This window comes from Candoia aspera, chromosome 4, assembly GCF_035149785.1.
Source record: "Candoia aspera isolate rCanAsp1 chromosome 4, rCanAsp1.hap2, whole genome shotgun sequence".
Taxonomy (NCBI): domain Eukaryota; kingdom Metazoa; phylum Chordata; class Lepidosauria; order Squamata; family Boidae; genus Candoia; species Candoia aspera.
In genome coordinates, this window is record NC_086156.1 from 32287242 (window position 1) to 32559005 (window position 271764).

Here is a 271764-nt window from a genome sequence, read left to right on the forward strand (position 1 = left end):
GTTCTGTCCACCTTAGTTGAATGTACAGCCACTGGTGATAGCAAAGTACAATAAATTGCAGCTTAAGAAAGCTGCTTTTGATGTCAGACAACTATGCTGCTGCTCCAAAATAAAAAATATGTACCCACAACCATAAATCAAGGTGCCCTTCTTAGACTGATGGAGATCTGTTCATGGTCGTACTCCTTTCCTACCTCCAAGTAGGAAAGGCTGAGTTCTTTTATTCCTTAGCAACAACATTTTCAAGCATCATGTAATTCTACCAAATATCAAAAAGCAATTTTCATGTCTCTTACACACAATACCTACACCCTGAAAAGAAAGTGAATGTTTTTGCTATGATTTATGTGCTTCTCATTGTGGCAGGGAGGGGGGTATGTTCCTGGGAGGGATGAATGAAGAACATAAGGAGTGTATGCCAAGAGTATATACCCCCAGCAGGGTCATCCAAGCTGCCCAGCTAAAGCAAGCAGGTACCTATGTTGGGCAGCAGTGATATAGGAAGATGCTGGAGGCAGGCAATCACTTTAGTGACAATGGCAGAGGCATCGATTCATACTGTGCAGGAGAAGGCAATGGTAAACCACTCATGTATTTTTACCAAGAAAACCACAGGCATAAAAAATACAGTATATATTGATTGATATAGTGCTGGAAGATGGGCCCCTCAGGCCAGATGGCACTCAACATGCTACTGAGGAAGGGCTGAGGCTCTTTTGGAGTACTAATGGTGTTTATGACACGGCTAGATTTAAGCCTTTGAAACGTCTAGTTGCTGATGTTGCCTTACAGGAAAAGAAAATCCAAAGCTGCAAAGATAGAGTTACGGTATGGACATGGAACAGAAGAAGCATGAACACAGGAAAGCTCAACAGTGAAAGATGAAATGAAATGACTACAAATTAACATCTTAGGCATCAGTGAATTGAGATCAGGATCAGACTCTTCCAATCAGAAGATTACACAGTTTATTACTCAGGGCATGAAAAACAAAGAAGGAATAGTGTTGCTTTTTATAGTTAGGAAGGGTATAGCAAGAACAGTACTTGGATGCAATCAATCACTGAATGATATCAATTAGACTTTGTGAACAACATCACTTCGATATGACAATCACTCAAGTTTAGGCTCCAACCACCAACACAGAAGAGGAAGTTGATGACTTCTATGATCAAGTTCAATTTGAAATCAACAGAACATGCAAGCAAGATGTGCTGCTTGTGATTGGTGACCGGAATCCCAAGGTTGGTAACATAAAAGAAGAAAATGTAGTTGGACTGTATGGCTTAGGAAACCAAAATAAAGCAGGAGACTGACTTATCAATTTCTGCCACTCCAATTATTTCTTCATAGGTAACACTTCAAACAACCAAAATGACACCTCTACAGTTGCAATCGAAATTATTCAACCCCCATTGCAAATCAGGTTGATTGCCAAAATGTACAGACTTTCAGCTGTTTGCAATGAACAAATCAAACAAAAGCAATTGAAACAGCTCAACACAACAATGCTTCAAGTGGTGTCCCCAAATTCAACTGAAAACGCAACTTATCATGACTTCTCCAGTCTCAAAATTATTCAACCCCTTCATGGCAAGCATCTTCAGTACTTAGTAGAGCACCCTTTTGCTGTTACAACCTGCTGCAAACAAGATGCATAGCCAGACACCAGCTTCTGGCAGCGTTCCTGAGGAAATTTTGCCCATTCCTCATGAGCAATGGCCTCCAGTTCAGCAATATTCTTGGGTTTGTGTGCTCAACTGCCTTCTTCAAATCCCACCAGAGATTTTCTATGGGGTTCAAGTCAAGTGACTGTGATGGTCACTGTAGAATCTTCCAGGACTTCTTTTGCATCTAAGCCTTAGTGGAATTTGAGGTATGCTTGGGATCATTGTCCTGTTGGAAGGTCCAATGACGCCCAAGCTTCAGCTTCCTTACAGAAGGCATGACGTTTTCTCCTAGGATTTCCTGATACTTCAATGCATCCATCTTGCCTTCCACATGCTGCAAGTTTCCAGTGCCAGAGGATGAACAGCAGCCCCAGAGCATCACCGAGCCACCACCATGCTTAACTGTAGGTAGAATGTTCTATTCAGCGTATGCTTCATTCTTCTTCTTCCAGACATACTGCTGATCCATCGGGCCGAAAAGTTCCAGTTTTGTTTCATCACTCCACAGAACAGAATCCCAAAACCTCATTGATAGATAAGTGTGATAAGGCTGCATACACTCCCCTTATTTATTCAACCTACAGTATATGCGGAATATACGTTAAGGGACGCTGGATTAGAAGAAGTTGAGCATGGTTTAAAATTGGAGGAAGAAACATCCATAACCTGTGCTATGCTGATGACATTACCCTGATAGCCAAAAATGCAAAGGCTCTGCAAGCACTAGTACTAAAAGTCAAAGACCATGTTATCTCAGTACCTGGAAGCTGTGAGGGTCTTGTTGGCGAACAACAGGCTTCAGCTGAACACTGGCAAGACTGAGCGGCTCTGGGTTTTGTGGCCCACTGGTTCCGGGACTATGCCATCTTTGGTGCTGGATGGGATGGGATAGTTCTACCTCAGACAGATCCAGTGTGCAATCTGCTTTCTTTTGCCACAGTTGTTCTACTTCGATTTGCTGGTCTTTATATTTTATGATTTTTCTCCAGTTCTTTCTCTTCTATTTGCTGTCTCCGGGTATTGCAATGTCCACTATCCAGACTTTTTTGTCTTTATCAACAATTGTTAAGTCTGGGTGTTGTGTGTGTCCTAACAGTCAGGAACCATGCTGAGACGAGGAATAGGTCTCTAGTGTTTATTACTGCTACATAAGACAGAAAATCCTAACAAACTGAAGAAGCGTGGGAAAAACCCAGACAGATAAACCCCAAAAGTCAAGTCGGGTCTGTTCTGTGTCTCTTTGAATGGCTGCTTAACTCCTCAGTACTATGCATGCGTTTTCCCCCCTGGATAGGGGCCCCCTCCTGCTCGCCATCAGTACTCATGACAGTGGCAGATGCTTGTCTATTTGAATTCTAAAGTCCCAGAGCACTTTAATTTCTTCATTTTCTATTACTTTATCTATTTTGTGGTCCCACCAGTTCTTGCTTGCAGGCAACTGGTATTTCTTGCAGATATTCGAATGTACCATTCTTGCTACATTGTCATGCCGTTGTTTGTAATTAGTCTGTGTGATCTTCTTGTAACAGGTGGTTCAGCTTCTTTGCAAAAACAGCATTTGCTGTCTGCTGCTGTCTTCTCAATTCTGCTTTATATGCATTTGTTCTTAAGGCTTGGTCTTGTGCAGCCAGAAATAACCCTTCTGACTCTTTCTTCAATTTTCCTGCTGTTAGCCATTGCCAGGTCTTGTTATCTGCTTTGCCTGCTAGTTTTTTTATGTACTGGCCATGTAATACTTTGCCATGCCATGGCTCTTTTCTATTCTTAATTTGGTCTTTCTTATAGGCGAGTTTGGTCTCTTTGGCATTCAATAAGCCTCCATGGTGTACTAGCTTCAGTGCATCTTCTTCACTGTCCTTCAGATATTCTTCCAATGCACTTTTTTCTTCTTCAACTGTCTGGTATACTTGCAACATTCCATGCCCACCTATGCTCCTTGTAAATAGAGTCTGTCAACGTTGCTGCGTGGATGAAGGGAATGATTCATTGTCAATATTTTTCTGATCTTCCTGTCCAAGGCTTCTAGTTCAGCTTGAGTCCAGTCCACTATTCCAGCTGTATATCTAATGACTGGAGTTGCTCAGGTGTTAATTGCCTTGATGGCATTTCCACCACTGAGTTTGGACTTTAAGATCTTCATTCTTCTGATGTATTCACTACTAACTTCCTTCTTGACTCCAGTGTGCCTGATGTTGCCCAGGTATTTGTAGTGATCTTCATCCAGACTCTTGATGTTATTTCCATAAGGCATCTTGATTCCTTCAGTTTTCACTATTTTTCCCTATTTTCACTATTTCACTGTTGATGGTAAGGGTGGCACATTTGTCCAGTCCAAACTCCATTGCACTATCTTGGCTGTATATTCAGTGCTGAGCAGCAATTCCATTTCAGATGGTGTTAAGCATTCTTCAAATTCATTTCCTTGCATATGTTGTTAAACTGCTTGGCAATGAGTGGGTGCAAACCAGTCAGATATTTCAACCAAAACCCATGCAGTTCATCTTCACCTGGTGCTGACCAATTCTTGATCTTCCTTGCCCTTTTCTCCACCATTTCTGCTGTTATTACAAGTTCTTTCATTTCAGCTTTTTTTTTTTCTTTGTCCACCTACTTTATCCAAGCTGCATTCTTGTTGTATTTCTTTGGGTTGTCCCATTGCTGCATTCGGAACTGCACTATTTCTTCTTTGTCAGGTGTTGGCTGATTCATTGCAGTCTCTCCATTGATGGATTGGTAGAAATGTTTCTGATTCAACTGAAATTGGAGGTTCTGTTTGTAACATGCAATTCAAGCTTCGTATCTGCTGATTTTCTTGGCTATGGCTGTAACTTGCTGCTTTATTATTTCCAGAGCTTCTTTGATCTTCCTTGTCTCTAGGTGATATTTCTCGATCAGGTATTCTTTGGTCTTCTTGTTCTTTATCTTCTTTTCTTTCATCTGTTCTAGCTTGCTTGTATCTAATCCTAGCATGCTGGGCTTATTTTCCAACCTGATCTTCCATTTTGGTGATGCAGAGTTTGGCTTTTTTTCTTGATTTTGTATCCAAGATCCTCAGTTATAACTGCAGCTGTGCTGTACATCAGTTGGTTTGTTTCTTGCAGTGAGATGGTGCTTATATTTGATATTACAGTATTGGCATCTTTTAATACTTGTGCTAGCTTTTATTGTTATCATTGATCGCAAAGTCAGCCAGATGTTTAGACTGGACTTGGTATTTTTGTCCACCTATCAAGTCCTCCCCAAGGACCTGGGATAGGCAGATGATGTTGTTTAACAATATTAAAGGTATCATTGCAGAATGTAAGCTGTTCCAAGTAAAGATGATGATGATGATGATGATGATGATTATACAATGCTGTGAATAAAGAAAATAATTAGCTGGCTTAAAAGACAGTCCTTGTGTGCTATGGTTTTCTCTGTTCAATCCCAAGAATCCTCACATCTACCCCGTGACATACATGTTAAACATATCATAGTCAGAAAAGCATCATTTGCTGAAATATATCCATTATTTAAGCATTTCTCAAAAAACAAAAGTAAAGATTCATCTTCTTTTGTAATTCTTCACTACTAATCAAAACTCAAGAACTTAACATAAGTACATGATATAACATAAAGGTGCAAAGTGGGATCAATAGCTAATCCTCCAGATACAAGTTAGTATTTTGTTGGATTCCAGTTCCTATTTCTGGTTATAATATTAAGTTTATAATTAAGTTAAAGTGGATTCAGTGGTTACAATTTGAGACTGTAACCACAATAACATCAATGATGTTATAAGTTAATCCTTTGGTCTCTCTTTGTAACCATAACACTGTTTTAATTACTATGAACTTTCAGTATCAAACTAAAAGTACAATGGTATTATGAAAACTTTTGGGGAAAATCCTGACATCTTTCATTTTATCAATCATAACTTCCCATATACGTAGGCGGCCGAAACATGGTAGGAATGACATACTTTTCCTCAAAACACATACAATGAGCTGCTATGGTACACTGGTAATGCTATTGGACTAGGAATGGGGAGACTTGGGTTTATGACCCTGTGTGACCATGGAGCTTTCTGCTAACACAGCCAGTCAACATCTTGTAGCCAATCTCACCTACAAGTTTATATTATTGTAAGAACAGTGAGGGGAGACTCTTATGTGTCTTGTTGTTTTCCCAGAAAAAAAGCAAAATAAGATATTTACAAAAAGATTGAACCTTGCTTATCTAGCACTTATGCAGCATCAAGGGCAGCTATTAGTTAAAACTAGTAAGAGAAAATTACAAAGAAGGATTACAGTATATAATAAACACAGACAATATGGTAGCTAAATGCCTTTCTAAATAACACATCGAGGTGTGTTATTAGTTAGTCAGAGAAGGAATCAAGCTAGTTTCCCAAGGCAGGTTGATCCATCAAAAAAGTCATTTCTCTCCTCCATTAACTATGCCTTGACTAAGCTGAGATATAGAGGGAAACCTCTCCATAACCTATGAGGATGCAATAGGAAAGGACGGAAGTAAAAATATTTTGAAGTTGAGCTCTTTAAGATCATACAGTTCATGTTGTTGGAAATATATGTAATAATACATTGAAAAATCACAAGCAGGAGGGCAGGAAGAACATAGCTCCTTCCTTCTGTAAAGCCTTTGTACTGAGGGCAACAGCAGGGTTCACCAGGCATACCATGGTAGAAGGACATTAAAACTCTACTCATACAAGATATTAAGCCATGTTTTGCTTAGTCAGAGTTTATTGAATAAACTATGAGTGTTTCAATTCACACAATATAAGAAGCCTGAGACTACCATATCTGGCCAGCAAAAATATGAACCGTCACTAAATAGGAGCAAGGTATTTAAGCAGGGGTTCTCAAACTTTGCAGTAGCACAACCTCCTAAAATAAATGAATTTGTGCAACCACATAAATGAAACCAACTAAATAGTAACCAAATAAATAAAAGTGCTGTGATTGGTGAATGAGTTTGATGGCTAGACTCACAAAACTTGCTCCAGGCTTTGATATTTAATTTTCAGGATAGTTGCAGGTTTGCCTTAGAAAAGTGGAAGTGCATCAGGACAGTTCTTCCCCTTTTTATGGGCAAGCTAATCAGCTTCCAAAACATTGTGAAACCCTGTCCCTCCCCCCATGCTTACAACTATCACTTTGAGTTAGTTTACTTTCTCTTTTTAGTGCCATCTCATGTTTTACAGTCCAGGAATGGTGGACTTAACCATGCAAACCATACTATAGTTTAGTTTGTCTTTTGAACCCTGCCAAAAAAATTAGCAACCAGCAAAAATTTGCCAAGGGCAAATTCAGAGCGATATGAGACTAAACTCAAACACATTAAGCCAGCTTATTTAACTATGGTTTACTGAATCTACCACAAAGGGCTGGATTCACACACTGCACTAAGTCATAAACAGTAGCTGGAATCACACTAGACACTAAACCAGACCCAGGCAATCACATTATGGCTAAGAATATTGTGCAAACCCAGTTGTTGACATTCCAAAATGTCATGGAATTAATGTAACATGGTGGCTTGATGTAACATGGAACCTACAAACCACAAAAGGCCAAAGAGAATTTAAACTTCACTGAGAATTTCTCTCCCCTATCACTGTTTTTTGGGAAGTGGAGGGATCAATGAGAAGTAATAGTTTAGGTATAGAACTATTTATTTTCTTTATATATTCTATCACTGACCTCTTACATTAGTGTACAACTGAGATGAGTTTATGCTTGATAGAGAATGGCCAGTGCCCCACAAAAGAGCCCTGTTCTCCAAGTTCAGATGAAACAAAAATTACGAGGTAAGGCAAGTTACTCAACAAGCTAAGTTACAAGGCCCAGGTTCTAATAGCATACGATTTCTTTAAATGATCCACCTTAGCATGTTAGGTCATCATCTTTCCAACTAAAGAACAGCTCTAGAGAAAAAGATGCGGACTAATCAAGAATGCCTTTAAAACTCCCTAGAGTTCTTTTCTTTAGTTATAGAAATTATTTTGACCAGTTCAATCCTGCTGCTACCAAACTGCAATCCTACATGAAATTTACTTTTGATTTTTTTTCTTAGAACAAGAAAACCAAGTAACATTATCACAAGTGTAAATTTTGAATATGTTACTATCCCCAGCTTTTTTTTTTGCCCACCAAAATGTTTTTGCCCATCAATTGATTATATCTGCTTATTTCAGCCATCTTCTATTTCTTTTCCAGCCAAATGATTTAGGGTTATTATTTGATTGACAGCTACCTCTGCAAATTTACATAGCTATGCCATAATCACAACAAGGATATTGCACCAATTGATTTCTCTCTGTGGCAAGCAGGAAGTTTTTGAACTTGAGATTTTAAGACTGGGCACTGGGGAACAAAAAAAAAAAGCAAAATCGTAATCCTATCCACTGTAGTTTGACTCAAGTCACATTCAGCTATTCATTCAGATTTGAGTCACATTCATTTCAGGCATTTTTGTGACTCAAATCTGGCTCCAATTTATCAGATGACGCTAAACACTAACTTTACATCCACCGCCTTCTGTACTCTTGACATTTGTAAGCCCAGGGAGACTATATCCCATGGCAGCCCACCCTGCGAATGAATCAACCACCAGATACGCAAATCAGCACGACCCAAACATTACAGAGACGCTTCTAGCGAATTGTACTAAGTACCGTAAAGCTTCAGCAAAGGATCGTTACCTTGTCGTGGTGCTGGAGCTTGAGCACCTCAATGATGCCATGAGCTAAACTGTGAAGGGCCACCCAAGACGGGAAGGTCATGACAGAGAGGTCAGACTAAATGCGATCCCTGGGGAAGGTAATGGCAACCCACCCCAGTATTCTTGCCGTGAAAACTAAATGGATCAGTACAACCAGAGATATGTCGGTATACCATCGGAAGATGAGACCCCCAGGTCGGAAGATGGTCAAAATGCTACTGGGGAGGAACAGAGGATGAGCTCAACTAGCCCCAGACGTGATGACGCAGCTAGCTCAAAGCCGAAAGGACGGCTAGCGGCCGACGGTGCTGGTGGTGAACGGCGAATCCGATGTTCTAAGGATCAACACACCATTGGAACCTGGAATGTAAGATCTATGAGCCAGGGCAAATTGGATGTGGTTATTGGTGAGATGTCAAGATTAAAGATAGACATCCTGGGCGTCAGTGAACTGAAATGGACTGGAATGGGCCACTTCACATCAAATGACCACCAGATCTACTACTGTGGACAAGAGGACCACAGAAGAAATGGAGTAGCCTTCATAATTAATAGTAAAGTGGCTAAAGCAGTGCTTGGATACAACCCAAAAAACGACAGAATGATCTCAATTCGAATTCAGGGCAAGCCATCTAACATCACAGTGATCCAAATATACGCCCCAACCACAAATGCTGAAGAAGCTGAAGTAGAGCAGTTCTATGAGGATCTGCAGCACCTACTGGACAACACGCCTAAAAGAGATGTTATTTTCATCACAGGAGACTGGAATGCTAAGGTGGGCAGTCAAATGACACCTCGAATTACAGGAAAGTATGGCCTGGGAGAACAAAATGAAGCAGGACATAGGCTGATAGAATTTTGCCAAGACAATTCGCTCTGCATAACAAACACTCTCTTCCAACAACCTAAGAGACGGCTTTATACATGGACTTCACCAGATGGACAACACCGAAATCAGATTGATTACATCCTTTGCAGCCAAAGGTGGCGGACATCTGTACAGTCGATAAAAACAAGGCCTGGAGCTGACTGTAGTTCAGATCACGAACTTCTTCTTGCACAATTTAGGATCAGACTAAAGAGATTACGGAAGACCCACAGATCAGCTAGATATGAGCTCACTAATATTCCTAAGGAATATGCAGTGGAGGTGAAGAATAGATTTAAGGGACTGGACTTAGTAGATAGGGTCCCGGAAGAATTATGGACAGAAGTTTGCAGCATTGTTCAGGAGGCGGCAACAAAATACATCCCAAAGAAAGAGAAAACCAAGAAGGCAAAATGGCTGTCTGCTGAGACACTAGAAGTAGCCCAAGAAAGAAGGAAAGCAAAAGGCAACAGTGATAGGGGGAGATATGCCCAATTAAATGCAAAATTCCAGAGGTTAGCCAGAAGAGATAAGGAATTATTTTTAAACAAGCAATGCGCGGAAGTGGAAGAAGACAATAGACTAGGGAGGACAAGAGACCTCTTCCAGAAAATTAGAAACATTGGAGGTAAATTCCAGGCAAAAATGGGTATGATCAAAAACAAAGATGGCAAGGACCTAACAGAAGCAGAAGAGATCAAGAAAAGGTGGCAAGAATATACAGAAGACCTGTATAGGAAGGATAACAATATCGGGGATAGGTTTGATGGTGTGGTCAGTGAACTAGAGCCAGACATCCTGAAGAGTGAGGTTGAGTGGGCCTTAAGAAGCATTGCTAATAACAAGGCAGCAGGAGACGACGGCATCCCAGCTGAACTGTTCAAAATCTTGCAAGATGATGCTGTCAAGGTAATGCATGCTATATGCCAGCAAATTTGGAAAACACAAGAATGGCCATCAGATTGGAAAAAATCAACTTATATCCCCATACCAAAAAAGGGAAACACTAAAGAATGTTCAAACTATCGAACAGTGGCACTCATTTCACATGCCAGTAAGGTAATGCTCAAGATCCTGCAAGGTAGACTTCAGCAATTCATGGAGCGAGAATTGCCAGATGTACAAGCTGGGTTTAGAAAAGGCAGAGGAACTAGAGACCAAATTGCCAATATCCGCTGGATAATGGAAAAAGCCAGGGAGTTTCAGAAAAACATCTATTTCTGTTTTATTGACTATTCTAAAGCCTTTGACTGTGTGGACCATAACAAATTGTGGCAAGTTCTTAGCGGTATGGGGATACCAAGTCATCTTGTCTGCCTCCTGAAGAATCTGTATAACGACCAAGTAGCAACAGTAAGAACAGACCACGGAACAACGAACTGGTTTAAGATTGGGAAAGGAGTACGGCAGGGCTGTATACTCTCACCCTACCTATTCAACTTGTATGCAGAACACATCATGCGACAAGCTGGGCTTGAGGAATCCAAGGCTGGAGTTAAAATCTCTGGAAGAAACATTAACAATCTCAGATATGCAGATGATACCACTTTGATGGCTGAAAGTGAAGAGGAACTGAGGAGCCTTATGATGAAGGTGAAAGAAGAAAGTGCAAAAGCTGGCTTGCAGCTAAACCTCAAAAAAACCAAGATTATGGCAACCAGCTTGATTGATAACTGGCAAATAGAGGGAGAAAATGTAGAAGCAGTGAAAGACTTTGTATTCCTAGGTGCAAAGATTACTGCAGATGCTGACTGCAGTCAGGAAATCAGAAGACGCTTAATCCTTGGGAGAAGAGCAATGACAAATCTCGATAAAATAGTTAAGAGCAGAGACATCACACTGACAACAAAGGCCCGCATAGTTAAAGCAATGGTGTTCCCTGTAGTAACATATGGCTGTGAGAGCTGGACCATAAGGAAGGCTGAGCGAAGGAAGATCGATGCTTTTGAACTGTGGTGTTGGAGGAAAATTCTGAGAGTGCCTTGGACTGCAAGAAGATCCAACCAGTCCATCCTCCAGGAAATAAAGCCAGACTGCTCACTTGAGGGAATGATATTAAAGGCAAAACTGAAATACTTTGGCCACATAATGAGAAGACAGGACACCCTGGAGAAGATGCTGATGCTAGGGAGAGTGGAAGGCAAAAGGAAGAGGGGCCGACCAAGGGCAAGATGGATGGATGATATTCTAGGGGTGACGGACTCATCCCTGGGGGAGCTGGGGGTGTTGACGACCGACAGGAAGCTCTGGCGTGGGCTGGTCCATGAAGTCACGAAGAGTCGGAAGCGACTAAACGAATAAACAACAACAACCGTAAAGCCAAGCTGGTGACACCTGGTCTGTGTTGCGCACGCGCTAACTATACTAAGAACTACAAATCCCGATATGGACTGTGCACCTTTATAGCCAATCACAAACAAGTGTTCTTTAAAAAAAACCCCTAAACGCAGCCTTGGAGAGGTATTCTGACGGCGGGGGATAGCTGTTTCCCTTTCTTTTTGTATTCCACAAGGGCAGCAGCAACCAAACAGCCTAAATTGGCATAAGGAAGATACAGATCAGCCTCAACATATGACGATCGAGAGTTTTAGTCACAAGGGTGACCAGACTCCAGCGGCGCCTCTCTCCCGCGCTTTAAGGAACAGGCGCAAGAGTTGGTTCGCGCCTTCATTCGGGTTCCTATTTCATTCGTTGTCGGCTTCGCCGAGGCATGTCAATCAGCGACAGAATCGCTTGGGCGGTAGGGGCGGGCTGAGAACCCAAGTCCTTCTGCGTCGCCCCACCCTTAATCCCGCCTCCGCTTTTCTTTTTGCTATGGGGGAGCGCGCCGCCGAACGAGGAGAAGGGAGAGCCAGCCCCGCCGCGGCAGTTCGCCTCACTTCTTCCCCGCCGCGCCTACTTCGGCGCACCCTTCCCCACAGGCTCGCTTTTGCGGCCGCGGGTCCCCGCTGCAGGTTGACCTGCTTTCAAGCCAGGGCCCGGCTCGCGCCGCCCTGGCTCCTCCCCTTCGCCTCCCTCCCCCGCCCCTTCTTCTCCTCCAGGCCAGCTGCCGCTCGCTTCGCTTTCCTCCTCAGTGGGAGTCAGCCTAGGCCTCGCCGGGCCCCGCCTTCCTCCCTCCTCCCCCCTTCGTCCGGCTCTAAGTTGTCAATCAGGCGCCGGGGCTGAGACAGGCGACGGCAGCGGGCGGAGAGACGGGCAGCTACGCCACAGCCCAGCGGCGGCCATTCGTGGAAAAATAGGCCGACCTGCTCCTCCCAGCTCCGGCAGCGACCGGCCTTCTCTCGCCGCTACCCCCAGCACCCCGCCCTCCGTCCCTCCCTCCTCCTCGAGCCGCGCCTCAGCGGGCGTTAATGCGGGATGAGCGGTACGTAGGCCCCCTCCTTCCCTCCCGCCTCCGCTGCCTTCCCGCGCCATCCCACCCAGCCGCCTCATTCCTCCCGAACCCCTTTCTCTTCCCTCCCTCTGCCCCTCCTCCTTTCTCCCTCTTCCATTCCTTTCTTTTCTAGACCTCCCTTCTGTGCACATCCATCCATCCCTCCTTCGTTTCTGTTTCCTCCCATTTTCCCCTCCCCTGCGCCTCCCTTCTCCTGCCCCTAAAGCATCCTGGGCCACTCAGTAGCCGTGGATGCTTTAGGGGCAGGAGGAGGGGGAGGGTTGTGGGTGGTTTTTTCCCCTCTGCCTTGCAGTCTCCGATAGCAGAAACCAATCAAAACTCCCCTTTCTGTGCGTTCACTCGCCAGCCCCTGTAGGCCGGGTTTAAAACCACGTTTCTTAAGTCTCCCTGTTTTTCACTAGAGAGGTGGACAGGGGCTTTCAACTAGCAGGAGCATGGAGGACCAGGGGTCGGTGAGAATGTTCTGATTACTTTCTGTGCCAAAATAGAAGTGAAGGATGATGCTTAATAGAGTTTGTTTCATTTCTTTCTGTCTGTCTGTCTTTCTAAGATCAAAAGAAGGAGGAAGCTATGCCCTCCGAGGGAGAGAAATCTCCTGAGGCTGAGAACAACAATAAGAAAAACAAAACTGGAGCTTCTCAGGTAAAATGTCTAAGAAAATGGAGGAGAACAAGAGAGAGGGAGGGAGATAGATGGCAAACATCCTTCATTACTTACATGTATTTCCAGATGGGATGGGATGGATTTTCATCAAAATTTACTGCAGAGGTCTCTGAAAGGCTTAGTGGAGGAAGAAATGATTACTTGGAGCAGGTAATGTAGGTAATTTGGGATTAAAACTTTCCCATTTAATGCACTCTCCATAGCTTTATGTTTAGTTAACTTTCTTAATAATATCTAGAATGCTGTTACTGCTGCTCCTTTGTAGTTCAGGTCCTAATACACATAATATTTTTGTTAGGATTCTCAGCCTTCCCCTTTGGCTCTGTTGGCAGCAACTTGCAGTAAAATAGGAACTCCTGGTGAGAATCAAGCAACTGGACAACAGATTATTATAGATCCAAGTCAGGGTTTGGTGCAGCTTCAGAGTCAACCACAGCAATTAGAATTAGTAACAACTCAGCTTGCTGGAAATGCTTGGCAACTTGTTGCAGCTCCTCCTGCTTCAAAAGAGAACAACAACCAGCAAACATCTTCTGTTGCTTCAACTGCAGCAAGTCCCTCCAATAGCAACAATGGAAATGTATCCCCCTCAAAAACGAAACCAAGCAATTCTTCTGGAGTAACTCAAGGACAATTTCAAGTCATCCAAGTACAGAATTCAGGTGGTAGTGTTCAGTACCAAGTGATTCCACAAATTCAGACAACAGAAGGTCAACAAATTCAGATAAATCCCGCTAATGCCACAGCTCTGCAAGATATACAGGGTCAGATTCAGCTCATTCCTGCAGGAAATAATCAAGCTATTATTGCAACTACAAATAGGACAGCTTCTGGGAATATTATTGCTCAGAATTTGGCAAATCAAACAGTGCCTGTCCAGATTAGGCCTGGTGTTTCTATTCCATTGCAGCTACCTATTGCTGGTACTCAGGCTCAAGTTGTAACTTCATTGCCTATAAACATTGGGGGAGTGACTCTAGCATTACCTGTAATAAATGTTGCAACTAGTAGTTCTGGACAGGTTGCCCAGTCCACTGATAGTGGACTTTCCAATGGAAACCAGCTATTGTCAACACCTGTCACAACAGCTTCTGTTAGTGTTATGCCTGATTCGCCATCTTCTTCCACTTGCACAACTACAGCCTCCACATCACTAACAGGCAGTGAAACTTTAGTTACTACTGCAGAAACAGGCCAGTATGCAAGCACAGCAAATAGTTCTGAAACTGGTACTGAAGAAGCTCAAACTACCACATCTGAAACAGAGGCACAAAATTCTAGTCAGCTTCAATCTAATGGATTGCAAAATGTGCAGGATCAGTCAAATTCACTACAACAGGTTCAAATAGTAGGTCAACCTATTCTCCAGCAGATACAGATCCAACAGCCTCAGCAGCAGATAATTCAAGCAATTTCTCCACAATCTTTTCAGCTTCAGTCAGGACAAACTATTCAAACCATTCAGCAACAGTCTTTGCAAAATGTTCAGCTGCAAGCATTGAGTCCAACACAAGTACTCATAAGAGCACCAACTTTAACCCCATCAGGACAAATCAGCTGGCAGACAGTACAAGTCCAAAATCTTCAAAGTCTTTCAAATCTCCAAGTTCAAAATGCTGGGCTACCCCAGCAGCTAACTATTACCCCTGTATCTTCGAGTGGTGGTACAATTGCTCAAATAGCACCAGTAGCTGTTGCTGGCACACCAATAACACTTAATGCTGCTCAGATTGCTTCAGTGCCTAATCTTCAAACAGTAAGTGTAGCCAACTTGGGTGCTGCAGGTGTTCAAGTGCAAGGAGTGCCAGTCACCATTACAAGTGTTGCAGGTAAGTCCTATTCATTTGGAAGCATAATAGTGTATAAAGATATACTTGCCTTTATACACAATAGTATATAAAGATACATTTTCCATTAGCAAAATAGTACGGTGCACCAATATTGCATAAGCATTACTGAGGGTTGTTTTTTTTTTTAATTTCATGCTGAATAGAGGAGCCTGTTAAACCCAAGTTTTCAAATGGAATTTTTGGATGGTGCGAAGGGCTGCCATGGAAAGCCTGGAAATTCACAGCATGTCTGCACTGTGAGATGTTTTGGGTTTTGGCTATGTAATAAAACTTGACACTTTCTGTCCTGGGTTGGTCAATTTCCATCTTTAAGCCTTTGACAAAATTTATGATTCATAACTCCTAAGGTTTCTCACGATTTTAGCTATTCATTATAAATAATAACTTAAGTTGCAACTTTAAAATATTAGTTATAGCCTCTGCATTAGATAAGTATCTAATTATATATTTACATTTCAATAAAACATTGCCTGAATTATATGTACATAATATGCTTTGATCTAATAACTTTCTGATTCTGTTCAGGAGCCTGGGATTCATTTTTGCAAACTGACTACTAATTTCCTTCTTCAAGAAAGTTAGACTCTTTTTGAATCTGCAGAATAGGAACATAAAATATTTCGAAAGATGTAGGAACATACATGAAAGACAAATCTTGTCAAAATTAGTATATAGTATAGTTTGCAAAGAGGGACCATAACTTTTTCAGTTATTAAAATACTTAATTTTTACCATCATAATGAATAGTACTGCTAGGAAAAATAATCCTGTTTATGAATGAAAGATGAATTGAACCAGCAGTTCCCTTTTGGAACTGAGATATTAATACTGTATATAGAATAGGAGTCAAGCGCCATTTCTTATTTAAGAAAGATTTATGAAGTATGGTAGAGAAGCATTTTCTTTTGCCTGCATTGTAGATAATAAATATACATTTGTATAAACATGGTCTTCTTCCTCACTTTGGCTAAGGAAAACATTTGACCAAAGGTTGGCATTTGTTTTTAAGAGAATCAGATTAAATTCTCTCTAAAGGAATTCAGATATAATAATTATACTGTTGTTTCTTCCTCCTATATCTGCAGTGATTAAAAAAAACTTTTGTTATTTAATGTAAGCAATAGTTTATTTTTTTTTTAAGAAATCTAAACCAAGATATGGTCATTTATAATTACTGTGACGGAAAAACAGTGGAAGAAGAACCTGCATACCTTAAAGCTCAGGTCATGGTTTACTGTTACATTTTAACAGTTCATATATTCTTTCACTTTCTATATCAGTATGATTATTTTTTTCAGGCTGCATCTTGATCTAGTAAATAATTTTGAGTTTTATTACATTTCAATAGGTTGCATATATAGGGAATTTATATAAAGGGCAGTAGTACTACTCATCTTTTACCCTTGCAGCATCATGTAGCTATTTTCCTTCTGATAGGGAGGAAATTTTGGATTGAAGTGCACAACAAAGATTCAGCGTCTGTATTATATATATCCCCATCCTTGTTTTATAGGAATGTGACTGTAACCATGATTTTGCTCCAGTCTTGCTGCACTCCACAATTATTACTGAAAACCCTTTCAGAACTGCCTTTTCCATCAGTAGATTGGTGAGATGTCTTATCAGTACAACCTATCACCAGACATAGTCATTGTAGCAAACAAAAGATCCAGAAATTCATGTGGCTCCCACCCTTAAGTTCAGGAAATTATTGAAGACCTGGTTGTTCTCCCAGACCTTGGGGAACAGTGATTGCAGGGCCCCTTTTTGTCATTTTCCTATTTTGTTTTGATTTGAATACTTTGCTCTTCTGGTCATTTGTATCTTTTATATACTCTTTTATATATAGTCTTAATTGTAAGCTGCTCAGAATAATTAAATAAATAAATGTCTTTTGAGCACAGTTTGAGTTAATTCTTTTTGGAGCCTTCATCATAACTGCATGATAATAGCAAAAGTAGCAGTGTCCTCTCAGTGTATGAAGTAAGAACAAGTTGTAAAAAAATTGTGTGACTTTTAAAAACTATGTTAATGAATTTCAATAAAATATAACATTTTCTACTGTATAACAATGTGGATAATAAGCTATGTATTCTCTCCTGACATAAAATGTGCTCTCTCTCAAACGTAATTATTATGTTAGGGACTCAAACTTAAATATTATGTCTTTGTATTAATTGGGTGTCTAATAATCTGGACCAAAAATTGAAAAACAATTATATCTAAATGCACATCACTGTATTTTGATGAGCATGATTAGATATGCAAATTAAAGAAATTAGATTAAAGATCAAAGAAATAGTATGGAGATTGAATATAGGTCTGAGACCATGTATGTGAAATGTAGACATACTACTGGGAAAAGATTTCTAGAATAAATAGAACTTTGAAGTTTACACTACTATGGTAAAAAGTTACATAGTTTGCCTTATATATTATAGGCCTTTGGTGTGGTATATTGTTTTTGTCCTGATGTTTAATGACTGTTGTCCTATATTACTTTTTAAAATTTGAATTGCTATAATGCATGGAAGTTGTTCATGTCAAACAACAAAGAGGAATATTTTTTATTTATGTGGTGGTTAATGAGTCCTCTAATGCAGGGTTCTATAAATATGTATAATCTGGAGAATCTAATCTGGTACTTAGATCAATTCCTACTAGATAAACATTGGATAGGTCTGTGTGTTTATAATTTTAGGCCTTGACTTACAGTGAAGTTTTAAAAAGGTTATATCTTTACATGTAGATATAGACAAACTTCACATATAGACTTCACATTTACATGTACATATAGACAAACTTCACAACTTAAAAAACCTTAAGATATGAAATAAAGAGAAATGTTTAGTTATCAAGTGTAACAATAGCAACATTAAGACAATATAGTATATTTTATGAATCTGTTCCCTTAAATATGTGGTGACTAATCTGTTTGATTACTATAAATTTGCTGCTTTTAAATATTTCATGCAAAGGCCCTGTGCTCATTTTCCTACAGTTCCATTAACTGACTAAGCAAGAAGTATATATAGTCTTTGGTAATGATAGTGCCTAAGCATTCTTTCTAAATAGGTATAAACTTCTAACTTTTTTTTAAAAAACTGGTCCATTATGAATAAAATGAATCTTATCATTTCCGAGGCAATTCCAGCAAACACTAGTAACACAAGTTTACTTTTGCCAATTTTTTAAAGAAACGGTCTTTTAAATTGCCACATGACATCTTTCATTACTCATTTAGTAAAAAAAAAGTGCAACATTGAGAAGGTTTACATGAAGTTTTTAAAATTAGTATTAAATCGTATATTTAGCAGCATCTGAAAGACAATCTACCCTTACTGCATACCCAATCATTTACTATTCTCAGCATTTTCCATCTGTAAACAAATTAGTTGATTTCTTAATGTGCTTTGGTGTTTATTGCTTATGTTGGTTTGTACTATGTATTATTTTCTCTGTTCAGATTTCAGTGCAACATTATAGTTCCAATAGAACTAATTGTAACTTGTTGAGCGGTCACTTAAATTTTCAAATTAAGTCAATTGGAGGAAATTCAGAATTCTCTTAACTCCAAATTTTCAACCAGAAATTACTGGAAACTGAAAAGGATTAGTATCCATCTTTTGTTCAATGTAGGCATATAGTTAGAGCATTCTGTTTTCCTTCTTTTATTCTATGTAAATATGTTATTATTACTTACTGTTTCATAAACTGCTATATACTCAAGCCTACCTTATTATAGCTTCTTTGTCTCCTAAAAACCTAATTTTTGTCTGTCTTCCCAATATAACTCTGTTTGACGTACAGAACCTCATGGAAATAAATCACTGTTGGAGACATGGTTTAGGTTTTAACTACACTCTATTAAAAGACTATATAATAGCAATTTATGAATGTCATTATTACACATTGTTTCCAACCTTCCAATCAAATATTGTCCAGTATATTAGACGAACCTTACAGAAGATACTAGGCTGAGAAAGGCTGATCTGTTCAAATTGATACCATTGGCTTTTGAAGCTTGTTCCATTTATTTAAAATTATACTAGGATAAGGTGCTTAGAATTTAAGTTACTACTACTACTATTTGTTTTAACATGTATATACATTTTGAATAGTTACCTAATTCTCATGACCTGTATTATGGCCTTTTTGTTACACGTAGGTTAATATTTCCATCTGATACTGGTAAAATGAATCTGAGAAGTCAAGTGATAATGGAAAAGTGAAAACAACAGTTGACTATATAGCAAGAGGCAAAAAGCAGCCATAAATATATTTCAATTTGAAGCAAAAAGAATAGGGGACTACTTATTTGATGTTTCAGTTTCAGTGACACATTGATAGAAATATCTCTACACTAAGCACATTAAGGTTCTAATATGAGAAGAGACCCCTTTTTGGGGGGAGATGGAAGGTGATAGAAATTTGAAAAATACATGAATAATATGTAATAAAAGCTACTATGTGTAAAAGAGTTCTGAATGTTGATTTTGGAGAGGTGAAGAGAAACAAAAGTAGGGAGAAAATTAGGCTGGGCAAAAGTGGACCAGGAAGATGTTTTAATCTCTTGTAAATGGATTTTTAATTTGGGGAATAAATTAGAAAGAAATGCAATATGGTACAATTAGGCTCAGTTTCCCCTCTGCTTCCCACTCTACTGAAATCATTGCTTTTTTGAAAAAGAAAATTCAGGGGTTTACATGTCAGCATATAATGTGCAGTTGAAGGCCTTTGTATCAATTGGGGTTAAGAAGAGTTATGAAATGGAATTTGGGACTATGTAATCAATTTTGTCACTGAAATTCAAGAAGTGTTTACAGTCTGTTCAAGTATTTATATACTTTACTATAGCTATATATACTTTAATATAGTTGTTTGTTATTTTAATACTGAGCATGAGGTTGAGAATCATTTTCAGCCCATGGACTGAACTAGCTATTGGTCAGGTTGTAGGCAACACAGATGGCAGATATCTCACTGTCCCACATATATCATTCTCAGTCCTACTTCCTTTGCTGTCACATAGAGATGCTTACTTTATTGGTGCAGGAATATAGAACAGCAAACAGCTTTAGGCAGTTGTATTCCATGTCAGCTCCATCTTAATCCACTGGGTTATATTTGGCCTGGAGATCAGAGGAGAAAGTGCTAGAGTGCATTTAGAGATTGAACAATTTTCTGTAGTGAAAGCTGGATATATAATTTCTAACAATCATTTTATAGCTTTCCCAGTTCTGTTTTCCTAGTTAAAACCCATTCATGCATTATGAAAGTATAATTAGAGAAACACTACTTTCGAAATAAACTGGCTGTGTATTCTGTAAATACTCATTGAATCCAAAACTCAAAAGGTCTGGTGGTTTTCACTGATGGTCTTGAGTACTGCTGCTCTCTCTTATGCTATGCCTTGCACTCTAGGATTGAGTTTTATTGAATAAGTGCAGTTGTGTAATCTAAATCAAGCATTGTACCAAATCCTAAATTTGTATTATTAAGGTTAGGCATATATAAATTCTTCCCTGATGTTTTTTGATTTTTTTTCCTCTGAGTCAGTGTTGACTCCTGGCGACTGCCTGGACAAGTCCCTGCAGTTTTCTTGGGAAGATTTCAGGAGTGGTTTACCATTGCCTGCTTCCTAGGGCTGAGAGAAAGTGACTGGCCTAAAGTCACCCAGTTGGCTTTGTGCCTAAAGTGAGACTAGAACTCACGGTCTCCTGATTTCTAGCCTGATGCCTTAACCATTACACCAAACTGGCTCTCCCCTGATATTTTTGAAAAGGGTTTTAACACAAAGCTTTGAACTTTGGAAGAAAATTCCTTATAGTTTCCATCAATTGAAGGCTGAGTCAGGCCTAATATCTTCCTCATATCTATCTGAGTCAGACTGTAAATCTTCAGCTATACCCCAATATGGGAACAATTTTGTGATTCATAGTAAATACATTAGATTTACTCTGCTAAGACAAGCCAGCATTTGTAGTTGAAAGCTGGTTTAAGATGTGGTTTATTCAGATACAATAAGCATAACTCCAAGTTTGAGCATAGCACTAATCTTTTCATATTGGCAAGCATGATTGAAGCATAGCAATATCCATATCCATAGTTTTGCCTTTTCTATATATTCCAATTGACTCCATGTTGGTATAGGATTTAACTCTATGCAGGCAATTAATCTGTGGACTAGCCTTCAACCCCCTAACCATTTGAGTCAACTATCACTGGATCTGCTCATATTATCTAGGAGGAAGCTTATACAGAACCTTTCATAGGCAGAGAGGTATTTTCACTATTGTATAATTTGCTATGGACCACAAGTGGCTATGTTTAGAACAAAACTGTATGTATATCTTCATGAAGGTCTCTATTTTTTCATAAATGCACAACTTCATCTATTTCTTAAATATTATGTTTTTAATGTTACATTTTCGTTATATTAACATGCTTATAAATAGTTTCCAACTAAAAGTTGGTGGTGCAATTAGCTGCTTAATTCCATTGGTAAACAAGGATGTTTTAAGGGCTGCACCATACTGTATCCTTGAGGGGTACATACATTAAACCTCCCTTAAATCCATTGAGGTATATATGCCCCTGTAAAGTTGGAACATCACATACATGGTGGTTTTGTGAGGAAGCTAATCTCTGCAGTCTTGATCTTTCCACTTATTTACAGCAAAAGTAGAAAACCCATGGGAAACAGGCCAACCTCTGATTGTCTCTGTTATCTTATGCTTGTCTTGAATGAAGGTCAGTGAGGTATCTAGAGTGGAACCCCAGAACTACAGTAAGGCTTCAAAGTTCTCTTGCAGCCCTTGAAGGTCTTGGTTGTAGCCCTTAGACACCCAGAAGACTCTCAAACAATAATTGTTGAATATGATAGATGGGTGAAGCTAACTGGAGAGTGTTCATACTTAATCATGGATATTTATTTGGATTAATTATAATTATTTAACAAATCATTTGTTTTTGTCCTGACCCACTCACTCCTTTTTGGATGTGCAACTTTAGCCCTGAATGCACCCTTGATTTATAAAATCAAAAAAATTTCAAAGTTTTAGTTAATAAGCCTGTACAATCTGAATTGAAGCCTTCTGATTTCAGCTTGTTTGCGGTTATATCATTTGCTTCAGCTTCATAAGTTGATCTTCACTAACAAGTCATCTCTACTTCAATCCTATATATACTTAGGCCAAGGATATATTTCTTTGAACATTCTATGAGCTGAAAGGTTCGCAAATACTCAGTGGAGAGCAAAGTAATCTGTGGATGCTTACACTTAAGCCAAAGACTGTTTCATAAATGAAATGGTACATTTTCTCCTGTCTTGTATTCAAGGAAAAATACCTCTCAATTTTAACTTCTTTGTTTTTTAATCAGTTCAATTGTGTCTGATTCTCAGAGACTGCCTGGATAAGTTCCTGCAGTTTTCTTGGCAAGGTTTTTCAGAAACGGTTTGTCATTGCCTCCTTCCTAGGGCTGAGAGAAAGTGACTAGCCCAAGGTCACCCAGCTGGCTTTGTCAATCTTAACTATATCTCTCCAATCCTAAAACAGGAATACACTTAATAACAAAATCAGATGCATATTAGGCCTGTGCCAGACCTTTGAAAGAAGGAGCGTGTACAAAGAATTTCTTTTCAAATCATGAAAGCAGCTGCCTCATTTGCAAGACTGATTTGCAAGATCCATGAGTCTTGTAGGCTGCTTCAAAAATGATGCGGATGTTTTCATGATTTGAAAAGTAGTGCTTTATGCTTACTCATTGTAAACTTTCCGTTTGGATTACTGCAGTGCACTTTACATGGGACTGCTCTTGAAGACCACTCAGAAGCTACAACTGGCCCTGAACACAATGTGGCACACAGTATTGGATATTCCTAGGTTCACCCACATTGCATCTCTTGCAGGATGCAATGGCTCCCATTTTCTTTCTGGGTGAAATGAAGATATTTGGAGTTGGTTGTGGAGAATCCCAAGGGGATGATTGAGGCATTGAGTTTTGCTTGGTTTTACGGTTTTGTTTTATAATTTTATGGTTACTGGGTTTTATTGTTGTGAGCAGCCCAGAATTATGTTTTAAGATGGGCGGCCATACAAATCATATAAACAAATTCCTCTGGCGGCTTTATACCTCTCTAATGCTTATTTTTTCATAATAATTTTTTCATAACAAAACTCTTTCACAGCAACAGATGTTGCCATGCCCTATTTTAAATGTATTACAGCTCTTAGTTTTTAATCCTCTATCTTAGAAGTTTATCTAGCGTCAAAATACTCTTCAGTGTTAACTTTGATGGCACCATCAAACTCAGCGCCAGTTACATCACATGCTGTGTTCTCCCTATATCCATAACTACCAGGTACTCTGTACTTACGTAAAAGGAAAAAGAATAAAGCAAAGAAGATGACTCACTGGCTTTTACCTTAGCTAAGAAAAGGCAGTAAGATCCAAAGCATATTTCTGTTTAGATTCTGTTCCTCACTGACAGTCGGATCTATCGAGTGATCCATTATCTGTACTCCAGTGTTTGGGGCATTATTTTTCTTTTTATTGCCTTTTGTCCTTGGAATAGTTCATGGTTTACCACCCCTGAGCACTGTCTTTCTACTAATGAACTCACCAATTCTTTCCAATCTGATTTTCTTTTTTAGCTATTTAATAGTTATTTTGTGTTACCATGCTTGTGTTTAATGCTGTGTCAAGAATAAAAGAATAAATGGATCTGATCTTCCATCTCTGAGGAAATCCTCATTTTATATTTTATTTTCTGATAGGGAAACAAGGTCCCTCCCCTAAATAATTACTTGTGAATTAGGATGGGGTCATAAGAGTAGGAACATCTGAAAATAAAAAGGGCAATCATTACATCAGACATAACTGCTGGAAAGCCTGGACACCCTGGAAGATTGGTGATGGCTTGGGTGAGGCTTTTTTTTTTTAATATAAGTTTTTATTTTCTTCTCTAATTACTATCCATTCCCATCACTTCACCTCCATCTCTTTCCTTCCTTCCCAGTGAAGCTAATCTTTTCCCCTTACCCCATCTCCATCCTTGGTTTTTCCCTCTTTTTGTTGTTTCTGCTGAAAGAACTTCATACTTGTGTGTTTCTATATGTGAGAGGGAATGCATTTGGTGAATTAATTAGTTTTGTAAATGGATATTTTTATTTTACAGGCAATTATTTTAATCAGTAGTTAATCAGGTAAAATTATTTTTCTTGACTTTTTCCTCTTTTCTTGACTGGACTCTTTCATCTTTTTTGGCTTCTGGCAGGTTTATATACATACCAGTGTGTCATTTGGCACACATTTATTGTTGGGTGTGTGTGAATTTCCATGGTTGGCTTCAACTGTAGTTAATAACATTATATTGATAATTTAGGAAAGCATTGGCCAAAATTTTTTTTCTGTGTCCATAATTTTTCTGTCTACTCCTCTTCCTTTTTAGGGGGAATCTTTCAGATTAAATGATAAAACAGTTGTGCCTATTTAGCTTGGGTTTTCTATGTCACTAATGATATCTTTCAATTATACAAGGGGTGTGTATGTGTATGTGTCTGAGTGTAGTTCCACCTATGGAACTATGTACAGTGGATATAAAAAGTCTACACACCCCTGTTAAAATGCCAGGTTTTTGAGATGTAAAAAAATCAGACCAAGATAAATCACTTCAGAATTTTTTCCACCTTTAATATAACTTACAAGCTGTACAATTCAATTGAAAAAGAAACTGAAATCTTTTAGGGGGGGAAATAAAAATAAAAAAACTAGAATAATGTGGTTGCATAAGTGTGCATACCCTTAAACTAATACTTCGTTGAAGCACCTTTTGATTTTATGACAGCAGTCTTTTGGGGTAGGAGTCTCTCAGCATCGCACATCTTGCATTGGGAATCTCTGCAACTCTTCCTTGCAGAAGCGCTCCAAATTTGTCAGATTGTGAGGGCATCTCCTGGGCACAGCCCTCTCCAGGTCACCCCACAGGTTTTCAATTGGATTCAGGTCCGGGCTCTGGCTGGGCCATTCCAAAACTTTGATCTTCTTCTGGTGAAGCCATTCTTCCATTGATTTGGAGGTATGCTTTGGGTCGTCGTTGTGTTGAAAGGTGAAATTCCTCTTCATCTTCAGCATTTTAGCAGAGGCCTGAAGGTTTTGTGCCAAAATTGACTGATATTTGGACCTGTTCATAATTCCGTCCACCTTGACTAAAGCCCCAGTTCCAGCTGAAGAAGAGCAGCCCCAAAGCATAATGCTGCCACCACCATGCTTCGCTGTGGGCATGGTGTACTTTTGGTGATGCACGGTGTTGTTTTTGCACCAAACATACTTTTTGGAATTATGGCCAAAAAGTTCAACCTTGGTCTCGTCAGACCATAACACATTTTCCCACATGCTTTTTTCAGACTTGATGTAGGTTTTTGCAAAATATAGCCGGGCTTGGTTGGTTTTCTTTGAACTTTTTGGCCATAGTTCCAAAAAGTATGTTTGGCACAAAAACAACACTGCGCATCACCATACCCACAGTGAAGCATGGAGCTGGCAGCATTATGCTTTGGGGCTGCTTTTCTTCAGCTGGAACTGGGGCTTTAGTCAAGGTGGAGGAATTATGAACAGGTCCAAATATCAGTCAATTTTGGGTTTTGCAGAAAGTTCTCATGACTGACCTTGCAAATGTGAGATCCCATTTATTCATAAATTACTAAAATGTATATACTGCATTATTTGCAACATCGTTACCTTTATAAAGGCCTGCTTTTGTAAACAAATACAGTCAGTTTTATGACCCTAATTTATTGTTCCTACATTCACATTTCACAGCTACCTTTTCTCGCAGTGGTTTTACTGTGCAGTGTGGAAATTACCACAGCCAAGACAGCAAAATGCCACCTCCGATGTGGCATTCTGCAAGCGTGTTACTGCACAGTTACTGTATATTTATAATTAGCAGAATATATGTTTGAGTGGTTACTAACTTCATATTTAACGTAAAGAACTTTGGGTTTAATAAATTTGGAAGGAATAGCACCCCTCCCTTTGAAATATGCATATGAGAAGGATTTATATGGCTTGCTTCTATATACCTATAGAACTGATTCTTCTTTGTGGATCAACTCAGTCTGGTAAATTGTCCCCTCAACGTAATGTTAACCATTTCTTGCTACTGAGAGATTAAGGGAATCCGCTTGCAGCCAATGTTTTTCTCTTGCAGCCCTTGTGGTGGTGTTTTTGTTTTTTTGTTTTGTTTTTTGACTGGTGGTCATTCTTCTGGAATCTAGTAAAAACATAGCTTTCCAAGAGACCATTTTGGGGTGAAGAGTGCACCCCATCTCTATTGTTGTCTTAGTTTTCATATTGTTTTACTATTGTAAACCGTAAACGGATTGTGATAGTATATAAATCAAATAGATAAAGGTAAGTGTCTTTCTCCCTCTGTTTTGTAGTAACCAGGATGCAAAACAAAATGTGATGATCTTACTGTGTTGAGCTATAGAAGTTAAGATTTTTCTTGTTTTCCAGGTCAACAACAAGGACAGGATGGAGGTGTGAAAGTGCAGCAAGCGACAATAGCTCCTGTCACTGTTGCAGTTGGAGGAATAGCTAATGCAGCCATGGGCGCTGTTAGTCCTGACCAGATAACCCAAGTGCAGCTGCAACAGGCCCAGCAAGCCTCTGATCAAGAAGTGCAGCCTGGCAAAAGACTAAGAAGAGTTGCTTGTTCGTGCCCAAATTGTAGAGAAGGGGATGGAAGGTAGTTGCCGTAATTACTATTAAGTATCAGGTTTCTCAGGGCCATAGTATTTACTTTGCTTACGTATTTCTGTTACATCTTTAATGACATTATTTTTATTAACATAGTCCTTATTTGAAATTGTCTGACTTTAACTATTAGTGAATTGCATTTGATAGAGGCAGCAATGAACCAGGAAAAAAGAAACAACATATCTGCCATATTGAAGGCTGTGGTAAAGTCTACGGGAAAACATCTCATCTCCGGGCACATCTTCGCTGGCACACGGGAGAAAGGCCATTTATATGCAATTGGATCTTCTGTGGGAAAAGATTTACGAGGAGTGATGAATTGCAGAGACATAGGCGAACCCATACAGGTGAGTGAACGGTTTGTATAAACATTTAAAAAATAAAGTTCATTTATGTTCTAGTGTTCTGACTTTTAAATGTATATAAAATTTAAAATTGTTCCCTTCAGTAGGAACTTACTGATACATCCTTCAGAGTCCTTATTGGGCTGAGTTTTCTAGATTATTGGAAATGAAAGCCCCATCACTGCTGCTACTCATATCCCAGCACAGTGTATCCCAGCTGCCCATATGTCCTCCTCTTTTCTGAGCGCTTTCCCTTTTGTCCCCTCAAAAAATCCAATTTGCCCTTTAAAGGGCATTTGGTTTTAATAGATATTTCTTCCCCCCATGAGCCTATTAAATGAAAGTTTACTTAAAGTTTCAAAACAAGAAAATAACTGAAGCTTCAAAGTTGCTATACTTTAGGAAGGCAAAAGAGAAATACAATAAAAACTGTTAAAGTCATGGTATTGTACTGTTGATTATACATAGATAATTGCCCATGATGTTAATTTGAAAAATATTTCTTGACAGGTGAGAAACGGTTTGAATGCCCAGAGTGTTCTAAAAGATTTATGCGAAGTGATCATCTCTCCAAGCATGTCAAAACACATCAGAACAAAAAAGGTGGAGGAACAGCCCTTGCTATTGTTACCTCGGGTGAATTGGACCCTTCAGTTACTGAGGTTCTTGGATCTCCAAGGATTGTCACAGTAGCAGCCATTTCTCAAGATTCAAATCCAGCAACCCCAAATGTTTCAACAAACATGGAGGAATTCTGAAGTAATGTTACATAGATGCCTAGAACCGCACTTAAGTTTACATACCTTTCAAGATATGGAAGTGGGCTGTTAAAAATGTATTACAGAGCAGGAAATCATGTATTCAGTCTTGATTTCTGTAAGTATTCCAAGTTGGAGAATTAGCACAGGAAGTGTACTTCGTACAATAAGACAACATTTTTGAAACTGAAATTAGAACCAATTCATAGATAAATTATGGATAAAACAGATGAGGAAAATATTGCTCCCACACTGTAGTAATTTTGGTAGCTCTGTATCACATAAAGGATTTTTAATTGGATATTTTCTTCTCCTTTATCAGATGTAAATGTTTGTTGTAACAACAAACAGTAAGAATATGCAACAGAATGGCTGTTGGTTAGAGTTTTTCCTTACAAAAATCTAGTATTTTCATGGGAATTTACTTTGTCCAAAAGGCACATAAATGTGAAGTACTCTAGTGAAGATGAAAACCTTTTGTTTCTTTTCTTTGTGAGACATATGTATTAAATTTGGCCATCTTTATTCATTTGTTAAAAATCAGATGGCAGCATGTGAAATGGATCTGAGGTACATCTCAGATAATTTTGGCCACTACATTGTAGTAGTGTGTATAATGACAATCAGTAAACACAGATTATTCTCTTTCTAGGAGAGGTAAGAGATCTATAGAGCCAGTGTATTCTGTAGCAAATATTAAATCTTAGAAATATATTGACATAAAATTTTAATTAATTTCTAAGTAAAATTTAAATATGATGATATGTGTCACAAATCTTCTATCTTAATTCATCCCATTTCAGAACACAGGATCTATTCTTAAAATGTGATTAATCTCTGTTTTGAAGCCAGTAATTTAAATATTTAAATTTTATTAAACACTTGGAGATAATGGGAGGTAAAATGCTATAAATTGTAGCATTTATGCACCACGGACAACATTTTTCAATAGCAAATATTGTGTTAAAAGTACTGGATTCTTTAGAATTTGACTCACTAGCCAAAGAAAAAGATGAGCAACCAAAAGTATAATTCTGGAGTAATTATCTGTTAGCTTTGTTCCTTATGAAAAAGATTGGCTGGGATCCAAAGAGCTAATTTTGGCTTGCTCAAGAGTTTCTGTCCAGCAAGTAAGGTTTCAACCTTTTCTTTCCTTTGAAAAGCTCTTCTGCCATATTACAGATTCCTTTTTAAAGATGTCTCAGTGTCAAAAGTGATTTACTATGCGGCATTGGAAACTGCAATTTGGGAAACTCATGTTTAAGTCCTTTTGGATGCACAGTGTGTGTTGCAAAAGTTTTTTGGAGTCTAGCAAATTTTTACATTCTACCCCTTCCTACATCACAGTAACTAAATAAACCAGCAAATAGTAAAAAAATAATTATTTTGATTTTTCAGAAACAAAATATATTCTAAACATATATGAGGGTGATACATCTCTAATGTGAGTTTCTTTAATAACAGCTTGCTGAGAGTAAACACAAAATGAAAATTGTTACAGATCCAGCTCTTCTTACTGACTACTATTCAGCCATACCACTTGGTTCCTTGGATAGGGATAAACATTTTGTCCACATCAGTTGTCAGCATCTAGATGAGCGTATTGGTTTATGGACAGGAAAGTCCATCTGTCTTAATTGCATGTGTGAAAAACTGTTTTCCTGTGCAGCTATCCTTTGCTGGATTGTGGCAACTGTTGTAAATTTGAATGCAGAACAAAAATATGGCTAAAAGTACTTTGGATTTTTAAACAATTTTAGACATAAAAATTACATTTTGCAAATCTTCCCTGTTGAAAAGCTTCTCCTGAACACTTTTTACATTTTTACAGCAAAATGTTTGGGTGATATAACTTTAAAGTACAGTGCAGGAAATTAAGACTTTTCCATTAGCATTATACTTTGTGTTGGGAGCTGCTTGAAACTCCAGACAAACAACTTTTATAAACATATACAAGTTCCAGTTTTGTGACATTGCATGCATTTTTAAAGACTAAGATCTACTGATAGTTGTTTGTACTGTGTACACTTTAGGAATGCCCTGTGTAGTGAAATATGAAGCTGAAAATCTTTCATACTATGAGCTCACATATATAGCAAAGAAAACAATTTTACACTGTGGTTATAAATTTCAAATTTCTTAAACCTTTTGTAAAGATTTAACAAACTTTAAATATTAGTTGGAGTTTTGTATATCATTTTGTATATCTTATTTAAAATATTCTCAACGGATACATCTGGCTTTAAAACATCAAAATCAAATTGACAATATATTTAATACAGATGGCCATTAGATAATACTAATTAATTTTTGTTGCAGATCAATTGCAACATCAAATAAATATTTTATCATGCTTTAAAATCAGTGCTGAAAAAAATCTGGTTAAGCAAATGTTTCCTAATAGAATCATGTTAACTTAGATTTTTAAAAAAACTTTATAAAGGGTTGAGTACTCTGCACAGCTGTTAAATATTCTTTTTGCATACTTAAGTATGCAGATATGAAATGAAAATTGTAAACTGCAGCAAATCCCTATTACAAGTGTATCAAAATCTGTTTGGTATCACAGAATCTAATGTAGATTAATTTGTGTTAGCAGGTGCACTTATTACTCCTGGAATTAAAAACATTTTGATAGTCTGTTCTTCATACCATTCTGAGTCCACTTTTCAGTCTTAGAAGGATCGTAAATTTCAGTGTCCTTTATTTGACTCAGTGGGATATAACTGTTGTATGTAATAGGGCACAGATGTGCAGTAGTAGCTTGTTTAATGCCATTTCACTGTTCATTCCCTTGGCCACCATTATAAAATTTTGCTTTATCGTACTTATCGGTGCAAAGTGTATTTATCATGACAGAATTCCAGTGTTGGAATTGTTTTTTTTTTCTTTTTTAATATGCTTTATTGGGATAGGGTTGTGTATGTGTTTTATGATTACATTAGAAATCGGTGTTACGTCATTATTTATCACATTGTTTCATGAGAGAAGTAATAAAAGTACGTAACTTAGGAGAACAAGTTTTTGTTAGGTAAGCATGATGTTTGAGTCCTATTTTTCAATTTTATAATTGTTTTATTGCAGCAAAATTTGTATTTAAGTCTCCATTTCTGAAGCCTTGTGATTTTTTTTAATGCATGTCACAATTGTCATCCCACAAAAATTAATGTGCAGCATAAGGTGTTAAATCTACATAATTATCTTGAAACAGAAATAGTTGGTGGTCAAATTGTAAATGTTTTGCAAAAAAAAAAAAAAACCTTATAAAAGTTTTGTAGTAATATTTCACTTGTAAATCTTTTGTAAGAAAAAGAAAAAAGAAGAAAAATAGAAGAAATACTCATTCTAGGATCTACAAATTAATTCTGCCAGCAAAGTCTTTAAGGCATTAATTTTTACTATGCTGATTTGTATAAATTTTGTGTGTTTTTGTGGATTTGGAACTAAAACTGTGTAGATGTTGTTGCCTGCAATAACACTTTGCAAGTAACTTATTAAATTCTCTTGGATTTACATGTATTTTATTTTAAAACATATTATTTTTAATCTTTGTATTTTACTTATTAAGCTAAATTCATCATTTTAACTCAGCTCATGTAGTCAGCTAGTATACATAATAAAACCATCAACATGGAAATAAGTAAACAGATACATTCCAGCTGGAACGCCAAAGACAGTAAACAGTGTCATTGAACAATGGTAGATTTACCTCTAAACATACACAAAACTATAAGGGATAAAGCAATGTAGCAGCAGCAGAATAGCACCAGTAGAAAACATTTTGGTGTTTTCAGTGTTTGCATTTTTCCTGCAAGAGAACCAGTTTGGTTTAGTGGTTAAGGTACCAGGCTGGCAACCAGGAGATCATGAGTTCTAGTTCTGCCTTACACATGAAGCTGGGTGACCTTAGGCCAGTCACTTTCTCTCAGCCCTAGGAAGAAGGCATGACTAACCACTTCTAAATATCTTGCCAAGAAAACTGCAGGGACTAGTGTATATATTTGTAGGAGAGAGAGAGAGAGAGAGAGAGAGAGAGAGAGAGAGAGAGAGATAGATAGATAGATAGATAGATAGATAGATAGATAGATAGCCTACAAACAATTTGTTAATATACTTTGTAATACAACAAATTAGATAATATAAGCAAAAAGGTATGTAGACAGCCTTCATTATTCACAGAAGGCTGACCCTCTGTTCTAGCCAACCAACCAACCACAGATAATGAGACCTTAAGAAAACGTACTTTATGCATATGAGAAAAGTCCATCCGCCATTTTGCATAAGTTAAAAAAAAGTCAAAATCACAGATACATTAAAACCTTCATCACAGATACCAATATCTGGACTTTATTTATCAACTACAGATACAGAATAGATTCACAGATAATGACAGCCATAATCTTTCTCCTTCATACCTGTTTCTGAATCTCTGGACTACAGTAGTTCTCAGAAGATACAGTACATCTATTCTTTGTCAGTTCATAGACTTTCTTAGCAGGATTTTTGCTTTTAACCTGTTATGACAGGCATTAAAAAGAATATTTACAGGGCTCTTGATGTTCCAAGGGCCACTCTGAGTCTGAATCTGCCTTCTGCATAGGATTAGTAATCCTGTGCTGAAAGGGGCTGCTATATCATGCAATTCTCTCCCAGGGTAGGGCTTCATTGTCTGGGCTGCCTTTGCATCTTTTGTTCTTGCAGCCCTAGTTCCTGGTGTTCTGTATCCCTTGAGTGGACGTGGCAAATGCCCATCATTACAAAGAAGATAACTTCTCAACCTTTAATAAAATGACAGATGTCAGACATGACCCTTGCAAAAGTAGGTGGTCTCTGCTATATGCAGGAAGCCTGTCCCACAAAGTAACAACAGAAATAGGAATACAAATGCTGTAATCCAAATACTGTGGACATTCAAGAAAATTACACTAACATGTTTTAATTTGTTTTGAACCACAGCTCCATTTCTGCTCCATGTTACAAATTGCATTTGAGACTCAGAAACAATTTATCATTGACAATCGGTTCAGTGAAAAAATGCTGAGAAGACTTCTTAGATCCACATAGCTAACTTGCTGGTCAAGAGATTTCCAAATGACAGCAGTGGAAAATCAGGTACTGTTCAAAACAGCTCTTCCAGTTTTGGGAAGCAAAGATTCAATCAAGACAGTTCTTTTTGTCCTAGCACTTTTTAAATATATTACCTATACACTGAAAGCACTGTGTTGTGAATAAAACTATGGTGTAACCAATCTTGCATGAGTGGACTACTGCTCATGGAACAACTTTCTTTGCTTGCTGTCCAACAGCATATGTTCACATCTATTTTGAATACTTTTCCTAAGTCTTTGGAGTAGATACAAAAAACGAGCAGAGGGTAAAAGAAAGGAATGCTTGAGTATTCCATTGGTAAATACCATTTTTCAGTTGACAGTCATCAATGGATACAATTTCTTATTAGTAGAGGACTCTAAAATGGACTGTATAAAAATACACATTGTTTACAATGAAGTATACAAATCTTTCAACAATCTACATACGTCATGCTATCCTCTTTCATGGTAAGAAATGTTAATACAAAATGCAGAAAAAGAATAAAAAATAGGAAGAGAAAGAAAAAGGAAAGGAAAGGAGAAAGAAAAAGAAAAAGAAAAAAAAATTAAGGCTTGAGAGCAAAGGAACTATAGTTAAATCTAGTTTATGCAAACACTATCCACTCTCTCTCCATACCTTTATTTACAAACTATCCTTGCGTTCATCATGTCCATATACTGATTCATACATGGTCTTTTGTTCTTTAAACTGCTCATCCCTGAGGATCTTGTCAGCTCCATCTAAGCGTGACTTCCTTGGACTTCCCATTCTTCTTGACTCAGTCTTCCATCATATACAGTATTTGTTTTGCAGTGTGATCCTTATTCTGTCTATGCAAACTGCCTTAATTTGATATTCAAGCCACATTCATTCATCACCTATTCATTCAAGTGCCTCATTCCCTCTGCAACTTATTTTTTTTGTTTTGCTGACATAATCAGTTCTGACCTTAGTTTAACGAAGTGGATGGAGGCGTGGTCTATTAAGCCATTTTTGCTTTCAATTTCCTTACAACAGACCACATACTACCCATTACTTTCTACTACCATTTTACATTTTAATATGTCTTCATATTTCCCTCTTCAGTAAACATCCAATCAACACAACATCTACTTACACTTGTATTTCATCATTTATGCATAACTTGCACTTGTTCACTCCATTAGGAATGTGCAGCTATTTGTGCAGATACATAGTGTGTCTTTTCTTGGGTTCACGTGGTAGCTGCACTGTCCCATAAAAAATCATGTTTGAATTGAGGTATACAAAAGTACATCTTTAACCTTTCATGTCTTCAACCAGCACACCTCTGACATCCCCACAAGTATTCCTTATACATTTATCCATAAATACATTAAACAAGCAGCAGACATCTTATTCTTTTTTTAAAATATTTTTATTATTAATTGTTCAAGATATTTCAATTTTAGAGATACAATCTTACTAAACGTTTAATTAATAGTAAGAGATTAACTTTTATGTACTTTTATACCTGTGCTGGAAAAGTCAGAAGCCACTGGCCTGATATGCTTTTTTGCTTATTCCTGTACCGTTTTAACCACACATCTTATTCTTAACTCCCTGCTTAATCTTGAGCCACTTGCTAAATACAGTATTCCATTTATTCTCATGCATGCTTTATTTCCCTCACATAAGACGCGTACTATATTCGGCAGCCAACCTTCAACGCCATGATAGTGCAAAGTAATCCATAATTCAAGCCTATGTCATATGTAAATATAAAATAATTTTTTCTCACATTCATACATTTATCAATGACCAGCTGAAGAGCAAAAATATGATCTGCATACCTCCTGTCCAGGGTAAAGCCATACTGCCTTTCCCACATTTTGCTTGTTACCACCGTTTGTATCCTTTCAACCAGAATTCTGCCAAACACCTTCCCAGGAACATTTAATAAATGCATACTGTACTATAGTTTTTGCATTCAACTTTCCTCTCTTTCTTTTTGTATTGGGGAACAACAGCAACATTTCTCTAGTTGTCAGACAAAATGTAGTATTAACAAGCTAAATTATACAGTTACATTACAAGCATACCATATACATATTTTAGCATTTCTCGTTACACTGTCTACTGCAGCTTCACAATTTTTCAACATTATCATAACATTTATGATTTCATCATTCTTTCCTTGGTTACTAATATTTACAGGTTGTCCTTGCTTACTAACCAGTCATTCCGTGGCTGAAGTTACGATGGTGCTGAAAAAGGAGACTTACGACTGGTCCTTGAAGTTCTAGCCATCACAGCATCCACACTTTCACATGATCACAATCTGAGTGCTTGGCAACCGGCTCACACTTAAAATGGTTGCAGCGTCCCAAGATGACATGATCGCCATTTGCGGCCTTCCCTGCCAGCTTCCTACAAACTAAATCAATGGGGAAGCCGGCAGAGAAGTTTACAAGTTGCTCTGGTTAGTCCCTTGCACCCTTCCCCACCCAGCAGTGGCCAGTCCCTCTGTGCTCACACTGCGCACTGCAACTTACCTGCCTGCCGGCCTGCTTGCAAGCCACCTGGGACTCGCTTAACAACCCACAATCCTCGCTTAACAACAGCAATGTGGGGTGCCAGGATTACCGTCACTAAGCAATAGTCACATGACTTCACACTTTACAACCACATCACTTAGCGATGGAATGCCAGTCCCAATTACTGTTGCTAACCAAGGACTACCTGTATAACATTTGTTTCACTTCTACAGCGGTGCTTCAAAGTTTGTGAGCCCTTTTGAATTTACAATATTTCTGCATAAATATGACTTAAAACAAGTCCTCAAACTAGATAAAGAGAATGCAATGTAATGTTTTTTTATTCATTTGTTTAATTGCCTTCTCTTTATCTAGTTTTAGGACTTGTGTGCAGAACACATTTTACATCATACTGTATTTATGCAGAAATACTGAAAATTCAAAAGGGTTCACAAACTTCGAAGCACCACAGCATTGTACAACAGATCGTTATCATTCCCATACAAATCTCTAAAATACTCATTTGAGCATTTCTTCACTTCAGTTTTATCTCAAAATCATTTTATTGCTTTTGTTTTTAATTCCATTCACCCTGTTGGAGCTCTTCATTCAGTCCTTTTCAACCACTTCCGAAACATTTTTTAAAATTTCTGTCAAAATCAGTCAGCATTTTCTCTGCTTCTTTAAATCTTAAATGTCCCTTTCTCTCTTTGATTACCTTCTTTGCAATACGTTTCTCCGTACTGTATACACGTTATGCAATATATTTCTCTCTTTGCTGTACTTTTACAATGCATTTTTGTTGCAAAAACCTAATATTCATTGGACACTTAGGGCCCTTCCATTTGGCCACTTATGCCACCACATTCATTTTTTGCATTGCTTGGGGCACCTAGGAATTATTCTCACCCCCCACTCCTGACACCTACCAGTGCATCAGCCAGGCAATAGGGGTGCACCAAAACCAGGAGGCAATTGATACTCTGTCCTCCCTTTTCTCTTCACCTTACCACATTAGGATTTCATGGCAAGAAAAGGAAAAGAAAAATAAGCTAGCTACTGCTGATAGTGCTTCTCTTTCCAACAGGATAGAATAGGGCCAAGGCACCAGAGCATCTTGGCTTCTGAAGAGAGGGCTATATCAGGTAGAACAGGACAGGCCTTCATGCCAGCGGGAAGCTGCTCTGCTCTGCAGCTCCAGTGGAAGCCCTGTGTAACTGCTCTTATAGTATAGTCTTGGAAGTGGAAGCCAAGCCACTTAATTTATATAATGAATTTGGCTTGAAGTCACATGGCACTTGGGTCAGCTGAGGACAGCCACAGATTTCATGGTATCCACCATGTGCGGAAGGGATTTACAACAATCAATTTCTTCTTTAAGAAATACATTGCTAATTCAGTCTCGACCTACTTGTGAAGTTCTTGGTAGGATCCACTCATTTCTAGATGTAGAGTAGCCTTTCATTTTCATGACCATGGCAATCCCACCTTGAAGGCCGGATGTTTGTATAAGTTGATAGGAATGTGTTGAAAGCCCTCCTCTCCCCACCCCTGCAATCCATTTTTAAATCATTGGTTAATTATTTTCCCACTTCATCCTCCAGAATTCAAGGTCTTTCTACTCTTAGAAAGTAAAGAACCGAGTGTAAACAAGATGCATTATCATTTATCATCTACTTCATGCAAAGAGGAAAGTGTGCAAACAAAACTCCATTGCTCTCTGGCTGCCCATCTTGTACCAAACTCTGGGCAGCTCACAACCAAAAGATAAAACAACATCTATGTACAATAAAAAAATAAATTTAAACCACAAGTATTAAAACCAAAACCAAACCAAACCAAAACAATGGGTACTCCCATGCTCATGCTCTCAGAGGTTGAGATGGTATTGACAGGAGGCAGCAGGTAACAGTGAACAACCCTGAGCGTGAAAGGGAGAGGCCTTTCGGCCGCACTGACCTGTGAGTAAAGCCCATTGAAGTCACAGGGGGCTGGCATCCGAGTCTACCAGCATAGGACTGCATTGTGCGGTTCGCCACTCTCTCCATCAAAAGCTGAATGCTTAGCCGCATCCTCCCCCGGCTTTGTTGCAGCTGGTGGTTCCTTCCTCAAAAGAGCGTGGCCCTAATTGGCTAAAGCTGTGATTTGTTTCCCTCGAGCCGCGGCTGCGGGTGGCCTGAGAGTGACTTTAGCAGGTCCCCAGGGCAACGGGACGCTACTGCCGCCGCGGGAATAAAGGGGAGCTGAGCGGAACCGGCGGCGGCGGCTGCTGCGCTTTTCTCGGGGAAGGAAGACTCGCGGGGGGCTGGCGCAGCAGAGGCAGGTGAGCTCCCCGGGCGCCGAATTCGGGGGGCCGGAGAGAACGAAGGGGCAGGACCGCGTCGTTGAGCCGCCAAAGCGTTGGGAGAGGACCCCGAGGGCAGCGTAAGAGACGAAGAAGTGCTCCGACGCCCAGCCTCGCTGGAAGGGTTTTCAATCGCCTCGCCGCCTTGTAAACTCGGGCTGGCGATGGAGGACGAGGAAGACGAGACGGTGCAGGAGAAAAGTTTCGCGGAGGACGAGCGAGTGCAGTTCGTGGGCCGCCGCCTGGCCCATTTGTTGAGGCTCAAAGAAGACAAATGGAGCAAGTTTCTGGAAGAGGAACAGAACCAAAAGCTCGTGGCGGACTTTTTGGAGAGTGACCGCCCGGCCTTCTTGGCCTTCTACCTTTCTGTGGCCGGAGGATTGGCTGTGGGGACGAAGGTAAAATGCGGGGAATGTGGTTTCATGCGCAGTTACTTAAACTGGTTTGCTCGTGTACTGTTTGGGGGCTCTTTGGGCAGTCAGTCACGTGGAGTCAAAAGCGCCGAGGGAGAGGGGGAGGACTAAAATAAACAAATAAATAAATGCAGACTCAACTTTGATTTTCGTGATGACCCGATATGTTCAGAGCAGATGACTTCAGAAACTTTTTGTATGTCTGGGAAACTTACCGGTCACAGCCTGTATTCGTGTTTTCTGCACCATCTCTCCTGCATTTTGTACAAAGATTTAAACTCTTTGTGGAAAAATCACAACTATGATAGCACAGACGCATACTGATTCTCTTTCTTTCCCTCTTACGATCCGTGCCAATGTACAAATCCACTTGCAGGGACTATCTACTGGATAGTAGGATATAACTTTCTGACAATTGTGATGGCAGTTACTTCTTCCCCATATCAGAAGCAAACATGACTGCTGGCCATTGTGGACTTCGTTCATTTGTGGTCTTTCTTTCACAGTATCAATAGATAATAAACATTAGATTCTTTTGTGGGACTTCACCTAAAAAGATTCTTTATTCCTTACTCCAGAATGTGTTTGATGTATTTAATATTAATCTCTTGAATGGATTACTGTATCTCAGGTCAATCAGATTTTAAAGTTGTAATTTCTAGATGGTAAAAAGAAATCTTGCCCTGATTATAATACCCTCAAGCTTCTAGTCCTGTCAGCTTTCTCAAACATTCCCACAAGATATGCAAAAGCTCACATCTAATTTTCTTTGGAAGGTCCTGTAGGATTGCTTGCTATGGCTTTAATATAACCAATATAATTCAGGGCAATATTTTAAATGATTTGTTTAGGTTTGAATTGACCCTTGATTATATTGCTTATATATAATAAAGTAAGATCAGAGTTGTATGGCAAGCACAAATTCAAAGAAATGTGGATCTTGATGACTCTGATATTTGTTCCATGAATGATAAACCCAAGCAATGTGCAGTAAAAAATACTGATCCATTTTGTGTTTTACATTTAAATTGTTTATTCCAAAACTCAGTCTCAAAAAGTTTTATACTGCTATCTCTTCCATATATTCTGTAAACATTCTTTACACCAGAAATTGTAGTTTATTAGAAAGTTGTTAGTTTCCAAAGGGTAAATTTATTTAAATAATTAAAATGAGAAATAACAAGCCAATTTGGCCTGCAAAGGGATAGACTGTAGTGCTAGTTTCTTATAGTTGTATTTGAGGACAGAAAGTTTATGATCTGACGTTAAGATTAAACTTCATATTGAAACAAAGTCAAGGAGAATCTCTGGCTACACAACAACTCTTTAACTTACTCTTGTTTACTTCAACTTCAGAGTTTAAAATTCCTTGATTATTTATTTATTTTATAAATCTAGCATATTAAATCTCTCTCTTCCATAGTACAGTATATATATGTTTCATTTCATTAATGTTTGACAAAATATTTTTGGCATTGTTGACACCACCAACAATTAGTTTTCTCCTAAAAAGATGGATTCAAAATAGTTCTGATCAATGTAAAACTTTGATTAATTGTATTTGAAAAAATGCCCTGTAATAATTACAGCTTTACTGTAACCCACCCAGAGTCCCTCTTCTGAGGGAGATGGGCGGTGAGGAAATTTGACAAATAAATAAATAAATATAAAATCAAGTCCATTGATGCTGGTGCACTTAAGTAGAAATTGGCACCATATTGTGGAAATGTAAAAAAAGAAAAAAGCTACTAAAGGTAGTCCTTACTTAACTACCACAGTTGGGACTGGCAAATCCAGATACAGTTGTTGAGCAAGACGTCATGTGATCATGACTTGCAACTTATTGTTGGCTGCTTCATTGACTTTGCTTGTTAGAAGCCAGCTGTGAAGTGCACAAATGGCAATCAAATGACTGTGGGACATTGCGACGGTTATAAATGCCCACTGGTTGTGAAGCGCCTGAATTTTGATCACATGACCATGGGGCCACTGCAGCAGTAGTAAGTGTGAGGACCTGTGGTATAGTTATTTTTTCAGTACCACTGTAACTTTGAAGGGTTGCTAAACAGAGCAGTCATTAAACAAGGACTATCTGCAAGCAATATCCATATATTCCCCCCCTGCCCCTGAATGAGTTGGATTGAAATTTTTGAACCCATTTCTTTCATTTGGGGAAGATGGCAGGGTTTTAAGGGGTAAAATAAATAATAACCTCCAAATTAGGCTCATGTTTCCTTGGGTGGGCAGCGAGGAGGTTTAATCTCTGCAAAATTTAAGTCCTTTAACATCCATATCCTTAAAAAACAATTTCAAAAACTTTAGCCCCATCACCCTTTGGTGACATCACAATATCACCAATTACAGTCCTCAGGTAGAATACAACCAACATTTCCATTATTGTTGGCTGCTTCCAGGAAGCAGGCTGACCACCCACACTGTGTATCATTTTTCTTAAGAGGCAAAAATGGCTATGAATAAGATCTTTAAACAACCAGCAGCCCTATATACACTATTATATAGCAGGATGTATAAGCACTGTTACATTTTTGAGCTTTCTGTGCATAATACGTATGGCATACTGTATGATAAAGGACCCTCATGTGGCGCAGAGTGGTAGGCGGCAGTAGTGCAACCGAAACTCTCCCTGCGACCCGAGTTCGATCCCAGCAGAAGCTGGATTCTCGGGTAGCCGGCAAAGGTCGGCTCAGCCTTCCATCCTTCTGAGGTCGGTAAAATGAGTACCCAGCTTGCTGGGGAAGGTGACGACTGGGGAAACCACCCCACTATAGTCTGCCAAGAAAACGTTGCAAAAGCAGCGTCCCCCAAAAGGGTCAGACATGACTCGGTGCTTGCACAGGGGACCTTTCACCTTCACACATGATATAGGGCCTAGATATCTGAGAGACCACTTATTTCCAATCGCTTCTGCCCGTCCAGTGCCTTCCAGCAGAGTGGATGTCCCTTCCATCTTGTGGGACCAAGGAAGCATGCCTTCTCTGCTGAGGCACGTGCATTGCATAATACATTATTCCGTTAGTGTACTAATATCTATTAATTTTTACTCTATTAATCACTACTATTATTTTAATACATTCTATCATGGTTATTCTATATCCAATATCCTGAAAGCTTGAGAAGCTGTAAGAAGTTGCAGAACATCTATAAAACCTATAATATGCTTGATAGCATTTCTGTCCACAAAGTTAACAGAATTATGTATAAATTTAGCTCTTGCCAGATGATATTCATGGGACTTGAAGATGTTTAACTGGCCTGTGTATAGTATGATGATGAAATAAAACTATGTTTATTATTATAATTGTTGTTATTACTATTTAAATGGTTTACAGTTTTACACTGGAGAATGCATAGCAATATTGTAAGATTATGAATTGTCATGGATTGGTCAGTAGCAATTCTTAAATAAAAACTGATGGCTAATTGTAGCAACTACACCTTTTGTTGGGGAGACTGCAGATAACTGGTAAAATCCTGGATTAACCATTAAGCAAAATAAGCAGCTGTTCAGGGCACCAAGAGAAGGGAGGCACCACACAGTTTTCCCCCCAAATTATCACGTCCTTAACTCTTTCACTACTCATACTCAAGAGCATCTCCCAGAGATAAGGATGGTGCCCTCGCTCCTGGGATTTCAGAAAACGTTGAAAACCCAGCTCTGGCCTCAGGACTGATTTTTGTCATTGTTTAATGACCCCTGTTTTATTCTGTGAGTTTTCTTAGCAGAGTATTTTAGTCTGGGCTGCCTGTTGATTTAAAGTCTCTTGCTGGTTTTATATTTTTTTAGTTTTGTATGCTACCCAGACTACATGGGACGCGGTGGCGCTGCGGGTTAAACCGCTGAGCTGTCGATCGGAAGGTCGGCGGTTCGAAACCGCGCGGCGGGGTGAGCTCCCGTTGCTCGTCCCAGCTCCTGCACACCAAGCAGTTCGAAAACATGCAAATGTGAGTAGATTAATTGGTACCGCTTCGGCGGGAAGGTAACGGCGTTCCGTGAGTCATGCTGGCCACATGACCCGGAAGTGTCTATGACAACGCCGGCTCTAAGGCTTAGAAACGGAGATGAGCACCGCCCCCTAGAGTCGGACACGACTGGACTTTACGTCAAGGGAAACCTTTACCTTTACCTTATGCTACCCAGACATCTGTATATATACAGACATCTGTATACGCAGACATGCTACCCGGACATCTATACAGTCAGTAAAACAAGACCTGGAGCTGACTGTAGTTCAGATCATGAACTTCTTAGTGCACAATTTAGTATCAGACTAAAGAGATTAGGGAAGACCCACAGATCAGCTAGATATGGGCTCACTAATATTCCTAAGGAATATGCAGTGGAGGTGAAGAATAGATTTAAGGGACTGGACTTAGTAGATAGGGTCCCGGAAGAACACTGGACAGAAGTTCGCAACATTGTTCAGGAGGCGGCAACAAAATACATCCCAAAGAAAGAGAAAACCAAGAAGGCAAAATGGCTGTCTGCTGAGACACTAGAAGCAGCCCAAGAAAGAAGGAAAGCAAAAGGCAACAGTGATAGGGGGAGATATGCCCAATTAAATGCAAAATTCCAGAGGTTAGCCAGAAGAGATAAGGAATTATTTTTAAACAAGCAATGCGTGGAAGTGGAAGAAGACAATAGAATAGGAAGGACAAGAGACCTCTTCCAGAAAATTAGAAACATTGGAGGTAAATTCCAGGACAAAATGGGTATGATCAAAAACAAAGATGGCAAGGACCTAACAGAAGAAGAAGAGATCAAGAAAAGGTGGCAAGAATATACAGAAGACCTGTATAGGAAGGATAACAATATCGGGGATAGCTTTGACGGTGTGGTCAGTGAGCTAGAGCCAGACATCCTGAAGAGTGAGGTTGAACGGGCCTTAAGAAGCATTGCTAATAACAAGGCAACAGGAGACGACAGCATCCCAGCTGAACTGTTCAAAATCTTGCGAGATGATGCTGTCAAGGTAATGCATGCTATATGCCAGCAAATTTGGAAAACACAAGAATGGCCATCAGATTGGAAAAAGTCAACTTATATCCCCATACCAAAAAAGGGGAACACTAAAGAATGTTCAAACTATCGAACAGTGGCACTCATTTCACATGCCAGTAAGGTAATGCTCAAGATCCTGCAAGGTAGACTTCAGCAAGTCATGGAGCGAGAATTGCCAGATGTACAAGCTGGGTTTAGAAAAGGCAGAGGAACTAGGGACCAAATTGCCAATATCCCCTGGATAATGGAAAAAGCCAGGGAGTTTCAGAAAAACATCTATTTCTGTTTTATTGACTATTCTAAAGCCTTTGACTGTGTGGACCATAACAAATTATGGCAAGTTCTTAGCGGTATGGGGATACCAAGTCATCTTGTCTGCCTCCTGAAGAATCTGTATAACGACCAAGTAGTAACAGTAAGAACAGACCACGGAACAACGGACTGGTTTAAGATTGGGAAAGGAGTACGGCAGGGCTGTATACTCTCACCCTACCTATTAAATGTACGCAGAACACATCATGGGACATGCTGGGCTTGAGGAATCCAAGGCTGGGGTTAAAATCACTGGAAGAAACATTAACAATCTCAGATATGCAGATGATACCACTTTGATGGCTGAAAGCGAAGAGGAACTGAGGAGCCTTATGATGAAGGTGAAAGAAGAAAGTGCAAAAGCTGGCTTGCAGCTAAACCTGAAAAAAACCAAGATTATGGCAACCAGCTTGATTGATAACTGGCAAATAGAGGGAGAAAATGTAGAAGCAGTGAAAGACTTTGTATTTCTAGGTGCAAAGATTACTACAGATGCTGACTGCAGTCAGGAAATCAGAGGACGCTTAATCCTTGGGAGAAGAGCAATGACAAATCTTGATAAAGTAGTTAAGAGCAGAGACATCACACTGACAACAAAGGTCCGCATCGTTAAAGCAATGGTGTTCCCTGTAGTAACATATGGCTGCAAGAGCTGGACCATAAGGAAGGCTGAGTGAAGGAAGATCGATGCTTTTGAACTGTGGTGTTGGAGGAAAATTCTGAGAGTGCCTTGGACTGCAAGAAGATCAAACCAGTCCATCCTCCAGGAAATAAAGCCAGACTGCTCACTTGAGGGAATGATATTCAAGGCAAAACTGAAATACTTTGGCCACATAATGAGAAGACAGGACACCCTGGAGAAGATGCTGATGCTAGGGAGAGTGGAAGGCAAAAGGAAGAGGGGCCGACCAAGGGCAAGGTGGATGGATGATATTCTAGAGGTGACGGACTCGTCCCTGGGAGAGCTGGGGGTGTTGACGACCAACAGGAAGCTCTGGCGTGGGCTGGTCCATGAAGTCACGAAGAGTCGGAAGCGACTAAACGAATAAACAACATGCTACCCAGACTCCACTGGAGTTGAGCAGGCAATAAAGAAATAAATAAAGAATCTCTGTGCCACTTCAACTTCCTTCTAAGTATCTCTTTGGTTAGAAAAGGGAGTGCTTTGTAAACTATTGTATTAAGGGATTCTTGGCAACTATCTTGGGATGCTTGGGTTTCCACATTTCTGTAAAACAAGGATAGACAACACACAGACCACTTTTGTAAGTCCTAGAACATCCCCAGAAAAGTCCCAAAATGGATGGGGCCAAAATCTTTGGACTTTTTTTGAGGGGTTTAAGGGGTGTAAGGCATCCATTTTGCCCCTTAAAACCTAGCATCCCCCCTCCTCAAAGATTCCAACTTGATCTCACTGAATGAGATCTGCAGCACCTGGACATAATAGGAATACAACAACAAATCAGCCATTGTCTGCAAAAAGTTTCCTATCTCCATAGTAACTTATGGAAATAAAAAATTCTGCAGTGTCTCATGTAGCATGTCTCCTTTTCTTTCTAGAGTTAATCCTAAATAGTTGCAGGGGTATGGGCCAGAACTGTAATGTAAAATAACAGCTTCACAGTGGGATAAATTATGTGTTTACTTTTTTTTATTATTATGTCTCTTTCTGATTTAGATACCCAGTGTTATAAAACATAAATTAGTTTGGGTTTTGAAGACTGCAAACCGCATTGGAACAGAAAACTACAAGGAAGACCTCAGATTGTCAGAATTGTCTGGAATCCCCTTGGAGCATGTAATGGTGTTCTTAGAGGAGGTACTTTTTGTTTGCTGGGTTGTTTCACTTACATATAACATTTACAGATCATGTTTTCTGTGGAAGCTCAAGGTAGTACACGTGAAGATCTCCTCTCGTTTTATTCTGTGAATTAGATTGTTGGGAGCTGGTGATTGGCCCAACATTACATAGTGAGTTTCAGTGTTTAGGTAGGACTGGAGTCTAGATTTCCCCACTTTAACACTATTTCAAAGGGCTTCTGTTTTTTTTAACTCTTGGATCTTAAATTCTATATATTCAATTTATTTATTTATTGCTCACATTTATATGGCTGCCCATCTCACACAAGGTGACTCTGGGAGGAGTAAAACAATAAATACTAGATAAATAACTTTTAATAAAAGTTGGTTGTAAGGAACTTAAAAAAGAACATAATCTTTTGTAATATGTTATCCTAATATCTGTTTTAGTAGAAAGGGATTGGTTGCCAACAACTTGTTCTTTTTGGAGAGTACCAGACCTCTATCTTCTGAATTCAATTCAGTTCTCATTTTTTAAAAATAAAGAGTGTGGAAACTCTTGTTTAACAATATTATAAAGATAGAATTTATACTGAAGGGAATTATGGTGGAAATGTTTAAGATATTTTGAATTCGGTATAAAGCTTAGAAACAGCAAGAATACGCTTGTACCTTTTTTTCTGGCAGTGTTACAGAGAATGTTTGAACACCTCAAATGCAGTCTGTTCCTACTGATGAAATAAGTTGCTAATAAGGATTCCTGCTTTAAAACTTATTTGGGGGTATTACTTCCTCACTAGAGAATGATCAATTTTCCTATACTGATACTGTGAAGAGCATTTGTCCTTTTGTCAAATGGAAGAGCTTTCCATTTGAAATGTAAAATTGGTTTGAAAAGAGTGCCTACTAGGGAGCAGGTCTACTAATGGGCAAATTTATTTTTATGCTAGTTTAATTTTTGAAGCCCATTATCAGCCTGCTAGGATGTCAGTAGCTTTTATTGAAGCCCTTGCTTGGTTACTCCTTCATCAGAAATAAAACAGACGATGTCCAAAGTCTTTTTTCCTTTAGCAAAGAATTCACATGGCATTTATTCTTTAATCTGTTTAGTGCTAGGCAAAACATCTTTTTTAAACCAGGCTTTAAACTAATTCCCAAATACGTTTAAAACACTAGCTGTGTTTTTCATAGTTCTAAATTTTAAGATCCTTGAGAGTTTTTATGTCATATAAAGTGCAGTATATGAATGCTGAAAAAAGTAAGATGTTGAATAAATCCATACTTAGCCACGGAAGGTTAGACAGCTTAGGACTAGTTATGGTCTTTCAGCCCAACCTACCTTACAGGGTTGGTGGAAGAAAAATGGGAGAATGCTAGATACATGGCTTTGAACTTCTGAAGGAATAAATAAATGCTTTTGTCCTGCAGGCTCACAGGGTCAATAGGAAATAAAAGCAGCAAATGAAAGAAAAATAGGATGATAGTAGCATGTTGTGAATAGACAATATGCTTTGAGAGCAAATTGGAAAATGCTAAACAGCTATAATAGCGGAGTCCCTGGTGCTCTCTGAGCTTGGTTGTTTGCTTGCAGACGTTTCATTACCTGACTAGGTAACATCATCAGTACTAGTGAGTGTGGGGCTTGCTCCCTGTTTATATACAGCAGCTTGCCCTGCCAGTGTTCCTGGAAGCTTTGCATTCAGACAAATCAGCCATCAATAAATGCATAGAGATAAACCACACTTACGCAGCATTCAAAAGAGACAATAAAAAAGCTAAGAAGGAAACAAAAAGACCAAAACACATCCTCTCCAGCAGCCTATACCCAGATAAGCAGGGATTAACACCAGACAAACAGTCAAGCAGAAATAATACCCTAATCAAAGAATTACCAAGGAGAAAACCCGCCAACACTGGGAGAGCAAGCAAACCCCACACCACTAGCACTAATGATAATACCTAGTTGGGTAATGCAACATTACTATTGAGAAAAAAAAGCACACTGGTGAGAGCTAGGAAATGCCCTCCTCCCGCCAAAAGAACATGCTCTGCATGCTTTCCCTATCTTGTTATTTCATAAGAATTACATTTTTCAAAATATGCTTGAGTTGGCAGTCTGTTGTATACCATACTATCTTTCTATTTTTTTTCCTAATTGAAATAATATATAAAAAATAAAACCACATGGGACATGGAACTAATAATCTGACGAGTAATGTCTGCAGTCTCATTGGCACCTGTGCATAGCAGGATGGGCACCCATCTTATAATGCATGATAATAATTCTCCATTGGTCGTACCTTATTTCTAAGTTGCATATTTATCTAGAGTACAATTTGTTCTGTAGAAGCTGACATAAGTTTGCATTTATCACTATGGAAGATGTATTGCAACAAATAAACTTTTGAAATGTTATAGTTACAAATCATAGTCTTACTGAAACTGTTTATTTGACTGATACATGGCACAGAGATCAAGCATTTCACAGCATCAAAGTGCTTTGAAATATTTAATGTTTCTGATTAATTAGCATTGAAGATCAATCTTGTGTTGGAGACCAAATATTTTTTTTTAAAACTTTGAAAGTCTTGTAGAATGTATAAGAGAGATCTGCTAACCATTTCATAGTCAGCAAAATATAAAAGGTTTACTAGCTAAAAATAAAATTCAGTTTGCACCAGTGTTGGGCTTAATATTTACAGTTCTTAGAACATATTCAGTACTCGAGTAATTTGTCTCATCTTTGGGGGTGGGGGTGTAACAGAAACGATCAAACCACCAAAACCAATAATAAGGAAGTTGTTGAATTAACTGGAAAGGTGTTCATTCAGAATATTGTTTCTTAAACCCATTCAAATTTCATTTTAAAATTTAGATTTCAATATATAGTGAATAATGTTTAATGGCTATTTACTGTATATAACCAATTTGAATCTTGGGCTTCCATGAATGGAAGGGACTTCAATCCAGTGTCATGACATTTACATAGCAAAGGAAACACAATTTATCCCTGTAGTTTGAATCTTGAATGTACAGTCTGAAACTCAATTCAAGGGATTCTTCCATGAATGGAACAAGGACCAGAAAATGTTTTTCTATTTTCTCATGGAAATCCCCTTTGCTACCTCTCATGTTACTCTGGAGATAATCCCCAGAGCATGCATTTACAGAATGAAATGAATTTGCTAATTCATTTCAATGTTAGTAAGAGTTAATTTATGTAAAGTATGGCCCAGGTATTAAAGTTAATCTTTTTCTGATCTAAACCAGTCTTTAAATCATTTTTGAAATCAGATGGAAAATTCATAAGGGGTTATCCTTCTTCAAAATTTTCCCAATCAGCGTTGAAGATTCTTCAAATGTTTCTTAGGGTAACAGTAGAGGTGATGGAAATGCCATGTCCTTCATACATTGAGGCTCATATTTTGTCTGAATCTGTACTTATTAATGAAACCAAATGGAAGCTGAACATAATGTATCTCTGTTCATATGTATTTACAAGTTCTAAAGAACATGGTATAACATGTATGGGGTATATATGGGGTAGTCTGTTTTGTGTTGGCCATAGGAACTCTGATTGTTCTTAGATGGTAGTCCAACGTAGTAGGTAGCCATATAGAATTTGCAAACCTGTATTTGTGTTTCTACCTTGAAGTGCTTTGAAGCCACAAGATTATTATTGTGTGTCTGTACACATTAATAAAAACAGAATACAAATAAACAAATGTAACCCTTTTTGGTGTAGAATTACAAAATACATAATGCAATAAGATATCATGTTTTACTAAATAGCCTTCCTGTGAGTTGTCAGTGCATAGTGTTTCACTGTAGAAGTTAATGCCATTGTTTGGGGGGCATTTATCAAAGAAAATCTAGTTTATGTGGAATAAAACAACAAAAATTAGATAGGACTTCAAAAAGAATGTAAAGTTTGAAGATTTCTTTGTATCACTGACTTCTTGTCCCTTCTGCTACCAGGTTGTAGTTCCTGTTCTTTCCAGTAAGAAAAATAACGGATCTTGGCCACATGTTATTTCCCAGGATATGGAGCGGCATATAGAGATAATGAAAAATAAGACCTATGTTATGAGTGGAATTGTGTCTGGGAGAATTCTTCTTCCTCTTCCAACAATTGCAACAGAGACTGAGTTGCAAGATATGTGCACTGAAAATAAGTAAGGAGTATACATGTATATACATATATATATGGGACAAAAGGATATCAGGCTTCACATTCTGTCAAAATATATATTTTGAGTCAAGTTGCCAGTCAGTGTTATTAGTGTAGTATCAGACAAAAAGATATTTACATATTCCTTGGGGAAGAAGAGATTCTGTCAACCACTACTTCCATGACCTTCCCAATACATAGCAGCCAGGATGGGAAGCAGAATTTCTTATTTTTCCATTAATTCACTGCAAGGATAGAGTTGTTTTGGATAAATTCTGTGGGTATAGAGAGACAAGGTGAATTTGGATTCTGGAGATTTACATCCTTGCCCCATGTGCTTCAGGATGCCTTGTCTTATTCTTCAAGGACAGCTTTCTTGGATTTATCAGGCAGCATCTAGCAGCCTAGGGGGTATTGAGTACATAGACCTCCCTCTCTACTAGTTGGGTGGTACTTTTGCGGGCTTTAATCAGCTTCCTAAATGAAATAATTGGAATATTGATTGACTTTTTAAAGTGTGTGACTTTTAAGCTTAAACCTGTTCCTGTATTTTATTTGTTTAGGCTTTATATTATAATTTTAACTGGGTATAACACTTGTGTTGTTCACTACCTAGAGTCCTAGTTGATTGGAGCAGCTCATAAATCTGGCAAATAAACAAGTCTATACTAATCCTCAAATGAATGCAATTTATTAATAATGCTTCGTTTTAAAGGTTGGATTATTAAAATATTAGAAAACTTTGTGGACTACAAGACCCTTGGTGGCTACTGATCATGACAGCTGTATATTTCAATAGCAGAGATGATTTGCTTCTCCGTGTCAGTTTCTGGAATACATGAGTAGGAATGTGCTGTTGTACTTGTGCCTTGCTTGGCCACTCTGGCAGAATTCTTGGCTGGAACATCCTTTGATCAGACCTGGCACGTCTCTCCTTACATTTCTATAGCAGGGTTTCTCAACCAGGGTTCTGTGGAACCCTAGGGTTCTGCAAGAGGTCACTAGGGGTTCCCTGGGAGATCACAGTTTATTTAAAAAATTATTTCATATTTGGGCAGCTTCACATTCAACAGTTAAGTTTCATTCTTTATTTTTAGTTTAAGAACACTGTTAATGCATATATGCAGGCCTACACATGAAACAAATATAATAATTTTGTAAATTCTGGCCTAGATTTGAGCCTGAATGTGCAGGGGTTCCCCGAGGCCTGAAAAATATTTCAAGGGTTCCTCCAGGGTCAAAAGGATGAGAAAGGCTGTTCTGAAGAAATAAAGAAAATAGGACTGTGATAAGGCTAAGCAAAAAGGAGGCATTTGTTACATGAAAAAATGATTTGATTGTAGAGTTTTTACTGTATATCCACATCACAAATCCAACTGAAAAAAGAGCTACTTTAAGCTTGATTTTCAAAATGCCCTTGTAATGCTAATATCATCTTAGAACATATGCCTTATTTATCACTGCAAAGAAAAATTCTCTCTATTCAGTGTACTTTTGAAAAAGGAACGTTGAGAATTCATTAGTTAAACACAAAACATCAGACATGTAATGTTAAGCAGTACCATCTATTATCGAATAGTAAAAGCACAGCTAGAATATAGTGCAGTTAGTTTCACTGTCACTTTCAACATCTCTAAGAATGGGAACCCATCCTTTGTTCTCCCTGCTTTTCAGGCCGAATTCACAGGTAAGGTCACTACTGCATGAAGTAGAGTCGATGGTTATCAAGTGGTCACACCAGATACGAGACATTTTGAAAAGGAATACGGCTCAAACTCTTTTTGACAATGTTCATCCAGATCCTCAGAGTGAACTTAAGTTTTGGAAAGAAAGAAAAGACGATATCTTGTGTATATATGATCAGGTAGGTAGCTTCGAATTTAATAATAGTTTGTGTGTGTTTTTCAATAATATGTACCGGAGGAGAAAATGAAGATGTTAATTTATGTCCAACAGATGAAGCTTGTGGTGCATTTTAGTCTATAATGGCTGAAAGCATTCTACAGAATAACATTCTCTCTTTTATTGCAGCTTGCTTAGATGTGTACATAGCTTCACAATTTATTTATTTATAATACATATACATATATAGAATACATATACATATACATACTGTATGTATAAATTTATAAACTGCTTCAGTCAGGGTGATTCTAAGCAATGTGCAAAAGCAAGAGCCACAGCTAATAAATAGTAACCATAATAAAATACAGTCATGCACAACAAAAAACACTACACTACAAATAATTACAATTTTTTTAAAAATTACATTCCTGGCACCGGGAGTTCTACAGCACAACATTCCAATGGTCTTCCAGAGCAGCATAGTTTTAATGAGCTTCTGGAAGGCCATCAGAGTAAGATCTACTTATTTATTAAATAGTTTAGGAGAAGAATGAGATTTCCTAATAATTTCAAAAGTGGTTCTACTAACACCAACATTCACAAATATCCTGCTTGTTCTGTACATAGAAAGGCATTCACTGAGGGACAATGTAACTTGCCCATTTCCTAAACATGCTAGATTAATGGATAGCCACTACTGTTTTTTACAGTAGTGATGAGTGCTCTGTTGGGAAACTTGAAAGAACAGGTTAGGGATAGATCATCATGGAGAAGATCTATCTATGTGGTTGCTAGGAGTCAAAAATGACTAGATGGCACAAAATCAGCTACTATTCTCAGTTGTATTCTAGAAATTGGCTAGACATACTATCTAGCAAAACCTTGGCAGAAGTTCCTGAACATGCAGCTCAGCTCAGCTTGTTTCATTTGCTAGAGGCTGTCAGACACACGATATGGCACAGGTAGATAAGAATCTTTATTGCAAACTAGGGTGAAGCCGTATGAAACAGTTGATTGCCCTCTGTCAAAGTGAGGCTGCAAATTCCCTTATACCCCAGGGCTGCTCAGATGGGTTACCACTTCTTTCCTCTGTGTTTAAATGAACTCTTCAGTGCACTTCCTTGCCTTGAAACTGAGCAGCCGTTGATTGTTTTAAATGACCTCTGGCTCTTGGCTGAACTCTCACATAAACTTTGCATTTGTTAGACCATGATAAAGAATTAACCATCATTGGCTGATTTAATAAAGAAAATTATAAATGTGGCACATATTTGTACACAGTGGCTACCAGACCCCTTGTGGATTAGCAGGCTGATATGGGAGCAGGTGATCTTTAAACTTTAAATTATTCTTGGTTGCAAAATGGAACTTAGTGAAGGTTCTTTAAGTCTGGCACATATATACGGAAGATATTCTGAGTCAGCTGATTGCAGTCAACCTATTTGGTTCATACTAAGGCTTGAATAATTTTGATAAAGCTGATTATATTCATAGGGGCCATAACAGGAAAAATTGCATGCTTGATGTTTATAAAAATTAATTGATAAATAGGGCTTGCAGTGAGAAGAATTAGTGCCAAAACAGTCACTCAGCCCTTTTGAAAAAAAGCCTTTCTGGCCATCTATCCTTTCAACTATTTCTATTTGAGAAGAGTTGAAGACTTGAACGTGCTAGAATGATTGGGATTTAATTCTTAAGTTTGTGTCAGGCCATTTCTGAAGCTTGGTTGTTTGACCTATTCAAAGTCTTTTTTAATTCAACCTGGCATGTGGCGTGTGTGTGTATGTGTGTGTTTGTGTGTATAATTAATTAATTAATTAATATTTACTAAGGATCTTTTTCAATTCCAGCTTAAGAGCCCTATTGTTCAAAAACTGATTGGGTTCTTAAAAGTCAAGATGAGCAGTTATTACCCAACTTTTCAGAATAGTTATAAGGATGTAGAAAATGGTAAGGCTTCTTTGAATTAAATTAATATATTTATATAAATGTGGACAGAATGTATTTATCAAATCCATTTTTGCTGTATCACAATAATTTTCCATTAAAATATTGCTTTGGGAGATATTCCCATTAAGTCAATCAGTCTTATATGCCATAATTCACTGTTAAATTTGGATATTTCCTTATATGTATAATTAAATTAACATATTGTGTGTTTGGAAACATTATTTTGAAGTTGTTACTTGCAGACGATCTATTTCTAACATAAAAATGGTTTTAAAATGTCTTGCTCATTTTTACATATTGATTAAATGAAATGTCAATGGAAAATCATTAAAATACATGTTATTTGTATAAGGTACTGTGTTCCAAAAGAACTAAGCAGATGATTCATTTTCACATTGCTCTTACTAGGCAGAACATTATATCATTGTCTTTTTTTTTTTGCAGTTTGAAAAAAAATTGCACACTAGTTTGTAGCTGCAAGTTAACCTTTAATCAGGAAAAATGCATTTAGAATTGTGAAAGTACACTGTGGCTGTTCTCACACAGTGATTGCCAAGCAACCAGACTTCCGTATACCAGAACGCAAAATGCCTTCTAGTTGTTCTGTAGTTGTTCCACAGGATGATTTCTGTGATGCCAGCTTAGCTATTTGCAGGATGCAGATAATTTTATTTCCCTGTCTCCTTGTGTTGCTGGAGCCAGGTGGAACAGAGAGCCTAATGGTCTTTGAGTAGCATCTATGACCAGGTTGATTACTATCCTTGGAAGATTATCATTTTCTTCCTAAATGTGAATATGCGTAAGAATACTATATATGCTAGCCTGCATTAAGGACCTGCAGTACAAAGTAGTTGTAAGTCTTTCTTTTTTTCTACAGCTCTTACTGAAGCCCAAGATATTGAATTATATCTAAAACCTCTGCAAAGACATATTCAGTATTTTCAAGAGACAGAATTCCCAGGGATACGTATTTTGATTCCCCCTTTGTTTCACACCATCTGCCTGATCTGGAGTCATTCCAAATTTTACAACATGCCAGCACAAATCATATCTCTACTGCAGGAATTCTGCAATCTGTTCATTCATCAGGTAGCAACATTTTAAATAATAAAGTAGAGTGTAATAGACATCTGTTTCTGTATGAGCTTGTCTGAGGATTAAAGTCAGGGAGGGAGGTTTACTTAAACTTATCCGTGTTCTCAGAGGCCCATCTGTACAGCACAAAGAAGAAGGCTTTCTCCTACATTATTCCCAATATAGGAAATCTACTTGTTTAAGGGTTGTGTCTAGTCTCCACTTCATAGGCCCGTGCAAGGGTGGGTGAGAGTGAAGAAACGTGCATCGTAGCACAAACCTGTAATTTAGGTACTTGTTCCAATGATGAGAAGCACAAGGATGGCAAGTTTGAAAGACTAGGTTTGGCAAGATGAGGCTGCAATGTACATTTATCACTTTTTTGTAATGAATATCTAAAGACCACTCTTTCTAATTTTAGGAAGAATTCAAAACCTTCCTTTAAAGCCAGGTATATTAAGAGGTATATTAAGAATAGTGCATTGTTGTGTTAGCCGGTTATGTTTTAAAACATTTGATTGCATTATTTTTTCCCTTAGGCTATATTGTATCTTTCACCAGAAGATATTATGAAAAGGGAAACAGAAGAAACTTTGGAACAAGTACAAAGTGCTCTTAATACCTTAAGGAGTTTTAAGGATGCCTTTTTTAATGAAAGAAAACAAATGGCAACTTATTTCACTAGCAGTCAAGAAGTTAGATTTTGGGATTTTCAGCCACAGATGGTATTTTCCAGATATGATATGTTTTTAAATCGCCTGGAGAAAATAGAGGTATTATTTACCATTCTAGCCACTAAAATTACGGTTGAAGTAAATTACTTGAAAAATTATGTGAAATTTTCTTTAATGGTAACTTAGTTATCTTTACATGACAGCAGGGTGGGTATTTATATATGTAGGGAGAGAGAGGGAGAGAGAAGAAAGATTATTTACAATTATAACTCCCAAATTTAAAAATGTATGTGTATAACTAAATCATATGCATATATTTTCTTTTAATGCTAGGGTCAGGGTTGTGGTGTTGTTGTTTTTTTTAAGTCCATTAATCCAGTGGCAGAAATACCAGGGTTCTTTTAATTAATACAAATTATATGCATAGGATGCAGCTTTCTTTAATTAAATGTTACCTTTATGTAGACAAAAAGGAACAGTTGTGACCATATGATCCAGAGATAATGGACATGCACCAACCTATTAGGGGGAAAAAAAGAAGTGGAGAGGAAATAATTGGTTCCTGAGATATTGTCGAATGTAATTTATTAATAGTGAGGCTTAAAGTACTCTAATATCTAACAGATTTATTATGATATCCTTCATATCTACAGAGTATTATTTTGAAAGAGGAATATATGTCCAGCCGTAGGAAGGGAAGGATAATAAAAGGAGATATTAGATGGCTACAAAATGCAGAAGATGCAACCTGGCTCATAAAAGCCTGATGGCTTGCAGGATAGAGAGCTCTTCTTCAGGACTGTCCTCTGTCTAGTTTTATTTCACACGTTATCTACATATTACAGTATAGATCTTACCATGACAAAATGATAGGAAATACAGTATATCACACACACAAACACACACACACACACACATCTTGCACGTTGTATGCTGTTTGCAGGAGAAGTCATGTCAGTGACAGACCTGATCCCATAAAGCCAACAATTTCTTAAGGCCAAAGCAGATAGATAGTTATCTTATCAAGCAATTGTGTTCTGCCAACCCTTGCAAAGCACTCATAGATGCCAGGATGGTCCTAACCTGGGTCTCACAGGTATAGTCTCATGATCCTGGTCAAAAGCCAGTAAAAAAGGTGTGATGATAGTCTCATCCAAGGTCAGGACAAAGGCTCAAAGCACTCTAGACAAGTGTCACAGGCATTGTTTCATGACTGGCAGGTGCTTCGCTACTGAGAAATAATAGTCTATTCCCATCTGGCATTCCTCCATCTCTCTGCCATTTGACTCTGTACGTAGCTTTAGTGATACCCTTGCAGACTTCCAAGTCTCTGTATATTGCCTTGTCAGAATCTAAGATCATAAAAGTGGGGCTGTCTGTCTGTTCTGCTGAGGCCTGAAAACTGGACCCTGGTTTCTCAGGACAGACTCACTTGTTCTTTTCCTCATTCTATGGTTCTGTTCAAAAGAATTATGCCCCCCTTTTTCTGATTTAAGTTTCTGTAATGCCCTCCCAATACATACAAAGAAACTGTGAAAATAAAGTTCAGAGATCAGAAAACAGCAACTCACTATTTGCCTTATAGATGACACTGCATGTCTCAGTGTCTCAATCAGCATGGGTCAAAAATATTGCCTACTTTTGTATCAGGGTACACTTTAATTAGATTTAGTTCATTATGGCAGGAGTATTGCTAATTATTATCTTTATTTTTTCAGAATATTTTTGTTACTATGCTTGAGTTTGAAAAGTTGGAGAGACTGGAATTTGGTGGAATCAAAGGAAAACGTTTGAATGCTCAAATATGCAAACTGAATGAAGAATTTATTGAGTCTTGTAACACTTTTAAAGAGAGAACATATGACCCCTTAGACTACAACAATATGGTAATCTTTCATTTAGCATATTGTATGTGCCATTTTTATATTTAAGAAAGACAAGTGTGAGGTATAATGTAAAAATGAAGTTGATTTTATTTAAAGACTGATCCAAAGATGAGTAAAGTGAGAAAAGTTTGAACTTGGAAATTCCTACCATGCAAAGCTTGAATTTTTTAACTATCAGCATTTATGCTGCCTATCAAGAGCAACCTTTTCCTATTTGATGCCCTTTAGAACTGTAGTCCAGTATTTTCTCAGATTGGGGAAGATTACTGTCAGAGGATCATCCCAGAGGCAATAGTTAATAGCTTCTGGAACATCTCCACTACCATGGGTTGTATACGTGGGAGGGAGGAGGAATGATTTGTTGCCTAGAAATGGAGAGATCACAAGCAGACACAGAGGAAATTGTTGTGGCGACTCGCTTATCTAAAGTAACACCATCTCGAAGAGCAGAGCTTGGGAACGGAGCTGTAAAACTGAAAGACGTTGCAAGCATTCAATTTCAAAAGGGAGGCGGGAAAACCCAATGGACTTAATGTGGGGGGCAAGGGAATCTGACTCACTTGTGACTTTGCAGGACAATGGACTGTATCTCAATAAAATATTTTTCCTATATCCTAAGAGGCTTGTGGTGAAGCTTATTAATATTGAGGTATCTGAACCTATGATCCTCACAGAAAGCCACAAGTAAGCTGTGGCAACTTCACCCAACAATCTGCTGATCAAAGAGGGAAGCGGTGCCAGGGTGGCAGCAGCTCTGGAGGACCCATCAAGCCTCCAGGAAGGTGCACCCGCCCAACCCATGGAGACTGAAGTGATGGTACTTGAAGCCAAGGTCAATGCAGACGATGCATCAGATGACTGTGGAGAAGTAAGGCTGGGGTCAACCAGCGAACTCGTCTGATAGCTGGGGAAGATGTTGCAGGCGTCCTAGAGGAGTATGGGGAGTGATGGGGCTTTCGATTGGAAGAGCCCCATCCGTTGTGGTGGCACTTGACTGACCCATGAGCCCAGGAGACCATGCACCGAGAAATCTCCATATTGGAGTAGGCACCACCTAGTGCTCCCAACAGACACAGACATCGCCGGTTGGCAGGAATGGGAGAAGGCGCTGAACTGGTCATCAGCCAATGGGTGAACATCCAGCCGAGGGACGCGAGACCATTCACTAGAGAGCAAGTGGAGCATATGAGTCAGTAGATAGCCTCCCTAAACAAATGCGTATCCAGCATGGAAGCTGTACTGCAACGGATATTGAAAGGGATGGATCAGCTGCTAGAGCAACCTGACCTGCAGCTGGGGCCGAGACGAGTGTTCCCTAGAACTGAGAGAGGCCCAGAGAGGAGTTACTCTGGGACAGAAGAAGCAGCAGGCCCTCAGTGACCTGGGGAGGCATGCTGGCAATACCCAGAAGTTCCAGTCCTGTTGGAGTGGGGGGATTTTGGAGCCATGTGGAACCAGGGGGCAGCCACAAACTACTTATTAAGTTCAATGGGGAGCCCAAACAGCTGGCCTATTTCTTAACCAATGTGGAAGCTTTTATGAAAGGGTTCGAAGAGATGTTCCCCACAGAGCAAACCAAGGCATTTACTTTCTGATTTAATATTGTTTTTTCCTTACATTCTTTATTGATTATATCATGCAATTCCTTAAAAAAAATCTTAAATATATTTGCTATGAATTTGCCTTCTACAGGAATTTGAAGAAGACTATGCTGATTTTAAACACAAAATTTTGGAATTTGAAAGGCGTCTTGGATCAATTTTTTGTGTGGGATTTCTTGATTGTTCAGGTTTGGAGTCAGCATTTAAGGTCAGTTACATAAAGCACAATAAATGAATGTCATAGTTCTGGCTGTCAAAATTATATATTATATTATATTATATTATATTATATTATATTATATTATATATTTATTATATTATATTATATTATATTATATTATATTATATCTATATTTACACACCAGTAAGAGTGCAGATAATGTGTTCTGAAACAAGTTTATGACAGTGGAAATTAGCTGGCACTATTGCATGTAATCTCAGAGTAATTATTTAGTAAGACACCAACATTTAAACAAAACAACTATCAGGATTAGTCCAAGAAAGTATTATCTCAGGTAGAAGACAAAGTGCTTCTTCCTCAGTTTTGCATGTAGACTAAATTGAATCTTCAAAAGTGAAGACAAGACATAACCTTCTGTACTGGGAGGTAGAAACTAATTTAAGGACCGATGACTCTCCCCTATGTCCTCCAGTATTTCCTGCCTAAAGTCATCACCTTACTGTTTCATTATGGAGATGGATGTGAAAATTATCCTATATATGTATTTATGTGAACATTTCCCATTTGTTGCATTGATGCTTATGGAGAAAAAGTTCTCAACCATTTGCTGTATCATTAACTTTAAATTTAAAGTTTTAACTTTAAATAATTAAATTTAAAGATTTAAAATGGGTGGACAATTGGGGGAGAGGGGAGGGCCACACTTTTAATTCGTTTGATATCCAAGAACTGCAGAGGGATGGCTGTGATGTCATCAATAGTCAATAGCCAGTTGCAAATTTTTGTTCTTTTTTAAGAGTTGAAGTGAGTTAAAAGGCAAAATGGGCATATTGAAAAAGAGTTTAAGGCACCCATTTTGTTCCTTAAGACACCCCAAGGCTTTGGAGCGTTCAAAGTAGTGCTGAGGGCTCACAGTGATCTAAAATAGCAATAACTGGATGCAAGGTTCAAAATGTACTCCTATGGTTCCAAGAGTAACATCCTAATGATTATAGAAAACTGCAACATTGAATTTTCTCTTTTTCGGTAGAATATGTCATACACAGACTTGCACCTGCAGAATGGGAAGAACCTATGCCAGCTTTAGAAAATCACTGTTATTTTCCTTCCTGTTGAAATCACTGTTGGGGATAGACAACACTGTGTGAAAAATACTAGTTCAATAGGTTTGGAAGCAGTAGTGATGAAATAGGGATTTTCCCAGCTATGTTTTTTCTGATTCCTCCCTCATTATATGCCTCTACTGTTTGAGAGGTTTGATTCAGACCAGTGTTTCTTAAACTTTTCTCTCTGGACCCCTTCCCACTTTTAAAAATTATAGAGGACCCCAAAAGAGCTTCAGTTTGTATGGGTTATATTTATCAATATTTACCATATTAAAAATTAAAATTGACACATTCAGTGTCACTATAACTTCTCATGATTGTTTGATGGGATTTTAATATTGTATTGTTTTTCAACATAGGCTGGCAAATGGTTTTGATTTCGTGGACCCATGAGAGGGTCTTGGGGGATACCCAGGAGTCTTTGGATTCACTGGTCTGAATCAAACTGATTTAGACTAATGAATTGTGATGAAGTTCGTTATGGACACAGCTTAACCTAGCTAGAGTCCTATGAATGTTCAGAGAGAACACAGTGTTTTGGATAAGCCTAATGGATTTTTTAATATTTTACCAGAACAAATTATTCGAATATACTCTAGCTTCTCAAAGTGCCCTGGGCATGTATTGTCTTCCAAACCATATTTTTAAGTCTATCAATAATAATACATTCCAGGCTTGTAAGCTTAGAGAGAATTAAATTTAGCACTTCCTGTTTAATGTTTGACATCTTGCATAATTTTGTCATCTTGACAGCCACTTCATATAACTCAAAATAAAAGTAACCTTTTCTGCTATTGATTTGGTATGCGAGAATATTTTCAAGCAGCTGTTATGTTTAAACCTTTTAACTTTTTATGAGAAGATGATATTTGTAAATAACTTCATTAATGTTAGCTATATGCTTTAAAAATTGCTATGAATCAGACAGAATATAAATATATTACTTTTTCTTAAATAAACTATATGAAAGAAAATCTTGGTAATTTATCCCTTTATCCCTGAAATGATTCCAGTTGTAGAATGCTTTTTAATTGTTAGTTTTTATGATGTGTTTTTATTGTATACCACCCAGAATCAGGTTCTGTAAGATGGGTGGCTAAATCAAGGAATGAATGAATGCCAGAGGGCTACTGCTGATGATTGTTTAGAAAATGCAATAAATTAATTAAAATGTCCATTTTGAAGAACAATTTTTATTCTTTTAAGTTACTAACTTTTTAGGGAGAAGTAGTTGGAAAATGAAATAATTTTATATTTGATATCTGGCAGTTAAACTCAAAGCATTGATATAGGTAACAGGCTAGAAACCGGGAGGCCTTGAGTTCTAGTCCTGATTTAGGGTTAGTGGCAAACCACTTTTGAAATCTTGCCAAGAAAACTGCAAGGACTAGTCCAAGCAGTTGCCAAAAGTCAAGCCTGATTCAAAGGTACCTCCCCACCCCCGGGCAAAAAAAATTGGGCATACCATTCCTAGTATAATTAAACATAGTTCTTTAAACAGAGGACATATGCTGAATCTGAACAATCTTTCTCCTCCTTGTGTTCAAACTTCCTTGATCTTAACCTGGTGCTTTCATTCAATTCCTGTTGCAATCAAAATGGGGAGCTGTTGCAACCTTCAATTTAATAAGAAAATTAATCTGACACTGAATTGCAGTTCCCCATATTGGCACATTAGGTATGTTTGCCGCCTTGAGTTATTTATAAAAATAATTAAGGCAGGATAAAAATTAAATAAACAAATAAATAAATAAAATGGAAAGAGGGTAGAAATGAGGTGTGATAGAGGAATGCATGAATTTATTGCTTGCTTCTGGATTAAGACAAGAATGTAACTTCCAAACAGACCCATTGCACACAATTTTTGCTATTCTATGTTTGGTTAGTTTGGGTGTAGAATTAATGATTTTATATGTGATTCTTTTTTTTCAAACTGCCAATTTAATCCGTTTTTTCCTGGAATATAAATGAAGATCTGTGATCTGTGCTATTTAATCAAATATGTTTATGCTTGCTTTTCATAGATTGCTTTTGATGTGTGCAGTCGGGTTTTTTTTTAAGTTCTATTGTCTTACCAAATAGATGTAGGAAGTTAAAGAGAAAACTTACTACTGTCACATTTCACTTTTGCTACAACTTTTTTCAGAATTTCAAAATGTTAAATTGTCGTTCTACCTCTTTCTGTGCTGAAAAAAAAATCTGGAAAAGTATGGTATTTTGGTAGTGTTCTCTCCAAGCTGGGAAAAAGGAAGGTTGTTACAATAATGTCCTTTATTTATACAGCTTATATCAATTCTTGGATCTTTTCTGGAAAAGCCAGTTATTGCAGATATTTTTAGCACAAATTATAAGATTTTGCTCCAAATGTTTGATGAAGAGTTGAGAAATTGTAAATACTTGTATGATGAACACATTAAACAGGTATGTGGCAGTTTAAAAGCAAAATAGTTCATATGCATTTATCTTAAGATCTCTTTCTTCAGGATTACCCACTTCTCCTTTAATAATTACAGGAGGAAAAGGGGAATGAAATCATACATAAAAACATGTCAACAACTTCAGGAAACCTTAAATGGTCTCGAGAAATTAAAGCCCGCATGTGGTCATTTTGGTCAAACTTCTCGTTTGTTCCCCATCAGTAAGTAAATCTCTTTGGGAATAGAAATTGTTCATGCTGGTTGGGGAATTCTGGAAGTTCACAAATCTTAAAAGTTGCCAAGGTTGAGAAACACTGTGGTAGGGGACATTGTGTTGAAGTAAGATTCAGTTGAAATTCACATTGGAAGAAAGGTGGGAAGATAGTACAATTCTTTCTTTCTCGTAGCAAACATCTTGAGCCAGACACGAGTGGCATAACTAAATATTTACTGCAAAATATTAATGGGGTCATATTTCCATTCAAATTCCCATTAAACAGCATGCACTTTGCTGGTACCAATGAATAAGTTTATTGTTTTGACCATTTTGCTAGTATGATATTATGTCTTCCTTTTTAGAATCCTGGAAAGTTTTGAAGCTACTTCACTTTATCAGAAATATACAGAAATGTTGAGGTTACTTGACCAATATGAAGATCAGATCTATTATAAATGGAAATCCAAGGTGGATGATATTTGTCTGTTTAATTTAGATCAACCTCTGATTAAGCGAAATGATAAAGATGGCCTCCTTAGTGTGAATTTTGACCCTAAGGTATGGTATGAACATTTTAATTTTCTAGATATGCCGGCCTGATGAATAATACTGTAAACAAAAAAGTAAAGTCCATTGAAACCAATGGGACTAGTGTGTATAAAATTGCAATCCATGTTTTTTTTTTTAAAAAAAAATCATGTTTAATGTGAAGAAAATAAATGAATTCTGTTTACTAAAATTATTTATTGAACTGTATTACGGGAAGGAACAATTATTCATTCAATTTATATTCTGAGTTTCTATCCAGAAAGGGTACTAAAGGCAGTTAACAATATTGGCAATTGTAGTTTATAGATAAATTAGCCTTTTGAATAATAGCCAAAAGGAAGTAAATTCCACTGAATTCAATGAGAATTGGAGGACTTTCATCCAAGTCAGTTTGGCCTCTGAGAGAAGAAGCAGGATATAAATACATTAAATAAATAAAAACAAAAATGAATAAATTATGAAAACAAATTTAAACTAAAGCTTAATTTAAATAATATTTAATATTTAAATACTGTAATAAGCATAATTATTACAATTCTCTAGCATTGAAAATATTTTTGTTGAGTTGTAGTCTTCACAGTAGTAATATAGTGATAATAGTATACAGTACGTAATGTCATTCTTGTTAAATCTACTGGTAGCTAATATTTTCAAATGCAACAATGCTATAAAGCTTGCTGAGATCTAACGTATTTATCCTTAGCTTTAGTCATTAAAATTCCTTCTGTGGAGCCTCTCCAGTCAAGGAGAATAGTGTACATCTGAATATCATTGCTGGGAGCAAATGATAGGAAAATGCTCATACCCTGATTGTAAGCTCATAAAACACATTCAACAAGCTATTTTTAGAATCAGAAATGCTGGATTCCTTTTGACAAAGGAGACTCTCTTGGCCAAGATCTCAAATTGAGATCTGCATGGAAATGGGGGCCAAGCCATAAGAAATACCATAAATCTGCTCAATTAACTCAGTTAATTTGCCCTAAAACTCCCCTTGACGGTGAAAAAAAAAAATTTATCTGGTCCAGCCGTTGCAAACCAATCCTTCCTTCTTCGTGCTTCCAACTTACAATGCTGCATTCTAGCAAAGAAAGTACAGTGCATCAGCATCTGCATGGAGACATGAGGTAGTGGGAAATGATGACATGTGGGTCACGACATCATCGTGCAAATGACAAGACTTCCATACTTGCATCATATCTAATTGTCATCTTCATGATGATGCCACAATACATGGGTTACTATTTTGATGTCATTGTGCTTGTAACAGCCACCTATGACATGATATGTAGCAGTTGTCAATCTGCAGCCAATAAATGATACAATATTTCACCAGCCAGCTCATTCCAACTGGAATATGTTGTTTATTCGTTTAGTCGCTTCCGACTCTTCGTGACTTCATGGACCAGCCCACGCCAGAGCTTCCTGTCAGTTGTCAATACCCCCAGCTCCCTCAGGGACGAGTCCATCACCTCTAGAATATCATCCATCCACCTTGCCCTTGGTCGGCCCCTCTTCCTTTTGCCTTCCACTCTCCCTAGCATCAGCATCTTCCCCAGGGTGTCCTGTCTTCTCATTATGTGGTCAAAGTATTTCAGTTTTGCCTTGAATAACATTCCCTCAAGTGAGCAGTCTGGCTTGATTTCCTGGAGGATGGACTGGTTTGATCTTCTTGCAGTCCAAGGCACTCTCAGAATTTTCCTCCAACACCACAGTTCAAAAGCATCGATCTTCCTTCCTTATGGTCCAGCTCTCGCAGCCATATGTTACTACAGGGAACACCATTGCTTTAACAATGCGGACCTTTGTTGTCAGTGTGATATCTCTGCTCTTAACTATTTTATCGAGATTTGTCATTGCTCTTCTCCCAAGGATTAAGCGTCTTCTGATTTCCTGACTGCAGTCAGCATCTGCAGTAATCTTTGCACCTAGGAATACAAAGTCTTTCACTGCTTCTACATTTTCTCCCTCTATTTGCCAGTTATCAATCAAGCTGGTTGCCATAATCTTGGTTTTTTTCAGGTTTAGCTGCAAAGCCAGCTTTTGCACTTTCTTCTTTCACCTTCATCATAAGGCTCCTCAGTTCCTCTTCGCTTTCAGCCATCAAAGTGGTATCATCTGCATATCTGAGATTGTTAATGTTTCTTCCAGCAATTTTAACCCCAGCCTTGGATTCCTCAAGCCCAGCATGTCGCATGATGTGTTCTGAGTACATTGAATAGGTAGGGTGAGAGTATACAGCCCTGCTGTACTCCTTTCCCAATCTTATACCAGTCCGTTGTTCCGTGGTCTGTTCTTACTGTTGCTACTTGGTCGTTATACAGATTCTTCAGGAGGCAGACAAGATGACTTGGTATCCCCATACCGCTAAGAACTTGCCACAGTTTGTTATGGTTCACACTGTCAAAGGCTTTAGAATAGTCAATAAAACAGAAATAGATGTTTTTCTGAAACTCCCTGGCTTTTTCCATTATCCAGCGGATATTGGCAATTTGGTCCCTAGTTCCTCTGCCTTTTCTAAACCCAGCTTGTGCATCTGGCAATTCTCGCTCCATGACTTGCTGAAGTCTACCTTACAGGATCTTGAGCATTACCTTACTGGCATGTGAAATGAGTGCCACTGTTCGATAGTTTGAACATTCTTTAGTGTTCCCCTTTTTTGGTATGGGGATATAAGTTGATTTTTTCCAATCTGATGGCCATTCCTGTGTTTTCCAAATTTGCTGGCATATAGCATGCATTACCTTGACAGCATCATGTTGCAAGTTTTTTGAACAGTTCAGCTGGGATGCCGTCGTCTCCTGCTGCCTTGTTATTAGCAATGCTTCTTAAGGCCCATTCAACCTCACTCTTCAGGATGTCTGGCTCTAGCTCACTGACCACACCGTCAAAGCTATCCCTGATATTGTTATCCTTCCTATACAGGTCTTCCGTATATTCTTGCCACCTTTTCTTGATCTCTTCTTCTTCTGTTAGGTCCTTGCCATCTTTGTTTTTGATCATACCCATTTTGGCCTGGAATTTACCTCCAATGTTTCTAATTTTCTGGAAGAGGTCGCTTGTCCTTCCTATTCTATTGTCTTCTTCCACTTCCACGCATTGCTTGTTTAAAAATAATTCCTTATCTCTTCTGGCTAACCTCTGGAATTTTGCATTTAATTGGGCATATCTCCCCCTATCACTGTTGCCTTTTGCTTTCCTTCTTTCTTGGGCTACTTCTAGTGTCTCAGCAGACAGCCATTTTGCCTTCTTGGTTTTCTCTTTCTTTGGGATGTATTTTGTTGCCGCCTCCTGAACAATGTTGCGAAGTTCTGTCCATAGTTCTTCCGGGACCCTATCTACTAAGTCCAGTCCCTTAAGTCGATTCTTCACCTCCACTGCATATTCCTTAGGAATATTAGTGAGCTCATATCTAGCTGATCTGTGGGTCTTCCCTAATCTCTTTAGTCTGATCCTAAATTGTGCAGTAAGAAGTTCATGATCTGAACTACAGTCAGCTCCAGGTCTTGTTTTTACCGACTGTATAGATGTCCGCCACCTTTGGCTGCAAAGGATGTAGTTGATCTGATTTCGGTGGTGTCCATCTGGTGAAGTCCATGTATAAAGCCGTCTCTTAGGTTGTTGGAAGAGAGTGTTTGTTATGCAGAGTGAGTTGTCTTGGCAAAATTCTATCAGCCTATGTCCTGCTTCGTTTTGTTCTCCCAGGCCATGCTTACCTGTAATTCCAGGTGTCATTTGACTGCCCACCTTAGCATTCCAGTCTCCTGTGATGCAAATAACATCTCTTTTAGGCGTGTTGTCCAGTAGGTGCTGCAGATCCTCATAGAACTGCTGTACTTCAGCTTCTTCAGCATCTGTGGTTGGGGCATATATTTGGATCACTGTGATGTTAGATGGCTTGCCCTGAATTCAAACTGAGATCATTCTATCGTTTTTTGGATTGTATCCAAGCACTGCTTTAGCCACTTTACTATTAATTATGAAGGCTACTCCATTTCTTCTGTGGTCCTCTTGTCCACAGTAGTAGATCTGGTGGTCATTTGATGTGAAGTAGCCCATTCCAGTCCATTTCAGTTCACTGATGCCCAAAATGTCTATCTTTAATCTTGACATCTCCCCAATAACCACATCCAATTTGCCCTGGCTCATAGATCTTACATTCCAGGTTCCAATGGCGTGTTGATCCTTAGAACATCGGATTCGCCGTTCACCACCAGCACCGTCGGCCGCTAGCCGTCCTTTCGGCTTTGAGCTAGCTGCGTCATCACGTCTGGGGCTAGTTGAACTCATCCTCTGTTCCTCCCCAGTAGCATTTTGACCATCTTCCGACCTGGGGGTCTCATCTTCCGATGGTATACCGACATATCTCTGGTTGTACTGATCCATTTAGTTTTCATGGCAAGAATACTGGGGTGGGTTGCCATTACCTTCCCCAGGGATCGCATTTAGTCTGACCTCTCTGTCATGACCTTCCTGTCTTGGGTGGCCCTTCACGGTTTAGCTCATGGCATCATTGAGGTGCTCAAGCTCCAGCACCACCACAAGGTAACAATCCTTTGCTGAAGAACTGAAATACACACACACACACACACACATACATGTATGTATATGTATATGTAGCCTTCCTGTATTTTATAGCACTTGGCATGCCTCCATGCAGACAATGGTGAACATTGATGTAGACATACTTATACATCATGCTGTGCCATTATTTTTTAAAAGTTATTTTATTGAATACGTCTCAGTCAATTAGATTTCCACTTTTTGCTAGCTATAAACTTAACAAATTACAGCAATTGCTTTCATATAACAAAGTAAGCCACCACCACCAACAAAAAAACCCTTCATTGTACCATAAATCACATTTATATCTATGTCCTTATTTTATTATTTAAAAGGCTTACATGGCTGCCAATTCCACTGTATGATTCTGTGTGGCTAACAACAGTTTAAAACAGAAAGATAACATAAGAACATAAGCAGTGCCCTGCTGGATCAGACCTCTGGCCCGTCTAATCCACACAGAATCATACAGTGAGATTGGCAGCTAAATTGGTAGCCACTCCACATCTTTACTCTGAAGATTCAGAACAAGGCAGTTGTATCTGCTGAGCTGGTGCTGTGGTGATAATGGCTGCTGCAAGAAACCACAACGCTGGTGTGCCTACAGTGCATGCCAGCCTCAGTGCCATGTTCTGGTGGTTCTTTAGAGCAGAGCATCAGAGGAAAGTGTGGCTCTCTGGAACACCTCGGTGCCTCAAAACAAGTTACGGGTGAAGAAAGATGCAGCAAAGTTCTGGACGCCAAAGTCCCGTTATCACAGCACACAGATAAAGTGTTGAGGCATCCAGCTAATTTGCCAGCAGCGCAGCTTGGTGGTAGGTGGGAACCTGGCCCCAACGGACTACATTCCCTGACCATCATTTAAAGGAGTGAATTCATTCTGCCTGTCTTCAGTGGGCAACTAGATAGTCTGGGATAGCCTACAACCAAGAGATGGTCAAGATATTACCTTGTTTTTCAGAATGTGACCCATCATATCTCCAATCCCAGAGGTGGGAAATAGCCATTATAACTATACTAATAGTAACCTTAACCATATATTTTACAGTCCTCATTTAAAACCATCTAATGGCCATAATCACATATAGTGCTACTGAATTCCATTGTTTAAAACAATGCCCTGCCAGGAGAAAAAAAATCTGGAAATATAGGCTGAATCAGCACCTGAAAATAAATGGTCTTTAAAACTAACTTATGAAATATATTTTGTTTCTTAAAGCTGGTAGCTGTTTTAAGAGATGTGAAATATCTCTTGCTTATGGATCAGCCCAATATTCCAAGTTCAGCATTAGAGTTACATAAGAAAAGGGGGACATTTGCTAAGGTATGTACCTTTTAAAGTGTGTAATTATTCATATTTAGCTTAGGGTACTTACGTTTTCCCTTTCTTTCTACTAATAGAAGTGAAATGGAAATGTTTATATTAAGCCTTCCTCAATCTTGGTGTCCTTTATTAGATTAGTGGACTTAATCTCCCAGCATTCTCAGCAATGGACGCGCTGATTAGGAAATTCTGGAGGACAGATTCCCCAGGATGGGGAAGGTTGGTCTACATCAGCCTTTCTCAACCTTTTGACCCTGGAGGAGCCCTTGAAATATTTTCAGGCCTCAGGGAACCCCTGCACATTCAGGCTCAAATACAGGCTAGATGTTACCAAATAATTATATTTGTTTCCTGGGTAGGCCTCTGTTACAGACATTCACAGTGTTCTTAAACTAAACATAATGAAACTTCTTTAATGTCAAATTGCCCAAATTTGAAATAATTTTTAAAATAAACCCCTAGTGACCTCTTGTGGAATCCTAAGGTTCCATGGAACCCTGGTTGAGAAACTCTGGTCTACATAATTCAGTGCTAATGTATTATTCAAATGCATTAAATTGTGTTGAGAAGTCTTTCCTTCAGTATAATGGCATGTGTCAGGGATGGAGAACATCTGGCCCATGGATCTACATGTCCACAAGCTGGCTGGACCAAACCATGTAGCCTCAGGGAAGTTTATCCCTACAATACTGGTTAAAGCTGATCCTGCCAGCATTTCTGAAACAGCAAGACAGGATTCACTATGTTTCAACCACATCATGCCTTTCCCCTCAAGGGGAAAGATGAGAAGCAGACAAAGCTGACTGTTGATGGAAACCATTCTGCATTTTCCTAGGTTGGAGCATATCTTGATGGCAAGGGCCATGTGCCAAGCAAAACTTTTTTTCATTTCTTTTGGCATGGGAAAAATAGCTAATGCTATATTGCTGGATTGATAAAATGTCTCCCTGACATCAACTGAACTTAGGTGAAATCAGTGATTGTTTCAGCTCCCAAACGGAATCTAGTTCCCTGTCATGGATATTTAATTTCCCATAATACTTCGTTACTAAATAAGGGATGTGCCCATGTTAGAGTCTGTACTCTGTCCCTTATCTCTGTTTTCCTCTTTCCGTCACCATATGTTCCTTATTGTCTTCTATTTTTGCTGATGGCTGTAAATAATCTTACCTGCTGTGCAGTTGTTTGAAAAAAATGTTGGGGTATTATTGTTTTACATATAGAGATCTTCATTTTTAGTTATTTATGTATAATAATTCTAGCTAAAATAGCTAAAGGGTTAGAGACAAACTTAGTCTTGAGCAATGGGAGGAAATGCTGAAAAGATGAAGTCGTAATTCAATAGTGTGAGTGCCGCCTCCTTCAAAAACCAATTATTAGCTTGAAGTTGGTATAGCTTATATGGGAGACATTTAAACATTCTGTGTTTCTTTTTTCTATATAAACAGTACATGGGAAATCTTGAACTTGTAGTCCAATGGTACAACAAAGTTAAACAGACCGTTTTGGAGGTAGAATATCCTCTGATTGAAAAAGAGCTGATAGTTGCTGATGATCAGCTAAAAGAAGCAGAAGAAAAGCTCACGTGGCAGGAAGAAAATTGCTGGGGATATATTGAGTGTGTCAAAGCCAAAGTTCATGACTTGGAGCAGAGACTTCAAAAGTCAAAGGACAATATTAAGACCATCCAACAAATTATGAAGTTTTGGATAGAGCAGCCTTTCTTTTCTCGAAAAGATAATAGAAAAGAAGCTTTGTTAAATCTAGAAGACAAAGAAGACAGACTTGCTAAAAAATTCACGTCATTCCAAGAAGACGGTTGCAAGATGCATAAACTTGTAGAGGTAATATCTGGTACAAGTGTTCATGAGAAGAGAATGTTTGATTTGATTTCTGTAGGTCCTATAAACACATCTCTGCCAATGTGTAAATCTATTCAAATATGGCTATCAGTTCAGAGTGAAAAATGTTGTTTCAGCTTTTCATGTCATTTAATACCCAAACTATGATCAGTGAGATTCATTTGGAACTGGTTGAAAATTATCCAGTTCATTAGCTTTTTAAATGGAAATTGTGACAACAGTAGACTTAAACTACCTCTTTTTGGGTGTGTATTTTTAGGAAAACCTAATGCTCTTTAAAGCAGACCCAGATTCAGATTCTTGGAAGATTTACCTGGAGTTTGTTGATGACATCATTGCTGATGGCTTTTTTAATGCCATAATGTATAATTTAAACTTCTTCTTGGAAAACACAGAGAAAGCTTTGAAGCCAGCACCATTATTTCAGGTTCAGATGATCGTAAGTGCTGTAGAAATTGAATTCAAACCTTCCCTGGACAAGGAAGTTGGTGATGGCTTTTATGATCTAATAGATGAACTTTTAAGCAATATTTTCAAAACATCTGCTCAGGTGAAAAGAATGGCATCACACCTTGAAATACAGCATTACCAGGTAATATATTTTGTTAAAAGAAAAATAAAGTGCAAGACTGTATGCACTACACATGTAGTTCAAGAAAGGAGTAATCATACTAAGTTTGGGGTATAATTTTTCTTCCCTTTTTTTGATTAAGAATGACATGGATGGTATATCAGAGCTATCCGAGACCAGGGAAAAGATTATGAACAGAGTGGCGGATGTTATTACCGAAGCTGTGACCTTCAAAAACTCTCTCAACTGTTATGCATATCTCTGGGTAGATGACAGATCAGAATTTATGAAACAATTTCTCTTCTATAGTCGCGTATTGACTTCTGAAGAAACAGAGACTTCTACAGATGTTGGCACATCTGATCAACACCCAACTGCTGAGCAGTTTAAAGAACAGGCAAGAAGTGGATATTTCTGTCTAAATTAATATTCAGAATCCTTCCTCCCTCCCCTCCAGTCTGAAATTAAGCTTTTGCATATTTCTAATACTTATATATTGTAGATTGACATATATGAGAATCTTTACATTCAGATGAGCAAATTTGAAGACTTCAGAATTTTTGAAGGCTGGCTTAAAGTGGACTTGAAACCTTTCAAACTTAGTTTGCTAAATGTTATTAAGAAATGGAGTTGGATGTTCAAAGAATACCTTGTGAGATTTGTCACTGATAGGTAAAATCTGTTTTAGTAAAATTATTCTAATTTACAGGCTGGGGTGGCATGCGGGGGGCGGTGTAAGTGAAAAGTTAACCTGTGAAATTCAAGGGAAAATAGAGATGCAGGACCTCAAAGCCCAATTCTAGTCTTATCCCTGTGATCCTTTTAAGCTTGGGCACTTAATAGCACCCCTCAAAGCCTTGTACAGGTAGTCCTCCTTTAGCAACTGCCTCATTTAGCAACCATTCACAGTTACGACGGTGATTAAAAAGTAACTTTAAAACCAATCCTCACATTTATGACCATTGTAGATCTGTAAAGCAAAGGAAAGCTGAAGTAAGATCATAAGCCCAGTCACCATTTCACTTCGCGACCGCTTTGCTTCACTTAATAACCGAGTTGCCAGTCCCAACTGTGGATACAAAATGAGGATTACCTGTATCTAAATCCTTCCAGAAGTTGCCATCAAATGATAATGTTAATGTGGTAGGAGAAAATATTAAATAAAAGGGAAGGAATCATCTTAATTATTTGACTGACTATTCAAAGTGAATTAAATTTTCTGGGTCCCATATACTTCTTTTTCCACATGTACAATTTTAAGTATAGAAGAGCAGACTCCCTAGTATAGAAGTATATTCCATACTAGGGTGTATACTAGTGAAGAAATAGGTTTCAAAGGCTACACATACATATAGTCTCCAACCTCTATGTCCAGTCCTCCACCCCAATCCTTGAACCAAGGAAGGTAATAATCCTTATAGCCTAAAGGATTCTATGCAGGTACAAACTTACTCTTGGAGGTTCAAAGCCAGCTGGGTGAGTTTGGACCAGTCTCTCTCTCTCAGCCCTTGCAAGGCAATGGCAAATCACTTCCAAACATGTTGCCAAGAAATATCCAAGGATTTATCCAGGCAGTCTTGATCCTCTGAGTCAAAAGTGACTCAAAGGCGTGCACGCATGCACACACACACACACACCCTTTTGTTTACATACACAGAACAAAAATAGTGGAAAGGGCATTCATATGAAAAAGAATTGACTACTGCAAACTTCTCTCTTTTCCTCTTACAGCCTCGCTGACCTAGAAGAGTTCATTAAAATGACAAACCTTGGACTCCAAAAACAGTTATCAGAAATAGATTATGACGGACTCATAGACATTATGTTTCACCTCTTGGCTGTCAGGGATAGGCAGTCAGCTACTGATGAACTTTTTGAGCCTCTAAAGGATACCATTGTACTCTTGGAAAACTGTGGGCAGAAGATGCCAGATGATATTTATGTTCAGCTAGAGGTAGCCTCTATTTTCTAGTCGTGATTCCAAATAAAAGCTTTGTATTTCTTTGAAGCTAACTTTCAGTCATCCAAAATGTTGCTGAGTCAGATGCAGAATAAGCAGAAAAAAGATCTTGTAAACTGTACTTTTAATAATATTTGGTGGCACCACGGAGGATGGTTGGCAGGATGGTCATGCAGAGATATTACCAAAGTAGGTTGGGGATAACATTTTAAAGGATTGTTTTTGTTCTGAAAGAGTAGCTTACTACATTTTCACTATTTCCCATTTTCTTCTCCTGAAAACCATGTGAATTTTTACTTCTGTTTATTGATGTGTTTCCATTAAAATTCAGTGGCATGATCTGAGAGCCTCAAAACAGAGGTTCAAAAAACGTATACAGTCCACAAGCTGTGATTGTCCATCCCTATTTTCCATCATTGATTTCTTACATGGCTCTCCCTTTTTTTTCAGTATGACTGAGGGGAGATCAGAATTATTTGTCAGATATTCCATCTTCCTATATTGAAGGTGCTGTGACTTGTTTTTAAATGAGTTTTCAAAACAAGTGAAGAATTAACATTAATTGTACTTGAGTCTGAGCCAGGCAGTTTTATATGCTTTATGTACCTGTCACCTTGATATTTATGGTAAAGTATCCTAGCTGTGTAGGAACAGCTCATGAGCATCCCCCATGCAGTTGGCAGAATGTGAAAAGGGAATCTAGCTAAGCTGTCTTTACATGGTTTGTTCTTTGATCTTTTAGGAACTGCCTGAAAGATGGAATGTCACCAAAAAACTTGCTGTGTCTGTAAAGCATGAAGTGGCTCCTTTTTTGACTTCTGAGGTCACTATTCTCAGAAAAAAATGTGCTGCTTTTGATGTAAGCTGAAATTATTTTTTTAAAGCAACACCCACAGGCATACTTTTATGAGGATGAGATTGTTGACATAAATTTATTGCCTGCATTTCTTTCAACAGGGGAAGCAGATAGGATTCAGGGAAAGATTTAGAGCAGATGCTCCCTTTCATTTTGATGCCAAAAACCCATATGCACTTCTTGATAAGGTAATGGAGAAATCTTAAAGGTGCATGTGATGCTGATAATCTCTCATTACAAAATGGAGATCTCTATTTACATATTGTACAATTTGTACTGGGCATTAATTTTTTTTTCAGCTGAGCTTGACATGCAAGTGCTATATCATGTGAGCTGGGCAGCTTAAAATGTGCATGATTGTTTCCCTGAAGGTACTCTAAAAAGAGGACAATATGTCTGCATTAAAAAAATACATCATTTTTTGAAAAACAGGTTTAGAATATTTTTTGTGATGTGAGTTCCCTTCTGTCTGGTTTCTCATGTTAGCTGAAAATTATGTTAAACCAAACATAATTTTTTTCCTGACTTCAATAGGATGAAGGTTCAAATTTTTTATCATAAATCAAAACAGCTTTCCTTAAGCTAATGTATTTCAGATGTGTTGGAATACACTTCCCAGAAGTCTTGAAGTCATATTGCAACACACCTGGATGGCATCAGGTAGCAAACGATGCTCAGACGGTCTTCTGTAAGACAATATTAATTATTTGTTCATTCTAGCTTTGATCATAGTTAAATGAACAACTTAATGAAAAATAGAATTAGATAGTTATTTCAATAATGACTAAAATGTATATCTTTAAGTACATTATAAGCATTTTAGAGGTGACGGACTTGTCCCTGGGAGAGCCGGGGGTGTTGACGACCGACAGGAAGCTCTGGTGTGGGCTGGTCCATGAAGTCACGAAGAGTCGGAAGCAACTGAACAAATAAACAACATTATAAGCACAAATTTTGGGGGGCGGGGGTTACATTGAAATACGGCTACATCTGTATAAATCTAGAGAGGTAGAAATTTAGATGATGGAAATTTTGTGCTTCTGTGAATTTTGATCCATACCAGCTAAAGAATTACCCGATAAATGAACCTTGCTTGTCTTTTGGAACTTAAAAAAAATAAAATGAAATATGGACTATTTAAAAGTAATACCTAAAGAATATTTATAATATGTAGTTCCCTTTGCGTTCGGCATATACTGCTTTGAATTAAAGCAGAATTTTCTAATATTTTCCCTTTTGAAGGCAAATCAGGAACTGGAAACACTGGAAGAAGAAATGTTGCACCTACAGGAATCTGCCAACCTTTTTGAAGTGGTCATTCCAGAGTACAAACAAATGAAACAAAGTCGCAAAGAAATAAAGTCGCTGAAGGGAGTGTGGGATATTAATGTTTATGTCACAGTAAGAGTATTATTTAGTTCTCCAAAACATTGTAAACTAGCTATTTATTATTATTTATTTATTTATTTATTTATTTTATTTACATAATCATTTGAAGTGCTTTGAAATTTTAGAGGCTCTCGTACTTCAACACTGATAATGAAGTGAAAATATTGAACTGTCATCTTAGAATCAGAATTTAGTTGTTTTTTTAAAACTTTATCTGAGACTGAATACACTGAAAAATTCACTTTTTAATTAAAAGTTTAATTAAAAATGCAAAATCCCATGAATGTAATTCCTATATAAAGAAAAGAGCTGAAAAATGAAACAAAAAATAAGTGGAAACGACCTGGAGTAAAGTTCTCCAAACTGGAAGGAACGAATAATTATTATTGGACTGTGAATTTGGGATGATTGGTTTGAACTCCAGGTCAGAGACCCATCTAGTCCAACATCCTGTGTTATTCCAACCAGATGCATTAAGAAACTCCAAAGCAGAATATGAAGATGATAATGCTCTTCCAGTGTTGCTTCCTAGCAACTGGTATTTAAATCATATTTGTGTCCTGAGCGTAGCATGTGACCCCCAAGATTAATAGCCATTGGTAGTCCTTTTCCCGTAAATTATCTAAATTGGTAGCCAGCACTACATATGATTGCAGCAACCTCTAAATATGAATTGCATTAAAAACTACCTTTTATTAGTCCTAAATTTCCACACATTTTAGTTTTAGTGGATGACCTTAATTCTGTGAGAGGAAAGAAATCTTCCTTCTGATTCCATTTTCAGGATTTGAGGCTTTTAAACTTAGAGTGAAGACAGATAAAACGAAACATGATGGAGGTATATATAAAAACAGTTGCTTTTATATATACCTCCATCATGTTTCCTTTTATCTGTCTTCATTCTGAGTTTAAAAGCTTCAAATCCTGAAATGTTTAGAACTGTACAATTTTCCAAGTGTAACTATATCATAGATTTTTATATAAGAGTATTTAGGAAAAGGAATAATGAACAACTCAGCGTTTTCACTGAGTTATAGAAAATGCGTCCGAATAATTTTGGAGCTACTAACTCTCAGCTTAATGAACAATCATCCTCCTCCTCCCTCATTCCTAACTTCAGTGGATAAACAAGTTAAAAAGCATTGTTTCCATTACATTACAAATCCTTGAGATACTCCATTGTAAAAATGTCAGTGTATTCCTTTTCTTATTCTTTAACTTGGTTATCAATACCTGAGAGGATTTCATTTTTTACCCCATGGATACTAAGCTTGTTCTAGACCTTGTGTATTGGTTCTACAATACACAGCATTGATACTACTTAGCTTTGGAAGGCTGCAGATGGAAATAAATCAAGGAAACTATGCTAGCAAATTGCCATCAGGCAGCAAATAAGACGATTTAACACTGCCATTCTTCAAGCCCCTACAACTTACTGTAGGTTGCCTTGATTTACGTGGGTGTGGCTATGCAAGTCCCTCTTTTGGGGGAGATGGGCGGTAATTAAATTTGAAAAATAAATAATGTGTATCTTCGTCAAACATCACTGACATTTCAATGTTTCTCCTGTTTCAGAGCAGCATTCATGATTGGACCAAAAGGCATTGGAGAGATATTAATATGGAACAGATAGAGGTTGAGCTCAGAAGATTTGCAAAGGCAAGTACTACAACAATCACTTACCTTCCCTCCATTTATTCTGCCGCTTTATATACAGTTCTCTTATATGTGATTAACTTCTGTTTCTCTTGTAAACAAATCTTCCATACAGGATTACCAAATCTCTGCAAAAGTTTGGCATTAAGCACTTGCAAGATTTTATTTTTTAAAAATGGGGAAGCCTGGATAGTACTTTTTAAATGCAAGCAGTGAGATGCCAAACCTTGCAATATTTTCTTACAGGCAGTCCTCGGTTAACAACCACTCATTCAGTGACCATTTGAACTTACAAGGGTGCTGAATGAGTGGTACTTACGACCAGTCCTCGAAGTTCTGGCCGTCACAGTGCCCCCATGCTCATGCGATTGCGATCCAGCTGCTCAGCAACTGGCCTGGATTTCTGTCACAGCATCCTGCATTCATGTGATCACAATTTTCGACCTTCCCTGCCAGCTTTCCACAAGCAGAGTCAATGGGGAAGCTGGCAGTAAGTTGCAAGTCATGGTCACATGCAGTCCTTGCTTAAAAACCTGTGGTGATTCACTTAAAAATGGTAACTGGGGATTGCCAGAATTGTCATCACTAAGTGGAACAGTCATGTGATGTCACACTTTAGAACTGTATCACTTAGCAACAGAATCTCCAGTCCCAACTAGCCATCGTTAAGTGAGGACTACCTGTACCTGGATTAGCTGGTGCTAGATGACATAGAGTATTTTATGATGCTTTTTCTTAGGAGATATGGTCATTGGATAAAGAAGTTCGTTCTTGGAATGTATATACAAATCTGGAATTAACTATTAAGAACCTTTTGACATCACTAAAGGTTGTAACAGAGTTGCAGAATCCAGCAATTCGAGACCGACACTGGTATCAGCTCATGCATGCAATAGACGTAAGTATTTTTCTAATTTCATCATAAAGATCTCTAGATCTTTCATCATATCTTTCATACAAATAAATAGAAAAAAATCATTTTTTATTTCTTGGAACTCTTATTTTTTTTTAAATAGCTCCATTAATGTTATAATTGATGTTAATAATTTCAAGTAGCGGGCCTTCTCTGTCACAGCAGCTGCCCTCTGGAATGAGTTTCCTCCCAGGATCAGGGTGGCTCCCACCTACTTGTGTTTCAGAGGGCCTTGAAGACCTCGCTCTTTGTGTAGGATACAGATAGCCCCTTCCAAGCAGTGGGTGTGTGTTTTGTTGTTGCCCAGTTTTGCCATCTTTGCTTTCTGGGTTATCTTCTTTTATGCCGGTGCTGTTTTCTTGTTTAATAGTTCTCTTGTTTTCTTGTAAACTACCCAGAATTGTTGGGAGTTGGGCGGTATACAAATTAAATTAATTACATAAATAAAATACCACTGCTTAGGAGAGAATATTTGTAATTCAACCTGGACTTCAGTCCACCAGTTGCTCCTTTGCAAATTCTGTGGAAGGAATTGAAGAAGAGCATGTTATGTTTCTGACTGAAAGTTCTACTATGTTTTATTTGTTTGATTCTGTGTAGTGGTTTCTTTTGCTTTTTCAGGGCTATTTTAGGCTTTTGATGTCTTTTGCTTCAAAATGATGAGAAACTGCATCATCAACTAATTTTCCAGCATTATTAAAAGAAGATTTGTGGTCACAAATTTCCTTTTCGTTTGTTTATTTACCCATGAATGTATGCACAGGCCACTCCAGTCATAATGGACTGAATAGCCTACATGCCCTATACAAAATCAGTTTAAAGCAATACATGAAAAATAAAAACTGAAATATCATAGGTATTGTTAAGCAAACAGTTCATACGCAGACATTCTCCTGCAGGGAGGAACAAGATGACATACCAAGCCCCAAAGGCACACCAAAAGAGCCAGGTCTTTATAGATTCTCAAAAACTCAGGTGCATGAGGTGCTCGCATATTCATTAAAAGTACACAGTTAATACATAGTCAAATATGTTGCTTTTTTAAATGTATTTTTCAGGTTCAGTTTTCCATAACTGAAGATACAACTTTAGCAAATCTGCTGGCACTGAATCTGCATAAAGTGGAAGATGATGTCCGAAATATTGTTGACAAAGCAGTAAAAGAACTTGGAATTGAGAAGGTTAATCCTGTTTCTTTTCAGGATTCTTTCCAAAATTTTATTCTGAATATCTTCTTGGAATTTAGAATTTCCTGGGTCTTCTTATTTTTAAGTTGAACTGAAGCATTAGAATTTACATTTTCAGTGTGTAGAATTTTGTGCTCTGTTTTATTGATGCACAGTTGGGTACATTCTTACATTCAAGTGAACTTGGTGAAATGATAGGATTATAGATACCATTGTATTAAAATTCATTTTGAATGATGATTGCTATTATGAAAGAACATGCATACGCACATTGGTGAAATGCTACTGAAAAGAACTCCAATGTGATCAAGTGTATGATCAGATTAATATTACTTTTGCAATGTTTTATTAATGCACTTGCCCACTGATAATGTAAGGGCCAGGAAAGATGGACCTGAGTAGAATTAACTGAACATGGATGCAAGTGTTTTCACAATCAAGATTTAATTTTAGAAGTGTTCCTACTTAAATTGAAATTCAGGAGGACTAGAACACAAGACTGTGTGAAAAAAAGGTGCCCTATTAGGAAAATCCTCTCACACTTATTCTTCCTATATTTGGGACCATATGGTAGTTGTTTCCAATAGAGGTCTGTGAAACGTTTTGAATTTGAATTGTTTTGAATTTGAAACACCAACTTCAAGTTCATAACATCCCATTCCCAGTGTGAAACAGCTGCTTTGAGTGCAAAACAGTGTTTTGCATTTGAAATATTTTGTAGATTCCAATTTGCAAAGATTTCATCATATGTTAATCACTTAAATAGTACACAAAATCTATGATATCAATCATATATAAATTTGATAAATTATAGTAATACATCTCAGGTGAATTGTTTAAAATATTGATTTAAATATTGCTTTGCTCAAAATGTGTCTAATCAGTTTTTCAATATGTTATCTAGATTCTGATAGAAATTAGTCAAATATGGGCTGCTATGGAATTTTCTTATGAAGAACATTACAGGACCAGTATTTCCTTGTTGAAAATAGATGAACAGCTTTTTGAGACTTTAGAGAATAATCAAGTAAGATGTGATTTACTAATGAATAAATGTGCTTGTTGTTGAATTACTAATGTGTTTTTTTTAAATGGACTCAACTCACATCTTTGTTTTCACAATTTTATTTACAGTGAATCTTAGCTGTCCCAGATGTTAGTCTGTAAAATTATATGTGTTCTTGACTGTATATGGTTTAACAAAAATTCCTGTCTGTGTAGGAGTTTGCAAAATTACAGGTCCTTGATGTCTCTCCTTTTCCCGTAGATAGTATGGAATCATTTAATAATATGCTGTCCATTTGCAAGGTTTGAAAATATCTTTTGCTGTGATTTACTGTAATAATAGCTTGCAGGAGATTTTTGTAAAACTTTTGTAGCTATGATTCCTGTGTCTCTTTGAGTAATTTTCTATATCCTTTAATTTCATTTCCCCCTTCTCTGTTTCTCAAGGTTCAGTTGCAAACAGTTCTGCAAAGTAAATATGTTGAATATTTCATTGAACAAGTATTAACTTGGCAAAAAACGCTGAATGTGGCAGATTCTGTCATTTATATATGGATGGAAGTTCAACGTACATGGTCTCATCTCGAAAGCATTTTCATTGGTTCAAATGATATCAGAGAACAGCTTCCTCAAGATTCAAAGAGATTTGATTGCATTGATGTGGATTTTAAGGTAATGAAAAATAAGTCTCCTAAGTATATCATAATCAAAATTTCCTTTTCTTTTCCTTTTTTAGATGTAACTTGTACCATAATTTTAAAAAGTATTTCCATGAAACATATATACAGTACCTATAAAATAATGTATATTTTAAATAATTAACCATATTAGTCCCAAAGATATCAATCGAAACAAATAGAAAACAAAATGATGCCCAAATCGTGTACACAAAAATATTTTGTGAACTATTTGCATTAAACATTTTCTTCAAACTGCATAGTTTAGAAGTAGTAAGAAACATTTAAAATGTATTTGTTCTGCCTTCCATTTCTTCAAAATGATTATGGCATATTTCATACAGAAGGAAAACTTTAGATCAATAGATCTTTAATAATATGGCATTTGAAACCATACTTCAAATTCTGAATTATTGTGAAGTAGCAAGTTTGGGTGACTTTTCTTGGCCTTAAGTAAGAGTATCTCAGCATTACCGGGTTCACTGTATTGCTGTGAGGTTTCAATACATTCTGACATTCTCAAAGAGATAAACATATAATCAATAAGTTTATAGATTCCATTCAAATGTTAATAAATCCATTCCTTGCAACCTGGGATGTAGAAAAGGGCAAACTATTGTAAAGTGATACTATTGAATTTTCAGTTTTAAAAGCAGTTTTGTATAAGGAAGCAATAAGAGAAGAAAACTGTCTGAGCAGTACTATCTGTTACTGCTTCCTTCAGAAAACAGGAAAAAGAATTAGTCCTACAGGAAAACATATCCCTGACCTTGACTGGTGTTGGAAAAAAGCTAAGTGGAACCAAATTAATTAGTATTATGGTAGGAGATCCCAAAGCATTAAGCTAGAGTGGAAGGTCGAGAAAATATTCTGGAAGAAGGCAGTGAAAACTATTTCCATAAAATTGCCAAGATAATTACATAGATGTGTGCATGTAATCACCCAAGCTGAAATTGACTCAAGGATTTTTTTTTAATTTACGGGGGGGGGGGGGACTAACTAGCAAGGCTAGCCCAAGTATGAAAATTCCTCCAGAACTTAGGCATCTTTTGTGAGGAATGGAGAAGCACATGGGGAAAATGTCCTTGTACATCCATTTGTTTAAAATATTTCTATATCTCTCTTAATATATGTGGTATTCCAGTATGATCTGGGCATTGATGAAAACAGAAACATGTGTTGATGTGAACCATGGTACTATTTTTGTGGGATATGGATTTTTATTCCCCACCCCCGAAGTGTAGCAATTTACAATAAATATACTGTTTCCTAGGAAAGATAAAGCATCATTTTCTGTAAATACTAAATTTGAATAATGTGTGGGATTATTTCATGAAGATAGAAAAGAAGTTAGCATTTGTCTGAAATCAGTATTTGCCAATATGAAATTGTCAGTTATTTGGTTTGATCTATGCAACATTGCATTTCCGGGGAAGCAATGTCAAACTAAAGATGGCTCCTCTGAGAGCGGCGCTGACATCCGCGGCCCAGTGAGGAGCCGGAGAATGGACTGGCTTCTCAGAATTCCTCTCTGGACAAGGAGAGGACCTGGGATTGCCCATATGTGCTCCAGACAGTAGCTCCACACGAGAAGACAATAAGACAGTGGTCTCTGGCGGATTTAGAGTCCTGGGAGCCGAGGGACCACCATCTTTGTCCAAGCCTCAGTTGGCACCTTTAAAGGATGCTGGATTTGCATATTTCCTTTCCTAATCACTGTTTTTTGGATATTAACTGTTTTTTGGATATTAAGAACCTTCAAAATGCCAAGTTTCATTACACTGGGTGAGTTCCTTCAATCTTTGGCAAAATAAGTTTTACAGAAGTTTAAGGACTTAAAAAGTTCTTATTTTGGAATGCACAGCAAAAAGGTGATTAGAACATTGCTTTTAGAAGGTTATAAATGGACTAAGGGCTAGATGGGTTTGAAATAAGATTTTGAAATTAATTACAAAAATCCTTCATGTGGGCTGTTTAGAATTTTATTTAAAAAATATGAAGATTTTGAAATTAAGTATAAGAAACCTTTCCATGGGAGAATGCTGTTGATTAGGAAAAAAAACATGATAAGATAGGACTTTGAAGTTCAGATGCTAGGGGGAACCAGAAAGAACTAAAGATTATAATTAAAGGAGAAGAGACCCACTAATACAGAATGGAGCAAAATACTCTAACTTTGGAAGAATTCAAGGATATTTGGGAACAATACACTCAGAAATTATCTTAAGGTTATATGCTATCATAAAGCTGGATTCAAAGAAGGTTATAAAAGAGGAACTGGTTTTACTGGGCAAGACAGAGACTGAGGCTGATTCAAATGTGAATTTAAAAATGACAGGTTACAAGAATGATATGGAAAAAGATGTTATACTGGATTTACAAATGAAACCAGATGATGTCTTAATAATTAAAAGGGATGTACAAATAACAAACCACAAGAGTGACTTGGATAACTTTCTTATTTTAGATTTACAAATAAGATGTGTTAAAGTTTTGAAGGAGCTTCTGAGAAGAGACAAAGAAAATGAAAAGAAATCAAATTCTGGGACACTATTTAAAGGGATTAAAGATCAAGATTGTTAAAAGCAAAGGGAGGAAAACAAAGTTGGTTTATTTGATCAAGGTTAAAATATATGTGCTGTTGTTTCTGGTAACTGTTAATGGATTTTTGCCGACCAGGACCGAATGACAACATTTTAAAGACTGGTTTATAGACAAGAGATGAGATATGGGAAGAAGAGATCTTTTGTTGTATTTTCAGAGAAAATGATAAGTTATTGTGTTAAAAGGAAAGGAATATAACATTCCTTTATTTGATTGGCTTATTTGATTAAGGTTAAAATATATATATTGTTATTTCTGGTAACTCTTAATGGTGTAAGAACTGACATCCTGGGTCCCAATAATGACCTGATTCATGCACCGTTGGAATATGCAGAATTCAGATTTATTGAGATTAGTGTACAGATCAAGAGAAAAGCTGTGATTGAAGATTCCCACCTAAACTACCTAGTTAAAACTTTCCAGTCACCCTGCTCCCCCCTTCTATTTCTTCCCACCTAATTCCAACAGTCAGCCATACCAAGCACAGATGTCTCTGGTGGTACAACCTTGACTCCCCCCCTCCCTTAGCCCAAACTGTGAAGTTTCACACTCCTTCCTATTCCCCCTCCCATCTGGTTCTTGACACGCATGGACTCATCATGGCAGAGGAACATGATCAGACAATTCAATCATTTGATTGCGGAGTCTGACAAATGGCCTTTGCTGACTAGGACTGAATGATGAGGTTTGAAGAATTTGCTTATAGATAAGATATGAGATTTGGGAAGAAGAGATCTTTGTTGTAGTATCAGAGAAGGTGATAAGTTACTGAAATTGTTTGTTCTTGTTGTGATGAATGGGGAAGTCATTTCTTTATATATCTTTTTTTTCTATATATTATTTTCCTTTCTCTTTGAAAAAAATCTTTGCACTTTTTATTTTCTATTTTTACTCTTTTCTATTTTTCTTAGTTTGTATTAGTTTTTTATCTTTGTATCTCTAAACTTTAATAAAATTATTATTTAAAAAAAGATCTATATGACATTGCATTCCATTCCTATTAAATCTATAAAATGGTCTGTTCACTCATGCGTGTGAGCAGGCATTGTTTCACAGCAACAGTTGTTTTTAAAATCAGGGCAACTGGGGTCAAGGTTTTCTCATGCATATTTGAGACTAACTTAGACTGGTACAAATATTATGCTTAATTTTCTGGACATACTGTATGTTTATATATCATAGCAAGGGAGTATTTTCCTCAAAAAAGAGGAATCACAAATATCTTTGTGCACAAATCAAAAGAAATATTTTTGCTCCTGTACCTAGGAATTAATGAATGATTCAGCAAATACCAGAAATGTATTGGAAGCAGCAACCAAGCCTAATTTGTATGAAATACTTCAAGATTTACAGCACAGGTATTGCTGAGCCTATTGTTTTTATCTAATATAATTAAATATATAATAGCAGCAAACAGTTACTGTATATATCATGGTTTGATAATTAAATGTTTAGAGTTTTATTTAAACTATGTTACTGATTTTTTAATTATAGATTTGCAGGGCTTAATAATAAATATTTCTACCACATGAAAACTTCCCACATTGACATTCCATGAATGCAGTCATTTTAACAGCATGTAATGCTTCTTTACTTGTATGGACTTCTTATTCAGTTTAGTGGATTGCTCATTAAACAGTTACATTTATTTATTGATATATATATTTCTTTACCGCCCATCTTGTAATGACAATTCTGTTCATAACCCTCTCATCTTCAGAACTGAATAGAGAACTCTGATTCATGCAAAGTATACTGTGTATATACAGTACATTTGAATTGTTCATAGTACATTGGGGTACCTTGTATTTAGTCATTCTTCTTATGAAGAACAGGTAAACCCTTGCATTCATACTGAAGGAAGTCTGAACTATTACCTTCCCTGATAATGAGCTATTAAAACTGTTGTGCAAAAAAGTTGTGCCTTCTTAAACAGAAATGTTCTCCTCAAATTTCAGGCTTTCCCTCTGTGAAAAGGCTCTTGCTGAATACTTAGAGACAAAACGTTTGGCCTTTCCCCGGTTCTATTTTGTTTCATCTGCTGATCTGCTAGACATTCTCTCAAAAGGAGCACAACCCAGACAGGTAAACTTCCTTGCAATTATATCTAAAGCATTAACTGCAAAGAAATGCCATATTAGAAAGTGAAATAAGGGGATGAATGAAATCTGAGTAAACCTACAGTTTTTTAATTGTATTCTGTTTTGCAAATGCAGGTGACTTGCCATCTTATTAAACTTTTTGACAATACTGCTGATCTTAAATTTCAAGACAATGAAGATCAACACAGCAATATTGTACTGGGGATGTACAGCAAAGAAAAGGAATATGTCCCATTCAGCAGACAGTTTGAGTGTGGTGGCCAGGTATGTTGATTCACTGAAGTGTGATATTTTTCTTTATGTGCTAAAGTTAGAAAATGATAAGCAGCACTTAACATAACAGAGACAGTTTTGACTAGGCATGAAATACATATAATGAAAAGTGCTCCCCATCTGTAATGCATAATACAATTTAAAGCAAGACAAAAATAAAAACATCAATTCAGATTGTATTTTCCTTTTTAAAAAATGAAATGTGTATTCAGAAAGGACAATGCATTTCTGATTTACCTAACTATTCTAATAGAATGGTCCTTAAAATGGTTCCACATGTGAAAATAATTATCTTTTGAGTGATAACATACTTAGCAATACAATTATGCTACTTTACAATGAACTTTTCAAGACAACTCCTAATAATCAAAATCACAGATAGCTTCCTACTCATATGTGTTTTTAAAGGTTCTTTTTAAAATGGCCCCTTAGACTCATCTGGATAGTACATCTATTTTGTAGCAGACAAATTTCTACTTTGGGTCATCTATATAATTTTCAAAATTTTCTTACCATTCTACTGTTGTCCTTCATTCTGGGAATGATCACTGGATCTTCATGTTATCAGATACACTTAATGATGGGAGAATTGGAAGAAAAGCTATGTTTAAACACTTCAGGCAATAGATAAGGCAACTTTGGCTGCATTTTCTGCTGCTGAAATTAAATTTCACACTATAAGCTGTCAAAATAAATATGTATTTTTGAAAGGCTATCATAAGCAACTAATATAGCTATAATGATCAAGGTTTAAATCCCAAAAGCAAAAAAAAAAGAATGGTTGATCATGCTTCCTTAAGGGTCATGTTGTATGGGAACAAGTGAATGTAGCACAGTGTGATGGAAGACATAAATCTCAAGCATATTAAATTACAGTCATAAAATTATGTAGGTTCTCCCTTCCCAAAAAGAAATCCTAAACACTTTTTTGGTTAGGTTCATATGCAGAAGATTCTTAGAATTATTATTCTCTATGTTCTTTCAACAAGTGCAATCATATAAAAATTTCCTTACATTTTTTTTCATACAGTTGCTCTTAGTTATTCTATGGAAACCTGTCTTGATTTTTGTTGTATGATTGTTTGCTTATTCACTTGTTCTTTTAAGTGTTATTTTCTCTCTGTGATTTGCACAGATGGGCTGTGTTCCTGTACAGACCCTCATTCTAGAATTTCCAGAAACGTTTACTGGGTGTCCCACTCACACAAACAAACAGTTCAGTTTGTTTCTTACTATCACTGTTCAGTTTAGTTTAAATAAAATATTAAATAAAAGTAAAATATAGAGTTATAGACCAAACACGCAGAAGTTCAAAAATCCATTATACTGCATCCACTAAAAACAGCTACTCATGCCTGCATACTGGAGATACCCCTGGGGAAACAGTAGTGTCCGTAACCTTCTAATTGTCATAGAGATGGTACAGAAATTGGCTACAATTCTAGAGACTTCCCGATCTTGGTCATTTAGTAGGTAACACACAATCACCATATGAGAGTGATCTAATAGTTTGTACTTAGAGAGGGACTAACTCTGCCATCCAAAGTGATAGATTGAACATTTCAGAAGCACATGCATTACTCTCTTGATTTCAACGTTTGAGCAGATACACAAACACTCTTGGCAAGAGATGCCATTGTCTCCGCCCAACAGTACCATTGAGGGGAGAGCATCCAAATGTGCCAATGTGAAGGCCCTCCTGTGAGAGGGGACTAATAAATGAAAAAGGTATTTGGGAATTGTAAAAGAGAAGTGTTGAGCTCATGGTAGCAGAGATGAGAAAAGTTGATGCTATCTCTTTGCAAATCAAGGTGTGACGTTTTCTTTTGAGCTCTCTCCAGGCTTCATCCAAACCTAGCAGGGATCCAGATTGGGGATGAGCACAGTGAATCAGGTCATCCATTGTTTGTTTCCACGAAGAAGATTGGTATCTGTCTGTCAGAACTAATTGGGCTAGTGATTTGCTTCCCCAAATTTGTTTAAGCCAATACTTCAACCGGCAGAGTCATAATCAAGCCTCAAGTGAGATCCAGCCAAGTTCTAGCCAGAGAAGTGCATTAGCAACAGAGTGGGGAACTTGAAGTAAGGATCTCAGAAATTTAGATTGTATGGTTTCTAAGGCATGGATGTCCTTGTAAGTGCAACATTGTGTGTCATACCGCAAAACACTAACACTTTAAAAAGTTTAATTGCTACAGTCACATATGTAGTTGTTACCCTTAGGGTGTTTGATTGCATTTGAGGCAAAGGATTGCATCTGAGGCTTGCAAAGAAGGGTTTGAAGAGTAAAGCTTCCAAGAAGAATATGACTGGAAATAAATGCCAAGATGCTTGAAAGCCTTGACCTGCTCAATTTGGTAATTACTGCTCTCCAAATACGGGAGTGGTTAGTATGCCGCTTGTGAAATATACTGTATGAGCACAAAATCATTCACACAGTGATAATCCATTTGTTGGTGTTTTATCTGAACTGACCCACCGAACTGAAGCCTGTATAAGTTAATTGAAGTAGGACTCCACTGAAATAAAGGCAACAAATTAATTATAAGTGCAACCGATTTTCTGTGAATTGAAAATGTGCCTAATTTTTACCTCAAAAGGTAGAAACCTGGCTGCAACTCCTAGAAGATACGATGCGTGAAACAATGCGTTGTCACATCACGGAAGCTATAACTGTTTATGAGGAAAAACCCAGAGAACAGTGGATCTTTGACTATCCTGCACAAGTAGCACTTACTGGTTCTCAAATCTGGTGGACTACAGATGTGGGAATAGCATTCGGCAGACTTGAAGAAGGGTTTGAAACTGCTTTGAAGGATTATCATAAGAAACAGGTATTGATGTTACTACCAGACCATATGTAAATAGGGTTTACAACTACATATGAAAGGGAAAAAAATAGCTGTTTGCCATGCGCAAAACTGTAAAACGGTGAGATGGGTGGCTATATAAATCAATGTTTGTTGGTTTAATTTTTATCCCATCTTTATTATTTTTATAAATAACTCAAGGCGGTGAACATACCAAATACTCCTTCCTCCTCCTATTCAGCTGAATGTCAATGATTTCTTGTATTTAAAATAAAACATAAAATTAAAAATATAAAATTATATGTGTCTTTTTCAGATTGCTCAGCTAAATGCTCTTATTGCTCTACTGTTGGGTGATCTGACACCAAGTGACAGACAGAAGATCATGACTATTTGCACAGTAGATGTACATGCAAGGGATGTGGTGGCAAAGCTTGTATCTCAGAAGGTAAACCCATGAGTCATTGTTTTAGATTTAGGCTGCTGTTCTGAATCTATCCTGAATCTATTATAAATATATATCCTTGGATTTAGATACTTTGGCTATATCTCCTGCAGTGTGCCTGGAGGGAGAATATACTAGTGTCTATTTCTTTTAAACTAGAGTTTCCTGTTACATCTGGACTCTAGCTGAGAGCCTCCATTTGCCTCATGGATTAGTATTTCCTGAAAATTCAGTTTCTCTTTTTATATCTCATCTCTCTCTGAACATGAGAATATGGCTTGAGAATAAATGCCTTAGGTCAAGCAATTCAGAGCTGAAGAAGAACACAAGAACAGAATTTTACAAGCTGAGAATGGAACCTCCCCCCCAAAATTTACCTTTTTTTATATCTTCATCTTGCTCTACATGAACTTCCTACAGTGGAATTTAGTGGAAATAAAATAAGGAGTGGTGTCAATATGTACTGTTGTATTTAACTAAATGAACATTTCTTCTGATAAGACATCCAAAGGATTGCATTGCTATTCCCCTAGCTGCAGTCATGGTAAAAGTATTTATTGTATATTTAGTACAATAAAATAGTACATTTTTCTTGACAAATAGAATGTTGAAGTGCCCTGCCTACTCTCATTGCCCACATCTCCAACATCTGTGCTTTGTGCATGGATACTTGCCTGCATTTGCTCCTGCATGATCTGGAAATAGGCACAGTTGGGATATTATATTGCTCAGAAACAAGTGTACATGGAGATTTACTGTATATATGCAGGCTTTCAGTCTTCCATGTTCACTACATGGATATCAGGGTTAGGGCTAGTTGGCATGACTCTACTCTTGGCTTAATCATTGACTGTAAAGAGAAATAAACACTTCTGAAAGGGCAAATCAAATGGTGCCATGATGTTTTTATGTAACAGTGTGTGTCTTCTGCCTTCATGTTCTAAAGCCTGTATGGTTGACATTAGAGGATATTATAGGCAGTAGACATTAATTTCTGTAACCTAGGAAATTCTTCATACGCCAAAAACATGAGACAAAGCTCTTAATTTCCACTGACATCACTGATATTTTAAAGACAATCCAGGTGGTGTATGATGTTCCAAATGGTAGAAAAGAAACAAATGAGACATTGAGGATATAATTGTTTGATGGAACCCAAGGGGTGTCAACAAAAATGAAATAATCAGATCTGAGGAATCAAATGATATGAATGATGCTGGAAGGCACATATAAAATTGAATCGTATCGAATACCTGCAGTTTGTTCCTTGTTAATACTAAAATGGGAGAGAAAATTATTTTGGCAGAAATTTTAATATCGGTTGCAACTAAAGCCTCCATTAAAAAGGCAATCATATATTGCATTTAGTTTGTTATGGTGTAGAGATGCCCAGGAATGAATCTAATCTCTTATAATTGCAGACACTGGAGTTACTTCTGACGGATTGTGAATGAGGCTGGTGATGACAGCTTAGGGATTTTGGCATGACTGGATTCTTTATTCTTTAACAACATCTGCATAAATAACAGTTTTGCAATGTGGTATGGTGTTTTTTTTACAGGTTGCTAGTTCCCAAGCTTTTCCGTGGCTGTCGCAACTACGCCATAGATGGGATTGGGCCCTGAAACACTGCTTTGCCAACATTTGTGATGCTCAGTTTCAGTATTACTATGAGTATTTGGGAAATACCCCTCGGCTAGTTATTACACCTTTGACTGACAGGTAATATGACTCCCCCCCCCAAAAGAGTCCCCCCTTTGGGGAAAGATGGGTGGTGGCAAAATTTGATAAATAAATAAAATATTTGACTAACGGTGGCCCCACCCTGAGCTGTCTTGCAGAATGTAAAATTGTACATAAAATCTCATATTATCCTTTCCAAAGAATTGGAAATAGAATTTCTTAATATAATAAAGTCCTTTTTTTTTTAAAGTACAATTATAAGGTAATGTAATTGCATTGGGTTACAAAATATCCCTATCCAATCTCCTCAGTTATATAGGAAGGCTTGGGTTGGCATTTAAAAGAGCTTAAAGCTCTAGGATGAATCAAACACTTCTCTTTGAAAGATTGAAGCAGAAATATTTTGGGAAAGCTCATACAGTTGCTTTCCTAGCTGTTTGTGCAAGGTTGCATGCACAGCCACTTCACTACCTACAAACCTCTGCATAGTCCTATTAGGTTTATTTTCAAGAAATTAATTGAAATAAAAATTTGGGATGGAAGGAATGAGCAAACTGCATATCTGAGAAAGGGAATGTCAGGTTTAATCTAGTGGTTAAGGCAACAGGCTAGAAACCAGGAAACAGAGAGTTCTAGTCCCACCTTAGGTATGAACGCCAGCTGGGTGACCTTGGGCCAGTCACACACACACAGCCCAACTCACCTCACAGGGTGGTGGTGGTGGGGAAAATAGGAGGAGGAAGGAGTATTAGGTATGTTCACTTGAGTTATTTATAAAGATGATAAAGGTGGGATAGAAAATAAATAAAATTTAAAAAATTCACTTTTTGTATACCATAACAACCATTTTATATGACAGCTGAGCTGAAGAAATATGTAAGTATTTCTTACTTAATGCAAGCTAAATTCCTACATTTTAATCCATAGAGGAATATGTATGTTGCAATTCTGCACATGACAACTTAAAAGTATGTTTTGAATGTATTGAATAGACTCTCCAGTTAAGCTGCTATGCATGCATCTAGAAATAAGCCCATTCAATGCAGTCAGACTTACATATATATAAACCTATAAATGATTGTTCTATTAGATGGTGTGTCTTATACAAAACCTGCATAGCCATGTTGTTGTGGAAGGATCAAACTAATTTCTAAGACATACTATACTTTTTTTCTTCTTTATATGCTGTGCCAATTCCCCATTTTATGGTATGCTCATATTCTTCCTACATTCCTCAGAGTCACTTATTTGCCATACTGTGCATCTGTTCTCAGTGTTTTAAGCAAGAAATAACAACATCATGGAATTTATTTATTGAAGAATATATTTATTTGAAAAATGTAACACAAATTCTTCAGTTTTCGTTGCTCTTGAGCTTGTGGTTTTGCACTGTCCATCATTAAAGAAAGTTTATGTTTATGTTATTGTAATTGTGCTTTTATTGTTTAAAGGTGTTACATTACTCTTACCCAATCTCTACACCTAACAATGAGTGGGGCTCCTGCAGGTCCTGCTGGGACAGGCAAAACAGAAACCACAAAGGATCTTGGACATGCACTTGGAATGATGGTCTATGTTTTCAATTGTTCTGAGCAGATGGACTACAAGGTGCTTTGGTTATTTTCAACCATTTGTCTTCAAAGAAAGACTATAAGAATGGTTTTCTCTCTCTTTTTTTCTGTCAGGAGGATAGGAAGAGTCACTGTTAAAGGAGACTAAATCATCCAGAATCAAAGTGGGCAGACATTATTTTGAAGTAATCTTTTCAGTATTGGAAGAATTCTACCACTTGGGTGGAAGAAGATTTAACAAGTTTTCTTTTGGCATTTTCTCTTTTTATGCTAATTTTTATGTATTTTTAAAATGAAGAAAATGAAGCATTGCTTGGTATTGTTAAAAATAATTAATTCAAGTATCCATATTCAAGAATATAAAATGATATCAGTAGAATGGGACTAAACCACATCTGGAGTGTCTCCTTAAAATTTGTCCCAATTGCAAGCTTTGTACTGTAGTTTTTATTCTTTAGAACTCAACGGCATGTTCTGATAGCAGTTGACAAACACATCCGTTCCTATATCTATACAGACCAGTACCTTTATGGCATCTTGAGCTTAGTAGACAGAGGAACTCTAGAGTTGATAATGAATTCATGATTGAGTAAAATAATGCAAACATTTGTGCTTGTTGTTTACAGAAAAATAATTAATGTCTTCTTTATTTCTCACATAGTCCATAGGAAACATCTATAAAGGTTTGGTTCAAACAGGTGCTTGGGGGTGCTTTGATGAATTCAACCGAATTTCAGTAGAAGTTCTTTCAGTGGTGGCAGTACAAGTGAAAACTATCCATGATGCCATCAGAAATAATAAAAAACAGTGAGTATTAGCTATTGCCTTAAATATTTATAGGGATTAAACATATGAAGATATTAATAAATTACCTGCCAGTACTGAATTTGATTTTTTATAGTATTTTTGTCTCTATATATGTATTAATATTTGTCTCTACATAATGGTTTGGTTTTCACTTAGCATGACCAGTGAATGAGCCATAGTATTTTTAAGGCATGATTATATCTATCTGCATTGGGCAAAACTAGCTAAATGTGGTTCATTCAATAAATTCTGGTTAAGCAAATCACAGGCTGAGACAGTGAGTCTTTCTTTAACAGTGTGGTGGGAGAATGACTATCACATTGAGGACTGCAAGTCCATTTGGCATATGGCAGTCTGTTTAGCACTTACAGTTCCAGCCTCCAAAACTGCCGTGTTGGTATCCAGCCTCTTCTGCCCAATCTCTTACTTTCCATGGGATAAATCTTCCCAAAACAAGTTACAAGTAAAATTAAAATACTTGTTAAAAGTTAAACAATATTAACCAAATAATAAAACAACTGGAATACCCTTTTTACAGACCTTGTGAATAGATAAAGATTATCCAGTCAGCATTACCTTTTACCTCACATTACCAGAATCCTTCCTGATAATTGTTTTGCTATCATTATATTTATTTAGTTAATCAATTAGGGTTTCCCTTTAGAAAGAAAAATAGGGCATAAATACACATTGGCTGTATTTTATATCATGCTGAGGCAAAATATAATTTGCTTTTGGTTTAGTTTGAAATACAAAGCTGCACATTGTGCCTCAGCTTTGCGTCTGAATCAGGACATTACAATTTATTCAGTAACATTGTTTTAAAATATTCTAACTTAATGGTAAATGTGAATGCTGTCACTGAAATAAAATGAACCTCCTTTAAACATGTTCAATGGCATAAGCATGTATAATATTTTTCCTTTTAATAGCTAGAGCTTCTATGACATCTTAACAGTATTTTTTTAAAGTTCCCCCAGGAGGTTTCTACTGAAAATTGGATGATTGGGCAGCTTGAGTGGTATTTAGAACTTGTTGTTTATTCGTTTAGTCGCTTCTGACTCTTTGTGACTCCATGGACCAGCCCACGCCAGAGCTTCCTGTCGGTCATCAACACCCCCAGCTCCCCCAGGGACAAGTCCGTCACCTCTAGAATATCATCCATCCATCTTGCCCTTGGTCGGCCCCTCTTCCTTTTGCCTTCCACTCTCCCTAGCATCAGCATCTTCTCCAGGGTGTCCTGTCTTCTCATTATGTGGCCAAAGTATTTCAGTTTTGCCTTGAATATCATTCCCTCAAGTGAGCAGTCTGGCTTTATTTCCTGGAGGATGGACTGGTTTGATCTTCTTGCAGTCCAAGGCACTCTCAGAATTTTCCTCCAACACCACAGTTCAAAAGCATCGATCTTCCTTCTCTCAGCCTTCCTTACGGTCCAGCTCTCGCAGCCATATGTTACTACTGGGAACACCATTGCTTTAACTATGCGGACCTTTGTTGTCAGTGTGATGTCTCTGCTCTTAACTATTTTATCGAGATTTGTCATTGCCCTTCTCCCAAGGATTAAGCGTCTTCTGATTTCCTGACTGCAGCCATAGACTTTCCTTGTGTTTTGAGTGTAATTTACAAGGAAACTGAAACCAGAGACAATTACTTCAGTTGTAACAAAGTTTGCTGTTACTTCTTTATTAATGCAGATTCTTATTCCTTGGAGAAAACATTACATTGAAAGCATCAGTGGGAATATTTATTACTATGAATCCAGGCTATGCTGGCCGAACAGAATTACCTGAAAATCTTAAAGCTCTATTCAGGTGAGTATGAAGAACAGTACAAGGCTTTCAAAACATTTATGCCCCCTAATGTCAGTTCTTTGATTTGCAATAGTTAACAACTAGAGCTTTTTAATATAATAATTTAATGAAAGAGCTCTTCAAAGTTGCTGGTTTGACACCCAGCAGAAAGATATAAGAGATGAGATTTTTTTTTTAACTTTTTGGCTAAATGCACAATAAAAGAGATTTCTTATTGGAAACTTAATCATGAACAGGAAAAACATAAGTAACAAAGTTACAAGATAAACTTAAAACAGCTTCACTGATTTTTGTTGGAGCACTGAGCCATATTTCCCTGTCCCCTTCTATTTTAAAAAGCCTCCATTGTGTACTTTAATGTAAAGTCTTTTTTATTTAAGAATACTTGATTAAATATATACTTAACATATTTTGAAGTAGAAATGCAGAACACAGTCACATATCAGTCCCTTTGCCACTGCATAGTATAAAAAAGGGGACCATTCTCTTTAGCAACACTTTAGCTCTTTGCAAAGCAAACAAGCCATTTAGATGCTCAAAACGAAGTAATGTAACTTGATCAACTAAAATTCCATACATCCATACATTTCCTTAGCTTGAAAAACTTAATTGAAAATCATTGTTTCTGTTGAAAGGTGTTAAGATTACTTAATTCTTAATTAAACAGTGGAGTATCAAAATCGCAAGTTTATTACGAAGCATGCATCAGACCTAAATCTTTCGATCCATTCTAATAAGATGATTTTGGCTATTTTCAGAGACATTTGACTTGATGAACTGTTAATACTATTCCCAAACTTTTTCATCCTGAAAGAAATTAAATCCAAAAATCTTGTTTTTACCTGTATGTGGGAGAAAAAAATCATCTTGGAGATTACCTGTTAAGTGACAGCTTCCTGTATTTATTTTCTGCAATAAAAGTTACTGTCTGCAAGGGATTGCAAAAACTAACTTGAGAAAACTGACATTTTCAGCTGTGTTTGTTACGGTGGTAGTAGAAAATGCTAATAATCAGCGAGTAGCATTGCCCTTATTTTATTTTGAAAGACAGTGTTTGTTAGTGTGTAATTATTTGCTCTCTTCAGCTCAGGGAACTACGTTTGTGAAAATCACTGCCTCGAATTAGGAGAGTTAGTTTTCTTATTCTCACTACGTTCACGTTATAGTCTCTGATTCTGGTTTAATGTCTTCTGTTTTGTTTTGTTTGTATTTTAGACCCTGTGCAATGGTGGTCCCTGACATTGAACTCATCTGTGAAATAATGCTGGTGGCTGAGGGGTTTATTGATGCACGCTTGTTAGCCAGAAAGTTTGTTACCTTGTATACTCTTTGTAGAGAACTTCTCTCTAAGCAGGTAAGAAAGATCTCTTGGGCCTTGTGCTTCAACAAAGCCAATTAATATTTTTGAAAGCAAAGAATTGCCTGAGTTATATTTGAAAAATTAAGTGAAATATCCAGTTCATTACATCTGCAAGTCAAGAGAGTCCTAAAAAGCTATCAAAGTACTTCTGGTAAAAGCCATTTGGGTTTGTTATTTAAATGTTGATATATTTTTCAAAGGCATAGCATGAAGAAAGTGACTAGAGATATGTTTTTCTCTTTCTTTCATATATAATACTAGAAAACAAGGTTAACCAAGGTTAATTATAGGCAATTTAGTATAACTTAAGGGAAAATATTTCTTCACCAGTTGCATTTAGTATGTTCTGAAATTCACTACCCCAAGATAGAATGATGGCAATCAATTTCCTAGGGCATTCATGTCCTCCTTCTAAACTTCCATATTTGGTTGGCCAAATGGGATATTGTATTTGATAAGCTTTTGGTGTGATCCAGCATGGCTCCTCTACTCTAACATAAAATAAAACCTTTACAGACAAAGAATAATGTTATTTTGTCCTAGTTTTCATGGCTAACAAATAAGATGCTAACTTAGCAAAGAAAGTGAATGAATTATATCATAATCTGGGTGTGTAGCCAAAAATAACTTAATGTTCCATCATGCGACTTTTTGTTGTACATAGAAGATTATATGTTATGGAGAAGGATTGAAATTTCTTTCTCATTTGCTCTTTTATATGTGTAGAAATATGATGTGGGTTCATTCTATAATTTGGGATGGAGAAAAATTAGCTTGGTAATAATTTTATTATATCTTCAAAATCAAACTGAACAGAGTAGGGAAGTACTTACCTTATGAGTCAGATGCTACCAGAGCACCTTCTTCATTTACCATTGTAGCTATTTTTAAATATACTATTATACATAATTACTTTATTATAACTTGATTAACTTTATTAATCTGAATTAATTTAGATTTGAATAACGGAATATTTCATTTTAGAATTTCATCCCATCATAGACCACTAGTAATGTATAATATAAAAAATGAAAAAAAGAATAGAACAACTTAGTTTCTAGATTTTAAAAATATAAGATGAAGGACAAGTTAGTAGATTTTGAAAGGGATTTTTAAAACTTTCCTGCATGTATGTCATCACAGGATCATTATGATTGGGGTCTTCGGGCTATTAAATCTGTCTTGGTAATTGCTGGTTCTCTGAAGCGAGGAGATAAGGCTAGACCTGAAGACCAGGTATGCAACATAATATGGAGATATATTTCATAAATTTGCTTCCCAAACTTTTCAAAATCCAGGCACGTTGGAACTGCGGTTTTGCAAATTCCCAAACAGGCATTTTGTCATGACCATCCTGACAAGGAATTCTCTCCTCTGCACATGCAGAGGACACCAAATTAGAAAAGCTACAATTCTTCCAGTGTGTCTTTGATAATAAAAATTATATCCCTTTAATTGGATGATATTTTTTGTTGTTGTTGTCACTGAGAGGAGCAAATGCATATATTCATATAGATTTTTTTTCAAAGTATATTTTGACCAGTGAAATTGATCAGAAACTTTCTAAGTATGATAGTATGTGGCTTATTGCCTTTTCCAGATACTTATGCGGGCCTTGAGGGACTTCAATTTGCCTAAGGTAGTAACAGATGACATCCCCATTTTCATGGGCTTAATCAGTGACCTCTTTCCAACTCTGGATGTTCCAAGGAAGAGGGACTTGCAATTTGAACAGATGGTTAAACAGTCTACCCTGGAGCTTCACTTACAGCCTGAGGAGACCTTTATTCTCAAAGTAAAAAAATCCATTGCCTTTAATTACACTCTGTAAAAAAAATTCAATCAAAATAATTGCAGACAGGTTGTACTGGGTATGAAGGTTATCCTTATTGACCTTACTGTGTTCTCACTGTGTCCTTAAAATGCTAGTCTTTCAGTAGCAGTACTGTATGTTAGTAATTCAGTGTTAATTAGAATACAAGCATATTATCATAAACACATCTGGCATGCACTATTTTGTCATAGAGATGCCATTCCTCCCCCTATTCCTGCTTTTTCTTTAATAATTTAGTGCTGCTGGTTCTTAGCTATTGGTGTTAAACTTTAATACAGTACAAAAAAATGGAAACATCACTTCATTGGGGATTCTCAGTTGTCTGCTTTGCTCTTTTGCTTGATAAGAAAAAGAAAAGAAAACAGAACAGAATGAATCTCTGGTATAGGAGAATGTCTGTCGGCAATAAAGCTCTGCTCCCAAGATATCATCAGGACAATCAAATTTGCCTGCAGTGTGAATGGATAAGTGTTAGTAGATAAATCAGATTTTCAAGGTCAGAGCCCTTTTGTTCATCTGCCATTAATAATTTGGCCCTGATCTCATTGTAAATGGGGTTGTTGAGGACATAATGAATAATGTCCTCCACTTGACCAATGCCATAAGGACAGAGTCGTTGTTCGACAGGGAGCTTATAAAACCTACCTTCGAGATGTGTGGAGGGCATGGCCTGCAGGCGAAGGGATGTTAAAGCCCTTCTCAATGAAATATTGGTTATGTTAACCAGGTACTGGGAGAGGCTTCTATGTTTTTTATAATGATGGTACCAGGATGAAAATTTGGATGATTGTACGACAGTTGCTTCTTTATTAGCATCCCTTTCAAAAAGCCAATCTCTAATATTTTCTCTATTCTAAGATCTAAGTTCTCCCAAAGGTGGTAGGGAATACATTTGTAAAATGGGTGACAAAAGTTTGGTCCACTGATTCCCAGCTGTGTAATGGACAAAACAGTTTGGCAAGATGAGATTCTTGAAGTCTTTCTAATTTCTTATAGTGGCCCAACAATGCAAGGTATATTCTAACAGCGATGGAAGGCAGCCCTACCTCTATCCTTAAATAGGCAACAGCGTTGCCCTGCGGGAGGCTCAAGATCTTCCTTATAAAGTTGTTTTGGACTACTTCCAATTGGGCAATGACCTTTCATCTCACCCGCAAATCTCAGCCCCATACAGCGTCTGGGATATCACCTTGCCTTGGAATAATTTAAGTGCAGGGGCTACCAATTGCCCTCCTTTAGAATAGAAAAATGTCAGAATGGCACCTACTGTATGCTGGGCAGTTACTAAGACATTAGATACGTGTACATTCCATAAAAGAGATTTACGAAAGATGATTCCCAGGTATTTAAAGGAGGGACATTGCTCTATTAGTTGGGCATTAATTGTCCATCTATGTTTAATATTATTTTTGCCAAAAACTACTACCTTAGTTTTATTGTAATTTATCTTCAGGTATGGCTCCACTGAGATGCTCTGCTTGATCTCATGTTTTTTAAAGCCACTTTCCTAATTCAGATTCTTTTATGAATTTCTTTTACTATCCCTTTAAATTTATTTATTTATTTATTTAGTAGCTTTATATAGCCATCCATCTTACGAAGTATGACCCTGGGTGGCATACAAACAGATTAACAATTAAAACCATGCACATTTTGCTGGTGATTTGGCCCTTCCTTCATCTAGCCACTTGGTATTGTGTCAGTTTGGTGTTCCTTCGAAGAGTTCTTTGATTATACTAATGGACGTGTTAGTGCACTCAGTCCAAAAGAAGAGGAGAGGGAGTTTTAGTTTCATTATATGAGGTTCATTCATTTAACTAATTCTGGAGGTAGAACCAGTGAGGACAAATGTATCTTCCGGATGGTCAGTTGAAGGTTATTTGGGCAAAGCAGCATTTTGGTTTCCTGAGTACAAGGGAGAATGTATTACTGTGGGGAAAAAAATTAATGTCTTCTTGGTAATGGGAGGATGAGGGAGAAAAACCCACTAGGTACTTTGTTTTTTTGCAGGTTGTTCAGCTTGAGGAACTGCTGGCCGTGCGTCATTCAGTCTTTGTAGTGGGAAATGCAGGCACAGGAAAAAGCAAGGTACAAAACATATCCACCCTAATTTGAACTATTATTTCTTTGAAAATATTATTTTTCAGGCAAAGTGGAAAAACATCATTTGTTTTCACTTCAGCTAAGCCCATCAGTACTTTTGCAGTAATTTCACATTAATGTGAAATTTCCATGGTTAAATGTTGTTATGATCAAGCTAATCATGATGAGAAAGTGATATTTGGGATTCAGGCTGTATAGGGATTAATCAAATCAAATAACGATTTCTTGGGGGAAAAGAATCCTTCTAACATCTTTTGGTGCAAGAAAGAGAGCATCTTATGGGCTGCCTTTTGTAAGGCATTGAAGACCTGGCTCTTGCCCCAGGCATTGGACCAGAAGGTTAGATAAGCCTGTTCTACGTGGTTTATATGATTATTTGATATAATCATATAAACTTTATTAGTTATGGATATATATATATATATATATATACACACACACAGACACACACACACACACACACACAGATATATATATATACACACACAGATATACATACATACACACACACATATATAAACTGCATATATATACTATAGCATAGTTTAATTGCTGTTTTTATTGTATTGTTGATTTTTAGGTGGTTGTTAGCTGCCCAGGGTTGCGTGGTGAATGGCCATATAAAATGAATGAATAAATGAAAAAGACAAGGGCAGGTCTGGGGTAAAATTGTTAACAATTTAGCGGGGCTTTTTAGGGGAAGTGAAAGCAAATGTGAATGCAGAAGACCCATGAGAAAAACTAGAAGATATAGAATTATAATCCTATAATTCTAGATTTGTGGGGACAAGTTTTATAAGATCTGTTATGATGCTTAATGTTTGTTGAAGTCCTTCAAAGATGGCCTCTGAAATTGGCTGCAAAAATCAAAACACAGTACCTAAGATTTCATAAAAATGTTCAATATTTACATTAAAAAGAGCACCCTAACCCCAAATAAAAAGTTCAGCTTTCTTTTATTGCTATTCAACAGGTTCTGAAAACACTGAATAAGACCTATATGAACATGAAGCAGAAGCCTGTTTGGAATGATTTGAACCCCAAGGCTGTGACTACTGATGAGCTGTTTGGGTTCATACATCATGCTACTAGAGAATGGAAAGATGGCAAGTGAAATATATGATTATACTATTTATTATTGTGATTTTTATATCAGCTTCCCCAGCCTGATGACCTCTAGCTGTATTTGGACACAGCTACCCTTAACTACCAGCCAGTACAGCCAGTGATATGTTGGGTAAAAACTCTGGGAGTTGCAATTCCAGCACCTTTTTAAGTCCTGTTGTTTCTATCTTTCTCCACAATATTTGAAACCATGCCTAGATGAATAGAGTTACACTACTCTCTTACAAAGGAGGGGGAATCTGTGCCATCAAGGCTGTCTCCAAACCCATATTTTGGTCCAATATGATTAGGCTGACCATACGTCCCATTTTGAACGGGACAGTCCCATTTTTTTAACATTTCCAGACCGTCCCGTCGTTTTAATGTAAATGTCCATTTTGTCCTGTTTTCTCAAAAACCTTACTTAAAAATTTGAAAGTTCCTGCGAACCTGTCAGAATGCAGTCTGACTTTGGGTGGAAGGAGGGGGAGCTCAGCAGAAATGGCGGGGAAAAAGCCGCAGAGCTCAACCGGCGGGAAACCTAAAAAGAAAAAAACAGGATCAGCTGATAGGCGGTGATCAAAGGGCGAGCCATTGGCTCCTGCCTTGAAACGGCAGGAAGAAAAGAATGTAAAAGCACAGAGGAGGAACGGCTTGTTGGGGACAACCGTTCACTAGACTCTCCAGCCCAGTCTTGCCTGTCGCAAACGAAGGAATCTGAAGATTCCCAGCCCGAGAAAACCGGAGAGGTTCCTGCCTGCTGATCCAGCCCATCGCCCAGCCCTGCCCCATTTTGCCATCCCAGTGTCCCATTTTTAACCCCGTCCCATTTTGCCATCCCAGTGTCCCCTTTTTGTCTCAAGGAAACATGGTCAGCCTAAACATGATTCCAGTTAGTGCAAATCAGTGAAATAATGTCCATGTTTTCAAGATGTGAAACCCATAAACATTCAACATTAAATATAAATATTTAAAAATAAATATAAAATATAAAAAAACCTTCTCCCCAAATCCAGGAAACAAAAACCAGAAAATCCTGGGGCTGCATATTTTGCATCATCAGCTTGCCCATTGCAACCCTTGGGCTTTTCCCAAAATATTACGTTTAGATACCAAACACCCAAAAATTGTTCTGCCAAGACACACACAGCCAGGCTACACAGGATAACTGCCAGGATACAGATTTCTGAAAGCTGTAGTGTTTCCCACTACAAATGAATAGAGGACTATGCTTCAGTATTTTCTCTGTAAAGAAAAGCCAAATTACCCTTGTGTACATAAGGAGTAAATTCTTAAAAGAATTCAGTCCATGACACACTATTTTTCTATTTGCCAGTTTTTAAATCTTCATCTATATCCATCAATCATCTAGACAAAAAAGTCATAAGCAAAGCATTATTTGAAACTAACTAGAACAATAATAACATCAGCATAGAGAAAACAGTTACTATTTTCTGTTTAATGTCTATAGATGATGCTACAGATAAAATCCTCTTTCAGATGGTGCATCTGAAGATTACCTATCACTGAATACTTCATACAAGAGAATATGGTCTTTTAAATATGTTAGTCTGAAATGTTTATTCTTCATGTATAGATCATTAGATTTCATACTTGCTACCTTCTGCATATTCTCCATATATTCTTTCCTTGATGCCAGAGCATTATCTAAATGTATCCACATGCCAATACAACCTCATTGTATTGTGGTACACAGCTAGAGAGCAGATAAAATTTTCTTTCAGCCACCACAGAATTACTTAAACTAAACACACAGGGATTCAATTTTTGGTCTTGCCCTCCAAGTTAAGTGTATGTTTGGAACAAGCCTTTAAGAAAACTTATGTGCGTGCATGAAAATCCTTGGGTGCATTGTCAGATTCTCTTGCATTCAAGATAGAAACTTGTTTTTCATCACTGAAATATTATTATCAAAACCTATTTACATCTATTTTTCAGGACTCTTCTCCTCTCTTTTGAGAGAGCAAGCTAATATGAGCCATAATTGGCCAAAATGGATTGTCTTAGATGGGGACATAGATCCTATGTGGATTGAATCACTCAATACTGTTATGGATGATAACAAGGTGAGCACAAGAAAAGGAATTTTCATTTTTTTTCTTTAATATTTGTTTTGTCCTGTTAAATGCTTTCAGTATATGACTGAGGTCCAATGAAACTTTCTTGTTCTCTTCTATGAGGTACCAGAATAGCCAATTAGAACTCCTTTTCTTCTTTTGAAGCAAAATGGTTTCTCATTACATTGAAACTTGAGTAACTGCAGCTTTTAGAAACTCAATTTTGTTACTGAGTTTTGAGGAATTAGGAATTCTATGTTTCCTTATTCTGCATAGATGACTAAGCTGAGGTAAATCGAGTCTGGGTTTTATGAGTTTGGAGGTAACTGGAAACTGAGCTTGTTAACTGACCTTGTTAACATTAATTTCTGTCATTAAAGAGTCTTCTAGTACTGGTACTTGTCAGAGAAGGGAATGGAGAGGTACATAAGTCCAAATCTTCTTATAATTTGTTGAATTAGTGGAAATTCAGGATTTTCTATAACTTTGAAATTGATCCTTCTTTAAAAAATTATTAAAGATTATAATTGCAAGAGTAAAAAGTAATCCGAACTAAAAGAAAGGAAAGTAGAAAGAAAGAGTAAAAATGCAAAGGAAAAGAAAAAATGTAGAGAATAGAAAGTAAAAAAGTAAGAATATAATAAAGAAAAAGAAAAGAAATATATAAAGAAGTGACTTCCAACCTTCATCACAACAAGTATAAACAATTTTAGTAACTTTTCACCTCCTCTTAATTTACAACCAATAATCTCTTCATCCCATGTCCCATCTCATATCTGTAAACAAATCCATAAAGCATCATCATTTCAGTCCTGGTGTCAGCAAATGTCCATTATGGGTTGCCAGAAATAACAACATATCTATTTTAACCTTAATCAAATAAATCAACTTCATGATCCTTCCTTTTACTTGTAACAATCTTAATCTTTAGTCCATTCAAGGAATGTCATAGAACTTAATTTCTTTTCATTTCTTTTTTGCCCCTTTTCACAAGATTCATCCAAGCTTTAACAAACCTCTTTTGTAAATCCAATATAAAAGAATTATCCAGGTCACTCTCTTGGCTTATTATTTGTAATTCCCTTTTGATTTTTAAAGCATCAACCAATTTCTTTTGTATGTTCAAGGAGAACCTTGTAGCCTGTCATTTGTAGATCTGCTTTCAGTGTCAACAGTGTCTCTGTCTTGTTAGATAAAACTTGTTCCTTTTCTGCCATTTCTTCCAAAACATCTTTTGGACACAGTCTATCCATAGAAGCAACATCGCTATTGACATTGTGGATATTAACTTCTGATTCCATTTTTGAAAAGTGTCCTTCAATATTTACAGTGTTAGAATATTTTGTGTCATTCTGTAGCTGTTAATCAGGTTTATGTATACTTCTCCTTTAATTAAAATCTTTAGTTCTGCCTAGTGTCCAATTTTTAAAATGGTTTTGCTGCTTTTGTCTTAGAAAAAAATCAAAACAGTCCACTTTCCCATGGGAAAGATTCTTTATAATTAATTCCAAAATCTTACTTCAAATTTATCTGGACCTTTAATTCATTTATAACTTTCTAAAATCAAATTCTTAACTAGCTTTTTGCTATTTATTTCAAATTTTTAAATTCTTAAGCTTGTAGTTAAATTTTTCTTTCATTAAGGATTGAAGGCAGACTCACCCAGTGTTTTCAAACTTGTCGATCCACAGGTCTCTAATCAATGAAATGTAATTAACAAGCAATTTCCTAATGTGATTAGAAAAGGAATATGCAAACTTAGTGTCCTTTTAAAGGTGCCGACCACAGTTTGAGCAAGATGGCTATTCCCTCTGTGCTCAAAACCTGCTGGAGACTGCTATCATGCAGTCTCCTCATGAGAAACAACTCTCTGGAGCACTGGTGGGCGATCTCCCATCCTCTTTGTCCAGAGAGGAATTATCGAAGAGCCAGTCTACTCACTGGCTCTTTGTTCTTCGCCACGGTTGTCGGCTCCACTTTTCACAGAGCCATCTTCAGTCTGCCATTTCTTCCTCCAGAAGTCCACTTCAAAATTGATCAAGAATCTGTGATCAAGAGCACTCCAGAGGTTTAATGCTTCAGCTCCTATTCATCTTAACCAATATAACCAAAGGCAAGAGATTATGGGAGTGATAATCTAAAGCATCTGAAGAACACCAGATTACTTATTGCTGGTGTAGATCTATATGCATAGAGAAAATATCTTTTACATAAATTGGAACTCTTGTATTTGGGGATCAGCAATTTTTAAATTAAGAGATTACAAACCATGTACAAATAATTTTGTTTTCTGAAGTATTTAATCAGAACCTTAAATATGAGCTTCTGCTGTATCCTTCCCTTAGAAGTTGATAACGTTCTTTTTTTAATTGATTGTGGCTTTGTGTGTTCCAAAATATAAAAAAAATATTTACTATATGAACCTCAAGATGTATTATAATGGATCCTTAAACATGAACTGAGCTCTATAAAATAGCAATTTTCTGATCACTATAAAAATGAATGCAGTGGGTTTTTACTGTGAGAGTAACATTATCCTGTTCTGCACATTGGTAGGTGCTGACTCTTGCCAGCAATGAACGGGTCCCTCTGACTCCATCAATGCGACTGCTGTTTGAAATACACCATTTGAAAACAGCCACCCCTGCTACAGTGTCAAGAGCGGGCATTCTGTATGTAAATCCACAGGATCTTGGTTGGAATCCGTACGTAATCTTTATGGACTTATTCTTGCAGAAGAGCTTTTCATTTCAGTATGAAATACACAATGTCACCAAATTACAAGCCTAAGGCAATTGTCATCCAAAATGTTTTTTGGTTCTCCTTTCTTCTGGCCTGTTTCTGCTTCTCTGATCAATGTTGTTGTTACACATTATAAGATATATTTTTAAATTGACATAATTTTATACTGTTGTGTTAGTCACCTTGAAGCTTTTTATTTGAAAAGATTATAAATATATCATCAGATTAAATTATTTGTATTTATTTAATTAACCTAATTTAATTCATGAATTCACCTTGTGCTGCCTGGGATTTTCTTTAAAACATGTTCCAGTATTATTGGAAAGCAGAAATTTCTTCAATAATATTGTTTGATTACTGAAACACTCAAAGGCAGACTGGAGACATTTGAAATTTTGAGACCATGTCAGAGATGCTTTAATAAAATTGCAGTCATAGAAGGGCTTATAAATTCACAAAATTGTTCCTGTGCTGAGTGTGAGGAAACTTGCCATCATCCTTTCTAATCTTCCAGGACCCTGCCTGCCACTTCTCAGATGACCTTTGCCTTTTGTCTGGGCAGATGAACAAAGCACCTTATTGCAGCCAATGTTTTTGTTTTCCTCAGTTCTAAAGTCTGGCATTTTGTTTTGCAGCATGCCAACTTTCCATTAACTTTTTTTTTGTTTCAACTAAAATCATTGTTTGAAAAATTAAGTCAGAAAGACACTGATGGACACCCAAGGAGACACCTGTGAATACAATATTGCTGAGCCTTAAAGTATTCAGACAGGGATTACAGCTAGTGCTTTAGAAAACAGATGGTGTTAGTCTGGGCCCAAAGGCTGGCTTGCTTATCTACCTACCTACCTACTTACCTACCTATCAAATTTATCAATAAGCTAATTGAACAAATGCCCTTGTGCCTTCCTAACATGGAAAATTGTTGCTAGCTTCTGTATTGTGACACACAGGTCTTTGGAGAAATCCCTGGGTTTTTCTTTTCCAGATATGTTGCAAGCTGGATAGAATCAAGAAGAGATCAATCTGAAAAAGCAAATTTGACCATTCTCTTTGATAAATACATTCCTCCATGTTTGGATCAACTCAGAACAAACTTTAAAACTATAATTCCCATCTCTGAGAATAGCATGGTGCAGGTATGACTTTAATTGTGCAAACATTTATTATTTACATTTATTTCATTTATAAGAGGTTTATAGAAAAGGGTTCTTTTGTTATAATAACATGCAAAGGATAAAAGAAGCCAAGTCCAAAAGAAAATCCTTGAATATCTATTGACCAATGCTTGTAAAAACACCTGTCTATAAGTCACATTTGGATGTATAATTTATGCATTTCCTTTGCAAAGTTGGCATCAGTTATGCATACAAAACTAGTCCATAAACCACCACCCACAAATATATGGCTGTATGATTTCAGTGGAAATTATTGCATTGTAAATCTGCATCAGATTTAATTAATGTAGTGATACATAGCTAATTAACTAAAATTATCTACAAATAGGGAAGTATTTCTTACTGAGAACTAGCCTATCCTAATGGCTATGGAAAACATGCAATAGAAGACAATCATATTACTGTATGTGTGAAGTAACTTTTTGTGGGAAATTGTAAATGTTTAGAATCAATACAGGCAGAGAGGCAATAAATGTGGCATTCTAAGGAAAAATGTCCCCATCATGATATCCACCTGAAGAGTCCAGGTAGCTTCTGGGTTATATTCCTACCCCAGGACTGCCTCTCAAAAGTGGTTATGAGAGGTTTCTGTTTGGCAATACCCATGCCAATGTCCAAGTTATGGGGTCCCACCAGGTTCTTGACTTTCTCTTCTGATGATCAATATTTACATAAAACCTTTGGAGTGGTAATCCAGAGATTTAGGATTTGGTGTCTTGAATCAAAAGAAGTCATGCAAATCATTGACAGTTCTCCTGAGGAAGTGATGAATGGAATGAGGGGCAGCAAACTAAAACTGAATTCAGATAACGTGGGGTACCATGGATAAATGGTTCTCAAGCCCAGGATGGCAGACTACTAGGGTAATGTGCGGTTTCTCTCTGATTCCAGTCTGTCTTGAGAGATATAGATGGTGTTAAAGACAAGTTTCAGTTGGCAAATATTGCTTCTTCCAATTCCTTTCAACTCATGTACTAAGATCAGCTGGAGGTCCTACCTGTGATGCAGTGCATAGGGTGGTAGCAAGGAGTAGATCTCCTCAGCAGCAGTGCCCCACTTATCACTCTCTTTCAAGGGAAATATATTGATCCCCATGTTTTCTTCTTTTAGAAAATATGTCTGTTCACCTAGGCATTTGAAGGACAAAAGCTGCTTCAAGACCAGAGTGCCTTTCAGAATGCTTCTGAATTTATTTACTAACTTTCTGATATTTTAGGATAGTTGGTTTTATTGGGGGTGGGGTGGTAATTTTTATATAACAGTGTTTTTATTGTTCTTTTGTATAGTATTTGGCTCCTCTGGAAGGCAGAATGATATAAAAATACATTGTTGTTGTTGTTACCCATGATTTATAGCACCCATGTATTGTTTTTTCAGACTATATTGGGGAAATAAAACCCTTATTATGCTATACATAGTATTACAATCAAGATGAATGACACAATTGTACCATTGTGGAACCAAATGGTAGACCACATGCTTTGCATGATGATTTCAAAAAGAGTCCTACATGGAATTTCTGAGCTGGTTCTCTGTTAGTGTTCATCAGGTGTACGGATTTTTTTTTCTTTCTGTTGGGAATAATGTTCTCTGGACATAAATCAGGGCCAGGAAATTTTTTGTAGACAGACTGCATTAAAAAAAAAAAGGTGGGGTCTGAGGGCCTCAGTATCATTATGCAAGAGTGACATCATTAGAAAGTGAGGAACTGCAATTTTACATATGAAGTGTTGGAGTTTGGAATTTTAAACAAAATAGAGTTATCCTACTTGAAGTGTAGCAGGGAAATGGGCTGTGACGAAATTTAAAATATAAATAAATAAATAAAATAAGTGTAACATACCCATTTGTGTTTTGGAAAAAGAACAATTGTACTGCAAAAAATTAGCAAATTACTACTGAATTCAGTGACACAATCTTAGAAGGATCCATAACCACGAAAATGGAACTAGAAGGCCACAAGATTGCACACCTACGGTATGATGTCAGGATCTTTATGCTGTCATTCTCACTCTCTCTCTGCTTTTCATTCCTTCATGCTGAGCGCCTTGCCAGGGGAAAAGAAGAAGACCAATAACTTTTGCCTGAAATTAGTCTGAATGCTGCATGAAATTAAGCTCAATAATCCACCTTGTTATAGAATAATTTCTTCTTTCATAGGACATTTGCCATCCATAACAGTACTGAGTGACTCAGTCCACATAAAATCTATGTCCCCATCTAAGGTAACCCATTTAATGTTTTGCATTTTCCTTTGTTCTTTTTGGTAGACTCTTTGTACTCTCCTTGACTGTTTACTGACCCCTGAAAATTTGACTCCTGATGGACCTAGAGACCTGTGTGAAATGTATTTTGCCTTTGCCTGTGTGTGGGCATTTGGTGGGGCTCTATTTCAAGACCAGGTAGGCAGAAATCAGCTTATTTAAATTCTAAAGTTTGGGGGTTTATTCAGATAAGCTGACCGTTCTTGATAGATGGTCTTTCACCTGTGTGATAAAAACACAGTCAACAGAGTCGGTAAAAGAGGCTGAATGAAATAAAGGGATTAAATGTCTTGTTTAATTAAGGACAGTCCCCACGTCAGAGATAATATTACCAATTTATGAGTGGATCATGAGCCTGCTAGAAATGCTAAATAGAATTGAATGGGCTCGTATATTCCTCATATATCTTGGCTATAAGATGAAGAGAAATAAATTAACACAATCAAGGCCATAAGTCAAGCAAGATATTTGTAGGATTAGAATGGAGATAAACTGGCATCATATATATATATATAAGATAGAGGGTTGTGGAGGAAATAACACAGATTAAGTCTTTATCCAGCACGTTGGCTTTGAAGGATAAAAGGTGGATGAATATAATACCTGCAGCTGCTTGAAGGAAATCCAGGCTGAAACTACATTTGCAGCCCTATATGGTCTAAAACACCTTTTTTTCCTTTGAATGTGAAGTGTTGCATAGACCAAATACAGGTGTTTATGTAGAAAGTTGTGTGATGCTATACCATTTCACCAGTACTACTATGCCCTTTTTTATTGAAAACAGAAAAACAGAAGTAATCAAATATGTATGCTGTGTATCACAAAAGATATACATAATAATTTTCAAAAATTATTAGGAGAGATATATTCAATGATTTTTTTCCTTATTCCCTTGAGAAATTCTCATGATTGGTAAAATGATGTAAAAAGGGAATTTAAGAAAACCCAAGTAACAGATTTAGATTGTTTGGTAACTGATTTAGATTTATAAGGATAAAATCATCTAAAGGGGTTCTCCCCAGTAGAAATATTTTCCTATTTTGAAGCAATGAAAGTGCTTAATAGTATATAATTTGATTTTTTTCACAATATTGATCTATGTTCCTAGAGAATGTACACTGAATAGTTAAATGGTTGTACCGTATAATATATACAATTAGGTAACATAATTAATGTTTTATAGCTTTACAGTTACCAAGCTGAATTCAGCCGGTGGTGGCTTAAAGAGGTGAAATCTGTGAAGTTTCCATCTCATGGTACAATATTTGACTATTATCTTGACCCCAAAACTAAGAAATTTTCCCCTTGGAGTGATAAAATTAGCAGTTTTGTCATGGATCCAGATACACCCTTGCAGGTAATTTTGTTTATTGATAGAAATATGAGATGAATGTAAGGAATTTTAGATTCTACCCTATTTTCATTTTTTCCCAAAAATATTCCTTTTTTAAAATCTGTATACACATACAGTGTTGCTTTTATAAGCCATGTTTTAAGCCCAACAGCCAGAGAAGGTAATGAATGGAAACCAATTATGGTGGGGACTCTTAATAGTTTCATTTCTTTACAAGGATATTGTGAAGTAAGTTCACAGAACTACATTTTTAGAGACCTAAATCAAAGTTTCTAATTTCTTTCTCATGGAAGGAGTTATAGCAGGAAGGGAAGGAGACACATAAGGCCAAAACTGACTTAGACACATTTCTGCAATAATAAATTATTGCTTTATGCTGCATACAAATATAGCCAGTGTGAATTATCATCAGCTATTATTGTACAATTTTTCAGTACACGATCTCATTACATTTTGCCAAAATCAATATTAACATAAGTTAGTTTAACTTGATAAAAGGCTTATGTTCTAAAATGCAATGAGTCTTTATTATTATTCGCTGTTGGAAACTTTATAATTGTTTTCCATATAATAGCCATTGAAGTAAAAGAATACCATATTGGAATGGCCCAAAATTAGATGATACTTTTCTACAGGGTTCAGCAAGGGACACTATGTTGATGCTTAGTAGGAAGCAACATTATATTTAAATTCCATAGTTTTTGTTCTAATGCTCAGACAGAGCTTTACATATTAAAGATGTTACATTTTAATTGTACATGTTGACATAAATGTGCAGACTGGCTGCCCTGGTTTGTGTGTTTGTATGTGTGTTTTAGGCAGTGCTTGTTCACACATCTGAGACCACATGTCTTAAATACTTTGTGGAATTGCTATTGGAAAAAAGCAAGCCAGTGATGCTGGTTGGAAACGCTGGAGTAGGGAAAACAATGCTTATTGGGAAATGCCTTGCCAGCCTTTCAGAAGAATTTATGGTCTCAAAAGTTCCATTCAACTATTACACCACTTCAGCAACGTTACAAAGTAAGCTCCTCCATTGATATATTTTTTTAAATCAGACATGAATGAAAACCAAAGTTAGGAGTTATATTTTGGCTGCTCTTCTAAAGGAAGGAGGAATGGTGGCAGCAGGCCAACCCTGAGAAACTACATTCCACAGCTTTGGAGCAGGGAGTGAGAAGCTCTCTACAGCACGCCAGATGAGGAAGGCTCTGGCAATGGAGACATCTTCAGACATCCTAAGTAGTTTAAGGCTTAATAACAATGCTTTAAATTATGCCTGATAAACAAATGGCAATCACTGCAGCACTTCCACTCCAGGCATTCTGTTCTCTGTAATTTCATTCGTTGGCAGTCTAGCTGTCATATTTTGTTCTAGTTACAACATCTAAATACTTTTCAAGTGTAGTCCTACATAGAGCTCAAGGATATAATGATATATCCCCTGCTTATTATGTACTGCAGGTCATTGTTGCTATCAGTAAAATAAATGGTTGCAGGGAATATTGGGATGGAAATGGAACGGATCCTTCTCCAACACAGAACACTGGTGCTGAATTGTAACCATACTTAATTTATTCAAGTTGTTCTTGTTTGCAAAAATGAACAGCAAACACATGTATAAACACGTTCCTTTCTTTTTCAAGCATCCTCTTTTGGAATTATAGCAAATGTTTTAACTTCTCAGGAAGAAAATTAATGCATTTTGTTAACTTAAATTATAGCACACCTTATACTCACACTCTTGTAATATGTTTCTGGAATGTTTTATTTTTCCTTAGATTACACACAAAGGGCACAGCTAAAAAATGTTTCAGGAGCACAAAATTGCAAACTAGTTAATGCCATTTTGGAGAACTATAATTCAAGACTTAATATTTTAAAATCTGCCCATAAGGTCACTGAACTCATTTGATGTGCCTGCTGTTTTAATAAGATTATTATTGCATACTGAACACATGCTATGTATATATAAAAACATGTACCCAATTTTAGTATTAGGACAGTGATAACCTTGAATAAAGCTCATGAAAGGATTTTTTTTCCCTGGCTGAAATCAGAGTGAGATATCCTTGGTATAAGTGGTGTATGTGAGAGATGAGTGGAGGTGGGGGGAAACAGAGAAAGAGGGAGGAAAAAACAAACTGTGAAGAAGGATGTTAAGTATGTTAATGTTTACCTGTTCTTAAGGAAAATAATAACATTTCTGCTCTAACAAATAATCAGCAAACAATTTACAATTCATTCAAATTACATTACAATTATGTTTCAACTAATGATTATGCCTTCAGCAAAGGATCGTTACCTTGTCGTGGTGCTGGAGCTTGAGCACCTCAATGATGCCATGAGCTAAACCGTGAAGGGCCACCCAAGACGGGAAGGTCATGACAGAGAGGTCAGACTAAATGCGATCCCTGGGGAAGGTAATGGCAACCCACCTCAGTATTCTTGCCGTGAAAACTAAATGGATCAGTACAACCAGAGATATGTCGGTATACTATCGGAAGATGAGACCCCCAGGTCGGAAGATGGTCAAAATGCTACTGGGGAGGAACAGAGGATGAGCTCAACTAGCCCCAGACGTGATGACGCAGCTAGCTCAAAGCCGAAAGGACGGCTAGCGGCCGACGGTGCTGGTGGTGAACGGCGAATCCGATGTTCTAAGGATCAACACACCATCGGAACCTGGAATGTAAGATCTATGAGCCAGGGCAAATTGGATGTGGTTATTGGTGAGATGTCAAGATTAAAGATAGACATTCTGGGCGTCAGTGAACTGAAATGGACTGGAATGGGCCACTTCACATCAAATGACCACCAGATCTACTACTGCGGACAAGAGGACCACAGAAGAAATGGAGTAGCCTTCATAATTAATAGTAAAGTGGCTAAAGCAGTGCTTGGATACAACCCAAAAAACGACAGAATGATCTCAATTCGAATTCAGGGCAAGCCATCTAACATCACAGTGATCCAAATATACGCCCCAACCACAAATGCTGAAGAAGCTGAAGTAGAGCAGTTCTATGAGGATCTGCAGCACCTACTGGACAACACGCCTAAAAGAGATGTTATTTTCATCACAGGAGACTGGAATGCTAAGGTGGGCAGTCAAATGACACCTCGAATTACAGGTAAGTATGGCCTGGGAGAACAAAACGAAGCAGGACACAGGCTGATAGAATTTTGCCAAGACAATTCACTCTGCATAACAAACACTCTCTTCCAACAACCTAAGAGACGGCTTTATACATGGACTTCACCAGATGGACAACACCGAAATCAGATTGATTACATCCTTTGCAGCCAAAGGTGGCGGACATCTGTACAGTCGGTAAAAACAAGGCCTGGAGCTGACTGTAGTTCAGATCACGAACTTCTTCTTGCACAATTTAGGATCAGACTAAAGAGATTAGGGAAGACCCCCAGATCAGCTAGATATGAGCTCACTAATATTCCTAAGGAATATGCAGTGGAGGTGAAGAATAGATTTAAGGGACTGGACTTAGTAGATAGGGTCCCGGAAGAACTCTGGACAGAAGTTGGCAGCATTGTTCAGGAGGCGGCAACAAAATACATCCCAAAGAAAGAGAAAACCAAGAAGGCAAAATGGCTGTCTGCTGAGACACTAGAAGTAGCCCAAGAAAGAAGGAAAGCAAAAGGCAACAGTGATAGGGGGAGATATGCCCAATTAAATGCAAAATTCCAGAGGTTAGCCAGAAGAGATAAGGAATTATTTTTAAACAAGCAATGCGCGGAAGTGGAAGAAGACAATAGAATAGGAAGGACAAGAGACCTCTTCCAGAAAATTAGAAACATTGGAGGTAAATTCCAGGCCAAAATGGGTATGATCAAAAACAAAGATGGCAAGGACCTAACAGAAGAAGAAGAGATCAAGAAAAGGTGGCAAGAATATACAGAAAACCTGTATAGGAAGGATAACAATATCGGGGATAGCTTTGACGGTGTGGTCGGTGAGCTAGAGCCAGACATCCTAAAGAGTGAGGTTGAGTGGGCCTTAAGAAGCATTGCTAATAACAAGGCAACAGGAGACGACGGCATCCCAGCTGAACTGTTCAAAATCTTGCAAGATGATGCTGTCAAGGTAATGCATGCTATATGCCAGCAAATTTGGAAAACACAAGAATGGCCATCAGACTGGAAAAAATCAACTTATATCCCCATACCAAAAAAGGGAAACACTAAAGAATGTTCAAACTATCGAACAGTGGCACTCATTTCACATGCCAGTAAGGTAATGCTCAAGATCCTGCAAGGTAGACTTCAGCAGTTCATGGAGCGAGAATTGCCAGATGTACAAGCTGGGTTTAGAAAAGGCAGAGGAACTAGAGACCAAATTGCCAATATCCGCTGGATAATGGAAAAAGCCAGGGAGTTTCAGAAAAACATCTATTTCTGTTTTATTGACTATTCTAAAGCCTTTGACTGTGTGGACCATAACAAATTGTGGCAAGTTCTTAGTGGTATGGGGATACCAAGTCATCTTGTCTGCCTCCTGAAGAATCTGTATAACGACCAAGTAGCAACAGTAAGAACAGACCACGGAACAACAGACTGGTTTAAGATTGGGAAAGGAGTACGGCAGGGCTGTATACTCTCACCCTACCTATTCAACTTGTATGCAGAACACATCATGCGACAAGCTGGCCTTGAGGAATCCAAGGCTGGAGTTAAAATCTCTGGAAGAAACATTAACAATCTCAGATATGCAGATGATACCACTTTGATGACTGAAAGTGAAGAGGAACTGAGGAGCCTTATGATGAAGGTGAAAGAAGAAAGTGCAAAAGCTGGTTTGCAGCTAAACCTGAAAAAAACCAAGATTATGGCAAGCAGCTTGATTGATAACTGGCAAATAGAGGGAGAAAATGTAGAAGCAGTGAAAGACTTTGTATTCCTAGGTGCAAAGATTACTGCAGATGCTGACTGCAGTCAGGAAATCAGAAGACGCTTAATCCTTGGAAGAAGAGCAATGACAAATCTCGATAAAATAGTTAAGAGCAGAGACATCACACTGACAACAAAGGCCCGCATAGTTAAAGCAATGGTGTTCCCTGTAGTAACATATGGCTGCGAGAGCTGGACCATAAGGAAGGCTGAGCGAAGGAAGATCGATGCTTTTGAACTGTGGTGTTGGAGGAAAATTCTGAGAGTGCCTTGGACTGCAAGAAGATCCAACCAGTCCATCCTCCAGGAAATAAAGCCAGACTGCTCACTTGAGGGAATGATATTAAAGGCAAAACTGAAATACTTTGGCCACATCATGAGAAGACAGGACACCCTGGAGAAGATGCTGATGCTGGGGAGAGTGGAAGGCAAAAGGAAGAGGGGCCGACCAAGGGCAAGATGGATGGATGATATTCTAGAGGTGACGGACTCGTCCCTGGGGGAGCTGGGGGTATTGACGACCGACAGGAAGCTCTGGCGTGGGCTGGTCCATGAAGTCACGAAGAGTCGGAAGCGACTAAACGAATAAACAACAAATGATTATGCTTTAAAATAATTTGTTTCTGGTAATAAATAAATGTCAGTCATTGTTTTTTCACAGGTTCAAACAACTAGTAACTTTTGTTGCTGATAAAGTGCCTTTTTAAGGAAAATGCATTTTTATGAAGGTTAAGGACTGCTATTCTGCACAAGCCAGAAATGAGAACCGCATGGAGAGGAAGCTCCCACTCGGTAGCGCAGTTTATGTCCAGTGCAAGTTCTGTCTAGGTCAACATCTTACAGGACAGCAAGTCCCCAGTTTAAGAACATCCCGGTTGACAGATGACACCTAGTTAAGAACGGACTTGAGATGGAATGCGTCCCTGAAGGGGGGTGATGTGGTGGATTTCGGAACTGCCGCTAGCTCTCAGGGAGGAGGGAGCACATTTCAGGGAGATAAGAGGATTCTTGGTAGTCCGGGGGCTTTTGGAGGGGGAAACACTTCCACTCTGTGCAAAGGATGAAGAAAGCACGGTTGCGTAACAAGAGCAACTTAATCCAAGAACAATATCCTCTTCTATTTTGGTACTAAGTTACTTGGTCATTTGGTAGCCTGAGCACTTTTTCCCATGAAAATTGTTTGTGTGCCTTGAGTGTTCTTGTTGAAAAGCTACTCTGTATATTTTTCAATAGAAAAGCAGGATATAAATGTATTAAATAATTACATTTTAATTATAAAGCTAATTTATATTATTAAATAATTATGCACCATAATACATTGTAGGGATTCTTGAAAAGCCCTTGGAGAAAAAAGCTGGCCGTAACTATGGTCCAGTGGGAAACAAAAAATTGGTTTATTTTATTGATGACCTGAACATGCCAGAAGTTGACGTTTATGGGACAGTTCAGCCTCACACACTGATTCGGCAGCACATAGACTATAGACATTGGTAAGTAATTTTTTTTCATCATTCTGAGCTCAAATATGTGTTCTTATGATGAAAATGCTACTGCAGGTTTGAAGTAACAAGTTTCATTTAAGCTTTTCCATATTTCTAGGAAATTTTAAATATGGCAGTATTTGGTTTCTAAGGATTTAGTATTATTTATGGCTTTGATTACTTTCTAATGGAAGCTGATGGCCATATCTATTGTGTGAGACCAACTTGTTTATCACTTTTGAGGATGTACTCATAGTCATTTTCAGATTAATCATTAATATTTAAAAACACTTTTGTCTCCTTAGGTATGATAGACAGACATTAACAGTGAAAGAAATTAATCAATGTCAGTATGTTGCCTGTATGAATCCAACTGTTGGCAGTTTTACCATCAACCCCCGACTTCAAGTAAGATTACAGATGTCTCCTGTTTGAAGTATATATGCCTAAAATTTATTTCTGTTTGCAGAAGACTTGGCAGATGATTCTTTGGCTTACATAACAATCCCAGTAATGCAAAGAGGCTCTTTGGCCAGCTGGACATAGCTGTCAGTTCTTAATCATGAGGACACCCAAATGAGGGCATGTGTGTTATGATGTTACTATACAAGCTCTGCCCTCCCATTCTTGCATCTTGCAATATCAGCCTGAAAATGTAAGGGCTGAGGCTGGTATCACAACACATGTTTCATTACTTGCTTCCTTTGTCCATCTGCACCAGTAGACACCTATGCTGCTGGAAACTTTTGGAGTTTTGAAAATATGTGATGCATTCCCACAGCCATGGGTGGCTTTGCCCATTCACAAAATAGCTGCTGAAGTGGATGTTGCCAACTGCAAGTGGTCATTCAATGAAAGGCAAACTAAACATGTTTTTCAGAATGATCCTCAAACCTTTTTGTTGTTGTTGTCTTTTGACTTTTTTTTTTTAGGCAAGTGAGTGCATTTTCAGACAAAACAAGGTTTGCAAAAACCATTATTCTTTCTTCTAAGAATGCCTTCAGGGTGAGTATTGGATCTGGAGGCATAATTGGAAGAAACAATAAATGTGGAGCATGTCTGTTTCCACTCAGGTGCAAACTGGAGACTGACAGATGGCAAAGGAAGCTCTGCAGGTATATTAGTATCCACAGCTGCCAACTCATGATTTTTATAACACCTCACAATTTTGTCCCATTTCTATGGGGACAGAGGTGTTTGTAAACATGAGGGTTACCTGAATGGAAGCATGACTGAACAGATAGCCTAATCGAATAGGCTTGCTCTTCTATATTCTACCACTTTAAAACTTGTGATCCAGTGTTGTAACCAGGGGTATCCACTGAGGGGGAGGGTTAGAAAAGTCAAGATTGCAGCTAAAACCATGCAATTAAAGCCCCATCTCTTCCTGAAGTGCAGGTTAAGCTGTATGGGCCATGGAAAGAGTTCAGTTCCCTGACCTAATCCATCATGTTTTACTATAGCATTTTCATGAAGGTACATTTGATTTCTCCTCTTCAAATAAAACTCTCCAGTAGAACTGTAATAAAACAGGTCTAGTTTCTATAAGCAGTTGCGTGTATTCCATGTTTGTTTTAATAGGGTTGTGTTTTTGTACTGCAAAGCTCTGGAAAATAATAGTCTACAAGTGGATCACTTTATGTCCTTAGATAATGGACTAGAACAACAATGTCTCCTTGGATTAGACATCCAACCTTGCAATAAGACAGAGAGCCTTTCTGATAATTTAAGGATACTTGGGCAGCAATACGTAGATTTCTTTTTTTGCTGTTTATTAGAGCAGCATATGAAATCTTTCCCTTAGAAATAGCTCTTTTGTAGGTTTGAAAACTAAATTGCATGAGGATTCTTATGCCAAATGTATCTTACTATTTCCCTTTGTTCACAAGTGTGTTCTCATATAACAATATCACAAAATGCTAAAACTTAATATCTTCTTCATATTTTAGAGGCATTTTGCCGTGTTTGCCATGAACTTTCCCTCCTCTGATACTCTGAGCACTATCTATGGGAAGATACTTGATTTACATTTTCAGCGATATAATTTTAATCCATCTGTATTAAATCATGGCCCTTCTCTGATTCAAGCTGCAATTTGGCTTCACCAGACAATGGTTCAGAGCTTTCTCCCAACAGCTATTAAATTCCATTATATTTTCAACCTTCGAGATCTCTCTAACGTCTTCCAGGTCTGTAATGAGTGATACTCTAATTTGCATGCAAAAATTGAATTTAGTTAATATAATAACAATAAATCAATGTATTGCATTTAAAACAAATGGGATCTTGTTTGAAGACAAGGAGAAATAATAGGTTGTAATGGTAGATAAGCTGTGATTGGAGGGATAGGATAACTGTATAACCATTCTGCTCTTAAAGTCATGGCTGCCATTGCCTTGTCACTTAGAAAGTGTGAGCAAATGACCTCCCACCTTATACAGAGCTTGAGACAGAGATAAATTAGTTTTGTGAAGTTAAACAAAAAATAACAATGTCTGATGTAAAATAAATAAATCACCTATAGGTTCTTATTTAAAACAATGAACATTGCATTTCTTAAAAAAAATTAGTGGAGGAAATCAAGATAACATTGCCAATTGCTGATATCATTAGAATAAGAAGGAGTACTATACATAGGCCTGCAAGTTACCATGTATTCTTAAATGGGCAGAATGAAAATATGTTAAAAAATACAACCCATCCCGAAAGGCTGAACTATTCGTTATTATCTGTAATAAAATATAGTGTCAGAATTTCACTTGGGCCTTGATTCATTTAGGAGTGTCCAAAGAATGTGCCTACTCTCAGCCCTGATAGTATTGCATAATTGCAAAGAAGAAAATTCTTGTGAGTATAAATAAGAATAAAGAGAAGCAGTTCCAAAACAGCTGGGCAAGCAGTGTTGGAAGGTAGGGTTTACATGCAGTTCTCAGTTTAGAAACAAAGCTGTTGATACCAGCTTTACCTACTTTGCGTATCTTGCTGATTGCACGTTATGACTCTTTTAACATACCCTTTCTGTTTCCTTTAAAGGGGATTCTGTTTGCTAAACTGGAGTGTTTGAAGCATCCAAATGATCTGGTTCGTTTGTGGCTTCATGAGTCTTCACGTGTTTATGGAGATAAATTGGTGGAAGAAAAAGATTGCAATTTATTTTATAAAAAGTTGGTAGATACTGCGCATAAATATTTTGAGGTAAACAGCTAATATTTACCTACCACTCATTATTTGAAAATTCTTTTTATCTTCAAGGATCCATGAAAAACAAGTGAAACACAAAGGCAGAGAGAACTGTAATGTAACGTACTACTTTCCTCTATAACCATAAGCACCGAAAAATATATCTGCATGAAATATTACAAGAGACATAGTGATTACTGTTTGATTTGAGAAGGGTTCATTAAGAACCCACATTTATGCTCTTTTCGGGAAAGACATCCAGACAGATAGTGAGATTTCTGGAGTGCTAAAGAGGGTTTTTTTAAAAAAAAGAAAAGAAAAAAGTTTACAGCAGCATTATTTTTTCTAACTAAAAGCAATCTCAGTAATTTGTTGGGATCCAGAGCAGCGTGTCTTTTTATCTTTTATGATGTATGATTGCCTATAAAATAGTGACACGAAACAGTATATTCTTAAGCAGCATGAACACCGAACTGCTATGCCATACGATTAAAAAAACCCATTATAATGCTAATTCCCCCTTATTCCTCATACTGTATATATAGTAAGAGAAGAATAACAGACTTTTTAAAGACAGTTCTTCTGCATAGGAGATAGGTTGCTTCTCTACACACAGTCAGCATTTCAACCTCTTGCTGGGTTAGCTGCCTCTGCTAATGGTGAAGAGAATTTATAATGGACATTAGCAAGTTAGAAAATTTGCAGTAGAAGCAAGCCAAAAAGAGCTTAATTCTTTACTTGAATTCTTTTATTTATTTATTTTTAAATAATCTGCTTTTTTCTCAAATTATTCTCAAAGATTTGATGATGCAGTTGTCCACATAAACTTAAGGACTGTGCATTATTTGTTTGTCAAATCTTAGTTTCCCACCTCAATAATTAGGTTTTAAATTATTGAAAACAGCTTTGAAGAAAAGAATGTTCAGGGAAGGCTTAAATTATTGTCCCTGGAAGTGTCTTGTAAAACAAAACAGTTGGATCCTAATACTGTTCTCCCTGAGCCAAGAGCTTGCACACTCTGATCTCTTCTCTATAACATACACATCATTAAAGCTGTGATGGCAGAAACCCGTAATGCTAACCCCGCTATGCACATGGATCAGTGGTGCTGCAGTGCTATTGCTGGCATTCTGAGCTGTCACAATCAGTTCACAGACTGAGAATTCAGGAGACAGTTTTGTAAACAGCCACCTGCAGATTGCTCGGCTATTGGTGAAATGAACCGCCTCCTTCTGAATTCACAGGAAAGCTGTTAGAAAGAAACTAAGAAAAATCTCCACCATAACATATTGGGAAATAAATTATAACAAATTATAAATGGCAAATAGTTCAGTTGCAGAAATTCTTGTAACCCTATTCCTTTCATCTGAATAAATCTTGTTAAAGGTGTTATGTGAGATTAAGAAGAAACACTTTTGGTTTGAGGCAGCTGCCAAAAGTTTTGACACTAGAACATTTATGGCAAGATAAATTGCAATGCATTTCAGAGTATTAAGTTTCTCTTTTTGATGTTATATTGCCAACTTGCCAGGATCTGGAAGATCATGTTCTTCTTCAAAAACCTCTTATTTACTGTCATTTTGCAAATGGTGTGGCAGACCCTAACTATATGCCCATCAAAGACTGGGAAGTGCTGAGAAAGATACTCCTGGAGGCTCTAGAAAACTACAACGAAGAAAACGCATCTATGAACTTAGTTTTATTTGAGGATGCTATCCAGCATGTGTAAGTAAATGTTTATTTGGGGTGCAGTTAGAGCTAAGTTGTAACTTAGTATGCATTCAGTTTGGATTTATTTATTTACATATAGAAACACAGGAGCAAGGTGCAAAAGCCCAGAGTCCCCTTTTTGGGAGAGATGGGCGGTGATAGAAATTTGAAGAATGAATGACTGACTGACTGACTGACTGACTGAATGAATGTCTTCTGTTGCTGAATCCTGCATATTCATTGGTATAATATGGGTACAAAAAGTGTGATCTAGGGCAAACCGTGAGTATCTGTTTCATGATCTTCAAAGCCTCATAGTGGGTGAGAAAGCCCTGGGTCCATTTTTATGTTGGAGGCATTTTAAAGAGCAAAGTGGTTGGATTAAATCTTACATTTTAGCCTTTAGAAATGTGGTCCTCAGTATTACATGTGGTCTCACGTCTAATGTCCTTAAGAAAATGACATCTGAAGCTTCAAATGTTTTCTGAGATGTTTGCTTACTATCTTTCACAAACACACACTCTCTCTCTCACACACACACACACACAACTATCTGTCCACTTATTTCCCCAGTGAGACCAAAAACAAAATACAAAAGTAAGTCTGCTGATCACCACAATATCAAGGGGAGTGGGGTGTCAAAATTGGCAAGATGGTTGATGGATCATCTTGAAGCAAGTCCCGTTCCTATTGTACATCTTACAGTCATACACGTGTTAAAAGTGGGCAGAGCTTGCATCACAGCATTCTGTCCATCATCTTATTAATTTTGACACACACATACACACCGTTATGGATGTCACAGGCTGATGATAACTTACTGAGAAATGTACATTGGATATGGTTTGTTTGGTGATGTTATTAACGATTATACAGTACACTGGGTATTTCTGGGCCAGTCTCTATTTTTCAGGTCAGCCTCCCTGATAGGATTCCTGCTATAGGGGTAAAATTAACAGAAACATCTGTATGTGCCTCCTTGAGCTCCCTGAGGAAAAATAGCATATATGTGTAATGGAGTAATAATCGTAATATGTCAAAACCTTTCATGATGTTTATCTGAAGTAAATCAAATGATTCTGTTTTATACAAGCCAGTTGCAATGTCCTAACATGAGAATCACAACATTATTCTGCAGCTACCAATATGTTGTTTTTTTCATTGACAGATGTCGTATTAGCCGAATATTGGAGTCTTCCTGTGGTTATGCACTTTTGATTGGAGTGGGTGGCAGCGGAAAACAAAGTGTATCAAGACTAGCTGCCTACCTTGGCTCTCTTGAAGTATTTCAAATTACACTGAGAAAAGACTACACAGTGGAGGATCTCAGGGTATACACAACTGTTATTGCGCAATCATCTAGAGAATTGCTGTGTTTGAAATGATGCTATTTGAAACCTCAAGATTTGAAGTAAATTACTACATTTTTTAATACATAGCTTTTATTCTATTTTGGCGACATCAAAAAATAGCCTGAATACTGAAAGTAGGAGACGTATAACTGGTCTCTTCCTGATATTTTTCAGCGGAATATTTTTTCTTGGATTTGGGAAAACAGGACAGAGAGAACTTTTAGGTTTAACATTCTTGTTCTCATAGAACAGTAAGAAGAAGTTGGTGCCAAACAATGCTTGGATTCGTGCATTGCACTAAGTCAAAATGTGGTTTGTTAAGTCTTGGCGTAGCATGTTGTTTGAAACTAATGGCTTACTGTGTTGTGTAACAAGCCATTATGAATAAAAGAACACTAGAACTACCAAGAATGAGCAAATCCACCCAAAATGACATAAAGCTCCTGGAACACAGTTCTGGAAATGTTAATAATAGAAAATCACTCATGAACTATGCTATAGATGGCAATTAGCCAAAATTTTGATTCGTTCTGGCTGCCATCAGATTTCCATTTGACAATCATATATTTTGTTTTCGGTCACTGCAACTTATTGTTTTCTTTTGTGAAAAAGAATGTAGCAAACCACAACCATGATTTCCTGACTCTGTTTTCTTGGAGGATTACTTTTATTTACTTGAAGATTGACTGATCGATTATGTGCCATCAAGTCGGTGTCAACTTGTAACGACCACCTAAATAGATTTTCTCTATAATGATCGGTCCCGAACTTGGTCTTTCATTCTTTCAGCGGTGCACTCATCACCATTGTAACTGAGTCCATCCACCTTGCTGCTGCTCAGCCTCTTCTTTTTCCTTCCACCTTTCCCAGCATTAGAGCCTTATCCAGAGAGCTGGGTCTTTGCATAATGTGTCCTAAGTATAATAATTTGAGCCTGATCATTTGTGTCTCAAGTGAGAACTCTGGGTTGATTTGTTTGATGATCCATTTGTTGTTTCCTTGGCTGTCCACAGTATTCTCAGGAGTCTTCTCCAACACCAAAGTTCAAAAGTGTCCATAGTGTTCCTTCTTCAAAGTCCAGCTTTTGCTTCCATGAAGTATCACAGGGAATGCCATTGTTTGCACTATTCTGACCTTTGTAGGTATAGACACATCCTGGCATCTGAATATCTTTTCCAAGGCCTTCATGACTATTCTACCAAGTGCTAGTCTGTGGCATGTTTCTTGACTGCTTGTTCCTTTACTGTTGATGGTTGATCCTAAAAGGCAGATGCTCTCTACCACTTTGATATCTTCATTTTCAATACTAAGGCTGCTTGTTGTTTTTACTTTACTTGAATTTACTTGAAGAGGAAACTCTTTTTCTCAGGGTCACTGAAAATATGATAATGGAGGTAGATGATTTTTTTCTTTTTCTTTTTTGTCTAATCTTCCTTTCGGTGGGAGGGAATCATCTTAAATTCATGGACATGGTCCTTCCAGATAAACAAAGTATAAGGCAAGAGAACCAACTCTTCTAGACTGTCCTCCCACTAAAAAAAGAATGCAGGGTTAAATGTGCTCTTATACCTTCCCATCTAACTGAAGTGTTGTTTAAAAATTATTTCAGCTGTAAATTATCTGCAGGAATATTAAATGTGCTGGAACTGCATCTAAGTTACCTACCTCTGTGTGTTTGCTAATCATCTGGATCTTTCTCATGGAATCAGTATGCCATGAGGAGATTTGGTTGGGAAATTTGATAGTAAAGACCCATGCAATCAACTTCATATTTTTCAAAATAATGTAGGCCTTTTCCATACTTTAAGAGATCTACTTCTTTGGAACACATCAGACTTAATAAATAATAGAACTATTGAGATTCCCTGTTGCAGACACCGTTGTTCTGACTGATTTCTCAGGATATTTCAACTGTATACTTAAAACTACATAAACATGATTGGTGTTGTCTTAACATAATGAACAGACACTGTGAGCCAAGTGACATAGTTTTAATGAAAAGTTATTAAGCAGAACTTCAGTAAGCATTTTTTGAACAGATTCATTGTTTCCATGTTCATCCAGCAATCAGATCTGAATTCTCTGTATCTGTTATCTAAAAAACAAATAAATGATAGATTTCAAAAGAATCCTCTGGAAAGTGATGAGTCACATTAAGGGATGTAAATTATGAGAAGATGCAAAGAAACAGAATTCAAATTACTAGCATTTTCCCACTGATCGTTGCTTGCCTCCTCGTTTCTGCATTTTAACTTAACATGAGTAATTACCTCCTTTCCTTACAGGTAGATCTTGCCAGTTTGTATATCAAGACAGGAGCCAAGAACATTCCCACTGTGTTTTTGCTGACAGATGCTCAAGTTCCAGATGAACGCTTTCTTGTGCTGATTAATGACTTGTTGGCATCAGGTGATTAGACCTACACATTTCTTGAAAGATTCTCTCAGTGACAAATTATCTGCTGTTTCAATGAACTTTAAAAGGGGTTATTTGTCTTTGAGTTGTTTTCCAATGTGGGTGGGGTGTCCTTTGACAAAATATCTATTAACCCTAGTAAGTTCAATATTATGAATTGTTTGCTTAAAAATTAACCATGTTGTTTCTTGGGAACCAATATCAAAGTTATGTAGTGCATAGGTATATGTTCCACTGATTAGTATTTCTTTTGTACTGGTTCACTTTCACGGCTTTAAATGGGTTGATAAGCTCAACATAGCGGCTCTGTTGGGGTGCTCTGTTGGGGTGAAGAAAAGCATAGTTTATGTGAGTGCTTTAGATTAATAGTGGAATAACAGTGACAGTTTAAATACTAGCTTTTTAATCAGGAAATTAAGCATATAAAACACTATTTGTATTAATTGGCTACACAGAGAAATGAATCCTTGTAGTGATGTTAGCCTTTAGGGACAGTTACAAGAAACAATGTTTTAGAAAGCATAGAAATGTATTAACCTATAAATCTTTGCAAGGCATATTTTCTAATTTTCCAAAATAAAGAAGGGAAAGAAAGGAAGTTGCATTCATGTTTAGGGCAAGCGAATGACTATTTGAAATAAATAAATATTTACATTTAATAGTTTATTTCATATACTATATATAAATATTTCATATATATAATCATAATATTTTAAAACAAAACTAATAGCAGGCATAACTGTAAGGATATCATTATAGCTGAAATAAATTCTTAGTAGATTACAGGAACAATAAGTAAATTTAATTATTCACTTTTTTATTATATGGGTTTCCTACAATTCTCCTTTTCTGTTTAAATGAAGGAGAAATTCCAGATCTGTTCAGTGATGAAGATACAGATGGCATTATTTCAGGAATTAGGAATGAAATACATGAACTTGGTCTTACTGACACTAGAGAAAACTGCTGGAACTTTTTTTTAGATAGAGTCCGACTGCAACTCAAGGTACAAATTAGTTTATCCAGTGTTACAAAGGAGAGTATATGTTTATTTAGATTTCTTATAGTAATTCTAGAATAATTTTTTGCTGCTATTTCTGTATCAGAGATAACTGTAACCCTAACCCAACCTGTGGTCCTCTACATGTGTTGGACTTAAAGGCTATAATTTCTCAGCCAACATGCACTTTCAGCCTTCCACACCATGATGCCTACAGAGTTTAATTTTACTTTTTAAAATTTCCATAGAAGGAATTATGAATTAATGTGCTGGAAGGGAAAGAAGGATAGTCCTTTCATCACTCATCTGCAGCCGTATACTTCCTATATAGAAGTTAAAAGTTCCTACTCAGGAAGTTTAGCTGCAAGCCTTACAAATAATCTGATGTACAAATTAATCAGAATACAAAATTCTCTAATCACCCTAATGGAATGGCAACATGGTGTCTATGGATGTTAGGCTATTTCTCATCCCCAAAGGGAGATGACCCATAAAATTAATTTTAAAAATGACCAAAATGTTTCTCGGTCATGGTTTTAAGTGATCTTACCTGGGGAACTAATGTATGATGTCAGTGATCTCATACAAAAATTTGGGAGATCTCAAGATGAGATATAGGAAACCCCATAAGGTTTAACATCTTGCAAATTTGGCAGCAATTTTTGGAGCAGAAGATCTTGAACCTTTCTCAAGATTGTATTATGGTACCAAGAACTTGAAAAAGTTTCATAAGTATTCCGTCATAGGATAAGTCCTTATTTGGTTTTCAAATGCTCTAACGGTTCATAAACCTAGTGTAAAACAAAATATAAACATCACAATCATCCAGACCATGGCTGGAGAAGCTATCAGTTAACTTATTCAAAAACATTTGTAAGAAAACATGTAGAAAGGGAAAGGGAAAATAAAAGGGGAAAAGGTCTATAGTAACACAGGGAGGTTTTTCAAAGCATTATTGGATAATAATCTCTATTAAAATTTCTCTTATTTCAAAGTAAAAATGTTAGGGTTGCAATATGTAGACAGCTAAGCACAATTGAAGTGTTTTGTTATTTTAAAATAGCTAGGCAATTATTCTGTTGTGCAGGATTTTCTAATATTGCTGAGAAGCTTTGAGGAATGACAGTGTATTAAAAACAAAATTGTACCCAAACAATAACAGACATATTGCATCAAATAACCTTAATCACATGGAACCTTCATTGAATCAGTAACATAGAAGTGTATTATGTCAGAGGGGTGTCTCTGATGACTGAATGCTATAGTTAAGTTTTAGCATCATTGATTAAGACAAGTGGGCCTCATTAACTGATGCTGGACTGAACTAGGAGGCAACCCACAAATGAGAAGAGTTTAGTGAAATGCACCAGACCCAGGATTTGTACAAAACCCAGTAAAAGCAAATAAAGCTCCATTTTCTGCAGTTAAAATCCTAATTTGACTAAATTCATTAGCTGCTAGATAAATTGCATTTTTGTTTGTGAGTCTGATGGCAATGGCTCATTGCCACCGCAGTTGACTGCATTATTCTCTTTGATTACCATGTTATGCTTCGTTCTCTCTCTCCCTCTCTCTCTTTTTCTTCTCTTCATCTGTACAGATCATTTTGTGTTTCTCTCCTGTCGGTTCCACATTGAGAGTTAGAGCTCGGAAGTTCCCAGCCATAGTTAACTGCACAGCTATTGATTGGTTTCATGAGTGGCCGCAGGAGGCCCTGGAATCCGTCAGCAGGAGGTTCATTGAGGAGATGCCTGGGATTAAGGTACAGAATTTCAAGCTCGTCAATCATATGCAAAAGCAACACAGCTCTCTGGGAGATCAATAATAGGACAAGCTAGCAGAGGAAAAACTTTTTGTTTCTTCACATATTTGCCTTCATCCAAGGCTGCAGCGTTCACTATGGTTACAATATTCCTGTATTACAATACAGCCAGTTTCTTCAACATAGCTTAGAAAGTGTGAAAGAAGAAGAAAAGGCATTGAAAAGGAAGCAATGTGCAAGGATCCAATAGACCTTCATGAGCGTTTACAGTACCATCTGAAATTAAAAAGTCCTACTTTCAATTGAAGCATTTCTCTAAAATTACAGAAGTTTGGTTGTGTATATGAACATAGAGGAAACAGAACATTGTTGCATATTTGGAATTTTCCACTCTCCTAAATTCTAAAACAGTAAAGGAATTGTGCTCAAAACTCAACTAGCAGATACATTTTTACCAGTTGTTCTTTAAGTAGGCACTTGAAATCAGAACATTTTCAGTCCTTTTTCCCTTCAAGTCTTTGTAAGATAGTAGTAGAAGTACTTTCAAGCTTTTGTCAAATAGTAGTAAAATTGATTAATTAGGAAATAATCAAAATACTTTCATGCTAACCTGTAATATTTTTAAAAGAATTTAGAAAGTCAGAATTTAAGATTGATGGTTATAATGAAAACTTACAATTGAGCATCTTTTTCACTATAATTTTCTTGTATGCTCTCTTAAGAGTAATAATGTTCCAGATGGAAAAATGTTCCTAAATTCTAGCTCCTACTGTGCAAAATCTCTAGTTAGATTTAGTATTTGATTTCTCCCTGGACCAAATGGAACAAGAAAATACAGGAAAGGTCAAGACTTACACCAACTTGATTAAACACTGAAGAAAGATAAATATGACCTGACGTCAATGCTGATGTTGATTTTAAGCCGATAGGTCTCAAAATTTTCATTTCATATAAGAATAGAAGATTCAGTGGTTGTTACAGAAGAGATACTTCTACTGTAAAGTCAACAACTGTAAAAAATTTAAGACAGTGATGCATGCTTTATGGATAAACAAAACAACAGGAAATGAGAATCTTTGTGCTATAAACATAGTTAATTCCTTAACTTGATAGAGCAGTGATACAATTAATTGCATACAAGGTTTGTCAAGCAGTAGGGAATGGCTGGGTGGAGTGGTGCTGAATTGTGTATTGCTGTCCTTTGCTATAAAAGAGAAACATGTAGGAAGCAAGCACTTTAAAGAGTGACAAACACAACCAATGAAGAGCAGTAGCAAACTCGAAATGGAAAAGCTGCTTCTTGCTTAGTAAATATAACCCACTACCTTCGCTAAAAATCAGTCTTAATCAATATAATTCCTTCTTTTGACAAAAGCCAATAGGTCTCAAAACTTTCATTGCATCTAAAAGTGAAAACTCAGATTTAGAAACAATATAAACAAAGGTGTTATTTGACACTTAGATCTTTTTCTTCTAAAATGCAGTCCTATACTTCTGCTGCTGCCAATGCTGAGCAACAAAGCGGCTTTTGTAAGATTACAAAGAGTGACCAATGACATCTACTGGTCGTAGAGAGATTTGTCTTTATTTTCCTATACCATACTATGCAAATAACTTTTCAAAAATTCAGAAATAGTATTGTAGTCCTATCACTTCTTCTGGTTCTATTCCACTCTATTTGGTTCAAATTACATCCATCCAATGATTAATAATCCATAATGTTAGTTTTGTAGGAGTATGATTAGAATTATCCATTGTAACATCTATTTCATAAAATGGATACAAGGAGGATCTAGCAGTTACAGCTAATAAACTGAATGGTTGTTCTGTGTAAAATCATATAAAATGTTATTTAAAATTATCGCACATATAAAACAAATTTAGCTGAAATATAGACATGGTTTCTAAAAATGTATATCTCGATACTCTAGCTTTTAAAAGTTGTTTGAATTAGAGATGAAAAATGAGGCCATTGCATGAATTGATAAAACAAAATTATTTAACATTAAAACAAAGGGCAACATTAGCATTAAACTGGTAAACACATATGTAAAATACTGCATCTTGCATTGTTTGTCACTTTGCGTAACTCCACTAACAGCAGTCAACCAGAAGAGAAGTCTTCAATTATAGGAAATGTAATACAATAAAAACGTTGAGTAAGAATGCAGCTAATGTGAAGAAGCTGAATTTCATGGAAACAGTGTAATATCCCTAAATCTGCAAAAAACCACCTTCAGAATATTTCTGTGCACAGCACCTTTAAACAGTATTGCAGAACCAAGAGAATGCAGATGATGGCAACTATAAGCTAAAGCAGTTCTTTGAGGATATATTTTTTTATTTGTGCAGGATAGGGATCCATAGTTAAGAAAGAAGGCAATAATGGTAAGAGATAAGAACTATATAAATGATGCATACCATGGACCAAATGGATAAAAAGGTATTTTCTCCATCCTCCATAATAGTAAAATCCAAGACCATTCAATGAAGATTGATAGTAGAAGATTCTCATTAATAAAGGATAATAAATAAAGGAGAAACTTATTCACATAGCACACAGTTAAATCACGGATTTGTGCTACAAGATATTGTAAATCATAACACCAACAATTAAAAGGGGGGATTTTACGAATTCACAAAAGAGAAGACTATCAAAATGAAGTTTGCAGTGCTTTAGATTTGAGGGGGGGAAAATACTTTGGAGCAGATGGGGTTGCTAATATAGTACTTGCATATTTTCCTGGATTTGTGCAACTTGCCTGCCATGAGATCTTGGGAAAAGAAACCTTTTGTTTAAATAATTGCAGAGAGGTACTATATATGCACCTGGGTGTGCTCTGAAACACTTATTTACCTTTGAATCCAAAGCACAACATAGCCCTACTATCCACAGCTACTGGCCATGGGAGCTATGTACAGTATTGCTCTCAGCATCAGAAATAATGTATCTTTACCATGAGGAACATAAGTTGTAAGTGCTAATATTCTGTAGGTTATGGACTATAGTTTGGGTCTAATCCAGCACACTTAATCTATATAGTTTACATCTCTGGCTTTTGAATGTATCATTAATTAGTGGTACTAGACATATTTTGAAGCTCAGCCCTTTTTCTTGTTAGAGTTACTTTTCTGCTGGAAGAGGGAAAGATACGTGCGTGTGTACCTGTGTGTCTGTGTGAAAGCGATTTTTCTATAAAGGAAAGAATGTTTAATAAGTACAGATGGAGGGATCGATTAATTTAATAAACAGAGAACTTTACAGACAACTAACTTTAATCAATACCTATTAATCCAAATAATAATGTATTATTTTGTCCTGGCCCTGCATTTCTTTAAATGTGGCTTCTGCTGGATATACATAGATATCTGTGTGTGTGTGTGTATATGTATACAGTATGTGTGTGTGTATACAGTGTGTCTGTGTGTGAGATGTGTGTGTGTGAGATGTGTGTGTGTATCTCATATGTATACAGTATATGAATTCAGGTTTATTTGGTCAGCAGTGGTATAACTTCTTCTAAACCTATTTTGGGAATAAGTAAATATAGTTAAAAATCTTGTTATCCCTACCCTAATATGATAAACTTAAGAGTTCTCATTATTAAGTTCCTCTCCTTTCTGTGTGGTTTTACTTGGGGGAGGGGGAAGAATAGTCTACCTCATTTACGCAGAGATCCATTCATTATTTACAATTACAATTCAATTTAACAGTAGTATTATATGAACAATATATGAATTGTTTCTCTTTATAGAGTATATCAACAAAATCCTTCCTGAATTTTATATATTCATTAACTTCGTACACAGGCTTTGATAATCCGCTATTACTTTTATCACACACACACACACACTGTAGATGCTGCTGCGTATTATCTTATTTTTCTCATTCATAATCTTCTTACGAATTAAGATTAAGATGAAGCTGTACAAAGGTAGTATCAGATTAGCTGATGTCCAAGCTATACCTTCAAGTATCATAGAATTGTAATGACTTCGTAAAATGTAGTGACTGTTTTGTTACTTCTTGGGTTGGGTACCATCCATTAAAAATTATATTCCGTATTACTCCTTAGTTATTAAATTATGATGATCCCATTTTCACTGTTGCTATTTTTACATTCCCAAATTGGGGATTACTAATTCTTCAAAGCCTAAATGAAGAAAAAGAGAAGCCATACTTGGCTCAACACCGAGCAAGATGAGGCAGCAGTGTCCGTAGTACACATGCTAAAAGCATTCTCCCTCTTGTTTTTAACTTCAAATTAATTTCACCTTCTGAACTTTAGAAATAGGAACTGAACAGAAAATAGCAACAGGATCAAGTGGGTCAAATAGTAGGAGAGCGAAGAAGCAAGATTGCACTCAGTAACACAAAAGAAAAATGGAATTCATTTCAAGTAAATATCCAAAAGAGAGTGGTTTAGTGAAGAGTGTATTGTGTGTGAGGACTTTTACTAGTCTAACTGAAAGATGGGATTTAACCACTGCAGGAAAAAAATAATGTCTCCTCTGTCTAGAGTTTTCTGTCAGCTGAGGACTTACTGATGTGAACTGGTTTTCTCTCTTAATTTATACAATTTATCTATTGTACACTGATTTTAAATATCTAGGGGAAACCATTTATTTCCATTTGTTAAGGACAGTTGACCACATATAATGGTCATTAGAGTGCATAAGCTACATTATCCAGTAAACTTGAGACAACAGATTCAAGATCTATAATTACATTCATTAGTAGAACCTTCATTCAACTTCTAATTGGTCCAACCCCATGATTTAAAAGCCATAGTAACTGCATATATTGAGAGGCTATAAAAACCAAGGAATGCTGGGATGTTTCGGTGGATTAAATACTACGCAAAAATAAAAAGGTTGCTGCCAACTTCGTATCGTATCCTCAGACCTAATAGGAAAAATGTGCCCATAGGCTTCCCATATGAGTTTTTGGGCTTATCAGTTTATGACATTGCTGACAGAAGCTCTACATATGCAGTAGCGATGCATGGATGGAAATTCTTTCAGTGGGAAAGCCAAAAGGGAAGCTTTTGGCCTCAGTCCAGAAATCTTTGCCAGAGCAGCAATTTTCATGCATATTATTGGGCACAATGATTTATGCAGTCAAACAGTTTCCCTCCCTCCCTCCCTCCCTCCCTCCCTCCCTCTCTTTCTTTCTTTCTTTCTTTCTTTCTTTCTTTCTTTCTTCAGGCGAAATAGGAGGAAAAATCCTAGTATTGATGTTTCCAAATTAACAAGATGATTTGCTGACATTATTAATAATTTGTTCAGCAGTACTGCTCAGGATGCAGAATCGTATGGCATACATAGCCACTGATACTGGACCAGTTTTTTTTTTCTAAAAAATAATAAAAACTAAACATAGCACCAATAACATGCATTGGAACATATATGGAGGATCATCTGTAACTCTATTAAGATCTTTTATTCAAGTTTCATACAAGAGGGATAGAGTCATGCAGACTGTCTCCACCCCGTAACTATGTCACGTTAAATTTGAAGGATGGTTTTGCTTGTGTTCAGCTTAACACAAATAGAACTCCCCAAATGATCAACTCTCACTTAAATGATCCTATGTGGAATTCCTCCCATTCAGACTGTTGCAGAACGTGGCACGGTGAGACACTGAAGATAAAGATGCAAGGAAGGCATGCACAAGATAATTTGGTCACGTCTTCATGACCTTGACCAGCTTCATTACATAATTTGTTTAGGCTAAATACCTGAGTATAACAGAAAATTGGGTAGAAGATTATTCCTAAACATTGTTTGTCATTGCTGGATCTGTTCATGCCATACCATGTAGAGATGGTTGAAAAACATGTTTCATTTAATACACACACACACACACTAAATATATCCCATTATACTGGCCATTTAAAAATAGTAACAATAAAAACGCAGGTACTATTGGTTATAGGTTTATCCACTGATATTTAATATTACTAAATTAAATAAGGCAGGAGGGTGGAGGATTTTACTTCTAAAGAAGGTCAAATTAGCCATAATATTATTTTCCTTTTGGTTGATAGAGCTGATCCTGAAAAAATAAGGTGTAATATTGAACAAAACAGCACCAAAACCTTGGAGATAACTGAATAGTGGAATAAATAATTTATGCTAATGAAATTACTGCAATTAGTAGTTCCACAATGACCCTTTTAGAAGACACAGCTGTTAATGTCAGGAAGTGTTGTCACTGCTGACCTTATCATAAGAGAAAGTGACAAATTGAAAATGCAAGGAAGACCATCATCAAAGAGGTCTGCTCAGAACGATTAGAGTTTTGTGAAAAACAGTGTGAATTACAACCAGCTGCTCTTGGGCTCAGCAGCTCAGCATGCACCCCATGCTGTGCCATTTTGTTAAGCTTGATAACAATAGTTATTTTGCCCCATTGGAACAAGTTGTCTCAGGCCACTTCCAGCTCTACCGGAACCCACTTCTTTCCTGGCTGATTTACAAATAAAAGTGTTACCAAAAGCTTTTCAAAACTGCTACGTAAATGTCTCTCATAAGGATCATGGCTGGGCAGAAGCCAGTCATTCTGTAAAAAAGTTCTCCTTGTTAATATGTGTCTGTATGTAGAGACTGTGTGTGCAAAATAGAAAGTGATGGGAGGAGTAATTTAACTACTTAAGGTCTAGCAGACTTTGCTAGCTGTCATTTTTTTCTAATGTGCATGAAACATTTCCATTCAGAAGTGAGAGTTTAGTTACTTTGCATCCAAGTCATGTAATCCTTATTTCAGTCTCAGTGCCATTATTCTAGTTTAAAGGCAGCTCTTGTTAAAGAAGCCATGCTCAAAAATAAGTTTTGTTCCAAAGATAAATTACAAGTTGTCTAAATGAGCTTCTTTGTAATATTAATTATGTTGGCTTGAAACGTTTAGCTGTATCAACAACCGCTCATGAATAATTTTCCAAAAGATCTCTAAGCATTATTGACAATGCTTTGGTAAATTATGTGTGACTTTCCTAAGAGTTGCTGTAGCTCATTTAATTCATATTAATTGATTTTTAAGTTTCCCTTGATTAATTGAACTGCATACATCTTGAACTGAGTGCAATAAATAATCATTAAAATGAGGGAGATGTGATTCCACAAATTAGAAAGTTAACTACGGTAGAAGTCACAAAGGACAAAATGGAAATTGCTTACATGGATACTGCAGCATTTTAATGCATTACTATATAATAAAATGAATATTTTGGAAACAAATATGTCATTTGCAAGGTTTCCAAATATCTTTAAACAAATGTACCATCTCTAAATGAATCATGTTGTCATTGTTTCATATAGACATATATTATGTCAAATGTGGTTTTAGATTAAAGAATCAATAGTACTGTTTTTTGACCTTGAAATTGTATTAGTATGTCTTTTTCTAGATGGGCTATTTTAATATATGAAATAAAGCTACATAGTTGTTTGAATGAATCTGAGAAGCAGAATAACAGCCTGACCACTAAGCTCATCAGTCCCTTGATGGGGTTGCCTAGTAAAAGGATCTCTGTTCTGCTGATGGAATTTATGCATGAGCCTTTGGTTCTTTTCTGCTGACTTCTACTGGGATCCTGGCATGTTCTGTCTATTTCCACCTGTATAGGCTTTCACACACTTTTTCTCAGTTATAAACTACATTTGGAAACACTGAGTTTTATTTATTTATTTATTTGATTCAGATTACATCAGTTATGGGGAGGGGGGATGATACTAAATGAAATCAGTGCAAGCAAATGGGGTGGAAACTTAACCATTTTCTTCCCTGTTAATGCCTTGAGAACATCTAGAAAACAATAAAGTCTTCCCTCTCCATGCATGCTCAGATTCCATTAACATCTCTCTGCCAAGTGTTGCAATTTGCATTTTAAAGCACCTGCATATGTTTAATCCATGTATTTTGGCTCTAGCTCTGACCTCACTCCAATTAATGGGGTTATAACTCCCATCAATTATACATTGTTTGGGAATTCCAGATGTAGCATGACTTTCACAGCTGAGCTGATGAGAAGGTCTTTTTAAAAAAAAGTTTTTGTGAGGTCTTGTGACTAAACAATCATTTGAGGTTGATGCCAATGTCATCACTGACCTTTGGTTAGAACATATGATTTGTCATTGTCAATATAGCCCTCATATAGATAGGGGGTATCAACTTGAGAAGCCTGCCTGATCTCCAAAATGGTGCCTATGAACCAAGGCCCGAATGAAAACATCTGGTACAAAATTTCTTGGTCCTGCATATGAACAAAGAGGGATATTTATTGTGTCTAGTTGTGTACTCAGTCACCTCAATATTTTTACTTCTAATTTAAACTGTATTTTACATACTTTCTTTTCAGCCACAGTTTTATGACTCTATTTGCTATTTTATGGCATATGCCCACACTAGTGTGAATGAGATAAGTGCAAAATTTCAACTAAATGAAAAGAGGTACAATTATACAACCCCTAAGAGCTTCCTAGAGCAAATAATCCTCTTCAAGAATCTTCTAGAGAAGAAAATCCAGAAAATTTCCCAACATAAGGAACACCTCATAAATGGCATTCAGAAACTGAAAACAACTGCTTCTCAGGTAAGACTTGTGATAATAGTATTTTTCTGCTGCCTAATTTGGAGCTTGAGTTACAGTTTTATAATTATTCAGGAATACCTCAAGGCACAATTATCTTAGACTCTATTGTCTAATTTTGATTAAGAACCACTTTGAGAAGAGAAAATGTTTGTTTGTTTAATGTATAGGCCACCCAACTCCATCCCAACTCTGGCCAGCATGCAACATAAGATAATTAACAATTGAATCATACAGAGATCATACAAAACAAACATCCAGAAAAAGAATGCCCATGCTACCAAAGCAAACATCCCACAAGGTCTACCAACCACTCTAGCCCAAGACTTGGAGAAAGAGTCAGGTTTTAAGGGCTCATAGGGTCAAAGGGTCAATAGGGCCAGTAGGGTCAAAGTGGAGGCATAGGAACCATGTGTGGAGGGGGGACATCATTCCAGAGGGCAGAAACTGGGACAGACAAGTCTGGTTCTTAAGTCCCATCAAGTGACTTGGTAATCGATGGACCAAAGCATGCTAATTCTGCCTAATGATGTATAATAGGAGGTAGCTATGGAAGACAGACAGTCCCTTAAATAACTAGACCTTATGCTATGAAGGCCTTACAGATGGTAACCAGCACCTTGAATTGTACCCAGAAGCCTAATGGTAACTGATGCAGCTCATGATGCAGTGTGTTATGTGGGCATATGGTGGCATGCCCACAACTGCCCATACCACTACTTTCTGGATCAGCTGCAGCTTCTGAGAGATCTTTGAGAGCAGAGCACATTACAGTAGTCCAAATGCAGGTGATCAAAGTCCAGGTATGACATTTTAAGACATACTAGTGTTTAACATGCTGTTAGATATTTCATTAACATGTTTCCCCTCCTGGGACCTTAAAAAGAGAGAAAATGGAAATGGTGGGCAAATATTTCTTCCCCCGTTGCCAAAGCAAAACTTAATTCTGGTTACCATAACTGGTGGACTTTGTACTTTTGCTTTTTGAACTCATATATACAAGTTCGGAAATACTAGTCTCTGCATTCAAGTAACTCAGTTTATATATAAGACAAGAAATCAATTAAATCTGTCTAAGTCAGAAAAGCTCAATTTGAGTAGAAAAGCCAGGGTATAGGTTAGTTTCATATTCAAATCCACCCCTTATCCTTTTTCACTTACCCACTTTCTCCAACTAATTATACATTCTTCCCCATCTATTTACTTGGGTGCTGCTGATACTGCTCTGGTTGATTTAGTAAGTAGTTAGTGAGATCTTCCTTAATTATTTCATTCCTCTATCCTCTAAAGTCTGGTAGTTCTATTGGAGAAAAGTGTTTCTCTAGAGCCAATAGACCATGCATTCAGCATGGTAGCTTATCAATTGTTGTAAGTGAAGAGGAGACCTCCTTTCTTCTTTCCATTATTGCTGCCAAAATAAATTGCAGTTAAATGGATGTGATGAAATGGGGATAGGAAATCAACAGTGGGAAGTGGGAAGGAAGATGGAAAGTAAATAACTGTTTGGATGTGATGTGAGTAATTAGTTTGGATTGGCATGGAAACAGGTAGAGATAGTTTGGGTCAAAGAAGAACCTTCTACCAAATCAATTTGACTTAAGCCTGGAAACTCACCTTTCGGTGGCTAGTTTTTTTAGAGAATCATCTTAGAGTCTGAAGATATATCTACAACATTTGCATCTGTGTTTATTTGGGGTCCATTTAATCAACCAAGGGATGGGGAACCTGCAATCTTCTAGACAATGTTAGGTTATAGCTTTCAAAATAATCATGCACGACTGTTAACCATGCTGGCTAAAGCTGATTAAGTTTGGTCCAGTAATGTTTGGAGAATGACAACAGGTATAGCAACCAGCTTTACAATTGACAGTGAAGATATTCAAGTTCAGGATAGCTTCTCCCTTTTAGCATCAACTACCAACTGTAAAGGAAATACACTGCAGACTAGCATATTTGGTATTTGGTAGAGTAGCAATGAAGGCCTTGGAGAAGGTATTCAAATGCTGTAATGTGACTATATCTACAAAGATCAGAATCATACAGGCAATCATTTTTGCTATGACACTACACAGGTGTGAAAGTTGGACTTTGAAGATGCGGTATTGACACTTTTGAACTTTGATATTTGAAAAGACTCCTAAGAATATCATAGATTGCCAAGAAAACAAACTAATGGATCATCAAACAAATCAACCCGGAGTTCTCACTAGAGGCAGAGATGACCAGACTCAGATTATCCTACTTCAGGCACATTAGGCACATTATGTACCCCTAGCTCTCTAGAAAAGGTTGCAATGCTGAGAAACATGGAAACAGAAGAAGAGGATGACCAGCAGCAAGGTGGATGGACACCATTACAGCAGCAGTGGGTACACAGATGGAAAATCTGTAGGACCAAATTGGAGATAGATCATCCTAGTGAAATTCTGTGTGGTCACTAAGAATCAACACTGACTTAATGGCAAATCATCATCATCAGTGTTTGGAGAGCCTTGGCTGTCTTATATTTGATCTGGTCCTATGTGAAAATAAGAGCCTTTCTTATAATACATTCAGCAGCAACTGATTTTCAATGAAGATGAGTAAGAAATTCATTCTGCTCATAATTTAATGTGAAAACCCCACATCATTAGCCGATGTGCAAATTAGAATGTTATGTGTTAATGTGCACAGTTTCTTAAATTTAGTAATATACCAATAAAAAAAGCACATTAAAGGAAAATAGAGAAAATACGTATATGTATATTAGTAACAGCAACAACAAAATACACATATTAGTAAAAATTGCATACAGAAATACCTACCAAGGAAAATTGCTTACAAAATGAAAATATTAAGGAAAATATTTGAGACTTTGGTAGTAATTTAATAAAAAATGGCAGATTTAACCTGCCACAGTATTCTGGGCTTTCACTGCCTCTGAATATATAATGTTAATAGCATTTATTGTACCTGTTTTCCAAGAGAAACTGATAAAGTAGTTGTTGGAGAGGATATATGTGTGTGTAAATGTGTATGTGCGTGTGTGTGCTTGTGCATGCACACACATGTGTGGTATTAGTTCTTCACTGAATTCATCATTTCAGGCTAGTAATTGTGCAAACATACAGTAAATCTACAAAATATAACAAAAATATAAAAAAGAAAGGCCTGCCTTCGTTTTCTAAAACAGTAGTTATACGTATCTTTGCTGCTTAGATAGATCCATAGGTAACGTGAACAGGAAACGGACGTGTATCCTATAATGGTCACGTTTTAACCAGCTAAGGAAGAAATTCAAATTTGGTTCTTACTCTGAGACCCGCTACTTCTACTTAGCCTGCTGCTTTAAGAATGATTGTTTCAAGGGCTTCCCCACCCTGTCTGAGCCTCGAATAGTGAATTAAGAGGCACACTTGGATTGCTTCCTGAAGCTCCCATTTGAATGATCTAATATGTTTGCATGTGTATCTGAAGGCAATGTGTTTGGTACCCATATTTTAGAAAGCTGCCCATGCTGAATGTTTTCTTCAAACAAATGCCTTTGCTATTCTGCCTTAGGTAGAAGACCTAAAATATAAACTTGCTTCTCAAGAAGCAGAACTGCAACTGAGAAATCAAGATGCTGAAGCTTTGATTACTAAGATAGGGCTTCAGACTGAGAAAGTGAGCAAGGAAAAGGCCATTGCTGATGCAGAGGAGCAAAAGGTCAGTATAATTCCACAATTTAGTAGTGTTGAGCTATATTTAGCACAGAATAAACCTTTGTAGGTGAACAATTTTGAACACCTACCTCTCCAGGGAGCATAAAATCTAAAGAATTATTATACTTACGCATGTTTCAGCATTTCACACCATGATTACCACTTGACCTTTCTTTACATTATGCATTTTTCCAACCTTTTAGTTCTTTTAATGATATGAAAGAACAATAAGTATGAAGCTCATTCAAGCATATAATGGATGGGGATCTTGAGAATCAGACTAGTATGTAATACAGGAAAGGTCAGAGAGTCATCTCTGAGCATTTCAGATTTTTTTTAAAAAAAATTAGTTAAATTGAACAACTCAATTGTTCTTGAAGTCCATTCCACTGACTTGCATTTTCACCTTCAAATTTTGCATTTTATGATGTATTTGCTGAGGTTCCACATTAGTTGTTCAGATACTTCATCCTTTTCTTCTGCATACTCAATCCCTCTTTCTTTAAAAAATAGGTTATTTTTAGCTTTATTAGTTCCATGCTTTTACCTCAAACGAGACACAAACTGAAAGCACGCTTATAATGCTAACTTATTTTATAGGTGTACTACTGTTTGCTCACAAATAGCCATTTTCACACAGGATTCCAGAATTCTGGATTGTTGTGAATGAGAAGGCATGAAGCTTGTTAACTCCTACTTTGGCCTGTTATACTAATTCAGTCACTAATAAATTAAGAATGATTTCTTTATAGCACATTGGTTAAAAACTTGTAGGATAGCAAGGGCTGCACTAGTCAGGGTCACAGTCATATGCATATTAACACACTCATTAATATACACATGCATATTCACCCATGTTTTTCTCACACACCAGGGGCGTTTTCTTGTTGGTTTACTCTGGTTCTTGAGAGCCAGTTGTCAATATTTTCTGGGAAGGACTGCCACTTGGTCTTTGTGGGGTTGGGTCAAGTATCATGCTTAGAAGGGCAAACAGAAAGTGCCTTAATGTCAGACCTTTGGTAAATTGAAAGTATGCTTTTTCCCCCATGCCTGAATTTCACAGAATTCTTTTTAGCCAAATTTTATGAAGGTGAAGGACTAGGAGTACAAAACATCCAGCAAGTGAGCTGCTTTTTGGTTTTGACCCAATATAATTCAGTGTACATGAAGCAGAGCCTTTTTCATAACACCCTTATGGCACATCAGGCAGGAAGAGGCTCTCCTTACTCTACTTAGAATAGGGAAATCTGCAGTTGGTTGTTTATATAAAGGTCACTTGATTCTTTATCAGTCTGAGCACCAACTCTTATATCTAATTCAGATATCATTCCTGTCACACTTTCATCCTTTTCATATCCTCTCATACTTAATTCTTCTCCATTCCTTCTCTTCGCTTTCCCAGTGATTCACTGCAGATTATGGGTTTGCTGCTGCCAAACTGGATGATAAGGAACAGATTAGTAGGTTTCTTGCTCTTAAGGAGAACAAAAAACTTGCCATCTGTTCCCTGCCAACTAGATATCATGTTAATTAACTAAAACTGGACAATGCTCCCCAGGGGCTAACCCTAAACCAGTAGTGCTAAAACTACAGAAACTAGACAACTGTGGAAAACCCTGTTGCTTTACAACACCAGCTCCCCTACCACCAGATTGTTCTGATGGTTTTAGGAATGTTAGGGGATGCTGCTAGCATATTTCCAAACACTTCATTAAGTAATTAGGTTCAGTACATGATGTGATTAACATGAGATAATTACCATGCTGGGACAGTTTGCAAGCATGAGACTGTTTTTCATGACTCTAAAAAGCAGCTCATATATTTTACTTCATGCTTTAGCTTTTCTAAACTGATATGAAGCAATCATATCTTTCTATATAACATTAATTTGAAGCTGCTTAGTTTACAAAGATTAATCTGCATATTTTAAACAACAGAGTGCAGAAAATATTAGAGACATATATTTTTCAATCATATATCCATATCCTCACGTTATATAATTTAGTAGCACTGGACATGCTTTCTTTTCATTTTCATTTAAAATAGCCATTCCAGCTTGGTACCTTCCATATGAGCTTGGAAGTACAAATTCATGAAATTCCCACAATTTCACACCAGCATGGGCATTGGCTGTCCTAACTAGAAATTCTCGGAAGTATAGTCCTACACATTTGGAGAGCACTAGATTGGAAAACTCTTCTTTAAATATTCAGTAGGCAATTTTATAGTACTTTACTGTAGATGACTTTTGAACCAAAAAAAGTAGAATTTCTTAATCTAATCTTTCAGTAGTGCATATTGCTGCATTGCTTTGCTGTATTGTCTATATTAAACACTTGGTAACAGACTTGACATACCCAAAGGCCTGATCTTAGTTTGGATTTCCTCTACAAATGAATTAATCTTGATTCTCCACTGGAAAAATAAAGTTACGTACAGTCTAACAACATTACCACTGCAAATGTATAACTACTGTATTAATCCAACTTCCAGTTTATAAGTCAATATCATCTTGATATTTTCTTATTTTCTTGATATTTTCTTAGCTTAAAATTATAAATGCTGAAAGGGTCTTAGTGCAACATATAAATGAGAAATTTTAAGGATAATATTGAAACTCCTTTAGAAATTTCATTTTTTGTTCATAGCTGCAATTTCCAGCCATTTTCTAGTCTTATCTTCTAAAGCAGTGGTTGGCAGCCTGCAGGCCATATGTGGCCCACCATCTGAAATCATTTGCCCTATAGTCCCAAAAAGAAATACAATATTCACCCAACCTCAGTGGTCCATACCTTCAGTCACTGAGGTCTCTTCCTCCTCCCTCCAACTGCAGAGCACGCCCTAGTTTTTCCTAAGAAAGAAATGCATCTTTATGGTTCATTCCAGAGTCCTTTCAAGTGCCAGTGGATTCACCTAAGAGGGAGGGAGAGAGCAGCTCAACATCCCATTCACAGATAGGGCCTCTGGCCCTTATGTGGAAGAAAGTTGCCAACACCTATTCTAAAGAAACAAAAAATATGTGTCGTCTTCTCTATGATAACCTCTCAGACATTGGAGAACTAGCAAATATTTTCATTCTTCCCCACCCCATGTGGAACATCCCAAGTTATTCACAGTCAAAAATAATAATGTTATTCTCTGCATAACTTAAGACTCCCATCTAAATCTAGTAGCTTGATCTTGATCAACCACAGCTGTACTGCTGCAGCTTCAGTTACTTGCAAACCAAACCTTAGCTTACTACATTTGTATCCTTACAGCCTAATCTGAACCATGTTTACTCAGCATATGTTTCGTTGGCATTTACTGTAATTTCAAGGAATGAAATCTTAGGGAGTATTCAGTTAAAGCTAAGAGTCTGTGTTGTTATAGGTGGTTGCAATTCAAGCAGAAGTATCTCGGAGGCAGAAAGAATGTGAAGATGATTTGGTGAAAGCTGAACCTGCTCTGGTGGCAGCTACTGCAGCTTTAAATACCCTTAATAAGGTAAAGATCAAACACTGCATGGTTATCTTTGCTGTGTGCTCTGTTGGCAACATTTTTTTTAACAAAACATCTCTTTTCTTTTTAATATTGGGGTTTATTGAACAAAAACATCATCATCATCATGATATCTTTCCTATGGGAGCTCAGGCAGTACATTTAGGATCTCCCCTCATTCCATCCTGACAGTACTAACCTGTAACACAGATTAAACTGAGAGAATTACTGGCCCAAAGAGCACAGAGTGAACTTAATGGTTAAATGGGGACTTGAAGCTGGTTCTCCCAATTGCAATATAGCTTTAACCTTAGCTTAGGTTTTCTGTTTAGGTATAGTGAAGCCATCTTTTTTATGACCTCACTTTGCTAACTTAAACTCACTTTACTATTGGAAGAAGTTTGTCCACCATGTTAATTAAAATCTCTTACTGACTTTTGAAATGTGTATGTCTGGTCTTTCGTTCTCAGGTGAATCTCTCTGAACTGAAAGCTTTCCCTAATCCACCAGTTGCAGTGACCAATGTCACAGCTGCAGTCATGGTCCTTTTGGCAAATAAAGGAAAAGTACCAAAAGATCGAACTTGGAAAGCTGCGAAACTTTTCATGGGAAAGGTATTTGCAACATTGGCATTTAGTAAAATGGGCTGTGATCTTTTCAGACTTTTTCAGGGCATGGAACCTGTTCATTAAAAACAAAAAATTCTGAGAACATCTAATTAAGAGGGATGAGGCTTCTGAATGGCAGCCTACAAGCCTTGTCCTTTCCATTCTAGCTTATAAAAATTGCTATTGACACCCTGAAGAGCAGTACTGATGTGTGAATGGAAGGCTAAGTGCATTCGAGTTTTCCAGCCCGCCACCATCTTAGTCCCTTGTGGGGAGGGTTGTATTTCCCCTTAGTTCCAGGGGACTCTCTGCAGAACCCAGTCAGAAAACCTCTGACCTAATTATTTGACATTATTTTTAAATACTTCAAAGTATTTAATACATAAAATGATATCCTATATATCATTTCTTACTTAAATATTCTGTGATCGTAAGTCATCTTTTATAGAAGGCCTGCAGAACTTTGAGATGGGAAAGGGCCAATTTTAATTGGCCAATTAAAAATCATCACAGGCTGCAAAGGGATCATTGGCATACTGCTCAGCTGTTGGAGGCAAGAGGAGTGTCAGCACCACTGGAGCCAGCAGCAGCAGCAGCAGCAAGGCTTGGAGGTGCTAAGCAATGTGTCTTTTGGGGCAGCAAATTCATTTACTTCTTTAAAAATTCACAAGGCTTGCACACATGTTGTGCAGGTATATTCTGTAGGTATCTTCAAACAGTATTTGGTTTAATGAAAAGTAACAATTGTAAGATGATCTTTTTGAACAGTTATCCTTGGTAGTCTCCCAAGCAGATCAGGAGTAGTTAAAGAAACATTTTTGAACTAGTTTAAGCAAAACATACTGTATGTAAAAAAAAATAGCAATTTCTCATTTCTTTTAAAGGATTCCTCAAAATCCCTCCACAAAAAAGAGATGAAGCAAGAAAGATGTTTGTTTGTTTGTTGGTATTGGTATTAGGGAGAAGGTTTCATTCAGTTGATTTCTTCCATAATTAGAAACTACTTCTAGATAGAAGATGGATAAGTTTTAAATATACTTTATAAGCCTGTTTCATATATTTATTTTGTTATTTGCCAAGCTGAGTTCATTATTTGTTTGGATTTTTAAATTTTTTGAACTGTGAAATAGCTTGTGGGGTTGAAGTGTTGCTGAATGATAACAAGTTAGGTACCTTAATTGCTACCTTCCAGGTTGATGAATTCTTGCAAGCCTTAATTAACTACGATAAAGAACATATCCCAGAGAATTGTTTGAAAGTGCTGAAGGAACATTATTTGAAAGACCCAGAATTCAGCCCAAATCTCGTTCGCACCAAGTCATTCGCTGCAGCTGGTCTTTGTGCCTGGGTTATCAACATAGTAAAATTCTATGAGGTACCAAGTATCTTTCAATTCAGCTGGGCTTACACAGTATTATTTAAATATGTTATAACTCACAACAGAAATATTGCCAGCGGAGATAAAATAATAAATTGTATACAAATTATTAAAGATGCATAAATGGATAAATTGTTGTTATTAGTTGCTGTTGTTAGAATATAGATATCTTATTTGTCTGAAAGGAAAATGCTTCCAAATTAAATTGTAGGTAGTGCATAGAGAAAACTATTGAAGTGGATAGAAAACAATTAAAAATGGATAAAAGTGCAGTGCCCAAATTTTCCATCTTGTCAACCTTATGTTTACCCATGAATAAATGTAAGTGCGTATTTGTATATTTGAATACATAGATGTATACATATACATATAGACACGCATGCACACACTCACATACACATGCCAAAAGCCATTTTCACTAAATCCACCAAGCAAGGGAGCATCTGGCTTTTCAGCCCCGATATGTATATCATAAGAATTTTAAATCATTCTTCACATACATGGTTTTTTAGGGGCAGAGTGAATGTGTTTTCCTATCAGGTAAAGTTGGAATCCATTTTAAATTTTGATTATATAGTGCAGTAGAAGCTTCCTGAACTGGATAGCTTCAGGTCTTTTGATCTAAAGTCCCATCATCCTAAGGCCATTGTACTAAGTAAAGCAATTATTTTCTTCCATTAATGGACTTTTCAGCAAAACCAAGATGTCCTCTTCCATACAACATCCTGTTCTTTCCCCAAAATAGGTCTGAATCATCTTCTAATTATCTACAGCAGATCTTGACGGGGAAGAAGGATTTGCTATCTTTTGCTGATGGAAAAATACTTGTAAATAGAAAAATATAATTTGATTATTTAGCATGAATGTAGATATCAGACCATTGGGCCATCTGTGCTAGTATTAGAGATTCTTGACTTGAAGTAATGTTTCAGACTCCAGATGTTTTTCCAGTGGCATTTGAAGACTCTGGGGTTGCTATCAGGGGCTTTCTGTATATAAATTATATGCTCTGTCATGAGCGATAGACTCCACCTGTCAAAGCCCACACAGCTTGGAAAGATCAAGGAAGCAGGAATTATATGCATTTCACTAAGGAATCTTTAATGCTAGTCTGGAGTAAATACAGAATCATGTAAACCATAAGAGGAACTTCCTACCCTCATTTGTAGTGAGTTAATTAATCTCTTTGAATGATTTGAAATGTTTCTTCCCAGGTTTCCTGCTACCTGAGCTAAGTTGCCATTATGAGATAAGCTGTCAGCTGACTCACCTGCTATCTCATGATTGTTTATATCTACTCTCTCTCATATTACCACTGATTTATGAGCAACAAAGCTGCCAATGTTGTACAGATTGTTCCTCTATAAGGAACATGCAAATTTTTCTAAAATAAAATGTAAGTCATTACAGACCCTTATGTAAGACATAATTCCTAATCCTCGAAGACCATGAAGATGAAATAATAGTGCTGGTCCATCTCACAAAGTTATGATTATGAGTGGAATAATATATGTCGAACATTTCAAACATGCTAAGTGTTCTTGGCCTATCTCATACCTCAAACCTGCTGCCTCCCAGGTACCATTCCCAGTAACATTGCCAATGCCCATACAGGCTGGGAATAATGAGAATCAATGTCCAGCAAAACTAATAGGCACTACTTGGGAAAAATATTTTTCTAAATTTTTAAAAACGTACCTCAGCCAAGCTTGCAGGTAAGGGACAATCTGACAGAGAACTCCATGACACTGTAAATTGATTTTTTTTTCTTCCTTTACCAATGAACGTAACATATTGTACATTGTATTTATATTTTATGTATTTGTATTTATATTTTATGGTTATTGTTTTAATTGAGTGTTTTTATTGTAAACTGCCCAGAGTCCCTCTTGTGGTGGGTAGGGAGATGGGCAGTGGCAAAAATTTGAAAATAAATAAATAAATAAATGAAATAATATGCACATTATCAGGAACCTCTTTTCAAACTATGATGATGGGAGCTGTAACTAGTCATGGAATGGAAAACCTGGTAAGAACTTAGCATTCAATGGGTGAAATTCGTTAATTGAATAGAATGTACCCTAAATATAAATATAGCTGTTTTACTCTGAACTGCATGCTTATCAAAGGGGAAAGACAGTTTATAATATGTTACGCTGAAAAGGAATCCCCACCCAATTTAATGTTGTTTGGAAGATTCCAAGACTACTGACACATCTTTGGCAAAGGAGACCCAGATTACAGGTAGTCCTTGCTTAATAACCCTAACTGGGCCTGGAATTTCTGTTGCTAAGCAAAGCTGTCATTTGGCAAAACATCATGTGATCTCACCGCTTAGCAACGGCAGTTCTGGTAGTCCTGGTTGCTGTTGTTAGGTGAGGACCTCACGCTTCTCCTGCCCTGCATGAACGGCCAGCTCCATCACACTGCCTCTGGCCTGATAAGTTCCCTTCAGCAGATGAGGCTCTGCCGCCCTGCCATGCTCACCTCTGCTTCAACTCCCTCACCTGCCTATCTCCCTCCACCTCTGCCCTTTTGGCCACCCTGCACCCTGCTGCCACTCCCAGCTGACCTTTGCTGTCTACTTCCTCCCACTGTTGACAAGGTGTGTCCAGCTGAGGCAGCCGCTGGCCCTTCCGAGGTCTCTGAAGGGCCAGCAGCTGTCTCGACCAGGCGTATCTCATTAACAGCAGGAGGAAGAAGTCAGCAAAGGTCAGCTGGGGGGAGCAGGGGACAGCAGGGGTAGGTGGCAATGGACGAGTGCAGGGTGGCCAAAAGAGCAGAGATGGTGGGGTTGAGGTGCATGCTGTGGTTGTAAATGCAGGCGGGCTGCCAAGTGCCCAAATTTTGTTTATGTGACCATGGGGGTGCTGCAACAGCCGTAACTTTGAGGACCAGGCATAAATACCATTTGTTCAGCACTGTCATAATTTCAAACAGTGACTGAACTAATGATAAGTGAGGACTACCTGTACTTGCCAAGGAAGCTACTTAGGCCTGGCATAACACCATGCTTCCCTCTTACTACTGCTACTAACAAAAAATTTTTACATGTGTAGATTTTGTTGTCAGCACTCATTGCTCATACTTGTAATGTATGAATAAACTACTTCCACTTACAGTGAAATTTACTATTGTTGCCTTCCAATGACGGGATTTAAATCTCTGGGTTGAATTTTTAATCCTAAATACACAAATCACTATCTGATTTTGGCATGATAGTATCTCCCAGAAAAAATCCCTACGCTGCATTAGCAGTTTAGACAGCAATTCTAACACATCGTTGAAAAACACAAGAAGCTAAAAAGCATTATTGTAATTCACTTGGTTTTCTTGGTTATCTTCATGTTTGGCTAGGGAATTACAAAACTTTAAACAGCAGTGCATGTACAAAAGCCCCACAAACTTGACATCAGAGAATTACTTGAAATGTATTAGATTATCTATCATATTTCCATATGCTATTTTTTTCTGATGTGTATCTGCTACCTAGATTTATCTGTTCTGTGAGTTCTTTCCCATGACTTAAGGGCATCCAGAAGATAGTTGATCTTGAAAAGGGCAGAAGCAATCAATTCCACTTGAAATATTGTCTGATGAACCCCTGCAAATACAGAATAGATACTCTTGAAACAGTAATGTGTTTCTGTTTTATAAATCAGCTCTGTAAAGAAATTGTGGACTGTTCGTATTCCTAGGTATACTGTGATGTGGAACCAAAACGTCAAGCACTGGCCCAAGCAAATGCTGAGCTCACAGCAGCTACTGAAAAGCTAGAAGCCATCAGAAAAAAACTTGGTGTAAGTATAACTACAGTCCTAGCATCATTCCATTCCTAAGCAAATATAATGTTTTTGATTTCTTGTTATAATGCTGAGTTAAGTATGTAAAGAAAAAAGATTTTATTGCCTTACCATTTTAGGATATCAACTGTTATTTTAATGTCAAAGATGAGAGGTGGTTGGATTTGGCATTACTGTACCTTTTCCTGTGGACCAGCTGAAAATATCATGCATTCGTTTTGCAAAATAAATGCAGGCTATTTTGATTAGTTCCCTTTTCTAGCTATAATTAAGGATCACTTATTCTCAAATGTATTAATATACCCTGGGCTTACACTAATTTAAATTATTTAGCTGTGTTTATGATAAAATTCAATAATGTACTACGTGCAGTTACTTTATTTATTTATTTTATTTATTTTTCAAATTTCTATCACTGCCCATCTCCCCCCAAAAAGGGGACTCTTTGCCATTGGATAGCACATTTTATCCATTCTTTGATCCACTTGTTCACTGGCTTTTACTCCTCAATGCCTCCCTCTGTATTATGCACATATTCTGTATCTGAATTCCTTAAAAAAATAACAAAATCATTGACAATCAACCCCATCTCATGGATTTCCAATGGAATCCTTCCTATAACCCAGTCCTTTCCCATAGGGAAAATGTTGCACTAATTTTTCATACAGAAGTTTTTTTCTGGCTGGTAATTCTCTGTAATGATTAATAAACGCTGTAGCTATTACTTGGCAATCAATAATACATCATCAGTTTGGATGGTACTGTGCTAACAACCCATCATTTTTAATGCCCACTAAACTACATTTCAAAATGACTAATCCTTGTCACTTCAAAATGAACATTATGGTAACCATTTTTAAATACTTTTTCTAAGTCTCTCCATGAAAAGATTTTGCATTGTTAAAAATCAGGGAAATATTTCAATTTTAAATCTCTTATTCTTCATATATAAACAAGGTTTCTCTTGATGTAGTCAAAAGACACGTTTGCTTACATACAGGGAGATACATTTCCTAATTAGTGGACGAGGAGAATTTGCCCTGCATTTAGCAACTGCCCTTCCCACATGGTTCATGTTTAGATTTATAGGACGAAGATACTGCACTTCGAACCACAGAAGTGGTCCATATGAGATTTCTCAAGACTAAACACTTGTATCATACTATTTCACTAGGACAAAATGGGGAAGGAAGAGAAAATTCATATTTGCCATTTTTCACGGGGACCAAATGCAATAAGGAGAAATAAAGAAATACAGTATCAGGGGAAGTTCATAACCATACTGAATAGAAAACACGATAAATCTGTGAAATCTTGGAAGATTATCAAAAAAGTTAATTTTGGATGTGCTCATGGATCCAGTTTTAATATGCTAACCTACTTCATATAGTTGAAATAAATAGCAACATGACCCTTCAAATTCCTTTTAGCCTATTGTCTTGTAGAGACAACCCTTTGTACACTAGCATCAACAAACAATAAAGTTATAATTTTTTGAATAAAATTTACTTTGGGTCACCCCAGACTGTTAAAGAATTATGCCAAAAGGAGAAGTAAAGATGTTTTTTTAGGCTACCACAGTCAGACAGTGCCAAGGGGCAGCAATATTAGTGGAAGCCAACCACATCAGCAGCCACCCCAACTACAGAGAGACCACCCAGCCGGAGAAAGAGAAGACTGGGAGAAAGGGTATTCAGGTTCAAGAAGTCTGGGAGAAAGCAGCAGTGGTGAGAGAAGCCTTGTAATGCCTGAAGAAGGTGGGTGATAGCAGCTGGAGGCAACTTAAGGAAGATAGGTTGCATGGTAATAGTAGCCACTTTGGTCTAGCAGTTAAGGTGCTGGGCTAGAAACCAGGAGACCATGAGTTCTAGTTCCGCCTGAGGCACGAAAGCCAGCTGGGTGACCTTGGGCCAGTCACTCTCTCTCAGCCCAACTCAAGGGTTGCTGTTGTGGGGAAAGTAGGAGGAGGGAGTATTAGGTATGTTCACCACCTTGAGTTATTCATAAAAAAAAAAATAATAAAGGCGGGATGTAAATAAATAAATAAATAAAATTACTCTCTGTTACAACACCAATAGATGCAAGGAAGAATCAACCAGAGCTGGTCAGAAAGGATCATGCCAGAGCAAATCAAACAGAGTGACAAGTGTGAGTGGGTTACAGAAAAGGCAAAGCTTGAGCAGGCCAAAGAGCAGCTCAGGTCAGAGCAGATTGGATGCAACAAGTCACCAAGAGAGGGAAATCCAGAAGAGTTGGTGCCAAAGGGCTATCACCACAAAGCCAGAAACAGGATAACCAGAGCTTGATATAATGACAGCTCGTATTAGGAGATGTGGCATTGGGGTTGATGTCAGGCAACCCCAGCAGCAGTCCCAGCACTCCAGTAGTCAAGTCCAGTTGAAACAGTCGACAGTAGAGACCAACTCAGCAATAGAAATAGCCAAGGAATAGTTGGCGTACCTGGACTTGGACAATAGATAGAGTTAAGACAGCACCTAAAATCGGAAGAATTATGTAGAGATCAAGGGTTAAAACCTAAGAACATAAGAGAATTACAGAGGAAACAGCTGAGAATTGGAAGTAGCTAGGAATGGTGAAATAGAAATAGAAGGTAGAAAATAGAATAGAGTTTTGAATATTGAGATAGCCTGCAGAAATAGGAGACATTAGATAGAAATCTGATTGTAAATGAGAAAGCAATAGGTAGTCTTTCTATAATAAAAAATAACATACTGTTTTCTAATAAAAACACTTTTCCAATTGGAATTGCCATTATCTCTGTACTGTTTGGGATCTGTATCATCCCTGAATTGATGACGGATGGACAGAAAAAAAAACAAGCCATATAGGAATTCCCAGTAATGGGAACAACTTTTAATTGTCTGGTGTTCTTTTCAGAGAAATATAATTTTTTTTGCTGCAGAAAAAGATATTTTTGATCCTGGCAAAAAATACTGTGCTTCAATTAGGAAGGGAAGGGGGAAAAGTATCTCCATCTTAGTTTTCTTACCATTCACTGTATTCAAGACTTGTTCATAGTTCATTAAACATGATGTGATCACAGTTAATGTTCCACATTGCTCCACTCTCCCTTTAAAAGTTCTCAGAGGAGCTAGTGGCATTTTACTATGCAGACTGGGTCATCTTTAAAATCAGTACCATAAACAAATTTGGACCAGATACTTCATTACCCAGAAGAATTCCAGTCACATTTGTGCATCTGGCTAACAAGGCATTATAGCAGTTTCACTTTCCCCCAGTATTATAATGCTGTCACATTTTCCTCTAATCATTTTCTGAATTATTATTTAGTAATGTCTTTCTCCAGAATGCTTTTTGAGACCCTGAGATTAGGTCACCTCTCTAACTAATCATGTTACTTATAATAGAGCAAATTGCAACTAATACCTGACTCAAATAGAGTGGTTTGAAAAAAACATTGCTTTCAATAATTTTACATTCTTGGCAAGTAAAATGTCTGTGTATTGTATACATGGATTATGTCTTTCCCTCCAAAAGATTCAGAGGCTTAAAAGGGTAACTTGAATCCTTGGTGAACTTTAAAAAAAAAAATTGTGATTGAAAAATTCAGAGTAATACAAAACTTTTGCAAAACAAGTTTGTCTTTTACAGTGTTTTTAGGCTAAATAATTAGTATCACTTTTAGGAAATGTCCTTAATCTTCCCCATATATTCACTTTGCTGAATGAGCCATAAAGCCAATAGAAAGTGATCAATTTTTTCATTTTACTTGGGACCTGCGGTAGGCTATCTTGTCTATAACTGTCAAGTTAATGCTTATGTCTCAGCTATTTATGTTCAAGATCTTTTAGACAAGGTATGTAGTTGCTCTGAACTTTGGAAAAACTTTGAACTTACATTCCAAACTCCATGAGCAATTTTTGTGAAATTGATGTTTTGTGTAAACAGCCATTTGTATAAAATAATCCACAAATATTTTTCCATTGGTTGAATTTTATGAATTTCAAGAATGAAGGGATGAGATTATGATGATAAGCAGGACAAGTGAGCCAGAAAGAGAAACAAGGAACCAATAGTAAATTCAAAGGTTTAGGACATTTGATGGCAGTTGTCACCTGTAGTACTGATGAGCCTACAGGTTATTGTATATAAGAGTATGAAGTAAACCACAATTAATCCATTCCCAATTTTAAAGGAACTGGACCACAATCTGTGCAAGCTCACATCATCATTTGAAAAAGCAACAGCAGAAAAAGTCAGATGCCAAGAAGAAGTCAGCCAAACCAATAAGACTATTGAGCTAGCCAACAGACTTGTTAAAGGACTTCAGGCAAGTCAACCTTTCATTCACTCTCTGGCATGCATGTATATATGTGTGTGTGTGTGTGTGTTTGTGTATTACACACATACATACATACACACACCTTGCCTAATCATGCCTATCCATTTAGCTTCTAAAGATGTTCATTCCTCTTGACAGTTTCCTAAGATTTTCTAAGCATTTCAAATTGTGTTAAATATAGCGCTATCATCCACAGGTAGCCATTCTATGTGCATAATTTGCTTAAGATTCTAGTACATTATAGGCTGTTGATTGCACTGTCACTTACAAAGGTCTGTCAAAACCAGTCTTCAAACTCCTAATGCACCTGCAAGATAAAACCTTTTTCAGTGCTAGTCCATCAATTTTATCAGCTTCATTACTTTTAATATCAGTGGTTTGGGGACCTAAGCACCCAAAGCAGGCACCAGCTGTAATTATTTTGAAGTGGCCATTGGCTCCACCATCTCCAAGGTATCCTTCCACTGATGTTAGGAAATTCCATTGTCCATCTGCAGTAAAAAAATAAAATAAACAAGAGTAAACAATGTTCTTTAGAACCAAGTATACCCCATATTTGGCTACTTTTACTCTGCAGGCAATACCAGCAATGAATGCAGCCTGAATTACAGGAAGACACGTACAATGTACTTAACCTTTGGATAAGGGGATACAATAGTGACAATGTTTATTCCTTATATTCATAAAAGCTATTAATCTTCTAATAAGGACAGGATGCATGTTTAAAAAATATCTGTATGGTATTTATTTATTTATTTATTTATTTATTTATTTAAATTTTTCTCACCACCCATCTCCCCCCTCCCCCAAAGGAGGGACTCTGGGCGGTTTACAATAAAAACAAAGTTAAAATTCAAGAAATTCAAGACAATTATAAATTTAGTGTTTTAATTACTTTTGTTTGTAGAAAAGCAATGTCATATCAAACAGATGATTATTTAATGGACAATTTCTAGACAACAAACCACACAGTATGTATTAAATAAACACAAATTCATTCAAATGAATGGACTCTTCTGTTTCATGTGTAATATATATTCAGAACACCACCATGAAAATTGAAAAGTGGTTTGTGGTTGGGCATGACAATTGGACCATGTATTTCTCTGGACTCCAGTCAGTAGTTATCATTTATTATATATTGATTCTCAGTGAATGAATAATAATGCTACAAGCAATAATACAATACTGGTGAAAGATGGATATGTAATTTATATAGCTTTTGTTTACAGTTGTAAGAAAGTTATCTTTGAAAAGCCCTCTGGTTTTTTGTACAAAATGATTTAGCATTGGAAATCATATAGCAAATTAAAACAGACTTGGCTAGAGAAGCCAGTGTGGGCTTAAATTAAAAGTAATACTATTTATGTTTGTGATGACCTGCTAATTACAAGTCATATCCTCTAGATAATTATTTAAATGACAAAATAGTAAAATTTATCAATTGTGTGTAGTGTATGATGTATAGCCTGTATTTGAAAGGTTCCAGCCAAATAAATAAAAGCTATATTCATGCCCTTCATTGGGTTCTGCAGTGTCTTGAGGCATCTTACATGCTACTTTTTCTGAGTCTCAGCTTTTTATTTCAGCTGATAAAAACATTTATTACACAATAATGGGATTTTTTTTTCCTCCTGTGCTGTTCTGCAAGCAAAGAAAGAGGGAAAATTAATTGAGAGCACCAACTCCTTTCCTTGGAGAATATTTTTTTTTACTTGAACAGGAGATAGTTAACTTCTAAAAAGCATCAAGACTGATGATTTTGTCTATATAGCATTGACCTGGAAGCTCAACCATTCAGACTAATAAATCAGGCAATTTATATTTAATCATTAACTAACTCCCGAGCTGAACAGCTGTTCAAAATTAGAAATGGGTCACCCCGGCCAGGATGATATTACAGGCAATCTATAATGCATTAGAATAAAATTATAGTGATTTTTAACTGTCTGGAAATTTATTACACTGCATGTTCCAACTCTTAAACTCTTGTTAGCCAATGTCACTTGTGATTTATGATGGTCGAATAGTACAGTAAAATTACTGAAGATTTAAATAGACAATCATTCTATGTTTAGTAAATCTTCAAATTTCAAAGCTAGTTTGAGAATGAGGTGGGGGGCACTTTATTGTTTATGTATTACCAGCCAATGACAACAAGGGGAGAGACAGATAAATCAAAAGTCTCTTGCAAGTTAATGACTTTGTTGTTTGATTTGCTTCAGTTGATGATTTAAGGAAGAAACTGTTGTATTCTGCAAAGAGTGAGAATGTTTCAAAATGAAATAATACAGAGTTGCAAAAAATAATAGTTTTTTATTTATTTATTTATTTTTGCTTATGCCTAGTATACAACAGTTCTACTTAATTAGATGGTGAATTTTTAGCCATTCCTTCAGAGAAGCACTGAATATATAGTTGCTATATCATTAAATATGAACAGTATTACCAATTTCTGGGTTCAAATTCCCACTCACTGCATGATCTTGAAACTACTGCTGTCTTTTAGCCTAATCTGTCTCACAGCACAAAAACAAAACTAATACATTGTGGACATGCCTTTCTTAATTATTACATTTTTTTTTCTCCAAGGAGTTTAAGGCATGCATGTTGTTCTCTTCACTGTAAAGTAGACTAAGAAGAATTGACTAGGAATATGATTCTATTTCTTTCTTTCAGATCCATCATGCAGACTGCTACTCCATATTAGTAACTTTAGGACAGATTAAATATTCTATCATATTTAGCAAGTGTACCAAAGCTATGAAGTAATATCTGAGCAGAAAGATAGGATATAATTCAGATAAACTTTTATTATTGCACCTGTTGTTGCTACACTATGTGATTATTCATAACAAGACATTTTCTCCCCAATGCCAACATTTATCACCACTGAAATGAAGGAATTTCTGCTTACTGTCCCGCAGTTCTTCTGAAATCAGTATTTCAGTATTTTTCCAAAGTACCATAAGCACTTAGTACTCATAGGAAAAAGAAAGATCTGCATTTTGCACCTGGAACTTGTCCCAGGAGAAGAAACAAGTAACTATCAGCCTTATTGGAGCCTCATTTGGAGATACTGGGGGGTGTTTTATTTAGGGGGGTGGGGTAAGTACCTCTTTCGTATTTTCTCCAAATAGGAATACACATAAGGTGACCCCTCCTATTCTATAACTTGTATTTCAGTCTGAAAATATTCGTTGGAGCCACTCAATTAAATCCTTTGAAGAACAAGAAATAACTGCATGTGGCGACATTTTGTTAACAGCCGCTTTTGTTTCTTATGTTGGTCCCTTTACTAAGCTTTATCGTCAAGAGCTGGTGGAACGTATGTGGCTTCCATTTCTGAAACTGCAAAAAGTAAGTCTTTCCAATGCATTGAATCTTTGTACTTCCATATTTTTCTGGCACTTTTTTTTAAATGAAAACATGTTTTGCAAAAAAAAGAAGCTAGTTTACCAAATAATATATGGATATATTACTGGCAGCTGTTTTATTTCTGATACTCCTATTCATGTTTTGTCATGTCCTTTGTAAACATCATGCAACAGATTGTGAAGAGTCTGAGAAAGAAATGGCAAGATCTCTGAAGAAAAACAATCAACAGATGGGAGAGCTTGTTAGTATATCAAGTAAACAGAAGCTCAATCTGTATGCAGAAAGCATGGGAAGAAAAGTTTCACAATTTGAAACAGACTCCATACTAATGAACTTGCTCAGAAATTAGGGCTGGAGGTGACTACTGCAGTTTACAAGATTCTGTGCCTTATATCTAATTCTCACATTAAAACTCCTTACTGAAATCTGTGTGATTCTTGCTTCTTTGATTATGGCTTATTGTAAGAGGCTTGACACATTATAGAAAAATAATTCTTTTTTATTTTCCAGATTCCTATTCCAACGAGTACAAAGTTAGGTCTGGTTTCCATGTTGACTGATGATGCAACGATAGCAACGTGGAATAATGAAGGATTACCCAGTGATAAAATGTCAACAGAAAATGCTGCTATTCTAACCAACTGTGAGCGCTGGCCACTTCTCATAGATCCTCAGCTACAAGCAATTAAATGGATAAAGAATAAATATGGAACTGATCTTAAAATCATGAATTTAGGACAGAAGGGGTAAGTACAGATCGTGTAACAGCCGTGACACATTTCCTGGCCATCCAAAGTCATTTAACATATGTAAAGTAAAGTACATGTTGGGTGGGTGTTTCAGAAGAGATTAATTTTTAAAAACAACATTAATCTGCACTTATCAAAATACACCACTGTCCTAAATTATTTTCCAGTGTGTTATATTATACTGTTAAACTGGCTATCTAACTTGAGCTATATGTTAGAGAAAGTTACTTGGTTTCTGTTTTCAAGAACTCAGTAGGAATTTTCTGAATTTGCTCTAGGGACTTTCTTTAATTTAACTTCGCAGTTGTTGAAACTGCCCCAGGTGTGTTTCATACAATGGTATATGGCCTGGTTGTTTGCAATTTTATATCCAGCTAGAGGAGCAAAATATAGAAAAATTAAGGCAAAGAACTTGGCTTCCTAACAAACTTTAAGCTTCTTGAAGGGTGAGATTATGGGAAATGAAAGCATTGTACAATTAATTCCACTTGCATTGATAACTGACATATAGAGTGGGAAACTTATCTATTATTGGGTAACAAATTGCTCAATTTATTTCATCTTGAATCACTCAAGATATCTGGTGGGAAGGAGATTAGCAGTGCTTAAATCTCTGCTAGCACTGTTTTTAAAAGTCCTATGGAGAGAATCAATAAATGTGTTCAGCTATGCTTTTCAATGACTACCTTGGGCAAATTCCTATTTTATGGTTTCATGTTAAGGTTCTTGAAAACTATTGAAAATACTTTGGCTTGTGGAGATGTTGTCCTGATTGAAAACTTGGATGAAAAAATAGACCCTGTGCTTGATCCTCTGCTTGGAAGAAACACAGTTAAAAAGGGAAAGTAAGTACTTTCTGAAGAAGATAAAAGTACAAAAGTGGTATTTGTGATTGTTCTCAAAACAGTACTTACAAAAGAAAGGCAATGTTATTTTTTTTCTCATTATATTTTGTTTTGCATTCTTGGTTAAGGTATTGTCATAAGATATTTATTTAAGAAATGTATATGGTTAAATGAAAAAAAATAGTGAAAAATATTTAGGGATAGTCCAGGGAGCAGAGGCAATTGTGCTATGAAAGGAGTGGGAAATTAGGGTGTTACCTATAAGGGAACAACTGGTAGATATATAAGTCTCCCATGTGAAAGTTGTACTTGTTTCTGTCCAGACATGGACAATTGTTAAACTATTCATTGTACATCCAGTGACAATTAAATTTAATATTCCCAATTGTTAACAACTTTAATTGCCATTGTGATCAAGAGGCATTACTCTTCTTTTGGATGACCACTCTTCAGAAATTTCTAAAAAGGTTGCAAAATTTCTGTCAATAGTTACAGCTCTTAGAAGCTGTCTGGTTCTCCCTGTGACAGAGTGCTGGAAAGCGTTTGGCCCAAGAGATCAGAAACAACACACACCAGGCATTTCTATAAAAATAAATGTATTTACAGAAAGCACAAAAACATATTTTCCAGCATGTGCATTCACACGTACTCAGAGAGGACTGGGAGGAAGGCAGATAGAAACGGAAACTAACAAGCCTAGGCAAAATAACTCTCAGGGCAATTGAAAGCTTTACCTTATATGGTCATGCCTTTTCACCCCAAAACTAAGGATACTTAAGTTTGACCTTCTGACTCTGCCAGAGTGATTTGTAACCATAGCAACTTAATGGCTTGCTCCTTGCAAAAAACAAGGAAATGCCAACACCCCCCTCATGCTTTAATTGTTGGTTGTCAATTGTCTTAGGATTTTCTTCCATTTTAAAAATACTTTTACTATACTTATTGTATCATTGGTCTTTTTCTTGTGTTTGGTCTTGGACCATAAATAAACTTTGTTGTTTTATGCTTAAATGAGAAACATTGGTCCATCTAGTTCACCTTGAACACTTACTGAGAAGCATCTTACCAAGGTTTAAGAATTTTCCCATCTTATAGATGCTGAAGACCTGGAGTCCTTTGCCCGTAAGGCGTGTTCTGTATCGCTGAGACTATCACCCATTCCATCATCTAGCACTACTGCTGTTATCAACTTTAAATAATAAATTGTAGTGCACTACCACCATATTGCACCATCTTAGTATGTGTTTAGAAGACTTATGGCTAATGTTAAATTAGGGTTTTCTATGAGTATTGGCTACACCTTGATAGTTTAATGGAAACTACATTCTGTACTTTATCAGATAATAGTGGGTATAACTTTTAAAGGTGATTACTGTGTATTATGACACTATTTAATTAAGCAATTTATTGCTTTCTTATTCCAAGGAGCTCAAACTTTCTGTCTTCAGTATATATCTGTGAGATAATTAAGACTTGTGAATAGTGATGGAGCTAAACTTACTCAGTGAATTTAATAACTGAGCAGGAATTTTTGTTGTTTTCATTCATCTCTGACTCTTCAGTTGGGTAAATAAACCCTACTTTAAAAAAATAGAAGTAAAATGTTCCAGTTTCCAATGGTATAGTATATATGCATGTAAAGCATGTGCACATGCTTTATGTGCACATTCAAAAGGCAAGGTGACACTAAAGCTAGCAGATTTGTTGTTTGTGCTTTTCTGAAATAGGATTGGTTCTTTCAGATATATGTAATATACTCTCAGTTTGGAGTTGATGGGCAGATACATACCTACATGTTATGTAGGTACAGAAAATGGTCAATTATCATACTAAAATGCTATTAAATTGTTAGAAGTTCCATCTGAGACATTTCTACGGAAAGCTCAAATGTACTGTATACAAGGTACATACAATGACATTTATAGTCAATCCAAGGTCGTGAAGTACAAGAAATATAATCTATTATCATTTCTTGAAAAGCTTAAGTGTAGATAAGATAATAATTATTTACAGCAGCAGTAATTAGCAATATATGATTAATGTTGCATATAGAAATAGTACCTGTATGTGCACGTGCATGTAATGTCTTTTGCAACCTGTCACAGAAAGACTATATTTCATCAATCTGAAGCAAGTATCACAATAAATACAAACATCTCTTAAGTGCTGTTTTGTTGCAATAGACTAACCTCATTCTCTCTGTCGACCCAGACAATTGCTCTGTACTGAAACTCCTTCCATGTGTTCTTTCAACAACCTAATCCACTGATTAGTTCATCTGTTGTTGTATTCACCTCATGAATGTGAATGTGGCTACAGAAGAGCAAAAACGTGCAAACCAGCTTTACAAAGTTTTCAGCAGTTTGTACTTTTTGTTTATTTTAGTAATTTTGTCAGTAATTCTCCCACTCACACTCTCCGTCTCCCATCCCCTTGTAATAAAGAAGGATGCTTATGATAGATATGATGCAGATCAACAGTTTGAAGTTCATTAATAATTGGAATGTTGCAGAGTATGAAGTAATGAATACTAATTACTCCTTTCATGTCTGACAGCACCCTATGGACCAATACATCAGCTCAGACTTTAATTTGGTTCTAGTAATGGTTTTATCAATAGTACATTAATTCTATGTTTGAAAAGATATACAGATGAACCTGACCTACTACAGCTACTGCTGTCATAAAAGGGCCACATACTGACAACAACTAGGTAATTACAAATAATTAGATCTACTGAGCTTCAGACAATCCTAATTTTAAATAAAATATATCTTATGATATCAATCGACAGAAAGTGTTACTAGAAAGATTTATCAGCATATGTACCTTCCAAAGCAAATTTACTGGCTTTGCATATTAGCAAACTTCATGATCTGTGAAGCAACTTCTCAAAATTATATCCTGCCTCTACTTTTGGGAGTTGTTGTCAAGATGAAAACTTATGAAGGAAGATCCTGAAATACCAGATTACAGTGTTTTCAGCATCCAGATTGCCATTAGTACAAATTAAAGTCTGATAAACTGGAAGCATCTCCAAACACTTTGACTCATAGTATTACTATGTTCATGTATGTATAATATGCATCTGTGGCATAAGGGCTTTCTGGGCAGCCTGGCTGCTGTTGTGCTGGGTGTGTCAGCAGAAAGAGAGAAAAAGTGGGCAGAAGAAGCTCAAATATGAACTTGGCTATGCTGTTATGAGGGCAGATGAGCAGCCCTGGCTGCTAGCCAGGACCATTGTGGGGCAGATGGAGGCAGCATTTTGATTGGCCAAGCCTAGTATACAATATAAATGTAGGGGATTAAAGCTTGCGGGGCCATTATCTCAGTTGTTGGGGGTCATGCTGCCAGTTTGAGCTGTAAAAGGAATGAGAAAGAGGGAAGAGATAAAAGATAGAGACACGTTGCCACATTTGAGCTTGTACTGCTTTGAGGCATCAAGGCAGAAAATGCCTTGGGAAAGACTGTGCAGGAAGTTGGTGGCTGGAGAGAGAGAGCGCTGTGCACAAGTTGATTTGGAGTGTGCACTTGCCAGTTCCTGGCCCCAGAAGGAGAAGAGGGTAAAGATGTCAGCTGGAGGCTTCCCTGGGAGAAGTAAAAATCCAGACAGAGGGATCAGAGTCATCCAAAAATCAAGGCAGATGGGGACAGAGGGAGCAGGATGCCTGCAAACCCCAAACCAGGAAGGACTGGACAGAAGACCCAGAGGGAGATGCATCACACAAAGTCTCTGCAGAGGGACAGTGGCAAGGTCTGAAGAAGCAGGATGAAAAGCTTTAAGCACACTGCAAAGTAACTCAGTCAATTTGCTTCTCATCTCTCTTTTGTAGTGAAACGCTGAGGAGCATGGAGGAGGAGAAAGGGGGGAGTTAGTAGCTAAGCAACGGAGCTGATGATTGCTAGCAAATAGCCCTGGTAGAGAGGTAGGCAAAGTTAGAGACTGGGAAAGTTTGGACATTCTGCTATAAATAGTTCTGGTTTTTTCACTAATGCTTGTAAATAGGCTTGTACATGGTAAAAGAAATAAAATAGCCTCTATCATGTGTTTCTCAACCTCAGCAACTTTAAGTTGTGTGGTATCCAACTCCCAGAATTCCCCAGCCACCCTCTAAAAGAACCCTCAATCACGCTGTGGCAACACCCAAATGCCAGGTAGAAAAATGGATTCTTGTTCTCAACACTGGTTTATCTGTGTACTTGCTGAAGCTTTACTGACAAGCATACCAGGAGTCTTTCTAACCACCATGTAAGCCCTCCAGAAGTCAATTATGCTAATATATCATGGAGCCAACCAGAATATACTATACTAAGAATCACTTCAAACCTAGGGCCAGCCCTGCCCATCTCCTTACAAAATGCCTATGTACTAGTGGATGTTGCCAATCCACTTTTAGAAACATTAAGCCAACTCTAGTTGCAATATATTATTGTATATTTCTGTTGGTATCTCACAGGGAACAAATAATTCTGTGCTTAAGTGTTGAAAGTAAGTTCTTTCTACATATGCTTTGGTGAAAAGAAACCATTACATACCAGCTGCCAGATTGGTGTGCAGATTGCCATACTAAAGTCTATGAAACATACCTTACACTTCAAATGAGCAATATTGACAGTTGTTTCATTCTGATAAAGTGTCTGACATAAAAGCACAAGTTTTCATCTAGCTGAGATGACATTTTCTTCTGTGTCATTTCATGCAATAGCAGGATAATCCAGAAAATGATACTCTTTGCCTTGAACCTGATGCAAACTTTTAGTTTAAATTTTCTTTCTCTTCACTGGTTTGATCAACTTGTAGAGTCTGCCTGCTGTGATTGTAACAACTTGTCTCTACACCTGATCCATTACAATTCAGTCTCTGTATTAGCAGATGGATTCAGAAGTTGGATCTGGGAACTTTTAATTTCAAACAGGTCTTGGAATAGAACTTCTTACATGAAAAAGGACTTGTATAATTGATGGAGTTTGTTTAGCATGTTTTCTACTTTTTTCCTATCTCAGCAAGTCTTTGGGTTCTCAGGTATGCTTTGATAATACCCTCTTGTGTTAAGTAGAGAAGCTCAGTGTCTTTAGGATGCAATGATTTCTCAGGGCAAATCATTTTTTTACTTCAATCGTTTATACTTTCTGTTCATATATGCATTAAAGAGTGATATAAGAGCAAAGAGCAAGAAATCCATTTGTTCACTTAATTTAGCATTGCATTTCCCTTCCTGCACAAGAGTATTTGTATATATAAAAGATTTGAGACAAGGTCACAATAGAAATCTATAGTGTGTGTGAGTGTAGGTGAACAGATACACTCTTCCATTGTGTTATAAAAATCCCTAGAGTTGGCCAATATAAATTCCACCATGTGAAGGTGAAAGATCTGCTCTATCACAGTTTCTCTAAGGATTCTACTCACATCAGCTGTGTGGAATCCTGGAAAAAAAAAATCCATGGTTACTATAGTTTGAACTCCAGAGTTAACCTCTACATAAATGTCTTTTATTGAATTGGATGAATTAATTCTGTCATCTTTTTCCCCTCTACTTCTTTGGCTGATATTATAGCTGAACCATAAGAGAGCAATAGCACAAACATTTATTTTTCCCAAATCTGCAATTAACCAAAAAACCCAACATAGCTATAGTGATAAAACTCATTGAATCATTGTGCAGTGCTTGCCTTTCATAGCTGATAACCACAGAAATTGGTAATAATTTATTACTTCTGAGCATTGAGCACATATAAAATGCAATTTTAGTACAAGGCTCCAGAACTCATTTTAAAATGAGGCATTTTAGCATTGCAATAGCATGTTATTGTTCCCCAGGTAAGTTTCTCTGTAAATAAAGGAAAACAGTGAGTTACAAAATTGCCCTCTTTGTTCTATTGCCAGTTTCTGAAATCAGTCTTCCATTTTCCCTTGCAGCAGAGCATTTATTGTAGAAGTTCAGCATATGTTCCGTGAATATATATAGACATTTTATGATATATTCAAACTGTATAACAATTTTTAAATTATTATGACAAAAATCTGACCGTACAAAGAGAACAATATTTCGACATACAGTTTTGTAGCAAATCTTAGGATTGGCTTCTGTACATTCTATTTATGCAGCCACCTTTCCTCAATTCTCTCTGCCTGTCCCATAAGATCAGACCAAATGGGCATGCTCTGGGTCCCATAGATCAAACAGTGCCATCTGGTGGGACCCTGCAGTCATGCCTTCTCTGTAGCTGTTCCCACCTGCTAGAATACCATCCCCTGTGATATTTGGTTGGTCCCGACCATGCTGTCCTTTGAAAAAGTTCTAAAAACCTAGCTTTTTAAACAGGGCAGAGACTAGGGTGATTTGTGACCATGACTGGTAAATGATGGGGACTGGAACTTTATTTGTATTTTTCCCCAATGTATTGTATTTGTATATTTGCTTTCCCTTCTCCCATGCTTCAGGTGTGCAGTGCACTTTCAAAATTGGTTATGACACCAGTAAGTATGTTTCGTGCATTTAAACAAGGAATACATAAATGCCCATCTGAATTTAATTTTTGTTAGATAACTTTTTAAAAAAATATCTAATAGAAAGCTGCATGTGGCAAAGGAAAGCACAGCATCAGCTCTATGTATAATAATGTGAGACATGCTAGGGCCACTTTGACGTGCTTTTTGCATATAATCCTATAAAACTGCATTATTTGGGACTCAACATTGTAATGATTTTCATTTTAATCAATCTCAGGTATATCAAAATTGAGGACAGAGAATGTGAATTCAACAAGAATTTCCGTCTCATTCTTCATACTAAGCTGCCCAACCCCCACTACAAACCAGAGCTGCAGGCTCAAACCACTCTAATTAATTTCACAGTCACAAAGGATGGATTGGAAGACCAGTTGTTGGCTGAGGCTGTTAGTATTGAACGACCTGAGTTGGAGACAGTTAAGGTAAACCTACATGATGCTATGGTATCACACAGTCAATTAGTTCAGTTATAATAATCACCAAAAGTCAATGAAATCTCCTGTTCCCTTAATCTAAATAGGTAAGTATTGAATGGACATTTGGGCTCACTTGTGATTAAGGACTTCCATCTGCATTCTATCCCACCTGCCCAGATATGTGTGATTGGGTCAGTGCTATGAAGCATTGGATTAACTGATTCATAACTTACGAACATCTTCACAAATCTCTCGTTACTAAGATCTACAGGGAAGGATCTTTTAAGGATGTCCCACTGTCAGAGGCCCAACTTTTGGCCCTGCTGGAGAGGGCCATCTGCACTGCTTCCAAACTATGGCATTTATTCTCTGAGGATTTGCTCTCAATCTTCTGCCAGCTGTTTAATCGCTATAGTATTTTAATACCTATTTTATCGTTAATTTGAATTTGTATTTGTACCTTTTTTTATACAAATTTTGTTTAACTTCCTTGATTCTTGCCATAGAAAAATGACATGGCGTAAACCAAATAGTGGTCTAAAAGGGGAAGGGAGAGGGAAAATATTTATGAAAAACACCCAGATTGTAAGCTAAAATGAAGGATTTACTAACAGCTGTGCTCTCTCTCATTTTATACTTACTTTTGTTGCTCCTCATTTGATACTGCCTTTTGTCCTGAAGCTGTGTGTCTGAACTGGCATTCTTCCCTAAAATGGTTTTATGAATATGAGCAATTTGTCATGAATACGGATGGAGAGCGGGGGGCTCCCATCCAGGCTGTAAAGCGCATGCGTAGCACTGAGGAATTAGGTAGCCATTCCAAGAGACACAGATCGGGCCCGCCTTAGCCTTTGGGGTTTATCTGTCTGGGTTTTTCCCACGCTTCTTCAGTTTGTTAGGATTTTCCTGTTATGTAGCAGCAATAAAACACTAGAGACCTGTTCCTTGTCTCAGCGTGGTTCCTGGCTGTTAGGACACAATTGTACTCCTACACACATTAATAACTTTGATTTGTCTGTATGTGGAAAGCCATCATGTATTCTCCATGGAAATCCTTGCTCAAGGGAAGAATTTGGAACAATTTGTCAAGAGTAGGTGTGACCTGAGACAGGTGTAACAAAGAAGTGCACCAAGGCTACTTCTTGAACGCGGCCTTTATGTATGACACTGGTATCCTCATCATAGCCAGATATCACTGTCGCTACACGTTTGGTCAGGATTAGGCAAGGTGGGTTGCTCTGTTACTGTTGAATTGCAACTCTTGTCAGCTCTTGGAAATATGGACAATAGCCAGGAATCATGTAGCTTCAGCCCAAGTATCTGAAGACCTAAATTATTCTTCCCGTGCATAATCCCTATTTTAAACCAAACTTCTTCATTGTGTTTGCTAGTCTTTTCTGACAAAACAACAGAATGATTTCAAAATTCAGCTGAAGGTCTTAGAGGATGACCTGCTTTTTCGCCTTTCTGCTGCTGAGGGCAGTTTCTTAGGAGATACTGAACTTGTGGAGAAACTTGAGACAACAAAATCAATGGCGGCAGAGACAGAACTCAAGGTACCGCGGCTTTTTTGTTGTTGTTTATTCGTTTAGTCACTTCCGACTCTTTGTGACTTCATGGACCAGCCCACGCCAGAGCTTCCTGTCGGTCACTGCAGCTTTAGGTTTTGATTTTGTTACTTGCAAGTACATTTTTATCTGAAGACAAATCTAGATATACTAGGCTGGTCTCCTTCCTTCCTGTGTCATAGGTGTTAGCAGTTGGCAGTTCGATGTCCCAAAACAGGAAAAACTGTGGGAAGTCTTGGAAGACGATGGGCTTATCATGGTGGCTAATGACAAAGCATCTTATCCCCCCCTTTTAAATGCTCCGTGCCTATTGTCATGATATTGAACCCACTTAGCCAGTGACATTTAAAAGTCGATCGAGGTCTCAAGAGGGGAGGAATCACAAGCCTTCCAACATTTTAGGGATCGATTCATGGTCCCTGAACTCTGCATCAGATCTATACATACAGTATAACTGTTTTTTTACATAATTTGGTTCAGTTTATTAGAACCTTGATTTTAGGAAGAAGTATGGACATGCCACATTCTTAGAAGGTCATGTATCTTTCTAGATTATATTCAATGAAATTAATAAATCTCACCTCCCACCCACTGACACTTTTAGTTTGAAGTGGGCAACAGTGTACTGAAAGAAAAATGGAAAAAATACTTTTAACTTTTCAAAAGTTAAAAAGTTGTATTTTCCAGCGTTTTTTTAATGGTTTTGCCTAGTTTGATTTCCTTGGGTTATCAGGAGAATAGGTAGAGATTTCTTCTGTTATAATAGTTCTATGAAAGTAAAACCACATTACTCAGATAAAATATCTATTGACTAATACAATACAATTCCATATTCTAACATACAGTATTATGACCGTCAACACTTACATATCTATATGAGATTTAAAAAAGCACGCATTTAACTTCTGTCATTTTGAAACTATTTCTATGTAAACAATATTATTTTGGAAATCAACCTGTAAAGTCCTACAGCTACTTATTTACAGTTTTCATGTAATCATTCTTATCATCCACACCTGAAATAACTGTATAGCTTCTTAGAGGCTGGAATTTATCACTTGTGATCCTTGTATCATAAGTGGTATCTTCAAGACAATCCATCACAATCCTGAACACTGTTATAGATTCATTGTAGATGCTAGTATTTTTAGTTCTAATTTTAAAGCATCCTTTTTTTTAAAAACTGATAAAGATTTAGCAGTTCAATAATTAATCAGTGTGAATTATATGCTAATCCATCACTACAATTTTTATCCTTAACTCAATGGGGATTCCACCTAAGTAATTCTGTGTAAGATCGCAGCTTAAATGTTCTTGTGGATTTGCTATAACAATAATTACGATGTCTCATTTGTTGTTACCAAACAGGCTGCAGAAACCAAAGAAAATGAAGTAAATATTAATGAAGCCAGAGAGCATTATAGGCCAGCAGCTGCAAGAGCATCTCTTCTTTATTTTGTCATTCAAGATCTGAGCAAAATCAATCCCATCTATCAGTTTTCACTGAAGGTACTTAAACTTTTTCTTGCTCTGTTTCTGAAAGTAAAAGTAAATGCAGAGCTGCAAACAGCTTGATTAGCAGCTGTCATATCCCCAGAAAGTTGGAAAGGGATATGATAACTTTGGAATGTTAAAGTCACTTATTTGGCCCTCCTGTTTTTATGGTCAAACATATTAAATCAGGTTTATATTATACTGAAAACTTGCAGAAGATTTCTAGCCAGAGAAGTGTGCAATGGAGAAGAATCGCTTGTACAGTACTGGCAACAATTGCTTTATCTTCTTAGAATCTACGGCTATCAGTGGCTGGTATAGTAACAAGAAGCAGCTTGGAAAAGAACATCACAATATTAGAATTGTTCAGAGCTACTGCAAGCAACACTATCCAGGCTTTTCTCATTTTCTGTTCCAGTTATGGTGTCTTCCAGTAATTCATCCATGCCACCTTTCCTCCATTTACTCCATGACTTTGTTTGCTTGTTTGAGGAGAAAAACAAATGACATTCAACATTCAGGACCTGATCATTTCACATTAGACTTGATTATTCCCCCTCCCCTACCTCAGAGTTTTGCAAATGGGTTTTTAAAATACCTGTTACTGTATGACCACATCATGATATAGATCCCTTCAGTTCTTCAGAGACATATGAGCATGTTAATGTTTTAAGGCGTTTGCCTCCCTAGAATGAATCCTTCTTCCTTTAGTACTTAATTCAAGAGTCAACTGATTTTGTCTCCCTGCTGGGGGAAAATGTGTTTTGATTTATTATTCTTTTGAGCCTTCATTCCTGCTTAAGGTAACACACTGTCTTGCAGAGTTTTTTTTTTAATCACTACTTCAATTTTTTCTAACACAAATTAGATATCCACTCATTTAAACTCATTTCAGCATATTGCCTCCCAATGCATCCATTTCTAAAATCTTGTATCCTGGTACTTTAACAACTGGGCTCTGAGAAGAAGCCTCAAATGGTGCTTTTCTTTCTCAACTCAAGACTTATCTGGCACCAGAGAAATCAAATTGCACAACTGCTTTCTTCCATCCCTGGCAACAGAAACGCAGTAATAGCAAATTAAATAATTGACTTCTCTTCCATGCATGAAACTCACGTCCTTCTTCCTAATAATAGAACATTCAGATTCATAAAACACTTTAAGTTAAATGCATATCCTTCACCAGAGACAATATCAAGTGAGTGTTGTAAGTTCTATTCCCTTTATAACAAAATCATCACACATCCTATCCAGATCATCACATTGCTTTTTAAATACTCCCTGGAGATCCTTCTAAACCAATGTGTGTTCGTAATTTCCATAAAGGGAGATGGGCGGTGGCTAAATATGAGTAATAAATTAAATAAATAAATAAATAAAGACGTCTTTATAATGTATGGAGGTTCTCAAATTCTATTTTTTTATTGTTTGTTTGTTTGCTGCCTCATTTACTCATAGAAATTTCTACAATATAATAATCAGGTCCTAATTGTTTCTCAAGAAATTGTTCTCCCTTGGCATTGGTTTCTGAAGCTTAACTTGTTCAGCTAAAAGAGCCAGACAACATTCTGGGACTTGGAAGAAATCTTTCTAAGATGTTTTAACATTTCATTCACAAAAAAGTTATTACTATAATATCTGCTTCTTGATCTAGTAGAAAGATCAGAGAGAAAGAAATTAAGAGTTCCTGAGTGTGCTGATCTCATTCTATTGTTTCCCTCAGTGCTCTTATGCAGTGTAGCTTTGTTTAAATTTGAAGACTGAATTACTTCTGGAAGGATTTTCTCATTTTTTTCTTTTGAGTTTATAATATTGCTGAATGATATCTGTTTACCTTTGCTTATTATGCTTGTTTCATAGTACTAAATTCTATTACATTCCAAACGCAGCAGATAAAACACAGATTGAAGTACCATATTTGAAATGGAGGAGTGGCCATTTTCTTTGTCAAGAAGCTTTATATGTTGCTGATAATCTTTTGTGTAGCCTAAATGTCTATATGTATAATTACAGAAGTCATTAGTAAGTTGCCAACAACATTCCTTACCAAAGAGAAACTTTGAGAAAATGTATTTTTTGTTTTGTTTTGTTAGGCTTTCAATAATGTATTTCATAAAGCCATTGAGCGAGCGGAGGCATCAGATGATATCCAGGAGCGCATCTCCAACTTGACAGAAGCTATAACATATTTCACCTTCATTTATATCGGCCAGGGACTTTTTGAGAGGGACAAACTCATTTTTCTTGGCCACACAATATTTCAGGTTAGAAAAGTTTAATTCTTATTATCAGCATTAGCATTTCAAAACTGGAGATTCATTTATTGATATAGATCAGCATTTTGCAAATTTTTACTGTATAAGTTGAGGTTAATAATATGTATAAAGTTGCAGGATAGATTTGGCAACCAAATTATTAACTGGCTTTCAGTTATATATACAAAACAGAAAACAATAAACGTGGAACAAAACAGTTGCACTCAAAATATCCCATTGGATGTTTCAAGTTGTCTGTGTTCTGTTGGAATAACACTTGCAATGGCTTGAATGTTCCAAATTTTGTTGGAACAATACTTGAAAAGGTGTTTGTTTTTTGTGATAGGAAATAATGGGGATTTAGGACCAGCTGCTGGTCCCTTGTTTTTCACTTCAGAGCCACAAGAATACAAACTGCATGTTATTACCATCCCAAATGCAGGACAATTGGCCAAAGGGATGGTTTGTTAAGTATTTTTGAAAACTTTAAAATAAATCCCTGGAGGAATAATGGAGATACAACTCTTAACTAGCCAAAATTCTGTTTAGATTGGAATCTATTTAAGTAATCTCTCCCAACAAAAAGAATGTATGTCTGTCTTTCCTTCCTTCCACAGCTTATATGTCAAATACAAACACAACAAAATTATGTTCTTTTCTGATTTTTCTGCATGCACAAGGGGTGGCTGCTGGACAGTTGGTATTATTTAAATGCATGAATAATGTTAATATTAAAAGACAGAGCAGCACACACAGTGTTCACATATTCAACAAAGTCAACAAGCCTAAATCAATATAGAATATTTGCATTTTTAAGTGCATCTTGCAACTCAACATGAGAATCATGAGAGTAATGTCCAGCTTTATATAACATAAAACATGGAGATAAGACAAAATACAATAAAAGATAAGTTGAACGCAGCCACCACAGGGCAAACTTTCTTAGTTCAGATAAACCACTTTGAACACTGAGACTATTAACACTAAGGCTTTAGCTAGAAACAGATAAACAGGGTTAACCATTATTACTACTAAACTTGGAGCAAATGTAATCAAGTCAAATTGTTCCTAGTGAGTTCCTGTCAACTCTATTAAACAAAGCTTGGTGACATTGAGAGGGCAATTGGTCAGCTAAAAGAACATCCAGATAAAAAGGATCAGTTTGGCCTGGATATTGAACTAATGAATTAGTGTGATGAATTAGTATCACAGGTCTTGGTAGATTCTGGTAGGATTGGCAGTAAAGAAGCAAATGGACTGTTGTTTCAATGGCTCCTGACTTAGAGCGACAAAGGTGTTCATAATGTGGGATTTTCTGGACTCTCCCTTCCAGAACCACATTTTATAGGGCAATACTGCATCTGTGAGTGTCAAAGCTGTTTGGAGTTTTGGCATGGTGATCAGATTAAGATCATCACCAGGCTTTTGACTGAGAACCTGGTTGCCTAAGAAAACATAAACGTGAATTGGGCTGTGCCCAGTTTAACACCCAATATCACATATTTGTTGTCTGTGGTTCTTCCTGACCAAGGAACTGTCGTCAGTGCATGAGGAGAGAAGCCACAATGGTGCAGCCTCTCCTCCAGCTCTTCTTTCCATTTTGAAATAAAGGGGTCAGCTAATACATATGGGTCTAAGCTTACAAAGAAAATAAGCCTAAGCCAAAATTTGAAAATGTAAATCCATGCTCTGGATTCAGCTTTAAGTAGGCCTGCTTTAATACAAAGAATAGCACTAGACTCACGCTGAGGCACTTGACAAATATGTCATAGGAACTCAGACTGAACAGACCTAACCTTTGAGAAGCGGGAATAAGTACCAGGTTGCTCATGACCCTTCGCTGAAAAGAGTTTTATTGCAGCCCAAGCAAACTGGGCAATTTACCCAACCTCAGCAGCATTAGAAACACGTGAAGCACAGTAATGCGTGTATAAACATATTTTTGTTCTATCTATGTACAAAATAAAGCATAGCACAAAACAGCTATAACCTGTCTATCAATCCATGTCAGTTATAACTTCCCTGTAGCAAAAGTTTTTATTTTTCTTTTAATTACTGTACCTTACTCTCTTACATATTCTCTCAGAGTGTGTGCTTAAATTCTACCTTCCTCTCAATGTTTTGTTCCACATCATCTTATCCAGTCTAAACCAGTAGCATCAGGGTCCCACTGCTAAATGAGTTAGGCTGGGAGAACTTGGGAAAGAACTTGTCCAGTGACCAGCCACTAAACAATAAACAAATCACAGTGCCTGGAACAGGATACTCAAAACAAGACCACCTATTTGTTTATTTATTTAGTTTCAGACTTGAAGCAAAATAGCATGTTTTGTTCCATCTCGAAGAAAACTTAATCTTACCTATTTTATTTTACACTCATTCAAAATGGTCATTTTGAAGTTAGAACACATCAAGATCCCTGTTACTAATCTCTCCAAAGCCCAGGTCCACATACACGGGGAAAAATGTCATTCGGTTAATGTAATCATTAACTAAAACGAGATGGTCAGATCTATTTGTGGATATCATTATGTTCAAAGTAAGAAATTACATTGGCATTACAAAAGAAGAGCAAGAGTTGAGGTGGTCCTTTTGAGAAGGAGCAGCTGGAAGCCAGGGCAAACAGAATGAAGGATTATTTTGCTTTGATGCTCCATTCTTGTATCAAGAGCAGAAATAATGCCTGCCTATAGAATCAGATATATGAAAAAGTAAATGGTCTTATAATGAAAATGGCAGTTATACCTGTAATAGAAAGAAATGTGTCTCAGCTGCCCAGAGTTATAACAGATTGGGGTAGCCTATAAGTTTCATAAAATAAATGAATGAATAAATAATATGTAGTAACAGACTAAATCTGATGGATTTATATTTTCATTCACTCTTTACTTCCTAGATTTTGTTGAGGAATAAAGAGATAGAACCCACCGAGCTGAATTTCTTGCTACGATTTAAAGTTGAACACACTTATAAAAGTCCAGTTGACTTTTTAACAACTCAGCCATGGAGTGCTATTAAGGTAAGCACAGAAATACCTTTTTCTGAGATATTATGTATTATCTTGGGATTCTGTAAAAATGCAACACCTCCCATGTCTGAGTGATTTTTAACTTAATCATGAGCACCTTTATTTCAGTGCCCTAATTTCCCAACATTTAAATGCACAATGTATTCTATACACAAGTCTAAAGTTGCTTTGCTTTGATGTGCATACAGTTTACAATACATATACTGTACCTCATTTTATATTTCATTTATCCATCTTGGTTTTAAATAAATATTTTTTAGAAATCTTAAGTAAGCAGTCTTTTGAAAGATGACTTAATATTTTCTCTATTAACTGGGGCCTTTAGCTGTGGGGACATTTAGTTAACATTAGCTTATATTCTGAAAACCGTGCTTTATACAGTTAACTTGCAGTAAGATTGTTGGTACATATGATGGTATTTCTCTTTTGATCCTAATAATCTGAAAGCCAACAATTCATGCATACTATTAATGCATTACAGGCCATTGCCTTAATGGATGAATTCCGAGGATTGGATAAAGACATTGAAGGTTCTGCAAAGAGATGGAAAAAATGGGTGGATTCAGAATGCCCAGAAAAGGAAAAACTACCCCAGGAATGGAAAAATAAAACTTCTTTCCAGAGACTTATTATACTACGAGCATTACGCCCAGATCGGATAACTTATGCTCTGAGGTATAATGTCTGATTTGGGGGAGGACGAACAGAAATTTGCATGGATGTATCATGCTGTTTGCCCATGTTCATCTGCATGTTTGGGCATGCTCATCATATGCTATTTAGTACTCCAAATGATCTACAGTGAAAACAAAGTCTCAGTTGTAATGAATCTGGAGTATAGCAAGTTTTATATAAACACACATCCAGATAGCACTACTTTAAAACCATGTTTTAAAGGTGTTTATTCATATCTAGCTGCTTGTCTCACAGATATGCCTGTCCCATCACATCTTTTTTTTTCAAGGTTGCCTATTATGAATAGAATATAGGGTGTTGTACAAAATTCACATGGCAAATCATACATATGAAGGGGACATTACATAGCAGTCTTCATACTTTATGGATTTAATATGTCAATTCAGGCAGCTCCTCATGGTTGTGAATTAGGACATAGGTTAAAGGCTTCTAATTCTGATTTATATGTATGTGCATATTTCTATAGAGATTTTGTAGAAGAAAAGCTAGGTTCAAAATATGTGGATGGCACAAGAATAGACTTGGCTAAGTCCTATGAAGAAAGCACTCCAGCTACTCCTGTGTTTTTCGTTCTTTCTCCTGGAGTGGACCCTCTTAAAGACATGGAGACACTTGGTGAGCCTTATTTCATTGTACAAATATTGTGTTGGTTTAAAATTATGAGGATCTGGCAATTCAGCAGTGTAAATTTTCCCTTCCTTCAATTTCAAAAAGTTAACAGAATGCAAATCCGAAGTTCATGTATTAGTAAAGTATGTACTTTTCTTACATTTCCTTCTCTGAATGGGAGAATAAATAATTTTTGTTTTCATAGTTCTTGGACAACTACCTTGAACATGTGAACATCATCAGCTAAAGACTAATTTATTTAGATAGAGAGAATAAGGGAAATTTATGTTAAGGGTCAGAAAAAGAAATGCATGCTTAATGGGGAGCATAAATCATGTGTTACAGTAATTGCCCTGGGCCCCACATGTAGGGAGGTATGTCTAAAACATGTATCAATATTTAAACTGATCAGAAAGATCAGTACTTTGAATTCAAGACACAAAACTCGTATGTTAAAATATAATCCTGAAAGCCCTGTGTTTAAGTAATCCTGTTTATTTAAGTCCATTGACTTAAATAGGGAAAAATCAATGGGGATTTGGGGAGCAGGATATGAAGAAGCATTTTGCCCCAGCCTCTCAGAGTCTTAAACCATGATCTTGCCATTCTGTATTCATAGGCATTTGTTACAGGTGTTTTGATGTGGCTGGTAACAGAAAATTTCTCCAATTGTTGTTGGATTGCAAAGTCCACAAAGCTTCCCTTAATGCCTAAGTTCTGATTGGTAACAATGGCAGCTCTTGCTTTGACTTAGAGCAGGAGTTGGTCTTTAATTAATACATGTTAAGCTCACCCAAAAAAATCCCACGAACAAGCATTATTACAATATAAAGCAGATTTAAATTTGGAATTGTTTTCTTCAACAGGAGTTAAGTTTTTAAAGATTTCCTCCTCTCTGCCCTAACCCACCATTCACTGCGGAAGAGTGGATAAAAAGTGTGCAGCTATTAACGCTGCAGTATGAAGAAATTTTTAGATTGAACATTCCTCTGCTTGGCATAATGCAAGCTCTTTTGTGCTGTTTCTTACCTTTTGACTAGATGAGGGCCAGAGGGCAATTTTCTCTATGCTCGTGTAATCTTGCGCCCCCTGTGACTAAATAATGGTCATTATACAAACTATATTCATTGTGTAAGAAACTGTCGCATTGTACTTAGGATTACTATTCCCCACTGCCTCTGCTGAGAATACCAGGTTAATACAGCTGTGACCTGACTGTGCTCAATTTAGACCCTGGCCTCACAAGGTGAGAAACTAACACATTTTCCTCCTGAACCAATCAGTTAAAAAACTGATGTGATAGCTACCACATGTTGCTCCCTTTTTTTATAAGGGAAATGACTTGCACCCCCTGTATGACTTTATAAAGCTTGGTAACAATACCTAGCATCTATCAAAATGTCAAAAGGTTCATTATCTTAAAACCAAGGGAGCAGATTTCTGCAGCTTTCCTTCTCTAATATTAGCCATAAGGCTGCTCTTGAGAGCTCACAATTTTGCTTGTTGAAATGGGGCTGACTGAAGTGCTTCACAAAAAAGCCTATATGTGCATTGTTCCAGTGATAGAGAAATTATTAGTGCATTATCCTCTTTTCTCCTCCATCTCTTTCTACTTTTATTTATTTCCCCACTCCCACCCCTGTTGCCCCACTTGCAGGCAAGAAACTTGGCTTCACAATTGACTGTGGGAAACTTCATAATATCTCTTTAGGACAAGGGCAAGAGATTGTGGCAGAGAAGGCAATAGAAAAAGCTGCCAAACATGGGCACTGGGTTATTCTCCAGGTAAGTGTAAAACAATACAATTGATGTACCTTCTCTGCTTCATTGCATAGCAGTAATGGAAGTGATAAAAAAAAGAATGGCTTTCTGAGAAATTCTGAGAGGATGCAGTTTTGCCGAGTGTTAAAAAGATATTTCTTTTCAGCCTCAATTATAACAGAACAAAACAGAGGTTGGTTTTTTTGTTTTGTTTTTTGTCTTATAACTGAAATAAGCTCTTAGCCATAGCAAATTGCTGCTTAGGACAGGAAGCATGAGGGGAAATCATTGTATGTCATAAAATTGGGGGAAGTGCTATTCTGGGGAAAGTGGTTTAGTACAATTTCCTGTGTTTTTGTTCCTGTCTTCTACCATTTGGGTGGCCAATCTTAGTTAAGCATTTCATTAGGAAAAAGTAATGCATGTCAACAAAAGTAACATTAGTACCTTGACTTCAGGTCCTGCATTTAGGCTCTACTTTTGGAAAGTTTAGTAGTTTATTTATTTAACTTGTATGTCACCATAATCTGGACTGACTCCCAGCAGTTAGGAAGGGAGGGATCATTTTAACATTTCTATATCACACAGAAAAGCAGTAAAACTTCCACAGTAAAGAAATAAATTAGTTAGTAAATTATAAATACAAATCAAATAAACTTCATAACATAACAATTACAACTTCAAAAATCAACAATCCATGATCAAATGTAAATAGTGTCCTACCATTTAACAAATGCTTTCTGGAAGAGCTAAGTTTTTGGCTTTTCAAAAAATGGTCCAGGAGGGAACAAGTCTGATCTCCACAGTAAGGCTATTCCAAAGGACAGGCATTGCTACTGAGAAGCAGCACTCAGATCATCAACCTCACTTGCTTCATTGATGTGGGTATTACCAGCAGCTTCCCCAGGATAAATGAGTCAGATGGATTAATTCTAGCTTGAGTATGCAGTTCCAACAGTACCTAGGTGCTAAGGCGTATACAGTTTCTAGACCAAAACAGATACTTTGAATTGTACCTACAAGTTACTGAAAGCCAATGCAAGGTCCACAGCACCAGTGTAATGTGCTCCTGGCAAAGTGTGCCAGCTAACAAATGGACTACTGCACTCTGTACTAGTTCCAGCTTCCAAATGATTGTCAAAGGCAGCTCCTTTACAGTCATTGCAGTAGTTCAACTGAGATAAGGAAATTATTTGCTCTGGCAAGACCTCCCCACTTCAGATGTCACAACTGAAGCTGGTCAAAGAACTCTCCAGTTGTGGCCTTTATCTAACCAATTAGCAGTAAACGTGAATCCAGGAGAACCCCCAAGTCGTCGACCTGCTCCTTCAAGGTAATACTTCCCTGTCAAAAGATAGCATTGGAGCTGACAAAATACCTCAATACACAAACAACAACTCAGTGTTGTTTGGGTTCAGCTTTCACTTGTTTTGTTCCATATTCTTACAGCCTCTGATAATAGGACAAGACATCAGTGGCATCTCAGCACAGCCCTGGGTAGCAATATAAAGTTGGGTATCATCAGCATACTGATGTTACTACATCCCAAAAGGACAGGTGATCTCTCCCAATGGCTTCATTAAAATATCAAAAAGTAGGAGGGACAGGATGAAATCCTGAGGTACCCCTCATAAGGAATGGCCACCCTCTCCTTCCCTACAGCTACCAACTGGAGCCATCCATTAAGTATAAAAAAACCTTTGCAGACAGTCCAGAAGATATCGCTGAGAGATCCGACAGGACCAGAAGGGTATATTAGCACCATCCAGGTCCCAACAAAGGCTATCCGCTAAAAAAAACAATGCTGTTTCCATAATATCCACATCTGAATTCTGACTCAAAAGCATAAGGCTCTTCCACTTCCTCTAGGGTACTCTGTACTTGTTGCACCAGCACCATCTCAACAACCTTCACTAAATTGAGGTTGGAGCCTGGGCAATATTTCTCCAAAGTAGCCAGACCCAAAGAGGGATGTACCACAGCCTTTTTCAAAGGTGTTAGCATCATCATTTAAAAAATATATATAAAGCAGTTGTGCCAATCATTTTCTAATTCTCTTTTCCTTTAATTCTGTAAGACTGGCTGAATCTGAAAATACAAAATGTTAGAACATATTCTATAGAAATGAAATGAGATTTCATTTTCCAAAATGATACATAAGTATACTGGAAAATAAAAAAAAGATATAATGTAAAATGCCTTCTGATAAATATTGATTACCACATATGCTAAATATTTGAAAAAGGAAATGGAAATAAAATAAAAGAGAGAACCCAGGGCTATTTATGTACTGCCTCCTTGACTGGCAAAATCCCAGTTATGATGACAAGTTATTATCATGTCAGATGTCACTGCAAATGGAATACACTTATGGTTGTGGATTTTGCAGTATCAGTTGTCAAAGAATCTGTGAATATTTTGTACAACTTTGTGTCCAATCTTGGCAAAATAATTTCCACGAGTTAAGAGGAAAGATGTCCAAGTAGTTTGGGACATCCTGGCAAATGCAGCTATCCAGCCTGGATCCAAGCCCTTCAAAGCACCTGTGATCCCTCACCAGATGCATTACCTATGTTGGCAAGCAGGCTTGCTTTACAAGCAAAGGCTGTTAAAATTTATTCTCATGATTTCAGGTTCAAAGGCAAGGTTTGAATCCAAGACCTATTCAGTCTCCACCTCTGGTCTCTCATGCACTGTGTTCCAGACATTGTTTGACTTCACCATTAATGATATGTGACAGTTGGCATGAGGAGATACTGTTATTTGTAATAGTCATGGTCCTCTGAAGTTCTTCTGAGTGCCTTCTCAGAACTTTGTAGAGAGCCAGCAGAATTAAATGCATGGGTGAAGAGTTACCATCAATCTCTCTTCCCCTCACCGCTGGCAAAATCTTGGCTTACTGCACAATTGGAAATAATAAAGTTCTTGTCAACATAAAAGATATTAAAATGTCATCCCTGTAGTAAAAAAAAAAGTTTAACTTCCCTCTACTCATTACATTTAGAATTTAAAATGAAATTACATTTGTGAGCTTACCAAGGGCTATTTGTTTTGGTTTTTGTTTGACTGTTGTTTTGGTTATGTAACTACTACCTAGCTTTGCAAGGACTTGATGCTATAATTAGCTAGGACTATTTCTAAGTAATAACATTGTACTTATAATGAAAGTTTTGCATTTTCTTAAACAGAACATACATCTTGTTACAAAATGGCTGGGGACCTTAGAGAAACTGGTGGACAAATACAGTAAAGGAAGTCACTCTGACTATCGTCTTTTTATCAGTGCTGAACCTGCTCCAACTCCTGAAGAACACATTATACCTCAAGGATTATTAGAAAACTCTATTAAACTTATTAATGAACCTCCTACAGGAATGCTGGCTAATCTTCATGCTGCTCTCTACAATTTTGACCAGGTAATAAACAACAGCTTTGGAGATTTGTATGTGTGTGTTTCTCCTTAAAGTCAACCAACAGTTCTACCTGTACCAAAGGATGATGAGTTTCAGAATTAATATAAATTAATTATATAAATTAAGGAATTTATAATTCAAAAGCCATTCCAAGGGGAAACAGACATCTTAGTACACAATGTCTTTTACAATATCAAGAAAAAAAAATCACTTGGACAAGAAGCATGTAGATTCTTTTTTCTTTCCCAGTCTAAGTATCCATGACAAATGAGGTATGTACCTCATATAAGTTAATATATATTATGTCTGAGATCTGAGCCATTTAGGATACTACTTGCTGTATATTGTGCCCTGCTAAATGCTTTCAGTCAGTCTGTTTTGCAATCAGAGGCGCAGCAAATAGGCTAGGCTCATCAGGCCCAATTGGAGTAAACAGCCTGTGCATCAAATCACACAGTTGATTTGCATGTGAATATTAAACAGATAACATGGAGGAATGCAGTGTAAAAAGTTGTTCTGAGTTGCATGCAGTTTTGAGTAATGTCTTGAGTAATGTCTAGTTTACCTGCCAAATAAATCTGCCAAATAATAATGCAGTGAATGGTGTCTATATTCAAAAATAAGAATATAGCACTTACATGTTACTAATGCATAGCTTGCTATGGTAACAATTCCATTGTTTCTTTTAAAATTTTTGCTAAATTGAATATGCTCATGGATTTTGCATATTTTAGTTAATAGGCTCTGTGTGGCATAGTTTATGTGCCACTGTGTGAAAAATGCAATTACTGCTTATATGGAAAATATAGTTGTAAACTCTAAGGCCTGCTGGTTATGTGATTTGATACAAATACTGATTTTTGTCCCTATGTCTTTGTTTGACAGGATACACTTGAATTGTGTACACGAGAACAGGAGTTTAAAAGTATTTTCTTTTCTCTCTGCTACTTTCACACCTGTGTTGCTGGGAGACTCAAATTTGGACCTCAAGGATGGAATCGAAGATACCCTTTTAACATGGGAGACCTCACCATCTGTGTTAATGTGCTCTACAATTATTTAGAGGCAAACACTAAAGTAAGAACTAAGAGATTAAGTAACTTCTTGGCAAATCATATTTTAAATCTTGGAATTTAGAAATGAATAAACAAGAATACATTTGCCTTTAAAAGCAATAGCTGGAAACATGCCTGTTGTTGATCAGAGAGTTCAAAAATTCTCACAGAGAATATGTAAACTTTCTAACATAGGTTGAAGTGGTTCAGTGCTACTGGCTGAGCTAAAATAAACAAACAAACAAATAAATAAATAAAATTGTCCTTCATTATATTAGCAAAAACAGTGGTTTATATATGCATATGTGCCAAATTCATTAGGCAGGTAATGAAGCATATGTACAACTGTAATTACATACAGCAGACCTGACAGTTCATAACATTGCATTAATAATCACTACAATTAATTCTGATCACAGAAGCAATTTACAACACATCATATATATAAATAATGGTGCATTTCTTTCATGTGTCATTATTATGTATTAAGAAGGCCACCTTGTTGTGACTTTCTCAGGCATGTTCCCACTGAATTCATGTTTAAAATTAGATGACTGATTCAGTTTATGATTAGTTGTCAATTGGAGAAACCATACAGATGAAATGGTCTGTTAAGCCACTTATGCATATGTGTAAGAATACCTGTAAAGATACATGAATAAAGATGACAGCCTTGCTGAAATGAAATTTGTGCAACTTGAACATTTCACTAATAAAATGTTTTATAAATTGATATCTATATTAGGTAACAGCTAATAAGATAACAAACAACAGCCAGTTTGTTGTAGTGGTTAAGGCATCAGGCTAGAAACTGGGAGACCATGAGTTCTAGTCCCACCTAAGGCACAAAGCCAGCTGTGTGACCTTGGGCCAGTCACTTTCTCTCAGCCCTAGGAGCAGTCAATGGCAAACCACTTCTGAATAACCTTGCCAGGAAAACTGCAGGGACCGGTCCAGGCAATTGCCAGGAGTCAAGTCTGACTCAAAGGCATACATAAATAAGATACTAAGATCAAGTACTTTTCTCCTGCTTCAGGAAGAGGAAACGTGTTCATATGATGCTCCTTGAAGCTTGTTTCTGTACTGATACTATTACAGATCATTATACAGAACCCTTTTTCTGCATATTGATTGTTTCCATAGGGCCAACTTGACTGATACTAATTCAGCAGAATGAACACAGTTGAATGAATCCTTTGATTTTATAAATGTTTTAGATCTATTTGCAAAATTTGTGCAAATGAAGTAGTCACTGCTTTTTGTTCAGTCTCTTTCTGATCAGATGGAAAAAGTTGTTTATATCATATTTTGAAGAAACAGTGTATACTAAGATCACTTAACGTGTGAGCCTCAGTATATACTTTGTTACATCTTAATGGTTAAAAGGTCTTTATACTGCATTTTTGAATTAAGGGAAGGATAATCTCCACTGCCTACAGTCTGTCCTCATTAGGGGTTCCAGATTTAGTCTGCTATTCAGGTTTTGTGGGAAATGATATATGAAGAAAGGGAGAAAGGAAACAATCCTTTTCTGCAGACAATAGATGTTTTCTGTGGAGTCCTTGGTGCTCTCTGAGGTTGGTTGTTTGGTTGCAGATGTTTCATTACCCAGCTAGGTAACATCACCAGTGCAAGTGAGTGAGGGATTTGTTTCCTGTTTTGATACAGTAGCTTGCCCTGCCAATGTTGGTGGGGGTGTGGTTTTCTCCTTGGTTGTTCCTTGATTAGGGTATTGTTTTCTGTGTTTTATATGCTGAATCACAATAATAACTGAAGAAGATAATTCATTCCTATACATCATGTCACACCAGGTTGTTCCCATGCTCCCATTATAAATCTAGTTTTATGAAAAACAGAAGTACAGTATAGCATGATAATTATTGAAATTTTAAAGGCTTGAAGCTTTGTTGTGTTGTACTGGTGGAGTCACCAATTTTGTTGCAGCACTATGATCATAAATGACATTAGTTTGTCCTTTTAGAAAGCAAGCTGACTTAACCATTCAGTTACTGATTTAATTATATCCATAGGTTCCATGGGAAGATTTGCGTTATCTCTTTGGTGAGATTATGTACGGTGGACACATCACTGATGACTGGGATCGCAGACTGTGCTACACGTATTTGGAAGAATTTATGAGTCCTTCACTGGTAATCATTTATAGCAATGGGAGGAATTCATAAATATATTCCATTGGCTTCATTTTGTTGGCATGTTGTTCTTGTATATTCTTACATATATATATATATATAGAGAGAGAGAGAGAGAGGGAGGGAGGGAGAGAGAGACATGCATACAGATGTTGTTGTTAGATGCATATGATGATATGCTGCTGTGTCTCTGTCTGCCTATCATCAGATTTTGTAACAGAACAGTTGCTTGTTAAATATTAGAGAGACCAGCAACTGAGCCATTGAATTTGAAAATAATTTCCCACTTGCATTAAAATATTGATAAGTGATTTTGGCGGAAATTACCTTTAGGTAAGTGTGTTTGGAGTTGCAACAGTAAGTTGCAGTAAGAAGGGAATTTCATATTGGAGATCATTGTGAAATGAATTAAAATTAAAACACAAATAGATTATGTCATTTAAATCTCTTGTATGATAACCTTGTATCACTCAGCACTGATTGCTGCATTTCAGAAAGTATTCAGTGGACAAGATACACAAAATGCATCTGGACAAATTTTATAAAGGGGGAACTAAAATGACTCACTCCCCTACAAAGGAAGGTTACAACACTGAAGGCTTCATAGTTTAGGAGAACAAAAGATGAAGTGGGGACTAGATTAAAAAAAAGCAGTTAAAGAGAAGCTTTTCCATTACTTTCATACTTTTAGAACTGAAGTTTATGCAATAGAGTAAAGCCAAATAATGGGAGATTCAGGGCAAAAAGGGAAGCATTTCACACAGCAACAGAATGCAGAATTTGCTATCACAAAATGCTGGTTGTTCACCAACTCTGAACAGATTTTAAAGGGTGTAAATAAATTAAGGTTAAATAAGATTATATGAGTGCCTACTAGTGATGAAAACGGTATGTAATTTCCACAATGGAAGTCAGTATACTTCTGAATACCACTTGCTAGAGAGGATTGTTGTGTTCCTTAACCCTTTAGTTGGCTGCTGAGGAAACACAATACGGAATTAAATCACCTTTGGTCTATCCTCAAAGGGCTCTTACACTTGCAGTCTAAGACAGAATCATGTCTAATTAAACTCCAGTGATACTAAGGGGATTAACAATGCCAAATTGGAATATACCACAGCCTCAGCACACTGTCCTTTCCAAGCATTAAGAGTATATTTAGAGGTGACAGGGGAGGGCAAGTCTAGCACCAAAAGACCATCTGTGATATGGAATACAGAGAGCCTCAAGGCCACTCCTCCATGCTTGCATTGGAAGCGTCTGCTGTGTGAAAGCAAAGCGAGTTTGCTTGCATTTATTCACTCCTTAATGAGTAGGTTTTCCTATGTCAGAAAGCCACATTTGGTTTAACACAATTGGAAGTCAATTGGAAGGGCCAGGAGTGAGTTACCATGGAGATGGGGAAAGATAAACACTACTGTACTTCTGACCTCCACCAAAGCTGATTTCTCTGCGTGACAGCTGAGGTCAAGGGGGCAGCATGGGAAGCTCATTCCATCGGTACCTCGTCTATATCTAGCCCAGGGGTAGGAATTGCTATTTCTAGACGAGGCAGTCCATTAACCTTCACAGCCTGTTCTTTATTTCAAATAGGTGTCAAATATAGGGACAAACTTGAAAGAAATGATGGAAATTAGACGCCTGTGGTTAACCAAGCTTGAATATGGGTCTACTTTAATATTCCAAAACAGAATAATATATTTTGGTTTAATTGGACAGTGGTCTCTCCCTGCTGCATAAACCACGAAACAAAAATTCCTTCAATGACAGGCAAATATAAAGAAAGGTCTAGAACTACAGCACATCTGTGTTCTTTCATATGCATTTTTACTGGGTGTCATGTTAAAGTTGCATCTAATTGAGATGATCAATAAAGTGGGGTAGGGATGTGGCAGTGTAAATTTCAGCATGGTGTACATGGACTATTAGGCATATTTTGGGGCCAAAAGCTTCTCTACTTTATGGGTAAATTATGGCATAAGTAGAGCCAGTTTGGTGTAATGGTTAAGGCATCAGGCTAGAAACTGGGAGACCGGGAGTTCTAGTTCTGCCTTAGGCACAAAGCCAGCAGGGTGACCTTGGGCCAGTCACTTTCTTTCAGCCCTAGGAAGCAGGCAATGGCAAACCAGTTCTGAAAAACCTTGCCAAGAAAACCGCAAGGACTTGTCCGGGCAGTCTCCGATAATCAATTTAATGGATTTTTGAAAAATGGCATAAGTATACCCATACAAAATTTATGTACAAATAGCTATCAGCAGTATCCTGACAGTGCTGAGTATCTAGACAAACTGTGAAATGACCTGTGAAGAAAATATATTCTGTAGAGTTAATGTAAAATATGTATTTAAGTTTAAGAGAGATAGGTAGGCTGACTGAAAGGTATTGTCATGAGTACTGATGGCGAGCAGGAGGAGGCCTCTATCCAGGGGGGAAAATGCATGTGTAGTACTGAGGAATTAAGCAGCCATTCAAAGAGACACAGATCAGACCCGCCTTAACTTTTGGGGTTTATCTGTCTGGGTTTTCCCACGCTTCTTCAGTTTGTTAGGATTTTCTGTCTTATGTAGCAGTAATAAACACTAGAGACCTATTCCTCATCTCAGCGTGATTCCTGACTGTTAGGACAGGTATCCTGCCTTTCAGTCAGGAGCTGAAAACGGCATGTATGGTGCTCTCTGCTCCTCATAACAATCATGTAATGTAGGCTGATGAGAGAATGACTTTAGGCAAGTCACCCAGGGACCTGAGCCTCTCTACCCCTAGTCCAACAAAAGTACCAGAAATGTTGGGTTGACTTTTATATCAATTTTTAAAGCTTTCCTCCTTTCAACAGCTCAGTTGTTCCATTTTTTGTGGACTTCGATTACCAGATAGATAGATAGATAGATAGATAGATAGATAGATAGATAGATAGATAGATAGATAGATAGATAGATAGATAGATGATAGATGATAGATGATAGATGATAGATGATAGATGATAGATGATAGATGATAGATGATAGATAGATGATAGATAGATAGATAGATAGATAGATAGATAGATAGATAGATAGATAGATAGATAGATAGATAGATTATGGGACTTTTATGGCCACCCCTCTCATATACTGACTCTAGGTGGGACACAATAATCCATAAAAACATGGAAGTACCCTTCCCCTCAGGTGCCCAACTTAACATCCTCACAGCTCAACCCGCATCCTATCCCAATGCTTGGGGGAAGAGCCAGGTCTTCATGGCCCTCCGGAAGGCTAAAAGGGTAGGGATCCCTCGGATCTCAGGTGGGAGGCTATTCCAAAGGCCACTGAGAAGGTATGCCTCTGAGGTCCCATCAGGTGGCAACATTTAAGGGAGGGGACCTGGGGTGTACCCACCCAATGAATGTTGAATATAGGAATAAGCAAAGATACCAAAACAGGTCCCATAGCTGTAACACATGAGGCTGATCTGTCTGTACGGTAAAGCAGGACCTACTCATGGTCATTTATGCCCTGGTCACTTCCCAATTAGACTACTGCAATGCACAGTAGTCTACATGAGGCTGCTCTTGAAGATTATCTAGAAACTTCAGCTGGTGCAAAACGCAGCAGCACGAGCAGTTATGTGTGTTTCTGGTAGAATACACAGTACACCTCTGCTTCATGAGCTGCATTGGTTACCAGTTTATTTCTGGGTCTAATTCAAGGTGCTGGTGTTGACCTTTAAAGCCCTTTATGGCATGGGACTAGATTATTTGAGGGACCGCCTCTCCCCAATTTCATCTGCCCATCCTACCAGATCCAGCAGAGAGGGTATGTTACAGGTTCTGTTGACTAGGGAGCTACATTTGTCAGACCCTAGGAGGCCAGCCTTTTCTGCTGTGGCCCCTGTGTTGTAGAATCTTCTCCCCCCATTGGTTCACATGTCTGAAGGAACTCTGGTTAGGACTGGCTGGTGTAAAGGAATATTTGAGCTCCTTACAATTTACAGAAGCAGGGGGCTGACCAGCTAGAATCATGAGCAGTACAATTAGAAGGGAAGCATAACAGGGTCTCATTTTGTTCATCTTTGATACTTCAAAAGTCCAATATTGTCCAGTGCATCTCTGAAAATAAAAAAAAAATGTAACACATACTTGTGTAGACTGTTATGGACCCTTTTCTATAGAGCGACTCCCAATTAATCTACAAGAAAAAACAAGGCCCATTTGCATGGATGGAGGGATGATTAGCTGGGGAGAAATAGATTATTCATGTGTATTGATGAGTTATTTTTTAAAAAGCCTCTGCTTACTCAAGATGGCTCGCTGAAAGTTGGTATACAGGTTGGGCAGCAGCTCGCCTTAAAATAACAGTTGCAAGAACAATAGCAGGAGAGGGGCTGTTCTCATGTTTGTAAGGGGATTGGGACTACAGTAGAATGTGTCTTTTCTTAGTTTTGTAGGGGTAATTAAAGATAGATCAATAAGGATATAAAAGAAAACCATCAGATAACTTTTATTACTGCAAGTGGACATTGCTATGATAGAGTCAGTCTTCAGCTATCTGTTGCTGTCAGCTAGAAAAATTCATAAAACTGTATGTTCAGATAAATGTTATTTTAAAATGTTAGGGCTAAGTTGCATTTAAATGAGGTATATAAGCTATATACAGTTGCAATTGAAATTATTCAACCCCCATTGCAAATCAGGTTGATTGTCAAAATGTACAGACTTTCAGCTGTTTGCAATGAACAAATCAAACAAAAGCAATTGAAATAGCTCAACACGACGAATGCTTCAAGTGGTGTTCCCAAATTCAACTGAAAATGCAACTTATTATGACTTCTCCAGTCTCAAAATTATTCAACCCCCTGAATAGAATCCGTCACAACAGCACACATGCAGTATGCAAAACAGGTGTTGTCTCAAGCACATCTGATGCAACTAATCATGGGCTTCATTAGTTGCACCAGGTGTGCTTGAGCTGGAACACATGAAATACCTGAACTGGCTAGGGGTTTGTTGAGTGTCACGTTTGACTGCATGTTAGAAATACAGTATGGCTAAGTCAAAAGAACGGTCCAAAAAGCTAAGAGATCATCACCCTTCACAAACAAGGAACAGGATACAAAAAGGTAGCGAAGGCACTGAATGTTCCTAGAGACACCGTTGGAAGCATAGTTCACAAATTCAGAGTTAAAGGAACAGTGGTTACACTACCTGGAAGGGCAGGGATTCTGTTCTGTGGAACGATGAAACAAAACTGGAACTTTTCGGCCTGATGGATCAGCGGTATGTCTGGAGTAAGAAGAATGAAGCATATGCTGAATAGAACAGTCTGCCTACAGTTAAGCATGGTGGTGGCTTGGTGATGCTCTGGGGCTGCTTTGCATCCTCTGGCACTGGAAACCTGCAGCATGCGGATGGCAAGATAGTTTCACTGAGGTATCAGGAAATCCTAGGAGAAAATGTCATACCATCTGTAAGGAAGCTGAAGATTGGGCATCATTGGACCTTCCAACAGGACAATGATCCCAAGCATACCTCAAACTCCACTAAGGCTTGGATGCAGAAGAAGTCCTGGAAGATTCTACAGTGGCCATCACAGTCACCTGACTTGAACCCCATAGAAAATCTCTGGTGGGATTTGAATAAGGCGGTTGCAGCACTCAAACCCAAGAATATTACTGAACTGGAGGCCATTGCTCATGAGGAATGGGCTATGATTCCTCAGGAATGCTGCCAGAAGCTGGTGTCTGGCTATGCATCTCATCTGCAGCAGGTCATAACAGCAAAAGGGTGCTCTACTAAGTAGTGAAGATGCTTGCCATGAAGGGGTTGAATAATTTTGAAATTGGAGAAGTCATGATAAGTTGCATTTTCAGTTGAATTTTGGGACACCACTTGAAGCATTTGTTGTGTTGAGCTGTTTCAATTGCTTTTGTTTGATTTGTTCATTGCAAACAGCTGAAAGTCTGTACATTTTGACAATCAACCTGATTTGCAATGGGGGTTGAATAATTTTGATTGCAACTGTAGATAAAATGTGTGTGCTAGGACAGCTGTGTGGAAATATATATATATATATTGGTATAATCACAGAAGTTATATTAAAAAACAGACAAATGTGGAAAAATACCTCATTAAAATCAATATATATTGATTTCCCTGTGACAGAATAGAATTTGCCACTGATCATCCTTCCATGTCATAAAGTTATAAAGAGGAGTACTGTATATAATTACTTTTGAATGTTCTACATGAGGCTTCTTGCTATTTAAAGGCAACTTCTTTAATCGCATTGCATTCCAAACTGTTCCTATTATATCCATCATGGATAAGAGAGATGCCTTCCTACTTAAAAAATTACCTATTGAAACTACTACAATAAGAAATAAGAATTTTACACTTTCACAGACAATATCTCCAAGTGTTGAATGGATTTTGCCTGAAGATGAAAAATATTCTTTTTCTAACTGCAGCTTGATGGCGACTTTACTTTGGCTCCTGGTTTCCTATCTCCTCCCAATTTGGATTATATTGGCTACCACAAGTATATTGATGAAATGCTGCCCCTTGAAAGCCCTGCATTGTATGGTCTCCATCCTAATGCTGAGATAGATTTCTTAACAGTGCTGTCTGATAACCTATTCAAAACTCTGTTGGAAATGCAGCCCAGAAATCTGCTTGCTGGAGAAATTATAGGACAGTCAGCAGAAGAAAAGGTGAGGCCGGGGTGTTCTGCAAAAGCTTATTCTATAACACCAATTTTAATAGAATTTTGTTCCTCCTGAACATAAATATTTAACACGTAGGTATGTGTGTTAATGCATTCCATGCATTAACTGTTCCACATTCAGAAGAATTAGTTCTAGCCCATGCCTAAACTGAAACAGATCAGTTATTTTCATCCATACATGGAATGAAGCAGGGGTATTTTGTTTCAGATACAGACTGAAATGTAGTTGTTCCAGGCTGCGGGTGGGGGGGAAGGAACAGCAGGAAAAAGTAATGGACATTGGTGATGGCTGAAGGAGGTAGGGAAGTCCTTGAGAGATCAGGTGGACCAGTGGGATATACCACACCAGGAACTGTCGAGGGAAGGAAGGGAGACAGGGCAATGCACACCAGACTTACCCAAATACAGTAGCCCCATAAAACTCCCTTCAATTTTGTTTCATTTGAACAACCAACATATTTTAGTTCTTGTTTACGCTGAACTACAGCCAATTCCAAACAGTTTGGGAGAACTTCGGGATCATGATATTTTGATCTCAGTTTGAAACAAAATGCATTTCCTGTTTCATGCTTACCCCTAACAACAAGCACTGTCCTGCATGTTCAACATTTATTCTAAAAACTTGCTTTATAGAGCATGTATGAAATGTAAACAGAATACATACCTGGTAATTTTGCTCTGCATTCATAACTTAAGGTGAAGAATGTTCTGGATGAAATTTTGGAGAAGCTGCCAGAAGAATTTAACTTGGCTGAAATAATGCAAAAGTCTGCTGTACGAAGCCCATATATTCTTGTGTGTTTTCAAGAATGTGAAAGAATGAATATTCTCATTAGAGAGATACGGCGATCAATTAAACAATTAGACCTTGGATTAAAAGTAAGGAATATATACAGTACATGTACTATGAAAAAAAATGGGTCTTAAATTGTAAATTTAAGTAAGTATTTGTTTTGATCCAAATTTCTAGGGTGAGCTAACATTTTCATCTAGTATGGAAACTATACAGTCATCGCTGTTCTATGACCTGGTACCAGATGCATGGACCAGTCTGGCTTATCCATCTACTTACAGTCTTGCAAAATGGTAAATGCATTTCTTTAACCATTGGACCTCTTTAATTACCTTATAAATCATAAATTGTATTTTTTAAAAGCTAAAAAAAGCATTATTTCAATTTCAAAAATTGTTTTGAACCTTAAAATGAAGATGACTGCATTAATATGATTTTGCACATCCTACTGTTGTTGACATTTTGATATAATTAGATATGTCTCAGAATTTAAGAGATGAAGAGCCTCTAAAACTTCTAGATTATGTATTAATCTGTCCCCAATTTAGCATATGTTTTATTAGTAGATAATATAAGTCATATGCAAGAAGCTATTCCATACAACTTGTATAACCTACTACTAATAAGCAAGAATATAAATGTTAAAGTGATATAAATAATCTAATGCAAGTTATTCCCAAAATTTATTTGTTATGCCCATGTTTATCTTTGCTATATTTTTGTTCAGGTTTAATGATCTGCTTTTACGATGCCGAGAACTTGATACCTGGACACAAGATCTTGTACTTCCTGCAGTAGTGTGGCTTTCAGGTTTCTTTAATCCTCAGTCTTTTTTGACTGGTATGTTAATATTGATTTATCATATGTAACGGTCAAGCAAAATATGCTGCATCATAAGGCTACAGTTTTAAAATAATTTTGAAGAACTGTTTTTGTTTTCTTAACAGCTAGTTTCCTTTAAAATGTTACGATGTACAAATATCACAAATTAAGTCACTTTGGTGAGTGGGCAGCCATATAGATAGATAGAGTATGCAGTTCCAACAGTACCTAGGTGCTAAGGCGTATACAGTTTCTAGACCTAGCATCAGCATCTTCTCCAGGGTGTCCTGTCTTCTCATGATGTGGCCAAAGTATTTCAGTTTTGCCTTGAATATCATTCCCTCAAGTGAGCAGTCTGGCTTTAATTCCTGGAGTATGGACTGGTTTGATCTTCTTGCAGTCCAAGGCACTCTCAGAATTTTCCTCCAGCACCACAGTTCAAAAGCATCAATCTTCCTTCTCTCAGCCTTCCTTATGGTCCAGCTCTCGCAGCCATATGTTACTACTGGGAACACCATTGCTTTAACTATGCGGACCTTTGTTGTCAGTGTGATGTCTCTGCTCTTAACTATTTTATCGAGATTTGTCATGGCTCTTCTCCCAAGGATTAAGCGTCTTCTGATTTCCTGACTGCAGTCAGCATCTGCAGTAATCTTCACACCTAGAAACACAAAGTCTTTCACTGCTTCTACATTTTCTCCCTCTATTTGCCAGTTACCAATCAAGCCAATTGCCATAATCTTGGTTTTTTTGAGGTTTAGCTGCAAGCCAGCTTTTGCACTTTCTTCTTTCACCTTGATCATAAGGCTCTTTCAGCCATCAAAGTGGTATCATCTGCATATCTGAGATTGTTAATGTTTCTTCCAGCGATTTTAACTCCAGCCTTGGATTCCTCAAGCCCAGCATGTCGCATGATGTGTTCTGCATACAAGTTGAATAGGTAGGGTGAGAGGATACAGCCCTGCTGTACTCCTTTCCCAATCTTAAACCAGTCCGTTGTTCCGTGGTCTGTTCTTACTGTTGCTACTTGGTCGTTATACAGATTCTTCAGGAGGCAGACAAGATGACTTGGTATCCCCATACCGCTAAGAACTTGCCACCATTTGTTATGGTCCACACAGTCAAAGGCTTTAGAATAGTCAATAAAACAGAAATAGATGTTTTCTTTAGTGTTTCCCTTTTTGGTGGAAACATTCTTTAGTGTTTCCCTTTTTTGGTATGGGGATATAAGTTGATTTTTTCCAGTCTGATGGCCATTCTTGTGTTTTCCAAATTTGCTGGCATGTAGCATGCATTACCTTGACACCATCATCTTGCAAGATTTTGGACAGTTCAGCTGGGATGCCGTTGTCTCCTGCTGCCTTGTTATTAGCAATGCTTCTTAAGGCCCATTCAACCTCACTCTTCAGGATGTCTGGCTCTAGCTCCCTGACCACACCATCAAAGCTATTGTTTAAAAATAATTCCTTATCTCTTCTGGCTAACCTCTGGAATTTTGCATTTAATTGGGCATATCTCCCCCTATCACTGTTGGCTTTTGCTTTCCTTCTTTCTTGGGCTACTTCTAGTGTCTCAGCAGACAGCCATTTTGCCTTCTTGGTTTTCTCTTTCTTTGGGATGTATTTTCTTGCTGCCTCCTGGACAATGTTGCGAACTTCTGTCCATAGTTGTTCCGGGACCCTATCTACTAAGTCCAGTCCCTTAAATCTATTCTTCACCTCCACTGCATATTCCTTAGGAATATTAGTGAGCTCATATCTAGCTGATCTGTGGGTCTTCCCTAATCTCTTTAGTCTGATCCTAAATTGTGCAAGAAGAAGTTCGTGATCTGAACTACAGTCAGCTCCGGGTCTTGTTTTTACTGACTGTATAGATGTCCGCCACCTTGGCTGCAAAGGATGTAGTCAGTCTGATTTTGGTGTTGTCCATCTGGTGAAGTCCACGTATAAAGCCGTCTCTTAGGTTGTTGGAAGAGAGTGTTTGTTATGCAGAGTGAGTTGTCTTGGCAAAATTATATCAGCCTATGTCCTGCTTCGTTTTGTTCTCCCAGGCCATACTTACCTGTAATTCGAGGTGTCATTTGACTGCCCACCTTAGCATTCCAGTCTCCTGTGATGAAAATAACATCTCTTTTAGGCGTGTTGTCCAGTAGGTGCTGCAGATCCTCATAGAACTGCTCTACTTCAGCTTCTTCAGCATCTGTGGTTGGGGCGTATATTTGGATCACTGTGATGTTAGATGGCTGAATTCGAACTGAGATCATTCTATCGTTTTTTGGGTTGTATCCAAGCACTGCTTTAGCCACTTGACTATTAATTATGAAGGCTACTCCATTTCTTCTGTGGTCCTCTTGTCCACAGTAGTAGATCTGGTGGTCATTTGATGTGAAGTGGCCCATTCCAGTCCATTTCAGTTCACTGACACCCAAAATGTCTATCTTTAATCTTGACATCTCACCAATAACCACATCCAATTTGCCCTGGCTCATAGATCTTACATTCCAGGTTCCAATGGTGTGTTGATCCTTAGAACATCGGATTCGCCGTTCACCACCAGCATCGTCGGCTGCTAGCCGTCCTTTCGGCTTTGAGCTAGCTGCGTCATCACGTCTGGGGCTAGTTGAACTCATCCTCTGTTCCTCCCCAGTAGCATTTTGACCATCTTCGGACCTGGGGGTCTCATCTTCCGATGGTATACCGACATATCTCTGGTTGTACTGATCCATTTAGTTTTCACGGCAAGAATACTGGGGTGGGTTGCCATTACCTTCCCCAGGGATCGCATTTAGTCTGACCTCTCTGTCATGACCTTCCCGTCTTGGGTGGCCCTTCACGGTTTAGCTCATGGCATCAATGAGGTGCTCAAGCTCCAGCACCACGACAAGGTAACAATCCTTTGCTGAAGTGATTAGCCCTTAGGCCTTATCAAAATACAAAATTTAAACATTGAATATTAATAAAACTCTGTGTAAAATTAATATAAAAAGACAAATTAAATAACAAGTAGATAAAAATACAGTGGATATACATATAAGTGAAAATACAAATCATATATCCATGTCACCCCTGCAGTTTACCCTGATCAACCCCCATATGCAGATCTCAAGTGTATTGATTTACTTAAGTACAGAGCTGGGTTATGTTATTTTGAGGTCTTGGCCTCACATAAAACATGTTGTTCTAAGGGTAGAAATAGGTATAGTTTCACTGGATGCCAGAGCATGTTTCCTTCTTCTGGCTAAAGTTAATTCTGTTTCCTATAGGTTTAGCCCCATTAGTATTTAGAGATCATTTAAAGTCATTGTGGCTAAAAAAAGCCTTAGATGAAATTCAATTGCTGGGCTTCTCTGTGGAAAGCCTGCGCTCATTAGGATTTGATAATGCTAGAGCCGCCCTTAAACAACAAATCTGGGATACAGATCTCCAAACAAATTTAAGTATGGTGCTACACCCCATTATCTGTCATTTTCTTCCAGAAGCTTATTTATCATCATCATAATTTTGAAATTATCGTAAAGCTTTCACTTTAGCCAGACTAGACGCAATGCCCTCAGCAGTCCTTTTTGGATGTTTTAAGAGTACTCTTATGCACCTTCGGTTATGTCCTTATGGGGACGGCTCAGTAGACACCCTAAGCCATATGTTGTAGTACTGCTCCCTATATAAGGACTCTAGACAGATCCTTACCTATCCAATAATGAAGAGATTTCCAGGCAGGGAGTGTGATTTATATGCTACTTCTTTCAGACAAGGACCCGAAAATATCCTCCCAGGTTGCTCAGTTCTACCATCTGCACAATATGCCGTACCATCACTTAGGTTTAGAATTTCTTAATATAGTATTTTATTTCAATTTATTTTAGTATTTTCATTCTTAATTAATTTTAGATCATATTATACTAATTGTTTTTTGTTATATATATTTGTAAGATCGTTACTATTATATAATTTTATTGTATCTGGCCTTACTAGCTGTAATAAACGTGTTGTTGGTAAACACCAATGGATGATATAAGGCACGCTGGATGCATGACATGCCGAACGTATTTGTACCTACCTACTTTTCCTATGAGTGGAAAGTAGTGTGATTTCCAATAAAGTATGAAAAGCCACATAGGTACAAGTAGGCCATGGATACTGACCTTTGCTGCTAAACTGTATTATGGCTTAGGTGTCATAGAAATTGCATCTATAGAATCAACAAGGTTTTTAGAATAAAAGGGGGGCAGTGAATAATCTGTGAGTAGCAGAAGCTGTTTCACTGTTAAGCTAAATTGGTTTGGAATAGTTTCTCTTCAGTGCCAAGGCAAGCGTGGCTTACATTTTTTAAAGACATCCTAAATTACATGAAATTAATGTTTATTGCCATTAACCAAATCTTTTTTATCATCCAGGACAGAGCTAGTAGTCTACCTGATTAGTTAAGTCTAGATTTACTTGTAGAAAGTTGGATCAAATAGTTTTTCCTCTGGAATAACATACCTGTTGTTTCCTATACTTACAGCACCTTATCCATAGCAATAAGTATACAGCCCATAAAATAATCATTTCTACTAACCATTTCTTCTTGAAAGCCATTATGCAAACTATGGCACGGAAAAACAACTGGTCTCTGGATAAGATGTGTCTGACTACCGATGTTACCAAAAAGAGTAGAGAAGATTATGGTCATCCACCAAGGGAAGGTGCATATATTTTTGGGCTTTATATGGAAGGTAAGTTTATTGAAATTCTATATTAGCAATTATCTAGTTAAGACACCCACCCATGGAAAAATGATCAGTATCAGACATAGCAAATAGAAGTATACTTTTATTGGATCAATGACAAATGTAGCAAGTTTTCAGTATTCCTTATTATTTTAACAATGCTGTGAAGCCAACATGAAGCACAACACAGCAAGAGGTCAAAGCAAATTATATATTTGCTGTTCAAAATTTGAAATGTATATACTGTATTACTAAGATACTAGCTATTTTCTCCAAAAGAACCAGGATTATAACCTTAATCAACAATTTGGTACACCCTCCCTTTGTCTCAAAAGAATACTTGACTTAACTTTTTTCTGTTTTCACAATAAGAAGCTACGATTCAAATTTTGTCACAGTATATAAAACATTATAGTGCATTATTATACTGTTCATTCCTACAGTATCTTTCCAACAGTAAGTCCCATTATTTTTAGAAAGAATACAGAATTTAGTATCAATAGGATTACAGGCACACGAAGAAGCACACAGATTGTGATTGATCCTCTAGTTAGTTACACACTGCTGCCCTGCAAGTTAAGGTGTGTATTTCTGTGGTTGCAGGAGCAAGATGGGACACTCAAACGGGAGTTGTAGCTGAAGCTCGACTGAAGGACTTGACTCCAATGTTGCCAGTCATCTTTGTGAGAGCAGTTCCGGTAGAGAGGCAAGAAACCAAGCACATTTACAAATGTCCAGTTTATAAAACTAAAATTAGAGGGCCCACCTACATATGGACTTTTAACTTAAAAACTAAAGAAAAGCCAGCCAAGTGGGTGCTTGCAGGGGTAGCCTTGCTTCTGGAAGTTTAGCAATACACTTTCAGGCACAAATCTTTGCTACTTAAGCCAAGGTAGAATAGTTCACACATCAAATCATGTATATTTCTGTTTGGAATTACCACAAGCAGCCCTCAAAATCATGCTTCTATGTAACATTTCTTTAATGCAAAAACTGTATTTACTTTACTGCACATAAAAACAGTACTCATGTAGAAGTGAACATACCAAATGATTGGCACTGAATTATACATGTTATATGTGTAGTATGCAGATGACTCTGATTTTTTTTCCTCTTTCAAATGCGGGAATAACATTTCAAGTTTCCATAAACTGCATGTGTGGCCCCAACCCAGATCAAACTCATATATATGTTGTAAGACCAATGTAAGTTATTTTTAAAAAGTCACTTTGTCATGAGTAAGGATGGCGAGCAGGGGGCTCCTTTCCAGACTGTTAAGCGCATGCGTAGCACTGAGGAATTGGTGAGCCATTCCAAGAGGCACAGATTGGGACCGCCTTAACCTGCGGGTTTATATGGCTGGGTTTTTCCCACGCTTGTTCAGTTTGTTAGGATTACTGTTATGTATTAGCAATAAAACATTAGAGACCAGTTCCCTGTCTCAGAGTGTTTCCTGGGAGTCAGGACACACTTGTATGTTATGTGTATAGCATGTAGCCTGGCCATAAGCAAAACCTCAAAATATCTTAATTATAGCCAAAGGCTAAAATACATTTTTCTTCTTTTAAAAATAGTAGAACTACTTTATTTGGATTGCGAAAATCCAGACTACTATATGGTAGCAAAAACATATAGAACTCTTAACTCTGCTGTCATCTAGTGACCTTCTGTATTTTTTGCAGCCCATGGTTATCCTAAAACAAAAAATAGATTCACTATTAAGAAACATGCTGTCTTCTTCCATTTAACGTTAGTGTACAAAAAATGAAAATAAATTTGGATTAAATGCTTCAGTACCTAAACTAGTCATTTATTGCCCCAATTAATTTGCCAAGAAAACTAGCATATTGAATACGAAAACAAACGGTCAACACCATGATTAACGTGCGGACTTCCAAACACTTCTTCTTGCTGTTTATCTAAAATACAAACAAGTCATAAACACTCCTCTAATTTCTGAATGTTAAGATACTAGTGTTATCCTTATTTCATCTCAAGTATCTAGCCTTTCTTTCACAAAGACACATAAATGGCAGTTTGAAATGGGGTCAAATCGGTGGTGAAAACTCACATCATGCTTCTGCAATACACAATATGGCTGGGCTGTTTGTACTTTGAATATAAACTCCTTCAGTATGCATAAAGTGCAGTCTTAGAAGAAATGGAAAGATACTAAGGGGAAATTTGCTTCATTCTGTTCATCCAAAGAAACATAAGCCTATCTTCTGTCATTCTTTACAAACCATCATGCTCTTTACTTTACTACATATCAGCACAAGACAAAACTGAGAAAAATATTCCAAATTCATATTCATTCCCTTCACTGTGAAGTCCTTGGCCATGCATTCAACTTGAGCACTTTAAATCCAACTGATTTGAACCACAAATTTCAACAAATGTGTATTAACAACACGCTGGTCCTTCAAAAGAGGGGTATTTAAGAAGCACCTCTTTTTGAATCATTACAGCAGCCATGTCTTTTCCTGGACTTCTGTAGCTGTTTCAGAAGCTCCCAGCTGATTCTACAATGGATATGCATGCACATCTGGTTAATTTTGCTGGAGAAAAAAAATGAAGGGAAGTGACAATGGGTAAGCAACTTCTGAAATAGCAACACGTCCTTAAAAAAGGGCACGGCTACTTCAGTGATTTGAAAAGAGCTGCTTCATATGAGTTTCCAAACCACCTTTTTTTTTTAAGGATTTGACCAATTCTGAGCTTAAATGCTTGCTTGTTCTCAATTGGGAAGAGTTAAACTGGGCTGAATTATACCCTTCCCATTTTAAACAATATTGGTCTTTATAGCATTTTTCTGTGTGGAAAGGAGAATTAAGAGTAATTTGGATTGCTTGCCTTCAGAAGTTTAAAGGTCTGAGAAGCACTGACTTAAATTACAGAGTCAATATAGTATTTCTAGATATAATTTCAGGTGTAATGTTTTAGAATTAGATTGTTAAACTAAGACTTCAAAGAGAAATATTTTGGAGATGAACAATTTAAACAATAGGAAACGATTTTATTTATTATATGCAGAAAAATATTGCTCTAGCACTGGCTTTTTTAAATTGACATATTCACTTCCCAGCGTCAACAGCATTTTTCCTTAGAAATATTTAATAGATCAAAAGTGATTATTTTCTACATTTCTGAAATGATTTAAACATAATGGCAATGGATGAGACTTCAAGATTTAAATTCTAAAGTAAAAAGGGTATACATAAATCACCAAGATCAGAAGTCACGTAGCTGTGTCTGGTATTTTCAGTCATCCACAGCAAGATGCTTTTGCAGACTGTAAAAGAAAAAGCAGAATGTTTAGAGGTTAAAAAAGAGGATGTAGCTATTATCAGCTCCATTTCAGAGAGTTGTAATCCCACCAAGTATGTTCTTCTAGCTTCTAATGGAAAGGGTAAGTCATGGCTTTTATAGGGGGAAAAAAAAAGGAAAATCAATAAATGCATTCATAAATTATTTTTCAAGCTGGAAGTCTATTTTAACTTTTACAAAAATACTGGACATGATATTAAATAATCAGAAGCTCAAATAAGTAGAATTATTACTTATGTAACAGTATGACTGCAGACCTTGTGGAAAAGCTTTATGAACACAAACAAATCAGACTTGCTCTTCCCCATCCCTCTATTGTAGACTCGGAGATACAATGCCACAGGATACTGGGGATTCCTATCTTACCAAACATTAGAGTATGTAAGAGAATCCTGGGTTTTACTTTGAACCCAGTAACAGGTAAAAACAAGAAATGCAAGCAATCCCCACTTGTTTATTCTGGATTTTGTGGCATCTATAACTGCTCACGGATGCAGCAGTAACATATTATAGAAGATGTGTACCAATAATGATGTGTTCGATAGTTATCACAGGCATGGATACACAATGGTGCCCCTCCAGAGGTTGTAAACTACAGGTCCACTATCCCTTGCCTTTGGCTCTGTTGCTTAGGGCTTTGCTTTAGCAGCAGTCTTGGCTTAAGTGTCTCCTGTGCATGCATATGTATGCTCAAATGACACAGGGAGGCCCTGGAAGCATATATCTGCAGGAGGATATGGTGTGACACCTCAAACAGCAGTTTGAGAGCAGTGCTTTGCTGACCACTTTTCTGAATGGTTCACACAGCTTTGAAAGCCAGTGAGCCATAGTGAGGAAGGGGTTGAAGTAACACCAGGAAGACCCAGATTCTAGTCCACCCTCAGCTATGGAAGCTCAGTGGGACCCTTTGTGCCAGTTACTCTCTCAGCCCAACCTACCCCACTGGATAGTTTGGTATGGGGAAAAATGAGAGGAGCACTTGGTATGCCACCCTGAAGAAAAGATGGAGTATAAATCTAAATAAATAAAGCACAAGTAAAATAAACACACTAAATTAGACTATTACATACAGTGATTTCTTAGAACTTACAATATCAGAAACATTTCTAATATAAACTACTCTAAGTTTAGTTTACTCACTAAACTTATACTATACTGCTTACCTTTCGAGGTACTCTTTTACGTTGTCATAACCATAAAACTTTGCCAAGTGGATAAGTGCTCCTGTGGCACAACGACCATCACGTTTACGGCAGTAGCTGCAGTTACATATTCCACGGCAAGGAGGGCACAGCCACTCCTTAAAAGTGGGAGAAGAGTATTAGTTCATGTTATAAGTCATAACTTGGGTTATCACATAAGGACACCAATCACAAAGTTGGTGCCTGCATAAAGATACAGTGTTATCATGTTTCTAAAGGCGTACATAATAGAAATAAAGCAATCAGATCACCAATAATTTCACTCTATACCCCATTTCACTGCATATCCCACAAGCAACTAGGGACTTACTGGATCCAGAAGTGCTGATTTTACATCTTCCCCATAGCGATTACGAAGACATGGCCCACAGAACTGTCCCCGCACACCTCCACAGTCTTCATTATGACAAATTGTTTTTGTATCAATTGTCTTTTGTCGACACTGATGGCACGTGCTTCCCTAATATTGGGACAAATGATAATATTATTTTTAGAAGGCCATTTCCAATGTATTTGGAGATAAACATGGCTTTCTTCAACCTGTTCATATCATCCTTCTAAAGGATTTCACAAATTACCCTTCTCCAAGATCACAGATAACTGTACATGTTTGTTGCTGGAATATTAAAAAGCTTTTTCCGTAACACCCAATACAAAATGCATGTTTCAAATAATGCAAGATGAATCAGCTAATACATTGAACTGTAGGGGAAAACCCATTTATAAGTGGAACTTGAAAGGCCTGCCACTGTACTAGTCCTACAGAGCTGTAGCAATGCTTCAGGCTGTACAAGAAAGTAACAGTCTGTCAGCAACAGTCCCACCAAAACCAGCCCCTCAAACTTAATCTAATGCTTACAGTAATTTTATTCTGGATAGTGGTAACTATTGTGCAAAACTACTTTACTTGTCACTATAAGCAATTCCAAATTTCTATCTTTTATCTTGCTTTAAATTCCTGATCAGAAGTATTTACTTCTCTTCTGAGGCAAGCACTCCTGCTAATGCCTTGACAAGATAAATAACTTATTGGTAGTTATTTTACTGTCTGGGCTCTAAGAATCATCAGTATAATTATAGACTGTAATTAAAATATTAAATACTTCACAGTACAATATGACAGTAGGGAAGATTAACCCCACCCTGTTCATGGGAAGGGGAAAGGAAAAGTCACTGAACCAGTACAAACAATACTGTGGCAGTTTGATCATTATATAAACGGAAAGATACATAAAGAACATCATGTAAATAAGGAGGGTAAAAAACTGGTTTGATCTAAAACACTGTATTATTCAATATACATTAGCCAAACTAAGTATATAAAGAAAACAATTACCTACCAAAACCTTATCATAGATTTTATCTTTAACTGTAACTGCAATATTTTCTAAGTCTTCATCGGTTATATCATCAACTGTTCGGAATGAACTATATCTTGATACTCTTCTTCTTTTGGGCGTCCCTAAAACACCCTATAAAGGAAATTCACCATTTCTAAATCAAATGCAGCTTCAAACACGGTACTCAAAGGAACTTGCAATCTAAATAGGCAAGTACAGGGTTACACACTAAAACATATTTTTGAAAATGTAAGGTTGTTTAAGCTTGTCTTGGGAGCATAAGTCAATTTTTAAAAAATTATATAGTACAATAAAATAATACAATGCTATGCATTTTGTTATAAATGGTTTCTTAAACCATTGAATAAGTTGAGATTTTACTGATTTATTACATATTTATTCTTTTTATAAGAACAGCCTTCCCTGTTTTCTCCTGTGCCTTACTTTTCTGAAAATGTAATTCTCCACCACTCATTGACTGTTTATCACCACTCAATAGATGCAGGACAAAAGATATTAAAGAAATGGTAGAAATGAAGGGGAAGTTAAGTGCAATTCATTTGTACTTCATGCTTGTTATGGATGCTTGTCCAGCCAAATCCAAAATTTTGTATTTTTTTCCAAAATTTATTCTGTTGCCTTTTACACCTCATCCATTTAATTCCTGACATGGTCGACATTTTCTAGAATAGAGCATATTCAAACTTCAGAGGCAATTTAGTGGAATTGCTCCTGGATCAAGACAAGATGTCACCCCCAATATATTTTGGACTGTTCTTGACCTTCAAAAGGCCCACTAGTGCCTGTCAGTTTAGTCTAAAGTCCATTGTAGTCAAAATCTATTATGACTGGAACATTCTATAAGCCTAGCAATCAATCAATATCTAAAAACCACAAGACTACTCATGACCATGACAGACGCTAGGCTGTTCACTTAAATGTTTAGCTCATAAGTCCCATAAGTATAAGTCATGATAAGTACCACCCTTGCTACCTGTAATTTACTCTTTGTTAAAATAAATCCAGAACATAATTTTGGCATGTACCCCTTTTAGTCTTTTCTTCAATAAATGTTGGTGTTTGTAACTATTAAGGTGTTCTGCGAATCTGACAGCGGAAACAGTGTAGTTCTCCAAAGCAAACTTTTCTGGGGGACGAGCATTCCTGGTTGGGTTAGTTCGACGCTGTATCTGGCTTTCTGAAAATGTTCTCCTTGGTGTTTTCTTCTGTTTCTAGGGGGAAAAAAAAGAGAGAGATTTCATGTCTGGACATTTTCTTTATGGGCATGTAGCCTGAAGCAGTAGCTATAAAATTATGGTCACCCTGTTTAACCCACTTCAAATTCATTCTTTAGAATTCCCCTTTTATGGCACACTGCAAGTCCCTACATGATTTAGGGAGTATGTAACAAGAATAGATACGTAGTTGGACAAAACTAGGAGACTTGTTAGAGATACAGAATTTTTACAAACATCAGTTACAGAATTCTTTGATCTAGGATAGAAAATACCCCCAGGAACATGAAACATACACCAACCATTTTCACTGGAAAAGATGCTGTCATCCACTTTTCTACTGCTATATTTAGGTTAGCCTTTGTTGTTGTTGTTCTTAGGCAACTGCAGCCTTCCACAAATTGCTTTTCTGCATGTACTGAGTCTACTATTCACCGGTTGTAGTATAGTCACACCAAAAGAGCACCAGGCAGGCTGGAGAATGCGGTGTTAGGCGAATTGCTATTGTATTGGTCAAGGAGGTGCACAAAACTGGGAAAACTAGTCTTGGGTCCTTCAGTTACTCTGTGATTTCACATGCCTTTCTGAACAGAGCATACACATATATTGGAAGCTTTTGAGTCTGAAAAAACACACATGCGTACATATACTAGAAGAAAAATTCTGCAAATGCACGAGCAGGGACCTAATCCTTTCTGAGGCATGTCTGTTTGAAAGGAAAAGTCACAATTTTATAACTTTTTTGTTTTAATACTTTAATACTAAAGCAGTCACACACAGTATTATACCTCTGCAAAAATTAATGATATACACTCAGTCCTAGAAATGCAACACAAATTTCTTTAAAAAAATTCATTAATACTTACAGGAGTTGAGGAAGGGGTTTTCACTGGAAATATGGCAGGTATAGAATTCAGTTCTGATAACAACTGGGCAAGCTGAAATGGGAAAATGGCATTGATTTTTTCTATAAATCCAATACTTTTTAATGACAATCTTACCTATATACTATTTCAGGACCTTTTTAAAATTATAAATCCTCCCATTTTTAAGAATAATTTTAGTCACACATCACATAGTTTTTAAAATTGCACAGGTATGATCAGTTTCACTGTGGTTCAGAATATTACAGTAAGTTTGGAGTTAATAATGAACATATTCATATTTCAAAGTTATGGAAGCAATTACTTCACATATTTATTTTATTGGATTTTAATGTTTATTGTTGTGGTATGAATTTTATTGTAAATAAATAAATAAATAAATATACATGCCATGTAAGCAGGCTTTATCATTCATTTCAAAGGGAAGAACAACAAATGCAAAGCACGCCATGCTTTTTACAGTGGTGCAATGCTTTAAAATCAAATAAGTACCAATATATGGTTATACAAACCACAAACACTGACAAAAATAGCTAATTATTTCAGTCCACCCATTGAGTGATGAGAAGAGACAGTTTGAAGGCAGATGGCCTGCCAAACTTTGGCACTGGTCATATCCACTGCAGGTATGAGATCCAAGGAAAACATTTGCAACTTCTAAGAGCTCCATTGAAACACTTTGGGCATATTTTTTTTTAGTCATATTAAACTTCCAGCTTTCAGATTAATACTATGTGATACAGTATTACAAGAATGAATCTCAGGTTTGCCCTCTTGGGTGCAACCACAAGAACAATTCTATTGTTGATATGGAATTCAAACCCAAACAAAATGGTGACAATCTTAACTATGGTAATGCATAAAGGCTTCCTAAATAAGGTTTGAAGATGACTTGTTCCTACTAACCATGATTCTAAATAGGTTGTCCACCTTTGGATCCCTCAATAAAATGCAGTTAATCTACCTATGTTAGATACAAAAATACATTTGATAAAAGAAATGGGATTAGAATTGTGTGTGCAACAACTTCCCATTTCTTTGTTTTCTTGACTGTTAATGCCATCTAAGAATGCTAAATTAGTTCTTACCACAGCTTTATTTTCTTTGATGTTCATATCTCTTTTCAAAAGTGCATTAGAGTTTTCATCTGGTGCCTCATCTCCCTCAGATCCTGATGAAGTATCTTGATCTGCCTTGGCCCAAATTTTATTTTTTGTTTGTTTAAGAAAAGGAGATTGTTTACTGTCCATTAAACAGAACTTGGGAGAAGTCTTTTCAGCTGATTTCTTGTTAGGAAACTGTAATGCTACACGAAATCTGAAGCTTCTTTTCTTGTGAGATGACTTAAATTCCTTCTGTCCTTCTTCTTCCTCCGTTAAGGGTGAGTTATTCTCTAGTTCTGATTCCACTGCCTAAAAATGGGTGAATAAAGCAACCTATGTTACAGTTGCACTTGTATCATGAAAAAAGCTAATGTTTTAGTTTCCTTAGCCACACAATCATATTAAAAGGCATCTTAAAGAAACAATTATCTGATTTTTAAATTAAATAGATTCACAATTATCTGATTTTTAATTTACAGTCATTTCACGTGAACTGTTCAAGTTGGCTTCGGCACATAGAAAAAGAGCAAAAGACAGATGGCCAGGATCTGCATAAGATGGCAGAGAATATTATGGTAAAAACATTTTCAATTCTAGATCCAAACAAAAGCTATCTTACTGTCACATCTGAATAGTCAGTGAATTCAAACATAGAGCTGACTTCACAGGCACCAGAGTTTGTCTGAAGTACTTTAACAGAAAATGCACTACAGAAATTACAGCTGCATGTAGAGAACTTTAAGTCCACAATCCTACACAACACTAAGTGCCATTAAACAGTATTAGTAGACAAGTATTGGATCATACAATAAAAGACAATTCCATATTCACTGGAAGAACAGGTGCTCTGCATAACCAAGGGTACTTGTACATACCCTGAAATTCCCAGTTAAAAGACAATATGAAAGGCATATGCCTGAAACCTTGAAGAGCATAAACAGGACTTTAAATATTATTGTTCCTTTTCTTCACTTTAATGCTAAAATCAATATACCATGTTCATTTCTTCACAATTAATATTAGATGCACTGATACTACACCTCAGCTTATCCCTAGGCCAACACTGCTTTCTTCTGCAGGCTACAGCAACATAGATATAGGAATAAAATTTGGAAATATTGTCACGGTTACCCATATTCTAAATGACAATGCTAGCTACGGTTCTCAGCCAAAATACTTTCTGAACCAACAGCTGAACACTTAAGATACATAAAAGTACATGAACCCATATTATACTGCCACATAATTATTGCCATTTACTTCATGTTCAGTTGAAGAAAATCCTTCAAACACTTCATTTTCTGAATCTATGTCTTCTGTAAAAATCTTCCTCAGCTGCTCAGTTAGGTACTTGGACTGCAAATGGGAATCCTGCAACATCAAGCATAAAAACACAACATTATTCTCAATATGAAGAGTACTGCCAATAGCACCCAAATCTTCAAATTTAAAGGTGGTTAAACAGGCAATTTACAAATTACTGTCCAGATGAATAACATAAATATGAAATCCTGCCAAATGAAATGGATGATAAAACACAGCAATACGTAATAAAGGCCAAGTGGATGGCCTGTGTTTAGAGAAGGTCAGTACAACTTTATTGCTTTTCTTGAACTTCATGGCTTTTGACACAGGGGCAGATAACTTGATGAGCTCCCTTTATTCTGTCCACTGGCTGTGATGGCTGAGGCCTAGAGATATAGTGTAAAACATCCTATAAGACAGACAATATTGTCATCCAGGTTGGCTACATGAAAGGAGCACTGTTCTAAAATAATTTCATTCTTTCTTGAATGGTTATTTATAGGTACGGGAACTAGGGAATTATTACTCTGTACTATGACAAATCTACCACAGGGTATTTCCGCGCCATTATAATATCTACATGAAATCTGGGGATAGGCTTATTATAAATGTGGGCTACACCATGAATAGGTAGGGGATACTTCTGGCTTTACGGCAGCTTTCCAGTGAAACTGGTTGGTTTGTTGCCTGGACAAAAGGCAATAAATTGAACTCAATCCAGATAAGATAGAGATACCGGCTGGATTCACACAATACAATGAGCTAACCACATTTTAGCTAAGTCTTTATTTAATGGTTCAGTACAGTGCAGAAATTCTTAAAATTGGATTAATTGAATAAACAGTGGTTAAGCTTATCGTGGGTAAGTACACAAACATAGCTTCTGTAGGTTAGAGGATCACTCCATCCAATAAATGTTACTAACTTAAGAACCAAGTGAGTTCATCACACAATCTGAATGTATAAAAACCACATTTCACCATCTTCTTCTGATCCCAGGCATTATTTAAAAATTATTCCATTTATTTAATTTGGGGGGAGTGCTGTTTGGATGCCAGTGGATGCCCAGCAAGAAATATATTTTAAATACTACAAACCTTGTATTCAACAATAAGACTTACTAAAATAAATGAGACTCATGTTGATGGAAGTGATTCATTGACCTTTATTCATCCCTACAGTGATTCTGAGTACTAGTATGAATTACCATCTCCCACAATGCTAATTAAAAAGTAGAGTTATGCAAAATTCTTTGAATTTGAATGATTTGAGTATGAGACAGGATGGTCTGACCTCGCCAGAAATGTTCTAGTGTTGTTCCAATGTCACTGGGAATATTCTGACTCAAAAGAGCTGCAAAATGAGGGTGTTTCAAGGACAGAACACTCTGTCCACACCAGGGAGTGTGGAACAGCCAGTTTTGGGCAGAGACCAGTTAATATGAACTTGAAATTGCTGAAACGGTTTGAACTTGAAACCCATGTTAAGCCACTTCTGAGACATGTCTCATTCACAAGGTCTGAACAATACAAGGATGGACACAATTCCTATTCCCCCACCACACACACACAAAGCCTTCCTTAGAGAAATAGCACTTTCAGCTACAAAAATAACTATTGTGAGATAAACTGCTTGACAAAAACCCTATTTCCAATAGAGATAAATTATGAATTTGGAATTTGAATTAGGAACCACACTGGCTCTCTCTTATAAAGCAAGAAGAAAAATTCACTTATTCCACTTTCTTCACTTCATTGTACTGTCTTTTAGAAAGCAGTTCTGCAAATAAAAGGAAACCAAGTTGCAATGTAGACAATAGGGAAATGGAGATTCACAAGGAGTTCTATTTACTGGATGGAAACTGTGCATAATTTTTTAGAAAGGTTTCCCCTACCATTTTTCTTGATTTAAGTAAATCAGAACTTTCACAGCTATCTTCCAGTGACAATGTTTCCATGGGAACATCAGATCCAAAACCAAGAAAGTCTTCATCATCACTTGGGGCATTAAATATATCAGCCAATTTGAGCATCTGTTCAATTCATAAAAAGAAATGGAAAAGTCAGCTGTGCAAGAATAATCAATTTGTACAATCTGTCATGTGAATACTACCATGTTGTTAATTTCCTACTTAACTCTATTTCTTAAGCAGCACCCAGAGAAAAATAAATAAACAATTGCAGAGAAGATGCTAGGCAGGTTGATTCAGGTTGTAAATCAGTAGATTAGAAATAAAAAACAAAATTCAGGAACAACAGATAGGGAAACCTGTGCAGATATAGGCAATAAGTAATTAATGATTACCAATTCATACACCACCCCAAGACTGGGCAATAAATATGAAACACAAATGGGAGTCCTTATCCAAATGATAGACTAGAACTGCTGAATGACAGGGAATACCTGGGATATCTAGTTAATCATAACCTAGCATATAAAGAATTATTACATTTTAGACCAACGTGTATTATTCATGTAAGCCCAAATCCACCCCAAAACAGACAATCCTTTCAGCAAAAATAGAGCTTATCATAAGATGATTAAGGAACAACATCACATAGAAGACATCTTAGTGAAACAAATATACTAGTTGTTGCACAGAGCTCTAGGAACAAGTTGACAAACATTGTTGCTCTTGATGACATTTTAGTGGCATTCCAATCCAGATCATTATTATGTATCTGCTGACAGCAATTTCATTTTCCACAGGGCTAATAATTACATAGCCAAAACAATGCACTCAAAATAGGACATTATCTACAGGTTTTGATGATCTCAGAGAACAAATACAGCATTAAATAAGGAATGGTATATTCTGAAATACAAGGATATGGTACACTGAACAGGAGTATCCCATGGAAAAGATAGGAGAAACTGCCTTTTACAGAATCAGATTAATGGTCCACTGAACTCAGTATTGTCCACACTGACTGGCAACATCTCTGTAGAGTTTTAGATCACAAACTTTCTCTGCCTAACTAAAAATGCCAGGAATTGAATTAGGAATTAAATCATGTGCTCTATTAGTGAAAATGAGCATTCCCCTAATATATAAGCCAAGACTGTTCTATATTATTCTCAGTCCTCTTCTAATACTGTTAAAGCTTTTCTTAATTCATTAAAAAAAATGAAGCTCTATAGGTTTTAACAATTTAACAGAAAATGTACATGAAGAGCCACGAAGTCTAGTTGCAATGAATAACTGGCTTCCAGGAACAAGCCTATTAATTCTTACATTATTGTACAGTTGAGCTAGCAACTGCTGTGGTCATTACATGCCAAACTAATTTTTGTCTTCTGCATTTGCACTAGAGAACTCATTACAGAGTTGTAATTACTGATTATTAATGGGAGGAGCATTCTCCAGTGAAGTATATTTTTCAACTTCTGTGTATGGATATGACTCTGAAGCTCCAAAAGATCTTTCATTCCATCCAGCCTCCCTCCTTTGTACTGATTTTTAAGAGTCGTATTAAAACATTCAGGAGTTCCAGTGCAGCCAAATACCTTAATTTAAATGAGAGTTATTCAACACATACCAGGTGTACAGTTAGCACCTTTTATGGGGAACATAATGGTGGTGCATTATGTTCTCCATAAAAGAAAAATTTCTTACTACAAACACTCTTTTCTTCCATCTGCTTACTAAGGTTTATTTTTTCATTCCATTTTAGCAGTTTGGGCACAATGGCTAATTGACTGCGGTACAGACTTTCAAAACCCACAGTTGAATCCCCTCCCTCTCCCCTTGAGTGTTTTTAGGCTAGATATGGTTTAAGGTAAGAATTTGCCCATTTGAAACGCTTGTCCAAGTCACTGTCTTTCAATTACTAGGTTGGACATCTGTCTTAATTCAGGGTATGAGATCAGTGGTATCACAACCAGAGATCTAAGGTCTACTCACCACCCTTCTCTGGCTAGCCTTGTAGAAGATCCCTGCAAGACCATGGCAAATGCCCATCTGTATCATACAGTATCCATCAAGATCTACCCTGGAAACCCCCAAGCAGGATGTGAAGGCAGTAACCCTCTTCCACTGTTGTTCTCTGGCATCTAGATTAAGTAGCATTCAGCTATCAAGAACAGCAGCCACCCACAGGCCAAAAGGAGTCTCAACTTTCTTTCTGGCTAAGTTAAGGAAATAAAATTAACCTTACAATGGGTTTGGACTATCTCCAATCACCCACAGCCAAAAGAAATCTCAGGTTTTCTTTCCAGATCTAGAAGAAGCAGCTGGCCCCTAAGCAGGCAAAAATGCTTATGCACTCAAACCAACCTATATTTTCAAGCCCCAATTTAGACCAGAGGTGGGGAAATAACCCTGAATTCTCAGAGCAGTTATACTGATTCCAGGGCAATCATCCTCTGCAGCTCCAAGCTTGAAAGTGAGAGATCAAAGAGGGAAGAAACAACAGGAGTTCAGTAAGCACAGCTGACTTGCCCAGACTTGCAGGTCCCCCCACTAACATTTTTTGTTTGAATGTTTAGAATTTCTCTTAATAAGGCCAGAAAGAAGATACACAACAGACTTCGGAGCTCTGTTATTATTTAGCCACTAATGGTCAACCTGATGTCCTCTTGATGTGTTTCATTACAAGTCCCCTCAGTTCCAGCTAATGCTTATGGTAATCTTCCCCAACCAATGTGCTTTCCAAACGCACAGATTTCAACTCCTAGAATTGTCAGTGATAGCTTAGCTGGGGACTTCGGAGAATTCACACACCTGAAGAGTTCCCGGATTAGAAAAGGTTGGGTAGCACTGCTGGAGTACCTACGAGCGCAACTCCCTGCATCCTCAATCCTGGCCTCTTTAAGCTAAAAGACTGGAGCTACAGCAGCATCTGACCACCCTCGCAGTTACAGAAACTGTAATCCGAAAATATCTGTTGGGCACCAAGTTGCCTATCCCGGCTTTAGCAGCTGTACGGATCGAGCAACTGTGTAACCACAGCTGCTTATACAAGGATACAAATTCCCTACCAGAATGTCCCCCTCCTGCCCAGTCGTTATGAAACGCTGCTTATTCTGTGGACGCGACGGTGGACGCTTTCCCGATCCAACCTGAGCAAACTTTCTCTAAAGTACAGGATTTCCCGCTTTAGAGAAGACGACGACCCAAGAGGAGGTGATGGGTTCGCAGCCATCCCCCTACTCTGAGAAAACCGAAATCGGCTAACTTTTCTGGGTTCAGACAGAAGCTTCGCGAGAGCCAGGCGCTCCAATCGCAGCCTCCCAGCCGGTTGAAAAGCGCGCTCTCTGGCGCGCTCTCCTCCCACTCTTCCTCGAAGGAGTCTACAACAAGAACCGGGGGGGAAAGGCCAACTCTTGGCCACGTCGCCTCCAGGATGCCTTCCCCCCCTCCCCCAAAACTTCTTGCAAATATCGGTCTACCTACCGCCGGACGCAAGGCAGGCGGGCAAGCTTGAAGCTAAGACGGTGGACGAAGGGGCGGAAAAAGAGGCGGTGACCGGGGAGGAGCCAATCGAGCGGGCTGGGGAGCGCGCCTGGTTCCACCGGGGCGCGGGCACACGTGACGGGGCGCGAGGCGGGGACTTCTGGGCGCGTGGAGCGGCCGGGAGGGGCGCCGGGGAGAAGTCCGGTCCCGGGGACAGGGCGTCCCCACGGAACGTGCAAGTTCGCGGGTGGTCACCGCTGACTTTTTAGGTCCAGCCCGTCTATTGTTGACTTTAATGATGTGCTTTCCTTTTTAAAACTTTGATCAAAACCAGGTTGTTCATGGTTTCTGACAGGGCCGCCGTTAAAAAGTAATTTCCAAGTTACAGTATATCAAGGCCCCGAAAGGATCTGTTTTGCTTCGGCTATGGCCTGCCTTGTTAGGGTTTATAGAGAAGATGTAGGGACTTAGTTGGTTATAATATCTTAAATTCCATTTCTGTTCATCTGTGCTTCATTGATCTTACTTGGGTTGTGGTTGTTGTAAAGAGTAATATGAAGTCTGGTAAAGGCATTAAAATCCTTTTCAGTCAGACTGCCTGAATTGGTCCATTTTATTCTCTGTTCTGTGATTAGTAGCTTATTGAGTCTATAGATCAGTGTTTCTCAACTTTCAGATGTGTAGACTTCAGCTCCCAGAATTCCCTAGCCAGCTGGGGAATTCTGGGGGTTGAAGTCCACACATCTTAAAGTTGCCAAGGTTGAGAAACACTGATCTATAAATGTTATTGCCAATACTTGTATGGTTGCCTGCCAATAAAAGACCAAATCTCTCCTGCAAGGTTGAGGGAAAGATAGGCAATAGGTAGTTGGGATTTGGTAGATAGGCCTGTTGGAGGCAGTTGATAGTCAAAATTGTTGAAGGAAAAAGTGGAGCAATCCCTAGTTTTAAAAATAAAAGGTTTTAACCAAGGATTCCCAGTAAGGGAAAGGACTAAGAGAAATCACTGAAGACCAGCGAATGGAAAAAATATGGCCCAGGGTTCTTATGTGGCCAACAAATACACCTGAAGTAGCTTCCAGAGTGGATAGAATCAAAAGATTAAGGGCCTGTTTTTGCATTTTTGGAATTCAAGAAAGGTTTAAGAGGCAAGATGGGTGCCTCGAGCTTTGGAAGGGCTTAAGGGACCCATTTCATTCCTGAAATTACCCACCCCCAAAGCTTCTGTCCACATGCATCCTGTTCCTGGACATTTTGGGGGTGCAGCAGCGCTGTGCAAACTGCTGTAGAGAAAATACCCTTAATAAATAGCTGCATGTTTTATTTTGGTTGTATATTTATCTATTTCTTTTATCAATTTATACGGCTGCCCATTTCAAAAACATGACTCTGGGCAACTAACAATATTAAAAAGTAAAGAAAAACAAATACATAAAGAAAAAATTAAAACACTGCAGCTGGGAAAAATCACAAAACAGCCATTAAACCAACCAGGAAACGGGCTGGAGCACAGAACCAGGTCTTTAAGGTCTTATGAAGGACCAGCAGGGTTGGGACCAATCTGATCTCCAGAGAGATGGTGTTCCAGGGGGCAGGTGCCATGGCAGAAAAGGCCATATATAATTTTTTTCTCTTGCCTCTATAGCTATTCATCCATTAAAATTATTTTTTTTTAAACTGTCATTTAGGGTTGATCTCTGAACAGCATTGCACCCAGCAAGGTGCATAGCTCAATCTTGACAGTTATCCATAAAAGGCAAAAGAGCTTTTTTTCACCCAGGGAGCAAAGATTTCTCAAGAGGCAGCTTATCTGAGAGGTAGGAAGTCATGATAAGGGACCACAGTAAGAACTAGATAGGCTGACCATACATCCCGTTTTGAACGGGACAGTCCCATTTTTTTAACATGTCCAGACCATCCCATCATTTTAATATAAATGTCCGTTTTGTCCTGTTTTCTTAAAAACGTTACTTAAAATTTTTTAAGTTCCCACGAACCTGTCAGAATGCAGTGTGACTTTGAGTGGAAGGAGGGGGAGCTCAGCAGAAACGGCAGGAAAAAAGACACAGAGCTCAACCGGGTAGGAAACTTAAAAAGAAAAAAACAGGATCAACTGATAGGCAATGATCAAAGGGCGAGCCGATTGGCTCCTGCCTTGAAACGGCAGGAAGAAAACGTAAAAACACAGCCAGAGGAGGAACGACTTGTCAGGGACAACCGTTCACTAGACTCTCCGACCCAGTCTTGCCTCTTGCAAATGAAGGAATCTGAAGATTCCCAGCCTGAGAAAACCAGAGAAGTTCCTGCCTGCCGATCCAGTGCATCAGCCAGCCCTGCCCCGTTTTGCCATCCCAATGTCCTGTTTTTAACCCCGTCCTGTTTTGCCATCCCAATGTCCCATTTTTGTCACAAGGAAATATGGTCAGCCTAGAACTGGAGAGACTGTCCAACCTCTGTCTGAAGATCTCCAGCAAGGGAGAACTGACTGCTGTTCCAGCAGTTGACAATCCGTAGAAAGGCAGTTCCTCCAGACATCTGGCCTCGACCTACTTTCTTGTGGTTTGAACCACTGGTTTTGGTTCTGCCCTCTGGGACAATAAAAAATACGTCTAGCCCCTCTTCTGTGCGGCAACACTTCGGAAATCTGCTCTCGGTTATCACGCAGCTGATGACTAAACTGCCCACTTGTTTTGGTAGTCACATTTTTTAGTTTTATAAATAAATGTACAAATACTGTCATTGGACTACAGTATTTTCTTGGCAAAAATTTTCCCACAGGTTATAAACATGCCTATAGCTGCTCATTTCACCAGTGCTGTGTGGTTTCTTTTGCTTTGCAGGCTGCCAAAAGAAACCAGAGTGGCTCTTTGCCCAGAATACAAAACTTTATTGGCTGGAACATCAAATTGCTGTTGCTTATGTTATTGGCAAGGAGCCTATTCAATACCAACAAATGTGATATGTTTAGCTTCAAGATACTTCTTAAACTTATTCAGCTTTAGTGACTCATTACTTCATCACAGATTGCTTTTTTTTTCTTGGTGACTTCAAGTCAGTTTTTGACTCTTGGTGACTGCCTGGACAAGCCCCTGCAGTTTTCTTGGCAAGATTTCTGGAAGTGGTTTGTCATTGCCGGTTTCCTAGGGCTGAGAGAGTGCGACTGGCCCAAGGTTACCCAATTGACTTCATGCCTAAGCCAGGACTAGAACTCTTGGTCTCTCAGTTTCTAGCCTGATGCCTTAAACCACTACACCAAACTGATGACAACTCTCTATAGGTCACATACTTGTTGTTGTTTATTCATTTAGTCGCTTTCGACTCTTTGTGACTTCATGGACCAGCCCACGCCAGAGCTTCCTGTTGGTCATCAACACCCCCAGCTCCTCCAGGGACAAATCCATCACCTCTAGAATATCATCCATCCACCTTGCCCTTGGTCGGCCCCTCTTCCTTTTGCCCTCCACTCTCCCTAGCATCAGCATCACCAGTACTGGAGCTTAATTATTCCACAATCAGTTGAGGAATGTGAAATCTGTGTCTAAAAATGTCCTTTGTACAGTAAAATGAGCACCCAGCTTGCTGGGGAAGGTGATGATTGGGGAAGGCAATGGCAAACCACCCTGCTCTATAGTCTGCCAAGAAAACATTGCGAAAGCAGCATCCCCCCAAAGGGTCAGACATGACTCGGTGCTTGCACAGGGGACCTTTCAGCTCATCACCGCAGTTTTGCTATATTATGAGGTTATAGCCATTCAAATGTTTCTTTCTTTTTTGCATTCTGCAGCCAGGTTTTCCACAAGACAATCACAGCTACACATAATATCGTATCAATACAGAAGGAAGTGAATCTTTTTATTTTGCAGTGCAGAATTTTCTAGGCGCAAACATAGAATCAGTAGGAATGGAAGTGAGCAGGACTTCGATAGCTTTTATAATAGTGGAAAGTTCACCTATCCATTCAAGGTCAGTCTTGCTGCTTGCTGTTCACTGGAGGTGTATTTGAAGTATATTTACTTCAGTTCATCCTGCATCCTCTTCAGCTTATTAACAGGGGTGCTGATCAAGTTTGGGATTGCAATCTATAGAATGGGAGCCCCTGAGTTGGATGTTTCTGTATCTCTGGCACCATCTGGTGGTTGTCCAGAATAGTAGACCTACCCTCCAAAGTTTTATTTTATTTTTTAGCTTATGGTTTTTATTTTCTGGAGTTAAGTCCTGTCCCATGTGAGATGTCAGGAAAGGAAACTGCCCTTGCTCTTGGTGGTGCGCACTGGGTGGGCAGGCAGGCAGGCAGGAGGACAGTGCACCCTTCTACATTCTTCAGCAAGAGCAGCAACAGGCTCTTCGCTGTCACTCACACACTTGTGCTGCTACTCCTCTATTGCCGCTCCTCTTCTATTCTTGGCCTCATGCATTCAAGGAAGGAAGCACGAGCATGCACAGATTATATATAACTAAAGATAAACTTTTATATAGATATAGATATAGATATAGATATATATAGAAAGAAAAGTTAAGAAAAGGAAAAAAAAGTACAAAGAATAGTACAGATAGAAATTGAGAAAAAGATAATTAAAAAAGCAACTTCCAATCTTTACAGCAGTACAAACAAATTTAGTATCCTGCCTCCCTCTTTAAAATAACATTAGATGTTCCCTTCTATCCCATATTCAATGCTTTTTAATCAGCAAATCCAAAAAACATTTTTTACATTTTCAGCAAAAAGTCCATAAAGGGTTTCCAGTCTTTTGTAAAAATACTTACTGTTTTATTACTATCAAATAGGTCAATTTTGCCGTTTCTGCAAATTCCGCCATCTTCACAATTCAATCCTTCACTGGGTATTTCAGTATTTCTCCATCATTGCGCCTATAATAGTCTTGCTGCAGTTACCATGTACAAAACTGGTTTTCCATTAGTCTCTTCTAGCCTCTCTATCCATAAGTCCCAATAAAAAAAGTTCTGGTTTCATTGAGCATGCACAGTTCTTAATTCAGCCTGGAATGGTGTAAATCCAATCAGCTGTGCCTTAATAAAGAAAACCATAGTTAAGTTCAGTAGAAGTAATCCTCAGATTATGTCCATTCGTTCAGCATCCATTCAGAGTTACGGCAGCACTGAAAAAATGGACATACGACTGGTCCTCAAAGTTCTGGTCATCGCAGCACCTCTACAACCGTAGGGGGCCCCGGTCACAATTACGACATCGCAGTGAGCCGTGGTCACATGATCGCCATTTGCATGGCCTCTGCTGGTCTTTCCAAGGCCTCCCCCAGCCTCCCCAGCCTGTACATGGCCTCCCCTGGCCTCCCCCCCACTCTCCACAGCACCCCCGTGCTCCTTACTTGCCTCTTCCCGTTTAATCACCTGTGCGTCCTGGGGTTATGACAGCAACCAGGAGTTCTGGGATTGTTGCTAAGTGATGCAGTCACGTGATTCATTTTATTTTATTTTCTATCCCACCTTTATTATTTTTAGAAATAACTCAAGGCGTCGAACATACCTAATACTAATACTCCTCCTATTTTCCCTACAACAACCCTGTGAGGTGAGTTGGGCTGAGAGAGACAGACTGTCCCAATGTCACCCAGCCAGCTTTCATGCCTCAGATGGGACTAGAATTCACAGACTCCTGGTGTCACACTTTATGACCGCATCACTTAGCGGTGGCAGTACTAGTCCCAATTGCCATTGTAACCCAAGGACTACGTGTATACAAATCTGCCCATCGCATAATGACCACAATTCACCATCTGTATAGTTCCTTACCTAGATTCACACTACAGTCAAAGGAAGCATGGTGTTGGCAGGGAGGGTCAAAAAAGTCTTTATAATCAAAGACTTGTGCCTTTTTACATGTGACATAGAGAAATGTCGCATGTAAACGTGACATTTGGGATGTAGGAAAATGAACACTATTGAAATTTTCTTGAGAAATTAGACTTCTACCCATGTTTAGCATGGGTCAGTTTCTGTTGTTCCTTAATGGTCAAGAGTGCAGCTATCTTCAGAACTGTTAAATATTTATAAAAGAATTTTATATAATCTCCAAGGCTATTTCATCCTATTTGACTATCTCCACTTATATTTTCTTCTTGTTAAACTTTATAATTTTATACAGTTTCATATTTTTTTATCATGTAACCCCTGTCCCTCAGTATTTCCTGTTATCATGTTTAGGGATTGGAATGCTTCTTTTTTAATTTCATGAAGAAGACCCTTTGCAATTCACTTGGTTCTAACCTTCCCAACTGTATTCCAGATTGTTCTCACTCTACAGCCATAGATTTTCTAGCCATGACTAACTTCTCCCCTCCCCATTTTTTAAAAACTCCTCCACTTTGCTTCAAAATGTCCACTTTAAGACCTAGTCTTCTTTGGGTTATTAGTTTTTCTAAGGATTTTCATCTGCATCTTTGCCTGGGCGCGCTGTTCTTCATCTGCAACATGATACGTCATATTCAGTGCATTTCATAACTGTTGGGCCTGGAGTAACCTTTGACTTTGCTCATCACCCCTATCAGAGTATTTCTGATGATTGCTCAGACAAGCCCTTTGAATTTAAATCATGCAGTGAAATTCATAACCATAATTCTACTTGAGGCTTATGATACACCCTATAATTGGGCTGAAGCACTTTTGAACTACTGCTTTCTGAGCAGAATAAATGTCTCCATGAAGATATTATTATCTCCTCTAAAAACATAACAAAATCTGATCACTTTTACAGGTTCCTCCTCCTTGTACTATTATAGTGACATGAAATATAATTACACAATAAGGGCATCATCTCCACGTCATGCCCTTGCAAATGGGATAAATGTGCTCTTAATTGACTAAATACAACATTCAAATGTTTTTCTTGGATACATTCTCAAAATAGATCAGTAATATTAAACTAAAACCCAGTGTACCAGCTACATTTTTCCCCATTTTTGCTTTCAACAGTTGTTAATCTGAATTGCTATTCCAGGAATGACCAAGAACTCAGCTTCCTTCCACATTTCTCCTAGACCTCTCAAGCCTGCGCTTTCCCACAGTTCTCAATGAATACTGACATACCCAACTTAAAAGGGTTACTTGCTACTGCACACACTGTAATCCTCTCTTTCTTGCCCTGTAAATCAGCTGGTAAGTAAAAAAGAATGGCTGGGGCCTGTTTTGCAGTGCAAGGTAATCACCTTCTTCTGAGATATAGTTGCATTCTTAAGATTGTCCTGGAGCTGCAGAGTCTCTGTATGTTTCTGTTGTTTTCTCAGCCTTTCATCATTCCTACATAGGGCCACAAACTATTTTAATGGTGCTGTTGGGTTTCTCTTTATATTCTTTATATGCTTGCTTGCTTGCTTGCTTGCTTGCTTGCTTATTTATTTATTTATTTATTTATTTATTTGATTATTTGATTATTTGATTATTTGATTATTTGATTATTTGATTTTTATCCTGCCTTTATTATTTTTTTATAAATAACCTAAGGCAGCAAACATACCTACTACTCCCTCCTCCTATTTTCCCCATAACAACAACCCTGTGAGGTGAGTTGGGCTGAGAGAGAGTGACTGGCCCAAGGTCACCCAGCCGGCTTTCATGCCTAAAGCGGGACTAGAACTCCCAGTCTCCTGGTTTCTAGCCCAACACCTTAACCACTAGACCAAACTGGCTTTCTGTTGTTTTGTTGTTTATGCTGTTTATAAACAGCTCCCTTTTCATACTGTTTTCCCTAAAACCATGGTAGTTCATTTCCTAGGGATGCACAGGAACATTAGATGAAAACATCCCTGCCTATGGAAAAAACCCTTTCTAGCTCACATTTTATTTTGCCCTAAAACTGTCCTTGTACTGTAGTCAATAAATAAATGCTTTGCTACTTCACAAAATTATCTTGTCTGTCCGTTACACTGAGACATGGATTGTTTAATAAACTACAGATGGCTGGGTTCAGACAACATAACTAAGCTATGAACCATGGTTTACAACTTGAATTGTCTAGGTTCACAAACTACTCAAAACCAAAGCACCTTATAACCAGATTTTCATCTAATGTTCCTTATAACCAGATACAGTATAGATAAATCACATTATAACCAGTCATTCATACACATAAGAAAGCTTTATCAGAACTGTATGATTTTGTTATTTCCTCTTGATTCAGCAAGTTTTACATTACTAAAGTTAGTCAACATTTCTAGCCAACCATTAATGATAACTTTTTTATATCAAACTTCATACAAGAGTATTTGGTTGGATGCCAGAAATCTAGGGTGCAAGAATGCTGCCAAAACTTAGGTTTATGTTAGTTCTCTCTGCGATTTAGAGAGGTAGGATCACATCACAACACATGTGCACCTGTGGGGTCCAGAAGCGTTTTTAGAAATAAAGCTAAGGCAGGCAGATCAAAGTTTGTACTGATCGTGCTAGCATACAAGGCACCTCTGCATATTGATTTCATCTTTGAATAAACTATTACACAACATGAAAAACTGGAAAGTTTTGGATTTAAAGATACCATGTCATTTTGTTGCTAATATCTTTTTGATATGAATGTATGATTGTTTGCAAAACATTGCAGTTTTGATGAGGTCCTGAAAGAGAAGTATCACAATCCAGTTTCCATGAAAACTTAAAATTTTCCTCTTCCTTCTTTCAAGTGTTTGATGATACTCTTGGTTTTAATTAGTGTAGGAGGCTATGGATATGACCTTGGATAAGGCATCCATAAGCTGTTAGGACAACAACAGGTGCAGAAGCATGTGTTAAGCCTGGGAGGCAGGAAAATCCTAGAAATACTCAGGCCCTCTCCTCCATGACTCCCTGGGGTGTAAGAGGGAAGGAAAGGAAACAGACCGACTTACAAGATTCCCTTGCTATAGCCTGTCTCAATAAGCCTGTTCTCATCATCCTTGAAGTCAATTTCTGGGTCTGTCTACCCTGTAGGGCTGACAGTCTGTTCACTAGCTCTACTTGAAAGATTCAAGAGTATCTCTATAAAATGTAGTAAGGAACACAGATTGATATTTCACTTCCAGATTGATATCTTACTTCCCCCAATTTCAGATCACATAGCCACTGCTCCAACAGAAACACCAGATTTGATGTATGGCCACTGTCCTATGTTGGGCTCTGGATGATCTGGGATAGGCCCATGGTCATCATAGTGCCATGAACTCCTGAGCCACCTCAGACCCCACTCCTAGAAAAGGCAGATTGAAGTCTCCCAAAATTGTATGCTTGGGGAACTCCATTGCCAACCCAGAAATGGAGTCAAGGAGTTCAGGCAGGCAGGTTCCTATTCAGCAGGGAGGCTGGTATAACAGGAGCAATACCAACTGATCCCTAGAGCCCAACTTAATGAACAGGGTCTCACATCTGGTGACCTGTGGTGTAGCGTCCCTGAAGGCTGTAAATGATTCCTAGATGACTATCGCCACATCTCCACCCTGCCCTGGGATCTCAGTTGATGCCATATCCATGACCCAGCTGGGTATATTTCCAGAAGGTCTACCCCACCTTCCAGACCCAGCTAGCTTCAGTGATACATGCCAGGTCAGCCTACTCATCAATGATTATTTCTCATCAATGATTATTATATCAATGACTATGAGTGAGGCCTTATTACAGACTGACCTGGAATTCAGAAGCAGCAGCCAAATTAAAACAGAGTAGGGTTATGGGAAAGAAGAAAGGAAGAAATTGAGATGGTGAAATTGTGTGACAGTAACACTATTGCCACCCATTCTTTTGTACTGGGGTGGGGGAATATTGTAAACATTTTATTTCATCTCTTTATCTCTTGGGATTTAAACAAGAAAATTATTTATTTGTATCTGGAGAATGAAATATATTTGGATCCTTTAAAGACTGCTTTTGTCCTATTTCCATAACCCAAAGGAGCAGAAGGCAATTCTCGTTCCCTATGGACAAACATTAATTTTCATCTTTGGAGAGGAATGTCTGAAAAATGCCATATGATCCCTAAGAGACATCCTCACAGTGGCCATAACAGCCCCCTAAAATGTTTTAGCATTGGCCTTTTTAAGATACTTACATCAGTTAAATGGAGTATGTAAATTAAAATATAAATACCTGCAGTAACTTATTCAAAAATGCCTAGCTTGACTCATAATTTATTAACAAAATATCAATATTTTCCTGAGCCTTAAAGACCTAGGTGTTCAGCAATGTAGTCAAGCGTTGCTGCAAAATAATACAAATATAAATCTCTGTAGACTTTCAGTTCAATTAAATATATTCAAGTTTTTGAAATCTCACAAAAAATGAATGTGTTAGCTTAAAGGATTGACTTAAAGTGTTCCTTTTTATGCTTCCTGGACTAAACTATATCCCCTTCTTCTTATGTATAAAGATCTCAGAGTCTTAAGTGAGGATTGCTTGTGGGATCATGCTGTAAATCCCTCAGAACTGTGATTATTCATTGAAAGGAGCTTCTGAGAATAAACTAGATTAGGCACTCCCTGCAGCCCAGATATGTTCTTGAATGAAATCAAGGTGGTGTTAGGCACAGCACAAAATCTTCCTAGGGAGCCATTTAAAAAACCAACAATTACTAGATTCCTGAATTCCACTTTCTCTTTGCCAAGAAATCTACGCATCCCACAAAGGTAGTGTAATGAATGCCTGAATGCTGGGTATGCTGGGCGTGCTCCGCCTTGCCAGCCAGCCAGATCCATTCATACTCTGGGTCGTCTCTACACAACGCCCACCGTAGGACGTCCCAGTTGCGTCCCTCTTTAAACCGTTCTATTAAGGTTGACTGCAACCAGTCAGGGATTTTCCCAGCTAAAGCCTTAAACTCCAGGGCGTAATCAGCTACAGACAGCTGGCCCTGGGTAAGATCCTTCAGCGCCTTCTTAGCTCTTGCTTTGGCCAGAGGATCCTCAAAATGCAGCTTTAACACCCCCATGAAGTCCTCGAAACACTCAAGTTCAGGGGAGTCCCACTCACTTAATTGAACATACCAGTCAGCCGCTCGACCCTTCAACTTGGTGGCAATGGCAGTTATCTTAGCCTCTTCGGAAGGGAAGTATGCTCCAAACTGCCTCATGTAACTTTTAGCATTGGTTAGAAAGAAAGATAACTTGGTTGGATCCCCATCAAACTTGACAGAAAAGTCTCTCACCCCCACTCCTGTTGGAGCGGAACCGGCGGCTGCTTGAGTGGTTGGGCCCAAGGTTACAGTAGTTCTCCCTTTTTGGGGTGGGGACACTGGTGATTGAGCTCTGCAGGGTGGAGATTCATCCCGGAGCTGTCTCTGGCCCCGCTCCACCGACGGTCCGGGTGGGAGGATGGGGGATGGTTGCGTGAAGCTGGGACCTCCGTCGTGCCTCTCCTGCCCCCCCAATGATAGAGACAGGTTTCTTAACATGTACTCCATTGATTCTATTTTGGCCTCCACCACTCTTAGCCTTTCAGGGGTTTGAGATTCCTCCCTCCCTCACGTGTTAGGCTGTCTCTCCGTTGATACCGTGGTAGATTCTACATCTGGGGTCAGCGGGAACCGATACTTCCAGGATGCCTGGGACGTCCCTGGCTGGGGTTCTCCCATTTCATCCCAGGTGATCAACTCTGCGGGCGATTCGCTGGGTGCCGGTTGCTCTGGTTCTCCCCCACCGTCAGATTCCTCCACCTCAGGGCTGGAACTTGAATCCTGCTGGAAATCTGAAGGTCCTGGGGTGAGGCTCAGTTCTCCGCTCTTGACTGTTGACTTGGGCATCAAGCTAGCCGGCTCCTCAAGTCCCCCAGTCGTGAACTTGGACTCGGCCATTGTTAACTATTTTCCCTCACAAGAAACTGATCTTGGTAGGAGCTAACGGTAAACTTTGGTGATCCTCAGCTTTATGTAATGAATGCCTATTCTAAAACACTCTCAGACTCATGAGGAGGAATTCAAAGATATCTGATTTATTAAAGAATAGTATTCAGGATCACAAAGAAAGCTGAGAATGATAAAAGTGCGCCAAAGGCAAACTAAAAACCCTCGGTGCAAATGAGATCCGTCCCCCCGTAGAATCTTCCCAAGTTCACAATCCCAGGTGCTCCTAACGGCTTCTGATGGTCTGCAGGAAAAGTCCTTGAACAGAGCACATAACCCAAACACATTCCATTGTAATGAACACAGATACAGAGCTTGGTACAAGGTTTCACAGCAGCTCCCTCCCAAACAGAAACGCGTGTCAGCGCCATGGCATGTGAAACGTTACGATGTACAGTGCACGTTGAAACAGTGAACATGACAGGTAGAAACAGCTGAAATACTGTAGCTGTATTTTATATTTCCAAAAATGGAGGTCCAACACTTCAGTGTTTGTTGCTTCTTCCTAGCAAGCTTTGAGAAAATCCCTGAGTAACCCAACACCATCTACGGACTGTGAAGACCAATTTCTTGCTTGGAGACTTTCTGTCACTCCAAGAATGTAATTTGTTCTAGACGGCTTGAACATCAGCTTTTCTCTTCTACTACTTTGCTCCTTTTGGTTTCTAAATATCTTGTGTGAGTAAAGATGGAAACTCAAAAGCTTTTGGAAACTCAAGAGCTTGCTATTATTATGAAAACCTTCAGTTGGCATAGTTTCATATCATTTATTTATTCTATTTATCTGGATTTTTTTAGCAGAGTGAGCATTCATGACAGCTAACAATAAGTAAAATGCAGAACACAAATACACAAGTAAAAGTACTAAAATTAACAATTAAAAGTCAGACAAAAGTGAGATTTTTATAGGTACTATAAATGCAAAAAGAGCCAGGACTGCACACAACTCCCCCAAAATATATTTCATAATATTTCTTCTTAAATCCCTGAATAAACTTATTTTTTATTGAAACAGGATAATATAATTGCTGTCAGGCAAATAAACAGTCTTAAAAGTGGAAGGATTAAAAACTCTTAAGGCAGCTTACTGACTAACAGATATATTGTGGCATAACTTTCATGAATTAGAGCCCCCTCTTCTATGTATATCATTATATCATTTATAAGTACATATATCATGAATACAGCGAAGTGTTCCATCCATATACTAAATATCAGAAAATAAAAGCACAATGATCATAGATAGAACGGACAGATTAGAAACTTCACCTACAAAACTGAGAAGTATAATATTCTATTACATATATAAAATAAGTACATTTTAAAATATAAACATCAATACAAGTTACTGAGACTATTCATGAATTAAATAGATCGATATTCATGTTATAGGTAATCTTTGTTTAAATGAAGTGAAAACCAGTTTTTCCAAAATTTAGATATCATATATCCCAAAAGTGTACTTTGGTGTCACTTATTACTGATAAAATTTAGGGAATTTTTTTAAAATATTTTTTTATCCTGCCTTTATTATTTTTATAAATAACTCAAGGTGGGGAACATACCTAATGCTGCAAGGGCACAGCCAGCAGCAAAGAAAAATCATCATCCTTGTTTTGTAATTTTGTCTCTTGAAAGAACAAAATCACAGCAGGACACTTTTGGTTAACTGAGGAACATTTAATTAGAATTTCTAAATTCACATTTTAAATAAGTTTATTTATTTTATTTATTCAATCATTCAACTTATATAGGCACCCATCTCAAACAAGTGACTCTGAGTTGATACATTTAGAAAAAAAAATTATCTCAGTAGCCTCAGGCCTTTGGTATGAAGCATCCATTAAGGTCTAGATATGCCTGAAGGGAAACGCTTTGAAACACAATCTATTCTAGCTGGTAGCTTCTATTCAACAGGGCTCAGGATCATAGGGTTGCAGATGTAAAGGAACAGTATTTTTTTTCTTGTTCCACCTAATCTTCTTCATTTGCTTTCAGAAAGGTTTACATTCAGTACATATTCCAAGTTAGAAATTGCTATATGGTTAATTCACTTTTTTCTTTTCTTTTCTTTTCTTTTCTTTTCTTTTCTTTTCTTTTCTTTTCTTTTCTTTTCTTCTACCCACTCCACACTCATTTTGTTTCAAGCTATAAATAGACAGTCTTTTATAAGCTCTACAAAACAGGTCATTGAGCTATCTACTCAAAAATGTCCTAAGACTCCCCATGGCCAATAAATAATCTATCTATTGCCTTTGTATTTTGATCAGAATGATTTTTCCCTCCTTCCAATCCAGCTTGTCTTCCTGCCACAGAATCTCAGTTCTACAGAATGGCTTTCAATTTATTATGTTCTCCAATTTGTCCCAATTGGTCAATGCTAGGTTATTCTTGAGAGATACAGAGCTTTGGCCATCACTACACATGAGCAACAAGTGTACTAAAAACATTTAGAGGTCACCACTGGCTGACCTCCATGGCTGGCTGACTCCATGGCTCTTAAAGGCTTTAGAGCAGAGTTTCTCAAACTGTGAGGTGTATCTCCCTTGGGGAGGTGCAGCAAAGGCCAGGGGAGGTGTGAAGAACCTTTTAGTACATTGTTACAAGAAATCCACCTTTCCCAAAGTTCCATTTTATTGTTTTCATTGTTCATTTCTGTTCATTTGATGTTTGGATTTTTAGGGAGGTGTGTACATTAAGATTACAGTAAAGGGAGATGTGATGACAAAAAGTTTAGGAAACCCTGTTTTACAGGTCCTTAGAGGTCCTGATGATGCACCTCTGTGTCACAACTTTCTTGTGTTTTGCCTTGGCCTCTTGGAAAATGCTCTGGATGGGGTTGCAGAGCCCTGAAAGAGCATGACTGTGACTTGGAGGTTCCCCTCAAATCACAGCTCCTGATGGATCAGCAGGTGGAGGCCATATTTGGGACAGGAGGACCTGACTAGCAGTTCAGACCTCAACACCACCAGATTAGACTATTGCAATGTGTTCTACTTGGAACTGCCTTTGAAGACCACCCTAAAGTTTCAGTTGATAGAGCATGCAATGGCCTGGGTGCTCACAGGTATATCAGTAGGGCACCTTACACCTGGCTTGCAGCCCCTGTACTAGCTTCTTATTAGCTTTCAGGTTTTAAAAGCTTTCTATGGCCTGACACCAGGTTACCTGCAGGACCATATCTCTCAGTTAGAATCAGCCCAACCACTTTGATTCTTCCATGGGAAGCAGCTTGTTGTTCCCTGTTTTCAGGAGGTTGGAACTGGCTGTCTGGAATGGCCTCCCATTGCAAGTCCACCTGTTTCCACTATTATCAACCTTCAGGAAGAAGTTGAAAACAGAGCTTTTCCAGAAGGCTTTTGGGGTCTGGCACTATGTATTGTTTGGGGACGTTTTAATGCATTTGTAAGATTTTTGTTTGATTGATTATTGTGTTTAATTTATTATTGTGAGCCACCAAAAGTCGTCTATGATTGCAGCAGGATATGAATTTGAGAGAGAGAGAGAGAGAGAGAGAGAGAGAGAGAGAGAGAGAGGGGTCTCACTGGGTCTTATCATTACTGTTTAATCCATGCTAGATAAACAGGTGAGTCATCTCTTCCTTGAAAGTTCATTTTATTTAAAGCTGATTATTTATTTATTTGTAAACTATACCCTAATAAATGGTTTATAATAAATAAATATATAAATGCAATGTGTTAAACTTCACTTAATTTACGAAACAATTAACTCCTCTTCTGATCCCCTGGAGTGCTTATCTTGTTCAGTGAATTGTTAATATTATCCCTCTAATTATGTAAACTGGGAATGAATACCAAAAAATGCAGTCGCTTTAAAAAGCAGATATTTATATTTTTATAGCATCTTTCTCACTCTATTTTGATTATTTAAATTTGCAGCTGTCCTCTTACTACTGAGATTTTTTTTTATCCTCCTACTCAATTTAAGCATTTCTTTGAGATAATTCTCTCTTTTCTTTATATGTGAGTGTTATTTAATTTTACAAGGAATAAAGCTTGGTTTTATGCTCAGAATTTTATCACAAACAAAACTGAACAGCAACCCAAACAACAGCTTTTTTTCGAATTTCTTTTGCAAATCTGATAAATAGAACTGAGCAAGGATCAAAATGAAGCAAGAGGGAGATTGACTGTATATAAAACGATTATATAAAAACCATTTCATACGAGGGGTCCCTTCTGAGCTGGAAAGTACATGAATCTCACTATTTAAGGCTGGATCTATCTGTAAGGATTTTTAATCATTCTGTGCGTACTGGAACTGTAAAATATTGAGCATGGACAATGCCAGGAGAGAAAAAAGGAAAAGAAGCAACTGGATGGTTGAGGTAGGATATAAATTCTTTATGAAAGTATAAAATAAGTAGTTATTGATTATTGTGACACCGGACTTCAGAAAGTGAGAAAATGCTGTCTACTACTTCATTGGTTCTTCATTTGGTGCTGCAGGAATACCCTGAATTGCTAAACCTTCCTATTAGCTCCACAACTTTTGCTCACTAGACAGGTTTTAGATTCGCTCAGCTTGGCTTCTAACCCAAGATAAGAGTTCACAGTGTTTTGCAGGGACATTTATGGGTTCAGTGGATAATGGTATGGCTGCACAGGCTAACTTCCTTAGGAGCATTGGTAATGGATGGAGTATAAGGACAATGAAAGTCCTTAATACAATGGCATTAAGAAAAGCCCTACAGAAAGCAACTGGTGTCAACACTCTAGATCGTCTTTGTTACTGGGCTTTAAATAAAAAAATAGAGATGGAATAAATTATACTCCCTCTCTTGCTTTTGCTAAATAATTACATTTTAAAAGAAGTTCAAGCACAACACTTTGATTTGATCATTGTTTTCCCAGACAGGAATAGGCTTATCTTTCCTTCCCAGAAAGAAATGCAGTTAATGGAAGAGCTCCAGAAATTTGTCAGGCTGCCCCAGGAATAAAATAATGGTTGAGGAAAAACAAAACACAGCACCAAGAAATTATTTGAACAGTTAGCACCAAAATCCAGTTCACAGGGTAATGGATTGTCAAGACTATTCCCTACTTTGCTCTGATTTTATGGACTAGATTAGCCCTTTCAAAATCAAACTAAAACATCATTTTAGAAAAGAACTTTATTTTTTTAATAGTAATTTTCATTCATTCGATTTGTATAGCTGCCAGATTACAACTACAACAGTAAAAGCTAAAAAAGAAAAAAGAAAAGATGCAGAAAAGAAAGAAAAAAGAAAAAAAAATAGAAAGACAAAATAGAAAAGAAAGAAAAAATAAGAATATAGTAAAGAAAAAAAGAAATATGTAAAGAAATTATATATTCATGGTAAAAGTATAAACAATTTTAGTACTTAATCACCCTCTCTTAAAATTTGTTTTAATTTTAGTTGTAATCAGTAATTTTAGTAGTAATCAATGATAAAAATCTAATTAATAAATAAATAAATAAAATACAACAAATGATCTCTTCTTCCCGTATCCCATCTCTTATCTAGAAACAAATCCATAAAACCTCATCATTTCAGTCCTGATGTCAGCAAAAGTCCAGTAAGGGTTACCAGAGATAACACATATCTGTTTTAACCTTGACAAATAAGCCAACTTTAAATTCCTTCCTTTTACTTCTAATGATCTTTAATCTCATCAAATAATGTCATAGAACTTGATTTCTTTTCATTTTTTCTTTGTCCCTTCTCACAGTATTTGTCATGAGTAAGGACAGTATTCTTCAAAACTTTAACAAGCCTCTTTTGTAAATTCAATATAAGAAAATTATCCAGGTCACTCTCTTGGTTTGTTATTTGTATATCCCTTTAATTATTAAGACATCAGCCAGTTTCTTTTGTATGTCCAGTGTAACATCTTTTTCCATGTCATCCTTTGTAGCCCATCATTTTTAAATCCACTTTCAAATCATTCTTGATCTTGTCAGGTAAAACTTGATCCTCTTTCATAACATCTTTTAAATACAGTCTATGTATAGAGGACAACACTATTAAAATTAACTTCTGGGTCCATTGTTCAAAAATTTCCTTCAATACATCCAATGTTAAAATATTTTGCTTCATTTTGTAATTGTGAGTTGAGTTTGAGTGTTCTTCTGCTTTAATTATGATCTTTAGTTCCCTCTAGTTCCCTCTAATGTGCAATTTTTAAAGTCTTATCTTTTTTTTTTTAAGAATTCAAAACAAAAGCATTTTCCCATGGAAAGGATTCTTTATAATTAATTCCAAAGTCTTATTTCAAATTTACCTGGACCCTTAGTCCATTTGTAATGTTCTAAAGTCAAAGTTGTAATCACCTTTTTGCTGTTTATTCCCAAAAAATTTTTCCAAGTTTTTGTAGTTAAAACATTATTTTGCTAAGGATTGAAGGGAAACTTCAGTTAACAAGCAGTTTCCAAAAGTGATTAGAAAAAGAAGTATGCAAACTTAGTGTCCTTTCAAAGGCAGTGACCACAATTTGATGGCTATTCCCTGGTCTCCCAGAGCTCTAAACCGGAGACCGCTATCTTGTGGTTTCCTCATGAGAAGCAACTGTCTACAGCACTTGTGGACAATCTCAAGTCCTCTCCTTGTCCAGAGAGGAATTATCAAAGAGCCAGTTTACTTGCCGGCTCTCCATTTTTCATGGAGTCATCTTCAGTCCACCATTTCTTCCCCAGAAGTCTGTTTTTATAAAATAACTTTAAAGTATCTCATCATCTTGCCTGGAAAGCATCGAAGAGCTTATTTCTGGGTTTGTAATTAAAACTGGTTTTCCATAGAATGGAGGAAAATGGTTGAGAAATTATTTTTTTTATATTCTTGCTTACTCTACGTCCAAGAAGCACAACCAGGCACTTTATATATACAGTATACAGAATCTTTCACTATCAGAACTGTTAGTCTGCATGATCAATTAATCATTAAAAAATTCAAACATGAACAACAGAAAAGCAAGTTCTAGAAAGAAATGAGAAATGCTGTACTGTAGATAACAAAGCCCATTCTCTTTATCTTGTCATAGAGAACAACGATCTTAGGTTTGTGCAATATGCTCAAACTAAAGGATCTACTTGTTTCTCCTCTTCAAACAATAGTTTATGTTGAACTATTTAATAACTTTTTGGTGGGGAAGATTTATTTTGACTCCACATAAAGAGGGTATTGAACAACTACCTTCATGCAATTGGCATATTTATGTCCAGGTGTTTCAAATGAATGAAAGATGACCTGCTTTCTAAAGAATAAAGTAATGAGATCTGGGGTTGGTTTTGTTCATCTCTTGGACAGCTCCTTTCCTAGCAAGAAAAGATTATTCCCATAACATGGTTAACCCAATGATTCCTCTCTCAGTCTATAAACAAAGTTATTAACTGGCTGAGGACAGTTGCAGTACTTCAGCCCAAAGAAAACCATGATCTTCAGGTATATTTTAAAATATTGCTCCTTAAAGAGAAATGATCTTGAATAGACAACAGCGCAGTAATATAATAATAATAATAATAATAATAATAATAATTATTATTATTATTATTATTATTGGCAAAATTTGCTCTTTCATAGTTTTTGGTGTTTGCTATGATACCAAATATCAGACCAGCCGTGTCTTTAGTGCTTTTGAAGTATTCAAGGAATTCTTAAAAGTGGGCCTGTCTTGTTTTAGGCTGCATCTGTTCAAAATGAAATTTTTGAAAAAGTTTATCAATGTTTAGATATATTGCTTTTAGATGTGTGTGTGAGTGTCTGTGTCTATATATAATGAAGCGACAATGCCATCTGCTGGCCAGAATGTCTATGTTATTGTTCGTAAACTGAAATATCAGGTTGAAATCTCTTCATATAGTCCAATGAGGTTGTCTCTTAGCCGATCTACTCCTTTCCAGACGCATAAATATGTTATTTATTTATACAGCACCATAGTAACCAGTTGTGTTTGAGGCACAAGTTCAAATAACTGCATGCTAAATGCTATGGACAGTTAATCAAGAAACTTCCATTCTCCTGGCTCCTGATTTAGGGACCTGTGATCCATACTTCAGTGAATGGAATGTAGGCACTGAATGGAGTGTTAACAAATAATGCTGAATGGCAGCAGCTTGGATGACCGTATCCATGAACAGTCACGTCACACACCAACAGGTGAGAAATTGCTAGCAGGACTCTGTGTTTTATGCACAGAGGGCTACTCTTCAAAAAATATAAATTCTTCTTGTGTGGAACTGTAAATATTGAGGTTTTCCAGATCAGCTGTGAAAGACTTGGCAAGGAACTATTGCTTGAATTATAAGGTCCACAGGAACTACTGGCCTAATTCCCTTAGTGACTGGTTATGGATATTTATGCAGAAACCATAGAGGTGTTAAGGGGTTGAGTTTAGGGATTTCATTCATGGCATCCCCCCTGTATTTTTCTCTATAATTGAACACACAACAGTATCCTTTCAGAAAATACTGAACACACTTAAGTGCAGTGTGCCAAAGCTACAATGAGAACTGCCCTGTTACAAAAATCAGAGTGATCTTTTATTTACAGTAAGTAATGGGACCGTATGCAGCAATGACAGGAGGAGTTATAGCTATGAGTGGCGCTTACGTTTTGCATGAAAAAGATCCTAAGTTCAGTCACAGGCTTCTTCAGGTAGGATTAGAACAACTATACCCTGAAAATCTGGAAAACAGCACCACACAGGGCTGGTGATGCTGGACTTGACATATTGATGGTCTGAATCAAGATGTGTATTGTGTGAGTGGGTAGCTAAACTGACAAGAACAAGTGGCAGGCTTTCATAATGATAGTTGTTCAATTATACTTTATACCTTAGAAGAAAGACTTGAAGAAAGAGTCTAACTGGGCTTTCCGGAGTTAAATAGTTGAGTGACTGACTGATTGATTGGTTGATTAACTTATTATGTGCTATCAAGTGTTGACTCTGAGCAACCACATAGGATGATCTGTCTGGCCCTTCAAGTCTGGCCTTCAAGTCTTTCAGTGGTGCACCCATTACCACTAATCAAGCACATCCACTTTGCTGCTGCTTGTTTTCTTTCCTTCTACCTTCCCCAGCGTTTTGGACATCTCAGAGAAACTGGATATTTGAATAACATGCCCAATATTTCAGTCTAGGCGTTTGTTCCTTGAGTGAGAACTCTGGATTGATGTATTCAATAATCCATTTGTTTTCTTCGCTATCCATGGTATTCTCATGAGTCTTCTCTAACACCAAGTTCGAAAGTATCAATGCTTTCTGTCCTGCTATCTCAAAGTCCACTTTTCATTTCCATAGAGTGTCACAGGGAAAATCATTGCTTGCACAATTTTGATCTTTGTAGGTATGGACACATTACAGCATTTGAATATATTTTCCATGGCTTTCATTGCTGTTCTACAAACTGCTAGTCTATGGTGTGTTTCTTGCTGCTGATTCCTTTACTGCTGGTAGTCAATCCAAAAGGCAGAAACTATCCATAACTTCAATATCTTCATTGTCAATTTTAAGGCTGGTTGTGGTACCTCTTGTCATTACTTGGACTTATTTATATTTAATTTGGACCTATTTTTTCACTGACTTTCATTACTAGAACTTCCAAATCATTTGCATTTTTAGCTATCATCATCAGTATCATCAGCATAGCAAAAGTTATCGATATTTCTTCTTCCAGTTTTAAAACCACACTGATCTTCTTCCAATCCAGCCTCCCTCAATATATATTCAGCATATAGGCTGAATAAATAAGGAGAGAGTATACAGCCTTGTCTCATCTGGACCTTTGCTGATCTGGAGCCAGTCATGTTGCATCCAAACTGTGGCTTCCTGTCCACATGACATGAAGGCAATGTTAAGTTTGGGGTTCCTATTTTCTTAAGGACATTTGACAGCTTGATATGGGTGATACAACTGAAGGCCTTTCTATAATCAATGAAGCATACAGTATATTGACCTATTTTTGGTATTTAGTATTCTTTGGCTTTATCAATAAACCAGTATGTATCAGCAATAATGGCTCTCAGCCTTTTTTAAAATCTGCTTGAACATCTGCATCTTCCATTCAACACTGAGCTTTAATCTGCCCTGGATGATCCTCAACTTTATCTAGCTAGCACGTGAAATTAAGGATAGTATACGATAGTTTGCAAAGTTTATTTTCTTTCTTTAGCATTGGCATGTAGACTGACCTCTTCCAATCTGTTGGCCATTATGTCATTCTTCAAATTTGCTGACATAGTTTGGCTAGAACCTTTACTGATTCTTTTGTTGCTTGCTGTAAATGTTCCATCGATTCCTCTAGCCTTCCAACTTGGTAATAACTGGGGTGCTGATCTAACTTTATCTATTATTATATATATATATGTGCGTGTATAATATTATATTATTATTATATTTTATATATATAATATTAATATTAGTATTAAAGGTTCTTCTAAATAGGGAATATCATGGATATTGACACCTCTACTTAGTAGAATTTCAAGATACTCCTTCCATCTCTGGTTTTATTTGAATCAGTTACCATATGTCTATTTGCATCCTATAGCATACTACTTTAGGTTGCATCCTCCTTTTGAGGATGAAAATGTTTTAGAAAATTGTCCTTGTTTTTCTGTGTCTTTAGATATCTTTACAGATGTTGTAGTATTGCTTCTTCTCTTTTCTAATAGCTCACTGATATTTTTATTAAGGTCCTTGCTGAGATCTTTGTTTTTGTTGAATTTGACATCTCTTCTCTTCTTGGCAATTTCCACCATCTGTTCTGGCATCCAGTTTCCCTTCTTCCGTTTTTTGGTCTTTGGCAGTCTTGTCCCACATTTATCCTTAACACCTTTAATTTCCATCCAGTTCCTCTGGTTCTCCATCAGTGAGGCTCATGACTTCAAAGGGATTCCTGATGTTCTTGAAAATAGTGGATATATGCTCAAAAACATTTTGTGGAAACTGGTTGGCTTTGCTCTTCCACTTTGGCTTGCACATCATCAGTTTGTGTTCACAAGCCTAGAAGTTCTAAACATCCACTTCTTCTGCGTTAGTGGGTGGAGCATGAACTTGGATATCATCATGTTACAGAGTTGTCTGCAAAGTCTAAGTGATAGTATTTGGTCATTGTCTGCAAGATATCCAAATATTGTCTTGCTAATTTTTCCTGACTATAAAAGCAGTGCCATTTCTTCCTTATTTTTCATGTCCTGAGTGGTAAACAGTATGATCTTTTGACTTAAAGTGCTAGAGGGGATTGTGACAAAGTGATCTCACTAAATGTTCCATTCTTCTCCAAAACACATTTTAAGTTTAAAAACGACAAAAGCTGCTTCTTCCATATTCATAACATGATTTTCTTACATCCTACAGTCCAATAGGATATCATCTAATACCCATCTGTTCAACAGTCAGTCATTTACAATTAATTAACCAGTTAATCAACAGTCCATAACAACTCCAATTAATTATCAATTATTAGCACAGTATCCATCAAGAACATCACAATTAATCAGTCACACAATATCCAGTTCAGTTAGCACCATCCCTTACTCAATACTAATTCCACATACCTTTCCATTTTAATATCCTTTCCATACAATCAGTAATCCAGAAACTAAAAGTGTCCTGGCAAGTCAAAACACACCAGGTTTTGAGATACTCCAAGCTATGATCACAGATGTATTAATCTGTGCACATTCCAATAATCCATTAATAATGTAATTTCTCAGCAATGCTTGTATTTTCCTCACTTCTCTCTTCCTATAGTTTAGATCAGTTAACTTAATTCAACTCTGCCATTTTAGCTATAATTGAAACACTTCTAAGGGGAATGAAAAACTTTTATTTCTGAACAAATGCCATCTTTGCATCTACTAGTAAGTGCTGTCTTAATATGGACTGACCCCAAAAATATTCCTACTATTTCTGAGACTTCACTATATGCTTCCAATATACACGTGTTATTAAATCTGTCTACTGAATGGTTACAACAGAGAGTCTAAAATGAGATTCTGAAGTTTTACATTATTTAATCTTTCAAGTGTTCCTTATTGTTAAAATGTTATTTTATTATTTTATATTGTGCATTAAGCATGAATTAACTTAAAGACTGTTTCATAACTATATATCATCTTCCATGTCTGTTCAAGCACTGTAATTCTAAAATATATTTTCCACAATAATTTCAGTGTTTATCTTTTACAGTCCAATTCTTTATTTCACAATTTCTGGCCATGTATGTTCTTTAAATATACATGAATACTCCCAATATGTCCATTTTTTTCTATAACATCACTGCTACTGATGTTATAAATATGTTTTAAAATGAAGTCCTTATTTGAATCTACTAGAAGACGACATTTTAGGAAATGTGTTTATTCTCCATTAAATCTGTGTTCTTATAATTCTCTATTGCTGTGTCTGAAGTTTTAGCATCTCAGGCCAACAGGACACATTCAGGTTTACAGTATGACCCAATTCTGCTGTTAAACAATAACAAACCAAATGAGAACTTGTACTGAAAAATGTTTATTTATATACTGTTAAATGATGCTGATTCAACAGTATGCTAAATAGTCCTTGTGGAACAGTGTTTTAAATATACTGCTGAGTTGTAAAAATACATGTAATGAAGCCCCCAACTTGATTTTTTTAAAGAAAAAAAGAAACTTCTTAAGCTTGGCTTGAGAGAATCTCACTCCTGAAATCCCCAAACCCTACAATTTTATGCTCATGCAAAAGTCACCACAGAAGAGATGACATAGGCACTTAGGAAGGATCTTGCTCCCTTACTTGACACTTACTTGAACTTAGCCTTCAGTACATTATTTCTGTAAGCCTCAGCAGGACAGCATTCCTTGGCCAATAGAAAGTTAGGTTTCCAAGTGTGGAAGAGCCAGTTAGCTTCATCTGAGCAACTAAGCCCAGATCAGACAAAGGAGTAGTATACCAATGCCCACCGTCTGGACTGGTTTGAAGTAATTGAGCTCCAGAAGTGCCATGGATTCAGGAAGCTATGGAGCATGCTGGCCTGAGCCAGCCAAAAGCACCAGCAAGCAGTTATTGATAGGTAGCCTCTACCTTCATTCCTCACTTTCCATGAAATTCTGGAAGCTATACCACCAATCTTTGTGAATCAAGACTATGCAACAAAAAGATAAACTAGAACTTCTTCTTCTCCATTCCTTGATCAGTCTGTTTTCTGTCTTTCCACAGAGGCTGGGTATTAGGACTCCATTTTTCCCCCCCTTTCCTTTCTTGTCCTTTCCCTTCTCTCTCCCTCCTCCGTCTATCAGACAGAGGCTGGCCTTTCAGCTCCTTTTTCATTTCCTCTCTTTCAACTGAACTCCTACCTCCTAATGCTAGGGCTTATGTGAAAGGACCCCCTACCCTATTCCTTTGTCAAAGACAAAGAAAAGTGCTCATACGGAGCATGTTCTGGACATGTTCTCTTTCCCAAAATAAGCACTGGATATGTTGTCCCATCACTAACACTAAAGAACTATTACTGTTCCCTCAATATTGCTTACATGCTATTCCACCAATGGTGGTGATTCTTCCCTCCATTGCCATTTTCATTCTGTTACATCCCACCCTGAGTGCTTTGTGAATGTTCTTTATACTTTCATTGCTATTTCCTCAACACTGTTTATTGTTTTAAAGGCTATTTCCCCATTGAATATTATTTCTCCACTGATTGCTACTTTCTCCTTCACTGCCATTTCCCACTGATATACTTTTATTGTCTTGTTCCTTAATAAAATCCCAACCCCTTTCTCAAAGGCATGTGTGGTCACCATCTCTGAGGTGCCCATTCACTCTGGGATGTGTAGTTTTTCAATAATCTTTAGCTAAAAGATCTCACTTGCATTCTGGTCCCTGCTGGACAGTCCCTGCATAATACAGCATTTTATCCACAGACACAGTATTATGGAAGGCTTTGTTTAATTGTTTTTTGTTGATTTCTCTCATTATTTGAAGAAATGTGGGATTATTATCCTAAAAATTAGCCAGCTGCCCTGCTGAAATTCCCTTATCTAAAGAAGTTTCTCCTTTCATTTTCTTTGTTTCTTTCATTCAAAATTCTTTCATTATAGCTAATCCTTAATTGCATTTTAATGGTCTTGGCTGAAGAATGTATTTTGCCATTACTACCTGTTGATTAGAATTTCTCTTTATGTAATGTAGGTGGTACTAATTGTTTACCAATGAAAACCTTATTAAAATCGATACAGAATGAAGGCCTTAACTGATGAAGAAAAAAACTGAATTGCTTTTAACACACAACTTTAGGCTTCTTTGTTGTTTAATATCAGAATGAGTTAGCTGCAAAGGGCACATGTTTAAGTGGTTTGGGACTGGTCCTGAAGACTGAAAAGGAAGAATGAAGTTACATAAGCACTGACTTATAAAAATCCAGTGTTGCAGACTGGAACTCAAGAATGGTGACAGGGGTGTCCACAAAGTATGGTCAAAAACATCAAGACAGTGACAGTGCTATTGAAGTTCTGTTTGGTTTTTATGGGTGGAAGTGCCTATACTGTCAATTGGAGTTGGCATTTTGGATGAAAAAGATGGATGATTTTATAAATTAGCCCTTACAGAAGGGGTAGGGAAGGCATGATCAAAAACAGACAGAGTTTAAAATTTAAACTTCAGATCCTAGAGACTACATTGAGTTTGTCCCAGCTTCTTCCCCACAACATACTATGCTTGACAATTGAGTATATGCCATCAAATCGGTGTCAGCTGTTAGCAACCACAAAGATAGATTTTCTCCATGACAATCTGTTCCTAAACTACTCCTTTAGATCTTCCAACATACTATGCCAGTATATAAAGCTGATACTTAATATTGCTTGTTTATTATCTTTATGAAACATTGTTATCATCCTTCCTTCATTTCTTTTTTTTTTAATTATTAGCCTAAAATTCAAGGAGAAAAGAAGAAAATCAAGTCTTGTTCTCTCTTAAAAATAAGAAATAATGAACACATATTGGTAAAAAAAATTCTATATATTAACCAGTGAGATATCGGAAGCAATTAAAAGTTTGTATACCTTCAGCAGATTTAAATCCCTAGTCAATTTCCCCCACTGCTTATCACTATTTTCAAATGGAATAAAAAATTAAGCATGAGTCTATGCAATTGTTTTTCTGCCTTCTGAGGAGATTTTGTGCAGTTACTTCACAATGAGATAAAGTTATTGATTAGGAGGAAGCAACTACTTCAATTTTATTTTTTTTAATAAAATACAACTTTTTTTTGTTTGTTTCTTTGCAAATTAGGCTGCAAGTGAAATGTCCATTTTCATGTTAGGATGCTGCCAACAAATGGTGGTACATATCATAGAAAATGAGCAGATATCTGAATCCGTAATGTTGTGGATTAAAATAATAGATGGGATTATGATGTTGCCATTTTAGATATAGAGGTATTTAGGTCCATGGCAAAATGTCTGTGTCTTTGGCTGCTGTTTGTGTTGGTAAATATGTATTTTATGTTGGGAATCTGGTTCTCATATGCCCTATGAGAAGAAAGTCTCATTGTCCATAGTGGGTTGTAGATCACTAAATAGACATCTGAGTGGCTTTAGCTGGGAGATACCAATGACAAAGTGATGTTCTATTGTTTTGTCTTCTCTGTTTTCCTGTAGTAGGTTACTCCTCAGAATGATTCTGCCTCTACTGATCTGTTGTTATTTTTCATCCTACACTTGTTGGTTTTTGTAATTATAGAAGTGGCTGATTATTCAAATCCTTCAAAAGTGAATCACTATTCAAAAAAGACACAGCATTTAAAATTTGTTAACACATTATTTTCTAAATGCTGTTGAAATCTGCATCTTAATCACTGGATCCAATTCTTAATCTGTATGCATCTAACGAAAATGTGCCAGATAGATGCTAGTTTGTGATGAGTCTATAAAGCTTTAATAGGATTGGAATGCCAAGTCTATTAATGCTTTAGACTCATGCCCAGTGCTCTACATTGTATTATAAAAATAAAGCCTGAAAAATTCTCTTTTGCTCCGTACTCTTTTCAAGAATATTTACAACTATGTCACACTAAAATCAAATGGCAAGTTGGAGCACAAGGGGAGTTATACAACTACTTAAGGGCTGGGGAAGGCTGGGACAGGTGTGGTTTTTTTAAACAATGACATCTGCACAAAGGAACCTGTAGCATGCTAAATCTTACTGAACTACAGATGTCCCATCATCATATTAGAAATATTGCTTTCTTATAAAGCAGAGGTGCAGCTTCCAAGACCCTGCCTGGTGTGTGGGGATAAAAATGATGCCCCAGAGATTGCTGAAGTTGCGTGTTCCTCCTATAGAGGAGAGAGGCTGAGTTTTTGCTTGTTCTCAGGTGAGGATATGGAATTTACAACTCTCTAGGACTCCAATTCTTATCAGTCCTATCTAACACAGTCAATGCCATGGATGATGGGAACAGCACTTTAGCAAACCCTGGAAGTTCATCCTTTCTCTACCCCTTCTGGAAGGGCTTACTCATAAAATCCTAGTATTCCTCCCTGTTTTTCTTCAAAAGAGTTGTCTCCAAACCACCCTGCTCCCACCTGGCATCCAAAGATTTGTAGAAAGTGCTGGTGGGGCCCCAATTCATGAAGTAAGGTGATGGGACTAAGGCCAATTCTTGTCCTTTCAGTGACAGACTCCCAGAAGATAGCGAAACGAAACTTTTCCAGAAGACCTTCAGGAAATCATCATTTACCATAGGTGATTTTTAATTACACAATTGCAATTGTTATTTATTGGTTTTTATTTTTGTTATGGATATTTTATTTTGAGTTATGTTGTTTGGAGATTGGGTTAATTTTATTGTTTATATGGTGGTGGCTGCAGTTGAGTCTGAAAGAATTCACCAGCACACACATTAAAATAACAGTAACAAGAGCAATAACACATCCAGGGACTACTAGGCTGAATACTGGCCTCATATCCATACTAGATGTGTAAGCTGTACATATCCTTACAGCAAAACCCTGGCAATTTCACAGAAGTAATACTGACAAAATGTATTCTGTGGATTTGTGTTTATGTCAGGCACAGCAATATATTGCAGTTCATGAACACTTCACCCTGTATTCAGGAACTTACTTACTGCAGAAGCTCACAGACATAACATGGTTAGGTAAGTTGTTTCACTCAGGCAAGATAGCCATACAGTACTTGCTCAGAAGATGTGCATACTGCAGGACAGAGAAAGCAAAGCACAGAAAGCCTGTCTACATATCCATGTCTACATCTATGTCTTCTCCAGAAGTTAAATTATCCTGAAGCTTTCCTCCCACCTTTTTGAATCAAAAGACATTTAGATGTTCTTCTCCTGGCCTTCAGATTGGGAGAGATCTGCTCAATGCTGGTATAATGGTTCTGTCTAGCCTAAGAACCACTAGTTTCCACTTTGCCAGAGTCAGTCTTTCCAGGTGATCTTTGAAATCCCAGTATAAGTAGAATGCATGATACACCAGATCTTTGATTAGTTCAGTTTCCAGGATGTTTTGAGTTTAATTCAGACTGGAGCCTTTGCGAAGGTCAGCCAACATTCTGAAATTCTGAAATTGCTGAAAAAGTCATTCCTGGGGAAGTTATCAAAATATTATTCCCATGTTTTGAAATTCTTAAGTGAATGAGTAAAGTCATTACAGTTAATACAATGAGTCTTTAAGAGTTAACTTCTTCAACACTTTCTCATAGCTATGAATCCATCATCACTTTGTAGCTTTATATACTTACATTTTTATTTTTCTGGTCAGATTAACTTCAAGTATACCTGTGATATAATATTCTTTAACTGATCTTCAGTATCTGTACATAATGGCTGCCTTAAAGTAAGGCCACATCCACACAGCTACTTTGCCACGCTCCCATTCTGTCCTGAAGCTAGCTGAAAATTGCCCCGCTAAACATCGCTGCCTCCATGATGTGTCCTTATTGTGGACTGAAGATAGTTTCATGTTGCGTTGCTGTCCATGCAACTTCAACATGCACCATTCTAAGGACCATGCTTGATGGCTCCCTTTCTGAAATTCCAGTCCTGCCCCATGTCATCCGCCATGTGAAAAGCCTCCTCCAGTTGTTCTTCAGAACCCTGTGGTTATTCCATACACAGCATTTGTTTCTTTTTTCTTTCCTGTTGTAATGTCAACAAATCAAACTTTTAAAAAATTATTGCTTGTAACTCTGGGTCAACCGGTTGACCACCAAGTGACAACAATTTTGCTGTCATCTAGATAATGCAGCCAAGAACCAGAGGCTGGATCCGCTGTTGAAGAGCCAGAGTTTGAGAAAGTGGGTTAGCTGTGGGGATTGGTGTAAGAGCTAAAAACTACCCAAAGAACACTATGTAAGGAGAGGACTGGAAGCAGTGGCCACTGGTAAGAGAATTCCCTGCCTGCCAGAAGTACAAGACATTACTCCTTTCAATTACACTTCCAATAACCTGTGCTGAGCCACGATAGGCTAGGCATTTAAGAAAAGGGAGGGCAAGTGCCTGTGGAAATCAGAGTTCTTGTCTCCCTTGCCACCAGCTGCCAACCTCAGGAACCAATGGAAGAGGTCAGTTCCACAGCAGACCTGCAGGACCACCCGCAACTGTGTTACCTCAAGCCTCCTCATCCGTGTGTCATGGATTGTCAGATGGAAGATCTTGAGCCAGGATAAGAGGAACACCAGTACTCCTGTAGTGGAGGACCAGAAGACAACTGTTAGCCCTTTGAGGTAGGCAAGTTCAAGAAGCAGGCAGGGCAGGAATTCCAGGAATGTTTTTTTATTGTTGTAGGGTAAAATAACAGAGCCGTGAAAGCCTGTCGGAGTTTCTCCTTGCCCCATCTCATGCCAAACAAAATCAAGGCAGGGTTATTTTGAACTTCTTCATTTTCCTCTTTCTCGGGACTATGTAAAGTTTTCTGAAATTTCCCCTTAACAGTTTGCCCATTTCTTCCCCATTCCCAAGGCCAGTCTATATTCCTTCACAATATCTTTGGGCTTCCCCAGCTGCAGGCTGACCTTGAGATACTGGCAAAGGTAGGAAGAGACATCCTCTGGAAACAGTGGGTGGGTGGTAGATAAGGAACTACGATACACCTTTTCCAGGATGTTTTTCCCTAGCTTCTCTTTAAAAATTATTTCTTTTACCTATATTTATGTAAGATTGAGGGCAGGGTTACTGACTGGGTTTATTCTATGAGCTTTGTAATGTTTACTGTTTTAGTTTCTCGATACAACATTTGCTACTTTGAGTATTTTTATAAAAAAGAAAGATGGAAATGTTAGTAAGTAACCAAGCAAAGTCTATAAAAATTAAACAGAACTTGGTGAAAGCAGCAAAATGGATATGACCAATTTCTTCCTATATTAAATTTTCCAAAGATTACTAACCAGAGGCAGGGAGACTACTACTGTATTAAAAATACTGGTCTAACAAATTAGAGAAAGCTACTTCTAAATTAAGGCTTCTGACATTATGATTATAAACGATGATCTGGGGATAGAAATGTGGGGAAGGTAGTGATGTAGAAAATACAATCTGGCTAATTTTGAAGAATGTAATCACATTTCTGCCTTTCGTACATTAAAGTGTCAAAATAGAGGGTTTCCATTTTAGACAACAGTAATATTGTTGCTATTAAATCCTCTTTTTCTCACTCTCCGTTCAGGTTTAAATGAGTGTTGAGGAGAAACATGTCTGGCTTTGTGAATTTGAGTACTTAGCAGTACTAAGACCAGATGCCTGTGAAATAGAATGCCAGATAAATGTGCTGGCATCTTCTGTGTTTTGGAAAGATGGTTGGATGATGATGATTCCATGGCAACCTGCTCTGCAGGAACTTGGAAAGTATTGCTACGATCTACAGCGTGCTCTACCCATGCACGCCCTCCCATCCCCCACCCCCCACAAATTCCAAGGAAAGCATATAGCTAAAGGAACGTTACTTTCCCATATGTAGCAGCAGCCGCAGCAGCTTTGTGAGCACCCAAAGTTGTTTTTCACCAGTTGCCTCCAAAAACTCAAATTCTGCTTCCTCACCTCTGGCTACCTTTAAATACATGCATATGCGCACACAAACACTAACTGTATTTCTTTTGCAAACACACAATTCATACTCATTTTAAACTACTCCTTGGCAGGAGAACATGGAAGGTATTCCACGTTCTAGAAACTTATTAGCAGATCATCTGTGTCCATCCAATGAGAATCATTAGTTATCAGACTGTACTAAACTCTAGAAGTGATCATATCTTTGTACAACACAACACAACTAAACTAAACTAAATGAACAGATCTCTTTTTATTGAAGTCAAGAAACGGAACACCATTTTATTCTTGTAATGGCCTTTCTGCACATAAACATGAAATCCTGTTTACCTTTTCTCAAAAATAACTCTACCTTTATTTAATGAGATTTTCTAGTATAAGAAAATAAAAATCTTGCGCTATTTTATAAGCACATATTATGGGATAAGCTTTCTTGGACTAAATGTATGAGGCTGTTATCTTCAATAGATAAATGCTTAAAGCCATAGAAAAAGACATAAAAGCAATGAGATCAGATGAAAATAAAGTGGAAAAAATGCAATATTACAACTGCATTAGGGCTTGATATGTATGCAAAATAAGCAGCCATAAATTAAGTTTTAATGCAATTGTTACAGAATGTAACATTACCAGCCTCTGGACCTAACTGCAAATGACATTTATCATAGCCATGGCATGCAAAATAAAATAATACTATCAGGTTGGTTAGTTTTTGTGAGTAAAGCCTCTGAATTAATTTCTTGTTGATATTATTTTCCTATTTCTCACATTCCATTCCTGAAAATGTTTAAACATAGCTATGTGTACTGTATAGCTATCATGTAGATGGTCCATGCTAGAGAAGCACCAATATACAGTAAATAATGCAATGAGATTGATAGGAAAGGAGATTTCTCCTGTGGAAATAATAACTTCACATCTTGCCATGCATTGGCTTCTTAAGAAAGACTGGCCTGGTTAGCACCAACCATATGGTTGTGCTACTTACAGAATATTGAACCACCTCCCATCTGCTATGTGTTTATGTGTTCATATGCAGAGGAACCAAAGTAAGAAAGATTTCTTTTTTATCAAGATCAGGAGGGTGAAACTATGATGTTCCAGACCCTGTGCTCCTATTTAACATTGGGTATGCCAGCTGAGAACACATCATGCGACAAGCTGGGCTTGAGGAATCCAAGGCTGGAGTTAAAATCTCTGGAAGAAACATTAACAATCTCAGATATGCAGATGATACCACTTTGATGGCTGAAAGTGAAGAGGAACTGAGGAGCCTTATGATGAAGGTGAAAGAAGAAAGTGCAAAAGCTGGTTTGCAGCTAAACCTCAAAAAAACCAAGATTATGGCAACCAGCTTGATTGATAACTGGCAAATAGAGGGAGAAAATGTAGAAGCAGTGAAAGACTTTGTATTCCTAGGTGCAAAGATTACTGCAGATGCTGACTGCAGTCAGGAAATCAGAAGACGCTTAATCCTTGGAAGAAGAGCAATGACAAATCTCGATAAAATAGTTAAGAGCAGAGACATCACACTGACAACAAAGGCCCGCATCGTTAAAGCAATGGTGTTCCCTGTAGTAACATATGGCTGTGAGAGCTGGACCATAAGGAAGGCTGAGCGAAGGAAGATCGATGCTTTTGAACTGTGGTGTTGGAGGAAAATTCTGAGAGTGCCTTGGACTGCAAGAAGATCCAACCAGTCCATCCTCCAGGAAATAAAGCCAGACTGCTCACTTGAGGGAATGATATTAAAGGCAAAACTGAAATACTTTGGCCACATAATGAGAAGACAGGACACCCTGGAGAAGATGCTGATGCTAGGGAGAGTGGAAGGCAAAAGGAAGAGGGGCCGACCAAGGGCAAGATGGATGGATGATATTCTAGAGGTGACGGACTCGTCCCTGGGGGAGCTGGGGGTGTTGACGACCGACAGGAAGCTCTGGCGTGGGCTGGTCCATGAAGTCACGAAGAGTCGGAAGCGACTAAACGAATAAACAGCAGCAGCATGCCAGCTGAAATAGCCAGGAACCGTAGTTTGGCAAGATCTTTATATTCACAAGTTCCCCGGTCCTAATCAAAGTTTGAGTCAACCAGGTGCCTTCCAGATTTGTGGGCCTTAAACTTCTAGAAGCCCAAGAACAGGGACAATAATAGGTATCATAGTCCGAAACAGGTCCCGGTTGCCTAGCCCTGCCTTACAGGGTGAAACAAGGACTAACTGGCAGGGCTGACTTTCATTTAGTCACAGAGGGATTAAATTACATTCTTCACTTCAGTTTAATGCATTTTAATGTTTATTTCTATATATGCAGGACTCCTTAATTTAGCATAATTATTGAGATGAACTTCAGCTAACATTACAAGAAAATTGTAACTTGTCATAAAACAAGAGGCCCATATTGTAGCTGAGCTGTTAACACACTGAGATACACTGTTAGAATATCTTAATAATGCAAATAAGTCCTCCTCACACCCCACTATGATACTGCTTTGGTGACTTGATTAATTATTATGAAGCCAAATGGCTAACAAAAGAGGGTATAAATAAAAATATCTTCTCATGTCCAATAAAAGAGTGTAAATTTTAACTACGGTGGATGACAGCAAGTGTAAGCAAGAATTATACACAATACAACTCGCTGAATGAGTTAATATGCTCAGGGCCTTTGTTGCTAGAAATAGTTGGCTCTGTATTATAATCATCCATTGTAGTTGCGCTCAGCTGCAATTTCAGTTTCTCCATTCAGTACGTTTTCAGTGACATTTCTAACAGTGCAGGCTTCCAGCTCTAGCAGGGTCTGACACCAAAGGGTCCTGGCGCACCAAGGTTCTTGAAGCAGCACATGCTGGTTCAAATGGTTTCAGTCCAAAGGTCTCAGCAGCAAGGATGAGACCTGGGAAGGTGGACTTCCTGTTTGAAAAGCTGTCACAGCATTCAAATATCCAAGGATTTTACGTTAATAGGGGTCACACAGCAACTTTACCACATTCTCAGCCAATGTTTCTCAACCTTGGCAGCTTTAAGATGTGTGGACCTTGCTGACTGGGGAATTCTGGGAGTTGAAGTCCACAAATCTTAAAGTTGCCAAGGTTGAGAAACACTGTTCCAAGCTATGGTTTATGACTCAGCATACGTGTGTAATCAGTTCTGTTTTAGTCAACCATTAAGGCTAACAGAAAAGTGTAATGTGTGAACCGTGCTACTGTCACTCAGTGATTCAGCTCATAGTTTAGTAAAGAGGGGGGAAAGCTGCTTTTTTGATAACACATTAGATGGGAAGTTTTCTTTGAAGGCTGCTCAGGCTATGCAAGAATTTTCAAATACTTTTTTGTTCCTTACTGGACATGAACAATGGGGACGTATTTTGCCATTAAAACAGTTTCACAGCATCCTGATATATTTCCAACCATGACTATTGGAAGTGCCGCTGCTTTTCTTTGTAGCCCTATAGAGCCATATAAGTGCAAAGCTCTTACACCAACAACAGGTGAATGGATTTGCTTATTCCACCCTCTTGCCTGGATCTTAGGCCTTTTGATTTCTGGGCTCTGATTAATCCCTGTCCCAGTTTATGCTAGGTGAGGATATCCAAGTTAAAACAGTGTAGCTGATTTAATCTGTGCTAAAAAAACATGCTACTATACCCCCACCAACTATACTGAACTTTAAGGGTGGAACTATGCATGTATGCCTACTAACCAAGCTTTTTAGTTTTACGTATCAGGCAAACACAGCCTATGAACTCCTATTTACTTTTTAAAATAATTTAATAATATGTACGTTACTCCTTCAGCAAATGGTGATAAATTCAGCTAGATTCATGTTCCGAGGGAACCTTCCCAATTTGAAATTGGCTGAAAAGGGCTGAAAATTGGAAGAACAGAATCAAGAAATATATCATCTTCCCTTGAACTCTACAGCCCTCTGCTTCTGCCTCCCCCATCCCCAAGTGCACAGATTAAGAGAAGCACATCACAACACTCATTCATTCTTGGGAGTTTTATGATCCTATATGCAAAGCTTACAAGGGCAATTGCATTTTAGCCACATTTAAATAGCCAGCATCGCATAAAGATGAAAGTTAAAGTAGACTATCCTGTGCTTTTGTTTTTGTCAATTTTTCCAAAAAGAATGCACATACAGGGTATTTATGTAGAAAATTGACATGGTCTGATAGTGTCCAATCTATGCAACCCAACATAGCTTCCTCCCCTGTGAAGTCATTTGTTTTGATTGCAGATGGACGCAGATAAAATTTGTAACTGGACATAAATGTTAAGACCTAATGAAATGGTGAATCTGCCACTTTTCACAGGAGAGCTACTAGACATATCTTGAAGAGCTCATAATATACCCTAGGATCATTATATTTGGTTTCATAGAATGTAACTTCTTGGTTTTAAAATCTTTTGAGAACAATGCCTTTGTACAAAAGACCACTGCCAAGGAGTGGCTTGTTACTGAGATCTTCCCGTGACATGTATACAGTTTTTAGTAGTTTGCCAAATCACTCTAAGACTTCGTTAATGTGCCTGTTCCTGTTATGAAAATGGGCAAAGTATCCATGGCAGCTAGATCCAAAAGTAATTTGATTATAATATGTTATACAGCTATGTTTAACTTAATAGATAAAGGAAAGCTTGCCCTTCTATATTCTGCAAAATATGGGAAGTACAAATAAATGGGAGTACCTCCTGAACTCTTTCACCTACTTAGTCAAACAATACATAAAGTAATTTAAATTGGCCGGTGGAAAGTTTGGCAAGAAATGTAATTCAGTCCTGAAGCATTCTCATTTCAGAATTAGTCTTTTTCATAGGCAACAGATTCCTTTCAGAATAAGAAGTACTATATATACTCTGAAAAAAACCATACAAAAAATATGCACTAAAACAGGGGTGTCTGCAAGGAATGATAAAAGAAAGTCAAGATGGCGTTCAGGATGGTGCAATCAAAGCTCTGCCTATTTTTTATGAGTGGAGCTTTGATCACAATGTCATGGCTGCCATCTTAACTCTTTTGACTGTATCCTGCAGTCGCCCCTGAAATTTGGGCCTGACCTAACGGGAGCATGCAGAACACTACTATCTACTATCTAGTATCTAATATGAATCTACTATCTGTTCACATACCCAGTGTTAACACTGGGCAATATAGGGAGAGCATCTTATGATAAAACTTGATTTGCAGAGAATGGTTGCAGTTTTAAAAAGGCCTTGCTAAGGAGCTTAGAATAACAAAGTTCTGCTTAATGAAAAACAGTTGAAAATATATAATAACCATTTAGTCAACCATTTCTTGCTGAGGTTCATTCTCCTGCCAGGATGACTTATTAAAACATAAATCCACAGTAGGGAAACTCTAACTTGGGGTCAAATACAATGGATCATGCAATTTTGACAAATAATTTACTCTGCTGGAAAACCCCTCTGTCGCCACTAGCATTTTTTCATTGAGACAATTTTATTTTTCTTTGTCACAGTAGAAGCAAGAAATTTGCTCTCGCTTTATACCAAAGCACCTTCCTATTACTAGCAAGAAAAGCATTGACCCCTCCCCCCAGGGGAGCAAGAGGATGTCTTCACTCATAAGACTCCTAAATGGATATGCTGCTGTTTAAAATAAATCTACACATGAGTGTTTTTCTTTATTTTGTTTAGATATGGAATGCTGCAGAACACAAATCAGGAGAACATTGTGGTGGGGGAGGAAAGAGGAAGGAAAAAGGGGAAATTAAGCAGCACAGAGATTATAAGAAGCAGCTTTCATTCATTCATTCATTCATCTATCCATCCATCCATCCATCCCTGTAGGCTTTTGCCCCCAACTGGTGGGTTCAATTACTTTTCCTGTCACATCAGAATTTTGCAAGCCAATATATTTGGGAATATCACTGAAAACCAGAAATTAACATGATGCATAAGCAGTTTTTTATATTGCCATATAGCCCTTGCACCATGACACTGATGTATTTCTGGTTTTTCTTTCACGATTCTGCTAAAAATGCCCTCCCACCCATACCAACTCCGCTCTTATTTCCATACAGCGGAGGAATCTCCCTGTTACTTGTGAGGGTTGTGCCACTTGGAAAATGATTTGGGAGAAGTGATTCATGCCCACAGAGCTGCGGTGCATTTCTTCTGTTCATTAAGTAGCTGGATGCACTCTGAGCCCCCAAAAAAGTTCTTTAATTAATAGTAGAGAGGTTCTTCAGTTGTGCAAATCTGAAGCATTTCTTTCAAATTATTCTTGAAATACTCCTGGCTCTGTTGCTTACCAGAGAAAGTTATGTTCATAAACACTTACTGTAGATTTGGCCATGTGATCGGTGTGTAAGCCAGCTATCTCCTGCCTGCCTTATTAACATATGGTAAATGAGACATCCATGCACTTGTCAGACATAATGTATACACGTGATCTATGCAAGTTAATTCAAAGAAAAAGAAGTTCATAAAAAAAAAGATCTATCTGGTGGCGTTTAAAAAAATAGGCATAATTGTGATTCATTTTAGCATTTGAAAATTGATATTAGGGCCACCATACCATCTTCTGGCTATAGATTAAGGTGCATTGCAATGTTTTATGACGCTTAACTTAAATGTACTTAATACTGTGTGTTAACATATTTTATAGTATTTATTGTTGTATACCTGCCCAGATAAGTGGTCCATCACAGGCAGTGTATAAATATTTTAAATAAATAAATGCATCTTGGGTTATTAAATCCTGACTTTTCTTCCTTGTATTATGATCAAATCAAAATACTTATGTTCTTGATAATGGAAATAATTGGGTTTTTTTAATAGTCCAGATATACAACTGTCAGTTAGTTACAAACTAAGAAGCTTTTTGCAGAAATGAAGAGAGAGAAGCTACATGGAGTCCTTCACATCATAAAAAAGGGCATTTCTCCTCCAGAATAAAAACCAATAGCTGCTTGGCCAAACCACAGCCATACACCCAGAAAAGTAAATAAGAATCCATGGGTGAAGCCTGTCCATTTTTATTTTCCATCTTCATTGTTCCTCCTCCTCCTCTACAGTTTTTACAACCAAAGATTTACTCCTCACCCTTACATTTATTTTTATATTTATATTTATATATAGTTGTATACCTGCCCAAGTAAAAAAAATATATTCTAAGAATTGAAATGTTGCCATTTCCTTCAACAGGGGAGAAAATAGTTCTATCCATGCTGGCTTATACTAGCCAGAAGGAGAATTGGAACTACATCAATACTAAACTGTATTTGAGTGTCAAATATTAAAGTTTACTCCCTAAGAAAGGCACTAGTTAGGGCAAACTGAATTTTGAAATATTGCATCTCATGCCATATAATAATGTTGAAAGGCTTGAACTCTATTACTAATTTAAGGACCCAAACAGCTATATCTGGGTGGGGAACATCTGGTTGCCAAATATAAAATTATAATTCCCAGCATCTCTCATTTTGGATCATAGTCCCCAAAGCTATTCCATATGTTCTTCAACATCTGGAGAGCCAGGGACTCCCCAGTCCTGATTTAAAAAATAATGCATGATTAGGCCCAAGCTACATCATAGTACTTTTTTACATATCCTTCACATCTGTGAAATTTTTAAAAAGTGTGATGTTCTGATGAAAGATCATTTGCTCTTGAAATTTCAGTGGAATTCTCATGGGGGAAAAGTGGTGATTTTGTCTTTATTTAGCTATGAGATTGCCAGAGGATGCTTGCTAATGTTCTTTTCTTTCACTGTTCAATCAGTCCTCCAACAGTATGCAGCTTCTCTGGTTTTTGGCATTTCAGTTAAACCCCAGGAAAGACATCAGAACGAAGCTCCTCCCCCAGGGCTTATTTTGGAAGCAGAAAATATGGGCAGCCGAGAGGCTTCAGGGTACTAGAACAGGAAACAGCTGGACCAGCAGTAGCACCCTCTGTCATCTCCAACAATAAAGTAGCTCAAAAATACCACAAAAAGAAATTGAAAGGGAGTTCTCAAGCATATCTGACAATAATGTAGAAAACAAAGCCAAAGAAGAAAATATCTGCAAATCTACAAGGCAAGTTTTGGCACAACAATATGTTAAATACTAGTTGTAAATTCTACACTGATGATTATTAATATTTGCCATCAAATTGGTGTTAGCATTTAGTAACCACACAGATTTTCTCCATGATGGTCTGTCCCTAATCTGGTGCTTCAGGTCTTCCACGGTGCACCCACTGCTGCTGTCACTGAGTCCATCCACTTTGCTGCTGGTCATCCTCTTCTCTTTCCTTCCAAAATTATATATTAGCGACCACTATTACAGGATATACAAACAGGAAATAGATTATGTTGCTGCATCCTTTTTTTCATTTTTACTGTGTTCTCATGAACACACATCAAATACTTGGAAGTCGAGACCAATGCTGTTCTTGTGTTCCCTGAATGTTGATAACATGGAAATATATTTAAATCTAAGACATCATTTTCTTTGCCTAAGTGGCAGATTAAAATTCTGGCTACTTGGCAGGTTAAAATTCCTGCTCACATCAGAAAAGCAAAATACAGTGTTAGAACAATAAAAATAGAAACGTTGTGCACAAATCAGAGAATACTTGATAAGAATCTATTGGATTAACATGGATCTTATTTCAATTTCATAAAATGTCCTTCATAAACTGGATAGTCTATGTTTAAGGAAAGTTGAAAGCTGAGTTGTATAATTGAAATAGCTATATAGAGAAAAGTAATTATTATGCACAGAAATTGGCATTACAGGGCTGGGTATCTGACTCTTAATGACCACATAGATAGATTTTCTCCATGACAATCTGTCCCTAACCTGGTCTTTCAGGTCTTCCAATGGTACATTCATTACCACTGTAACTGAGTCCATCCACCTTGCTACTGGTTGTCCTCTTCTTCTCTTTCCTTCCACCTTTCAGCATTATAGACTTCTCCAGAGAGCTGGGTCTTTGCATCATGTGTTCAAGCTAAGTCTTCACACAATGTGTCTAAAGTAGGATAATTTGAGCTTGGTCATTTGTGCCTCAAGTGAGAACTCTGGGTTAATTTGTTTGATGATCCATTTGTTTGTTTTCTTGGCTGTCTATGGTATTCTCAGGAGTTTTCTCCAACACCAAAGCTCAAAAGCATCAATACTCTTTCTATCCTGCTAGAAATTAAAGGAACTAGAATTCAACTTATCTGCAGGACACCAGTTTGAGAAAGGTATTGATTGAATTAGTTCAGCTAAATATTTTGCTAAGAGTAAATAATCTGAATTAGTTGCTGCAGCAACTTAGAATAGGCTTAAATGTACTAGAATCAAGTTTCACCACACCTTAAAAATATTTTTAAAATTAATAAGGCAGTTAATCAGTTCAGAAAACCACAACTGGATGGAAGTAATCTGTAAAGTAAGGTGGCTGAAAAACAGTGATAGTCTTAGTAATATTTACACCTGAAGAAAAAAAATTAAGGCAATCTCAAGTGGAATCCATATTTTTAATGACAAGCTTTGATATGGGAAACAAAAATGTAATGTTCTTTCTGGAATCTGCAGCTTAAAATGATGCATTTTCACTGCAAGCCTTGGGGTCTGGAAGAGGAAGAGTTCTGTGAGGTCCCCTAGTTGAAGAATTAGACCCCATTCCAGACTCAGAAGCCACCCATCCAACAGGTGGGTAAAAAAAACTGATATCAGCATTTAGATTCAATTTATTGGCTTCAGCAGCACAACTAGACACTAGCCTAAAACCTGCATGGATTCTGATATAATAGAAAGGTCCTGCTGAATCCCAGTTTCCATCAGCCTTGTGATTGCAAAAAAATCAGAGGAGCTACAGTTTAGCCAGCTTTGGAGGGCTACACATTTGCCCATCCCTGCTTGCATAAGACTGTAAAATAAATGCTGTTGATTTGGATACAGGGGCCAACCAGATGGCTGTGCTGACAGATCTAGCATCCATTAATTTGTTGAATTACCTATTCAAACCATTAAAGCTAGTGACCATCACAGCATCACATAAAACTAGCTGTACAAAATTTTAGCTGGCAGACTGCTTCTGATTGCTGACAACAGTTGCAACAGCATGACCATCTTTTCCAGTTTTCTTCTTCATGTCAAATAATTCCCATCCAACATTTTGCTTCCCTTTTAGAGAATATGTAGAAGCCACAGGGCATAAACGGTGTGACTTCGGATTCTAAGACTGAATTGCTAACTGGATTCCAAGTACCAAGTTGTTTTGATTTGGAAGAGAAATCTAACTGTCCTGTTGAAATGTATTACCTAATACAAGATGCACTTCTGACTTGTGGTATTTGACCAAAGGAATCCGCACACTCTAAGCTAGCCTGTTACCAGTTTTAGAAAGGGGGTTTGCTTGAGGATGCAGGAATCAAAATGAATTATGAATCGGAAAATTGTCAGTTACAGTGCATCACACAGTGCAGAGCACAATGATAAACCACAATCCAGATTTTCAGCTTAAATAGCTTTACATTCATGCAAGCAAATTAACCATAAAATGGGGGGGGTGTGAAGGAGAGAAAAACAAAATATCCCAAGAAAGAATAAACTGCAGATAATAAGCACCAATCTGGTGTTGAATGCTGCCCAAGATACCAATTGTTTTAAGTCACGACAAAGACAGCTGAATGCTCATCTTGTGGATATAGAGCATGGATGACTGCTTGCCATGAGTATCTTCTCTCACAAATAACAGTTTTTTCGCTCTTAATTTTCTGCTAAATTGGAAGCTAACTGCTTCCCACATTGTCATTGGAACACCTGCAGCTGTGCTGGATTTCTGCGCACCATTTCTTTTAGGTAAAACAGCACTCCGCTTTCCTTCAGCTCTACATTATGCTTATGTCTTCCTTTCATTGCGCTACAGCACTAATGATTCAGGCAGGCTGGTCAGTCATTAAGTGACAAGCAAATGATACTGTATGCAACGTGTGACTAATCGGTCTGAACAAATGAAATCACAGACTTGCTTCTCCCATCATTCATTTCCCAAACAGTAGCAATGTGGCGCACAGCAGGTAGTTCAGTTAAAACCAGCCTTGTAAAACAAATTTCCTGCCACGGTTTTAAGTGTGCGCCACTGTGATGGGTTTGAGATGCTGCAGTTGGGAGACCCAAGGAATGAGGCAAGGCTGGGGGTGGGGGGAGGGGAGGGGAGGGGGCGGAGGGGGGACGCAGAGAAGGAGGCGGCGGAATCTTTAGTACATACATTACTGTAATTAAGGGTTTTGTATCTTATTGATGCGGCTTCTGTTTGGATGATCCTCAGAACTGACTGTTGCATTAGCAAACCCCAAACATGTCACACTTCACATGCAACTGATGAAAAAGGAAAATGGGCATTTGTTTCAACCAAGTTGTCGAAGATGCATTGTTAGTACTGCTTAGAGGTAGAACTGAAATCTTGAAAGTATTTCCTGCCTGCTAAAGCACCACATCTTTAAAAAGATTGAGGGATGGAGCATAGCCTTATTTTTCATGTCGTCGAAGTTGACTTCTTTTTCCTCTTACGAATAATTTTAAAAGGTTTGTATCTTTCAGTTGTCTCATGTGTCAGACAAATGGGATTTGTGCAGACTCTGATCAGAGCTGAGATTAGGATAGTGATAAGTGGCACAGAGTCAGGAGCATCCTTAGTCAAAATGATGAAAGCAGCATTGCGACATCGTGGCACAAGTTCCATGCCTTCCTTACATGTAGGCACGGACTGCCTTGATGCCCATACAAAGGGGGTGGAGCCTGCGGGCAGCTCTGCGTAGAGTGCTGTACATCTATGATGATATAACACTTAATACTGTTTAGCACCATGTCTGTCACCTGTCTCCAAATTACACTGTCCGCGTACCACTCCCAAGCTTTCAGGTTCAATACTCCTCACTTCTGTGGCATTTTGAAATCTGCAGTGGTGACTGAAAGCTCCATTGTCTCCTTCCTGGTTCTAAGCCCTGCTAAATAAATAATCAGGCATAGGGTCATGGTGTAGAGATTGCTTTAAAATCAAGTTTAGATTACACTAAGGCAGGGATGGGCAAACTACAGCTTTTCCCTTTGGATTGTGCTGCAAACAAATATTAGGTCTTTACAGGATGATTTTTTTTTTCTTTGGGACTTAGACTATTTTGCACCTTGAAGTCTCCCACCACCACAAGGAAACAAATCCACAAATATTGCCACACTATCACCATACCTTCTTGGAGGCACTGAAAACCATTTAAAATGAATGGTGTGGCTCTTGGCCACTAAGAAATTGTTCCTCTTCCTTTACAGAGAACTCTTCATACAGGGTTCACTGAGAAATAAATAGGTTGTCAATGGTTGGTGATTTGCTTTGTAACATAGCAACTTTCTGCTGATTTTTTTTTTAATTAAAAAAATCCAAAAAATAAAATCTTGTGGTTAAGGAAGCAGATCAAACACAAAGGAAATGTTAGTGAACACAAGCACCATGTTACCTATCTCTGTTGTACAGGTAGTCCTCATTTAGTGACCACAATTGGGACCGGCAACTCGGTCGTTAAGCAAAGTGATTGCTAAATGAAACCACTACTGTGCTTATGATCTTACTTCAGTTTTCATTTGCTTTACTGACCTGCAAAGGTTGTAAATGTGAGGATTGGTCATAAAGTTACTTTTTCATCACTGTTTTAACTGTGAACGATAGCTAAACAAGGCAGTCGCTAAATGAGGACTACCTGTATTATACATCTGGCAGCAACTTTTCAAAGACTGAAGTTATTTAACTGGAAATTCACAACATGAAAGTGAAGGCTGTCTGCATGCAGGATAAAATGCATGAACAGAAATAATCCTAATTTTCATTGTAAACATTGTAAATTTATTCAAACCATATTCTAGCAAGCAGGCAAAATTTCTAGTTTTCATTCATACATGTGCACATACACACTACTGGCAACTGGTTAGAGGTAAAACCCCAGCTGTGTTGGTTTTTTCTGGTCAGTTGGAAACCCTATGTAGCCTGTGATGATTTCTGCCAACCATACAGGGGTTACTATCTTCATAAAATGCCATCAATAATATGTATACTCCTGATCCACACAATGATTTAGAGAAAGGACTCCTTATACAATCAAGAGTGGTGCCAGGCAGAAAGTGAGCTGGTCTATTGAATGCATTAGGAAATGTGGCATTTTTTATTATGTGTTGGAAATCTTATTTCTAAGGGGAAACTCAAGGCAAAATAGCCATAGTGCTTCATTTCACAAAACCAGTGTCTATGTAATGGTGTTTAAGCAATTAGGTTTTATTACTCTTGCGAATTGCCTTAAGCACCATACTTCAATGAATAGACAAGGTCTAAATTCAATAAATAGTAAATAAAACAAGAAACCACAGATTTATAATATCTGAAAACATCCAGCATTCTTTTAAATTCAACAAATCCTTTAGGCTTCCCAAGATCTTAAAAACTCTCTCTTCACAAGACTTAATTTCAGAGCCTTTTTAATCAACTGGGGAAAAATATATGTTACATTACAGAAGAGGTTCACTCTTTTCAAGTGTTCTGCTACTTAGCTGAGAAATCAAAAATGGGGGTTCTTCCAAGCCTTGCCCTCATTCCTGTCCTTAATTCCTCAGCCCAACTTCCTTTCGGTATCGATCATTCTGGTGTTTAGGTTAAATATTTCAAAACTGCTTCCAATCACATTTGCTTAAAGTTTAGCAAAAGTAGAACATCCCCACAGCACTGCTACTGAAAAAGCTCAGCAGGAGGAGTTTCCTCCTAGTATCTTTTGGGGGATGTAGGAGGACCGTGGGAGGCCAGAGAAGCTGTAGACCACCAAAAAGACAGTTGTATCATGAAAGCCAAGATATCTACTTGTACCTCTGGCCACCTGGTGATTAAATAAGGGCAACATCACAGACTGCATATTTGTTTGGAAATTTTATTTTCTGCTTTGGAAGAATTACTAAAGCAAGTTCACTTTCATGAAATTGAACGAGAGAAAAAAAGGCAGGAGAATTTCTCTGCCTATCTCTAACACCCATACATATTTTACATTCTATGTATAGGCAACACAATGCTAATTCCTGTGTGGTGTTCTTTCTGCTTTTCCATTAAGCTTGTATTCGAAAGAAGTTCACCTCAGCAACACCATCGCACTCTTCTGATGTAAGAAGTAAGCATGTTGAAAATAGATTCTTTTAAAGATGAACTGCAATTCAATTAAATATATGTAGTCTGATCTGTACGGCTTTAACCAGTTTTCAGATGCTTTTATTTGTTGTTGTGTCTCCTTTTTAGCAGACAGTTTTGCATTTTGAAATACTAAATAAAACTACATTGTGTGTGTGTTATATCCTGAAAAGCATTCTATATTCAAAGAATGAATATAAAATGGTGGTGAATTGTTCACTTTTAATGGATTATGTAATGAAAATGAAAAAGGCTAGTGGAATATTTGCTTTGTACCCAGTCCCAATGAAATGGAAAACAAGAACACAAGTTATAAATTCCCTTTTTAAAAATGGCTAGACATCTCTTCTATATTTCTTTTTCTACAGAAAATATGTCCCCTCACCCCTTCCCCAAACCACTTCTGGCTCTTCTGGATTTGACACCCTTTAATTAACACTTTCCCTTTCTCCCTCTCCCTCTTTTTCTTTTTGGCTGGCAGTGCAGGCTGTAGGTTGCTTGCGTGACTGGATTCCTACCCCTGCGGCGCGATTAGGCTCCCTGTGGTGCACAAACAAAAAAAATCTCCCAAGAGCCTAACCCAACCATTTTCCTATGAATAGAACACGGCGTCTTTATCAGGATAGAAAAGAGCTGTGAGTTTGCCTCAGATGCATATTGAGGGGAGGGAAAGGGACGGCAATATGTGGAGAAATAATGAGCATGCACCTGTTTGAAGCAATATTTGCTAACACACCGAACGGTGGGGGAAGGGAAGGTGAACAGCAGTAACGTTTGATGGTCTTTTGGCCTTCAGCCCTCATTGTGAAGTGTATTTAAGTGATAACATTATACTTATTCATATTATGGCAAATTCTCACCATGGTCATACATCTAAAAATATGACTCCTATCAAGAACAATCGGAAACATGAGGAAAATCGCGCAGTCTCCAGCTTTTGGAGTAGATAGACAACTTTCTCCAACCAAGGGCCTTGTTAGGATGCCAACATTCAGAATGCCTAACCAACAAATGGATTCTCTCCTTCCAGTCAAAGTCACAACATGGAGGAATAAGCCAGGTTACTTTGCTAACTGCCCCTTCTCTATGTTTCATCTCTCTGTAAAACATTTAAGCTATTTCATGTGGCCGTCAGTCTAATTTCAAAGATCTTCTGCAAAACATCATTTCAGACTTCTGATAAGTTCTCTGAGCCTTCCTCATTATTGTCTTCTTGGGAGGGAAGGTATTGTGAGAAAGAAAAATAAAAAGTGTGAAGGGATATCAGACATAAAAGAGAGTGTCAAAGAAAGACAGGGCATCCCTACCCACTTTTGACTTTAGTCCTATCCATTACTCACTTGATAAACTGGTTACTGTAGTTTTAATATTTAGATTACTTTGTGTTTTATTATCTGTATCTATAGTGAAACATTTTTCTATTGATTTTACAAAATGTTTATGCTTTTAACCTGGATCTTGAACCTCTTATAATAATTGCACCTCATTCTGGTCAGTGACTGTAATGAAATTCACCATCATCATCATCATCATCATCATCATCATCTTTACTTGAGTTTCTCTCATCACATATATCCCAACAGATTACCCTTGAGGAATTAAAGCCCTCAGTTAAAAACAGTGATATAACTTTTAAGGAAAGGATTCTCCAACTGTCTCAGCCTGGTGTTAAAAAATGTGACATATTTCGCCCAAGTTTATACCTAAGGATTGCCAACCAAGTGTCTATTTGTAGTTCTGAGGACCAGAGCCAGTGATCATAACTTTAGATTTAGTATAGTTAATTGACAACTTTTATTTCTTATAATGTTACCCAAAATTTACCAGCACCCCCTTTAAGACTATTCTGTTTAGAGCAGTGGTTCTCAACCTTAGCCCAAAGTCACCCAGTGAGTTTCCATGGGTGAGGGTAGACTAGAACCTAGGTCTCCCTGATACCAGTCCAACAGCTTAACCATTATGCAGGGCTTTCCTTGAATGCACATCTAAGAGATGAAAAAATCTGTAATTTTCAGGATTATATGAGTTGTAGGTTTTATATTGCTCCCAGAGGATGGAAAAGGCACAGAATCAGACTGGTAAAACCAGTTCCTTTCAGCTTGGGTCTCAACACCACTCCTTTTTTGATCTCTGCCTCTATTTACATCTTCCCTTGCTGTTTTTTATAAATTGGCAAGGTCATAAGGACTATCATACACTGTGATGGTGTGCTAAATAACAAGACCATCTTTACTTGAGGATACAGAAAAGGCATTCACCTTGTTCCCTTTCCCATTTTACAATCTACGTTCACCTCTTGCTATATCAAATTATTGACCTGCCATACAAGAGAAATACCAATGATACTGGATATTTTGAACCCTGATAAAAATATACATGCAGCTGTCTACAATTACTGTATGGTGAGCCAGGTTGAGGACAATTCTTAGGGAAATGTTGGTCATCCCATTACCTCAGATAATCTTTACAGAACTACTGAAACTACTTTCTGAATACAAATAAATATTTTAACCAATGGATACTACAATTTCCAAACATGACTCTGGCTATACTGGTTCTGGCTAGTTCAGCACAACAATAGGTAACACATTTACTTGGGAGCCGGCTGTGTTGTAGACATAGCTTTGTTCTCATCACCTTCCTGTTGCTTTTGGTTCTCCCCATGGCTATAAAGCTAGTCCTAAGAATGACAAAAGTGACTCTCTTCTTAGAGAGAGTCTAAGTTGAACTGAATCAAGGATGAGCAACTTGTACGTTCCAGATATGGCACACTCTATCCATCAGTTCTAAGCAGCATGATCAGTAGTAAGGAACTGTGAGAGTTATAATCCAAAATGTCTGGGGGACATCAAGTCCCTTACTCTTCCATTTCTTTTCCATTTCACAGGTTATTCCATGCTCTCTGCACCACACAGATATACATTTTGCAGTGGAGTTTTATGCTGGAAGACAATTTAATTTAAAGGACAAAGTCTCTGGTACAGTAGGAATAAAGTGTGTGCTGAATAAAAGAAAAGTCTGTGCATTTTTTCCGTCAACAATGACTGATTATGCCACAACTGTGTTTTGACGGGGAGCATGTACATTTAAAAAATAAAGAAGCAACTAAGTAATTTGAAATATCTGAAGGTTTTGAGTTTTATCTTCAAGAGACATCAAATCTCCGAGGAATGGCAGTTAGAGATTAAACACCCTCTGGAATCAGCAGTCACTGGGAGTTATTTGAGTAGGTCCACCCAGCTGATAGCTCAGAAAGAACAGAGCTGCCATAATAGTTTACTGAGAATAGAATCAAGCCTGTGATCAGTTGGCAGCTGAGGTTTACAAAACACTTCACTGCTGTTTAAGTAGCCAGAATAAGGGAGAATAATTAAAAACTGCTACTTTAGACTTCATTGAAAAGTGAAAGATTAAAAGCTGCTTTGGCAGCCAGCAAGTGGTGCTGAAAGACACAGCTGGGCCAGGTGGGTGTTTGGCAAGAGCATCTGGCCAAACCAACGATCAGCGGGAGATGCCGGGGTGGGGGGCAGTGGGGGGCAAGACAGAAGGAAGAAGCTGTGAAGCATTTCTTCTGCTCTGCACAGATGCTGATACAATGGTCAGCCAACCTAGGAGAGTATGGGGCACATACATGTTCTTGAAGCTGCAGAGTGAGGTTCCTTTAGCAGTGAGAATATCTATCTTCTCAATCTGTCGGGTTGTTAGTGACGTGAAGATGCAGTTTGCTTCTGCTACCCGCGATACTAGAAGTCTAGCAAGGCAGCATTTTTGCAATCAAATGCTTTTCATAGTATCTCTAATGGTGATTAGTGGTTGAATGTAAAGCTTCTATATGTGCAGTGGAGGGAAAGGAGTGGCTCACTTGAATTCAGGGACTGGGAGGCATGATGAAGCAGGAGCAAGACAACAAGAAGAGGTAACAGACCACGCCAAGCCCCAGCACTATAACAGTAATAATTCTTTAGTAAAGTTCAGCCTTGCTCCAGTTTCAGTTAAACAGGACAGAAACATGCCAATTCATCTTAGGGAGGAGCCAGTGTCATAGAGACAGATCTGGAGCTGATTCAGAGTAATGAAATAAATCCATGCAGAGAGGCTCAAAGTAACATTTCTTGAAGGTTTTTGTTGCATTTTAATCTGGTAGGAAATAATCTATATTGCTAGCTGAAAATAACGTGTATGTGTTATTACACACATACACACACACACTTACTTTCTGGAAATTTGGGGATTTTGTGAAAGTACCTATCTCCTCCTTCCAGGGCCACAACTAGGGTCTGTGTCACCCAGGGCAAACATGGATTCCATGCCCATTTTGGCGAACCCCAGCGCTCATTTTGCCCCCCCCCAGTACGGCACCCGGGGCACATGACCTGCTTGCCCCCCTAGTTGCGGCCCTGCCTCCTCCCCTGCATTAATTGACAGGATAAATGGAAAAGGTGGAAGAATTGGGAATTCATAAAATAGCAGTGAAAGAAAAAATGTATTTTGAGTCCACAGGTGCAGAATTCTTACAAAGCCCATCAAAGGACAAAAGTAGGGGCTGCAGTTAACCTGTGATATGAAGTTGGAGAAGGAAGGACATTATCCAGGCATATAGTACTTCAAACGAAGCTTTTGTATCTGTTCTTTGTTTTCTGGTTTGCAAAGTGAGGAGAGCTAACCTGAGATTTTTGGTAGAAAAACATTGGAGCTGACAAAACTTAGGGGGTCTGGGCACTTGGTATTGGATCAATAGGACAAGATTTAAACTTCAGATTAAAAAAAATTACTGGCCTAGTTTATACAGTAAAACATTTTCTAGTGAATCCAAGGTAAAATAAATCCCAGACGTTTTGTGGCAGCCATAATAAAAGAAATTGTTTGTGTAGGGATAAGCTCAGATTTGGTTTACTGAAATTTCTAATTTTTCTGTCTTGAATTCAGTTTGCTCTACTTCTATATCAGTTTGAGATGGTTTTTAAAAGTTTTCACTAAATCCAGATGCATTTTTACTGCACATTTTCTCCTAACTTATGAATATGTTTGCAGTGTTGGCCAACAGTTGTTGCAAGCAATTTTTTCCTGTCAATGTGCATTTTAATCATCATGGTTACCAATGAATGCAATGTTTGGCAAATGTTCTTCTAATGTAAGGTGTTTCTTTTTTTAATGAAAACCTGCTTTGCAAAATTTAGAGAAATGTGAATTGATAGCAGTTTGGAAATAAAGTGATTCAAATGTATTTACACCATGTCATTTGCTACTGAATAGTACTATCAAAACACCAGGGGAAGAAATGTCATTTTTACAGTTACTTTGACTGCAGTTTGAGGGAAAATCTATTTACCACCACAAAGAATATGCTCACTCTTGGTATGTTTTTGACTGGTTTTATTCCTTACATTTGTTGCCCCCACAAATAATCCCAAAGCAAATGTTCTCAAGTATCATTAGCATAAGCAGCCTGCTTCTACAGTTGTCCGGAAACAATGGGAGGTGGTGAGGAGAACTGTGAAAGTAGGAACTCTGAACATCACTGTGAAGCAACGGCTAGTAGAGAGCAACATTCTTCTGCTCGATAGAAATTTGCTGAGATGCAACAGATGTCTGCAAGTTAATCTTTTAGCCAGGCTACATGAGAACAGTGTTACTAATCCAACCCATCTTGAAGGCACCAGGCTGGAAAGGGCTGACTTACAGGATCTTCTCAGGATTCTTCTCTCCACTTACCTGGGCATTATTCATATTCTGAACCATGACATCTGCATGCCTTCTGACATACAGAAAATGTGCAAAAATTATAAATGGCAGCAACAAAAGCTAACCATGACCGCTCCAACATTTTAAACATGTTGCCTGGGAAAAAAAGTTTACATGGTATTTTGTGGCTTTTTTTAGTTCCCCTTCTCCATTGTTTTGCAGCTGTAGCTACTGACCGCAGTTTAATGAAGCCATACTTTCCCTACCATAGTGACACCTGCTGAGATTGTCTGGTACATGAGCTGCATGATAACAAGATCGCTCTCCCTCTCTCCATGGCTGGAGAATGTTTCGCGCACTTATTACCAATATATTACACCAGCACAGCTGCTACGTTCACAACAAATACAAATCTTACACATTGTCATTATAAACTCACCCTTTGGAACCAGATTAAGGCATCCAAAAGAGAAAGAAGAAGTGCATGGAATATAAAGGAAGCTGATGAAGGGCAGAGTTAAAACGAAGTGTCCCAACAGCTGTTATTTTCAAGAATAGTGGATGCACAGCCACTTTTCAGAGAAAGAATAGAAGTTCATTATAGACATTGCATCTGGAATTGTATCAGTAAGAATATATCTGGATGCTGTTTATCTATCCAGCATCTGTTTTGTCATTTGACTACTAAGATTTGCCTAACTGGCTGCATTTATTTTTCATACAGCATCTATTTCATCTGCATTACCTCTATAATACACAATTTGAAACTTCTGTCTCCATATTAAAAATAATCATCTTACATCTTTTATTAGTTTCTGCTTCACACTCTCTGCTTCCCACACACTATAGCACACAATTCAATATTATAAAAGCAATAGATATCATTGTTTAGGATAAGGAGGAGTTATAAGGGAGAAGTAGATATGTCCGTTTGCATAAAAGAATTGTATGGCGACTGCAAAACGAGGGTTGCAGTGTTCAACCCATGAATCAATTAGTCCAGTCAATTAATATTGCCATCATTAGACTGGGCCACATATTTTAATTTTGAACTATAATTATAAAAACAACTTTTATAATGCAATTTGAAAAACTGCAATAATAAATGCCTTTTCTTTTGAGATGTCTTTACTCATCATCTATAAACTCCCAAAGAATTAGCTTTTTCTTCAAACTATTTGCATGCCCCAAAGAATACAAATTTAATTGATTAATCAACTAAAACCTTTAAAAAGCTTAATCAATCTTCATTAGCACTGGCTAGAGGTCTCTCTTAAAGACATTAAAAACTAATAATTAAAATGTATTTGCATCCTCTAAAACATCTGTGCTGTTGTAAAACAGCAATAAATAAAAAGGCCACTAGATGGTGCTGGAGGATTCCAATTACAGAAATAAAAGTATCTACTACCAACCTTTTAGGTTTGAAAGAAAGGGAGGGGGAGGAGCACAATCGTAGCGCGTTTGTCCTTCCTTGGAAGATCCTCTCAGCCCCCACATGGAAGAGATCCCCCTCCATACACATGAACCTTGGATAATAAAGCTATTTATAGTGCATTTCCTTTTGCTGTTATTTAAGAAAGAACTGCTCAGAGTCTGTTCTGCTTGGAATGGCCTATAAACTCTAATAAATCAAAATAATAGAGCTTTCGGTTTAAGGTAGACACTGTCATACCCATTGCTTGTAAAATTAGGTGAGGCTGCCAAATCACAGAAGCAGCAGCTTGGCGGAAAGCAGACTGCATTAGAAATTCCTTGCCCAATATTACATACAGTAGCAGTGTTTTTAAACAGGAAGGATATAACTTGTATAAGGTTTACTTTATGAAATATGGAAATAATGTGAGAAGATTAAAACTGAATTGTGTGGTGACAGACAACAAAAGCCAAAAAAAGAGAAGTCAGTGCTGAGCGTTGGAAGGGGAGGAGGGCCCTGTTGCCTGGTTACCAGCGAGCCTTCCGGCACCTCTTTTCCTAGCAAAATCCTGGCATCTAACTTCTCCATTCACTCCTGGAATGTTGCGGGTTTACAAGAGGTTTATTTTCAGCATCTGTAAACCATCATTCCTCAGTTCATGTCAATGCACTTCAATGTCAATGCACCATTTAACGTACAAGGCAAAAAGTTGCTCTATATCTACCCCACTGTTTTTCAGGAATGATGTGAACAAAACAAGCCAAGGCCCCACACGTGATGCAGCATGAAAAGGAGGGAAAACAGGCAAACAGAGGAAGCTGGTCCCAGATTGCACACAACACACTCTTGTCAATGGAAAGTGTATCCTTATAAAATCCTTTCATACATAAAGACCCAGTTCATAGAGTCAGTATGCGGCAAACATTAAAACTGACCCACGCAGTGAATATCTCATGATATACGTGCTTTGTATATTTTAATATGATTTTCACCTTTTTATTGTGTTACAGGTTCGTATCTTAAATTATACAAAGTATATTGAAGTTGCATACACCTGGAGATGCACGGCAGAACAGGATTTATAGGAAGAGAATAATAATAATAATAATAATAATAATAATAATAATAATAATCTTCTGCTACACAACACCCAGACTTAACTTTTGATAAGAAAGACAAAGAAGTCTGGATAGTGGACATTGCAACACCTGGAGACAGCAAAAAGAAGAGAAAGAACTGGAGAAAATCAGAAAATATAAAGACCTGCAAATAGAAGTAGAACGACTGTGGCAAAAGAAAGCAAAGACAGTACCAATAGTAATAGGCGCCTTGGGTGCAATTCCAAAGTACCTGGAGCACCACTTGAAAACCTTCAGCATTGACAAAATCACCACCAGTCAATTGCAAAAGGCAGCTTTACTTGGAACAGCTTACATCCTGTGATGATACCTTTAATATTATTAAACAACAACATCTGCCTAACCCAGGTTCTTGGGAAGGACTCGATAGGTGGACAAAAATGCCAAATCCAGTCTGAACATCTGGCTGACCGTGCAATCAACTATAATAATATAATGTAGTAGCAGTAGTAGTTTAGCATGCTATGTGAACATAGATATTTGCACTCCATGACTTAAGGATTAGTATATTGTGTAAATCCAGCCAATTGTGGTTTATTCAGTAAGCAATGGTTAAGCAAACTATGATTAGCATGTGTGAACTCAGCCCAAGAGTAGTTTAACTGCCTGTACTAAATTTAGTGAGTCTCTTTTAAGATTTCTTTTTCTCTACTTGCTTTCCAGCACAACTGTAAGTGCATATACCACCCTTTTTTTGTCTTTCCAATAGTCTCATTTGCTCTCTAGACAGTGTGCCCCCCTTGGGGAATTGCTCATTCATCACTCTTTTCACACACACACACACACACACACACAAACGTCTGTTCTGTTGCTTTCCCTGTCACACTGACATTACGGTCACACTGAGGCAGGAAAGTATCTCTAGTGCTACGTTTTCTTTCTTATAGAGAGACTCAAGCACATAGAAACAAATGCAAACATGCAACCTTTATTGTTCTCTTTCTGAACTAAAATAAGCACTTTTTCATACATTCGTATGCCCATAAATAAAGTCTAGTTGGCTAGGCTGGGTTAGAGTTCCCTGAAGAAACCAGGTGCAACACCAGCACAGAAACCCTGTTCCATGTCATGGTTTCTAAGGACTAGAGTCCCCATACATTTTTATATTTTCCAGCAAGGCTTGAGCAGTCCATCGAAGCTTGGCCAACCCCACCCGGGCACTTTTTCTCACACTTTCTTGTACTTCTCCCCAGAATGCTAGTGCCTTTGTTAATTCTGTTTTTTTTCCCCACATGCTACATAAACTGAAATCTTCCTTACTGATATGGAGGGGTGTTTAAACTTTTATCTTAGAAACAACCGTTAGTCAGCCATGGAGAATTTCATTGCCACATCAGAAGGAGCACATCAGCCGCTAAAAGGATCCTGGTGTGTAAGCAGAATAATAGCTATAGTGTAAAATAGAAAACAATCATCATCCCAGACAAGGGTCATGAAACTCATTCTTCGGTGCTTGGTTTCACTTCCAAGAGCTATGACAGGGCAAGGCAAGAGAAGTAGTACATAACACAGGACATTTGTAATCCTGAGAAGAAAGCTTAAAGAAAACAAATTTCCTTTTCTCTGTAAATAAATATCTGGTTGCTGCTTGGACTCTGAAAGAGAAAACAGCTGTTATGCAAAACTATGGAAACCAGGCCCCACCATACAAAAAGGAATAAACGTCAACAGGCCCTTCTACATTCACTTTAATTCATATTTTAAGCCTTGATTTTTATCATCGGGTGTCAGTAACATAAGGGTATCATTTTCAGTAAATTATCAGTAAACTGTAGTTCACCTATAAGGAAATTAGATGTGCTGGTGCTCATGTATTATTTCTCAAAGTAAATTTGATCAGAGTAATCAGCATGTTTATATCCTTCAGGTTTTCATTATATTCCAATATATTTACTGCCAGGTTTCTTTCCATTTCATGAGAAATGCTAACGTAGAAGAAATACAAATATTTTCCATTAGGTACCTGAGTCATCTCTTATTTCATGCCACCAATCCGGTATTTAGTTGTTAGATTGCTGTAGGTAAAGCATGTATTAAGCTAGGGTAAATAAACTTTTTTTGTTTTGTTGTGTTGTGTTTTGGCTAATGGACACGTGTGGAATTTTGAGAATGTATTGTGAATTCTTGTAAAAGACATTTATATGGCCACCCATCTTCAACCAAACTCTGGGTGGCCCACAACCCAAGGCTAAAAACAATATATACGAACAATGAAATAAAACAGTAAAACAAAAAACAAATAGACCTGGCACAACACAGCTGAACTTTCCGATGCAGCAGCAACACATTCACCCTGTGCCACTCTCACCCAATCCCAGAGCTTGGGAGGAAACCAGGCCTTGAGTGCTTTTTGGAAGGCTAAAAGGTTGGGGGCCTGCTGAATCTCAAGGGGAAGGGTTCTCATAGGGCAGGGGCTTCAATGGCTGACATAGCGGAGTTTTCCTGTTCACAGGAAGGGTGCCCGATGGTCAGAGACAGTTTCGGAACACCAACTCGCCACAGGGCAAAAAGTGAGGTTGTTTGCTACTAGCCTCACAGAATACTCTTTATCCTCGGATTCTCTTGGTCTGTTTTTCCTTGCTGTACTTCGGCAAAGAAAAATATTTTAATTACAATAACATTTCAGAAATTAAAGTCAAAGGGGACAGGCAATTGACAAAAATTATTTGTCTGTACAGTCTATTGATATCAATTGACAGTATATCATCTACTAGTTTGCGATCAATCTCATGGTTGCAACTCTCACTTTTATATACAGCCCGGAGCAATTCTTCACAATGCAGGAAACCTCGATTGGAATGAAGACTAACTTTTGTGAGCCATATCAAAATGACAGTGTCTCTTCCTATTAGCTTCCAAACTGCATCAATATGCACTCCTGTCATCAAGATGGAAAAATAAACCTAATGGAAACCATGAGGAGAAAAAGGATTCACTGATCTTTCCCATTGATTCCTTACTCAAACATTGCATTCACTGAAGACCACAGAATGTCCTCTTCCTGGGAATTCACATTGTTACAGTTAAGCAGCCAAGGGAAGCGTCTGTTTTCAGATACTAGATATCACTGATGTCTGCAGTGTTGCAGCACAATGGGAAGGTGCACAGGCAAGAAAGGCCACATTGGAAAATCTCTTCCTTAGCCAAAGGGAAACTTCCAGAGGAAGCTCTTTTTTTTTTAGCTGTAACCCTGTCTTACTTAAGAAATTTATATGGAGAACAAATGCTATCATGTCCCATTGTGTTGAACTATTGCTTCTTCCCATTTTTTTCAGGAAACAAACATACCTCTATTCAGGAGAAAAATATGAAATAGCTGAAAATCCATGTGAAGCTTGTTCTATCTGAAAACACCCAGGATGCAAAGGTGTCTAATAAGGAAATACAATCCTTCTTTAATTCTTGTTATGGTTTGTCTTTATATCTGCTCTTTAAAGCTCCAAATATTAGGATGGCCAGCTTTGAAAAGTTACTCAAGGGGGAAAAAGTCCATTCTCTATCTCAGTATGTTTTTTTTATGCTATTGTATTTTTTACCTGCCTATCAGAACAGATGCCAGCATGAAGTCATATGCTAGTTAAAATATAGCAATACACATAAGATATACAACAGGACCCCCAAACTATCCTTTTACTTTCTTTTTGACATAATGGAATGTTGGAAAGGAATTATGTAAAATGGTAAGGGGCATTGTCTTTGAACAGGTGTTTCTGAAAACAGAACAGAAATGGAACCAATCTGGTGGGGTGAAAGGAGAAACTTGGCAAAAACGGCCAGAGCCTGCAAAGGAAAACATTCCAGAAAAGA

The 271764-nt window shown here is 37.5% G+C and overlaps 3 protein-coding genes across 3 annotated transcripts; 2 read left to right on the forward strand and 1 right to left on the reverse strand.

The window, feature by feature from the left end:
* Positions 1-12091: 12091 nt before the first annotated feature.
* SP4 (Sp4 transcription factor) lies at positions 12092-31561 on the forward strand. The gene is made up of 6 exons (XM_063303748.1): positions 12092-12631; positions 13212-13303; positions 13623-15153; positions 26698-26929; positions 27088-27287; positions 27795-31561. Exons 1-6 carry the CDS (start codon positions 12625-12627, stop codon positions 28040-28042), a joined length of 2310 nt encoding a protein of 769 aa, XP_063159818.1. The 5' UTR covers positions 12092-12624; the 3' UTR covers positions 28043-31561.
* A 6477-nt stretch (positions 31562-38038) lies between these two features.
* Positions 38039-198755, forward strand: DNAH11 (dynein axonemal heavy chain 11). The gene is made up of 82 exons (XM_063303749.1): positions 38039-38370; positions 45396-45536; positions 49496-49692; positions 51363-51552; positions 53384-53483; positions 54361-54572; positions 55097-55330; positions 56950-57117; positions 58810-58926; positions 62289-62426; positions 62519-62643; positions 63002-63197; positions 68971-69075; positions 70524-70919; positions 71197-71529; positions 71651-71905; positions 72011-72180; positions 73240-73462; positions 74211-74327; positions 74426-74512; positions 75567-75725; positions 77289-77372; positions 78109-78267; positions 79341-79463; positions 80374-80496; positions 80922-81146; positions 85022-85113; positions 85714-85840; positions 85972-86121; positions 88731-88964; positions 89257-89388; positions 90947-91107; positions 92520-92676; positions 93301-93446; positions 95141-95257; positions 96473-96611; positions 97761-97853; positions 98218-98412; positions 100462-100539; positions 101528-101660; positions 103618-103745; positions 106293-106441; positions 107467-107617; positions 109927-110058; positions 111104-111277; positions 112093-112297; positions 117507-117672; positions 117969-118071; positions 119613-119852; positions 120697-120858; positions 122375-122568; positions 123722-123884; positions 126191-126314; positions 127184-127326; positions 128921-129082; positions 137443-137676; positions 141214-141360; positions 144729-144842; positions 145307-145450; positions 146637-146819; positions 150521-150622; positions 154803-154937; positions 158136-158309; positions 158838-159073; positions 159799-159921; positions 166653-166857; positions 168243-168407; positions 169788-169928; positions 172007-172177; positions 175065-175187; positions 175678-175871; positions 176359-176507; positions 178159-178286; positions 181451-181678; positions 182561-182752; positions 184761-184880; positions 191325-191567; positions 192278-192460; positions 192552-192667; positions 193102-193214; positions 197770-197910; positions 198508-198755. Exons 1-82 carry the CDS (start codon positions 38137-38139, stop codon positions 198753-198755), a joined length of 13413 nt encoding a protein of 4470 aa, XP_063159819.1. The 5' UTR covers positions 38039-38136.
* Positions 197988-213805, reverse strand: CDCA7L (cell division cycle associated 7 like). The gene is made up of 11 exons (XM_063303750.1): positions 213696-213805; positions 210195-210332; positions 208256-208366; positions 206981-207304; positions 205875-205946; positions 204820-205005; positions 203774-203905; positions 202744-202893; positions 202395-202531; positions 201131-201196; positions 197988-199598 (listed from the first exon to the last, which is right to left on the reverse strand). Exons 2-10 carry the CDS (start codon positions 210330-210332, stop codon positions 201166-201168), a joined length of 1281 nt encoding a protein of 426 aa, XP_063159820.1. The 5' UTR covers positions 213696-213805; the 3' UTR covers positions 197988-199598; positions 201131-201165.
* Positions 213806-271764: the final 57959 nt, after the last annotated feature.

Coding starts and splice junctions, on each gene's coding strand:
- CDCA7L (XM_063303750.1), bottom strand. CDS start 210,332: ATGCTCAAATTGGCTGATATATTTAATGCCCCAAGTGATGATGAAGAC. Junction 208,367..210,194: donor TACTTAAATCAAGAAAAATG/GTAGGGGAAACC, acceptor TTGATGTTGCAG/GATTCCCATTTGCAGTCCAA. Junction 205,006..205,874: donor AAACCCCTTCCTCAACTCCT/GTAAGTATTAAT, acceptor TTTTCCCCCTAG/AAACAGAAGAAAACACCAAG.
- SP4 (XM_063303748.1), top strand. Junction 13,304..13,622: donor ACAAAACTGGAGCTTCTCAG/GTAAAATGTCTA, acceptor TATTTTTGTTAG/GATTCTCAGCCTTCCCCTTT. Junction 26,930..27,087: donor TGTAGAGAAGGGGATGGAAG/GTAGTTGCCGTA, acceptor TGCATTTGATAG/AGGCAGCAATGAACCAGGAA.
- DNAH11 (XM_063303749.1), top strand. CDS start 38,137: ATGGAGGACGAGGAAGACGAGACGGTGCAGGAGAAAAGTTTCGCGGAG. Junction 55,331..56,949: donor ATCGCCTGGAGAAAATAGAG/GTATTATTTACC, acceptor TTATTTTTTCAG/AATATTTTTGTTACTATGCT. Junction 72,181..73,239: donor GTGAGATTTGTCACTGATAG/GTAAAATCTGTT, acceptor TTCCTCTTACAG/CCTCGCTGACCTAGAAGAGT.